Source organism: Dasypus novemcinctus, chromosome 31 (genome assembly GCF_030445035.2).
Source record: "Dasypus novemcinctus isolate mDasNov1 chromosome 31, mDasNov1.1.hap2, whole genome shotgun sequence".
NCBI classification, from domain to species: domain Eukaryota; kingdom Metazoa; phylum Chordata; class Mammalia; order Cingulata; family Dasypodidae; genus Dasypus; species Dasypus novemcinctus.
In genome coordinates this window covers 25,028,066-25,306,940 of record NC_080703.1, presented here as the reverse complement: position 1 = coordinate 25,306,940, position 278,875 = coordinate 25,028,066, and the positions used below count along the sequence as shown (strand labels likewise).

Below are 278,875 nucleotides of genomic sequence, written 5' to 3'. Positions count from 1 at the left end.
CAAAATGACCCAAAACTTGGCTGGTTAAGCAGCCGCCATCTCATCGTAGCTCACGGACTCTGGGAGCCAGGGATAAGGGTTCTCGGTGGTTCTCAGGCACTGAATGGGCTGGTGGAGCAGCCAAGAGGCTCTGCTCACGTGTGTGGAGGTCTAGTGGGGTGCCCGGATGGTGCACTCAGCTGACACCCCCACTGACACCCCTATACCTGGCCTCCCCATCTCGGGGAAGCCAGATTTCTTCTTTTAATAGCTAAATAAATCTCTAATATTCCGAACTGCAAAGGTGCAGGAATGGCACAGCCACACAGAATCTTTGAATACCGACAGCTTTCTCTGCGCCTTAGGACAGGAGTTAAAAGTCACAGCGCGAACTCCCACGTTTATATTTTTTTCCTATTCCCGTACAAAAGGGGGATGATGGCATGCAGAGCGGGGGGCTGGGTGGGCAGAAAAGAGAGGGGCCGGTTCCCTGGGGGAGAGGGCAGAGGTGTACCTCGGGGGATGCCCTGGGGCGCGCGGGCACATGTGGGCTTCCTTTCCTGGGTGGTTGGAGAGTCTTCTAGAGGAAGTTTGGCGGTTTCCTTCACTCCAATCATAGGGGCTCTCTGTGCTGGCAGGGGTGGGAGGGGAATGCCTCCAGCAGAGCCTGGGGCCCAGTGGCCGGGGGTCCCTGGCCCCAGACTTCCCCACGCAGGGACCAATGCCCTTTCCTTCGCTCCCCCTCCTCTAGCACCCTGGCAATGCCTTCTTCACCAGCTCAGCCCCCCGCAAGGCCAGTGGATAGCTGGCAAAGGCAGGGAAAAACCTCAAACCCCTTCCTCCCACCCAATTCTGTTCTCTAGATTAAAGTATAAAATAAACCCACCGGGAGAGCAGCCATTCCGCCAGGTGGCAGCCGAATGGCTTTTCTGACCCAGCCTTGGAAACTGCATGGTGTGACTTCTGCAGCTTTCCTTTGGACTCACGCATGAGACCAGCCCAGACTCACGGGAGAGGCGTACGCCCCTCTGAAGAGAGCATGTGGGGGAAGGGGACGTGGCTCAGCTGATAGAGCGTCCGCCTACCATATGGAGGGTCCAGGGTTCAAACCCAGGGCCTTCTGACCCGTGTGGAGCTGGCCCATGCGCAGTGCTGATGCGTGCAAGGAGTGCCCTGCCACGCAGGGGTGTCCCCCGCGTAGGGGAGCCCCACGCGCAAGGAGAGCCCCACACGTGATAAAAGTGCAGGTGGCCCAGGAGTGACACTGCACACAGAGAGAGCTGATCCAACAAGATGACGAAACAAAAAAGAGACGCAGTTTCCCGGTGCCACCTGACAATGCAAGCAGATGCAGAAGAACACACAGCGAATGGGGAGGACAATGGGGAGGGGGGGAAGGGGAGAGAAAGAAATAATATGAATCTTTTTAAAAAAAAGAGAGAGAGAGAGCATGGTGGGGGAGAGATTGGTGTGGCCAACTTTGGAAACTACAATCTTCCCTGCTAATAAGAAAAGCAGATTTATTATAAAAATATTAAGGAAACCCCCTGGTGAAGATGGTGGAGTGAGGTGCTTGGATGACCTTTCCCCCCACAGAAGTTTGAACAATCACTAAGAACTGGCAGGACCGTCTTTCTTAAAGTTCCAGAAAACACTTAAAAGTCTCTAGGAACAAGGCAAGTACTGAGTCAAGAAAAGAGGCGACTTAAAAGCAGTAGAGCGGAAACCGATTTGGCCCAGTGGTTAGGGCGTCCGCCTACCACATGGGAGGTCCAGGGTTCAAACCCAGGGCCTCCTGACCTGTGTGCAGCTGGCCCACACACAGTGCTGCCATGTGCAAGGGGTGCTGTGCCACGCAAGGGTGTCCCCCATGTAGGGGAGCCCCACGCACAAGGAGTGCGCCCCATAAGGAGAGCCGCCCAGCGTGAAAAAAGTGCAGCCTGCCCAGGAATGGCGCCGCACACAGGGAGAGCTGACGCAGCACGATGAAGCAACAAAAAGAGACACAGATTCCCAGTGCCACTGACAAGAATCCAAGTGGAAACAGAAGAACACACAGCGAATGGACACAGAGAGCAGACAATGGGGGAGGGAAAGAGAGAAGAAATACATTTTTTAAAAAATCTTTAAAAAAATAAAAAAATAAAAGCAGTAGGGGAAAGCAGATGTGGCCCAAGCAAATGAGCTCCCACCTACCACATGGGAGGTCCCTTGTTCAATTCCCAGTGCCTCCTAAAGAAGAAAGCAAGCTGGCGCAATGGGCAGGCATGTCAAGCTGACATGACATGATAAAACAAAAAGAGACACAAGAAGAAAAAAACATAATGAGAGACACAACAAAAGAAGGGAGCAGAGGTTCCCAGCATCTGCTAAAGAAGACCACCAAGACAGAGATCTGATGCCATGGGCAGGTGTGACACACTGATGTGACAAGATGACGCATCAAGAGGCACAAGAAAAAAGCATGAGAGACACAACAAAGCAGGGAACAGGGATGGCTCAAGCGATAAGATGCCTCCCTCCAACATCAGAGGTCCCGGGTTGGGTTCCTGGTGCCTTCAAAAGAAAAAGGGAAGATGAACAGACACAGAGAGCGCAAACACGAGGGGGTAGGGAGAAATAAATAAAATCAATCTTAAAAAAAAGCAGGAGGTGCTCCTGGCATCCTGGCTGGCCCCTCCCCTGCCCCCACTGGCTCGGTGGTGCTGGCCTGTGCTCCCAGGGCCAATCCTCGGGCCCAGGTCAGGAGGGAGTCACCCTCGAGCACCTGCTGAGAGCATGTCTGACTGTCCCGAGCTGTCAGGGTGGCCTGAGGGACTCACCGTGCCAGAACTTGCCCTGCATGTAGAAGCAGCTCACGGACTCTCCCAGAGAACACTGTGGGAGAGCGGTCAGGTCGTGCTGCTGGGGGGCAGGGGGCTTATGGCTGTGGGACATACCCTGCAGTGCCCAGACCATGAGATCCAGGGAAGAGGGGACATTTGGAGTCTTGTAAATGGGTAAAATACTAGGGTTGAGTGTACATGCCCAAGACAAGATACCGGTACAGCAAGGACCAGGGAGGCCCTTTGCTTTGGCCTCAAGCTATTCTCTAAACTCATCATATGGATGAGCTCTGAAGGAGAGCATTCACACAGGACAGTCTGCAAAGCCTGGGAAAGAGGTTTCTTTTTTATTTAAAGATTTATTTTTTATCTATTTCTGCCCCCCCCCCGCCCCAGGCAGTTGTCTGCTCTCTGTGTCCATTTGCTGTGTGTTCTTCTGTGACCGCTTCTATCCTTATCAGCAGCACCGGGAATCTGTTTTTTTTTTTTTGTTGCATCATCTTGTTGTGTCACCTCTCTGTGTGTGCAGTGCCGTTCTTGGGCAGGCTGCATTTTCTTTCATGCTGGGCGGCTCTTCTTTTGAGGCACACTCCTTGCACGTGGGGCTCCCCTACATGGGAGATACCCCTGCGTGGCATGGCACTCCTTGCGTGCATCAGCACTGCGCGTGGGCCAGCTCCACACGGGTCAAGGAGGCCCGGGGTTTGAACCGTGGACCTCCCATGTGGTAGGCAGATGCCCTATCCATTGGGCCAAATCTGCTTCCCAGAAAGAGATTTCTTTAGTTAGCCCCTGGCATTCACGGAAAGCTCTGCCAAACCCTAGCTGGGCACGTGTCATTGGAGGCCACAGTGAAGAGTGCCTCGGTGGGAGCGGAGATGGCTCAAGCCATTGGGCTCCTCCCTCCCTCAGGGGAGGTCCTGGGTTTGGTTCCCAGTGCCGCCTAAAAAGAAGAAAACAGAGAGCAGACAGTGAGCAAACAACAAGGTGGGAGGAGAAATAAGGAAAGCCTTTTAAAAAAATCTGTTTTAAAAAGTGCAGCTCCTGAGGACTCTAGAGACATCTAGATGCTATAGGCAGGGCAGACAGTCTCAGAAATTCAGCACCCTGTCAGTGAGCCCTGCTTTGGAATTTATGCTCTGCAGTGTAACACAGGTTAGACCTATTTATAATGACTCTTCTGTCCCTTTTGTTTGATCCTATAATTAGCGCCTGTTTCAGTGCAGTTTTCAAGGGCACAAGTTGGGGCAGCTGTAAGAACACAGCAGGCAAGTAGAGGTGAGGTTCACTGGGACTTAGAGAAGCAGCAAGCTGGCCCACGCGGAGTGCCGGCCCACACGGGAACGCCACCCCACCCAGGAGCGCCAACCGGCATGGAGAGCTGACACCACTAGATGATGCAACAAGAGACACAGAGGAGAGAAAATAACAAGACGCAGCCAAACAGGGAGCTGAGGTGGCGCAAGGGAGCGATCGCCTCTCTCCCACTCCAGAAGGTCCCAGGATCAGTTCACGGAGCCACCTAACAAGAATGCAAGCGGACACAGAAGAACATGCAGCGAATGGACACAGAGAGCAGACGACGGGGTCGGGGGAGAGACATGAATAGAATAAATCTTAAAAGGAAAAGTCTATGGATTAGATAATTGTCCTCTTTTCAATGTAGAATGTCCTCGTGTTTAGGAAATAGAAGAATTTAGGATTTTTTAAAGTGCCCCAGTTGGGTCTCCCTCTTTGGAAGCCAGGAAGAGCCCTGTCTGGCCAGCTCCCAGCCAGTGGACCGTCGTCATGTCCACCGTCCCAGCTCCACTTCCGCTGAGGGGACGTGCAGAGCAGCGAGGCGTCGCGCTCTGGGACACACAGCGCCAGCCTGCCCACCACCACAGCCCGCGCGCTGCCTCTGTTCCTTGGGCGAGGCTTTCTGGATGACCAACGGCCCAGGGGCTCAGCCAAGGGAAACCACCGCTTCTGCTATGGCCAACCGTGCGAAGGAAGATCCTTAAACAAAACAGGGAAGAAGAGGGGGAAAAAACAGGAGAAAATCAGTTTTCCATCATCATTTCTGATACCCCCTGGGGGGTTGGGGCGAGGGGTGGGCTTCCCGCCCCTGTTTTCTGCCCTGTGCTGTGTGCTTTCCTGCATGTTCTCTGGCAAATTTGCTTTTCTCCCAACGGTGGGTTCTCACTTGCTTTAGGGTCTCTTAAAATCAGGTGATCCTCTCAGGCCAGGAATAGGTCCATGGACGTCTCGGGCAGGCTAATAACGTGGCCTCCCCTCCAGCTGAGAGTCTTTAAATATTTGTTTAGTGGTAGTAACGAGGAACTGGCTTTCTATTGGGATAGAGATATACAGTTGGCCTGGCCAAGCGGCCCTCCCCTGGCTGGAGCAGCGTCAGTGGACCTAGAAGACGGGGCAAAAGGAGACTTCCCTGGGTCTGAAGGCCCGGTTCTCTCTTCAGTTTTCTTTGGGGTTTTTGTAAATCAGACAATTTTTTTTTTTAAGTTTTATTTTTATTTATTTCTCTCCCCTTCCCCACCCCCCACCCCAGTTGTCTGTTCTCTGTGTCCATTCGCTGTGTGTTCTTCTGTGTCTGCTTGTATTCTTGTCAGCGGCACCTGGAATCTGTGTTTCCCTTTGTTGTATCATCTTGTGTATCAGCTCTCTGTGTGTGCAGCACCACTCCTGGGCAGGCTGCACTTTCTTTCACATTGGGCGGCTCTCCCTACAGGGTGCACTCCTTGTGCATGGGGCTCCCCTATGCGGGGACACCCCTGAGTAGCACGGCACTCCTTGTGTGCATCAGCACTGCGCGTGGGCCAGCTGCACACGGGTCAAGGTGTCGAACCCTGGACCTCCCATGTGGTAGGTGGATGGTCTATCTGTTGAGCCAAATCCGCTTCCCCAGACAAATATTTTTAATCTCAGTGAAAGAATGAAGTTACCCATATTATTCAGCTACTCACATGCTCTCTCATTTATTTTGTTTTATTCAGCCCTTTTCCCCACTCCTGTTCCAGGCTTCTCCCCATCCACTGTATGGTGGTGGTATTTCCTTGGAGATGGATGCACTTAAATTTTATTTATTTGTTCATTTATTTATTTATTTATTTTATTGTGGCCACATATATGTAACAAAAAACCTGCCACTGAACCTTTCTTTCTTAACTTTTAAATTTTGAAATAATTTCAAACTTGTAGGACTATTGCAAAAACAATACAAAACCCACACAAAAAACTCAAACATCCCAACCCCTACACCCAGATACACCAGTTTTAACAGGTTGCCACATTTCCAGTATCATTTTATATATCCACGTATTTATCTATAAACCCAAATATCTCTTAGCCATTTTAAGCATCTAATTCAGTGACATTACATTTTACGATATTGTGCTACCATCGCCGCCATGCATTACCAAATCTTTTTCATCACCACAAACAGAAACTCGGTACCAATTAATCAGTAACTCCCTGATAATCTGCAATCTATTTTCTGTCTGTATGAATTTGCTTATTCTAGATAATTCATGTAAGTGGACTCATACAATATTTGTCCTTTTGAGCATTGGGCTTTTTTCACTTAGGATAATGTCTTCAAGATTCATCTGTGTTGTAGCATGGATCAGAATTTCCTTCCTTTTCAGGGCTGAACAATATTCCATTGTGTGAATGTACCACATTTTGCTTATCCATTCATCTGTTGTTAGACAATTTGGGTGACAGTTTACGATTATTTTATGAATCTCAAAAAGGGAAAGATGTTTTTAAATGAATCTATTTCTGTGGGCGTGATACCCTTTGCTTGCATTGATCTGTAAAATGTCCTTTGATTAGATTGCTTAATAAGATTGCTTAGGGCTTTTGATTGGGCTACATCAGTGAAGCGTGACTCAGGTTGAGTCTCTCCCCTTGCCGGGTCTGATATAAAGAGAAACACAAAAAGACATAGACACAGGAAACGGAAGCCACTGTATTTGATCCTGCTCTGTGACAGACGGTTCACCCACAGCTGAGCTGCAAAGAGAGAAGCTCCCGGAAGCTCAGGAGCTGAGGCCCAGAAAGAGACAAGCCATATGCCTGATAGCTCACAGCTGAATTTGGAAGAAAACAGAGCCACCTAGACCAAGAGAGGAGGCCTGTGAGGAGACGAGCCCTGTGCCCAGTTTGCCTGAAGCTGTAGAAAAGTGGAGACCTCAGCAGAGATGGCGGCCATCTTGCTTTGCCATGTGGCAGCTGTCTTTGTTGGGAAAGCACCTCTTATGTGCCCTGATTTGGACTTCTCACAGCCTCGAAACTGTAACCTTTTACCCCAAGTAAATCCCCTTTCCAAAAGCCAGCCTATTTCTGGTACTTTGCATAGGCAGCCCTTTGGCGAACTGAAACACTGGATTATTTCCAACATTTAGTTATTATGAATAACTCTGTAGGAACACTGGTGTCATATATTATTATGAATGCACTTTTGAAAATACAGAGACTCTTCTGGGGTAGGTGTGCATTCTAAATTTACGGAAAAGGTAATCCAACTTTAACTGCATCCGAATCCCCTGGAGGCGGCTCAGACTCCCAGCCCACTCCGAGTCTCTGAATCAGCACACTTGGTTAAGGGCTTGAGGTCCTACATTTGTAACCTGTTCCTGGGTGATGCCAATGCTGCTAGACTTGGACCACACTTTGGTCCATTCTGGATCACCCTCTATTTCTGGTTTTGTCACTCAACGCCATGTTTTCAAGATCTACCCATATGGTTGGGTGCACCTTTACGTGGTTTCTTCTGGATGACTCAAGAACTTCATACTCAGCTTCCTCAACATCTTACTTTTCTACTCCCTAGTCATAGACACTTAGGTTGCTCCCAACCCCTTTATCCCACAGGATGGTGAAATAAATCTTGTCTGTATGCCCTTTTGAACTGATAATGAGTTTCTCATATACCCAGCAGTGGGGAAGGCTGGGCTATGGGGTACATACTTGCACATCTAATTTCTCTAAATATTTCCAGATCGTGTGCTCTTCAAGATGATGAAACCAGACTCAACCAGACTCCCTCCTGCCAGCAATCCGTGAAGAGGGGTCCACAGAATTCCTAGGAGGGCATAGCATTTGTTTGTTTGTTTGTTTTCATTTTTGGGGTTTTTTTTAGCATTTTTAATTTAGAAAATAAAACTGTCAGTCCCTGTAAATAGCAAAATGTCAAGCAATATTGGTTCCAGAATGTTACCTGACCAACACAGCAGGCTGCAAAACTACTGGGCGGAGATGGGTGTGTACCAGTGAAAAGTGTACATTTACACACAAACACAAATGCACACACACACCCCAGCCCCAGGCCGCTGTGTGGGTTAGCAGGAGCAGAGACCATTTTTATTTCCCTGACTTATGGCACTGATTTTAGCTCGTCTCACTAATCAGGGGTCCACAAGATGCCCAGATCCCCTTCACCTGGCTCCGATTTCGGCTCTGTGAGGCCCCTGGAACCAGAAGTTGTTCCAACTTTGGGAGAAGACCCCTAACTCCCTCCAAGCTCAAATCCATTGCCTGGGGTCATCTGCTCTCACTGCAAAGGAAAGTTCCCATCACTGATGCTCTCAACAGCGAGCATAAAAATAGAATCTTCCTGACTAGCCCAGGGCTGTGAAATGATGAACACAATGGTTTAGCAGATGTCTTTGTTTACTTTAAAACATTTTTAAGGGTTATTTTTCCCAGCATTTAAAATCGAAGGTGATTTTGACATTACATTCAAATGAGCCAATTTTCCTTTGTAATTTGGGCAGTCACCCAAACAACACATATTTGGGTTGACTGCACATACATTATTATAGCTTTTTTTGGAAACACATTCGTGTCCTTAATTATCTTTGAGATGCTGCCACCAGTCTAGTTACATGGAAATGCTAGGATCATTTAGAAAAAGTGATCAATCGATTTGGAAAATAGCAAGTGGGGGGACTTTAGGAAAACAGAGTTTTAAAAATTTCAGAGAAAAAGTACATATTCATACATTCATTCAAGTATTTTATTGAGGGTCTACTATGGGTCTTACCCAAAGGCATGCCATTAAAGTTTAGGAGCAGACTTTAACTGGCATGGTACTGTTCATTACTTTGCCCTTCATATTTTTTAAAAAATCAACCCTCGGTTTAGAAACAAAACCTTGGGAAGAGGCTGTGGCTCAAGCAGTTGGGAGCTCCCCTACCACATGGGAAGTCCCGGGTTAGATTCCTAGTGCCTCCTAAAAGAAAAAGAAGACAAGCACACAACGAACAGACAGCAATCACAAACAACGGGAGGTGGGGGGGACGGTGAATGAATGCATGAATGAATAAATAGATAGATAAACTAAAGGTAGTGAAATAAAACGTTGAAAAAAAAATAAGGAAACAGATGTGGGTCAAGCAGTTGGGCTCCCATTTACCATGTGGGAGGTCCAGGGTTTGATATCCAGGGCCTCCTGGTGAAGGCGAGCTGGCCCATGCAGGAAGCTGGCCCACACAGGAGTGCCGCCCCGTGCAGGAGTGCCAGCCAATGGGGAGAGCTGGTGTGGCAAGATGACACAAGAGACACAGAGGAGAGAAAATAAGAAGATGTAGCAGAACAGGGAGCTGAGGTGGTACAAGAGAATGGTCGCCTCTCTCCCACTTCTGAAGGTCTCAGGATCGGTTCCCGGAGCTGCCTAATGAGAATACAAGCAGACACAGAAGAACACACAGCGAATGGACACAGAGAGCAGACAATGGAGGGGTAGGGGGAAGAAAATAAATAAAATCTTTAAAAAAAACAACGAAATGTAGACGTCATGCTTCTCCACTTTGCAGATGACCCTAACCCGGGAGAAATGGCAAATTAAAAAAGAACGGTGCAATCCATATTTAAGTGACTTCGGCAAATTAGAATGCTGAGCTGTGACCACAAGACAAAGTAGAAAACTACTGCTGTATTTAAGTACAAAATAAATAAACCTGCATGACAGCGGGGTGGCAGGTGCCTGGCATTGCCCCGGTTCAGGTGAAAAAGTGGTTGGCTGCAGCAACCAAAGAAGACGGCACCAACACAGGTCTAGGCTGCAGGTTTGGGAACAAAGAGCCTGATCAGGACAGAGTAGCAGCACCTAGCCCGTCCGTCCCTCCTGTGGGACAGCGTGAGCACTGCCAGGCCAGCGCCAGCCCCTACTAGATCCCCAAGGCGCAGCAGTGCCTGGCGCACAGGAGACACTCCATGTAGAGCTGACGATGGAATGAAAACAGGCTGTATTCCGTACCAGACCCCCCACTCTAAGAGGGGACACTTAAAAGAAAGATGCACCCTGAGGAGGACAAGGAGGGCGTGGGACCTGGAGGCTTGGAGACGCTTAACTGAGGCATCGAAGGTGCAGGATGAGCTTCACAGCGATCTTCAGGTACCCAGAGTTCTGCCGAGGGAAGGAGAAGTGTGTCTCGGTGCAGAGCCTAGAACTGCGCTCATGTAAGAGAGAGGCAGGTTTGGGAGCCACCTAATAACCTTCTCACACTGATAACCGTCCGGCAAAGGAAGGCGAACGACCCGGCACGGCAGTATGTTCTCCCACAGAAGTGTTTCAGCAGTGCTGGGTGAGTTGAGAGGCCTATTTACCTCGAAATAATGTTTACTAAGTTTCCTCAAAAAAACGTCACGAAGGAAACAGCAACAAAAAAATGATCTGTAATCCACCACCTAGGAAACCACCAAAGGTGAAAAATAAAAACTGAAGCAACGTTTAAAATAGTATTTTAGGGAAGCGGACTTGGCCCAGTGGTTAGGGCATCCGCCTATCACATGGGAGGTCCGCGGTTCAAACCCCAGGCCTCCTTGACCCGTGTGGAGCTGGCCCATGCGCAGTGCTGATGCGCGCAAGGAGTGCCGCGCCACGCAGGGGTGTCCCCCGCGTAGGGGAGCCCCACGCGCAAGGAATGCGCCCCGTAAGGAGAGCCACCCAGTGCGAAAGAAAGTGCAGCCTGCCCAGGAATGGCACCACCCACACGGAGAGCGGACACAACAAGATGATGCAACAAAAAGAAACACAGATTCCCGTGCTGCTGACAACAACAGAAGCAGACAAAGAAGAACACGCAGCAGATGGACACAGAGAGCAGACAACCAGGGTGGGGGAGGGGAAATAAATAAATAAAATAAATAAATCTTTTTTAAAAAATAGTATTTTAAGGGACAAGGATGTGGCTCAAGTGACTGGGCTCTCACCTACCACATGGGAGGTCCTGGGTTCAGTTCCCAGTGCCTCCTGGAGAAGATGAGCAAGATAGTGAGCTGACGCAACAAGATGCCACAAGAAGGAAAAATAATGAGAAACATAACAAAAAGCAGGGAGTGGAGGTGGCTCAGGTGATTAGGCGCCTCCCCCCTCCCATGTGGAAGGTCCCGGGTTCAGTTCCCGGTGCCTGCAAAAGAGAAGACCAGCACACAACAAACAGACACAGCAAATGCAAGCAACAAGGGGATGGGGAGAAATAGACAAAATAAATCTTTAAAAAAGTGTTTGAAATTCTACTTTTCAAAGCTTAATTTGGTAGTAGAGAAGTGAAGGTTGTAAACTTTGCTGGAGCTAGATTTTAGAAGGTCTTGAATAATCTGGACCCCAAAATCTAGATTTTACTCAGTTTCCGTCAAGAGGATTTTTTTTTTTCTTTCCTTCATCCTTTTTTTAGGGCCAAAGCTGGTGTTCAAAAGCTGAAGCCCTCAACCAAAGAAGTTGTTCCGAGAAACATACCTGGGTTGCTTGCAGCCATCCAGGATCATAAAACTCGGAACTTCACACCCTCTTGGAGTGGAAACTTCCAAAAAGAAATGGATCACGTTTCTTTCTAAGCCCACTGGGTTTGTTTCTTTAAACATAAATTTCTACCATTACCTGTATGTTTCCATATACCTGTAGCTATATTGTCAGAATTGCATCTATAAAGTAATACGAGGCCTCCCTTAGGGTTGCAAGCAGGGGGCCCATTTGTCAGGGCACAGGCTGCATTCCAGGAGTGGCCCGTCTTAGGAAGTCCTCCTTAACGGCAGGGCTTTTTGCCTGGAGTGGACAGCTACTGAAGTGTCAGCTCAGGAGAGCACCCTTCCCACCTTCTGCCCATCCTGACCCTAAGCCCCTGCTTAGAGCCATCTCTCAGATCCTAGGCGACAGTGAGAGATGGTGCAGCAGCTGGGCATTGTTTATTAATTCGAAAAATAGACACTGGTCTGGTCCTCTGGGTGTCTTAGATTGTAGTAAATTCAGAGGTTTCACTTTTGCTTGATTAAATAACGATTAAGGGTTTGATTGGGCCACATCAGTAGGACGTTGTGTCCCCACCCCCTGGGTGCACAGGGCCTCATAGAGAAAACGACAAGGCAGAGGAATTAGAGCTTTAATGCTGGAGACTGGCGCAGTAAACACCCAGAGAAGCAGAAACAGGAGGAAAGACAGAAGGCGCCATTAGATACAGCAGAGGCCCCGGGAAGAGAGACAAGTCGTTAGCCAGAGAGTTTACAGCTGGCCTTGAGGATTGTGTAGAGCAGCTATGCCTGGAGAGGAATGAGCCCTGGGAAAGAGACGAGGCTTACCAAGCCTGCAACTGATACTGGAAGAAGCTGGGACCACAGAGCCTTAAGAGGAAGAGGAAGCCTGAACCCTGGCAGACGTCGGCAGCCATCTTGCTCCAGCACATGGCCACAGACTTTGGTGAGGGAAGTCACTTACGCTTTATGGCCTGGTAGCTGTAAGCTCCTACCCAAAATAAGCACTCTTTATAAAAGCCAGCTGATTTCTGGCATTTTTGCATCAGCATCCCTTTGGCTGACGAATACAGAAGGAGTGATGGCCTCTGGCCCCCAAATAAGCCAATCACATTTTTCAACCTCTGACCACTGTGGCTGGTCCAAAGGCCCACCCCAAGCAGTGCCAAAGGCTGCGAGCCTCTCAGCTGATGGAGCTGAAGCTGGGGGCCTGGCGTCATCGATGGCCCTGCTCCCGTGCCCAGCAGACACCCATGGAGGAAATGAAAACAATTCATGGTGCAGCCGATCGTGCTTCCAAATCACGGCCCCTCTGGGATCTCTCATCCCACGTGCTCTTCCAGGATCAGGCTGCTTCCCCCCAGGGCATGGAGGCTCAGACTATCCCTGCTCCTTGGAACTGTAGACCAAATCCCATGTTGGGTAACTGCTTGCCGGCGCTTGAGACCAGCTCGCACCTGGCCACACCAGCAAACTTCTCTGCAGAGGGGGGCTGAGCCACACCTTCTCCAATGGCTCTAAATCCCTGCAGAGTTCGTCCTTTCTCAGACATGTTCCCTCGGCCCTGGGATGCCATGTAGAGTTTGCGTATATCTTATAGTTACTCTTTTATCATAGTTAATGGTTTTTTTTATAGATATATTTTATTTCTTTATTTCGGCCCCCCTCGTTGTTTGTGCTTCCTATCTGCTCTCTGTTCATCCTGTGCTCTGTGTCTACTCGTCTTCTTTTTTTCTCTTAAGCACCAGGAACCGAACACAGGACCTACCATGGGGGAGGGAGGCACCCAATCACTTGAACTACTTCCACTCCCTGCTTGTTGTGTCTCTCATTGTGTTTCCTTGTTGTGTCTCCTTGTTGCATCATCTTGTTGCATCGGTTCACCACAATGGTCCATCATGTAAGGTCGCTATCTTGCTCCTTTTCTTTAGGAGGCACCGGGAACCAAACCTGAAATGGTAGGCGAGCACCCATCTGCTTGAGCTATGTCCACTTCCAAAGTTAATGCTTCTTTACAGAAAACTTCTGTTTAACCTATCTTCTGATTGGACCCAGACTGCTACACACACAATATTGCAGTTCAATTTTACAAAAGGAAAATATCAAGAAAGAGTATTCAGTATACTCCGTTCCGACTAAAGACAACAAAACGTAATTGCAAACTTCAAATAATATGAAGGTCTCTTATTAGGAATTTGTGTGAAGTGCCTAGAGTAGCAGGTAGTTCTTTTTAAAACTGTCCATTGTAGCTTCGCTTCATCATTTACTTCATTGGTCTGAAAACGAATAAATCCAAATCACATGAAAAGTAGAATGTATCAGTTAAGGATCTTTGTATTTCATAAGACAAATATCAAAACAAAATAAAACCAGGGGAGCGGATGTGTCTCAAGCAGATGAGCACCTACCTCCCACGTGGGAGGTCCCAGGTTTGGTTCCCAGTGCCTCCTAAACAAACAAACAAACAACAAGTGGAACAACGAGCAAACAGATGAGGGAGCCAAAGCGGCTTGGTGGTTGAGCACCAGCCTCCCACATACGAGGTCCCAGGTTCAATCCCTGGTCCTGGGACCTCAAAAAATAAAATAAAATGGGATAAAATAAAATAAAATAAAATAAAACCAACCTCCCTCCTCAAAACACACACATACAAAACACCTCAAATTGCTTTAATAATAAATGGAATATGTTGGCCCACATAACCAAAAAATCCAGAGGCAGGTCTGGCTTCAGGAGCAGCATGATTCAGGGCTCAGACGATGGATGACTTTTGTCTGTATGATCATCTATATTTTTGGATTTATTCTCCTACTATACCAGTTTACTTCCCCCAAGCAACCTCAGGCTCTCCCCTTGCATGGCTGCAGAATGGCCCAGCTGCCACTTCCTCTCTCACTAGTTCTGACCAGGTTATATTCTCCTTCCTGAACTAGTTGAGGGGCCGAGATGTCGCTTAAGCTGGTTAGCTGTGACCCCGGAGCTGGGGTTACACCACACGCAGAGAATGAGGGAAGGGTGGGTTCCTACAAGAGTTCCAGGTGACGTTTCAGAGGAATAGATGCTGGGCGGTGATTAAAAAAAAAGTGTCTTCTCCAAAGGGGAAGCCAAGTGTGAAACTAACACAAAGCAGGAGATGGACGTTCATCAGGGAGAAGAATTTGTAACTTCAGCTCGCCTTCCAGAACTTGCAGGAATAGGCCCACTTCAAGGGGGAGAGAGTGGCACGGTGATGTGTGACATGAGAAAAACACTTCCGAATGGAAATCTTAGGAATCTAAAATACATTTGAAAAGGTAAATCGTGCCCAGGCCACCCCCCAGGCCATTTGGGGCCTTTGTGGAAGAAAAAAAATAAGGCATCCCTGATCCAAGTTTCTTTACTACCAGCTGCCAGAAAATTGTTATAATTATCTAGATCTAAAGTGTCTCTTATGCAAACGGTGCCCTCCAGACGCTGGCTGCTTCTTTGTGCCACGTGCGACCGATATGGCTACGTGCAGAATGTCTGTGCATTCAAATGGTGCCAAATGTAAAGGGGCACGGGGGTTGGAGAGGATACGGAGAAATGGAAACCCTCGTGCCCTGCTGGAGGAAGTGTAAAATGGTGCAGGTGCTGTGCAGAGCAGTTTGGCAGTTCCTCGGAAAGTTAAACCTAGAATCTTATAACCCAGCCATCCACTCATATACCCAAGGAAACTGAAAACAGGGACCCGAGCAGATACTTGGCAGATAGTTTGACAGTTCTCAGAATGTTAAATACAGAATTCCCGTATGACACAGCAATCCCACTTCTAGGTATCCACCCAAGAGAACTGAAAGCAGGGCCTCGAGAGGTATTTGCACACCAATGTTCAAAGCAGCATTATTCACAGCTACCCAAAGGTGGAAGCAGCCCAAGGGTCCATCAACAGAGAACTGGGGAAACAAAACGCGGCACATGCACACAACGGAATATGATTCAGCTGTAAAAAGGAATGAAGTTCTGAGATACGCTACAGCACAGATGAATCTTGGAAACATTGTGTTAAATGAAAGATGCCAGACAAATATTGCGTGATTCCACTTATATGAGTTATCTAGAAAGAGCAAGTTTGTAGAGGCAGAGAGAAGATAAGAAGTTAACAGGAGATGGATGAGTGGAGAGAAGAAGGGACAATTGTTGCTTGATGGATGAAGAATGTTTGCATGTTTTAGAAATTTTGAAATCAAATTAATTTCAAAATGGAAAGGGGCAGGAGTAGCAGGTCTCCCTCTCATCCCTAGTTTCTCTCACCAGAGGCAGTGTACCCCAAGAATTGAGCTTCCCAAGATACTTTTCTTTTAAGATTTATTTTATGTATTTATTCCTTTCCCTCTTCATTTGTGCTTGCTGTCTGCTCTCTGTGTCCATTTTCTGTGTGCTCTCTGTGTCTGCTCATCTTCTCTTTAGGAGGCACTGGAAACTGAACCTGGGACTTCCCATGTGGGAGAGAGGTGCTCAATCGCTTGAGTCACCTCCGTCCTCTGCTTTGTTGTCTCTCTTATTGTTTTCCTCTTTGTGTCTCCTTGTTGCATCATCTTGTTGCGTCAGCTCACCATGCCTGCTTATCACACCAGCTCACTATCTTGCTCACTTTCTCCAGGAGGCATAGGAACCAAACCTAGGACCTCCCAGGTGGTAGATGGGAGCTCAATTGCTTGAGCCACATCTGCTTCCTTCAGGATATTTTTCACTCCACTTCACCCCCTAGGCTTGGGGAAAAGGGAGCTAGCTATAGCTTTCAATCAGATAAACTGGCTTTCTTCCCAGTCAAAGGCGATCTCCTAACTGCATCTCCAAGGGCACAAAGCTAATGTGCTTTCAACAGTAACCCCGGGCACAACTCCTTTGATCTATTTAAAATATTTATGACCACGGATTACCACAGTGGTTGTTACTAAGTATTAACATGCAAGACTTTCTAAACTGCAGCATGAGTACCATTCCTCATTGGTTCTGTACAGGAAAAAGCTGCCGTACAGAAATCTCTATCTGCCTCTAGGATATTCAGAAATTCTGATTATTTCCCTCAGCCCCCAATGTCCACTGGTTGCCGGTCTTCAATTTCACGTAGGTGACTCTCTAGGCCCTCTGAATACTTCTATAAAAATAAACTGTCTAACGCACCAGGATAATTAGATCAGTCCCTGCATAAAAAACTTCAAGACCATCTTACCCTCTTGGGGACAAAATGCATACCTCTTAGCAGGCTATGCAAGACCTTGTCAAAGGATAACTTTTTTTTTTGTAAGTATGGGGGCCTGGGAATGAACCTGGGACCTTGTATGTGGGAAGCCGGCGCTCAGCACTGGCTCCCCTGAGTTGGTTTTCACATTCGTTTTTGCTTGCTGTTTGTTTTCATTTTCCTCGGGAGGCACTGGGAACCGAACCGGGGACCTCCCATGGGAGAAGCAGGTGCTGAACCGCCTGAGCCACACCTGCTCCCGAAGTATAACTTTCCAAACATAAAAACAAGCCTTTCCTACAAATACAGAACAAAACATGTTCCCATTCATTGAATTCACTAATTAATGAGGACACAAATAAGATAAAGCTGATTCAAAGGGCACTGGAGGAACATAGTTCTTCTTAAAGAAATTGGAATAAATGTGCTAGGTTAGCTACAAAGCGGGTCCTTGTCCTACAAGGAAAAACTGTAACTTCGGGGGTTATCTTTTCTACCCAGCAGAAATGATTTGCATCTCTCCTAGACACAAATCTACTAACTCGCATGGAACTCCAGCGTCTAAGCCCTTAACTAATAGTAAGGGGCAAAGTCGACAGTGATACAATCTCCTTGAGAATTAAATAATCCCCGGGTCTCTGACTCAGGCTTCGGCGTGAGGCTGAAAGCAATTGTGGTCATCTGCTTGGCCTTATTTTTAAGGTCTCTGTGATGTCCCCCAAGATTCTGCATTACATGACCCTCATAAACTCATTTCCTGCCACGTTTTAGATCCTGTAGGTAGCAGGTTGGGACCCAGTACCCTGATCCTGCAGTGCCTTCCTTCTTTGGCATAAAATATCCTTCCCGAACATACTTTCCTCTCTCCACCCACCCCAGTTCTTTCTCTCCTGGGTTAACCTGGTGACCCCTGAAGGGCGGCTTCCAAGCTCAGCACCTGCTCTAAGGCTTGCCTGACTACCCCTCACCTCCCGCCCCACCCCCTCCTGTGCTGCTGATCCCCGATGCCCCTGCATTCCTTACAATAACAACAATGGTGACACTTGTTGACCTGGATGCTGGGTGCTATGCCAAGTGCTTTCGTTTAATCCTCCTAACACATGAAGCAAGTGCTATTATTGATCCTGGGTACTAAATGAGAAAATTGAGGCACAGAGAGGTTAAGGAGCTGAACCTGGGTCACACAGCTGTTTGGTGGTAAAGTGATGTCAAGCCCGGGCTCTTGCCTACCTATCCCTGAACGGTGAGTGGTTCACACTTGTTACTATCCAGACCAGACTAGTTAAGGTGTGCCCAAACTGAATGAGGGGGGCCTGAATCCAATATGGCTGAAGTCCTTGTAAGCAAAGGAAATTGAATACAATAAAAAGCCATGGGGAAGCGGGCTTGGCCCGGTGGTTAGGGCGTCCGTCTACCACATGGTTCAAACCCCGGGCCTCTTTGACCTGTGTGGAGCTGATGCGCGCAAGGAGGGCCCTGCCACGCAGGGGTGCCCCCCGCGTAGGGGAGCCCCACGCGAAGGAGTGCGCCCCGTAAGGAGAGCCGCCCAGCGCGAAAGAAAGTGCAGCCTGCCCAGGAATGGTGCCGCCCACACGGAGAGCTGATGCAGCAAGATGACGCAACAAAAAGAAACACAGATTCCCGTGCGGCTGACAACAACAGAAGTGGACAAAGAAGAACACAGCAAATAGACACAGAGAACAGACAACTGGGGTGGGAGGGCAGAAGGGGAGAGACATAAATAAAATAAATCTTTGGGGAAAAAAAAGCCATGGGGGACAGCAGATGTGGCTCAAATGATAGAGCTCCTGCCTTCCACATGGGCGGTGCTGGATTTGGTTCCCAGAGCTTCCTAAAGAAGATGAGCAAGACAGCAAGCTCATATGATGGGCTGGCGCAACAGAATGATGCATCAAAAGACACAAGGAGGAAAACATAATGAGAGACACAACAAAGCAGGAAACAGAGGTGGCTCAAGTGATTAGGGCCCCCCTCCTACATGGGAGGTCCCAGGTTCAGTCCCTGGTGCCTCCTGAAAAAAAAAAAGAAGACCAGCATACAACAAACAGACACAACAAATGCAAACAACGAGGGGGTGAGAAGAAATAAATAAATTAAATAAATCTTAAAAAAAAACAAAAAAGCCACGAGGAGAAGCAGGAAGCCAGAGGTCAGCGGTACCTGGAAGAGAAAGGAGAGAGCATCACCATGTGACAGGAAGGCCGAGGAACCCAGGGACTGCTGGTCAGCCAGAACGCTGCCCACCCTGGGAGGAAGCACGGCTCCCAGCCTCCGAAACCATGAGCCAATAAAGGCCTGTTGTTTACGCCAACCCAAGGTGCGGCATTTGCCACAGCACCCAGGAAGCTAAGACAGTAGGAGAGTAAATCGCGTTATTGCAACCTGGGGTCAAATGTTTTCCCTTGAAAATATTCCTAAAATCATACTGGATGGGAGATCCCATTTACAAACTCCAAAAACAGACGAAGCTAGTCTAGGGTGACAGAAGTCAAGGAAGTGGGGCAGGGGTGACTGGGCAGGGGACGAGGATGGCCTCGGTGCGGGAATGTCTTTGTTTTTTCCTTGGGTGATGGCATTCAGGTGTATTTAATCTTTGAACGGTCATCAAGCTGGACTCTTAGGAAATATGCTCCTCTCTGTATGTAGGCGACACTTCACTAAAAAGGTGGTTTAATTGTACTAGATTTGGATGGAAACATGGGGCAGGCAGTTTCAATTTTCAGACAATTTTCTTAAAAATAAAAACACCTCCAAGGTGTCATAACAAGGTTATGAAGATGTCATCGGTGGGAAGCAGACATGGCTCAAACGATAGAGCGTCGCCTACCACGTGGAGGATCCAGGGTTTGAAACCCAGGGCCTCCTGACCCGTGTGGAGCTGGCCCATGCGCAGTGCTGCCCCACGCAAGGGGTGCCAAGCCACGCAGGGGTGTCCCCGCGTAGGTGAGCCCCACACGCAAGGAGTGCACCCTGCAAGGAAAACCACCCCACATGAAAAAAGCGCAGCCTGCCCAGGAATGGCACCACACACACGGAGAGCTGACGCAGCAAGATGACACAGCAAAAAGAGACGCAGTTTCCGGCGCCGCCTGACAATGCAAGTGGATGCAGAAGAACACACAGCGAATGGACACAGAGAGCAGACAATGGAAGGGAAGGGGAGAGAAATAAATCAAGTAAATCTTCCAAAAAAAAAAAAAAAGATGTCACTGGTGAGATACCTCAGGGCAGAGTGACGGACACCAGGGGCTGGCGGGTGGGCCCGGCAGGGTGGGGAGGCCGGCAGGGGCAGCCACCGCGCAGGCGCTCTCCATCTGGACTCCAATTGTTCCCAAAGTGACTTGCAGGTCCAGGCGGTCAGTCCTTCCAAATTATCAGTGGGGGCAAGAGATCCCCATCTTGAAGAAGGAATTTCCTAATTTTCTGAATGTTAGCAACTTGGGAAGCGGATTTGGCTCAATGGATAGGGCATCCACCTACCATATGGTTCAAACCCCGGGCCTCCTTGACCTGTGTGGAGCTGGCCCGTGCACAGTGCTGATGCGTGCAAGGAGTGCAGTGCCACGCAGGGGTGTCCCCCGCATAGGGGAGCCCCACGCGCAAGTAGTGCGCCCCTCAAGGGAGAGCCGCCCAGCGCGAAAGAAAGCGCAGCCTGCCCAGGAATGGCGCCGCCCACACAGAGAGCTGACGCAACAAGGTGATGCAACAAAAGAGACACAAATTCCCAGTGCCACTGATAAGGATAGAAGCGGTCACAGAAGAACACACAGCGAAGGGACACAGAGAGCAGACAACTGGGGGGAGGGCGGGGAGGGGAGAGAAATAAATAAATAAATCTTTAAAATAAATAAATAAAAAATAAATGCCAGCAACTAATTTTTTGGTGGTAAGCCTCCTCTGGGCTCCCGGAGCAGGCCTAAAAGCTAAATGCAGGAGCTCGCAGGGAAGCCACAAGCCCCCGGGACCCTCTCCTGACGTCACGTTAGGCTATTTTCCTTGAGAACGGGAGTGACCGAAGGGACCGGCCATTGCCCCACCGTGTCCCCTGGACCTGGTGCACGCCACCCCCCATCTACTCACGAGTCACAGCTCCCCCTTCTCCAGATACCTGCCCTGGGGGCCGCCTTGTCGGGGACACCTACCCCCCCCAATGCAGGCGTTTGGGGGACACCTGAAGCCACTGAAAGATGGCGGTTGGGGTTCACAAGCCCACCCCCCCTGCGCACGTCGGGGGAACTCGCTGGCACTAGTTCCGGGGTAGGGTCTCCTGTGCAGCAGGTTGAGGCTCTCCCCGCCGGCCCCGGCCCACCCACCTTAGCCCCTTCCACGTTTTTCCTGAGGGCGCTCCCTCCACAGGTCACTTGCTCAGGAGCAGCGCCATCTCAGGCACTCCTTCCAGGGAACCCACCCCAAGACGAACCGTCCAGTTGGTTGTCGAAAGAGCCGGGCCTCGGGCTGGGCCTTTGCTGGCTGATGGCCCTCGTTACGACATCAGCGTCCCTGGGCCCCAGGTTCCGCGTCCACGCCATTCATCCACTCACTCAACCAGGGGAACGCTGGGCTCACCGTTGGGACCTCCCTCCCAGGATGGTTAAGAAAATGAAATGAACTCCGAATAGGAAAGCCTTCTGCAAACTGTGAAGTTCCCGGATGTACGGATGGCTTTAACCGTGCACTCCCACCATCCCACGGTGGCACCTAAGGCACACTCTGAGGCTCGTGTCTCCTCCAAATCCTGGAGGGTGGGAGAGGACTGCATTTTCCTCCATCCTAGGAACCACTGTATCTCTTCAAATCTAAAATTCCCTTCACGAGATATCATTATTTTATGTCAGTTCAAGAAAGAACGAAAGGACTTCTTCTCACTTGGAATTTTTACTTTCTACTTATTGAAAGAGCTCTTTTAGATTTTTGTTTGTTTGTTTATTTCTCCGCCATTTAATTTAGAATGTTTTCATTCGCATAGAAAAGTTGACACAGTTTTATACCATGTGTCCACCATCTTGATTCTATAATTCGCTTTTTATTAGCCTGATTTTAGCACAGATATTGCTTCTTTAACCATTTGTAAATTTGTTTTATTTTTTTGATGCATTTCAAAATTGTGGCTATCAGTGTACTCTATCCCCCAATTTTTCAGCATCATTTGTTTTGCTAGAGTTCACTATTTATTGGTGGTTCTTTTTTTTTCTTTTGAGACAAAGATCATAAAATGCGCAAATCTTTAAATGCACAATTTGATGAGTTCTGACAAACTCATACATTTGTGTCAACACAAACTTCCATCAAGATATAGAACATTGGGGGCAGATGTGGCTCGAGTGGTTGAGCACCTGCTTCTCACATTCAAGGTCCTGGGTTCGATCTCCAGTACCTCCTAAAAATAAAATAAACAACAAGCAAAGGAAAAAACCAACTCGGGGTAGCCAGTGTGGCTCAGTGGTTGAGCGCTGGCTTTCTACATAGAGGTCCCAGGTTCAACCCCCAGTCCCGGTACCTTAAAAAATATATATATATATAGAATATTAACATCACCCCAGAAGGTTCATTCTCAGCTGACCTGTGTACGTACCCCTCCCAGAGGCAAACACTGTTCTGATTTTTTGCTAATAGCTTGGTCTCACCTGTTGCAGAACTTCATCTGAATAGAATCATCATATACGCTCTTTTGTGTAAAGCTTCTTCACTCAGCATGATGTTTATGACAGTCACCCACATTGCTGTGCCCATTATTGTTGTTGTTTTTTTATTGCTGGCGCTTTTTCATTGAGCAGTTTTCCATTGTCTAAATGTACCACAGTTTGTTTATCCATTGTCCTTTGAGGGACACCTGAATGTTTTTCAGTTTTGGGCTGTTATGAGTAAAGCAGCCACGAGCATTCTTGCAGAAGTATTTCGGGGAACGTGGATGTGGCTCAAGTGACTGAGCTCCTGCCTACCACATGGGAGGGCCCAGGTTCGGTTTCCGGTGCCTCCTAAAAGGAAGACGAGCCCACAACAAACAGATACAACAAATGTAAACAATGAGGGTGTGGGGAGAAATAAATAAAATAAATCTTTTTTTTAAAAAAGAGGAAGCATTTTGGTGGCCATGTGTTTTGATTTCTCTTGGGTAGTCACATCATTGCTAACATTTGCTATTGGTAATCCTCATTTTAGACAATCTGATGGGTCCATCAGTATACTTTGTTATACTAAGGTCAGCTTATTCAAACGAGGATGGGCAGAGAATTTAAAACAACACATAGGTCAGCCAAGCCAAGGAAAAGTTCTGTGTGGACATCTGCCCTGGCCTGTGGCTTGGTGTCAGGTTATATGGAACAAAAGTTGTCAATAGATCCTTCTACTGTATAGACACTTTCTAGAATAACTTTATTTTGGTATAAAGAACCCAGTGGGGCCTCTTGTTATGGTTATTGCAGGTTTTTTTTCCCAGAATAACTTGGTGTTTCAAAAAGAAATGATCTTGTCAATTTCCTGGTTTAGATAATATACTATAATCATATCAGATGTAGCAGTTGGGGGATACAGGGGATAAAGGGTTCCTGGGACCACCCTGTACTATTTTTACAACTTCTTGTAAAACTGTAATTGTTCCTAAACAAAACATTTTAAAAAATCTCTTAATTAGACACCATAGGGTTATGACTGGAAGGTGACACAACATTGACAAGTAGAGGAAAGTTACCCTCTGGAAAAATAGTTTTACACTGATGTCACTCTACACACACACACATTTTGATGCATGAACAAAGCGCATTTATTTGGACATATAAAAGTGTATTTTTAAAAATACTGCCTAACTTTTTAAAATGTTTACTTGTAGAGTGGAGTAGGAGAGAAGGAGTAATTTCCATTTCTTGTATTTTTTGTTGTTGGACTGTCATACAATGAGATTTTATTTTATTTTTTTAATTTTACAATGAGTTTTTTTTTTTAACCACAAGTTTTAAAGGAACATGTATTAAAACTGAATCTCACTATGCATTTCCCCAAGGGATCTGTACCTTTTCATAAAGGATTATTATAATTCTATAAAATATCACTTATGATCAAAATATATCATTCTACAGCCCAAGGCTGTTATTGTTATGATATTAAATAATTTTTTTTATTAAGGAGGTACCAGGGATCGAACCCCAGGACCTCATACATGGGAAGCAGGCGCTCAACCACTCGAGCCACATCCGCTCCCTGATATTAAATAATTTTTGACCGCAGGGTAGATTCCACTTTATAAACTTTGGATTTCCAGTACCAGATCCTGTTAGGTAAAAGCATTCTGGGATCATTTCTGTATTTGTTCTGCTCCCTGGCTTTGGCTCAGATTCACCCACCTCCTTTGTTTTCCTTGGCCTGGTAGCTTGCCATGACTCTATTGCCAGACAGAGGGGTTTCGCGTGGATTTACGTTTTCTACCACACTAATGATCAGTCGCTGATGAGCTGATGGACTCAAGCACGATTTAATAATAGGCTGAAATCATTAAGGCTGGACTTAATCAATGTATCTCAATGGGCAAGAGTGAGTCTTTGGCGACCTGCGGCTAATCCTCTCGTAAATGTTTCCAGGGTTTACCTGCCAGCGCCAGATTCTGTTCTGGGCATTTAAGACCGAAAGATAAAAAGAGAAAAGTCAGGGCCTCTCCCCCCAGGGAACGATGACCTCGGGAGGGAGCCACGAGGGTCCCGTGTGACCGGCAATGTCATCAGGGCGCCCGGGTCGCTCATCCCCCAGCCGGGACCGTTGGGAGAGTCAGAGGGGACTTTACCAATCAGGCCACTGAGACAGCACACGGAAACGCAGCCTTGCCGGGCTGGAAGGCAAGTTTATCCAAGGTCTTACGAGAACAAAAAGGAGGCAGCTGGCTGGAGAAAGAGAACCACCGAAATAAAAATCACCATCCATCTCAGATCCCCTGGGCATTTGAAAGCCACGCCTTTCAAACGCTGGCGCCATTAAGTTATTTAACTCGTGGAGAACCTTTATCCAAACAACGCTTGTACAAAAGGCATTGTCAAAAGTCAAGTTGTCCAGCGTAATTCTCGAAGCTGGGCGGGTATTTGGGTGTGTGGAGAAGGTTAAAAGATCCTTGGTTCCTGGAACAGGCATGCCATCGATAAATTCATTTAATATCAAAAGTTAATAAGCCAGCTCTAATGGCGTAATTATTGGAACGCTCCCATCCAAAACTTTCCTTTTTCACCCAGTGCTATTCCCGGCACTATTTAAAACTGAAAGCCTATCCACAGCTGATAGTTATATATGCTTGTCTGGCTTAAGGAGAAAATTAATTTTGCGTGTAATTCTCCCCAAAGAGCGATAAGACAGGCGATTTTATTTCCCTTTTCTTTTTTTTTTTCAGAATGGCAATAGTGCAAGATACGAAGCCACACCAGTCTACACTTTAAAATGTCAAACCCCTTTTTAAACCTGCTTGCTCAGAGACAGCAAATTTGAAAGGTACAATTTGTCTAGGACTTCGCACTCTGCAAAATGAAAGTTCTGCATGTGTCTCTCCCAGCTGTGCCGGGTGACAAATAGCTGTTTGTTTTTCCCAAGCCAGCAGCTTGGGGTCGGGTGGGCTGTGCCCGCTGTGGGTACAGAGGCCATCAGAAGGAACAAAGCCTCGTGTGCCGAGCAGGCCCCTCCGCCAGGGCAGTGGGAAAGCACGTTTGGAGAAGATGCCCGAGCTCCGTGAAAAGTGCATCAACAAACGCTGGACGCTGGGTCTAGGCTGCTGCAGGGAAGAAAGTTTGGGGTTCGGGGCCTAGCTTTGAACGCCCCCTCATCCAGCTTGCTCTTGCATCTGGGAATTGGGGGTTGGAGGCTCCATGGTCTCTGAGTCCCTCCCCATCAAAAGTCTCCAAGCCCAGGTCAGAGCAGGCAGAGAATGCATCCTCTGCTGAGCAAGCGGTTGTCTTCCCAGGAGCGCTCTCAGGCCTACTGAGATGGCACGACGTGACGCAGGACACTGAGGAAGCGACAAAGTGATGCCCTAATCCCCTTTGGGGTTTCTTCGAGATACCGACGAGCAGAAAGATGTATGGCAATAATAGAAGACCTCGGAAATCATGTAAAAAGTCACCTTACTTCCCTACAAGTAATAATGATTATTGCCCCAAATAATAATTGTCACTACTCATAGACCTGTAAGGAGGCAGAGTTAGGTTTTGTGGGGCCAGAAGCTGATGCAGTTTGGGGGCGCTCTTTAAAAGAGGTTTATGGACACGCAGTTACTAGCACAATATTAGGCAGGAAACGTAAGTTAGGGGCCTCCTGGGGTCTCGGAGGGGCCTGTGGAACGGGGGGACTGACAGCTCAGCTCCAGCAGCTTCTTGGAAAATCTGTCTCGGACACCTACTATTAATAGTAGAAGGTGGGAAGCGGGTTTGGCTCAATGGATAGAGCAACCGCCTACCACATGGGAGGTCCAGGGTTCAAACCCCAGGCCTCCTGACCCATGTGATGAGCTGGCCCACGCGCAGTGCTGATGCATGCAAGGAGTGCTGTGCCATGTAGGGGAGCCCCACGTGCAAGGAGTGTGACCCCGCAAGGAGAGCCACCCTGCATGATACAAGTGCAGCCTGCCCAGGAATGGCACCGCACACACAGAGAGCTGATGCAGCAAGATGACGCAACAAAAAGAGACGCAGATTCCCAGTACAGCTGACAAGAAGGCAAGTGGACATAGAAGAACACACAGCAAATGGACACAGAGCAGACAACTAGGTGGGGGGAAGGGGAGAGAAATTAAAAAAAAGTAGAATGTAAGGTCCACGAGGGCAGCTGTTTCTGTCCATTTCCTTCCCTGCCATCCTCCCCAGTGCCCGGAGCAAAGCCAGGCACACAGTAGGTGCTCACTAAATACTCGTACAAATAAATGAACGATGATAATGATACCTAACAGCGACCGAGCACTTCCTATGTCCCAGGGGCTATGCAGAGCACTCTCCAGGCTTAAACACATTTGATAAAACACCGCGAGATCACGGTGATTGCTAATGGCAACTGTCTACTGTGTCACAGTCCTGTTCTCAGTGCTTCGCAGTACTAATTGTGTAATTCTGGCCAAAGCACCAGAAGGCAGGAGCTCTTCTTAAGAGCCCTGGTTTCCAGATGAGGAATTCAAGGCGCAGAGAGGTTCGGTCAGTTGCCAAAGGTCACACAGCTAGAAATGGCGGAGGCAGGATTCCAGCCCACCTAGTCTGGTTCAGAATCTGTGCTTTTGGTCACGTGGTTGCCTTCCAGAGAAGGCTCGGAGAGATTTGGTGACCAGCAGTCTTTAAAAGAGGTCAGCTTTTGTCCACACCTGCCATCAGCCCAAACCCCTCTCGCACCTGCCTGTGGCATATAGTTCTTAGGTAGCACAAAGACCGACAGCTTCCCAGCCAGGGAGAGAAATGCTCAGACGTTTAACTCGAGGCGTTCCACAGTCCAGGAGGTAGTTGGGGCAGGGGGCATTGAGGAGTCTAGATTTATTAAGGTAACTCCCTCCGGAACTGCAGAAATGGCCACGTTGAAAGTCTGAGCATCTCTCTCCCTTGTTAGCAAGGAGCCCGGCTGGAAGCCACTTGACATCAGTGCAATTTAAAATGAGATTCAAATCCATTTTGATGATGTTCCGCTCTTTCCCCCACTAACAAAACCAAAAACCTTGCTCTGATAAAACCAAGAAACTTGGAGTCAAACCTAGTTTTACAAGGACAATAACGAGGCTGTCCCTCTGGGAAGCACCACCCGTTTCTTTTCATCCTTGGGCAAGTTCGAGCCTCCGTTTTTCCACTGTCAGTTAAATGAGGATGATGACCCTGCGCTGGATGACTTGCATTTGTCTCCAGCCTTTCCCATCCTGCCCCCGGAAGACTGTGAGAGGCCACCCTCCTGAGTAATGGGGAGCCACAGCAGGAAGCTGGAGGAAGACAGGAGAGGTCAGCTCCCCCCTGCAAGGCTGATACAGGCTGGCTGCTTTAGCTTTTGTAAGGCAGCTCCCCCACCCGCCAAACACCCCCAAACCTCCCAGCCTGTGTCCTCCCCTCCCCCCACTCCCCCCTGCACCCCAGGCGCAGAAACAGTCCCACCTGTTGCTAACTCAGGTATTGCACCATCCCACCTGGTTTCTCGCCCGTCTCACAACCTCGTAAGCTGTCCCTTTACGACAGTATTCTCCAATTGCCCGATTTGAGGGTCCTGCATTATCCCACGGGGGCCCGGATCGATAAGGACACCTTACTAAGCAGGATGCCGTGGGAATTAGGGAATTTGGAAGAGGGTTCTCTCTGCAGACAGCTGAAGTGGGCTGGTTGGGTCATGGGTGGGCAGGGGGCCAGGGCCGGGGACTGCACATCTCCCATATGCCCCTGCTTCTTGCAGTTCAGATCTTTTGAGGGCACCATCACTGAGACCCAGGGACCCAGCAGAAGTGACCGACGGGAAAATATCACCTGCGGCAGGTGAGGAACGAGGTCTACAGGAAAAGGAGGAGGCTTAGACCAAAACGATCCAAAGGATCGCATCTGGAAGATAACAGTACTAGCTACTAAACAACCCTGCAGAGCCACAGCCCCATGTGCTTGGCCACGGCAGTTAAGAGCAAGTAAAACTATTCCTTGGGCTCTTACTATATGCCAGACACAAGTCTCTTAACCTATTCAATTTTCACAAAAATCCACTTAGAAAATAGGTGCTCTTACTCTCATCCCCATTCCTCAGACAGAACCTGAAAGTTTAAGTAAGTTGTTCAAAGCCAGAAAGCAAATAGCTTTTGTGTGATCTATGTATCTTAAAAAAAAAAAAAAAGATAATTTTTAAAAATGGGAAAAAAGAAAAGTTTTGAGTGAAAAAAAAAAAAAAGGCAGTTAATAGCAGCTCTTCAGGTTATCTATTGCTGTGTAACAAACAACCCCGAAACTTAGTGGTATAAAACAACCACCGTTTTATTATGCTCAGGGATTCTGAGGATTCGGAATTCAGATGGGGTACCGTGGGGCTGGATCGTCTTTGCTGTACAGTGTCCAGGCATCAGCTGGGAACTGGAAAAAGCTGAGGACTTTCTCACGCACATAGCTAGCTCCTGGGCTGAGAAGACTTAAAGTCTGGGCTCAGCTAAGAGAGTCGACCAGAAGGCCGACAGATGGCCTCTTCATGGAGCCGGGGCTTCCTCGCAGCATGGACGCCTCATTAGAATCTAACGTCTTACAAGGACCTTGAGTCTTCCCGAGTGAGTCTTCCAATGAATGACAGAAGTTGAGTGGCTTTTTATGGCCTAAGCTCAAGAGTCACAGAGTTACCACATTCAAGGGGAGGAGACTTAGACCCCGTATCTTAACTCGAGGAGTGTCAAAGAATTTGCAGCCGTGTTCTAAAACCACTTAGCAGTTTGATATTATTGATGAGTTCCAAAAAGAAATACTGGATTATGTTTGTAAACTGAATTTTCCTCTGGGCATATTAGATTATATTGGATTCAGAGGTTTACTTGATTAAGTAATTACGTAAACGTCTAGTGTCAGTAGGTCGTTGAGTCCCCACGCTTGGTGGGTAGGGATTCACAGATAAAAGGCATCGCAAAGGACAGACTTGAGGGTTTTTGATGTTGGAGTTTGACACTGAAGCCTTAAGCTGGAGTAAGCTCACAGAAGAAACAGAAGCCAGCCCTAGGAAGGGAGGAACCCTCAGCCCAGGAAAAAGAAGACTGAGGAATGTAGGAACCCAGGAAGCCTGAACCCTTACAGACGTCAGCAGCCATCTTGCTCCAACACGTGGAAACAGACTTTAGTGAGGGAAGTAACTTATGCTTTATGGCCTGGTATCTCTAAGCAACTACCCCAAATAAATACCCTTTATAAAAACCAACTGATTTCTGGTGTTTTGCATCAGCACTCCTTTGGCTAACTAATACAACCACCAACATAGTAGAACATAAATTTTTTAAAAAGATTTATTTATTTATTCCCACCCACCCTTCATTGTCTGCTCTCTGTGTCCATTTGCTGTGTGTTCTTCTGTGTCTGCTTATTTTCTCTTTAGGCAGCACCGGGAACTGATCCTGGGACCTTCCTGAGTGGGAGGGAGGTGCTCAATCTCTTGCGCCACCTCAGCTCCCTGGTCTGCTGCATCTCTTATTGTCTCTCCTCTATGTCTCTTTTTGTTTCCTCTTGCTACACCAGCTCTCCGCTCAGGCCAGGCCAGCACTCCTGCACAGGCCAGCTCTCCATACAGGCCAGCTTGACTTCACCGGGAGGCCCCGGGATTGAACCCTGGACCTCCCACAGGGTAGACGGGAGCCCAATCACTTGAGCCACATCTGCTTCCCAGGAGAACATATATTTGATCTTAAGTCAATGCCTTTGTATAGCTATTATTTTATTGATCACGGGGGATGACCTTAAAATATAATCCAGCACCAGAGATTTGTATAGTCCTTTAAACTTTATAAAACAATTGTTTCATTTGAGAGGACTGGGAAGGTACTTCTATCCCTGTTGTACAGATAAAGAAACAGAGGCAGCTCAGAGTCTTAAACAACTTGCCCAAAGTCACACGGCTAGTAATCCAATCCTTCTGACCCCAAGTTCCCTGTTCTGTCTACTACACGACGGCCTTACCTGTGGCAGGTAGCCCAGGCTGTGATTTGGATGCTCTAATCAAACCACCAAAACTACCTTCTCTATTATCCATTTTTCCCTGGAATGACACCATTAAAGTTTGATCCCTTTGGGTTTGGAAGGCTTCTGTTCCTGTGCATGGCTGATGACAGACTGTTCCAGGATTCCCTATGGAAATGCAAATAGCACAAGGTTTTACTGGATGAGGATGAACAGTTACCTTCCCTCCTTCCCCACCCCCATCCATGCGGCATGACCTAAGACACAGATCTGCAGGGAAGCAGAGGGGGCTTCAAAGCAGTAAGGGGGAAAAAGGCCCATAGAGAGGAAGCAGCATTACCTAAAGACCTACTATGTGCCAGTGGCTACGCCAACTGCTTTACTAGCCTTCTTTCATTTAAAGCTTCAGAGATGGCTGCGGCACTGTCTCTCACCCCACACGTTCTTCTACAGCTTGATGCTGCACTCCCCCATCAAGAGGTGGAGTCCAGTGACCTCACCGTGATTCTGGGCTGGTCTAGGGATTCACTTGCAATCTAGAGAATGTGAAGAAAGTGATGGTGGTGGTTTGAAGCCGTATGTACCCCAGAAAAACATGTTCTTCAATGGAATCCATTGTGTGGGCGTGAACCCATTGTGAGCAGGTCCTTTGGAAGAGGTCACTTCAGTTAAGGTGTGGCCCACCTCAACCTGGATGGGTCTTAGTCCTATCACTGGAGTCCTATAAAAGACACAGAGAGAGAGAAAGCCACAGGAAGCAAGAAGCTACATAAACGGAACACGGAAGAGAAGGGAGAAACCAGGAGATGCCGCCATATGCCATGAACCAAGGACTGCCAGCAGCCAGCCCCGGACAGCCACAGTCTTTGGGGAGAAACCATCACCTTGACGATGCCTCGATTTGGACTTTCTTTTAGCCTCAAAACTGTAAGCTACTAAATTCCCATCGGCTAAGCCAACCCATTTCATGGAATTTTCTTGAACAGCCCAGGAAACAACAACAGTGACTTCCAAGGCTAGCCCAGAAAAGGCCACATGGCTTCTGCTGGATTCTCTCGGGAACCTGACTCCAGGAGAAGCCCACCGCCATGTAAGAAGCTCACCTACCCTAAGACTGCCACGCCAGTGCGGCCACCTAGAGGTGCCCCCCTTGACTCAGACTGCCCCTTGTCCTCCCACAATGTCAGACACGAGTGAGGCCATCTGGACCTTCCAGAGCAGCCCAGCCTCCAGCCGAGAACCACTGAGTAGCCTCAGAGACACCATGAGGATCAGAAAAATCATCCAGCCAAGCCCAGTTCAAATTCCTGACCCACGGGGCATCCGTGCCATGCAATAAAATGGTGGTTGGTTCAAGTCCCTAAACTTTGGGAGTGTTTGTTACGCAGCTGTCGTAACTGGAACATGGGCCTTATTTCATGGAATCCTGTGACAGCCACTGGCGTCTCCAGATTTGGAAACCAGGGGAGGAGAAGTTAAATAGCACGCTCAGCCCTGCCGAGTTGATAAGTGGGGCTAGAGCCCAGATCTTTCTGAGTGATCAATTTTTGCTCCTTCTGCTGAAGCATGGTTGCTGGAGGGTGACAGGGAACCTGGATGAAAAGACTGCAGACTGCTAACGAGGAGCACTGCCTTCCTCACAGTTTTTTTGTGTTTTTCTTTTTTTTTTGGTGAGGTACCGGGACCAGGATTGAACCCTGGACCTCCGATGTGGGAAACTGGCGCTCAGCCACGGACTGAGCCACGTTGGCGCCCCTGAGTTGGTTATTTCATTTGCTTGGTTTTTTGTTGTTTTGTTTTTAGGAGGCACCAGGAACTGAACTGGGGACCTCCCACGTGGGAAGTAGGCGTCCAACCGCTTGAGCCACATCTGCTCCCCACCACACTTTTGTCTGGGCCAGGCTGGTTCCAAGAAAATTATTTACAAAAACAAATGTCTCTCTCCAAGATTCTAGGGCCAGGCTCCAGCAGCCTTCACTGTGTTTTCTGGTGTGTGTTTTTAAAAGATTAAAGATTTATTTATTTAGTTTCCTCCCTTCCTCCTCCTCCCTCCCCCTGCTGTCTGTGTCCATTTGCTCTGTGATCTTCTCTATTTCTCTTTTTGTCTTCTCGTCTTTCTCCTCTAGGATTCAGAGGGATTTGATCCTGGGGACCTCTGATATGGAGAGAGGTTCCCTCTCAATTGTGCCACCTTAGTTCCTGGTTTCTGCTGCACTTCACCTTGACTCTCCCCTTCGTTTCTCTTTGTCACATCATCACCTTGCTGCATGACTCACTTGCACAGGCACTGGCTCACCGCGCAGGCACTCGGCTCACCACGTGGGCACTGGCTTTGGCATCAGAAAGGTCTTAGAGAAAACCGTTTGTTTGTTTATACCTCACTGGGTTTCACAAAGGACAGGAAACAGCCAGAGGGAGAGGTTTGGAGGCGCCAGTTGTGCTGTCACCATGGGGCAGTTATTAAAGTCCTCTTTGCTGAGAAGCAGGAAACTGCCCTGCCGTCTCAATTCATGGCAATCCCATTCTTCTTGCCGTCCGGGCCCAAAGCCTTGGAGTCACCAGTGATTCTTCTTATGGTTCAAATCCCGTTGGCCCTCTCCTCAAAATACATCCGGGATCCAACCACCTCTCACCTCCATGGTGGCCACAACTAGGCTGTCATTGCCACTCATCTGGATGACTGCTGTTGCCTCCTCAGTGGTCTTCCTGACTGTTGTTGCCTCCTCATTGGTCTTCCTGCTTCTTGCTTTCTGTTGTCTATTCACACGAACGACCCTTGTAAAACCCAAATCTGAAGGTGTGCCCTTCCTCTGGCTTCCCTCCCCCCCCACACTCAGAGTAAATTCCAAGGGCCTCGCCATGCCCTTGATGACCCTACATGACCTGGCCCCAACACCTCACCACTCTCCCTCTTGTTCCCTCTCCTCCAGTCACCCCAGCTTCCTTTCTGGCCTGGACGCCTCTCCCCAGGCTTCAGTTCCTGCTCCTTCTGCTCGGAGGCTCTCTCCCCGACCTTCCATCGCTGCTCGCAGGTCCTCGCACAGACGCCGCCACCCAGGAAGGGCTCCCCAGCCATCCCAGGTCAACAGCGCGTGCCTCCTGTGCCCTCGTGGCCTCGTTTCACTTTGTTTTCCTACACAGCACTCGCCCTCACTTACGATTCATTTTCGGTCTCCGCTCTGGTATGGCAGGCCTCCTGGGGCAGAACTTTTGTCTGTTGTGTTCCCTGCTTCACCCGTAGCCTCTCGCTCAGTCTTTGCCGTGCAAGAGCTCTCAAATGTTGTCAAATGGAGCCACAAACCATCTTGAAAATCAGACGAAAGCTCAGACCTTCTGCTCCGATGAAGGTCCAGGCTTGCAGAGCTTTGCGGACGATTTCTTGGGGGGTTTACAGGTCCCCCTCTGCTTTAGAGGGCCACTTTCAAAAGCCGGGAGCTCTGGCCTCCCACTTCTGTAGCCCTGGCTGCCTGTCTCGTTGGCGACTGGTTTGATTGTTCATCCGTCCATCCCTCCATGTCGTGGGTGTCTGCTGGGCCCACCCCTGGGGGACCAGGACAGGAGAAAGGCCAGCCGGGCAGCGCCAACCTCCACTAGGGCATCAAGCCCCTCCAAGCCAGAGGGCTGGCTGTGGTCCCAGGGGGCAGAGGGGAGGCCGGGCCTTTCTCTTCTTAGGTGGGCCTCGACGGGGTCAAGACAGGGAACTGGGGTTTGAAGCATGAGAAGCAGAGCCCAGGGAGAAAGGGCCACCCTGGCAGAGGGCCACAGAGCACCGCGGCGTCCCCAGAGCGGAAGCTGTGACCCTGGCTTTAAAATTCAGGCTCGGTCTGGGGTTTTTTGTTTGTTTGTTTCTTTCTTTTTTAAAGATTTGTTTATTTTCCCCCCTTCCCCTTCCCCTCCACCCACTGTCTGTGTCCATCTGCTTGGTGATCTTTTGTAGCTATTTCTTTTCGTCTTCTCCTTTTCACTTTTTCTCCTCCAGGATTCACCGGGATTCGATCTTGGGGACCTCTGATGGGGAGAGAGGTTCCTTGTCAGCTGCGCCACCTCAGTTCCTGGTCTCTGCTGTGCTTCACCTTGACTCTGCCCTTGTCTCTCTTTGGTTGCGTCATCCTCTTGCTGCGTGACTCACTTGCGCAGGCACTGGCTTGCCACACGGACACTGGCTCACCACGCGGGCACTGGCTTGCTGCGCAGGCATGCTTTCTCTTCTTCTTTTTCACCAGGAGGCCCCAGGGATCAAACCCGGGTCCTCCCATATGGTAGGCGGAAGCTCTAACCCTTGAGCCACATCCGCTTCCCTGTTTGTTTCTTTTTGAGGTAACGGGGCAGGGGATTGAACCCAGGACCTCGTACGTGGGAAGCTGCGCTCAGCCCCCAAACCACATTGGCTCCCTCAGGCTTGGTTTTCACTTTAGCCAAACCATTTTAGCTTCGGTTCCCCCAGAAGCAGACCTAAGACAAGGATTTGAATATCTAACACATCATTGATTTGGGATCTGGAGGGAATGTGGAACGAGAGCTGTACAATGATATTAGGAAGAGAAGGCATTCTCAAGGTAGTTACAGACTCTGGGCGCCCACAGTTTTATCCCTCAAGGACACTCTGGGGAAGCGGACTTGGCCCAGGGTTAGGGCGTCCGCCTACCTCATGGGAGGTCCGCGGTTCAAACCCCGGGCCTCCTTGACCCGTGTGGAGCTGGCCCACGCACAGTGCTGATGCGCGCAAGGGGTGCTGTGCCACACAGGGGTGTCCCCGCGTAGGGGAGCCCCATGCGCAAGGAGTGTGCCCCATAAGGAGAGCCATCCAGCGCGAAAGAAAGTGCAGCCTGCCCAGGAATGGTGCTGCACACACAGAGCTGACACAACCAGATGACACAACAAAAAGAAACACAGATTCCCGGTGCTGCTGATGAGGATAGAAGCAGTTACAGAAGAACACACAGTGAATGGACACAGAGAGCAGACAACTGGGGGGGGGGGAAGGGGAGAGAAATAAATAAAAAATAAATCTTTAAAAACAAAAAGGACACTCTGAGAAATGGCGTCAAGCAGAGACGCCCGAGAGCTACCGTGCCTGAGGAAGCTGGAGAAGTTCTACGCCAACCCCTGAGTGTCGCCGGGAGGGCTGCCCCTCTGTCTTCTCTCATCAGCTTCCTCCGTGTGTCAGCTTGGTCCTCAGTCCACCTTCCCTTCATGGCGTGGCGATGGCTTCCATCCAAACCAGTTGGGATGGCAAGGGGGGGTGGGATTATCACGACTGCCATACGTCAATCAGAGTCCCGCCGATGGTTAGAAAGAAAGCCGTACCTGGAAGAGAAAAAACGCTCACCGTGTCGTGGAGGAGAAAAGAAATTTATGACCGATCTCGCAAGAACGGGTGTGCAACCAGGACATGGAGGCTGGTGCCCCACGTGGCAGGACGCAGCAGAATTTATTCCCTGAGCCTGGTGTGCAGATCCCTCCCCCCATTTCCCCGTTGGCTGGGTGCTACAGCCTGCCTGGGAACTAACTGACCCACGTGAGCCGCCCCCACCCCGATTTTTACTCATATAAGGAGTTGGCGCCGCCTTTCAAACTTGGCGCCAGAGCCCTTTCCCCTCCTTCCATTAACTGCAGAGCTGGTTTCACTTAGTTCCCTTGTTAGGATGTGGGTGGCTGACGCAATAAGCCAGGAGGCTGGGTTTAGCGTCTATTTTCCCCCATTCCACGTCTCCTTCATGGGAAAGCTAAACTTAACCCTTTTCTTACACGGGGAACTAGGGATGGGGTCCAACCCACTCCCCCACCATGCCCCCTACTCCAGTTGTGGAGGGGGCGGGGCAGGAAGGTGGGGGGGGGGGCTGTGGCCCACTGGCTGGTCCACCTGACCTGGATTTGGGGGGGTGGCTAAGGCCCCTTGGGCCTCCGCCTTCCGGCTCCCACTCTGCCACGCTTCACCAGTCACTGACCGCTGATTTCAGGCCTCTGGTTTTGAGTTTCAACGTCTGCCTCAACCCCTCTCAGGAAATGTGATTCTTCTCCAGGAAAAAAAAAAAAAAAAAGGAGGGGGGTGGGGATTGGAAGGTGACACTGGAAGAGCCAGGACTGGGGTGATGATGGACGTTGGTGGGAGGATAATGCAGCCAAGGCTCCCTCCCCCAGGCCACCGGGCCATGAAAGGGCCATTGTTCCAGCCCCAGCTTTCAATTCCTCACCTCTGATGTTATCCGGCTGAAAGAAACCACGAGCCCACCCCCCCAGGGTTGTTGGGCTCAGCTGCTCAGAACAGGGCTGAGCAGAAAGGGGGCGGCCGGGAAGGCCAAGAGCTCAAGGAAAATGGGTAAGTTCCCCGGGCCGAGTTGGCACATCAATAAACAATGGTGCCCTGCCCCGCGGGCACCAAGGTGAACTTGAGAAGCCCCGTATTCCTTCTCTCCTTCTCCTACCTTCAAAAAGTGGCTGGGACAAGCCCAAGTCCTGAAAATGCCCCCACATCACATCTCTTCTTCCCTCTCCCTGCCCTCAGCAGCTACCGTGGCCACTGTCTCCACATCAGTGCTACAAATTCTTCCATTACTAGTCACAAAAGTTCCATAGTAGAACACCAATAAATTCACTCTAATCCATCTTTTATTCCTCCAGCCTGTGGACCCTGGGATGGTGATGTCCACTCCCGCTCTATATCAAGAGGGTCCTGGATGGTGCTGCAGGGACAGATGCTGGACATTGTATGTCCTGCCATGGCCCACTGGGTGGACTGGGGGAGAGTGTAAACTACAATGTAAACCACTATCCATGTGGTGCAGCAGTGCTCCAAAATGTATTCACCAAATGCAATGAATGTCCCACGATGATGAAAGAGGTTGTTGATGTGGGAAGAATGGGCTGAGAGGGGTGGTGGGTATATGGGGACCTCATTTTTTTTTTAATGTAACATTTTACAAAAAAATAAAGAGGGGGAAAAAAAATAAAAAGACATTTACAGAACAAAAAAAAAAAGTGAGTTGGAGGAGAGAGAGCTCCAGACGGCCACGTCGGGGTCCTGGGACTGGAGGAGGAAGGGGTGGAAGAGCAGGTGGGCGTAAAGTTTCAGGGTCCATTCTTGTCAAGATTCAAGTCGAGTCTTTAAGGCTATTATTTTTGCCTGGAGCGATTTAACCATCCTTAAGCTTAAATCAAAGAGCACAAGTAGGGTACTGGCTTTCTTGGAATTCACTATCCTAAAGGAAGTGGGGTCTTTAGACCCAGTCCTCTCTTTTGAGGGGAGGGGGAGGCAGCATGGGAAAGGAAGCCCCTCAGGGCTGGGGTTCGTGAGTTTTGCTGCTTATTAGAATCATCTGGCATGGCGGTTATACGGCTCTTTTTTTTTTTTTAAGATTTATTTTTTATTTCTTTCTCTACCCCCACCCCGTTGTCTGCTCTGTGTCCATTTGCTGTGTGTTCTTCTGTGTCCACTTGCATTCTTGTCAGCCGCACCGGGAATCTGTGTCTCTCTTCGTTGCGTCATCTTGCTGTGTCAGCTCTCCACGTGTGCGGTGCCGCTCCTGGGTGGGCTGCGCTTTCTTTGTGCGGGGCGGCTCTCCTTCTGGGGTGCAATCCTTGCGCGTGGGGCTCCCCTATGTGGGGACACCCCTGCATGGCACGGCACTCCTTGCACGCATCAGCACTGCGTGTGGGCCAGCTCATCACACAGGTCAGGAGACCCTGGGTTTGAACACTGGACCTCCCATGTGGTAGGCGGCTGCTGCATCTGTTGAGCCAAATCCGCTTCCCTGTGTGGCTCGTAAAAGTCTCAGCGTCCAGGCCAGTTAACTCAGAAACCCAGGCTTCAGTGCTTTTGAAACTCCCCAGGTGGTTTCAATGTGTGACCAAATTTGAGAGCCAAGGTGTCAAGGCGGTGCTCCTCAAACGCTAAGGCACACACGCGTCACCTGAGCACCTAATTAAAGGGCAGCATGGAGGTCAGGGGGACGGGGCAGGGCTGTGATTCTGCAGGCCCACCTAGCCTCCCAGGTGACGCCCATTGCTTGTCTGGCGACCGCCCTTCGAGAAGCAAGATTTTCAGATGCTCCCTTAACATACGAAGATATTGGGAGCCCCTGTCCAATCACAAAGCAAGAAGCTTTTCAGAAAAAAAGGGCTCCTTTTTGCTGTTAAGACACATTGCAAACACCTGACTATGCTTACAAGGCCCTGATCCCATTAGATTCAACTGAGGAACCTTTTACACAGCACAGATGCGGGGGTCCCTTCCCACCCAAACCAACTCAGTCATAATTTCCGGGGAACTCTGGTATTTTTCGAGGTTCCCCAGGGATATGAATGTGATGCCAAGGTTGACAACACCTTCCCTAAGCCCTCTGGCTCCTGCTTACCTGCCCCCTTTCATTGTTGTTCCGTACTGAACTTCCGGTTCCTTGAGTGTGCCACTGTCTCTTGCCTCTGAGCCTGTGTACATTCTGTTCCCTCTGCCTGGACTGCATCTCCTTCTGACCCCATAACCCTTATCTAACTCCGTCTCCACTCAGGCTTTCTTGAGGAAGGCTTCTCTGACTACCCTTGCTCCCAGCTTTCTAGGTTACGTGACATCCAAAGGGCCCCTGTGGCACTCAGAAATTCTACATGCCTTTATTGGGTCAGAGGCCTCTGTGCCTCTTTCTGTGGGAACGACCCTCTCACGAATCCACGTGGTTACAGGGTCCTGGCCACTGTCGATGGGTGGAGGGAGCAGTCACTGAGCTGACGCTGTATCAATGGGCCCCTTCCCTGGGAATCAGGGTGTGAGGCGCAGATTCTGACTCGGAGTGTCTGCACATGTCCACCCAGGAGATAATGTAGTGGGCAGCTGTCGGCCACCTTTTTTCACAGAGTATACCAGGAACAGAGCTGGTCTCCTGCAGGCAGCAAGAGAAGCAGCACAGCAGAACACAGGACTAGGGGGTCTCCAGATCTCCCATCTTGAGGCTAGACGTGGGCAGAGTGGCCAAGAGCCTCGCTACCCATTGTCTTTATCTCTCAAGGGAGGTTAGTGTCAGACTGGAGGACTTTATGCAACTGTCCCTATAACCTGATAGGTCTAATGTGATCAACAAAACTTGAACAGTCAGGGCTTTTAGGAAAACCATCCAAAGCCCAGGTCATCCACTGTTTTCCACTGTTAAGATTCATGATAAACGAGAGAACACGTTGCAGGTTTCAAGCATAAGGGTTCTAGTTATGGAGGACCCATCAGCCTTGACTTTCACAGCTGCACCTTCTAAAGCTCGGCCCTTTGTTGACTTTGGAGGTGTAATTGCTTGTCTTGCCTGTTTTCTCATCTATAAAATGGAACTAACAGTACCTATCTCATCAGATTGCTTTGAAAAGTAACTAATAAAAGGGCCGATGAATCATTATACAAATATTGTAGAAATGCCTTTTATGAATGAGTCACCTTTTCCCGAAGGCATCTATAGAGAACAGTGGAAGAGAGGCCACCATGGGTTGAATTGCATCCCCCAAAAGATATGTTCAAGGCCTGACACCCATTGCTTCAGAATGAGACCTTATTTGAAACTAGGGCAACTGCAGGTGGAATTGGTTAAATTAAGATGAGCGCACACTGGCGTAGGGTATGCCCTTAATCCACTATGCTGGTGTCCTAAGAAGAAGAAGAACAGGGAGACACCGGGGACACAGCCACGTGAAGATGGAGGAGGCCGAAGTTGCTGGCAAACATCAGAAGCTGGAGGAGACAAGAAAGGATTGTCTTCTACAGGTCTCAGATTGAGCATGGCCCTGCTGACGCCTCTATTTCAGATTTCTGGCCTCCAGAACTGGGAGACAGCAAATCCCTGTTGTTTCAAGCCACCGGGTTTGTGGCACTTCCTTATGACAGTCCTAGGAAATGAAGACAGTTTTTGATCCTGGGAAGTGGAGTGCTGTCATATCACTCTCCAACATCAAACTCCAACGTTAAAAGTCCCCAACACTGTCCTTTGCCATGCCTTTTATCTGTGAGTCCCCACCCAGGGGTGGGGACCCAATGCCCTAATGACATGGCCCAATCAGAGGCCTAATCATAACTTAATCATGCCCAGGTTCAGACCAGGTTACCAACAAAATCCATTATCTATTTTTGGAATTCATAACTATGTCAAGCTGCTACAGGTGGTATATGGGAACTCTGTAGTTTATGCACGATTTTTATGTAAACTTACACCTTCTCTAGTAAAAATAAAACATTTTTAAAATCTATCATCCTAAAGACTGCATAGACCATCATGAGCAGAATGTTACTAGAAATAGGAGCATTGAAGGTGATTCTGGCGGGATGCGGATTTAGCTCAACGGATAGAGCATCCACCTACCACATGGGAGGTCCAGGGTTCAAACCCAGGGCTTCCTGACACGTGTGGAGCTGGCCAATGCACAGTGCTGATGTATGCAAGGAGTGCCGTGCCATGCAGGGCTGTCCCCCGTGTAGGGGAGCCCCACGCGCAAGGAGTGCGCCCCGTAAGGAGAGCCGCCCAGGGCGAAAGAAAGCGCAGCCTGCCCAGGTGGCGCCGCACACATGGAGAGCTGATGCAGCAAGGTGATGCAACAAAAAGAGATACAGATTCCTGGTGCTGCTGACAAGAATACAAGCAGACACAGAAGAACACAGTGAATGGACGTAAAGAGCAGACAACGGGGCAGGGGGGGCAGGGAAGGGGAGAGAAATAAATTAAAAAATAAATAAACCTTTTAAAAAAAGGTGGTTCTATTGAAACCTCAAATGGAAATGAGGAACATACTATTGGACATTGGAGGAAAGGTGATCCTTGTCAAAAAGTGGCAAAGAACTTGGCTGAATTGTGTTCTGTTGGGTAGAGAGCAGATAATGTAAATGATGAACCTGAATATTTAGCTGAAATTTCCAAGCAAAGCTTGGAAGGTGTGGCCAGAAGTTTTCTTCTGGCTGCTCATAATAAAAAAGCGAGAGGGAAAAGATAAATCGAGGAATGAATTATTAAGCAAGAAGGAACTAACATTTGATGGCTTGGAACATTCTCAGCCTATCCAGATGGCACACTTGGAAACAAGGCCAAGGGCATGGCTCTCAACCATTTGCTTGGAAAGATCAGGCATGTAACTCATGAATCCAGTCCACCATCTCAGCAGAAGCCGGGAATGGAGATGTGGCTCTCCAGGAAAGATGTGTACAGGACCCTCTTATCTGATAGCTTAGACCCTTATGAATTGCATGGGAGATCCACAATGTTTTTATAGATCTTATAGCAGCAGAAACACTCCAGCACTGAAAGGAACAGAAACGGGATGAAATGAAGGGAGAAGGACTCCAAGGGCAGAGCGAATGCAGAGGCCTGGGTGGACAGGACCCCTGAGGGCTGGGAGGGTGGGGACCCTGCCCCAGGTGGGCCCAGCAGACAGAGCATGGAGCTGGATCGTTCTCAGACCTTGCAATGTGATGGAGTTTTCCCTGCTGGGTTTCATACTTGCTTGGAACCCGTGATATTTTTTCTCCTTCTGATTTCTCCTTTCGGGAGTGAGAACGTCTATCTTGTGCCTGTCCCACCATTGTAGTTTGGAAGCAGATAACTTGTTTTCTAGGTTTCACAGGTGCACAGATGGAGAGGAATTTTGCCCTGGGATGGACCATACCAGAATTCCACCTTTACTTGATTTAGATGATTTAGAAGATGAGCTTTTGGGCTTAGAGTTGGTGCTGAAATGTGTTCAGACTTCTGGGGATGTCGGGATGGGGTGAATGTATTTTACGTGTGGAAGGGGCATAAATTTGGGGGGCCAGAGGGCAGACTGTAATGATTGAATTCCCCCACTTCCCCAAAGAGAAGAAGGTATTGAAGTCCTAGCCCACAGAATCCCCAGAAGGGGACATGTTTTGGAAGCAGGGGCGTTGCAGATGGCGTTAGTTACTATGAGGCCAAACTGGATTGGGCTGTGCCCTGATCTGGTGTGACCGTGTCCTTGTAAGAAGAGGGGAACTGGGGCACGTTGACCGACACTGGGGAGAAGGCTGTGTGATGACAGAGGCGGGCACTGAAGTTCTGCAGCCGAAAGTCAGGGCACAGCAAGAACCTTTGGCAAGTCACCAGGAACTGGAAGAGTCCAGGAAGTACTGTCCCCTTCCGTTTCAGAAGAAGCGTGGCCCTGCCCACACCTTGAGCTCAGACTGGGACCTTCCAGAACTGTGGACAATAAATTTCTGTGTTTAAAGCCACCAAATTTGTGACACTTGGTTATAGCAGCCAAGGAAGCTAAGACAGAAGCTTTTGGAGAAGGTCTGTTGACCTCCCAGCCTACCGACCTACTAGCTGTGTGATCCTAGGCCAGATCATTCTTGTTTTAAAGATTTTTTTTAATTTCTCTTCCCTCTCCCTGCCAAGTTGTCTGCTCTCTGTGTCCATTCGCTGTGTGTTCTTCTGTAACCACTTCTATCCTTATCAGCGGCGCTGGGAATCTGTGTCTCTCTTTGTTGCGTCATCTTGTTGTATCAGCTCTCCGTGTGTGCAGCACCATTCCTGGGCAGGCTGCACTCTCTTTCCCGCTGGGTGGCTCTCCTTACGGGGTGCACTCCGTGCACGTGGGGCTCCCCTACACGGGGGGCACCCCTGCGTGGCACGGCACTCCTTGCACGCATCAGCACTGCACATGGGCCAGCTCCACACGGGTCAAGGAGGCCCGGGGTTTGAACCGTGGACCTCCCATGTGGTAGGTGGACGCCCTATCTGTTGAGCCACGTCCGCTTCCCTTAGGCCAGCTATTTAACCACTCTGAGCCTTAATTTCCTCACTGCAGATGCCAGCTAACAATGCCTACTTTCCAGAATTTTTAGGGAGAACGAATGAGATAGTGTGTGAAGATCCTGGATGGATAGTAGATGCTGAAAGGTCCACTTCCCTTCCCTTGGTGCCCTCACTCTTCACACAAGACTTCTGTAGCAAAGACTCTCCTCTTCACCTGCTCCCAAATAACAATGGCTAAAATCAGATAGAGACGTAGTTATCTCTCCCGGAACAGTCTGACCATAAGGAGTCCAGGCTAACGTGGTAGTCCTTGGTGTCAAGCAACCTTTCTCCTTCTGTCTTCCAGCTCCGCCATCCTCAATATGGGGCTTCTGTCTTGTGGTGTAGACGGTGATTTCCAGCTAGCAGGAAGGGGAGAAGGGGCAGTGGAGAGCAAGCCCCTCCCTTTGAGGGCACGACCTGGAAGTTGCACGCAGGCAACTGAAGCAGGCTCGATAGGGAATCAGTAGAAGGATCTGGAACCTGGCAAAAAGACCGCCCCATTGGACTCGTGTTCTTCAGGACCCAAGATGGCTGCCGGAAGACCTTCACGAGCTTCTCCCATTTGGAACGAGGTTTCCTCTGGAAGCCAGAAGAAGCCCTGGATATTCTCCAGGGACCTTATCAGTGGGCCCTCCTGGGGGATTGATGGGTGGGGTAATCAATCAAAACAGCAAACAGGGCGGCGGACTTGGCCCAGTGGATAGGGCGTCCGCCTACCACATGGGAGGTCCGCGGTTCAAAACCCGGGCCTCCTTGACCCGTGTGGAGCTGGCCCATGCGCAGTGCTGATGCGCGCAAGGAGTGCCCTGCCACGCAGGGGTGTCCCCCGCATAGGGGAGCCCCATGTGCACGGAGTGCACCCCGTAAGGAGAGCCACCCAGCGTGAAGAAAAGTGCAGCCTGCCCAGGAATGGCGCCGCCCACACGGAGAGCTGACACAACAAGATGATGCAACAAAAAGAAACACAGATTCCTGTGCTGCTGACAACAGAAGCGGACAAAGAAGACGCAGCAAATAGACACAGAGAACAGACAATGGGGGGGAAGGGAAGAGAATAAAATAAATAAATCTTTTTAAAAAAAGCAGCAAAGAGCTGGGACTCCTCCCCTGCCATTAGCAAAGAGGCTGAATAATGGTTTAAAGAACACGTGCAAAGGCCTCTTGCTCTCTCCTCCCTGTCCGTGCCCTTTTCTGGCCTTCTTTGCCCCCACCTGGATTAATATGCGAGTAAACCTGAGGATTTTCTAGACTGGGGAACTGTGGTCTGTAAATCAGCCCCTCCTTATCACTCTTCAGCCCCTTCCTCTCTACCTGGGACCCCTGCTCTGATATTTCCTCCCATTTCTCTTTCCTCCCTACCTGAATAAACTACTGGCCTGATCAACATGACGCGCTCTTGAAATTCATTTCTTGTGTTTTAGTCAAGGACCTAGACGAAATCCGGTAACACTTCTACTCATATCCCACTGGGCACGTCTAACTGCAAAGGAGGCTGGGAAATGTCTTCAAGCAGGTGGCCGTGTGTCCTGCTGAAACCGTAGCGTTCCGTCACTAGAGGACCCCAGGGCGAGTGGACCTGAGGAGACAACTAGAATCTGCTAGGTAAGAGCTGCCAAAATACCAGGACAGGCTGCTGGAGAGAGGGGTTGGCCATCTCCAGTTGGGGCTGTGTCGTGGGTGGGTGTGAGCCATCCCCAGAGAGGGACAGGATCATAAAAAGAACAGTAGCACGGGACGCTTTGTGCCAGCGCGGTCGCCTTTGCGCCCCACACTCAGTTTAGAGGCCCCACAAGGCTCTGGTTTTACGGCAAATGCCCGCTCTTCTGACCTGGCCGAGTGTTTACCACCTGAAGGCGCTAGGCTAGGTGTGCCCAGTGAGCGCCACCTCCGCTGGCAGGGCCAGAGTTCCCTCGAGCTGAGGTTCTCGCAGGGACGGTGCCAGGCTCCCCCGCTGCAAGCCTAGAACCCAACAAGGCAGCCTGTCAGCTCCTGCTCCATCATTCCCACCCTCTGAGAGCACAAGGAGCTCAGACTGGCTTTACTGGTTACAGATTCACCAGGTCAAGGGAGGGGAGGAAATGGAGAGCAGTTTGTCACCCAGTAATAAGCTTGACACAAATATTATTTTAGCCTGTGCAACCGAGGTCTTACTACCCGTGCCGAGAGCTTTCCCCCCTATTCCCAAAGCCAGCACGTGCTGGAGCTGGAGGAACAGTGACCTACCTTCAAGCAAAGTGGAATCGAACATGGGAATGAAAAAACCGAGAAGCAGGGGGGTGATTCTTTGCCTTATAAACAGGGGGGGTGATGAAATTTCTAGAGCCACCCCATCATGCATTGTAACCTGTATTGGACAGCAACTTTTCAAGAATGCATGCTGAACTCCATCTTTGTAAAGAGATTTGGCATTTTAGTGGTGTTTGTTAGTGCTAAGCCTTGCCTCAAGTCCCTACCTACCTTTAAATATATCAGCTCCATTATCTCCTCTCAGTAAAATAGCTCCTCGTAAACAAACATCTGAATGCTCCTTGCCTTCTGGAACTCAACCGAACCCTCCAATTAATTCTTTCTAAAGCAAAAGTAGATGGTAAGTAAATAACCACTCCCTAAACTGCCTGCCTCACGCGCTCCTTTTCGGAGTGTCTTCTGGGGAAGCACGTTAGGGTATAATTACTCTGCTTTTCATCTCTGCTCTCTCATTTTTTTTGGGCGCGCTTCTGATTTCGTTTTAGAAGTTTCTGGCACTTCTGTGGGTGTTGTCGGTTTGGGGAGGGCAGACCTTGGCTCACGCAGCACCTCGGGCCGAGGAATGCACACGTGGACGCCTAATTGAGGCTAATGAACGGAAGGTGCTGTCATTAGGACATTCCACTTCACCTCTGTTTCAGGTCATTGTCAGAGAGCCTGAAGAGCCAGCCTGTCCCACAGATAAAGCCTGTAGGTTCGGGCCCAGGGGACCCCAACAAAATGCTAAGCAGAAGCAGAAGGTATTTTTAGCAACCTCCGTTCCATGGGACTTCCAGGGCGGCTCCTCCAAACTCCCCACATCTCCTTCCTGAAACCAATGTCCATCTCTCTTGGGCCTCGTCCTCCGACGCAGAACATTTGTGAGTTTTCCGTCCGCTTGTGATTTGTGCCGCCCGTTTCCTCGTTTGACTAAAACTTGCCCTTCCGTCCCCAAACCTCAGTTATTTTCTGCTCGGCAACCTGGCACGGGGGTAAACTGAGCCACCATCCGGCCCTGGCCCATCCTCGGAGAACGTCAACCAGGGGTCCCCACCCCACCGCGTCCTCTTATTGATCCTTGTTTTTGTGGAAGTTTGACACATCCCACCAATTAAATGTTCTCCTGGCTTGTAAAAGTAATTACAGAAAAAAAGAAACAAAGAAGTCTGCAGACCGGGACAGGTTCAAGTATCTGGCCCTGAATAAACACTCCTCTAAAATTATGTACGTGTTCATACACAGACACACATCATCTGTACCCCATCCTGCTGCGATAAATGCTCATTGACAGAATCTCTCCAAACCTTCCCTTTGCCAAGCACAGTTTAGTGAGCTGGAAGGCTAAAAATTCTTTCAGCATCTTTTAACAAACGAGCTGGTCCAGCATTCCCCGATGGGAGGGGTCCTGTCAGTCCTCTTGGAATTCCCTCCCCACCCTCCAGGCTCACCTGAAAATAGTTTAAACCCCTGATCCTTGAGCAAACTATTTGCCCATCCCCCCAAATCCCCCAACGCCCCCGTGGCCTAAGGACCCTGGGCCTATACTTGGCCAGGCAGATCTGAGCAACTGACTCCTTGTTCTGTCTCCTCCTCTCTCTCTTTTTCTTTTAAAGACGTATTTTATTTATTCCTCCCCGCAACCCCCTGTTGCCACCGTGGTCAGGTCCCTGTGTCCATTCGCTGTGTGTTCTTCTGTGTCTGCTTGTATTCTCATGAGGCGGCTCTGGGAACCGATCCCGGGACCTTCTGGAGTGGGAGAGAGGCGATCATTCCCTTGCGCCACCTCAGCTCCCTGTTCTGCTGTGTCCTCTTCTTTTCTCTCCTCTGTGTCTCTCGTTGCGTCATCTTGCTGTGCCAGCTCTCAGCGTTGGCGGGCACTCCTGCGCGGGATGGCTTTCCCACACTGGGCGGCACTCCTGCATGGGCTGGTGCTCCGTGTGGACCAGCTCACCGCGCGGGCCAGCTCGCCCTCACCAGGAGGCCCTGGGCATCGAACCCTGGACCTCCTACATGGTAGACGGGAGCCCAACTGGTTGAGCCACATCCGTTTCCCTCCTCTCTTGGTGACGGAGCCATAATGGCATGCACAGTGCCTTGCTTGAGCCGCTGACGTGCATGGCACGTCGGTAGGTGTTCAATAAACACTTGTCAAGCCGGTGAACACAGCTAAGAACGCTGGGGAGTCCATCTCTCTCCTTGTGAGGGAGACCTCTTTTGTGTTCATCAGTGAGTTAACAGAACGATTTGCAGAGTGAAGACAGAGCTTGGCCAAAGTTGGTTATCAACAAATTAGCTAGCATTGTCATCAATACCATTACATCTTCCAAGACGCCCTAATTCTAAATAAGCCGATGCTCAGCATCCCTCCATATTTTCCCAATCTCAAACCTCCTTGGCTTCAGAAAATCCTCTCCTGTCCTCAGCACCATCTCATTTATTTCCCACTTTGCTCACCACCAGCCTCAGACGTCCCTCCTCTTCCTCTGCTCTTTGAGCCTGTAGCAGTTTGATATAACTGATGAATTCCAAAAAGAAATACTGGATGATGCTTGTAATCCGATCTGTACCTGGGCATGATGGAGTTATGATGAGGGCGTTGAGTGTCCACCTCTTGGTGGGTGGGGACTCACAGATAAAAGGCATGGCAGAGGACAGAGTTGGGGATTTCTGATGTTGGAGTTTGATGCTGAAGACCCGGGAACTCAGCACCCAGAGGAAAGAGAAGCCAGCCCCAGGAAGGAAGGACACTTGAAGCCAGAGAAAAGCGAGCCCCGGGAACGTAGGAACCCAGGAAGCCTGAACCCTCGCAGACGTCGGCCGCCATCTTGCTCTGAATAGACTCTGGTGAGGGACGTAACTTAGGCTTTATGGCCTGGTATCTGCAAGCTCCTACCCCAGATAAATACCCTTTATAAAAACCAACCCATTCCTGGTATTTTGCCTCAGCACCCCTGTGGCTGACTCGTACAGGACCCCTCGCTCTACCTAAGTCCTGGGAGCTCTGAGGCCTCTTGGGGAGTTGGCGGCTGGCGGGGAGAATAGGGTCCTTTCCATTTGCCTGACTCGGAGGGTGCCCACTGATGCGTTCTGTTTGACTCACAAAAGTGGCACACAGCGTGTTGTTTGTGGTTGTGTTGTTTTTTTTTTTAACACTTTTTACTGGAGTAACATGTATACACCTCAAAAGTTCCCATTTGAACCTCTTTCAAGTGGTATTAATTACATTCACAATACTGAGTTACCATCACCTACATCCATTACCCAAACTTCCTCACTGCCCCATACAGAAGCTCTGTGTCCCTTAAGCAAAAACACCCCCTCTTCCTCACCCCCTGTCCTGGTAAACGGTGATGGACCATCGGTTTCCAGGAATTTGCTTATTCTAGGTATTTCATCTAAGGAAGAGGATGCGGTATCTGTTCTTTTGTGTCTGGCTTATTTTCCTTAACAGGACATCTTCAAGGTTTGTCCACACTGTAGCGTGTATCAGATCTTGGTTCCTTTGCGTAGCTGGGTGACACTCCACTGTCTGCACATGCCGCGTCCTGTTGACCCGTTCATCTTTGAGGGACACTTGGGTTGCTTCCACCTTTTTTGACTATTGTGAATAATGCCACTATGAACATTCATGTACAAATATCTGTTCAAGTCCCAGCTTTCAAGTCTTCTGGGTAGAATCCACATAGTGAGATTGTCAGATTACACGGTAATTTTATGCTCAACTTTCTGAACAAATGTCAAACTGATCTCCTCAGTGGCTGCACCTTCATGTGTTGTTTCCCACCACACCCCCCAAGATGGCTCCCTTGTCTGTTCCCGCGTTGTTTTTGCTCATTGTCTGCTCATTGTTTTTTTTTCCTTTGCTTGTTATCTGCTCGTTGTCTGTTTTTTATTTTTAGTTAGGAAGCACAGGGAACCAAACCCTAGACCTCCCATGTGGGAGGTGGGTGCTTAATTGTTGCAGTCACATCTGCTCTACTCATGTGTTTTTGCTTGTTTTTGCGTGTTGTTTTTTCTCATTGTCTGCTTGTTTTTTTAATCGATGTCTGCTCACTGTGTGTCTTCTTTAGGAGGCACCAGAAACCAAACCCAGGACCTTCCATGTGGAAGGCGGGAGCTCAACTGCTTGAGCCACATCCACTCACCCTCACAGTGTTTAAAATAATGCACATTGGTTGCCAAAATTTTAAAATCTAGATTTCCAGTGACACCAGGCCCACATTCCTCCATGGAAACAGAAACCAGAGAGCCAGCTGGCCCCTAAAGAAATTCACCACAGACCCCACCACTCCATCTTGCCTCCGGAACTGAAATGTGAATGTTGGGGGCCGATGTCATTGCATTCCCATATGCCCTTCGCCCAGATTCCCTAAAGGTTGCTTTCCTTCTGGAAAGCAGAAAGAGAACGTGAAATGTTTCTTGCTCCTATGTCTCAAACTAAAGCAAAAACATGAAACTGGAACCCAGAAGATCACATATTTCAAGAAAAATGGGAGTGTATGTGCTCCTTTGTTTAAATGAAGAACTTTCTACGAAGTTAATATTTAAGCCCAAATGTGTCTGGGACAGAAGAATACAATTCAAGAAGCTAATTAATTAGCTTACCTTATCAAGCCTAAGCCCTGGGGTGATTTGGATTTAAGACCTTTGGTCAAAGTGACAGAGCCTGTTGGAGCCCTGACAACTGCATACCCAAAGGTCACTACCTAATGGATCTGGGCCCCATCTCCACCTCTTTTCAAACTGAAGACAGACCAGATGGACTGGTGGCTTTCTGGACTGAAATGGAAGAAACCTGTTTTTTTTTTTTAGATTTGTTTATTTTTTTTTTATTTCTCTTCTCTTCCCAACCGCCACCCCCCCCACCCGCCGAGTTGTCTGCTCTCTGTGTCCGTTCGCTGTGTGTTCTTCTGTGTCCACTTGCGTTCTTGTCTCTTTTTGTTCTGTCTCTTTTTGTTGCGTCATCTTGCTGTGTCAGTTCTCCGTGTGTGCAGGGCCACTCCTGGGCAGGCTGCACTTTCTTTTGCGCTGGGCGGCTCTCCTTACGGGGTGTACTCCTTGCGTGTAGGGCTCCCCTACATGGGGGAACCCCTGTATGGCAGGGCACTCTTTGTGCGCATCAGCACTGCGCGTGGGCCCTCTCACTATACAGGTCAGGAGGTCCTGGGTTTGAACCCTGGACCTCCCATGTGGTAGGCGGACGCTCTATCCATTGGGCCAAATCCGCCTCCCATGTGTAATATTCACTCTTCGACTTGATATCCTAGAACTTAAACACTGTGACATTGGAGCCAGTGTAGCTCAGTGGTTGAGCACCTGCTTCCCATTTCATGAGATCCCAGGATCCATTCCTGGTACCACCTAAAAAATCAAAATAAAATAAAATAATAAGATAAAATAAATACTGTGACATGAAGTTAATGCAGCTTATGTCATATGAGAATACAGAAAAGAAAACAAAGATATTTACTTTATGTATACGTGCAAACATATTCATAACAAAACAAGGAGTAAATATTCAAAACCATTCCAGTCCTTGTTTCTGTAACTGGTCATGTGGTCATAGTGCATATAACTACCCATTCCACATTCCCTTCACCCTCAGCAAGCACCATGGCTTGATTTTTTGGCCAATTTTTTGCCTGGTGGAGCAACCCAAACCTTCGTTCCTGAAGTTTCTGGGCCACTGGTAGTCCTGCCTGGCTTGGGTTGTTGCAGTTCTCCGTTGACTTTAAACTCAGGGCATGGTAGTACTAAGAGACCCTTTAGGGGACCTCCTGTATTCCAGGCAAACTCTTCTTTACTTCTGTTGTGTATTTGCCATCCTAATTCCCCTTTATATTCAGGATCAATCACCCCAGCCAGTCCCTTCTTTGCCTGTTGATTCAGAGGCATAAGGAGCCCAAAGTGGGCAGGTGGCAGTCTTAACTTCCAGTTCAGTGGAATCACGGTTGTGTCTCCTGGTGGCAGCATTCTTCCTTTTGGACCTAAGACCTGTAGACCAGCAGAGTGCAAGTTTGCAGGGGCAGGAAGCAAACGTTTTTCTAAGGGGTCACTGGGGGTAATAGTAAGTGGTGCCACTCCCATTTCCATCCCTTGATTCCTGGACCCGTGAATCCTGGCTATGGGGAAAAGGGCACCGTAGAGTGGAGGCTGATTTAGAGTGGATGCCGGAGAACCTTGCCCCAGCCCTGCAAGGTATTGTCACATAGTTGGCACTGTAACTGAGTCTTCAAAAGGCCATTCCACCCTTCTACCGATCCAGCTGCTTCAGGATGATGGGAACTTGATAGATAGTGAATTCCATGAGCATATGCCCGTTCCCAAACATCATTTGCTGTGAAGTGAGTTCCTTGATCAGAAGCAATGCTGTGTGGAATCCCATGGCAATGGATAAGACATTCAGTAAGTCCATGGGTTGGTAGTTTTGGAAGAAGCATTGTGTGCAGAGAAAGCAAACCCATATAAGGAGTATGTGTCTGTTCCAGTTAGAACAAATTGCTGCCCCACAAGTGGTTCAATGTAATCAAACTGCCACCAGGTAGTAGGCTGATCACCTCGGGGAACTGTGCCATATGGGGACCAAGGGGTCTCTGCTTGGCAGATGGGGGCTCAGCAGACGCAGTCTCCAGATCGACCTTGGTGAGGGGAAGTCCATGTCGCTGAGCCCATGCATAACCTCCATCCCCACCACCGTGGCTGCTTTGTTCATGAGCCCATTGGGCAATGACAGGAGTGGCTGGGGAAAGAGGCCAACTGGTATCCACAGAATGGACCATCGTATACACTTGACTATTAAAATCTTCCTCTGCTGAAGCCACCCCCTGGTGAGTATTCACATGGGACACAAGTTTCTTCATGCTTTCTGCCCAATCAGAAATATCTATCTATCCACCTCTTCCCCAGATCTCTTTTCTGCCAATTTTCCAGTCATATCCCTTCCAAGTCCCTGACATTCCAGCCAAAATATTGTCAACAGCCCATGAATCAGTATACACACACACACATACTTCTGGCCATTTCTCCTTCCAAGACAAAATAAACAACCAGGTGCACTGCTCAAAGTCCCACCCCCTGGGAGCACTCCCCTTCACCACTATCTTCAAGGATGTCCCAGAAAGGGGTGCAGTGCTGAAGCTATCTACTTTGGGTTGTACTTGTATATTGTGCAGAACCATCTGTAAACCAGGCTGGAGTTTTCTCTTCCTTGGTCAACTAATTGCAAGGAATTCCCCAGGTGGCCAAAGCTGTGGGCAGGGAAAGAGAAGGTAATGCAGTAGGAGTGGTGGCCGTGGGCTTTTGCGCCATTTCATGTTACCTACTTGAGCTTTTAGGACTTGTTTGCGGCCCATCTAGTATATCCCACTTCCATTTTATGATTGATTACTAGTGTGCACACCCAACTTTATGGCTTGGTGAACAGGTTAAAAACCAGCTCATGTGAGGCAACTCAGGTCTCATGGTAACTTCGTGGCCCATGGTTAAGCGTTCAGTCTCTACCAAGGCCCAGCAGCAGGCCAAAAGCTGTTTCTCAAAAAGGAGTAGTTATCTGTAGAGGATGGCAAGGCTTTGCTCCAAAATCCCACGGGTCTGCATTGTGATTCTCCTATAGGAGCCTGCCAAAGGCTCCATCTCTATTTGCCACTGAGACTCCTAGCACCATTGGATCTACTGGATGATATGGTCCAAGTGGCAGAGCAACTTGCACAGCAGCCTGGACCTGTTGCGGAGCCTCCTCTTGTTCTGGTCCGCACTCAAAACTAGCAGCTTTTCGGGTCGCTTGGTAAATGGACCCGAGTTGCACACCCGTATGAGGAATATATTGTCTCCAAAATCCAAAGAGGCAACTAGGCATTGCTACCCCTTTTGGGTTGTCGGAGGGTCCAAATGCAACAGCTTATCCTCCACCTTAGAAGGGATCTTTTGACATGCCCCATAGCATTGGACACCTAGAAATCTCACTGAGGTGGAAGGACCCTGTTGTGACTTCAGTCTATTATAGGTCTGGAAGAAAAGAGGGGTGGGGAGGGGGTGTCACAAGGAGAATAAGAAGTATCTTGCAAGCCAGCTACCTCATGGCATTCCACTGCAGTTTCATCTGGTGGAACAAGATTAATATCTCTTTAGAGAGAGTAGTGAGGACAGTTTCCTCCTGGGAGGTGATAACAGGCTTATCAGGCACAGCAGGTTAATCTCCTCAGGTGGAGGTTGGATGGCAGATTCCTCAGGGAAGACCATTACAGGTTTATCTGGCAAAGATTCCACGGAATCTAGGGTTTCCACATACCTGTTGTTATCATTATCAACCCATACCCCTCCCCATTCCAATTTTCAGGACTTCATTCCTTTCTAATTCCTTGCCTTCACTTTAACAGCAGACACCCTGCAAGGTTGGGAATTTAATTGACATTGTAATTCAGCCCCTCACACAATGAGACTCTGGGTCTGGTTTTCAGAAATCTCAAGTCTGTGGCTACATGAAGGAAGATTTTCTTTCAGGGCACAAGTAGAAACTTTCATGTTCTTCATGCAGCACTTAAGTTGGGAATTTGAAGCTTTGCGATCATTCCTTTCTTTTGTAACTCTATCCTGTATATTTAGGAACAACCATCTAATATTATTATATTTTCTAACACCACAAAACTTTTTTAATGTGTCAAAAAACGCCCACCCAGAGCCTTGCCTCTTATAAGCATTTGAGTAGCCATATCCAGTGCTGATATTTTGTGTGTCTCTATTTCCAACTCAAACTAGGGACTATCACTGCCAGCTTGATCATTGGAAAGAGACTCTTTAGTGCTTTTGAATCTAATCAGATTACAGAACCAATTCCAAAAACCCAGAAGCAATTGAGAAATTTCATCCTTAAGAATGTTTCTCAAGAACCACTCCCAGTACCAAAGCTGTATTTGTCAGGGTTCTCTAGGGAAACAGAACTGTCAGGAGATATCTGTAAATATTATGAGATCTTTATGAGAATTATCTCACACAACTGTGAGGCGGGCAAGTCCAAATTCTGTAGGGCAGACTGAAAGCTGGCAAGCTGGGAACTCCCCTAAAGGTTTTTGTTGTTGTTGTTGCCTTGACGTTGTGCTTTTTATTGTCACAGGAGATTTACACTGCTCAAGCTGTTGCTAATTGGAGCACATCCCTGGTTTCAGATGACATTGCCCCCACCCCCTGGGGATGAGCCTCCTCTCTTCTCCTGTCTAGGTGGCCCTTTCACCCCTCAAAGCTGGTGCCTGCTTGTCCTGGGGTGGCCCTCTCCCACCACTGCCTTTGGGGCACTTTTGAGGCTACTGGTTCTGCATCTGCCCTGCACACTCTTGGGATCTGGGAGGCACGGCAAGAATGCAGATGCCCAGGAAGGTGGGACGCCAGCACAGGCAGCGAAGCACACCAGGGCCAGTCCTACTTGTCCTCGACAGGAACACCCAAGAGGCTTGAAACCCTCTCGTCTCTGTCTCAGCAGGCCCCAAACTCTGGTGTAGCTTCTACAGGCCACGAGAAATGGAAGTGACTCTTGTCACCAGGTAAGAGTCCCAGCATTGGGGGTAGGAGGCAGAAGAAAGCAACCGGGTGGCTGGGGCATCTGCAAAGGATGCTTCAGAGCAGCTGCAGGCCTCCCACAGGCATGGCCACATTACAAATTCTAGACGTCCCATTTGCTTAACCAGTTTTCCCAGGGACATGTCTGGCTTTCTATTTTCTGGGCTTCAAAAGTAAAACCGTAATAACAAAAAGTCCAAAACCCTCAAACTGAGCAAAGAAATTATGGTAAAAATATTTTCACGAGTCGGTCACATTGAGAGATTCCTGCATGACCGAGGAATGGAAAGAATGGGAATATTGCCTGGCCTGTGTGGGCGTAGACTAGGCACAAGGTCAGGTGAGCAGACGCCATGGGGGACCTCTGGCTGGAAAGGAATGAGGTGGGACTCAGGAGTGGTGCTGGGCTGGGGTCCCTCTTAAGTCCACTGAGGCAGGGTGGGCAAGAGTTGTGCTGTCCATAGATTAGGTTGCCAAAAATACCTAAACACCTCAGTACTCCCAAGTGCTGTGGTGCAGCCAGGGCAGTGATGTGAGCTACTCCGTATCGGATGAGGAGCTGCTCCTGGGGGGCTTCGGGGGACTTCCCTGATGGCTGACACAGGCTGAGGGCTTAGGGTCTCTATCCCAGGAAAGACAGAGTTTCCCAAGTCAGCTGCTGGTCTGCAGCCCCTTTCCCAATAGAACTAAGAGCATGAGACCATGAATGGACCCCTCGTCCCTGGACTATGTGACAGGGGGAATGTGGGATTCATTTGTGTCAAAGATCAAGGGCCTCCTGCGAGGGGTGGGGACCCGTCAGCCTTGGGGAGCAGCTTGAAGAGCCCGGGCCCAGGGTTCATTGGGATTCCCATGATGATGTTTTCACACACTCCACACATCGACTCCTTCAGCCCAAAGTAGGTGGCGTCGAAGAGATGGTGGGCCGTCCTTTCAAAGGAAGAGAGCATCAGCACACGCTCCTTCGTCTTCAGCAGGTCAAACTCAGCGATGCCCCGGACTTCAGCCTCCTACAAAGGTTTCTGATGAATTCCCCAGGAGATGCTGGATGGCGGGGTGGAGATGGAAATTCTCTCTTCTGACTGCTGAAGGCATCAGTTCTCCATTTAAGGCCTTCCATTGATTGGATGAGTCTTTTCCCATTGTTGAAGGCAATCTCAGTTGACTGTAGCTGTAACCAGCCATAGTAACCACCTCACTGAGGATTTAAGTCCATGAAATACCCTCACGGTAATGATCAGCCAGTGCTTGTTTGACCAAACGACTGGACACCATCCCCTGGCCAAGTGGACCCGTGAACTTAACCATCACTCTTATCATGCTTTCACCCACGAATCTTAGCATCCATTGGTGATTCTTTCCTGCAACGACCACAGTTAATTTTAAACTAGAATAATGATAAAGATAAAGATGTGGTAGGCAAACCTTTGAAAAGTACCTTAGAAATGAGAATGTCCCTTGGCCTGCTCTTCCTCAGATAGCAGGTGGAAGTCACAAGCTGTCCATTTATTTCATTGACTATTTAACGAGCCTGGGCCCCTCTGGAGTGGCTTGGGCCCCACGGTAGGCCCTTGAGAGCGCTATGTCTCATAATGTTTGCTTGTTGGGTAATATGGCTGGTTGGGAAACCACACTGCAGACTCCGCACAAGCCCTCGGCTCTAAACATCTCGTATGCCCTTCATTCCAAGCTCACACATCTCCTCAGATTCTTCTGTACCTACTTGCACATGACTCACTCGTCATGACACTGTGGTGTCACTTGGGCTCTTCCTGGAGGCTGGGGTGATAGCCCACTTTCTCACGTTCTCCTTTCTTACATATGGGACACTTCCTGCAAATCTCAGCTCAGAGCTCCGATCTGAATGAAGTCGGACGGGAGGGGTAGACTTAACCTCTTCCTACTTTGACATTTTTCTGCGCTTAAGAATAAAGACTTCTCTTCCGCATTCGCTCAACACCTGGGCAGGGGAGACAAAAAGGGAGTAATGCAGAGTCCCTCAAGAAGCGAATTAGTTATTTTCAAATAACTAATTATTAAATATATAAAATTAGTTATTTCCAAAATAATGAAGAGAAGAGCAAATCTTGATGGCAATCCAGGGGGCGGAAATCATTTCAACCTGGAGGAAATCACAGAAAAGGTGTCATTTGAAATGGACCTTGAAGGATACAGATTTTGAGCTCCGGGTAAAGGCAGGAGGCTTTCTAGGCTGGGAGAAAACTTGGTTATGGGCACAAGGTGGTCACACCTACAGAGAGGTATGAAAATGTGTTTGGGCGTGAACAGGAAGCAATCTAGAGTGGTTGGGAGGAGAATACGAAAGGACATTGGAAAGACTGGTTGACTCACCTTATAGAAGCTTCACTCTTCCACATGTGACATCAGTTCAGGTTTGAGCCTGGGGCCTCAGGACAATAATTTTTGCTGGATGATTAATTGGATAAGGGTGTTATTGGAGGAATGGACACCAGTCAGGGGGTTCCAGGCAGATGGGTGCCTCAACTTAGGCCAGAGCTGGAAAGGATCAGTCAATTTGCAAATAACCCATGTGCAACGATTTATCTGAAATCCAAAAAACTCTGAAAACCAAGAATTTCTTCTTAAGTTTGCAGAAAATTGTAGAAAATCCCAAGTTTAACTAGTGGGAAGCTATTTATTGTCTTTATTTATCCTTCTAAGGCAGGTTAGAAGATGGCTGTCATACTTTACAGTTCCCCCATCCAGAGGTGACACCTGTTCTCCTTTGAATCTGAGCAGGCCTTGTAATTGGCTTTGGCCAATAGAATGTGGCAGAAATGAGGTGGTGAAACTTTCAAGGTTGTTTTCAGAAATCTGCACCTTCTGCTTTTGCCCCTCTAGGAAGCCAGCTGCCATGTAAAAGTCCAGTCCCTCTGAGGCCACCATGATGAAAGGAAGCCCAAGCGTCATGGAGAAAGGCTGCGGAAGAGCAGCAAGATGCTGGAAAAAGAACGAAAACTTGGTGGACTCTATAGACCAACCCAGCCACCACCCAGAAGCAGTGGGGTCTTAAAAAGATGACCCCAGTCACATGAAGTAGACGAACCAGCCAGCCATTCTCTGCCTGAATTCCTGGCCCACAGATTTGTGACCCAGTACAATGGCTGTTATTTTAAGCCGCTAACATTTTAGAGGAGTTGGCTCTACTGCAATAGGTAACCCAAACACATTTTTACGTCCCTCGCATGCTTTCCTTGCAGGAAATTATTGTATTTGATTACAGAGAGCCACTCCAGACTTCACGGAGGGTGTTCTGTACATATTACCTTCCTAAATGTTTCAAAATCTGAATTTGGAAATACATCAGGCTGCAAGGGCTTTGAGAAGGGGTATTCTCAAAACCCCTTCATATTACAGAAATAGAATCGTCTTCCTACATTCACTAAATGTCATGGACGATGCCTTAGCTTCCTCCCGCCGTTTCACACGTGTACCTCTGGTTTCCCCAACTGCATTGTCAATTGCTCTAGACCAGTCGTACTCAAACTTCCCGCATGCCTCCGTCTCTTGGGGAGCTGTGCAAACATGGCTTCCTGAGTTCACCCCCAGAGTTGCTGATTCAGTAGGTGGGGATTTGGCAGGGGGGGGGGGCGTAAGCACGGGAGGGGGTTAGGCTGAGTGGGGGTGTCTCTGACAAGTTCCCAGGTGGTGCTGATGATGGCGGTTCAGAGAACTCACTTTGACAGCCTCTTCTAGGGGAAAGTGCTAAACTTATATTTTTGTTGTATTTCCCCACCGGCCCTACATACTTACCAAATACTCACTGCTAGAATTTCTCCAAATCTTCGTGTTTGCCGCACTGTCGAAGGCTTAGCTTTTACTCTTGCAACCCTGCTAGTAGGCCATAGACCTAAAAGAAACTAATTCCTTGCTTGATTTTATTAGAGTGACTTTCTTTCTTTCTTTCTTTCTATCTTTCTTTCTTTCTTTCTTTCTTTCTTTCTTTCTTTCTTTCTTTCTTTCTTTCTTTCTTTCTTTTTCTTTCTTTTCTTTTCTTTCTTTCTCTTTTCTTCTTTCCTTCTTTCTTTCCTTCCTTCTTTCGTTCTCTTTCTCTCTTTCCTTTTTTTTCTCTCTCTCTTTCTCTTTCTCTCTCCCTCCCTTCCTTCCATTCTTCTCGATTCAGCTGGAAGGACACTCCCCATCTTGCTGCAAATCAGTGGGAATGCCTTAACATGACCTGTAAGCAACCTTCTACGGTGGCTAAGAATTCTTTCCTTTCCTTTGATTTCCAGATAAAATGTAATCTTTCTTACCCCACCCCCTTCACAAAACAGAAGGAGGGACCACCCAGGGCTGACCTTTTTGGGCCTTTTTGGTGAGAGGTCCATTTACCAACTCCTGCATTTTACAGATGCAGCTGCTGAGGCCCAGAGGGGTGGAGCCACCTGCTCAGGGACACACAGCTGATACAGGCAAGCGCTTCTGGCGGCGCTCAAGGCTCACCTCAGTCAAGGAGGCTCCCTGCCACCGTCCCCACACCCTCCCAGGAAAGCACCGCACGTTCAGGCCACCCACTTCACTTTGCACAGCTCTCAACTCTCATGCCTTTTTTTTTTCTCTTCCCCCCAATGTCTTCCCAGAGGGACGGGACGGTCACTCTGATTCATCCTGCAGAGTGACTCCAGAAAGCTCGTCCGTGCCGTCTCCTGAGGCGCCCCCCAGGCTCCAGAGCCCCCGGGGGCACCTGAGCGCTCTGCCCTCCAAGCCCGGCCCTCGGGCTGCCTCCTCCGGTTGCTCCCGGGAGGGAGGGGACAGGAAACGCCGCCGCCCGCGGGTGGCGGGCACCAGGCACGCGCCGGGGGGGGGGGGGGACGGGCCGTGGAGACCTGGCGGCCCCGCGCCGATCTCGGGTCTAAGGTCCGATCGGGCCGTGACTCCGGGCGCTGGGTCCTGCGAGGCCTCCGGGGGCCCCCCGCGCCCGCGCCCCCGCCAGGTGGCCGGCGACAGGTCGGCCGCGGCTGCGGGGCGGGGCCTGGAGCCCCGCGGGGGCGAGGGGCGCGGGCCCCCGGGGCGCCCCCGAGCCCTGCGCCCCGCCCGCCCCGCCACCCCGGGCGCCAGCCGGAGCCCCGCGGGTCGCCGCGTCGCGCGCAACAGGTGACAAGGCCGCGGCGCCGCCGCGGGGCGGTCCCCGCCGCGCCCGCCCCTCTCCACGCCCCCTCCCCTCCTCCCGGCCGCCGCCGCCGCCGGCCTGGGCCGCGCCGCCGCCTCCCCGGGCTTGGGTGTCCGCGTCCCGGGCGCCCGCGCAGCCCCGAGCGCCCCCCCTCCGCCCGCCCCTGCCCCGCGCGCCGGGGTCCCCGGGGCCGCAGGGCCGCCCCGCCCGCGACGCGCTGGGGGTCCCCGGGCACGGGCCAGCCGGGCCGCGGCGCGACGATGGAGGAGGCGCAGCGCGGCCGCTCGCACACCGTCACCACCACCGCCAGCTCCTTCGCCGAGAACTTCTCCACCAGCAGCAGCAGCTTCGCCTACGACCGCGAGTTCCTCCGCACCGTGCCGGGGCTCCTCATCGTGGCCGAGATCGTGAGTGCCCCGGGGGCGCGCAGGCGGGGGGGGGGGCGCGCTCCTTGGGGTGCAGCCAGCCCAGACCCTCGGGCGCCCTTCCAGGACCCCCTGCGGCCGCGGGAGCGCCTTCTTCCCCGAGTCCCAAACTCAGGGACACCACCCCCCTCCCCACGAGGTCCCGCCGCCGTGTGTCTTTGGGGGGGGGGGTGCGCGCGTAAGCCTCAGCAGAGGCTTGGTGGCCACTGAGTTGGTGTTAATGGGTGGCAGAGTCAGCGCTGGCCACCCTCGCCTGGCCTGCGTGCGGGGGGCCTCCTTCCTGGAAGCAGAACTTTCCCCAGGGGTTTTGGGGGGGGCTGGGTCGGAGTGCGCCTCTGCTTTTTTTTCCCCTATTTATCTCCCCGGGATTGAAATTGAGGTGATTCTGCAAGGAAAGCTGGCTGAAATCAGGTCTGTGAGGCCTTCATCCTCTTTGGGGACCTTTGGCCCCTCAAGCTGGACGCAGGGCACGTGCGTGTTCTTTTCCAAGGGAAGACTTGGAGGCCGAGCGCTCCAGTGATGGCCCTGGAAGTCCCCGCCGGTCCCGGCTCACAGCTAGGTGGTGGCCACTGTTTACAGAGCCATCAGGTAGCGCCTGGGGCTTGGCAAGCCCTTCCGATGACTTCACAGCCTCCTGTAAGTGGAGAAACTGAGGCCCAGAGAAGGGAAGTGAGTTCCGGCTGTGCGCGGTGGAGCTGGCGCTCAAACCCAGGCAGTGCCCTGTGTGTCACGGCCAGGGGGCATCCCCGGCCGCTGTCCACCCAGCGCCCCTGCTGCTCTGTCCCGCACATTTGTCTTTCACCTTCCGTGGGCTTGAAATCTAGGCTCCGTGGGGCCTTGGGAATGGGAGACTCCATCGAGCAGAAGGCATTCCTTCGAGAAACTGAGAGCAAAGCCTGTGCCCAGCTCCTCAGGATCTCAGCCCCCACCGTGCACCTGCTGAAGCCATCCCTGGAGAGTCTTGAGAAGCGATGGCCAGGCTGGGTCCCTCAGCTGGGACTGAGGACTTGAGTGCTTGGTCAGGAGCCCCAGTGAGAAGCTGGAGGGGTTGGAACCACCTTGCGAGGCCAGGTCTCGGGAGCTCGACAAATATTTGCTTTGTGAACGAAGGAGGTGGCAGGCTCTCCCGCCACTGCAGAGTAAACTGAAGCTAAAGTGACAGAGAAGGAACTTGTGCCCTGAGTGGGTTTGGGCCGGGCATGACGCAGAGTGCCTTTTGACCAATATGCTCTATATTAAACTTTTCCAGAAAATAGGAAGACATGGTAATGCCACAACCCCATGACTAGAGATAACCGTTGTTGACACGTTGGCATGTATTCTTAAAGCTTCGGATAATTTTTTTTTTTAAGTTGAAAAGACATGTAAGCAAAACCACCCTTACGGTGACTTGAGTTCAGTTTTTATTTTTTTTTAAGATTTATTTTAGTTATCTCTCCTCCCCGTTGTTTGAGCTGTGTCCATGTGCCGTGCGCTCTCTGTGTCTGCTCGTCTTCTCTTTAGGAGGCACCGGAAACTGAACCCAGGACTTCCCATGTGGGAGAGAGGCGCTCAGTTGTTTGAGTCACCTCTGCTCCCTGCTTTGTTGGGTCTCTCATTGTGTTTCCTCTTTGTGTCTCTTTTTTTGTGTCATTTTACTGCCTGTCTTGCTTGTCCTCTCCAGGAGGCACCGGGAACTGAACCCTGGACCTCCCATATGGTAGGCGGGAGCTCAGTAGCTTGAGCCACATCCGCTTCTCTCAGTTTTTATTTTTAATCAGGCAATGCGTGGATGTTTTAAAAAGTCAAATAGTCCTGCAGACTGAAATATCTTTCCTCCCACTATCTCTACTCCAGAGGTACGTGTGTTCAAATCTCTTAGAACTCTAAGGTACATGCTTGCGTTGCTATCTAAAAATTCTTTTTCCATTGTAGGCATTATCCGTTGCCAGCCCCACTTTAGAAGACGAGGCTTTGGCCTTCTTGGACCCCCTTTTCTCCATCCCTGATTTGATTCATAGCCTTCCTGCCTCCCAATTCAGGAAGGTGAATTGGGCGTTGACCTCGTGGCTCTGTAAAAACTGTTCACAGCTGAGGCCCTGAGTTTTTCCTTTCCTGACCAATTTGTTGTTACCCCTGGAGTTGGTAATTCTCTCTTTTCCCTTTCCTGGGTTCTCTAGAGATTAGTCACTACTTCAACACAGCTGTTGAAATTTCCTCTCAGGAGCTGAGAGTCAGGGGGTGCTCTGTCAAGTTCATCCTTGTGACCAAGCCTCCTGGGACATCCTCAGACCTGCTGCCATCTGGCCTGGTTGCCGGGGGCCATCCAGGTGCACATCACCTGGAGATGCTTCTCGCGTCTTTCCTGTGTTGGACCCCTGCTTTCCAGAGCCAGTGCCCTTCTCTGTCTTCCTTTCTCCCACTGGGGACACAGACACACATCCTCCAGTAGCTTGTAAATTGATGCTTTGTGTCTTAGAAAATTCTACTGATTCTACTATTAAACATAATTCATAGGTTGACCAGATAAGGAAATTTGTTTCTCCTCAGGATTTTGAAAGTATTTCTCTATTGTCCTTTCACTATTCCCTTTCTTGATTCATTTTTAAAAATTTCTCTGGAAGCACGTTAGAGTCTTCTTTTGCTCCAGAAATCTGAAATACCACAGTGATATATCTTGACATGGGTCTGTTTTCTTCCATTATGCTGGGGCTCTAGTATGTTCTCTCAATTCAGAAAAGCTCATGTATGTTTAAGGAGATTTTCTTAAATTGGGTTATTTTTCCATTTTCTCAGTTCTTTTGTAAACTCCTTTTTTTCGCCCTATGGATGTATTTTCTTTGTTTATGGTATTTCTTTCCAGTGTCCCTTCTGGTAAGCACTGGGTTATTACTTGCTGTTTTCACTTACTTTATCATGAGCATTTTTCAGAGCCTCAGATCTCTTGCATTCTTAGTTTTTCATCATAGGGAAGTACTGTGCATACCTCCTTCTCTCAGTCTTCTATTTTAAGACCAGCTTATTTCCAGGTTATAGTCAAATGCCATAGAGTCTTCCTGCTTTGTCCATCTTCCACATCTGCCCAGTGATTTTCTTGAGAAGTTCCTTAAAGTAGCATCGTTTGGTCACAGAGTATGCAGATTTACAGGTTTGGGGACCTATTCTGAAGTTGTCCTCCCCAAGAGTTCTACTGATCTCAACTGTCATCTGCAGTGTGAGTCTATTTAAACTAAAAAGACTTGTTAAAAATTAGAAGAACTCTTTAAATTCAAAATCTTAAAGGATCACCTTAACAGATGCGCTATGTTTTTAAGTTCTAAGATACTTTTTTGTTCATGTTTTTGTATGTAATATCAGGATGCAGCTTACAATGAATTAAAGGTAATAAAGTAGGCTACCACCAATTCTCTATCTGGGAGTGAACGATTCAAACTCCTGTTGTCCTAACCCTGAAATTAAGACATAGCTCCTCCACCCACCTGCCCACACAAGAATGCTTTCCACTTTGTAAAAGCAAAATCCTGAGATGGAGAATTACCCCGAGGCCAACTTCCTGCATGACCGTGGGGAAAAGGAAGTAAGGTAGAGAACAAAACAGGTCATTTCTCCAATTTTCTTGTCCAAATTCCTTGCCCTGGTTTTCCCACCGGGGTCAGAGGGTAGCAGATATACCTACCAAAACTGTCTAGGCTGTGCCAGCGTAAGATCCTGTTACACCAAGTCATCGTAGTTGCCTTCCCTTCCAAGTTTTCCAACAAGCTAGAAGCAGTCCAGTACTTGACCTGTGGATTGTAGGACGCTGTGGTCTCATAACTCTTACGAGGACTTGTAGAATAAAAGCGATTTGTAAGAAGCCGAGTTAATTGCGCCATTCCTGTTGGGTGAGTGCATAATGAATTATAACGTCCATGTCATCATGTTGGGTCACCTTTCGTTTACATACTGTGTCATGAGCAACACCTCGGGGGAGGATGGGAAGGGTTTATGGAGAGCTGGAACGCTCAGTCATTATTCTACGGTTCTGCTGAATTCTTTTAAAAAATAGTGAGCATCGTTTCCATTTCATAAGTGTGATACATTATAAATATATATCTATAAATTCAGGTAAAAAAAAAAAAAAGCCTGCACTCTAACCGCACAGTGCTTTCCCAACAGGCGTAATATCCCTCCATGTCTGGAAATGGGTAGCGTTTAAAACGGGTTTTTTTGGGTTATTGTAGTCACTGGGGCTTCTGCTGTTGTTTGGGGCCCCGGGCCAGGGAAGCCACCTGTCCTGAAATGCATGGGATGATCCCAACACTGAAGAATTGCCCCGCCAATTACCAATAGACACCCCCTCCCCTTTAGGAACTCTGTGAGAACCACTGTTTACCTGTTGGAGTAAATTGTTCCAGAATTTCTTCAGTGGTTATATATTATTATTGTTTTTTAAAGATTTATTTGTTTATTTATCCGCCCCCACCCACCCACCGTTGTTTGTGCTTGCTGTCTGCTCTCTGTGTCTGTTTGTGTGTGTGTGCACTCTGTGTCTGCTCGTCTTGTTTTTAGGAGGCATTGGGAACTAAACCTGGACCTCCCATGTGGGAGAGAGGCACCCAATTGCTCGAGCCATATCTGCTCCCTGCTTGTTGTGTCTCATTGTGTCTCCTCATTGCGTCAGCTCACCATGCCAGCCTGTCACGTCAGCTCACTGTCTTGCTCGTCTTCTTTAGGAGGTACCAGGAACCAAACCCAAGACCTCCCATGTGGGAGGCGGGCACCCAACTGCTTGAGCCACACCCACTCCCCCTCAGTGGTTCTATATTATTTATCTCTAATTTTTAACAAAAGTGTGGTCACTAGGAAACTACTCTTTGTTCAGTGTGTGGCCATCTGTGCTGGATGTCTTCCAATTGTCCCTCCAGATCCCCTCTCCACCTTCCTCTCCCCTGCTTGCCACCACGGGAGGCTGATCCGCATGGACTCTTTCAAGGGCCCCCTTGTCCCCTGCTGTCCCCCCGCTTCACCCAATGGTGGTCACCAGCAGGAGACGGCACGGGGAGAGGAGAGTGCGTTCTGGGTGTTCACTCCTGGGACTCGTCCCTGGTGGGTGCCAGCAGGCTGGCGGCATCTCCCTGCGCAAGGCCGCTGCCTGGCAGCTCTCTCCACACACGTGTTCTCTCTGGCTCTGTGAACTCTTCCCTCCTTCCTGCTCATCAGAGCCCAGGTACTGCACTCATCGCATGGGGTGTTCCTGCATCCTGCTTTATAAGTCACACCCGTGTTAAACTCTACTCAGGTTAGCCAGTCTCCTGCTGAGACCTGATAGTTGTTCTCCTTTCCTCATCAATAATTAATTTCTTAGGATACTCTTAATGGCTGCCTAGCATTCCTGAAGTATCTGGGCTTTCCTCCTGTTCCATGTATATTTCCTTCTTTTAACAATGTTGTAACAAATATCAGTGTTTTTTTTTTAAGATTTATTTTATTTCTTTATCTGCCCCCCCCTTGCTGTTTGTGCTCGCTGTCTGCTCTCTGTGTCCATTTGCTGTGCACGCTCTGTGTCTGCTCGTCTTCTCTTTAGGAGGCACTGGAAACTGAACCCGGGACCTCCCATGGGGTAGGAAGGCACTTGATCGCTTGAGCAACCTCAGCTCCTTGGTATGTCGTGTCTCTCGTTGTCTTTTCTCTTTGTGTCTCTTTGTTGCATCATCTTGTTGCATCAGCTCGCTGTACCTGCCCGTCGTGCCAGCTTGCCTTCTCCAGGAGGCACCAGGAACTGAACCTGGGACCTCCCGTGTGATAGGTGGGAGCCCAATCACTTAGCCACATCCGCTTCCCACAAATATCCTGTAAGCTAAATCTTTCTGGATGTTCTTTAGTGTTTTCTAAGGACAAGTTCTTCGACTTGAGTAAAAGGGTGTATGCATCTTTAAATTCAGGTCCAGCTGATAAGGAGAGAAGCGCTCACAGAAGAATATACAGCGAATCAACACAGAGAGCAGACAACTGGGGGGGAGGAGAAGGGGAGAGAAATAAATTTTAAAAAATAAATCTTTAAAAAAATTACATAAATTCAGGTCCATTGAGGTGTACAGTAGTAGAATTCACTTTTTTTAGTGCAGATTTCTATGAGTTTTGGCATATACGTTTCTAAACCAGCTTTATTAAGATATAATCCACATACCACACAATTTTTAGTATATTCTGGGTTGTACAAACATTACCACTATCTAATTCCAGAATATTTTCACCACCCCAAAAAGAAACCCATCCTTATTATCGCCGCTTCCCATTTCCTCTTCCTCAGCTCCTGGCAACCACTGGCCTACTTCCTGTCTCTATGGAGTTGTCTAATCTGGACGTTTCACAGCGGATGGAATCCTGCAATGTGTGTCCTTTTGTATTTGGTTTCTTTCACTTAGCATAATGTTTTCAAGGGTAAGCCATGCTCTAGCATGTCTCCATACTCATTTCCTTTTATTGCTAAGTAATATTTCACTGGATGGATGTACTATATTTTATTTATTCATCAGTTGATGGACATTTGGATTTTTCCACTTTGGGGCTACATAAATAGAACCTTCGGGTGCAAGTGTTTGGGTGGGTATGTTTTCAGTTCTCCTTGGTCTTTACCTAGGAATGGCATTGCTGGGTCATTTGGTAGCTCTAGGGTTAATATTTTGAAGAACCGCCAGACTGATTTCCGAAGTGGCTGCATCATTTTACATTCCTACCAACAATCTGAGGGTTCTAATTTCTCCACCCCTTCACCAGGACTTATCATCTGTGTGTCATCCCCACCGCGCCCCTCTCCAGGATGGCTCCCTTGTCTGTCTGCTCATTGTTTCCACTCGTCTGCTCATTGTGTCTGCTTGCCGTTTGCTTGTTGTGTCTGCTTGCTGTGTCTCCTCACTGTGTCCACTCATATTTTTTAGGAGGTACAGGGAACCAAACCCAGAACCTCCCATGTGGGAGGCAGGTGCCCAACCTCTTAAGCCACACCCTCCCCCTCCACATTGTGTCAGCTCGTCTTCTTTAGGAGGTACTGGGAACCGAACCCAGGACCTCCCATGTGGGAGGTGGGTACCCAACTGCTTGAGCCACATCTGCTCTTTATCAGTGTTTTTGATTCTAACCATCCTAGTGGGTGTGAAGTGGTATTTCACCGAGTCTTGGGTTTGCATTTCCAGAGTGATTAATACATTGAGCATCTTTTTGTGTGCTTATTGGCTATTTGTATATCTTCTTTGGGGAAATGTCTATTCAAATCCTTTGCCTCTCTTAAAATTGGATTAGTTGTCCTTTATAGTTTTAAGAGATTTTAATGAATTCTGGATGCAAGTCACTTTTCAGATATAATTTGTAACTATTTTTCTCCAACTCTGTGGGTTGTCTTTGCACTTTCTTTTTTTTTTTTTTTTTAAAGTTTGCTTTTTTTTTTTTTGTTTTTTAAGATTTATTTTTATTTATTTAATGTCCCACCCCTCCCCTGGTTGTCTGTTCTTGGTGTCTATTTGCTGCGTCTTGTTTCTTTGTCCGCTTCTGTTGTCGTCAGCGGCACGGGAAGTGTGGGCGGCGCCATTCCTGGGCAGGCTGCTCTTTCTTTTCACGCTGGGCGGCTCTCCTCACGGGCACACTCCTTGCGCGTGGGGCTCCCCCACGCGGGGGACACTCTTGCGTGGCACGGCACTCCTTGCGCGCATCAGCACTGCGCATGGCCAGCTCCACACGAGTCAAGGAGGCCCGGGGTTTGAACCATGGACCTCCCATATGGTAGACGGACGCCCTAACCACTGGGCCAAAGTCCGTTTCCCTGTCTTTGCACTTTCTTGATGGTATCCTTTGAAGTTTTTCATCTTGATAAAGACCAGTTTACACATTTCTTTATTTTGTTTTACTTGGGCTTTTGGTGTCCTATCTAAGAACCTTTTGCCTAATCCACCATCATGAAGATTTAAGCCATGTTTTCTTCTAAGAATTTAACAGTTTTAGCCCTTACAGTTAGGCCTAAGATTTTAAGTTAATTTTTGTATATGGTGTGAAGCAGGAGTCCAGCTTCATTCTTTTGCATGTTGCTATCTATTATCCCAGCATCATCTATTGTCAAGACTTTCCCCATTGAATTATGTTGGCACCTTGTAGCAAATCAATTGAGCATAGATGTGAGGGTTTGTCTCTGGACTCTCAATTCCATTCCATGAATCTGTATGTCTATTATTATTCCTAAGTACCCACTATTTGGACTACTGTAAATCTGTAATAAGTTTTGAGATTTGAAGTGTGAGTCTTCCAACTTAGTTCTTGATCGGATTCTTTTGACGATTCTGCATCCCGCGCGCGTCCGTATAAATATTAATATTAGCTTATCAATTCCTGCCAAAAAGGCAGCCGGAATTAATTTCTATATGGATTGCATTGACTCTGTAGATCGATTTGGAAAGCACTGCTCACTGTGGTGGCTTGGGGTAATGTACCCTGGAAAAAGCTGTTCTTAATGGTAATCTGTGCCTGTGAGTTTGAATCCATTATACATTGGAACGTTGCCGAGGTGGCTTCGATTAAGATGGGGCCGAATCGAGATGGGTCTGAATCCTATTACTGGGGGTCTTACAGAGAAGGCGACAGAGGAAGAAGCCCCAGGAGCAGCTGGAAGCCGAAAGTCAGCCAAACCCAGAAGAGAAAGGAGAGGGTGCATTTGTGTGCGCTGCCGTGTAACAGAAAAGCCAAGAACCAAGGATCACCGGCAGCCAGCCTCAGAGTGCCAGTCTTCTGGGAGAAAGCATCACCTCGTGGCCACATCAGTTTTGGACTTTTCCCAGCCTCAAAACTGTAAGCCAATAAATCCCTGTTGTTTAAGTCAATTCACTGTATAGTATTTGTTTTAACAGCTAGAAAACGGTACTGTTTTTCAGCCCACAAACATGGTTATCTTTCCATTTTTACTTCTTTAATTTCCTGCTACGATGTTCTACAGTTTTCAGCATACGTATCTTATACTTCTTTTGTTAAATTCATTCTTACGTATTTTATTCTATTTCATACCATTGTAAATGGATTTTTTTTTTTTATTTCATTTTTTGGGTTGCTTGTTGCTAGTACATAGAAATCCAATTAAGTTTTTTTTTGTATTGATCGTGTATCCTATAACCTTGCTGAGCTTGTTTATTAGTTCTAAAGGATTTGTGTGTCTGTAGGTTGGCATATGTACTTTTCAAGGCTTTTGGTATTTCTGCCAATTTGTACAGAAAAGTGTGTACCAATTTGCATTCCCTCTAGTGGTGTTTTAGGGTGGAACAGGGTTCGTTTTGGCAAATACTCACTACCACTTTCTTTTACATATCTGCCAACTAGACTGGGTTGGAAGATACTCAAAATATTTAAAAACCAGTTTGGCATGGGCAGCCACCAGTCAAAGAGGATATCAGCTATCAATAGTGTTTGGGGAGCCCTGGATATGTGAAAAAAGAGCCAATGGTGTTTATTCGCATTTCTGTGCTTATTAAAGTTGAACATGTCAAATAGGCTTTTTTTTTTTTTTTTTTTTAAAGATTTATTTATTTATTTAATTTCCCCCCCTCCCCTGGTTGTCTCTTCTTGGTGTCTATTTGCTGCGTCTTGTTTCTTTGTCCGCTTCCGTTGTTGTCAGCGGCACGGGAAGTGTGGGCGGCGCCATTTCTGGGCAGGCTGCTCTTTCTTTTCACGCTGGGCGGCTCTCCTCACGGGCGCACTCCTTGCGCGTGGGGCTCCCCCACGCGGGGGACACCCTTGCGTGGCACGGCACTCCTTGCGCGCATCAGCACTGCGCATGGCCAGCTCCACACGGGTCAAGGAGGCCCGGGGTTTGAACCACGGACCTCCCATTCAAATAGGCTTTTAACTATTTATTTCTTCTCTTGCTAATTACCTGGGTTTTTTTCCCCTATACCAATTTTTAAAATGGGGCTATTTCTTTTTTTAAAATATTTTAAAGATATAAAAGGGAAAAATACAACTTTAATGAAAATTACCTTCCAGGAGGGGAATAAAATTGGAGTGGGAGATATGTTTAAATGGGAACGTTCCCTTTTTTTTTTTGAGGGACTGGGACTGGGGATTGAACCTGGGACCTTGTATGAGGGAGGCCTGTGTACAACTGCTGAGCTACATCAGCTCTCCCTGAATTGGCACCCTCATCTGTCTGCTTGTTGTTTGCTTGTTGTTTGCTCGTTTGTTTTTGCTTGTTGTTTTGTTCATTTACTGCTTCTTTTTTATTTTTTTTGCTCATTGTTTGCTCGTTATCTGATGGTTTTTTGTTTTTGTTTTTGTTTTTGCTCGTTGTCTGCTCGTGGTTTGCTTTCTTTAGGAGGCACCAGAAACCGAACCTGGGACCTCCCATGTGGGAGGCAAGCGCTCAACTTCTCAAGCCACATCCACTCCCAAATGTTCACTTTTTAACACCCCATGTTTTATATAGTTTATATTTATATTATGAGGATATATTTATTAATTAATGTAATTAAAGAAGCTTGTAGCAGAGTATAAGTGTTCCTTGTAAAGTAAATTTCAAATCTGAATAGTGAAAGCTGAAAGGCCCCACTTACCATCTGAATCACTGCATCCCCCATTTTCCCACCTGCCCTGATGTAACTACCATTCATTGTCCTTTCAGGCCTTTTGTTCTACATCTGTAACTACCTAGTAGCTTAAGACATGCATATGTGAATTACAGCATAATACATACATGATATGTATGTGCTTAATATATACAGTATAATATGCACATAAAATATCTTGATAGTTTTCTATATTTTTTTCTTATTCATTTATAAGTTTTTCTTATATTATGGCTATAATTTTCTCATCTGCCACTCATTAATATAATTCATGCCATTTTTCCACAAAAGAAATTTCTAAGTCTTATGAAATCCAAACAGTTATCTTTCTTTCTTAGGCCTTCTGGACTTTATCTTGCTTAAACAGGACTTTCCCCACCCCAAGATTATACAAATATTTGAAGAAAATATCAGAGATTTCTTTTCCTTTTCTTTTCTTTCTTTCTTTCCTTTTTTCGAGGGGGTTACCAGGGCTGGGGATTGAACCTGGGACCTCATATGTGGAATGCCAGCCCCAACCACTTGGAGCAACACCAGCTCCCAGAATGTATTTTTTTTAGTGTTGAGAATATTTTACCTTATTAAACTGTATCTTACAGTTTTTGTATAATATGGGGAGGTAATTTCACTTTTTTCCCCAAATGGATATCCAGTTGTCTCACCATTAACCAGAACATATAACCAAATATGTATAACTATTTTATGACCGTATTCTGTTCTATTCCCAAGTCAATTCTAGACCCCTTTTAATTTCTATAACTGTATGAGAGTATTGTAATAGCCAATAGTGTAAGTCATACAGATTTTTTAATTTCTTTGCTCTTCTCGTACACTTACATTACTTACAGGTGATTTTTAGAACCAGTGCTCTTTAAATCCAATTACAACTTTGATTGAGATTGCATTAAATTGATAAATTAATTGGAGGCGATGTCTTTTTAATAATGAACTCTGACCATCGAGGATATTGTATCTCTCTATTTATTTGGGTCATTTTATACTCTTAAAGTCCTAAGTTTTTTCCAGATGAGTCTTGTGCATTTCTTATTAGATTTAAGTATTTTCAATTTTTGACGAATAAGAAATCTGTTAATTTCCTTATTTTGAGTTTGTTTATAGGCATCTTATTTGATGTATTAACTATTTTTATTATTAATTTTTGCTTTATATGTAAACTATAGTAATATCTGTGAATAACAATGGTTTTCTTTTCCTTTTAAATTTTTAATTATACTCTTTTTTTTGTTATTACATAGGCAAGGATGCCAGGATAATGTTGAGTAGTTGGGATGATTATGAGTATCCTTGGTTGACTAATAACTTTAATTGGGATTTTCCTGTGTTTTAATGATAATACACAGTGAAGTGTAGGGGCTGTTAGATATTCTTTACTGAGTTAATGAGCAGGAGTTTAACCCGGCATCCAATTTAATAAGGGATGAGAGTTGAATTTAGGAGATAAGATTGGGGGGTAGCATTTCCTGAGGTGACAATACGGAATTTTGTTTCCCTCAATGTGCTGTTGAAATGAGTCATATTAGGAAGCCTAATGGTGAACCATTTTTGCAGTCTTAGGATAAACTCTACTCAGTTAAAATGTATTCATTCTTTTAATAGGCTATTAGATTTTAAAATCTGATTTTTACTATTAGATTTGATTTGTGACTTCATGGTTGTTGCAAAACTAGCCTTTTAATTTCCTTTGTGGCACTCTGTTTTGTCTCATTTTAATATTGCCATATCTGCTTTTTGGGTAAGCATTTGTCTAATGTGTTCTTGTCCTTCCTTTTGTTTTTAAACTTTCCCTCTCATTTCTTTATAGGTACATCTTTTATAGCTTGATTTTTATCTCTACACGTAGACTGATACCCTGTCTTTTAATATGGGAATGTGACACATTCATATTTATTCTGATAACTTTTTTACAATTTTTAGTTTTCCTTATTTTTCTCTAGTTTTTGAAAGTTACAAATTCTATTTCTATTTTGTTTTTCATCCAAAGTATTCAAACTTACATTTTCCTGACTGTCAGGGAATTAATCAAGATGTTTAACCTCGTAATTCCATTCAAAAGACAATACTCTCCTCCTTACTTATTCCTAACCATGTGCCTTGTGCTATTAGCTAATTTTTTTCTGGATTACTTATTTTTAAAAACAGCCTTATTGAGATATAATTCACATTGAAGTATATACACAGTGTAAGTTTTTTTTTTAAGATTTATTTTTTATTTATTTCTCTCCCTTCCCCCGCCCCCAGTTGTCTGGGCTCTGTGTCCATTTGCTGTGTGTTCTTCTGTGACCGCTTCTATCCTTATCAGCGGCACCAGGAATCTGTGTTTCTTTTTATTGCGTCATCTTGCTGTGTCAGCTCTCCGTGTGGGCGGCACCATTCTTGCGCAGGCTGCACTTTCTTTCGCACTGGGCAGCTCTCCTTGTGGGGCGCACTCCTTGCGCGTGGGGCTCCCCTACGCGGGGGACACCCCTGCGTGGCAGGGCACCCCTTGCGCGCATCAGCACTGCACATGGCCAGCTCCACACGGGTCCGGGAGGCCCGGGATTTGAACCGCGGACCTCCCGTGTGGTAGACGGACGCCCTAACCACTGGGCCAAGTCCGCTTCCCCAGTGTAAATTTTTAATACCTTTACAGAGTTGTGCAGCCAGTATCACAGTTAACTTTAACCTAATTTTTATTACTACAGAATCCATTAATAATCACTCTCCATTTCCCTCAATCTCCCCATCCTTAGGCAACCACTAATCTTTGTTCTATTTCTGTGGACTTGCCTACTCTGGACATTTTATAAAATGGTGTTCTATAATATGTAACTTCTGTGTAGAGTGTTTTCACTTAGCATACTGTTTTCATGGATCATCCCATATTGTAGCATGTGTCAGTACTTCATTTCTTTTTATTGCCAAGTAATAGTCCATTGTATGGCTATAACATATTTCATTTATCTGTTCATCCATTGATGCACATTTGAGTTGTTTTTTACTTTTTGGCTATTGTGAATAATGCGGCAGTGAACCTTCGTGTGCAAGTTTTTACGTGAGCATATGTGTCCATTTCTCTTTGATATATACCTAGGAGTGGAATTACTGGATCATATGGTAACTCTATGTTTGAACTTTCAAGGAACTGCTAGACTGTTTTCTAAAATGGCCGCACCATTTTACAATTACTTTTAAAAAACGTTTTCTTAGGAATCATTTCTTGACAGTTGTCTTAACCCTCCCAGCCATATTACAAAACAACTATTTAGACTTAACTACAAGTTTAACTATTATCTTTTGCACCCTGTGTCATTTACTGTCCTGATTGATATTTCATTTTGCTGGAGTACCTCCTTAAGTCATTCTTTTAGAAAGGATTTGAAGGTGATAAACCTTTTAAATCCCTGTACTTCGAGTAACATCTTTCTTTTACCTTCATGCCAAAGCAATAATTTGGTTGATATAAAACTGTAGGTCTTACAATTTCTTTTCATGAGATCTTGAAGCTGGTGCTTCATTGCTTCTAGCCTTTAGTGTTAACAAGAGACCTCAAGGTCTGGTAGTCCATGGAGAGGCTTGTTAGACTCAGTCCCTCCCATGCTTTGTGTATATGTGATTGTGTATTTGCAGCACACCCTTGCATGATGAAGCCTTGTACTATTAAATTACTTATGGTGATGTAGAAAGATGGCACTGGTGGTGAGGCAAGAAATGGTAGGTGGAATGTAGTTGCTATTCTACATTCTATAGAATGGCTTGTGAAAGGCTGTTTTGCAACCGTGTAAGGTAATTATGTTGGAATTTCAGGTGATGTGGTTGGGAGTAAAGGGAAATTATTAAGCTCCCACTTGGAGTTTCCTGAGTCCTGGGATTTGTCTCGGGGTGGGCAGAAGGCCCTCACCCCAAGCTGGGAGGACTCGGGCCTGAAGTCCCCTCTCAGCAGCCTTCGCCTGTCGTCCCCTGATGTCCCCTGACGAGAATGTAGCCTTGCATCTGTGGCAGGAAATGGCGACTTCTGTCACAGCTGAGTCAGAGGGCTTGTTTTCACCGGGTCTCAAATCTACCCCCCACAGAATCGGTTCTCATTTCCTTGTAGGTAACCAAATAATTTTTTTCTCTTTAGAAACTTTTGGGATTTTCTCCTGATCTTTGGAAACCGTGTACTTCCCCGGCATGGGTATAGAAGGGCATCTCCTTATTTATCTTCCTCTGCACTGTCTGGGCCCTTTATGACTGAGATTCAAATCTATCTTCAAGAGCACAGGGAAAATTCTCTTGTTTCCTGCATCTCTTCCTTCTGTTTTTGCCCTCATAAAATCTTTATTCCATTCCAGGAGAGATTAAACTATCTCCCATTTCTCTTAATTTTTCTGTCATAGTTTTCTTCTCTTTGCTTTTTTGCACAGAGTTCTAGAGAAGTTCCACTCTGAGGCCAAATTTAGATTTTCGGTTGAGTCAGTTCTGCTCTTTAGCCCATCTATTGAGATTTTATTTTGACATTGATGGTTTTAGTTCCCAACAGTTTGGCATTCTTTTTATTCTGTAGTCTGAACCACTGCCCCCCCCCTTTTTTTTTTAATTTAAGAATATTGGGTATATTTAAGTTTCTTTGTCCACTGAGAGACCGCTTCTGCTTGTTGAGCCTGTTGCTTCTCACGTGGCTGTTTCCTCGGTCACTTCCCTCACCAAAGTCTGTGGCCACGTGCTGGAGCAAGATGGCTGCCAACGTCTGCCAGGGTCCAGCCTTCCTCTTCCTTTTAAGGCTCTGTGGTCCCAGCTCCTTCCAGTATCAGCTGTAGGCTGGGATAAGGCTTATCTCTCTCCTGGGGCGTGTTCCTCTCCAGGCTCAGCTGCTCTGTTCCCCTAGCAAGGTCCCCTGCAGACTATGAGGCGCTCTCTCTTCCCAGGAGCTCTGCCATGTCTATGGAGCCTTCTCTATTCCTCTGTGCTCTTCTCCTGTGTGTTTACTTCCCAGGGCTCCAGCTCAAAACTCCCACTAACATAATGCCATGTTGTTTTCTCTGTGAGTCCCCACCCACCAAAGGGGTAGGGAATCAACATCCTACTGAGTGGCCTAAGCAAAGCCTCAACCATTAGTCAGTCGAGTAAAAGTGACATCTCTGAGGTTAATACAATCCAACATGCCTAGCGGAACAGACCAGTTTATAAGCACAATTCCAGTATCTGCTTTTGGAAATCATGAGCAAGGCCAAACTGCTACTGGAGGGAGGCAGATTCCCTTTGCAGCTTCTAAGGCTTTGATGTACTTTTCAGGAATGGGCTCATTCCTTCTTTCACTTCTGCCCTGCCTCTGATCTTTGGATTCTCAGTGTCTGCTTGGAAACTCACCTTTTTGGTAGGTGCTCTTCTTTCCTTGGAGCTGTAGGCCTGAATCCCCATTGCTTACCAGGATTAGCTTGTTCACACCTTTCTGCCAGGAATCCCTCTCTGCTCCAGGCAACTGTTGCCACTCTGTTTTTGAATAACACTCTGTGTTACTGTGTGTGTGTTATTGTGTGTGTATGCCTTTTGTCATGGCAGTGGAATTTGTAGGGTGGCGTGGAAAGGAAAACATATGGGTCATCGGGTGCCTTGAAAGAGAAGGGTAGTTGTTTTTTAATTCATTTATAGTGTTTTAAATATATATAAGGGATATTGACCCTCTTTCTGTGTTGCAAATTTTTTTCCAGCTTATCCTACCTTAATTTTATTTATGGTGATTTAATTTAGAAAATCTAAACCGTGTCTTTAAACTTATCACTTATTTTTGCCCATGTTTTAACACTCCACTTAATATTGCAATTTATTTTGGCACAGGGTGTGAAGTTGGATTGGACTTTGTTTTCAAGTATCCACTCAGTTGCTCCAAAATGATAGCTTGTGATAAATCCATTCTTCGTTCACTGATCTGAATCGTTTCCCTTTTCATTTACTTGATTATTATGTATTCTTGGGTTCATTTCTACATGGTGTAGTTGATTCTACTTTGTCCCCATGTTTCGATATTTGCAGTTCTGAGATACATCTTCACATCCGCCATGATTTTTTTTTTTTCAAAATTTTTTTGGTCCTGTTTTCATGTTTATTCATCCAGTCGACCTTTATAATCGTTTTTTTTTTTAAAGGCATGCAATGCTGTGTCCCCTCTCCTCTGTCAAATTATATTGGCTTTCCCTCTCTGCCCCAAATGGCTCCCTTGTCTGTTTGCTTATTGTCTGCTCATTGTTTGTTTGTCTTCTTTAGGAGGCACCAGGAACCAAACCTGGGACCTTCCTTATGGGAGGCGGGCACTCAACTGGTTGAACCACATCCACTCCCTGCTCGTTTGTTTTTGCTTGTCATCTTCTCGTTGCTTGTTAGCCTTCTTTTGGAGGCACCAGGAACCGAACCTGGGACCTCCCATGTGGGGAGCAAGCACTCAACCATTTGAGCCACAGCTGCTCCCCAATTATATTAGCTATTGACTGGATTTTTATTTAATACCTAGATTAATTTTGGAGAGAGGGATTCATGCTAGTCCATTTCCTAAGAAGGAAACTTTTCAAATGTTCCCTTAGCTCAGCTTATGGCTTAGTATTGGATTCTTAAGCTTGTCGAGATCTTTTCTAGTCGAAAATGTTAGGAGTTTTGCAATGTACGTTAGTAAAGCATATCATGTTTGTTCAGATTTTAAATATGTGATGAGTGCTTACCACATGCATACAGTGTGGGTAGCATCTTGCTACTTTTCTTTAAACAAATGATCACTGATTGGAGGTGTTAAGAGCTTAGGAAGATGTTGAAGCATCATAGAAAGTTTCAAGTTTTCAAACTACGAGTTGAAATTCAAGAAGCATTTACTTCTTGTAGGCGTTTGGTCCTTTATTCATCTCTCACTGTTGTTAAGTCTAAAATTTTTTTTTTTTTTTTTTTTTTTTTTTAAGATTTATTTTATTTATTTAATTTCCCCCCCTCCCCTGGTTGTCTTTTCTTGGTGTCTATTTGCTGCGTCTTGTTTCTTTGTCCGCTTCTGTTGTTGTCAGCAGCACGGGAAGTGTGGGCGGCGCCATTCCTGGGCAGGCTGCTCTTTCTTTTCACGCTGGGCGGCTTTCCTCACCTCACGGGCACACTCCTTGCGCGTGGGGGCTCCTCCACGCGGGGGACACCCTTGCGTGGCACGGCACTCCTTGCGCACATCAGCACTGCGCATGGCCAGCTCCACACGGGTTGAGGAGGCCCGGGGTTTGAACCGCGGACCTCCCATATGGTAGACGGACGCCCTAACCACTGGGCCAAAGTCCGTTTCCCAAGTCTAAAATTTAATAGATGAAAATTACAATTTTTTTTCTTTTTTGCTAGGATTTATGACTAAAACCATTCCCAGCAAGATGAGATGACTTTTCCTTAGATGAGCATTTTACCATTGAAAGGATTTTCACATTCATTATCTCCTGTGATAATAAGGCAACCCCAGGTTGGGGGCAAATCCCTCCTTTCTCTTTCATTTCCATTGCAAGTTGCACCATGATTTGAGGAAGCAATTCCTAATTCAAACAATAATTAATTAAACGCACTCCTGTGGGCACAAGGTGAAGAAAATTCCATCTGATTTTCCATCCCTTTTCCCTACCTACCCCTCAAATCACCCATGAGATTCATAACCACCCAGGAGGGTTTACTTCCCATGAAGAGCCACTGTCTTGGTCAGCGTTCACGTGCAGATGAGAGTGGCTCGTCCCGCTAGCTGAAGCAGCAGAGGCTTGATCACACATCCTTAGATGGCTTCCAGAAGTTTGGGCAGCGCTGGCAGAGCAGGTGCTAAGCCAGGCCTCCTGGACACCTCCTGCTCCTCAACGTTTTCCTGCCAGAAGCAGGGAGGTGAGGAGGCAGATGTGCTCTCACCACCTCTGGGTTCTGGGCCTCTGCCGCACCTGCTGGGGCACATGGCACCAGGTGGTGGCCCCTTGCCTGGCCTCGTAACACCACGAAGCTCGCGGCAGGACGCTGGGGTTTCCGTTAGGGCTACTGCAGAAAAACGAGATGCCTCCTGGGCTGGCAGCGGGCGCTGCAAGAGCAGCTGCAGCGTGTCCCGTGCCCGCACTATATGTCTTCTGCTTTCTAAGATTTGCACAGGTGTGTCTGCCAAAGCTAGGGCGCGTGCAGCCTGAGCTGCAGGCTTGGCTGTCCAGCCTCTAGAGGGCAATCAGGCAGGACGGCGAGCCGCAAGGGGACTCGAGTGTCGAGCTGCAGCCACGCGTCGTGTGTCGCCCACTGTCACTGGATCCTGCCTGGGGCGCTGCGTTGCGGTTGGAAGACCTCCTGGGATTTTTTTGTGCTTAGAACATTCCCAGATGGGAAGCGGACTTGGCCCAGTGGTTAGGGCGTCCGTCTACCACATGGGAGGTTCGCGGTTCAAACCCCGGGCCTCCCTGACCCGTGTGCAGCTGGCCCAGGCGCAGTGCTGATGCGCGCAAGGAGTGTCGTGCCATGCAGGGGTGTCCCCTCCGTAGGGGAGCCCCACGCTCAAGGAGTGCGCCCCGTAAGGAGAGCCGCCCAGTGCAAAAGAAAGTGCAGCCTGCCCAGGAATGGCACCACACACACGGAAGAGCTGACACAACGAAATGACGCAACAAAAAGAAACACAGATTCCCATGCCGCTGACTACAACAGAAGTGGGCAAAGAAGACGCAGCAAATAGACACAGAGAACAGACAACCGGGGTGGGGGGGAGAAATAAATAAATAAATAAATCTTTTAAAAAAAAAAAAAAGAACATTCCCAGGGCTTGTGCTTCTTTGGTTAAGAAAACCATGCATTTGCTTTCTAATAGTTCCTAAATCTCCATCTGTCGTAATGAGAAGGGTCATACTTCCCAGGGTAGTGGAAGGTAAAGTGAGTTAAAACCCTTGTAAACCCTGTCCCAGAGGTAAATATTAATTTGTTTCTTGGGTGGATGTAGGTTTATTTCATCCCCCTCCTCATAGTGGATCCAAGCTTGGTAGGTTCATCTGCACTGGGCTTCATTTGGAATGAGCGATTGGCCATATCAGCTTCTCCTGAGGCTTCACACGCCCAGCAATGAGCATGTACAGGATTCGCCTCTTTTGGTAGGTTTTGGGGTTAGGATTAGGATAATACTTTTGACTAAAGAAAGCTTAAAAACTACATTGAGGGGAGCGGATGTGGCTCAAGCGATTGGGCTCCCGTCTACCATATGGGAGGTCCAGGGTTTGATTCCCGGGGCCTCCTGTTGAGGTCCAGCTGGCCCCAGTGGAGAGCTGGCACAGCAAGATGACGCAACAAAAAGAGACAGAGGAGAGACAATAAGACGCAGCAGACCAGGGAGCTGAGGTGGTGCAAGAGATTGAGCGTCTCTCTCCCACTCTAGAAGGTCCCAGGATTGGTTCCCAGAGCTGCCTAAAGAGAAGACAAGCAGACACAGAAGAACACAGAGCAAATGGACCCAGAGAGTAGACAACGAGGGACGGGCGGAGAAATAAGTAATAAATAAATCTTTAAAAAAACAGACCACCCCATTGAGAACAATGAAGATCTGCTTTAACTTTAAATCGATGAGTTCATCGAGACTTTGTGAAAATCTAGTAAAATGATCTAGCCACAGTTATGACTGAGGCCAGCTTAGTGGGTACGGGGGAAAGACCTCATCGACTTAGGTCCCTGTGTAGACTTTATCAAAGAAGATCTCCAGAGCCGTGGGGTGAGTCGGTTTTCCTGAGTTTTGAGTTTAATGGCCTGTATTGGAAAACGTGCAAAGCCCTGACCTTGCTCTTTTGCTTTTTCACCCTTTCCTTCATCTATCTAAAATCTAACGATAAGAGGTGACACTTTCCGGAAGAAAAAGAATTCCGAGGAGAGAGACATCTTTGTTTTTTATTTGTACCCTGCCTTGTTTCCAGAAAGACCTTGAGGCAGGACAGAAATCTTTCCTTTGAGGTTTGAAAGGATCCAGTAAGAAATCTTTATCCATCAAGGACTGACAAGTGACAAAGATCCCTGTAGGAAAACTCTCGGAAGCACTACACCTAGAGCAGGCTCAGAGTGACAATCTTGAATAAAATTCTCTAGAGACAGAATGGGAAGTTGTATTGACTGTGTCAATCAAGGCGAGAAAATGCAGAGGCTTGATCAGCTGACCTTTCTTCAACTTCAGTTTTACTTTAGAGAGAAAAAAAAACCTGTGTGCTCTGAGGCTCTGGCCTTCTTCTGATTTCACAGGCCCAGAAATTTCCTTAGAGATGAAAGGGTTTGAGCGATCTGTAACAGGATACTTAATATTCTGTTAGCTTATCCTTTGGAAATTACGTCTAGTTTCCTTTAACCGTGACCTGAATCTGGAGCAATTGCCCTTTAAACATTTCAAATCACAGGCTTGTGTTCTGCCTGCCCTGGGAAGCTAACGTTGGCGTTTCTACCTCCTTTTACGTGATTAAGCTGGTGTTGTGAAAGGCGGAGCTCCAGAGCCGAGGTGGCTGGGTGGCTGTAATACGAGGCTGGCGCAGCTGCCGGGCCTTGGACGAGAGCCCCCGTGGGACTTCTCCTGAGGCCGTGGAAAGGTCTGGCTCTTGCATTCAGTGGCTGATTTGCACCACTGAGAAGTGGGGAGGTGTCTTCTGCAGGCTTTTACCTCCAGAGCGCACACTTTTTTTTTTGTCAGCGCTCAACCACTGAGCCACATTGGCTCCCCTGGGTTGGTTTTGTTTGTTTTTGCTGGTTGGTTGTTTCTGGTTTTATTTGTTTGTTTTTGGAGGCACCAGGAACCGAACCCCAGGACCTCCCGTTTGGGAGGAGGCGCTCAACCGCTTGAGCCACATCCACTCTCCTCCTCCCCCTCCCTTTTTTTTTGTTAAAGATTTATTTTATTTATTTCTCTCCCCTTCCCCTTCATTGTCTGCTCTCTGTGTCCATTCGCTGTGTGTTCTTCTGCATCTGCTTGCATTACCCAGCGGCACTGGGAACCTGTGTCTCTTTTTGTTGCGTCATCTTGCTGCATCAGCTCTCCACGTGAGTGGTGCCACTCCTGGGCGGGCTGCACTTTTTTCATGTGGGATAGCTCTCCTTGTGGGGCACACTCCTTGCACGTGGGGCTCCCCTACGCGGGGGACACCCCTGCGTGGCACAGCACTCTTTGTGTAATGTGTGGTAGTGGGGCACTGTGTTCACGCTGCCCCCTAAAAAAATAAAATATCCGTATACAGTTTAAATAAGGAAACAAGTAACCACAAGCCAACCACTGAGCTCAAGAAATAAAACATTATAGCTTCGAGACCACTTGCGTGCGCAGCCCTCTTTCCCAGAGGTAGCCGCTGTCTGATTTTTGCTACTCATTCTCTTGTTTTTCATTATCTATCTATCATCGATCTATCAGTTAATCAATCAAATAGATCTAATGTATTCTATGTTCTATAAAGGTCAAAATGAGCTGGATGTTGTTTAGTCCTGGCTCCTTTTGACCTTTACAGAATATAGAATCACATTATGTTTTGCGACTTGAGACTTTCGCTCATCATTGAGCGTATTCCATGCTGACACATGTACTCCATTACACGAATGTGCCGTAATTTTCCCCTTCTGTGTTAGTGACCACCTCGTTTGCCATCTTATGGACTGGTTGGTTTTCCCTTTTTATTTTCTCTTTCCTTTCTTTTCTTCCTGCTGGTTTGGAAGTCATGCTCTTTTTTCTTTTAGTGGATTCCCTAGAAATTTTAACAGTCCATTATGCAGGTTCAAATTAATGAGTGTTTTCATCCTGCTCCTATACAAAAACACAGCCCTCAGAATGTCAGGTGGCATTCCTTACACTTTATAGTACTTTTTTATTGTTTGTTTTTTCTTTTTTTCTTTGCATTTTTAATATAATTTTTATTAGAAAATTTGTATGTTTACAGAAAAATCTTGCAGGAAATGCAGAGTTCCCATTGCCACCCCCCAATATTATTAACAGTGGCATGTGTGTGGTGTATTTGTTACAATTGATGAGACAATATTATCACATTTATACTATTAACAAAATATTCAGTTATATAAGTGTTGTTAGAAGAAAAATTTTTTTAAATAACACTTAGCTCTGCACAACATAAACGCTGATTCTACTGTAAATTTATAGTACTTTCAACTCATTCAGTTCTTTCCTATTTTACTCCCACAAGCTGGACATTGTAATTGTTTTATTCAGTTTCGCTTTTCCCACAAGCTATACAGTTCCCCAATATCGCTGCTCTCCATTCCTTCTTACAACTCAGACCCTTCACCTGTTTTTGTTTTTCTGAATATCTTTTTCTTCCTCATTCTAGAAAGGTTTTAGAAACCTAAGATGACAGTTACTTTTGCCTCAGTATATTGAAGGCATCATTTTTCTGTCTTCTGGTTTCCATGGTTGTTGTTGAAATTGGCAAAGTGCAAATTGCCATTCCTTATTTTACTTTATTTTTTATCCCCCACCCCCACCCCCATAGCTTTTTGGGTGCTGTCTGCTCTCTCTGTCCATTCGCTGTGCGTTCTTCTGTGTCTGGATTTTTTTATTTTATTTCCCCTCCCCCCTTGCAGCTTGCTTGCTGTCTGCTCTCTGTGTCCATTCGCAGCGGGCTTTTCTGTGTTCTCGCCTGTGTCCCTTCTTTCTGTTGTGCCACCTTGCTGAGTCTGCTCTCCCGGTGCTTGCGGGCCGGGTGGCTCTCCACAGCGTGTGCCGAGCCTGCCTTCACAAGGAGGCCCCGGGATGCAAACCCAAGGCCTCCCATATGGTAGACGGGAGCTCATCTGGTTGAGCCAGAGCTGCTTCCCCCTTATTTTATTTTGTTATATATATATATACTTTTTTTTTTTAAAGGAGGTGCTGGGAATTGAGCCCAGGACCTCGTATGTGTGAAGCAGGCACTCAACCACTGAGCCCCCACTCCCCACCATTCTTTTTAAATTTGGGTACTTTAAAAATGCTCTTTGTCTTTGTATTCAACAATCTCAATCTGATGTGTCTGGTTGTGGATCTCTTTTCATCTTTGGGTTAGATTCAGCTTCTTGGGTTTAATTACTAATCGTTCAACAATATTGGAAGATTCTCAGCTATTATCTCTTGATGTGTTGGAAACAGTGTCTCTTTCACATTTTGTTTCACCTTCTGAAATGATGGCTAAATTGTGGTAAATCCTCAGGCTCTATCTTCCATGTCATTTACTTAGGCTGTTCCTTCCATTTCAGTAATTCTTTTATTAAAAATGTTAATTAGAGAAGCTGTGGGTTTACAAAACCATCATGCATAAAATACAGTGGTCCCACATAAGACCCTATTGTTAACACCTTGAATTGATGTGGAACATTGTTGTAATTGACAAAACCATACTTTTATAATTTTACTGCTATGTCCATGGTTTAATTTAGGATTCACTGTGTAGTGCAATTTTAAAGAACATTTGTTCTTTTACCGCATAAACAACCTAATTTCCCTTTTTAACCACATTCAGATATATGTTTTAGTGCTGATAATTACATCCACAAGGCTGTGCTCCCATCACCACCATCCATTATCAAAACAGTTCCATCGTTCCAAATAGGAATGCTGTTTACTTTAAGCCTTAACTCCCTACTTACTGTCGCCATCCCCTGATAACCGATAGTCTAGATTCTGACTCTTACGAGTTTGCCTGTTCTAATCATTTCCTATCAGTGATGCCATATCATATTTGTCCTTTTGTGTCTGGCTTCTTCTGCTCCACATGTCTTCAAGGTTCCTCCATGTTGTCACATGTGTCAGAACTTCCTTCCTTTTTACGGCTGAGTAATATTCCATCGTATGTATGTGCCACATTTTATTTATCCATTCAGTGGGTGATGGGCAATTGGGGTGCTTCCATCTTTTGGCAATTGTGAATAATGCCACTATGAACACGTTCAAGGCTCTGCTTTCAGTTCTTTTGCATATATATGTAGAAGTCCAATTGCCAGGTCACAGGGTAGGTCTGTACTTATCTGTCTGAGAAACCACCGAACTGTCTTCCACAGCAGCTGCACCATTTTACATTGCCACCAGCAGTGAAAGAGTGTTCCTATTTCCCTGCATCCTCTCCAACACGTTGTAATTTTTTGTCTGTTTTAAAAAGAGTATTCATTCTAGTAGGTGTGTATGGGTATCTCATTGTGGTTTTGATTTGCATTTCCCTGGTGGGCTAATGGTGTTGCGCATCTTTCATGTGCTTCTCAGCCATTCGTGCATCTTCTTTGGAGAGATGTCTATTCATCTTCCACCCATTTTTTAAATCGGGTTGTTGGTCTTTTTGTTAAGTTGAAGGCTTTCTTCATATATTCTGGATATTAAACTCATCAGATATGCAGCTTCCACATATTTTCTCCCGTGTAATTCTTTCTGTTGTTGTTTAATCCAACTGTCGAACATTTAATTTCAGTTGTCTTACATTTCTAGAAATTCTTTACTGTTCCAGATTTACGTGCTCATCAAAACTTCTTTGCTCATTTTCAAAATCTTTTTTATTTCTGGAACATATTAAGCCTAGTTATTTTATACTTGACTTGAAATTATGTTATCTGAAGTCTCTGAGGATCTGATTGTGACGTCTGTTTGTACTGGCTCCTGTTAGTGGTACCAGGTTACTTTGTGTGTGTGGTGGTTTTTGACTGTGAGTTTATTTTTCATAACCCTGATCTGTGGCAAAACTTGAGGCCTGGGTAAAAGGTAAACCTTCCCAGAGGGGATTTATGTTGGCTCCTGCCAGTTGCCTGGGACCTCTACCAATGTGGGACCACTTAAATTAAATTATCCGCTTGATTTTTCATACTACATGGACTCAGACCCAATCCAGATAAGGAACTGAGTGAGTATAGGTTGAAAGTGGGATTCTAGTCCCCCATCCAAGATGAGATGCCTAAGTCCTCGCTGTGACCTCTGGGCAGTGAGTTAATTTCTTGTCTTCCCTCGCTTTGAGGGAATGGCCCTTTGAGACCCCAGCTTGCCTGCTGACGCTTCCCCTTGGGTGTCCCTTAGCTTTAATTGCTTCCTACCATAGAGCATCATGATAGAAGCTGGGCGAAGGACTTAAGTAGACATTTCTCCAAAGAAGACAGACAGATGACCAATAAGGCATGTGAAAAGACACTAAATATCTTTAGCCATCAGAGAAATGCAACTCAAAACCATAATGAGATGCCAGTTTACACCCACTGGTTAGACTCGAGAAAGTCAGAGAACAACAAGTCTTGGCGAGGATGCGGAGAAATAGGAACCCTCTTACCTTGCTGGTGGGAACAGAAAATGGTACAGCCAGTTTGGGAAAGAGTCTCACAGTTCCTCAAAAGGTTAAACAGAGCTATCCTATGGCCCAGCAATTGTCTTCTTAGGTATATCCCAAAGAGAAATGGAAATGTATGTCAATGTTTATAGCAGAATTATTCATAGTAGCCAAAAGATGGAAACAACCCAAATGTCTAGCAGCAGATGAATGGATTTTTTAAAATGTGGTATAGGGGGAAGCAGGTGTGGCTCAAGGGATAAGGCCTCTGCCTATTACATGGGAGGACCCAGGTTCGATCCCTAGGACCTCCTGGTGGAAAAAGGAGAAGAGAAAGTGTGTCTGTACGGCAAGCCAGTGCCCACATGGTGAGCCAGTGCCCACAAGAGTGCCCGCTTGGTGCGCCAGTGCCCGCGCAAGTGTGTCACGCAGCAAGATGATGATGCAGCAAAAAGAGAGATGAAGGGGAGACTCAAGGTGAAGTGCAACAGAGACCAGGAACTGAGGTGGCACAATTGACAGGGAACCTCTCTCCACATCAGAGGTCCTCAGGATCGAATCTCTCTGAATCCTAGAGGGGAAAGATGAGAAGAAAAAACAAAAAGAGAAATAGATACAGAAGATTGCACAGTGAATGGACACAGACAGCAAAAACAGCAGGGCAGGGGCAGGGAAAAACATAAATAAATCGTTTAAAAAAATGTGGTATAGGGAAGCGGATGTGGCTCCAGCAGTTGGGCACCTGCCTACCACATAGGAGGTCCTGGATTCAGGTCCCAGTGCCTCCTAAAGAAGATGAGCAGATGCCCGCACCCACCGCAATGAGCAGATATCTAAACAAGTGGCTGCCACAAGCAGCAGAGGCCACAGCCCGCAGGGAACAGATGTGACTCAGGCCATTGGGCACTCGCCTCTCATGTAGGAAGTCCCGCATTCAGTTTCCAGTGCCTTCTGGAAAAGGCGAGCAAACAATGAGCAGACAGAGGAGAGAACCATTGGGGGGGGAGGGGACTTTATTTTTTATTTATAATTATTTTTAATATTATTATATTATTTTATTTTTTTTAAAGAAAATAACTAAATAAAGTAAATCTTTTTGAAAAAATGTGGTATAGCCATACAATGGATTCGTACTTGAACCATAAAAGGGAATGAAGTTCTGATACATGTCACAACATCGACGACCTTGAAAGCATTATACTAAGAGAAGTAGACCCGACACAAAAGGCCACATACTGTAGGATTCTATTTAGCTGAAATGTCCAGAATAAGCGAGTTCATGGAAACAGAAAATAGTGGTTGCCAGGCGGTAGGGGAGGGGGAGTGGGGGGGACTGCTGACGGGTAAGGTATTTCTTTTGGGGATGATGAAAATGTTCTGGAACTAGGTAGTGCTGACAGTTGCCCAGCTCTGTGAATATACTGAGATCAACCGGATCGTGCACTTGAAAGAGAGGGGCTTTATGGATTATAGCTCAGCTAAGTGGTTGACCCCAAGGCTCAACGACCTCTCAGCGTAAAAGCAGACTCTGGCCATTCAGGAGCACCCCAGAAGTCCTGTGGTATGTCCTTTGGCCTCTTAGGATTCCTTCTTTTTGTGCTAGCCCAGCAGTGTGTTTAAAAATGTTGCCTGTTAGGAAGCAGCTGTGGCTCCATCAGTTGGGCTCCCGCCTACCATGTGGGAGGCCCTGGGTTCGTGTCCCGGGGCCTCCTTGTGAAGGCAAAGCTGGCCCGTGCGCCGCGGAGAGCTGGCACAGCGAGATGACACAACGAAAGGGAGACGAGCAGACACAGAAAAAACGCGCAGCGAATGGACACAGAGAAGAGACAGCAAAAGAAAAGGAACAAGCCGCAAGGGGTAGGGGGAGTAAATAAATAAGTAAATAAATAAATCTTTTAAACAAAGCAAAACAACAACTGTAGAAGTGGCTCCTTCTGTGTTGTGATCATTTAAAAAGTGCTGGCTGAGACACTTTTAAAAAAAAAGAAACGTTGTCTGTTCTATCCATATTTGTCTCCATGCGGTAATTAAGAGTTCCCGGAAACAGCACGTCTCTCCTTGTGCGACCACGTGCCTCAGTTTCCAACAGTCTCTTCTGGGAGGATGCCCAGCCGGTCATACCAGAAATTGAAGGCAGAAGCCCTTTAATCTGAAAGACATTCAGGTTGCTGAGAACCATCGCCCGGGCAGTATGGTGAACTTCCTTTTCCCTTCGCTGTGATTTCTCCAGTGTGAATATCCTGTCTCATTCTCTCTCCCCGTCCCAACTGTCTTTCTCGATACCTGTCTCCTTAATATTTTTGCTGAACCGTTGGGGAGCAGGTTGCAGATATCGTGACCCAAGATACACCAACTGTTTGAGCATGCGCGTTCTCCTGCGCAAGCTCAGCAGAGCGATCAAGGTCAACAGATGGCTTCTTGATACTAGTATATACTCCATACTCAGATTTCACCAGTTATACCGCCCTCCTGGCGTTGCTGAAATATTTCAGTAAAAATTCATGTATATTTAATAGAGTGCCTGGCTCGCAGGAAGGAGTCGTAGAGTGGCAGGGCCCAGGTGTCCTGGAGACCTTCCTGTCCCTTGAGGTATCGGTGAAATTGCCCGAATCTCAGTCTTTCTGTGAGAAGAGCCTGGCGGCTGCCGTACCCTTCCATTAATTCCCAAAGAGCCAGTGGTCCTCGCCTTCTCGTTCACCTCCCTTTTCCCTTCACTGCTGCTCACCTCCAGTGTCCACATGGAGCCCACTCATCCTGGGGTTGAGTTGCGTTATTGACCGGTGGTGGAGGCAGAGCATCTTGGCGATCACACACCTGCATCCCATTCCATCCTTTTTTTTCGGTACTGGGGGCCGGGGATTGAACCCGGGACCTCGTATGTGGGAAGCTGGCGCTCAGCCACTGAGCCATGTCGACTTCCCTGCGTTGGTTTTTTTTCTTTTGTTTTGTTTGTGGTTTGTTTTCTTGGTTCTCCGGGAGGCACCAGAAACTGAACCCGGGACCCCCCCCCCCCCGTGTGGGAGGCGGGCGCTCAACCTTTTAAAAAAATATTTATTTCTCTCCCCTTCCCCCCACACCCCAGTTGTCTGTTCTCTCTGTCTATTTGCTGCATCTTCTTCTTTGTCTGTTTCTGTTGTTGACAGCGGTATGGGAATCTGTGTTTCTTTTTGTTGCGTCATCTTGTTGTGTCAGCTCTCTGTGCGTGTGGCACCATTCTTGGGCAGGCTGCACTTTCTTTCACGCTGGGCGGCTCTCCTTACGGGGCGCACTCCTTGCGCGTGGGGCTCCCCTACGCGGGGGACACCCCTGCGTGGCAGGGCACTCCTTGCGCGCATCAGCACTGCACGTGGGCCAGCTCCACACGGGTCAAGGAGGCCCCGGGGCTTGAACCGCGGACCTCCCATGTGGTAGACGGACGCCCTAACCGCTGGGCCAAGTCCACTTCCCCCAATTCCCTCTTCATCTCCCTCTTGCTTCGTTTCATGACCCCTCGCTCTTGGATTCCCTGTCCTCCTCACCTCAAATCCTTCTCCCTTTCTTGTGCAGAGAAATTCTTTCCAGCTCCTTTCTCCAACCTTGCATATGTCATCCCAGTGAGAGTGCCACAGATCACAGGAGCCACTCTCCCCAGAAGGCAGGTGGCATTATCAATAGGACTTTCTTTTTCTGCAACACACTTGTTTTTATCCTGTTACTGGTGCGACTCGCGCAACAACTCTACCGTGGAATTTCTCTTACCTCTGAATCGGCTTGAGAGGCTAGCATGGGATTTGAACCTGTAGCAGCAGTACCCGAACAGAAGGGCTGCCCCACTGCCTGTAAGAATAATTGCTGTGGCTAACCATGAGCCTGTGCGGGGGCATTTTATCTGGATTCTGGGGAATAAAGACGGGCTCAGCGGAAGTTGTGTCACCTAAGACCTTTCTTTTCAGAAAGACCTTTGCTGGACCTTACCCAGCGCCCGTGTCACTTAGCTTGTTTTCTTGTCACCAGTCTCATCGGTGGGTCCCCCAAAATGAGCATTGGATGGTGTACCTTCCGTGTCTTCCTTTAAACCACCTCCCACTCCTTCAAGTTGTTGTCTTTCTGGGTGAACTTGTTTGGTGAGGCTTCCAGACCTTCCATCTAAAACTGAGGCATGCCGTTTTCCCCTCACACGTGTATGTGTTTCTTTTTTAAAGATATTATTTATTTCTTCCCACCCCTTGTTGTTTGTGCTTTCTGTCTGCTCTCTGTGCCTGTTCGTTGTGTGCTCTCTGTATCTGCTTGTCTTCTTTTTAGGTGGCACTGGGAACCAAACCCAGGACCTCCCATGTGGAAGGGAGGCTCCCAGTCACTTGAGCCACATCCAGTCCCTGCTTGTTGTGTCTCTCATTGTGTCTCCTTGTTGCGTCAGCTCACTAACCCATCGCATCAGCTCGCTGTCTTGTTTGTCTTCTTTAGGAAACAGTGGGAACCGAACCCAGGGCATCCAACTGCCTGAGCCACATTCCACTTCCCGGCCCTTTGTGGTTTTACATACATGGGTGACATTTCCATTATACTATTGTCCGCCCCTTTCTCCTGAGACATTCTTTGATCTTGAAAAGAAGAGGGGAGGAGTGAGAAGAGACAAAAGGGGCAGTGTTCACCCCTGGAAAGCCCCTTGGTGCCCAGGCCCCGGCAGCGGGGCAGAAGGCGGGTTAGACCTGGTGGTTGGGGCGGTGGACTTTCAGGCTTGGTTCGTCAGCCCTCCGGGCGGTGGAGCTGCAGGGGAATTGTATCTCAGTGTGATCAGAGTTCATCTGCACAACTGTTCTATGTTGCCTGGACTTGCCGGACTTTTATTTATACTCAAAAATAAAATTTTAATAATTTACAAAGAGAATTAGATCTAGTGAAAAAATACCTGGCATTGTAATCATCTTGAAGTATGCCTTTTGTCCTAGTGAAGTCTTTGTTTCAGGAAAGTCTGAGGAAAGGAAAGCAGACTGGTTTTGTTGGCCTGTATAGTGTTGAAAATCAGAATTCATTGCCAATTTGAAAAGGCCAGGGGATACTACCAGAAAGTCTTGATTTTTAGATTCTTTTGGGGGGAAATATGGTCACATGTACAGCACTGGGTCCATGGTACCTTGTGATAATAATTCTTTGGAGCCAAGAGGTGGCTCTCTCTTCCTGTAGAGTGTGGGTCAAGATGCATGCTTGACTGCTGTGGCAGAGACCAAAGTCATGGCTTAAAGGAGGCAGACACTTATTTATTTTTCTCATTTGAAAACACTGGCTGCACAGAGCAACTCTGCTGGCTCCACACTCTGAGTCCCGGGCTGCCTTGTCTTGTTGCTCTTCTGGCCTCTCCAGCGGGTTCCGTCTTGTGGCCCAAGATGCCGGTTGATTTCCCACCATCATTTCTGCTCCAACCTTCAGTAGGAGACGGAGACGGGCCAGCGGAAGATGCATTCCTTCCCTGTAAAAGCCCAGCGTGGAAGTGGCCTGTATTATTTCCTCCCACATCCCATCAGCCAGAATGTAGGATGCAGCCAAATCTGGATGCCCAGAAGGCTGGGGAAGGGGGGCAGATGTGGCTCAGGTGATAGGGCTTCCGCCTACCGTAGCGGAGGACCCGGGTTCAATCCCTGGGGCCTCCTGGTGAAAAAGAAGAAGAGAAAGTGTGCCCATGCAGCGAGCCAGTGCCTGTGCCGCAAGAGTGCCCGCATAGGGAGCCAATGCCTGTGCAAGTGAGTCACGCAGCAAGATGATGATGCAACAAAAGAGAGATGAAGGGGAGAGTCAAGGTGAAGCACAGCAGAAACCAGAAACTGAGGTGGCACAGCTGGACAGGGAACCTCTCTCCCCATCAGAGGTCCCCAGGATCGAATCCCAGTGAATCCTAGAGAAGAAAGAGGAGAAGACCAAAAAGAAAAATAGATACAGAACATGACACAGTGAATGGACACAGACAGCAAAAACAGAAGGATGAGGAAATAAATCTTTAAAAATCTTTTTTAAAAAAAGGCTGGGGAAACATGGTCTCCGGCTGCTTGGCCGTGTGCATAGCTAAACGCGTTTCTTACAGAAGGGAGAAGGGGAGAGTGGGCAGCTGACGTGTGCGCCGTGCTGCTGCGGGCACGTGCGCCCCGTTGGCTGCAGTTCTGACTCTCTGTCTCCCCACCTCTGAAGCCAAGAATCCTGGGCGTCCCTTGCCTTTTTTTTTTTTTAAGAAACTTGACATTACATAAATGTTACATCAAAAATATCGGGGATTCCCATATTCCCCCTCCCACACTTTGCCGTATTAACAATGTCCTTCCTTAGTGGGGAACGTTTGCTGTGGCTGATGAGCGCATATTGAAGCTCCGCCGCCCACCGGGGCCTGTCGTTGATGTTATAGTTCACTCTCCGCACCGCACAATTTTAGAGGTTATGACAAAATGTATAATGGCCTGTGTCTGTCATTGCGGTGTCATGCAGGGCAATTTCAGCGTCCCGAAGGCGCCCCCATGTTACACCAGAGCTTCTGAGGGGAGAGTCAAGGTGAAGCACAGCAGAAACCAGGAACTGAGGTGGCACAGCTGGACAGGGAAACTCTCTCCCCATCAGAGGTCCCCAGGATCGAATCCCAGTGAATCCTAGAGAAGAAAGAGGAGAAGACCTCTTCCCTCTCCCTCCCCTCAGAAGCTCTGGTGGCCACTCCTTCACATCAACATTCGTTGCCTTTTCACGGGCCCGTTTTAGTCATTTCTCTTACCTTCTATCTCACCTGCTTGGTAAACATTTGAGCCTGCATTCTCAGCTCTGGCCTGATAGTCTATCTCTCTTTTTTTTAACATTTATTTTATTTTTATTTATTGCCCCCCTCGCCGCCTGCACTCGCCGTCTGCTCTGTGTCCATTCGCTGTGCGTTCTTCCGTGTCTGCCTGTTTTCTCTTCTTGTCTTCTCTTTAGGAGGCACCGGACACCAATCCCAGGACCTCCCATGTGGGAGAGAGGCACTCAGTCGCTCGAGCCACCTCAGCTCCCTGCTTTGTTGTGTCTCTCACTGTCTCTCCTCTCTGTCTCTTTTGTTGCGTCATCTTGTTGCGTCAGCTCTCCGTGCCACGCAGGCCAGCCTGTTTTCACCCAGAGGCCCAGGAAATGGAACCTGGAACCCTCCATATGGTAGACGGGAGCCCAGGCACTTGAGCCGCATCCGCTTCCCTGACCTTCTCCTTCAGCACAACTTCATGCTTTTCTCCTTGCTGTTGTTGCCTCTGCGTAGGATTTCCTTCCTTCCCTTTTGGTTTGGCAAACTCCTTCTCAGGATAACTCCGCCCTCTCCTTTCTTCTCAGAATAGGTTCTCTTTCCTTTGTCCCCTTCTAATACATACATTGTTAACTTTACATAAACTTTTATTCATCTTTACATCGTTAAAACCTGGCACAGTGGAGTGGATGTGGCTCAAGCAGTTGGACGCCCAACCCCCGCACGGGAGGTCCCGGGTTTGGTTCCCAGTGCCTCCTAAAGAAAAAACAGACAATGAGCAAAAACCAGTGAGCAGACAATGAGCAAAAACAACGAGTAGACAATGAGCACAAACAATGAGGAAAAAAAACAAGCAAACAGACAAGGAAGCCATCTCAGGGACATGGGGAATAAAAAATTTTAAAATTAAAAAAAAATGTTTTAAAACCTGGCACAGTACTTGGTACATAATAGACCAATGATTTGTTGGTCTATTATGTACCAATACTGATGCTTGCCCAGAAAAAGACATTTTATAAGACGTTATATAAGAACTTTTATAAGTGGTGTTTTTTTTTTTAAAGAATTATTTATTTCTCTCCCCTTCCCCCCCCACCCCGGTTGTCTGTTCTCTGTGTCTATTTGCTGCGTCGCCTTCTTTGTCTGCTCCTGCTGTTGTCAGCAGCACGGGAATCTATGTTTCTTTTTGTGTGTCATTTTGTTTGTCTCCGTGTGGGTGGCACCATTCCTGGGCAGGCTGCACTTCTTTCGCGCTGGGCGGCTCCCCTTACGGGGCGCACTCCTTGCGTGTGGGGCTCCCCTACGCGGGGGACACCCCTGCGTGGCACGGCACTCCTTGCGCGCATCAGCACTGCGCATGGGCCAGCTGCACACGGGTCAAGGAGGCCCGGGGTTTGAACCGCGGACCTCCCATGTGGTAGACGGACGCCCTAACCACTGGGCCAAGTCCGCCGCCTATAAATGTTTTTAATACCCCATTGTGAATTAGGTCGCGTATGACTCACAGCCCTTCTAGTTGGAGATGAGGGACACTTGACTCAAGCTGGCTTATGCAACAAAAACGAGGAGCACGTATTGCCTCATCTGCCTAAGAAGTCTAGGTGCAGGTCTAGCATCAGGTATGGTTGGACCCAGGAGCTCAAGTGATAGCAGAACTCAGTCTCTGTTCATCTCTTGGCTGATACCCACAGTTCTGCATTATCCTTGTAGTTTCTGATTCTAGAAAAAAAAGAACATGAATTTGTTTCTTCATGCTGGCAACCAAGTAGGGGAGGAAATCCCTGATGGACCTGACTTGGGTCATGGCTCACTTTGCCAGGGTTTCTATGACACATACCACAGCCTGGCTGGCTTCAGCAACAGGAGTTCTTTGTCTCATGGTTTTGGAGGCTGCAATCAAGGTCTCCGCAGGCCGTGCTTTCCCCTGGAGCCCGCAGCAGTCTAGTGCTGGCCTGCCACAAGCCTCGGGCGTCCTTGGCGTGGGTCTCTGCCTCAGTATATGGCGCTCTGTCTCCTTGGTCTCATTTCGTGGCTTTCTTTGACTGCATCTGAGTTTCCTCTGCCCTGCACGGACTTCGGTCATATAATTAAGGCTCACCCTGATTCAATCTGACGTCATCTAAATAGGCTCTTCGAAGATCCTCTTCCCAGTAAGCCCATACCTCAACTAATAATAACATCTTCAAAGGTCCTCTTTACAAATGGGTTCACATGCACAGGGCTGGGGATTGGAACTTGAACTTGTCTTTTGTGGGGGACATGATTCAACCCCCAGCAGGTCACATGGCCATTCCTGGCCTGGTCAGTTTGGGCAGGGAGATGGAGTGCTCTAGTTGCACCAGGTCATTTGTCCACTTCTGGCACCAGAAAGTAGAGTCAGCCCAAATCAAATTACATTGAAGGGGAAGCAGATATGGCTCAAGTAACTGAGCGCCCATGTACCACATGGGAAGTCCCTGGTTTGGGTCCTGGTGCTTCCTAAAGATGATGAGCAATTCAGCAAACTGACACGACAGGCTGGCGCGGCAAGCTGACACAACATGATGCAACAAAGAGACTCAACAAGGAAACACAATAAGAGACACGATAAGGAGAGCAGAGGTGGCTCAAGCCATTGGGCACTTCCCTCCCACATGGAAGGTTCCAGGTTTGGTTCCCAGACCTCCTGAAAAAAAGACGAGCACACAACAAGCAGACAGCAAGCACAAACAACGAGTGGAGGGAGAAATAAATAAGTACAATGAATCTTTAAAATAAAATTTACATTGAAGGACAGGTACTTCTCAAAGGAGAGGTGAAACAGACCAAACAAAAAAACCATTTGAAGCTATCCTAACCCCATTTTACAGATAAGGCAGTGGAGACTGAAAGAGGTCACAGTGGAGACTAAAAGAGATCACAGTGACATGTGGTCACAACCAGGAAATGGCCAGTCCCTCTTGAGCTCTACCTGTGTGGCTAGTAACTGCAGTAGCCATTGGGCGCGGCTGTGCCCTCTGGAGAAGTCGCCATCTTGTGCCCTGTAGAGGGAGATGAGGCTCCTGCACAGTGGGTGTATGTCAAGTGCCTAGCACACAGTAGGGGAATTGGCGTCCTTCTGGTAACGAGCTAGAGCATATGGAGCTAATGTGAGCAGCGCCACACGGACAGAGCGCCACTGTCCGTGGGCCCTCGTTGGCATTTCGGGCCAGACAATTGTCCGTTGTGTGGGACCGTCCCTCGAAGCGTGGTGAGGGGCCTTTGCTCTCCTTTCTCAAACTCCGTCTGTCAACATTTCACCGGGGATTCTATCACCCACTTCTTTCCAAAAAAGGATTTAAAGTAAGCTTTATGGTATGTATAAACCCACCCAAGAGCCCACAATTAGATTTAACTAAATGGAAGGAAAAAAGATAAGAAAAAAAGAAACCTGGCCTGAAGGAGCAGGGGGAGGCAGGTAAGTGAGCCCTGTGGGTTCACAGGGTTTGCGGTGGAGAATGACTCAACCAGAGGCTTCCTGCCAACCAAGTGTAGACGGAACTGGGGCGCGGGAGCCACCAGGCCGCCACGTCTCGTACCTGCCTTCGCACTGTTATTCCTATATTTTTTCCTCTTTAGCCATCTTCGCCTTGTGTTCTGTATTGAAAATTCCAAGTACCTGACGGGTCACGTCCATTCTAAAGGGGACCTCTTACTTTCAGTAAACATTCTAGAAGGTTCCAGGTTCTCCCACAGAGAACATGAACTGTGTCTATTCATCTTTGTACTCCAGTACCTGGAAGGCAGGAGGAACTCAAATATTTTATAGTTCTTCTTGGAAAGGAAGAAGCTCGTCAAGTTATTTGGGGTAGAGTTCTTTTTTTTTTTTTTCCTTCTTGGCTCTATTTTGAGAATTCTCTCAGGTGAGCAGTTTTGTTAGGAATGTAGAGGGGTAGCGTGGGTCTTGTTCCCAAGAAAACCTGGGAGAAATGCAGAGACGGTTCGCTGTGGCCTCCCTGGAGAGGAGAACGTTGCAGGCTTGGCATTGGAGGACGGTTTGGTGGAGAGGGTCAGAAGCTGCAACTGGTGCCATCAAGCCACGCTGCTTGTCATCATCTGACCGGATCTGAGAATTCAGTTAAGAACCTTAGGAAGGTAAATATAGGCCCTCTATTATCCCCTTCCAGGGGGACGTGCTGAGATGGTTTGGTCTGAGACTGTGATGTAGCAGGAACTTTGCGTAGCATGACACACAAAGACGTGCCAAGAAAATAAGCGAGAGTATGCGGAGCTGTGTGAAATCCGAGTAGGCGCTGTAGCCAGGTGAAGAATGTTGTGTCCCTATCAAGGTCCTCCTTTGGAAAACATGCTACGGCTACGTAAGATGCCACGATTGGGGGAAGCTGGGTGATGGGTACAGAAGACCTCGCTACAATTTTTGTAACTTCTTATGAGTCTATAATTCATTGAAAATGAACAAGCTTTCAAAGAAGAAAGACAAAAAGCAGGGGCGTTGCAACAGAGCTGGCTTCAATGCCATGCTGCCCTGCGCTGAGCGCTTCCTTCTTTCTCCTCTTAGCACTTGCCAAAATTGGCTTCTTCCCTGTCCCCCCCTTAGGGATGTAAACTCCTGGAAAGCAGAAGCAGTTCTGTGGTGTGCCCTGCTGAAGTCCCAGCACCCGGCTCAGTGCTTGGTGCCCACGTCTTTTTTTCTTTTTTTACTTGAATATTCGAATGAAGAGATCATTGTGGGCACAGGTGACAAACTCTCTGAAGTGACTGTGTCCTTGCTACAATGAGGATAATGGGTGTTGGGAGGCATTGGAAGAATTAAATATATGTAATGTACATAAAGCTCAGGCCCTGGAAGAAAGCAAATGCCCAGTCCCAGGGGTCTGCAAACTTTTCCTGTAAAAGGCCAGATAGTAAATATTTTAGGCTTTTGGGGCCAAAACCCACAAGAAACTCTGCCTCTGAAGCAAGAAGGCAGCCATAGAAAATACATACACGAGTGAGTGCGGCTTTGCTCCAGTGGAACTTTATTCACTAGCACTGAAAGTAGAATTTCATGTAATATCTGCATTATGCAATATTCTTTTTTTTTTTTTTTTCCTGTTTTTTGGCAACCATTTGAATATACAAGGGAAGCGGATGTGGCTCAAGTGATAGGGCTTCCACCTACCCTATGGGAGGACCCAGGTGCGATCCCTGGGGCCTCCTGGTGAAAAAGAAGAGAAAGTGTGCCTGCGTGGTGAGCAGGTGCCTATGTGGCGAGCCAAGTGCCTGCACGGTAAGCCAAGGGCCCATGCAAAGTGCCCACGTGGTGAGCCAGTGCCTGCACAAGTGAGTCACACCGCAAGATGATGACATAACAAAAAGAGAGATGAAGGGGAGACTCAAGGTGAAGCGCAGCAGGGACCAGGAACTGAAGTGGCGCAGCAGACAGGGAACCTTCTCCACATCAGAGGTCCCCAGGATCGAATCCCAGTGAATTGTAGAGGAGAAAGAAGAGAAGAAAAGACAAAAAGAGACATAGATACAGAAGACCACACAGCGAATGGGCACAGACAGCAAAAAGAGCAGGGTGAGGGGAGGAGGAAGGGAAAAAAAAATGCACAAAACCTTTCTACGCTGGCGGGCTGTGCAGAGCAGGTGGCGGGCTCTGCTCCGCAGACGAGACACTTGGATGGCCAAGTTGCTGTCCTCCCCGGGAAGGAGAGCTGTGTGATGGGGGCTCCTCTCTGGGCTGGGACGCAGGGTGCCCTGGGGCCTAAGTGAATCCAGCCTGGGTGTTCCTCAGGGAGCTTTGTAGAAGTAGCTGCACGTCCATGTGAAGCTCGAAGATTGGATCCTGTTGTCTCAGAAATACAGTTTTTATTCCTCTGAGTTGCAGGCCTCTGGTGTAGAGTATTCAGGAACACACAGAAGGAAACCAGACAGTTTCAGAGAAAAGCTTATGTCCTTTAATAGTCATGGGTAGTCCGGAAGAGTCTCTGGAATGAGTCTCTACTGTTCATTATGGAACGCCCTAGAGGAGCTGGATTTGTCAGTCAAGGGGTCTCCAGGTGAGTGTGTCCAGTGGAAGAGCCAGGAAGGTTGGGGAGGAATTCCCACCTGTGTAGCCGCACCAGCTCTCAGGTGAGCTGATATCCAGTAAATCCCTTTTTCTGTCTACAGTAGCTAGATCAACCCAAGACATGAAAAGGTTGCTTTGAGGACTAAAGTGAAGCAACGTATTAAGGCACCTCACACTTAACCCCAAGTTTCGCTGGATGCCTTCTATAATATTTGAACCTGGATGAGGTAAGAGAGCGCCCTGCTAGAATGGAGTAAGGTAAGATTGTTTCCGTTCTTTCATGGACACACATATGTACACATGCACTCGCATACCCCCACACACTGTACACACAGCCATTCAGTTCTCTCTAAGTGTTTCCTCGATTTTTGGTCTTTATTAGAATTAGCATGTGACAGAGTCATATATTTAAGTTTTCAAAGTTTATGTAAAACTCCCAGAAGTTTTGTTCCTAACCTAGGGTACTCTTTAATAAAATCATGAAACACTTCAGCTGCTAATGCTGTGAATACTGTTATTGGTGAATTATTTTCATAGTGTCCAGATATATTTTAGTAAATAGATGGGTTATGTGACATCTACTAGTAATGGGTTTTTTTGTTTTGTTTTTTTTAAGATTTATTTATTTATTTATTTCCCCTTCCCCCCTGCCCTGGTTGTCTGTTCTCTGTGTGTATTTGCTGCATCTTCTTCTTTGTCCACTTCTGTTGTTGTCAGCAGCATGGGAATCTGTGTTTCCCTTTGTTGCGTCATCTTGCTGTGTCAGCTCTCCGTGTGTGCGGCGTCATTCCTGGGCAGGCTGCACTTTCTTTCACGCCAGGTGGCTCTCCTTATGGGGCACACTCCTTGAGCGTGGGGCTCCCCTACGCGGGGGACACCCCTGCATGGCATGGCACTCCTTGCGCGCATCAGCACTGTGCGCGGGCCAGCTCCACACGGGTCAAGGAGGCCCGGGGTTTGAACCGCGGACCTACCATGTGGTAGGCAGACTCCCTAACCACTGGGACAAGTCCACTTCCCCACCAGTAATGGTTTATATTTTGTCTTTATGTATGATAAGAATACAAGAAGGCGCCAGTTCAGAGTAAAGTTAAATTAAAACATTAGATTTAGGGAAATAAAGCTTTAGTAGAATAATTAGAGCACCTATAATGCCTTTTGGGAAACTTTAAAAACACTTTTATACATGGTTCTAGAATAAAAACATTTTAAGAAATTCTTTGAGCTCATTGTAAAGATTAAAAAAAAAAAAAGATTTAAAACAGCAGCCAAATCAATAACAGGGAATTTTTTTTTCTTTTTCAAGTTCAGGGGACAGGGATTGAACCCAGGACCTTGTGTATGGGAAACTGGCACTCAATCACTGAGCCACATTGGCTCCCCTCAAATCGATACCAATTTGTTGGAAAACAGATAATGATGTAAGCCTCCCATAAGAATTTGAAAGTCACGTTTCAATAAACATCGTAATAATTCATTTTAAAAAGTTAATTAGATCAATAGACTCAGAGTAAATATTTTCGATATTTATTCTTTGAATAAACAACAGTCCACATAATATTATGTGTTTACGAAACCCTGCGGAGATGGCCAAATCAAAAAAAGGAGGGCAGAAGAGATGTTGACTCAGGCGTGAGGTGCAAATGAATGAGATATGAAAATTATGTGGAGGCATTTGGTAGGATTTACCATTTACAGAAAACCACTAGAGAACCTGGAATTTGGAAGAGCATTCCTGTGCCAGGTGTCCCTCCTAGAGCAGCATTCCATATTTGAAGCGTGGCCATGAAGGGGACATTCTGTCCACACCTATTTAAAAATGCATTTATGAAATCCCAACTCATGTGATACATACTATTTACTAGACATGTTTTATTGCAGATCATAAAACTAAGGTTCCAGAAGGTCAAGTTACTTATCGGGTGTCACGTGGCTGCTCTTGGACAGCTCACCTCTATAACCCAGGGCCTTTTTTTTTAATTTTATTTTTGTTTTTATTTTTATTTTTATTTTTATTTTTATTTCTCTCCCCCCGCCCCCCCCCCCCAGGTTGTCTGTTCTCTGTGTCTATTTGCTACGTGTTCTTTGTCAGCTTCTGTTGTTGTCAGTGGCATGGGAATCTGTGTTTCTTTTTGTTGCGTCATCTTGTGTTAGCTCTCCATGTGTGCGGCACCGTTCCTGAGCAGGCTGAAATTTATTTCACGCTGGGCGGCTCTCCTTATGGGGCGCACTCCTTGTGCATGGGGCTCCCCACCCCATGTGGCGTGGCACTCCTTGCGCACATCAGGACTGCACGTGGGCCAGCTCCACATGGGTCAAGGAGGCCCTGGGTTTGAACCCCGGACCTCCCATGTGGTAGACGGACGCCCTAACCACTGGGTCAAGTCCACTTCCCAACCCGGGGCCTTTTGACAGCATCACTTTGTTTCTTTGTCTTCAGGGCTCTGTAGAAACATCGTGGGGAACCCAGCAATAGAGATGACACTTCCTTGTCCTCAAATAGCTTACAATGTAGTGGGAGCTGTCGCTCACATTGGAGGGTAACTAGACGAAAACGTAGTCATTTCTCGAGCACTTTTTTGATTTCCAATGGGTGATCTCATTTGCATTGCCTGTAACTAGGAAGCAACTGAGGCAGGTTCGTTAGCTCATTTAGTGGTGAAGAAACCAAGACCTACCTAAGACCATACAGCAAGGTCAAAGCCAGAGTCCTGGTTCTTTGTCGCTTGCATTTTGTTTTTTTATCAGAAGCGACAAAGTCAGATGTAAACAGGCAGGCCACAGCAGTGAATGAAGCAGGCTGATTACAGGCAACAGGGAGCAGGGGGTCTCGGGGAGCCAGAGGTTGCCAACCCTTCTAAGGGGACCCTGCTGCTTGGCTCAGCTGACTGATGCCATTAAGGAAGGACCCTGTGATAGGAGAGGTGATTTTTCAGAGAAGCCGTAAATCTGAATGTCACTCTACGCTCTCCTGATTAACCTTCTCTTGAATTGGTGAAACGCTCTACCGGCCCACACTGTGTGCACTGAGCAGGACTGGCCGTCGGGCCTCAAGTTTGAGAACCAGCTCTCCAGGTACACTGTGTGGCCTCCAAGACAAACTCTGATGGCATTTGCGCAAATGAGTAGGAAGCGAGGAAGCTTCAGGAAGCTGTGGTGTGAAGGGAGGCCTCCTTCCTGGAGGAGGTGGGATATGAAAGGGGGCTTTCAAATGGGCAGCGGGAAGAGGGGAACAGTCCAACAAGTGACCGAGGGGTGACACGAGAAGAGGGAGAATGTTGGGTAAGTGCTGGGCCCACCTGCTGTCAGAACCGGGTTGGCGTTGCAAACAGTGGTCCAGTGTCGTCGAGACAGCAGGTTGATTTGAATTCCGTTGGGTTTGTGGTTTAGTTTGCAAATTTGGGTTGGTCTGACTAGGGGGAAGGAAATATTAATCTAAGTAAAGGATATAGGGTGAGTTTTTTTTGCTTGTTTATGCTGACATTATATGATGTGGCCGTCACTGAGGATTGCCTTTAAGAATGATTTTCATTTTAAAGAGGCCCATACCTTATTCAATATTGAGAAATACTGCAGGGGGTCATTAGAAGTTTGAGTGGGTATGGTCTTTTTTTTTTTTATTTATTTTTATTTATTTCTCCCGCCCCCCCACCCCCCCAGTTGTCTGCTCTCTGTGACCACTTCTACACTTATCAGCGGCACTGGGAATCTGTGTTTCTTTTTCTTGCATCATCTTGCTGCGTCAACTTTCCATGTGTGCGGCACCATTCCTGGGCAGGCTGCACTTTCTTTTGCGCTGGGCGGCTCTCCTTACGGGGCGCACTCCTTGCGCGTGGGGCTCCCCTACGTGGGGGACACCCCTGCGTGGCAGGGCACTCCTGGCACGCATCAGCACTGCGCATGGGCCAGCTCCACACGGGTCAAGGAGGCCTGGGGTTTGAACCGTGGACCTCCCATGTGGTAGGTGGACACCCTATCCATTGGGCCAAGTCTGCTTCCAGTATGGTCCTTTTTATATCTAAGGTCACTCTGCGAGCAGGATAGATACAGCGTGAGAAGCGGAGTTTGAGTGCAGAATAGTGTTTATTGAAGGTCAGCTCTTGCTCAGTCATAGGCACGTCACTTAATGCCTTCAGGACAACTCCATGCATTGATTTCCTCATTTTACAGATGAGGAAATTGAGGCTCAGAAAAGTTAAGTGACATATCCAAAGTCACAGAGCTGGAAAGTGAAGCAGGTAGGATGTCAGTCAAACTGTATTCTACCAAGCTATCAAACAGATATGAGATGGTAGCCACGGTGGGATGGTCACAGCTGGACCCAGAGAAAGGAGTGAATCTGGAACCTTCTTTTAAAAAAAAAAAAATTTTTATCATCCCCACCCCCACCCAGATGGCTCCCTCGTCTGTCTGCTCTCTGTCTGCTCGTCTTCTTTAGGAGGCACCGGGAACCAAACCCAGGACCTCCCGTGTGGAAGGCGGGTGCCCACTTGTTTGAACCACATCTGCTCCCAAAGACACATTGTCTTTTTCTTTTTACGAGGTACCCAGGACTGCATACATGGGAAGCAGGCGCTCCATCACTGAGCTACACCCACTGCCCTCGAACCTTATTTCTTGAGCTGTCGCCTTCCCATCAGATGGCCTAAAGCATGCAGCACCTGCTGACATAGCATGAGTTCGGCCAGCACCTGGACACTGGAAGGCCCGGGCCCCAAGCCCTGCTCTCTAAACCTGGTTCCCCTCGTGGGGATTTCTGGTTAGAGGAAGGGAGGCTTTTTGCTGACACTCCACATGTAGCTAGTGGGAGTTTCACTGCCTCTACTACTGTTGTTTTCGATTACTATATGACTGAACACAGGATGTCAATTTTTTTTCTCAGAATTTGAGAAAAAAAACTACAATTATTTTTACTTAAATCCTTCCAGCATATCTATTTTTTTTTAAAGATTTATTTCTCTTCCCTCCCCCCAGTTGTCTGCTCTCTGTGTCCGTTCGCTGTGTGTTCTTCTGTGTCCACTTGTATTCTTGACAGTGGCACTGGGAATCTGTGTTTCTTGTTGTTGCGTCATCTTGTGTCAGCTCTCCGTGTGGGCGGCGCCATTCCTGGGCAGGCTGGAGTTTTTTCGCGCTGGGCGGCTCTCCTTATGGGGCGCACTCCTTGCATGTGGGGCTTCCCAATGCGGGGGACACCCCTGCGTGGCACAGCACTCCTTGCACGCATCAGCGCTGCACATGGGCCAGCTCCACACGGGTCAGGAAGCCCGGGGTTTGAACCGCGGACCTCCCATGTGGTAGGCGGACGCCCTATCCTTTGAGCCAAGTCTGCTTCCCTCCACGTATCTATAGCTCTCCTCACCTTCTATCCAGATTCACCTCGTGCTTTGGGTTTTAGCAACCTGGTCTGGAAACAGAAAATGCTTCGTGTCTTTCAAGGTGATTATTTCAAGGAAAATGTTTAGAAACCATCCGAGCCCTCGTGAGCCGAGGTCTGGGTGTGATAGAAACACCTGCCACCGGCAGTCAGTCCGCTCCAGCTTGTGGCTTGTGACGCCCCTCGCCGTGTAGGGCGGTTTGGAAATGAACTTGCATTTTAGATTTCCAGGAGACCTTGAGCTGGGCTCGTATTGATGGCTCATGTTACAGCTGAGAAAACTGGGGTGGGGACAGGGACACGTGGGAAGTTCCTGACGGAGTTGGGTGCTGGGGCCTGGTCTGGACCCTCTGTATACATTGCCACTTCGTGTTCTGCTTTTCTTAAATAAACTTAATTGAATAAGTTTAGGCATAGGGAATTTACCTACATGGGTCACAAGTCAAATGATAGAAAGCAGTGCACAGGAATCTGGCTGCCTTCTCTTCCCCTCCCCATTGCCGTTACCCCTCCCCACCTCTTATGGGTGACAACTTTAGGTTTCTCGTTGAACCCTCTGTCGTTGCTTTAGGCCAGGCTTTCTTAACCTTGGCACTGCTGACATTTTGGATCGGGGAATTCTTGGTTGTGAACTATCCCAGGGGCTGACCTGGGCGTCCCAGCACGGTCAGCGGCCACCCGACCTCTGCCCACTAGATGCCAGTCGCACCCCCACCCCGAGACCCTCAGAAGTGTCCCTAGCCATTGCCCACTGCGTTAGGCAGATGGAAGCGGACGTGCACGTGTTTTGTTTCATTTAAAGATTTATTTTTTATTTATTTCTCCCCCTCCCCGCCCCTTGTCTGCTCCCTGCCTGCATTCGCTGTGTGTTCTTCTGTGTCCGCTTGCATTCTTGTCTGCGGCACCCGTAATCTGTGTTTCTTTTTGTTCCGTCATCTTGTTGTGTCAGCTCTCCATGTGTGTGGCGCCATTCCTGGGCAGGCTGCACTTTCTTCCACGCTGGGCGGCTCTCCTTACAGGGTGCGCTCCTTGTGCATGGGGCTCCCCTACGCGGGGGACACCCCTGCGTGGCACAGCACTCCTTGTGCACATCAGCACTGCGCATGGGCCAGCTCCACACGGGTCAAGGAGGCCCGGGGTTTGAACTGCAGACCTCCCATGTGGTAAGTGGATGCTCTATCTGTTGAGCCAACTCCGCTTCCCCACGTGTTTTTATTTTCCGGCCCTTTCTTACTCACACGGTAGTGATCTGAGCACACGATTCCCTTCCTGATTTTTTAAATTTTTTTAAAATTCTCACGTATCTAGCTGTCTTAGAGCCTTCGGGCTGTCGTCCCCTCTTTGGGGACCCGGCACGGCATGTGTGGAGCCGCCTCGTTGGTTCAAGCAGCCCCTGTGGCTGGGGGCCCTGGAGTCTAACCTGCTGCTGTTCAACTGTGCAGTGAGCACCTTACTCGGGCCCCGTCCTTCCCTGTGCCCCTCCTCTGTGGGGTAGAAGTCCGGAAGTGGGGTTGCGGGGTCCAGGGTAAACACCTCTCGTTTCGGTGGCACTGCCGGCCGTGCCTCCACGGGGCCCCTGCCATCTGGCACCCCCGCCAGCTGTCCCCAGTGGCCTGTTCCCCCCCGGCCTCGCCAGCAGTGTTAGGAAACATTTGGATTCTTGCCAATCCCGTAGGTAGCATTGCCTCCTGTTTCCTAATAGACTGGCGATGACATTTATTAAAATAGTCTCTTTTTATCCCTTTTTTTAAAACTTCGTTTTGTGCGTTTAATCGTTGCAAATATAAACGTTAAAAAATAAAAAGAAAGCAGAGTTGAATAAAAACATACGTTTCTCAATTAAATGTACTGGATGCCTGTACGTTTTCTTTTTTAAATCATGTAATCTGTTACACAATATCTTTGGCTCCTGGGAACGCAGTCCTGCGGTGTTTGTCCTCTTGTGTCTGGCTTGCTTCGCGCGACGTGATGACATCGTCGCGTTCCTCTTGGACAGGTCGCGCAGTGCGCCGCGGCCTGGCCTGCTCGCCCCGAGTGGGAGGGCCACGCGCCCGGCTCTTTCGGGGTCTTTGCTCCCTCTGCCATCCACCGGCAGGGCCACCCCACGCCCCTTCCGTGTGCCGAGACCTTCTCTGGCCCTGGAGGCTTTCAGAGGTCATCTCCTCGGAGAACCCTTTCCAGATCCTGCTGCGCAGCCCACTTTCTAGGCGTTTCCGGGTCCCTGCGCTTCCTCCTGCTTCCTGCACACTGCTTTGTGTCGCTGCCAGTCCTGGCGTTGCCTCGTTGCCCAGGGTTAGGTTGGGAGTCTACAGTCTGGCAAGTCTGGTTTTGAATTCCAGCTTTCTTTCTTTCTTTATTTATTTCTCTCCCCTTCTCCCCCCAACCCCCCCGTTGTCTGTTCTCTGTGTCCATTTGCTGCGTGTTCTTCTTTTCCCACTTCTGTTGTCAGCTCACCGTGTGTGCGGCGCCATTCCTGGGCAGGCTGAAATTTCTTTCACGCTGGGCGGCTCTCCTTATGGGGTGCACTCCTTGCGTGTGGGGCTCCCCTACACGGGGGACACCCCTGTGTGGCAGGGCACTCCTTGCACGCATCTGCACTGCGCATGGGCCAGCTCCACATGGGTCAAGGAGGCCCGGGGTTTGAACTGCGGACCTCCCATGTGGTAGGCGGACGCCCTAACCACTGGGCCAAGTCTGCTTCCCCACTGCGTCATCTTGTTGCATCAGTTCACAGCGCTTGCCCATCACACCGGCTCTCTGTCTTACTTGTCTTCTTTAAGAGGCACCAGGAACCGAACCTGAGACCCCCTATGTGGTAGGCAGGAGTTCAATTGCTTGAGCCACATCCGCTTCTAACCTCATCTCTTGCCTGCGGTCCACCCACCTCCACGCTCTAGCTGTACTGGACTTCCTGGTTCTAGAACTCCCTGTGCTCTGTCATCACTGCCTCTTTGCACATGCTGTTCCATCTGCCTGGAGTTTTGTCCTTGCTTGCCCCACCTGGCTGACATCAATGTATCTTTTTGGTCTGTCTTAGATATCATTCCATCAGGCTGCCACCCCTGACCTCCCCCACCCCATATTGGTTCATGTGTCTTTCCTCTGAGCTTCAGTAACAATTAGTACTTCCTTCTCTTCAGATTCCTACCACACTAACTTTAAATGGGGACGCGGATGTGGCTCAAGCCCTTGGGTGCCCACCTACCACATGGGAGGTCTTGGTTTTGGTTCCTGGTGTCTCCTGTAGAAGACAAGCAAGACGGCGAGCTTACGCAACAAGGTAACACAATAAGGAAACACCATGAGAGACACAACAAGCAGGGAGCAGAGGTGGCTCAAGTGATTGGGTGCCACCTTCCCACGTGGGAGGTCCCGGGTTCAGTTCCTGGTACCTCTTAAAAAGAAAAAAATAAATGAAGATGAGCAGACAGTGAGGGCAAAACAACGAGGGGTGGGGGGCAGAAATAAATACATAAAATAGGTCTTCAAAAAAAATTTTAAATGCTGGTTTATTTAAGCCCCCCTGGGAGCTGGGTCATTGTTTATTCCATCCAGTGACGTACCTGCAAGAGTACCTGGAACACTGGGTAAGAAATAAATATTTGCTGGATAGATGGATGGATGGATTTGCATGTGGAGAGATGGAGAATTGAATGGGCCATGGGTGCGTGTTCTGACTTGCCCGTATATTCACGCCAGCCCAGCTAGCAACTATCTCCCTTGTAGGAATCTGGATTCCCTCTGCCATACCCTTGAAACACGCAACACGTTCTGCCACTGGCCCCATCACTGGCCTGTAGACCTTGGAGAGGCCACATACCTTTTAGAGGTATCTATTAAATGACCCACTGGGCTACTGTTTTTAAAAAAGATTTATTTATTCCCCACCCCTGTTGTCTGCTCTCTGTGTCTGTTTTTTGTGCACTCGTCTTCTTTTTAGGAAGCACCAGGAACCGAACCTGGGACCTCCCATATGGTAGGCAGGAGCCCAACTGCTCGAGCCACATCCACTCCCCTGGGATGCTTTATTCTGCAGGCCCTGTTGACATTGTATTCCAAGGGAAGGCCACCCCTTAGAGGTGAATGTGCCTGGGCTGCCCCAGGTGGTCCTGCCTGCCCTGAGGATCCATGGGAGGGGTCCCCTGCGTTTTACACCCACGTCTTCCACGGGAAGAGCAGTGCCTACTTCAGCCACAGGGAAAAGAAGTGTGTGTGTGTTGTCCATGCCTAGCCTACCCAGCAGAAGACAGGCCACCTGCCACGGGGTCCACGTTTTAATAGTTTTAGGGAGTGTTCTTGAGAATTGCTTTTGCTCTCCAAAGTTGGTGGTTTTTCTGGAAGGTTCTACGCCCCTACCCCAGGGTGTTGTTCATCTAAAAAAAGATGATTTTTGGGAAAAGTGTCCTCTAGGTTTGGAGAAGGGTGTCATATACCATTTGCTCACTTGAATCTGTAAACTGCGCCTCAGCTTTTTAACTGGGCCATTCTCTTCGATGGACCAACGTTTGTGACTGAAACTCAACCTCCCGTGTGTGTGATAAATGTAGAGGACGTGGAAATGAAAAAACAGAACAAAACCCACTGTGTGGGATAAAATGGTTGCCTCGCACAGAATGTGCCTCTGGAGAGAAGTGGGGGCGGCCCTGTTTGCTGTGGGGGGACCCCTCCAGGTGGCTGTGTCCATCTGAAATCCCAGGAGCGGGGCTTCCTGGAGACCCAGCTTCCGCAGGGCGTCTTGGGCGAAACCCGGATGGAAAGAGATAACGGTTTCCTCTATTGTTCCAGGAACATTTAATTACCAGCTGCGGTGGCTTAAAAAAATTTAAAAGAAAAAAAACCTCAGGGAGATTTGACAGTGTAAAATAAAGGCCTGTGTGTGGGAAAAGAAGGGCCTGTGTGTGGGAAGGATTGGGGAAAACAGTTTGGGTACTAATTTAAGGACTAATTTAAGTGTTTGTTTATGAGAACTCCCAGGATAAGAATAACAAGTTAAAAAATCAAGGTTGACAGGAAACTCAAGGACAAAGTTAAAGAGGTCTAGGTGGCGTCTCCAGTACGTTTCATGGCCATTAGCAGTGACCGTTGCTCTTAGAAGGCCAACAAAATCTCGACATCATGTCCTATCTAGAAATTATCTTTGAACGTTTGAAGATCTGAAATAGAATAAATGCTCTAAAAGATGACTTTCTGAAACCTTTCCTTTCTCTTAAACAATTTCCAGAATAAGAACTCTAGGTCTGTTTCCAAGGAGCCTGTGGCTAAGTGTTATCCCTACACTCAACTTCTGCTTATTAAATTAAAACAAACCTGATGTCATAGCTCTTTGTGCTTGTTTCTCACCCAGCCCCTCATCAAATGGTTAAAGTCCTCTTGGCCTCCCACTCAGAGTCCTGATGAATTTGTATGGAGAACATTTCTTATACCTCGTGCCTGTGTTATGCTTTTAACCAGTTTTGTATCTAAGTTTTCGGTTCTATTCCCTTCTATCCTTCCTTTTAGGACGAGAAGAATTCAAAAGTGAGAATTGGTTTGGAACAATGGAAATGTTGGCTTTTGTTTACCCTGTAATTTGTAAACATGCTAGAAAGTTCTTTGGTTTAACCATGGAAGTGCCAGATTTGTAGCTTAGCTATCCCAACACCAGAGATAAGCTTTCTTCCTATAAGGGTAATTAGCTCAAGGAGGAAACAAAATAAATGGGTGGAAAGTAATTTTTAAGGGAAAAAAAAAAAAACCCAAAACATGGAAATAAGGCAAAAAAGATTTCTGAGTGCCTTTATAATGTCCTACTATCTAACAAGCCCACCCCAGTGATCTGCTGTTCTGGGGCCAAAGTTGGCAAGTTTGTTGTTGCTGTTTTCTATAAGATGCCAGATGGTAAATATTTCCGTCTTTGTTCGGCATATGATCTCTGTCACGACTATTTAACTCTGCACTTGTGGTGTGACAGGAGGTATAAGATAATGCAGGTGTGAATGTGGCTGTGCTCCAATAAAACTTTATTTTTGGAGATACAGAAATTTGAATTTTATATAATTTTCATGTGTCATGAAATATTATTCTTTTGGTTCTGTTCAACCATTTAAAAACATAAAAATCATCCTTCTCCCATGGACCATTCTACACAAGTGTGGAGATTAAGAAATTGCCAGTGACTTTGGCCCGGTGAAGATGCAGATGATTTCTCTCAGGCAGCAAAGAACCCTCAAGGGTACTGTTTCATGTGCTGTAGGATCTTTAACCAGTTTTGCGTCTAAGTTTGCGTCTTATTCCAGCATTATTTTTTGCGGTTTCTTTTTCCCCCTCTGAGTACCCTCCTTTGAGCCACCTTGGCCATCCAGTAGGTTCCCTCATCAAAAAATTAAATAAATCTTTGACATGGGCTCACTATTTATAAATGTCAACTGTTTAACTTTTAAAAAATTATGGTTGGACAGGCATGTATATGGGGCTTTTAAAACAACATATTTCTGTCTGTTTGGTTTTGAAAACTAAGAGCAGGGAAATTCAGTTAACACTTAATGTAATTGTGGAAGATTTACACTTCGTCGTTCCATCATGCTATTTGAGGACATGGCCAAAGGAGAGAGGGAGAGGGGTGGCTAGGAAGAGAGAGAGAGATGGTGCTTGGGTGCAGTGCTTTGGATCTACGTACCCTCAGCTGAGGGCAGTGTCTTACTTCAGTGGTGAAACTGCACCGAGGATTCTTGAAACCTCATAAAACTTTGCAAGAATGATTTTGGTTTCCATCCAGAGGCCAGTAATGGTATTTTTTTTTTAAAGAGGGAGGTAAAAACGTTTTCTTCAGAAGGCCCTCACGTGGCAAAAGCATGAGTGGTTGCAGAGAAAATTGGACCGAGCTCCAGAGAGTCCTAGTTTTGAATCTGACCAAGTTCCATCAGGCAAATCACAGTTTTTGCATGTGGTGAAATGAAAAGCTTGGCCTCTAAAGCCGTGAATTGTCCTCCCAGTGCTGAAAATGTGGGAGCAAAAATAGATTCAGGTTCCTTTTGGTGGAATTGAGTGTTCGCTGATTCCTGATTTTTTTTCTAAATAAGATTAGCATGGTCTGTGTGGAGGAGCTAGTGTTTCCCCCAGATTTCCTTGTTTGTCTTATTTAAAAGGTAGAGTAACCTCTTTGGAGTGAATTCTTTGTTTGGAACAAAGAGCTGTGGTAGAAGAGCATAAAATGGAATTGCCTTGGGTTACTGCTCAGCGGATGGTGCCAAGTGTGTTGAACGGGATCTTTCTGTTCCCCGTATGTTAGGGTCACTTACTCTGTTCAAAGTTAGTTTTAAGACTCAGAAGAAGAGCCAAGGCTCCAGAAAGGCCCCTGGCATCCTGACAAGCCAGAACAATGGGAGCGATGGAAATGGGAGATAAGGAATCAGTGGCTCTTTTGAGTTTGAAAGTATACTTGAATGTCTCTGGGTGTTTCAGGCCCAGACAAGAGATTATAGCAAATATCACAAGGCATGGTCCTGAACCTTTTTGGGGGATGCCCGTGATCTGTCAGGAACCCGAGAAAAGCTGAGCCCCTCTCATAAGCCTACGTGGGCACATACTCTGAGTCGTAAATAGATTGACTTGCTGAGGTTGAACAGAGGAAAGAGGAATGTTTGGTGTGGAATCCTGTCTTTGAGGAGGAATTTGGGGGTTTTGAGATAAAACACCCAAATGGACCTATTTAGGAGGTGGATGTGGCTCACGCAGTCGGGCTCCCATCTACCATTTGGGAGGTCCAGGGTTCGGTTTCCAGGGCCTCCTGGTGACGGCAGGCTGGCCCGCGTGGGGAGCTGACGCAACGAGGTGACGCAACAAAAAAGAGACGCGGAGGAAAGGCAGTGAGAGACACAGCAAAACCAGGGAGCTGAGGTGGCTCGAGCGATTGAGTGCCTCTCTCCCACGTCGGAAGGTCCCGGTATCGGTTCCCGGTGCCTCCTCAAGAGAAGACGGGAAGAGAAAGCAAGCAAACACAGAAGAGCATGCAGTGAATGGACACAGAGAGCAGAGGATAAATAAATAAAATAAATCTCTTTAAAAAAAGCAAAAACAAATGGACCTTTTTCGCTATATTCTCTCTCTTTCTTTTTTTTTTTTTTTTAAAGGTTTATTTTTATTTATTTAATTCCCCTCCCTTCCCCCGGTTGTCTGTTTTCTGTGTCTTTTTGCTGCGTCTTGTTTCTTTGTCCGCTTCTGTTGTCGTCAGCGGCACGGGAAGTGTGGGCGGCGCCATTCCTGGGCAGGCTGCTCTTTCTTTTCACGCTGGGCGGCTCTCCTTATGGGTGCACTCCTTGCGCGTGGGGCTCCCCCACGCGGGGGACACCCTTGCGTGGCAGGGCACTCCTTGTGCGCATCAGCACTGCCCATGGCCAGCTCCACACGGGTCAAGGAGGCCCGGGGTTTGAACCACGGACCTCCCATATGGTAGACGGACGCCCTAACCACTGGGCCAAAGTCCGTTTCCCTCTCCATATTCTCTTGAGAGCAGTTGCCTTAACAAGTTACAAAGATCACTTGAATGCTGCGTTTGGAATTCTCTGAGTGTGTACATGAATCTTTAAGCACACTGTCATATCAGGGAAGAATTTCTGGGATTTTTGAGAGCTCTGATGTATCAGAACTGATTTTGGCTCATTCATAACATTGTGACTTAACATTGGATTGGATTCAGGCTGTGGCGGGTTATCCGCATTTCTGTTTTTTAATCTTATGCTTCAAAACATTTAAAATAACTCGGGCTTCTTATCTTCAGATTTGAGGCAGAAACTATTACTTGGCTCTTAAGGCTTTTTTTCTTTTGCCGCATGTGATGTATTTCTGAAGCATTCTGACTCAGTTATGTATTGATGGTGACAGATACATACCTAGCTTTCTTTCCCCCCAACTTTAATTTTGAAAAATTTCAAATCTGCAAGAAAACTGAAAGAACAAGATGGTAAATATTTATAGATTCCTTTTCCTGAATTTACCAGTAAGCATTTTGCCACATTTGCTTTCTCTCTGTGTGTTTACGTGTATGTATTATTTTTATTTGTTCGTTGCTCAGCCGTTTGGAACTAAGTTGCAGGCATGGCACTTAACTCCCTAAATACTTCACTCTGTATCTCCTAAGAACAAAGAAATTCTCTTGCATAGCCACAATACCTTCCTCTCCTTCAAGAAATCGAGCAACCTGTCCATAATATACATAATGCTGCCCATATTCAAATTCCCCACATTGTCCCAATTAATGTCCTTTACTGCTATAATCAAGGATCACAAGTAGTGTTTGATTGTCATGCCTCTTGGGTCACCTTTAATCTAGAAAAGTCCCCAGCCTTTCTTGTCTTAGGACATTGACATTTTTTAAATGTTCAGGCCAGTGATCTTCTAGAAAGCTCCACCACCTGGTATGTCTGTTTGCTCTTGGTGAAGTTCAGCTTAAATAATTTGGGCAAAAAAACAACCTAGGTGATACCACGGGTTTCCAGTGGCATCACACTGGGAGGCACATAGGAATGGACTCCTCCACCAGAGGTGGTACGAAGTTGGTCACTTGGTCACATAAGTATCTGCCAGATGTTTTTGAAAAAGGACCCTATTACCTTCTAATAAGTCTCTGGGGTGATATTTTGAGACTGTGGAAATATACTTTGCCTCAACAGCCTTTCTCCCACTGATGTTCACATCCACGGCTAGTGGCAGCTCTATTTCGATTTGCTGTTAGGGCAGTGTCTGGGGAAAGGACAAGTATAAGGAAAGGAATAGATCTGGGTAGAACCGATTCTACTGCCCCCTTATTTGTATGATTACGGGAAATGACTGGTGTGGGTGCCCTTTATTTTCCGGGTTATTATACTTAATCTGGCCGAACAAAAGAAGCTTGGTTCACCTGTGTCTCTCCTTGGAGGGACCCCCAAGGCAAATATCTGTCTGGAATCCGCAGCCGGCGATGCTTGCTGAAGGTCTGGGTGAGTTTATTAAAGTGCCTGGCTTCTGCCCTGGTGGCCCCCATAAGAAAGCGAGGCAGGATTCCTGGAGCTTGGTTACGGTTAGTTTTTCACGTGCTAGTTAACAGTGGAGAGCAGCCCCAGCTCAGTGAGCGTCTCTGCAGGCTAAGGAAGGAAAAGCAGCAGCGTGTACGTTGACTTAAGGGAACAGAGTTAAACTTTGTAAATAAAAGGGTTGGCCGAAACTCAGGAGGCGGAGCGTTTCTGTCTGGACGTGGGAACTGCAGTGAATTTTTGTATTTAATCTTTGCCACTTGGGGGGGGTGAACGAAAACATTCGTTTTGCACTAGTCGGTGAGAACCGTGTCTCTAAGAAGGAAAAATGTTGGCAATCTAACTCCTTCTTGACAAATATTATATAGAGAAGAGTGCAATGAGGTTGTCTCAGACACTGTTTTTTTCAAACATCTTTACTGTTCCTACAAAGCGTCTTAGAATTGAGTGATCTCTAGCCCCCCCTCCATGGCAGTGGTTCTCAGCGAGGGGCAGCTTGGCCCCCCAGGAGACAACTGGCAGACAAAACTGTCACAGCCGGGAGGGAGCTATTGGCCTCTGGGTAGAAACCAAGGAAGGCTGCTAAACAGTGTACAGTGCACTGGACTGTCCCCCAATGGCCAAAATTTACCCGGCCAAAATGTCCCTGGTGCCAAGGTTAGGAAAACTTGCTTCGTGGGATGGTAGAGTTATTTTATTGACGAATGTTTGCAGTACACTAGACGCTCGGTGTTCCCCCCAAAACTAAAGCCTTGACCCCGGCCTCAAAGCTCACCAGTTCATGAGGAAGATGGACAAACCATCACAAATCTAGGGTAGGTAGACTTCTTAGCTGTTGAGTGGAGCAGCAGGCTAAGCAGGCTTCGTGACAACACACAGGACTAGTAGATACACAAGGTGTTGGGGCCTCAGAAACACTCCTCAGTGCAGAGCATTGTCATCGGTCCATGGGTGGCCTCGCCTTCTCCTGATCGAGCCCCCATTTGTCCCTCCTTCCGCTCCACCCCACCGGATGCTGTTTCCATGGGTTAGGTATCAACCTTTGATTTTGCATTTTTTAAGAAATAAAATGTGCCGTGTTGATGTGGTCACACAGTTCCGTTTGCACTGATGCTTGCTGTGTTGTTAACATCAATTCGTGTTGTTACAGGCCCTTCTATTCCGTGGCTCCTGATTGCAGCATGACACTCCCCAGGGAGTGTAGTGGTAGTTACACTCAGTGATCCACCATCCCAAATGTAACGATGTCAATAACCGTCACTCATTTTTTCATGAGTCAGTGGGTTGCTTGAGTGGGTCGGCTGATTGGTGTCTGGCTCTGCTGGTCTCAGCTGGTGTCACTCAGTCACTCGGGGTGCAGTGAGAGCGGGATGATTTGGGATTGCCATGGCTCGCGGTTGTCATCCTCCACTGGGCTATCCCAAGCTCGTTCATGTCGTGGCAGGACAAGGGTCCAAGGAGAGCAGGGAAATGTGCAAGGCCTGGGCTTGGAACCAGCACACAGTCATTTCCACTATGTTCTATTGGCCAGGATCAGGCACAAGTCCAACCCAGATTCAAAGTGTGGGGAAACAGACTCTACTTCTTAATAGGAGGTGCTGAAAAGTCATATTGCAAAGGATGTGGATATGGGCAACTTAATCAGTCAGTCTTGGCCTACAGCCAACATTTTCTACTATTTACTCCTTTTTTTTTTTTTTATCTTGATCTTATGCATCTGGGCACAAAGACTTTTGCCCCTTTGATTTTTTTTTTTTAATTTCTTTCCCCTTCCCCATTCCCCCTGTTGTCTGCTCTCTGTGTCCATTCACTGTGTGTTCTTCTGTGTCTGCTTGTATTCTCATTACGCGGCTCCAGAAACCAATCCTGGGACCTTCCGGAGTGGGAGAGAGGCAATTACTCTCTTGCGCCACCTCAGCTCCCTGTTCTGCTACGTCTCCTTATTTTCTCTCCTCTGTGTCTCTTGTTGCATCCTCTTGCTGTGTCAGGTCTCAGCATTGGCCAGCACTCCTGCGCGGGGCAGCTCTCCTGTGCTGGGCGGCTTTCCTGTACAGGGGACACTCCCACGCAGAGTGGCATTCCAGCATGGGCCACCACTCTGTGTGGGCCAGCTCACCACGTGGGCCAGCTTGCCGTCACCAGGAGGCCCTGGGCATCAAACCCTGGATCTCCTATATAGTTGGTTGAGCCATATCCGTTTCCCTTCTCTTCACTCTTGGTATTGGGTGTCCAAGTTGCTTCCAATCTGGCTGCTGTTTTACGCACCTTTGTTCTTGTTGCCTTATGGACTAGTATGAGAATTTGGAGGATATTCCCAGGAATAAGTCTGCTGAGGCATAGGTCTGCGTATACATCATTTGACTACATACATCCATTCTCCAAAATGCCTGCTGTTGGAATGTGGAGGTGGCTCAAGCAGTTGCATGCCTGCCTCCCACATGGGAGGTCCCAGGTTCAGTCCCCAGGGCTTCCTAAAAACAAAACAAAATGCCTGCCGTCATCTTCACTCCCACCAGCAGTGCCAGAAGTTCCTAATGTTCCTGGTACAACTCTTGGCATCGTCCAGGGTTTTAATAGGTGTGAAATAATAGCTTATTATCATGCTTTGATTTGCATTTCTCTGATTGTCAGTGATTTGGGGTTATCTCTTTATATGTTTGTGAGCATTTGGGGTTCCTGGGCAGAGACCTTGAAGAGGAAAGCAGCATGGGGCAGGTGGCTGCAAGGACAGCAGGAGATGAGGCTGGGACTCAAGCAGGGCGCCCTCGTTGAGAAGTTGGGACTTGGTGCCGAGAGCAGGGTCTAAGGGCTTCTGCAGCTAGACTCCTTTTCAGAGGGATTCTCTTAGCAGCTGTGTGGAGGATCGGAAGGGGCGGCTACTACATTAGATGCTGGGTGCCTCCCTGGAAGCTAAGAAATAGGGAGCTCAGTGAAGGCCCTAGAAATGCAGAGGTAAGAGTTAGAATCAATCAAACCTGGTATCTGAGCGGATGAGGAGGATGAGGGAACAGCAGTCATTTCAGATGGCTTGGTGGTTTCTAGCTTGGGTGGGTGGGCAAAGGGTTTGGGCGTGAGTTCTTGGGAGATACAGGAGGAAGAATAGGCTCTGGGGGAGGTGAGAAGTCTTCTTTGGATAGTGCTGAGTTTGAGGAACCTACAGGGTGGCAAGGATAGAGATGGCCAGAAGTCACCCTTGCATATGTGGGTGTACAACTTAAATGTAAGTTGAGGTTGGGAAGCGGATGTAATTGGGCTCCCGTCTACCATATGGGAGGTCCAGGGTTCGATTCCTGGGGCCTCCTGTTGAAGGCGAGCTGGCCCGTGCAGGAAGCTGGCCCATGTGGAGTGCTGGCCTGCACAGAGAGCTGGTGCAGCAAGATGACACAACTAAAACGGAGACACAGAGGAGAGATGAGGAGAGATGCAGCAGACCAGGGAGCTGAGATGGCACAAAAAATCGAGCACCTCTCACCCCCTCCAGAAGGTTCCAGGATCGGTTCCCAGTGCCACCTAAAGAGGAGACAAGCAGACACAGAAGAACACACAGTGAGTGGACACAGAGAGCAGACAACAGGGCGGAAGGTGGGGGGGATGGAATAAATAAATAAATAAATCTTTTTTTTTTTTTTTTACAAAAAAAGTAAGTTGAGGTTGAAGATGAGCATATGGGAATAACCACACAGTGGAAAGAGGTGACTTCCAGGGATGGGTTTTACTTTTTTAGAATAGAAGAGACTGAAGCATCCTTTTAGGATGAATGAAAGACTGATGTAGAGTCACACCTCCTTCAAACTCTATTCCTACTACCTGTCTCTAACTTAGCAAGGGTAGGAAGGGACAGTCAGGCTAAATGTTCCTGCCCTCGCCAGCTCAGAAAATGGAGAAGCGTATTCACATCTACAGACTTTTGGGATGCTCGTGATGTATTGTGAAGAAAGAAATCTAGTTGCAGAGTAGTAGGTGGAGTGTTCTATGTAGGGAAAAGCATGTAAATCATCTAATCTTCTTCCATCTCTGAACCCATATGCTGAGAGAAAAGAGAAAATGGACACATTTGCAAGAGAGCACTTTGGCACAAACCTAGACATTTCCGCTCCATGGGTGCTTCCCCAGATGGTTTTATTAGCGTGTTGGGTGGAACCGTGCAAAGGGCACTAGAGAGTGGCAGGAGGACAAGACCCCACCCTTGCTCATGACCTTGATGTTATTTAGTCTCTCCGTGCCTATGAAATGGGGTTAATTGTTGTACCGACCTCAGAACCTCGGTGAGGGTTAAATGGGAATATGTGGAAAGGGCTGGGTGCATAGTAAGTGCTCAAAACCAAAAAACGTAACCTGTTATTAAACAGTTTTAATATTGATGGATAGACACAATGGAGATTGGTGAATTTTAATGTATTATCTGTTAGATTCCACTGTGTAAGGTTTTTTTTTTTTGTATTTGCAGTTGACTTTTTTATTGTAGTAAAAATACGGTCACAGAAGAACACACCGCAAATGGACACAGAGAGCAGACAACTGGGAGGCGGAAGGGGAGAGAAATAAATAAATAAATAAATCTTTAAAAAAATATATGCAGGACAAAATTAGCCATCTTAACCATTTTTAAGTGTGCAATTCAGTAGCATTAATTATTTTTACATGTTGTGTTACCATCACCACCTTCTAGTACTGAAACTTTTTCACCACCCAAAACAGAAACTCTGTACTTATTTAATAATAACTGCACATCCCCTACCCCCAGTCCCTGGCAACCTCTAAGCTACTTGCTGTCTCTAAGAATTTGTTTATTTTAGATAATCATAAGAGTGGAACCATACAATATTTGTCCTTTTGTGTCTGGCTTCTTTCTCTTAGCATAAGAATTTCAGGTTTCACCCAAGTGTATATCACAACTTCTTTTTTTTCTGACCAAATAATATTCCGTTGTGTGTGTGTCGCACATTTTATCCATTTATCTGTCGATACACTTGCGTTGTTTCCTCCTTTTTGGCTATCGTGAATAATGCTGTGATGAACATTGGCATACAAGGATCTATTTGAGTTTCCTTTCAGTTCTTTGGAGGTAAATATCTAAGAATGGAATTTCTGGGTCAAATAGTAATTCTCTGTTTAACTTTTTGAGGAACCACCAAACTGTTTTCCGCAGTGGCTGCACTAGAGTGTACAATTTGGGGTCCCAGCAGCCCCACCTATTACAGATGTCCCTTCCTCCAAGCTGTCACAGTAGCTCGATCATTGACAGTGCCTACAGATGAGCAGCACCCGTCCGTGACAGCTGCTGCCAAGCAGAGACAGTCACCACGTGACTGGGGGCTCGGGCAGTGGGGCTTGGGGAATTTAGATTTAAGAAGGCTAATGAATATTCTTAGGTAGGTGGAGGTCCTGGAGTATCCTTGAGTTTGGGTCATAGGTACTGAGTTGCTTATCTCTATACAAACATCCTTAAACAGAAATGCTGGGCTGTGGCACAACCAGCTTGTCTTAGCCAAAGGGGTGCTGATGCAAAGTACCAGAAATCTGTTGGCTTTTATAAGGGCGTTTATTTGGGGTCGAAGCTTACAGTTACCGGGACATAAAGCATAAGTTACTTGCCTCACCAAAGTCTGTTGCCACGTGTTGGAGCAAGGTGGCTGCCGACGTCTGCCAGGGTTCAGCTTCCTCTAGTCTGGTCTCTCTCCCAGGGCACGATTCCCTCCTGATCTAGCTGATACACTGTCTCCACAAGGTCAGCTGTAAACTATCAGGCGAATGGCTCGTCTCTCTTCCCGGGGCCTCTGCCGTGTCTCATGGAGCCTTCTCTCTTTCCTCATGTATCTGCTTCTCTGTGTATTTATTTCCCAGAACTCCTGCATCAAAACCCCAGCTAACTCTCTGTGAGTCCCCACCAACCCAGGGGACAGGGACTCACCGTCCTACTGACGTGGCCCCATCAAAGCCTTAATCATAATTTAATCGAGTGAGAGAGTGCAACCTCTGAATCCAATACCGTCTAATGTACCCACAGGACCAGATCAGTTCACGAACATAAATCCAATATCTATTTTTGGAATTCATAAATAATACCAAACTGCTACTCAGCTGATTTGGGTTTAAATTTGTACGGCATGGACATACCTGGGCTTGAAACAAATTTCTTCCCCCCCCACCCCACCCCCGTGCTGGACTCACTCCGTGCTCTAAACCTAAAACACCCTGCATCTCATTTTTCCTCCAAGTCCGGCCCAGTGAGAGCCCAGCCTTGTTTTTGGTAAATTAGCTCTTCTAACCAAGCCTTTGGCCATTCAGGAAGTCCAGGGTGGGTGTTTGAATCCAGCTCTAGCCTCATCGCCGCTCCCTGGTGTTTGCGGCTTCCCAAGCCCCAACGGGGAAAGGGAGCTTTACGTGGGTGTCTTTGCATTCGTGGGAGGCGTTCTGTCCACCCAGGAGCTCAGGACTTGACATCACCCTTGACCTTGCTGGGTCAACCCTGCTGCCTGCAGGACCCTTTCAGGTTCTCACCACCAGCCTGCTCAGTCCTTGGAGGAGAAAGGAAGAGGCTTAAGGACATTTCAAAAAAAGATGAAGAGAAAACCGAAGAGGAAATGGATCCAGTTCCCGTCGTTACTAGATAAGCCCCACACACACGTGGGAAGGGGTGGTGGCATTCTGGGTGGTTTTTAAGAAAATACGTGTGTTTTTTCAATAAATCAAATAGCTCAAGGCTAATATATGGCTTTGAAATCAGGTACCATTCTGAGACAGCTTCCTTGGAAAAAAGGCCCCATCAAAATTCAACCATGGCCCTATGGTAGAGGAAAGAGATTTCGCTAGTTCTGTCAGGCAGTCGCTGGAATTTACAGGCCAGGAGTGTTTTGCTCCAAGAAAAAATATCCCTGACAGTAGATAGGCTGTGTGGAGGTGCTTTAGAAATCTCCCATCCAGTAAATAAAATCTCAACGGGAGGACTTGACCTTGCCTACAAGGGGTACCGAAGGAAGAAATGAATTTAATGAAAATAGGTTGGACAGGAAAGTAACTCGTCACCGCTTTCTTTTAGCATTATTTCCCTGAAACGCAAGGAATAAATCCTTCTGGTAGGTGCAACGCAGAGGTCATGTGTACGTTTCCTTCCAGGGGCCTGAGAATTTCACTGCCAGATCTTATCTTTAGCTAATTTCTTAAGTTAGCTGTGGGGGCAGAACTCAAATGGTGAGCCTGTGATGTGATTACAGGCATTCCTTGTTTTACTGCCCTGCACTTTATTGTATGTAACAGATATTGTGTTGTTTTGGGTTTTTTTTCTTACAAATTGAAGGTTTGTGGCAACCCTGCATGGGACAAATCTTTGATATTACTATTGTCATTGTTTTGGTGGACACCACAAACCTTGCCGAGATAAGACTGCCATAAACGTGTATGTTTTGACGGCTCCACCAACGGGCTGTTCCCCCATCTCTCTCCCTCTTCTGCTGCCTCCCTAGTTCTTGAGACACCACAATATTGAAATTAGGCCGGTTAGTCACCCTGCCGCGGCCTCTAAATGCTCAAGTGAAAGGAGGAGTCGCACAACTCTCACTTTAAATCAAAAGCTGGAAATGATTAAGTTAGTGAGGAAGGCATGCCCAAAGCTGAGGGGGGCCCGAAAACTAGGCCTCTTGCACCAAACAGCCAAGTTGTGACTATAAAGGAAAAGTTCTTGAATGAAAAGTGCCGCTCCAGTGAACACACAAATGAGAAGAAAGCTGCAGTCTTAGTGACTGATAAGGAGAAAGTTTGAGTGGTCTGGATGGAAGATCAAACCAGCCAGAACATTCCTTAAGGCAAAGCCTAATCCAAAGTAAGGCCCTATGACCCTTCAATGCTAGGAAGACTGAGAGGTGAGGAAGCAGCCGAAGAAAACTTTGAAACTAGCAGAAGCTGGTCCATGAAATTTAAAGAAAGACTCCGTCTCCATAACCAAAGTGCAAAGTGAAGTAGCAAGGGCTGATGGAGAAACTGCAGCAAGTTTTCCAGAAGATCTAGCTGAGATGCTTGATGAAGACATCTACCCTACACAACAGATTTTCAATGTAGACCAAAACAGCCTTCTTTAGAAGAAGATGCCTTCTAGGACTTTGGTAGCTGGAAAAGAGATGCTTCTCTTCAAAACTTCAAAGCTTCAAAGAACAGGCTGACTCTTTGTGCATCTGGTGACTTTAATTTGAGGCCAATGCTCACTTACAATTCTGAAAATCCTACTACCCTTAGGAATGATGCTAAACATATTCTGTGCTCTATAAATGGAGCAACAAAGCCTGGCTAACAGCGCATCTGTTTCCAACGTGGTTGATTAAATATTTTAAGCCCACTGTTGAGTCCTACTGCTCATAAAAAAAGATTCCTTTCGAAATATTACTGCTCATAGGTAATGCACCTAGTCACCCAAGAGCTCTGATGGAGATGTAAAATGAGATTAATGTTTTCATGTCTGCTAACCCGACATCCATTCTGCAGCCCGTGGATCAAGGAGACATTTAGACTTTCAAGCCTTATTATTTAAGAAATATATTTTGTAAGCTATTGCTGCCATAGATTGTGATTCCTCTGATGGATATGGGCAAAGTAAATTAAAAAATCTTTGGAAACGGTTCACCATTCTAGATGCCATTAGGAACATTTGTGATTTGTGGGAGGAGATCAAAATATCAACATTAACAGGAGTTTGGAAGAAGTTGATTCCAACCCTCATGGATGACTTTAAGGGTTCAGGCTTTCAGTGGAGGAAGTAACTGCAGAAGTGGTGGAATTAGCAAGGAAACTAGAATGAGCAGAGGAGCCTGGAGATGTGACTGAATTGCTGCAGTCTCATGATCAGACTTGAAGAGATGAGGAATTCCTTCTTATGAATAAGCAGAGAAAAGACTTTCAAGAAATGGAATCTACTCCTGGTGAAGATGCTGTGATCACTGTTGAAATGGCAGCAAAGGATTTCAGATATTACATCAACTCAGTTGATAAAGTGGTGGCAAGCTTTCAGAGGGCTGACTCCAATTTGGAAAGTTCTCCTGTGGGAAGAATGCTGTCAAACAGCATTGCATGCGGCAGAGAAATCTTCCATGAAAGGTCAACTTCATCATGGTCTTAGTTTAAGAAATTGCCACCGTCACTGAACCTTCAGCAGCGACCATCCTGATCAGTAAGTAGCCTTGGTGAAGGCAAGACCCTCCGCCGGCAAAGGGATTACGACTCACTGAAGGCTCAGATGATGGTTAGCATTTTTTAGCAATCAAGTGGGTTTTTTTAAAAAAAGATGTATTTTATGTACTTATTTCTCCCCCACCCCTTTGTTTGATCTTGCTGTCTGCTTTCTGTTCACCTTCATTTTAGGAGGCACAGGGAACCGAACCCGGTACCTCATGTGGGAGGGAGGCACCAATCACCTGAGCCATCTCTGCTCCCAGCTTGTTGTGTGTCTCATTGTGTTTCCTCACTGTGTCTTTTAGCTGCATCATCTCACTGCTTCATCTTTTTTTAATTTCTCTCCCCTCCCCCCCCCCCCCCAGTTGTCTGCTCTCTGTGTCCGTTCGCTGTGTGTTCTTCTGTGACCGCTTCTATCCTTATCAGCAGCACCGGGAAACTGTGTCTCTTTTTGTTGCCTCATCTTGTTGTGTCAGCTCTCCATGTGTTCAGCACCATTCCTGGGCAGGCTGCACTTTCTTTTGAGTTGGGCAGCTCTCCTTACAGGGTGCACTCCTTGCGCATGGGGCTCTCCTACGTGGGGGACACTCCTGCATGGCAGGGCACTCCTTGCGCACATCAGCACTGCACATGGGCCAGTTCCACACAGGTCAAGAGGCCCGGGGTTTGAACCATGGATGTCCCATGTGGTAGGCAGACACCCTATCCATTGGGCCAAGTCCACTTCCCTCACTGCTTCATCTTATTGCACTGGCTCGCGTCTTGCTCATCATCTTTAGGAGGCACCAGGAACTGAACCTGGGGCCTCCCATGTGGTAGGCAAGCACCCAGTGCTTGAGCCACATCTGCTTCCCAATAAAGTGTGTCTTGATTAAGGCAAGCACCATTTTTCAGACATAATGTTATTGCACACTTAATAGACTACAGTTTAGTAGAACCATAACTTTTACAACACTGGGAAACCAAAACATTTATGTGACTCACTTTATTGCAATATTCGCTCTATTGCAGTGGCCTGGAACCAAGCCCACAATATTTCCAAAGCACGCCTGTACTTCGTGTCCTTGAGCTCATTTGTGCAACCAAGTTCCAGGTCTGCCAATGAACCTCCAAACAATTTGGGAAATATTCTGGCCTTTCAAAAAAAAAAAAAAACAGTATTCATTTGCATCCTTAGTATACAAATATAAAGAATTGTAGTAAGTCGAGAAATAAAAATATGGAAATATAGGAAGTTGAAATGGTGGGAAAAAGTTAGAAAATTATCCATGCTAGAATCACTATGATTATTGCTTTCACTCTGCACATTTTATAAAGCATATACTTAAATCTTTTAATTGTTAAGACATTATGATAAAGAAATTTTAAATACACAATGACATGGAGAAAGCTCAGATTTATGCTGGGGGGGAGGGAACCTGCTCTCCCATCACAAATGGGAAGAGCCACAGCATGCGGGGGCTGTCCGTACAAGGTCCCTTTTGTGACTTGGGGAATCTCAAACCCCAGAGAAGAGAGACAAGGCTATCGGATTTGAGCATCCACTCTTGACTACTCAACAGAACAAAGCTGAATTACCAAAACCAAGGCTGGGCTGCCATTGGGCTGGCCTTTGAGAAAACAACTGAGATGCAGGACACTCTAGATTTGGGGCACTTTGTGGGCGTGTGAGCCCAGCATGGGGCAAAAGGAGAAACTGGCCAGAGGCTATGTGAACCTTCCCCGAAGTAGGATAAAGGGGTCCCATGGCCACGTAAGCTTGGAAAAGACGGGGTTAAACAAGGCTAATTTTATTACTGTGAGACTTTTTAAAGATTTTAATATGTTATATTTCCAAGAGTTGGCTAGAGCCTAGCCCTTCCCAAACTAATTTGATTTTCTCATGGAATATTTCTGCGCATATACTTTATAAAATGTGACTTATGAAGCAGGTGGCCTATTTTCCAGTGGCTTGTGGTATTATTAAATTCTAATTCCCAAACATTATAGAGTTGACAACCCTGTATTTCATTCCTTTGAAGAAAGCCAAATGTCCTTTCCTCTTTTTTTTTTTTTTTTTTAAATGGGTCAGCTCTATTTTGAGGAATTCTTAGCATTCCTTGAAATAACTAAACATCTTCTGGGAAGTTACAAAAGAAAATGACTGAATTTGTACATTTTACCCTCCTTTCTGTGATTCTTTCTTTTTACTTGCTCGGGTCCATCCATTGGACAAAGCAGACTTGATGAGGTTTTAGCCATTGTCTTTTTTTAAAATTCCTCTGGGATTAACTCAGACTTTTCCAGATGCCCAGTGTTTACACTTCGGATCTCCAGTCTTGACAGATGGGCACTTTTTCAGAGCAGTTTAGAAGAGGATTGACAGAAGGTATGACAAGAATGTGACCTTTATTGTTGAAAGGTTGTGACTCGGTGCTTAGGGCCTTCTGGCAACGCCTTATCGAATCAATTGTTGAGCTCCAAGCTACCTCAATAGGAAAGGAAGGCTGAATATAAAAGTGGCTGCTTTTTAGTTTGTTTTGTTGAGTTTTTTTCCAAGACAACCGATATTTCAACTGAGACTCAGGATTCACTGGAGGGGAATGATGTTTGGAGGTGAGGGGGTGGGGGAAGTGAGTTCAATGATTTGAGTTGAAAGCTAAATTTTTGGGTAAAGTTTTTAGAAACCAGTTGGTTATATGGTGAGAAAACCCCGCAGGCTAAGTTTCAAATCTTTTTCCTAAGTCATAGGAAATATGAATTGTGGTTTTTTCAATGTGAAAGATTTTTACATTTATAAATACTTTAGGGGTTCAACTCTCAGAGCAAATCCCTGGCTGTGAGTCCAGATTGGAAAATCCGTTTGCCAATGGGATAGACATTTTCCTATGACAGGAAAAAGCTTTTGCTCATTGTTCATTTCTAAAAATGTGGTGTTACCAGATTTTATTTAGGTTCTTGACTATGCTGCAGAAATGAATTTCAAGAGCACGTGGGGTGAGTTAGGCCAGTAATTTATTCAGGCAGGGAGGGTCAAGAAATGGGAGAAAATAACAGAGCAGGGGTCCCAGGTAGAGAGGAAGGGGCTGAGAAGTGATAAAGAGGGCTGATTTACAGACTACAATTTCCCCTTATAGATTATAAATGGCCAGGTTTTACTTGCGTGGCCACATGGCAAAGGAAAAATGGCGAGAGGGCAGGAGCGGGTCCAGAGGCAAGAGAGCACAAGAGAGAAAGTGGGCTTATGCTCTGTGCCTGCCTTTTTGACCTGTTAATTATTCCACCCCTTTGCTATTTGCAGGGGAGGAGTCTCAGCTCTTTGCTGTTTTGATTGGTTACCCCACCCATCCATCCCCCTTGAGGGCCCAATGATAAAGTCCTTGGGGAATATCTGAGGCTTCTCCTGCCTTCCAGAAGAAGTCTTTATTCTGCATGGCAGAATCCAGCAGCCATCTTGGGGTTACCGATGTCCACGTGGACTCCCTGCCAGGTTCCGGATCCATCTATTGATTCCCTATCGTACTAGCCGGCTTCAGCAAGACAAGTGAGAGTTTGAAAAGTGAACACTAGACTTACTTATTATGAAGCGGACCCATTTCCAGAGCACAGATCATTGAGGAACGGCTCGGGGTCTACACGCAGTTTTCTAACCCAGGGGGCTTTGCACCAATAGGCAGTAGAGGGCAAGGGGGAGGCGTGTGACAGCAGCTCATCACCGTCAGGCTGGGCCGCGTGACCTGGGGACGGAAACCCCTCTCTGCGCCTCTCTCCTCATCTGAAATCGCGTAGTGTTCGCAGAACGCTCTGGGGTCTGGGCTTCTAGCATCTTGGCCATATGACATAAAAGAATTTAAGGATGCACCATAGGGTAGGCAAGGGAGAAGAAGCAGTATCCTTGATGTGGAGACAGTGGCCACGGGAATTGCTGAGGGCAGGGAGAGGGAAAAAGAGGTGTGATACGGGGGCATTTTTAGGACTTGGAGTTGTCCTGAATGTTATTGGAGGGACAGATGCAGGACATTATATATCCTGCCATAGCCCACTGAGTAGACTGGGGGAGAGTGTAAACTGCAGCATAAACTGTCGTCCATGCAGTGCAGCAGTGCTCCAAAACATACTCATCAAATGCAATGAATGTGCCACATGATGAAAGAGGTGGTTGATGTGGGAGAGGTGGGGTGAGGTGGGGAGTGGGGTATATGGCACCCTCTTATATTTTTTAATGTAACATTTTGTGTGATCTCTGTATCTTTGAAAGAAAAGATGATTTTTAAAAAGAAGCAGCAAGAAAACTAGAAATGAGGGAAGTACCCAGCCCAAGACATGGGTTGCAGGCAGTGCTGCAGGCTGAGTCGCATGCAGGGGGCCCCAGGCCAGGCCTTTCTCAAGCCTCCCCCACCGCTTTCCTAATGTTGGGCGGGGCCCCAGTTGTTGGCTGTTCTGATTGGCTGCCCCACCTGTCAGCTCTCAGGGGGCCAATGGGGAGACCTGTTGTTTGGAGGTCTCTGGGGCTTCTTCTTGACCCGGAAACGGTTCCAAATGGGACCTCGTGGCCAGGGTCCCGGTGGGGTCTCTTGGTTTTATTCTTTTTTTTTTTTTCCTCTCCCCTCTCCCCCTCCCAGTTGTCTGCCCTCTATGTCCATTCGCTGTGTGTTCTTCTTTGTCCGCTTCTGTTGTTGTCAGCGGCACGGGAATCTGTGTTTCTTTTTGTTGTGTCATCTTGCTGCGTCTGCTCTCCGTGTGTGCGGCGCCACTCTTGGGCAGGCTGCACTTTTTTCACGTTTTTCACGTGGGGTGGCTCAATGCGGGGTGCACTCCTTGCATGTGGGGCTCCCCTACGCGGGGGACACCCCTGCGTGGCACGGCACTCCTTGCGTGCATCAGCACTGCGCATGGGCCAGCTGCACACGGGTCAAGGAGGCCCGGGGTTTGAACCCTGGACCTCCCATGTGGTAGGCGGACGCCCTATCGTTTGAGCCAACTCCGCTTCCCTGGCTTTGTTCTTAGGAGCAGGGGGTTTCTGGGGGGTCTCAGGGCCGTGTTCTCCGCCGGGTCCCAGCTGTCTTCCCTCCTTCCTGTACTAACCCGCCTCAGCCGTACGAGGTCCTCAGGGCTGCCAGGACTAAGTGGTCAGTTACCTAGAAAGGACGCGGGGCGCTGCCTGGCTGCTCAGTAAATGTCAGTTTATTTTCTACTTAAGTACTTACAACATAAATTAAACAGGATGTATGGGGGGGAGCAGAGGTGGCTCAAGTGACTGGGCGCCTCCCTCCCACGTTGGACATCCCTGGGGTTCCCAGTGCCTCCAGAAAAGAAGACGAGCAGACGCAGAGGGGACACAATGAGCAGACACAGAGAGCAGACAGTGAGCGGGAACAACGAGGGGCGGGGAAGCAGAAATAAATAAACTAAATCTTTAAAAGCAAGAAAAAATTACGTGGACATCTGTGATTAGTTTTCTAAAGTAAATGCTTCATGTGTGACTTGGTCCATTTTACTTGGAATGACACTTAGAAAGGAAATAAGTTTTCATATTGGAAGGGAGTACTTCCTTCACAAGGGAAGGAGGTAAGAAATGATCCTAACTCTGTCCGGGTTGTAATTGCAAATTGTCACAGACTTGGCAGGAAAGTAAAAGTGGTCTAAGCCGTCTGAAGGGCAGTTTAGCAGTGAGTGTCAGATGACAGATACCCATACATTTGCTGTGCTTCGGTATAAACTGATCCATACAAACGGTGTGTGTACAAAGCAAAATGCTGTACTGTATGCAAGAGCAGGAGACTGGAAACCACCAAAAAAGTCCACCTACAGGAGCGCAGCAGAGATGCAACTGAGCTCAGGAACACCACGGAGCAGTCTGGCAAGCAATGAGGTTGCTTTCCAAGCTCTTAGTAAAGATGCCTCAAGCCAGGAAAGCAGGCATGCGTGTGCGTGTGTGAGGGTGGATAAGTATAACTATGGGAGGATGCACACGAAACTAACAACTGTTTTCTTCTAGGGGTAGGTGGGAAAGCCATGGCCAGGGAAATCCTAAAGAGGAATCCCAGATGGCCAGAAGATTTCTCCCAGCCCAGCTCCCTGTACTTTTAAATTTTTGAACCGTGTGGCTCTATTACCCATTAGCGGAATTAAAATGATCAGCAGGATATTCGCCCAGCCTTCCCCCTTTGACAAAGGTGGCTGAAGCAAGCGGTACCCTGTTAAAGTGCCGGGACCTGGGAGTTTCTCTCGGTGTTTAGGTGTCAGCAGGGTGTGGTGTGGTTTTCTGTTTTATATGGGAAACTTTAAATTTCTATGAAAATAGCTATAGTAATCATGTATGGTCAGTCTCATTTCATCAGTATCCCTCTACCCACTCTTCCTCCAGGAAGTTTCATCCATAAACATTTTAATGAGAAGCTCTGAAAGATGGGTATTTTCTTGGAATATTTTCAAAGACATTCTATTTTAAAAGATGAATGTTAAAAATTAAAGTTGACTTTTCTCTCTCGCCAAGTGTGCGCGCACATACAAATTGGCCGTACTGGATTATGTTTTAAATACTACTTCTCAGTCCATACTTTCAAAGGTTTCTTCATGTCTTCACTTCACCCTTCTCTTCAGAGGGTCTTGAGAAAGTTCCTGCCAGCATTTCCTACATCTTGTGTGTTTTTCTCAATTGAACAGTCTCTTCCCTTTCATGCCATGGACATGCAGTTAGTGGTATTATCCCTCACATCAGCTATTCCACTTTCCATTTCCCATTCGCTTTGATAGACTAACAAGGTAAAAAGCAACAAAATATTCAGATATTTGTGCAAACCCGTGTGGCTGTAAACCTAGGCATGGCAGAGCAGTCCAGACAGCCTTCCGAAACAGCCCTGGGCTGAAATATTGGTTTGTCAGCTGATGTCAGAATGCTTAACAGAAACATAAACGCCATTTGGGAATTGCAAGCAGCGATTTGTAAAAATTGAACTCAAAAGTTCAGTTTTTGCCCATGGGCATCTCCTCGTGCAGATACACTCTGCTCTCGGCTGCCACATGGAAGAGGGAGATTCAGAAAAAAGGCCCTGCTCCTTCTAATTGGAAACTCAGTACTTCTGTTACCTAAAAATCTCAACTCACCAGGCCACTCCCTCAGATTCTTAGCAAGCTGCCCCCATTCATTTAAAATCAGATCTGATTTAAGAGAAATGAAACGTCTGTCTATACAAAGCCTTGTACAGGATGTTCTCAATAGCTAATAGCCAAAAAGTGGAAACAACCCAAATGTCCATCAACTGATGAAAAGATCAAAAAGCATGGTATATAATTACAATGGAATATTATTTGGCCATAAAAATCAATGAGGCACTGATCCATGCTACAACATGGTTGGACCCTAAAAATATGCTATGTGAAAGATGCTAGTCACAAAAGGTCACATATTGTAGAATTCTATGTGTTCTAGGTATATAAAATATCCAGAGCGGTCGCCTCCTTAGAGACAGAAAATGGATTCGGGTGGCCTTCGAGTGGGGCTGAGGGGAGTGGGAATGGCCACAGATGGGTGCCGGGTTTCTTTTCAGGGTAATGAGAATTTTCTAGAATTGACTGGGGGGACGTGGAGGTGGCTCAAGCACTTGGGTGCCCGCCTGCCACATGGGAGGTCCTGGGTTCAGTTCCTGGTGCCTCCTAAAAAGAAGATGAACAAGAGAGCAGACAACGAGCGCAAACAAAGAGGGCTGGGGGAGAGGGGTGGAGAAATAAATAAATCTTTAAAAAATAAAATTGATTGCACAACCTGTGACTCGAGAAACAGTGAATTGTACATTCAGTGTGTGATATGTAAATTGTATCTCAGTCAAGAGACACAAGCTGTCTCTCTTGGTATTTTTCCCTGGAGTTGGGGTGCTGGGTGTGGTGTGGCAGAGAAGGGGTGCTAGGGAAGAGGAGGGAGGAAGGAGAAATTCCTTCTTTTCAGCTTTCAAACTCTCCGTGAAAGTTTCTCCCCCCCCCCCCTCCCCAAAATTGACCTGAAAGACAATAGTGACTTTATTTGACCCTGTGAAAGTATTTCACTTCCAGTTCTTTATTTGGGGTTCTGGCAGTTAATAGCTTCCTTCCTTCTCGGCCCCCTACACTTATTGTTGAGCGTCTTTGTCCTTCTTGGGGCAACAGTCAACCACTTTCCTTTTCTAGAGTTTTCCTGTGTCATAAATTGCTTTGGTCTTCAAAACCCAGTCCTGGTATCAGCTAAAGACAGGCCCTTTTATTTACACGACCCAACAGGAAGACGGACTATAAACATAGCACCACTTCCGCGGTGTCCTTTCCTGCTGGTGGAGCAGCGGCTCAGCTCCGTCTCCCAGGGAAACGCCGCCCCGTTTAAACGACGTGGGGACCCGGATGAGGCTCAGCGCATGCGCGGCTGCTTCCCCCGAAAAGCGGTTGGATATAGGACATTGTAATGGAAAGAGGGCAAAGAACGCACCGATACCGCAAGTGTGCATGCGGGACACCGCACACGTGTGCGTGTGACCAGAAGCCACAGGGCCTCTGGAAGCTGGAAGGAGAATGGGAGGGTAAATCCCAACTTTTTCAGTGAAATTTTATGGAAAGGAGAGATGTGTCGTCCTGGGTGGGGAGCCCCCACCCTGTCCCCAAACTCTGTTGGTAAGAAGGGAAATTGTGGCTGTGATCTGCTAACTCAGGAGCTGGCAAACTATGACCCCGAGGCCAAATCTGGCCTTGTGCAGCGTTGTAAATTTTTGTTCCATCCCAGCTCTGCTCATCTGTTTACAAATTGACTGCTTGAGGGCCTCAGAAGCAGAGAAGAGTAGTTGCATCCGTCCGTCCTGCAAAGCCAAACATATTTCCTACCTGGCACTTTACAAAAAAACTTAGGGAGCGGATGTGGCTCAAGCATTTGGGCACCGACTGACCACATGGGAGGTCCCAGGTTCAGTTCCCGGTGCCTCCTAATGAAGACAAGCAAGACAGCGACCTGACGCGATGGGCTGGCACAGCAAGCTGACGAAACAAGATGATGCACCAAGGAGACGCAACAAGGAAATACAAGGAGAGATACAACTAAGCAGAAAGCTAAGATGGCTCGAACAATTGAGCGCCTCTCTCCCACATGGGAGGTCCCAGGTTCCGTTTCCGGTGCCTCCTAAAGAGAAGACAAGCAGACACAGAGAGCACACTGCAAATGGACATCGCAGAGAGAGAGCACAAACAATGGGGGTGGGAGTGGGGGAATAAATAAAATAAAGCTTAAAAAAAAAGTTTGCTGATTTCAGTGCTAAATATGGCCCTGTCTTCCCATGGGTAATCTCAGAAGAGGCCCTTATATTGGGGGGACTCGGAATTTGAGCCTACTGTGTTTTTAAGAGAAAGCTATGGGTACCAGAATTGTACAACTAGGGTTCCAAGAACCTGAGTTAGCATGCAGTCCAATCTGGGATTAATCTTATGTGGGCTCTTCACAGTGTGTTAATCAGGTGGCTTGTTTTGTTTTCTCCTGGGAGCAGAACCCCAGGAAGGCAATTATTTGGCCACCTTTCAAACAGATTCTCCAGTGGTGTGTTTATCACTGATTAGACACATTTCGAGTCAGTGAGCCAGCATGGTACCAATTTACACATTGCCGCTAATGGAAGAGGCTGCATAACACCAACTTTAATATTTTCCTTGATGTTTTAACTTCTCCCTGGGCCGGTTCTCCAGGTAGCTTTCTGGCTGCTCCACTTTTAAAGCTGCTTTGGTTGTGGTCACCTGTTGGGCGAGCGGCTCACACCATTTCCAGGAATTGTCAGTCCTTCCCTCTACATTCTGGTGGCAGTGGGAGCAGCTGTGCTCACTCCATGTGACACCCCAGGCCCCCAGCCCCGCTATGGCTACAGTTGATTGGTCCAGAGGTGGTGCACATGGCCCAAGCTGGGCCAATCACTGTATTCCCCAGGAATTTGGACCTGAGAAAGAATGCTACAGTCTGTCTTTGAAGGGCCCAAGCACTAACGTTTGCAACGTGGGTAGCTTTTCTTCTTCCATGTGACCTGGGATGGGATGCAGGGGAATACAGAGGCAGGATGGGAGACCTCTTCTGTTGCTCGCGGGTGTTGGGAGTCTTAGCTCCTGCTTCTCCAAAGTGGATGTTTTAAAGGCTGGGTGGGATTTTTTTTTTTTTTTTTAGATTTGTTTTATTTCTTTATTCCCCTCCCCCTTCGTTGTTTGCATCTGTGTCTTCTCTTTAGGAGGCACCGGGAATGGAACCTGGGGCCTCCCATGTGGGAGAGAGGCGGTCAATTGCCGGAGCCACCTCCACTCCCTGTTTTGTTGTGTCTCTCATTGCGTTTCCGCGTCTCCATATTGGGTCATCTTGTTGCGTCAGCTTGCCGTGCCAGCCCGTTGCACCAGCTCACTGTCTTGCTAGTAGGCTCAAATCCAGGAGGCACCGGGAACCAAACCAGGACCTTCCGTGTGGTAGGTGGGAGCTCAATCACTTGAGCCACAGCTGCTTCCCCGTGGGTGGGATTTTAGACCTCATGGAGCACGTCACGGCGTGCATTGTACACCTTGGCCAGGTATCAGCCCTGAGGTCCAGCATATCAGATGTCACCTGACCAAGGGGATGCTGAATCCAATGGGACAGGATATTCCATTGCTCTGAGGGCAAGACTGGGAGTGACCCACCCCAGCTGCACATCTGGCAGCCCCTGAGGCCAGCCTGACTGGGGTGGCAGAGATGGGACAGCTGGGTGGCTTTCCACTTGACACCTGTTGGGCTTCCTTCTCCAGTTCGGTGCCTTGAGATGCATCATGAGTTTCTGGGAGCGAGCAGCTGCCGCGAAACAACCATTTCCACATTTCCCCCAGGGTCCATCCCCATCTTAGGCAAGAACAAGCTTGTTGTATGCTCTTTACATAGGAAATCCCTGTTTTTAAATTAATGCCAGCGCAGCCTTCCTTGGACTCCCGAGTCATTGTAATTTTACCCAAAATAGTCATTGCACCTAAATATTTTCCTGTTGTTCCTGAAGTACAGATTGAGTCATTACAAGCTTTTCTTGCAGCCTAAGAGACTCCCTGAGAGCTTTGCTATTTAAATAAAAAATACCAAAAAAAAGCCCCCTTCCTGCTCAAGCTCACCCAGTCGGGTGCTTGTTACTCAGAGTTTCAACTACGACACCCCTTTCTTAATGTTTGAGCCCAAGTCAAGAGAGGTCACCAAGGATCTTAGGAAGAAAGTAGAGCCTTTAGAGGTCAGAAGATGGGGTGCAAACCCTGCCCTGCCCACCCCGTGGCTTTGAACAATTTGCCCACTTAGCCTCTGTTTCTCTATTCTTAGAAAAGTGGGTAAAAATTATTAACATTATCCAGTTGTTGTGGAGATGGGTGGTGAAACTTAGAAAGCCCCTAGCCCAAGATCACAACTCAAGAATGTAGGCTGTTTCTTTGTCCTCCCTTGTACAATTACGCAGATTAAGGCTAAGACTGACCAGTTTTGCTAGTTGCTAACAGCCCTTTAAAAATATGCGTGGAAGGAGCAGCAAGCGACTTTTTGAAACGGTTGAAGTGCATCTTGAGGATTTCTGGTAAAGTTTGACTTTGCTCTGCCAGCCCCTGTGTTTCGACAGCTGAGGCAGCTGAGATTTATTTTTCCGTCAAACTCATTTCTACCTATTTCACAATCCTTAGACTTAACTAATTCCACCAGCTGTTTGCGGAGTGGACTATGGTCCCATTTGCTTAAGATCAACAAAGCGTGGGGTTGGGAGTCTAGTTGCAAAGCTGTTGGCTTATACCCTGTGAAAACATTTTTCTAGTCTGGTAGCAGAATTCTCAAAAACCCACTTCTATCCAAAAATGCTTTCAAGTTACCTCCGGAGAAAAGCGTTCCCTGGGCCTCTTCTTCCCAAAGAGAATGTGGACTTGTTATAAACACTGTAAATTACTAAAAATCTGAGCAGGCTAAAATCTGAGCAGGATGTTTGCTGCTAGAAGGAAAACCTCTGATTCAGTATAATCATCAGGTTTATTGTCTTGTTGTGGGCATGTCCTTCTCTGCCATCAGACCTGTCATGCTTCTGAGAGGAGTGAAAAAGGTAATGGATGGACTCGTTTTCCCCGTTTGGAGAATTATGGCTGTTAAACTTGTCTAAGGGAAAAAGGAGGCTGGGGCCTCTGGTATATCATCTTGCCCACGGAGGAGCTTGGTAAATGGTTTAAAATGTCAGTGCAATTGGCAGCGGAATCTTATTCCAATTTTAGTGGAAACACTGATTTATGACTGTCCCCAGTGGATCATTATATGCCTATATAAATTGTGAAACATATCAAGGGGTACTTAGGTGTAATGCAGCTAAAGAAAAAAAAAAGAAGTTTCCATGATAGAGATGCATATTTATTAGAGAAAAGCTTTGGAAAAAAAAAGGCACAAATAATGAGTTTGATCCTGGGGAAGAGACCTCTCTTTTTAAGACTTAGTGGAATAGAGATTTCACGCTAGGTGTCTATGTGAACGGAGTCTTGTTTTTGGAACTCTGGGCTTATCATTTTTCCACCAAAAGTCCCCAAATCTCACACACAGTGAACACATTCTCATGGGGATCTGAGAGTGCTATCTGAAGCTGCCCAGGTCAATTTTTCTTTTTTTCGGAAGTCTTATGTTTTTAAAATTCCTATGACCTGTGTACTCTCCCCACAGTACTCACAGTTTTGTTTTTCGAAGAAAAATTGCTTAATTAGTTATCTGTGACAGTCGGTCCTGCCTTTTCTGTGTCACCCCCGAATCACTGGGTGAAACTGATGCTCCAAGGTAATGCCAGGTGCTCCTCAGAATTACTCGTGCACTGCGCAGCTTCCCTCCTCCTTGACTGATAGTCCCAGAGGAAAGTTTCCGGGGCCCAGGGATTGGCCGTAAAATGCCGGTTGAACGTTGGGACCCACCAAGCAGTGGGGTGTCACTCTTGCAGGAGCAGGAGTAGTCAGTGGTGTCAGACAAGGAGGAGGTGCTCACCAGGACATGGGAAATAAGCCAGCTCGGGTCCTCCACCTCGGAACCTTCTCTCGGGGATGCAGGTTCCTAACCCTAGCCCGATCAGAGGCAGCCAGGAGCCGGAAGCCGATGTGGCTCAAGTGATAGGGCCTCCGCCTGCCACGCAGGAGGACCCGGGTTCAATCCCTGGGGCCTCCTGGTGAAACAGAAGAAGAGAAAGCGTGCCTGCGCAGCGAGCCAGTGCCCGCGTGGTGTGCCAGTGCCCGCGCAAGTAAGTCATGCGGCGAGATGATGATGCGACAAAAGAGAGACAAGGGGAGAGTCAAGGTGAAGCGCAGCAGAGACCAGGAACAACTGAGGTGGTGCAAGTGTCAGGGAACCTCTTTTCATATCAGAGGTCGCCAGGATCGAATCCTGGTGAATCCTAGAGGAGAAAGACAAGAAGAGAAGACAAAAAGAGACATAGATACAGAAGATCACACAGTTAATGGACACAGTAAAGCAATAGCAGGGTAGGGTGGGGTGGGGAGGGGAAGGAGGGAATAAATAAATAAATCCAAAAAAAACAAAAACAAAAAACACAAAGGCAGTTGCGGGGAGCAGTGCAGAGACCAGCCTGGCAGGGTACCCCCACACTGCCCTCCTGCTGGGCTTGCAGGCAATGTTACATGAAACAAATCTTGACAGCTACTAGATTGCACCCCTGGTTCTCCCCACACAGCCATCTCCAAAGCAGATCCTGAGGACATGCCAGCTCTCAAAGACTGATGCCAGAAGAGTTTTCCAGAAATACTTCTGGTCCCATCCCTGCCTGCCCATCGAACAAAAGTCAAACTCCTTAGCCTGCCATTTTGGGGTCTGCACAGTATGGTCCCAACCTCCTTTTCTCCTACTGTGCCAATTCTCTGATCTTTTGCCCCCAGGTCAAAGCAGGGAGGTGCAAGTGCCAGCCTCCTTCCTGCCTGGACTACAGCTGCTCTCCTGGAGGCATCTCTTCCTCCCATTGAATCAATCTCATAGCATTTTTTTTTAAGATTTTATTTATTTATTTCTCCCCTACCTCGTTGTTTGCACTCACTCTCTGCTGTGTCTGCTCATCTTCTTTTTAGGAGGTACTGGGAACAAAACCCAGGACCCCCCATGTGGGAGGGAGGCGCCCAGTCACTCGAGCCACCTCCACTCCCTGCTTGTTGTGTCTTTCATTGTATTTCCTCGTTGCATCATCTTGTTGTCTTGCTTGTCTTCTTTAGGAGGTAAATGGGAACTGAACCTGGGACCACCCATGTGGTAGGCAGGCACCCAAGTGCTTGAGCCACGTCTGCTTCCCATGCATTTCTTGACAGGATTCCAATCCCTTGGCACTTACCAATGGCTGCTGCGTTGCAGTATTAGCTTTCTGCTTGTTTTATTTCCCTAGCCACACCGAACATTTTCAGAGGGGAGGGCTGTGTCTTCATTCTGTCATGTGTTGGCCTTGTGCATAGCCTTTCTCTTTGGTTGTCCTTGTGCCCGGTCCCTTAGTGACCCTCATTCAGCTGCTGGAAGAATGAAAGCTGGAGTTTCAAATTTTACATACAAACTAAATTAGAAAGTGATGATTTGCTCAAATAGGATTTTATGCATCCTCTCGTGAAATAACACTAATCTAAAATTTTTAAAATAGATTTCAATTTATAGCTACTTGATTTTTTTTTTAAAGAGGTACCAGGGATTGAAATCCAAATGAGAATCAGGCACTCAACACCACCACTGAGCTACATCTGTTCCCTGGTAACCTCTTTTAGGAAAACTGTTCTTAAAATGATGGGGCTTACCTATATTTAAGACATACTTATTGGTTTCATTTTATGAAGATATTAGAAAATATTGATGACTCCTGCACTTAAAAATAACACATACTCTTACAACTCAGTAATAAAAAGACAACCAATTAAAAAATGGGCAGAGGGTCTTAAGAGATAAGACCTCCAAAAAGATGTACAAGTAGTCAATATGCATATGAAAGGACAATCAACATCATCAGGTATCAAGGAAATACAAATCAAAACCACAGTGAAATACCACTTCATATCCCCCTGGGATGGCAATAATTTAAAAGGCAGATAATAGCAAGTGTTGATGAGGATGTGGAAAATGGAACCCTTGTGCATGCTGGTGGGAGTGTAAATGGTGCAGTCACAGTGGAAAACAGACTGTCAGTTCTTGAAAAGTGTAGAGAAGAGAGTCATCTTGTGACCCAGCAATTTCACTCCTAGGCATATACTCAAGGGAATTGAAAACATATGTCCATCCAAAGCATTATTCATAAGAGCCCCAAAGTGGAAACACCCTAATGTCCATCAATTAATAATTGGAAAACTAAAGGCGGTATATCCCTACAGTGGAACATTGTTTGGCCATTAAAAGGAACGACGTACAGATGCATGCTACAACTTGAATGAACTTTGAAAATATTATGTGTAGCAGTTTGAAATTGTTTTTATGAATCCCAAAAAGAGGAATTTTATGTTTGAAAACTAATATGTTCCTCTGAGTGTTAACTCCTTTTGATTGCATTAAATTCCATTGAGGGGCTTTGATTAGGTTACTTGTTCCTCTGAGTGTTAACCCCTTTGATTGCATTAAATTCAGTTGAGGGATCTTTGATTAGATTACTTGGTAAGATCAACTTAGGGCTTTTGATTAGCCTATGTCAATGGGCATCTCTGCGCCTTTGCTGGGTCTGATAGAAATGAAACACAGAGAGAGACTCAGAGGGAAAGGAAGCTGCTGTGTTGACCCTGCCATGTAAGAGAGAGGATCGCGTGAGCACGTAGCCCCAAGAGGCTGGGCCCACGCAGCAGCTCAAGAGGAGACGGGGAGGCTGAGACCTGACCGAGACCAGCGGCCCTCTTGCTTCCACGTGGCCACCGCGCCGGGATCTAGTGGCCGGCTTTGGTGAGAAGGCATCACTGATGGTGCCTCGATTTGGACTTTTCATGGCCCTGGAACTGTAAGCTTTCACCCCAGATAAATCCCCTTTATAAAAGCCAACCGATTTCTGGTGCTTGTATTGGGAGCCCTTTGGCAAACTTAAAACATTCTGCTAAGAGAAAGAAGCCAGACCTGAAAACCACTTATTGTATGATTCGGTTTATATGAAATGTTCAGTATAGAAGAGTCTACAGAGACAGATAGTAGATGAGTGGTTCTTTCTGGGGTGGGTTTGAGGGGAAATGGGGTACAGCATTTCTTTTTGGAGTGATGAAAATGTTCTAAAATTGTAGTCATGGTTTACAACTCTGAATTTACTAAAAGGCATTGACCTGTACGCTGTAAATGGGCAAATTCTATGATATGAGAATTATCTTACAGCTGGTTATTGAAAATCGTTTTTTAAAACCCACGTCATTCCACACCTTAGCTAGGCTATAAATTAAGTATAAGGGCAAAATAGGCACTTTTAGAAGAAGTCCTCTGTTAGGAAACTTTCCACAGTAGCTTCTAATCGCAGCCCTGAATGCTGAATGCTTCCATTTACCTGATTATGAGATCGCTTGGGAGAGCTGCTTAACATGCAGATTCCGAGGCCCTCTTCTGAAATGCAGCTTTAGTCTAGCGTGGCCTGAGGCCCAGGGGTCTGCATTTGTAACAAGCGCCCCCGATTATCTCCTGGCAAGCCGGGGTGGCACTCACTGTGCCAGACACACGTCCCCAAACCTTACAAATACCAACCCTTCATTCTTACAAAACCACTTCTCCGCCGGACATATTATGTACATGCGTTTTAATGCTTTATTGAGGCATAATTCCCATGCCACGCGGTTCACCTATTTAAAGTGCACGATTCCATGGCTTTTAGTGTATTCATAGATATGCACAACCATCACAGTCAATTTTAGAACATTTTCATCACCTCCAAAAGAAAACCGTGCTCTTTAGCCATCACCCTTCCATCCCCCATCCAGCCCAGCCCTCAGCAGCCACTGATCCACTTTCTCGCTCTTGTTCATCATGCTTTAGGATGGGGAAAAATCATAAACATTTGAAGTGCCTGCACCCAAGAGCTTCTGCTGGATGAATGATTTGTTGTTTGCTTTTCTCGATTTTCCAAATGTTCAATCACAAACACACTGCTGTTATTATTAAAAATGAAGTTATCAGGAACTTCTTGAAGTCACTGGAATGCACACACTTGAAGCTGGCAAATTGCAACTCTGAGAAACCCCTGACCAAATAGTCGGGGTCACTTAGAGTCAAAATCCCAGTAGAGAAAAGCTGGAGTGGCGTGTCCAAAGAACAGTGTTTCAGCCAAACACGTGCTTGGTTGGAGACGCACTGTCAGGCTTCTTGCAGCTTCTGGAAGCTGGCTGGGATAAGGAGCACACAAAGAGGGCTGCGTGGTCACAAGCTCTGGCTCTTCTCCGCCCCGGTCTGGAGTCCATGCCTTTGAGAGAAGGCTTAGTCATCCACCACGCCGCCCTCACTCTGAGACTCTGGACCATTCTGGGTTTGGTTTGGTTTGGTTTTTATTTTTTTTATTTATTTCTCTTCCCTTCCCCCCGTTGTCTGCTCTCTGTGTCCATTCGCTGTGTGTTCTTCTGTGTCCACTTGCATTCTCAGTGGCACCAGGAATCTGTGTTTCTTTTTGTTGCGTCATCTTGCTGTGTCAGCTCTCCGTGTGTGCGGCGCCATTCCTGGGCAGGCTCCACTTTTTTTGCGCTGGGAGGCTCTCCTTACAGGGCACACTCCTTGCATGTGGGGCTCCCCTACATGGGGACGCCCCTGCGTGGCACAGCTCTCCTTGCGTGCATCAGCACTGGGTGTGGGCCAGCTCCACACGGGTTAGGAGGTCCTGGGTTTGACCCCTGGACCCTCCATATGGTAGGCGGACATTCTATCAGTTGAGCCAAATCCACTTCCCCATTCTGGTTTCTTGTTGGAGTTCCCTGAGGAAGCTGTGGGAGCCACAGACGCAGAATTTTGTCATCTGTCATCGTTTCTGATGTTGTCTGTTTGAAAAAATGGCTGGCGTGCTTTAGAATGCATGATCTATCAAGGGACACTTGTTTTTGAGGAAGTTTCCTGCTTTGAATGCCTAAAGGTTTTCGCTTTCCACTTCCTGGAATAGAAGCTTGAAATTGAGACTCCCAAGCAGAATTGTAGGAATTGCATTTTTCAGTTACAAAGTGATAGATTCAGCAGACAGGGGCCTTCCAGAGGGCAACTGGAGGATTCCACTCCTGCTTTACTGTAGGCAGAAATCTGTTTTTATAGGTCAGATGAGGAAGAACGAAATCAATAGGGGAAATTGCCCTGACAGTCTTCAATAATCTGACAAACGGATCTTCTCCTCTGTTGCGATTCTTTATGCTAATAGGTGAAACTATAACCAGTAAATATTAGAACGCATGAGTGTGTGGGTAACTTCATAGACTCCCAGTATCCATCAAGGAAATGGCACAGGGAAGCAGCTGTGGCTCAACTGATAGAGCATCCGCCTACCATATGGAGGGTCCAGGGTTCGATAAATCAGAGCCTCTTAACCTGTGTGGAGCTGGCCCATGCGCAGTACTGCTGCGCACAAGGAATACTGTGCCACGCAGGGGTGTCCCCCGTGCAGGGGAGCTCCACGTGCAAGGAGTGTAACCCACAAGGAGAGCTGCCCCCTGTGAAAAAAGCGCAGCGTGCCCAGGAGTGGCGCTGCACACACGGAGAGCTGACACAGCAAGGTGATGCAACAAAAAGAGACACAGATTCCTGGTGCCACCGAGAATGCAAGCGGACACGGAAGAACACACAGCGAATGTACACAGAGAGCAGACAGCTGGGGGGGGGGGGGGAGCGGGAATAAATCTTAAAAAAAAAAAAAGAAACTCGCACAAGCAAATTCTGGAGGATGACATTTAAGTCCTCCGGAAGTACAATGGCATAAGAAAAGCAGAGTTGCCCGTGGGGGGCCAGGTTGGAGACAGCCTGTCACAGGATGGCGGGACCTGGGTTCTAGTCCTGCCCGCCACAGGCTGGCCATGGGGACGGTGACCTCTGGGGACAACAGAATCCTCATATCTGCAGCAAGGGAACTGAGCTCTGCCTCGGGAGACCCACCTGAAGAGGGCGGAAGCTTCTCGACTCGGGTAGAATCTCAGGCCAAATCCGAGTGGGTTTTGGTGACCGTGGAGGAGCAGAGTGGAGAGGGGAGGCCACCAAAGGGAGGTGCGCACGGAGATCTGGCCGTCAGGCCCAAGGCCCTCTCGGGGGGACGGTGAGGAGCGGGGCTGTTGAGCTGGGTGGGGAGGCTGCTGTTCTGAGCAGACCCGGGGGCCTCCCTGCACCTCGTGTCTGCACAAAGTGCCTGTCCCCCGAGAACAGAGCCAAGACGATGAGGCCTCCGGACCCTGCGAGGCGGGGAGGCCGGGCGAGACCCCTCAGGCGCTTCTCCTCGAACCCCAAAGGACCCTGGGGAAAGAGAAGTAAGTGAATTTCGCCCCCCGGTTCCTGGCACCGAAGCCTCAGGGATCTTGCAAAGCCCGTCTGGTTTTATTTGTCGCTTTATATCCTCATTCCTTGCTGCCACCCCCCGTGGCTTACCATTACTATGTGTCTGATGAATATCTTTGTATGTATTCTTTTTTTTAGAGGTTCCTGGGCAGGGGGTTGGACCCCAGACCTCATGCAGGGGAAGCTGGCGCTCAACCACTGAGCCACATCGGCTCCCCCGAGTTGGTTTTTCGTTGCTTGTTGTTTGTTTTTGTTTTTAGGGGGCACTGGGAACCGAACCCGGGACCCCCGTGTGGGAAGCAGGCGCTCAGCCCCTTGAGCCACATCTGCTCCCTGTACGTATTCTTACAAGGCAGGAAGGTTTGAAACGTCTGTGTTTAAATTTCCACAGAGGCTAATGGTCACGATCAGGGGTGGGCAAACGTTTTCTGTAACGGGCCGGCTAATAACTGCCTTCGGCTTTGTGGCCCACGTGGTCTCTGCTGCAACTTTTCAGCTCTGCCGTTGCGGCACAAAAGCAGCCGTGGACATGCAGGAATGAATGCGCGCGACCATATGCCAATAACATTTTATTTGTGGACGCTGAAATTTGAATTTCATGTAATTTTCATGGGTCACAAACTGTTAGTCTTCTTTTGATTTTTTTCCAACCATGTAAAAATATAAAATCTTTCTTAGCTTGTGGACTAGATGAAAAAGCAGGTGGTGAGCCAGATTTGCCCCACAGGTTGTAGTTTGCTGACCCCTCATCTAGCTCCGTGCTACTCAGCTTGGTGCATGGGCTAGCAGCGTTGGGAGTTTGGGAAGTGGGTGTGGCTAAAGCAGTTGGGCTCCTGCCTACCACACAGAAGGTCCCAGGTTCGAGTCCCCGTGCCTCCTAAAGAAGACAAGTGCAACACAGCAAGCTAACACAATTGGCTGGCTCAGTGAGCTGACGCAACAGGATGACACAATGAGACACAACGAAGAGACACAGTGAGAGAGACAACAAGCTGGGAGTGGAGGTGGCTCAAGTGATCAGGTGCCTCCCTTCCTCACGGGAGGTCCCGGGTTTGATTCCCGGTACCTCCTAAAAAGAAGATGAGCAGGCCCAGAGAGCACACACCAAATAGACACGGAGCAGACAGCAAGCACAAAACGACGAAGCGAGGGGGGAGAAATAAGTAAAATAAATCTTTAAAAATAAAAAGGAAACGTCAGGCGCCACCCAGAGCTGTTGAATGAGAACCCGCGGCTCATAAGGTAGTCAGGGGAGCTCTGCGCCGTGTCTCATTTTCTCCTTTCTCGTTGAGCACGTCTGAAAGGCCTTCTGTGTTGCTGGGTGTACATCTGCCCATGGCTTCTACCTGCAGCCTAAGAGTATGCCATTTCCACTTTTCCACCAAAAAACCCACGCGGGCAAAGAAGCTTGCAGTCTCCCACTCAGCAGGGCTTAAATTTCATCGACGTGTTTTTAAAATACACCTCACTTTGTATTCTGCTGTAGTATAAAAATCAGAGTTTAAACGAATGCCCGGTGAAATCCCCCTGGCCAAAAGGGGAAGCTGCAGGAGGGAGTGCTGTGGTCAGCCAGTGGCTGCCCTGCTCCTGCCTGCCCCGCGGGGTGCCGGGCACCCCCCAGCCTCCCTGGGGGGCCGTGGTCCCAGGTGCACGCCGTCTGGAAGGGGAGACCATCTTGGGTGGGGGGGGTTCGCGGCCCCCCTTGGGGCAATGCCTCTCCTTACGGGCCTGCCTGCTCCCTGCCCAGGTGGGGAGGCCGGAGGCCCAGCCAGGGACGAGAACGCCATCCTTCCGGGGCTCTTCAGGTGGAGGCGAAGGGAAGGGAGGGCACGACTGCTCTGTCTCCAGAGACCCCCAGGCGTCCCCCCAGCTGCTTTGCGGAGAGAGCCAGGACTGCGCGACTCCTGCCTTGAGCGTGCGTGTGCTCATCTCCCGGAAGGCGGGGCCAGCCAAGGGCCCTCCTGGCATTTGGGGGCAGGGGCAGCGGCTGACCTCCCATCGGCCGCAGACCGGCTCGCCCGGGCAAAAGGCTGTGTGACAGCGTGGACGTCACGCTCACCCTCCTGGGGCCTCGACATTCCCAAACTTTGTCTCCAGGTCAGCAGCCTGGCCCGGTTGGCCACGGCTGTGGCCCCCCCGCCCGGCCTGGCCCAGCTCGTGGCCGTGGGCGCAAAGGCGGACGGAGCAGAGCGGACGTGCCGCAGGGGGCCTGTTCCCAGGTGCTTCCTGGGGTGACGGACGTGACTTATGGCTTCCCTAAATTTCCTTTTCGTTGTTGTTGTTGTTTGGAAGAAACCAAAAAGGCCTGATAACCCACGAACCACGGAATTAAAAATGGACGTGAGACGCAGATGTGACTCGAACGATTAGGCTTCCATCTACCATGTGGGAGGTCCAGGGTTCGATTCCCCGGGCCTCCTGGTGAAGGCGGGCTGGCCCGCGCAGAGAACTGGCGCAGCAAGATGACGCAACAAAAAGACACAGAGGAGAGACAATAAGAGGCGCAGCAGACCAGGGAGCTGAGGTGGCACAAGAGATCGAGCACCTCTCTCCCACTCCAGAAGTCCCCAGGATCGGTTCCTGGTGCTGCCTAAAGAGAAGATGAGCAGACACAGAAGAACACGCAGCAAATGGACACAGAGAGGCCAGGGGTGGAGGTAAATGAATAAACTAATCTTTTTTTAAAAAAAATGGACACAAAGCAGCAGATGTGGCTCAAGCAGTTGAGTGCCCGCCTCCCACTCATGGGGTCCCAGGTTCGGTTCCCAGTGAAAACCAACAAGCCAAACAAATGAAAAAATCCAACTCAGGGGAGCTGATACGGCTCAGCGGTTGAGCACCAGCTTCCCACATCCAAGGCCCCAGGTTCAATCCCCAGCCCCTGATGCCTCAAAAAATATATAAAATAAAATAAATGGACGTGACAAAGCATGTAGATTCCCAGGAGGCGTCTGTGTTGCCAGGGCCCTTTCAGCTCCATGGAAGCGGGGAGACCCATGAGGTGGAAAAGCAGAACTCTGGCTCCAGGGTGAAGCCCCGTCTTATTTCAGCCCTGGGAGGCAGTTAAGCATCAAGAGGGCGGGCGGACCCCGCAGGTGACCGGCTGCCCCCGGGCGGCGGTGGCGAGCCCCCCGGAGCACCCCGTCTCCCCACGAGGAGGTGCGGTCCATCGCACCCCACAGCTCTGGAAGGAAACGTGTCTCCATCCTCGTCATTTGATTTTATTTCTGTTCTCTGGAGGTGGCCTCAAGGGGTGGCCGTGGGACCTTGGGTCCCCAGACGTCCACTGAGCTCCCGCAGCGTCTCGGCTCTTGGCCTCGTCGCCTGCCTGCTAAAGGTAGGAAGCCCGAAGTGGCTGGCTCAGGTAGGAACCGTCCCTACAGGGCCTCTGGGATAAAGGGGAGTCGGCGCAAAGCAAGGCTGGCACGTGGAGGACGTGCCCTTGGCCCCGGACGGTGCCGCGGGCCCCTGGGCAGAGGAGGGTCCCGGGGCCTGCAGGAGAAGGGACTCGAGGGGTGTCCAGACCTGGCTTGGAGCTGAGGCCCGGCCAGCTGCGTACGGCGTTTCGCAGGCCTCAGTGCCCTCTCTAGTGTGGCCATTGCAGAAGTCCGTCCCGTGGCCTTGGCGAGGCTAACTGAGACCAAGTGCGAGTAACTGGTAATATTCTAGGCAGGTGCTGGTGGCAGTTAGAGACCAGAGAGTCACTGTCGTTACGGGATCAAGTGTCTGGCTCCCACGCAGAAGTGGACAAGCCCTTGTCTGCTGACCCCTCCCCGTTCCTTCCTCATCCTCTTTTCATATTGCTCTCTTCTCTCTTCTCCCGTTCCTTAGAAGGGATCCTTTTAACATAGACTGAGACGTGAGGAATTTTTTTGTGTTTTATTATTATTCTTGAAATAACGAAAACGCTCTAATAACGATTGAAGTGATGAATGCACAGCCCTTGATTGTACCACACACCATTGATTGTTCACTTGGGATGAACTGTATGTTTTCTTAATATGTATCAATAAAATTGATTTAAAAAAAAAAAAAAAAGGGTGTCCTTTTTCTGCTTTGCCTTTTATAACCCCGTGCTTCACCGGAAAGGAAGGAAAGCAGCTTTCAGAAAGGAGCAATGTTCAAAGACGCAAGTAGAGTGTTGGGTTGGCATTTGAGAACAAATGGACCCTGTCCAGGGCTGCGGACAGAGCTGGCCTTGGGGTATTGCCTAATCCAGGCTCTTTGCTTGAAGGGTGTTTTGTTGTTTTTCTTTCTTTAAGACTAGGCTTTGACTAATTAGCTAGACCTGGCTGCTACTTGGCTCACCGGGTGCTCCAGGACCACGAATTCGTTTCTCCTTGCTTAGCAGAGGATATTGAGATGGTGTGTGTTGTCCGTGAGGTCTCTGATCGGGTCATTGGCAGCCACGATTGTTTTAAGTCCTTGGGGCATGGAGCACTCAGTGGAAGGAGAGGAGGAAGGTGGGTGAGGGCTTGTTAAAATATATTGCTGGGGGGAAACGGACTTGGCCCAGTGGTTAGGGCGTCTGTCTACCACATGGGAGGTCCGCAGTTCAAATCCCGGGCCTCCTTGACCCGTGTGGAGCTGGCCCACGCGCAGTGCTGATGCACGCAAGGAGTGCCGTGCCACGTAAGGGGTGTCCCCTGCGTAGGGGAGCCCCACACGCAAGGAGTGCACCCCGTAAGGAGAGCCGCCCAGCATGAAAGAAAGTGCAGCCTGCCCAGGAATGGCGCCGCCCACACTTCCCGTGCCGCTGATGACAACAGAAGCAGACAAAGAAACAAGATGCAGCAAATAGACACAGAGAACAGACAACCGGGGGCGGGGGGGATTAAATAAATAAATAAATCTTAAAATATATATATATTGCTGGGAAGCAGATAAATCTTAAGTGATTGAGCTCCCGCCTACCACACGGGGGTGCCTGGTTCGGTTCCCAGTGCCTAATAAAGAAGACAAGCAAGACAGCAAGCTGACATGATGGGCAGGTGCGGCAAGCTGATGCAACAAGAGACACAAGAAGGAAAACATAATGAGAGACACAACAAAGCAGGGAACGGAGTTGTCTCGAGTGATTAGGCAGCTCCCTCCCACATCAGAGGTCCAGTGCCTCCTAAGGGAAAAAGGAAGATGAACAGAAACAGCAAGTGCAGACCACGAGAGGGCAGGGAGAAATAAATAAATAAAAATAACCTTAAAAGGAAAAAAACATATTGCTGGGCCCTACCCCACCAGGGTCTGGGATCCGGCTCTTGGATGATGCTGTGCTGCTTGTCTGGGGCCCACACACTCTGAGAAACCAGGCTGTAGAACAAGGTGCAGCAAATTATGGCCCTCCAGCTAAATCCATCCTGCCCCCCTTTCTTTTGTAAATAAAGTTTTATCGGAACATAGCTCTTCCCGTTTATTTACCTGTGGTCTACGACAGCTTTTATGTTACAATGGCAGAGTTGCGTAATTGCAACAGATCAAAATAGTTTCTAATTACCCCTTTCCGGAAAGTTCATCAGCTCCTGCTCTAGAGGTTCCTCAGCGCCCTGAGCCCAGCTTTTCTAATTATGGGCACAGACACTGCCCCTTTCTTTGTTTCATGGACTAAGCACTCCAGGACTTTTAACTTTCAAAATGCCAGTCATGCCGAGCATTGATTCGTATTTAATGGAAGGAAAAACCCATGAGACTAGTCATCACTGCTCTTTAGCTAGATCTTTGCAGACCACAAAACACCTTTAGTCTCTTCAGCAAACTCAATGGTGCTGCGCCCACCTTGTGGAGGGACAGACTGAGGCTCAGAGGGGAAATAACTTGGGCACCCAGCAAGCAAGTGACAAATCCAGGTCTCCTGATTTTTTTTTTCTTTTTTACTGTTTTTTTTGTTGTTGTTGTTGTTGTTCTTGTGATTTCTTATTCTGATGTCCTCTCTACCTACCATACTACCTTTTGTATACAAGCCAAAACTGGATGGAACTTATAGTATTAGTCATCCATGGCAAGTGGCTTTTTTACCCTCAAAACTTAAAACAGCAGTAAACATCTATTTCTTCTCACTCACAGTGAGTTTGGGTCAGAAACTGAGTCACCTAAGCCTTGCCTGGGGCTGCAGGATCTGCTTCCAAGGTCCTTCCTTCTGTGGCTAGCAAATTGGCGCCGGCGCCTGGTGAGCCCGTCTCCACACGACTGCTTGAGTGTCCTGGCAACATGGCGGCCGACATCCCCTGAGCAAGGGACCCAAGAGCGAGCCAGCCCAGGGGAAGCTGTGTCTTTGTTACCATCTCGCCTGCAAGCCACAAGGCGTCATTTCAGCCACGCTCCACTCATCAGAAGTAGGGTAGTAAGCCAAGCCCACGTTCAGGAGGCGCAATCGGCTCATCTTCTGAAGGCAGGAGTGTCGAAGAACTTGTGGACATCTCTGGAAGCCACCGCACGTGGTTAGCCCAAGATGCAGATTTCCATTCCCCTGGCATATCGGGGTCCCGGGGTATTGCCTGGTGCTGGGCTCTGGTTGACCGTACAATGTTGGACAGGGTATTAGCCAGTCACAAATTACTCACAACACCCACGTTTTGTCCTCCAGCGTGACGGCAGGGAGGGCCAGCGAGGGGCACTCATTCATGGTGTGTTTGAAAGTGGGAGAAAGACCCAGAAACTCCCCCGGGTAAGTCTGATGTGCTCCTCCCAGTCCTGCCGCGCTCCCATTGGAGAACTGCTGCTCTCACCCCATCCTCCCATTCCCAGACTGGGAAGCAGAGGCCCAGAGAGGGCACGGTCCTTGCCCCACAGCCTGTCCTATAGTGGACAGAACACACGTCTGTAAAACGCTTGCAGGGATACAAGGAAGAGGCTGTCAACTTGTGAGCTAAATTTACCCCTGAAAGTCTTTCTGTTAGTCCTGTGTCAGCCAGCTGACTATATATATACATATACATACATATATATATGTATTTTTTTTTAAGATTTATTTCTCCCCACCTTCTCGTTGTGCATTTGCTATGTCTGTCTGTTGTCTGCTCTTCTTCTTTTTTTAGGTGGCACCAGGAACCGAACGCAGGACCTCTGATGTGGAAAGGAGGCACCTAGTTGCTTGAGCTACCTCCACTCCCTGCTTTGTTGTATCTCTCATTCTGTTTTCCTCATGTCTCTTGTGTGATCTTGTGGGCGTCAGCTTGCTGTCTCGCTCATCTTCTTTAGGAGGCACTGGGAACCAAACCTGAGACCTCCCATGTGGTAGGCGGGAGCTCAATCACTTGAGCCACATCGGCTCCCCCTGACTCTCTCTATATATATTTTTAAAGATTTTATTTATTTTCTCTCCCCACCCCCTTTGTTTGCACTTGCTGTGTCTTTTCGTCTTGTTTCTTTACAAGGCACCAGGACCCTGACCCTGGACCTCTGATGTGGGAGGCGCCTAATCGCCTAAGCCACCTCCATTCCCTGCTTTGTTGTGTCTCTCATTATGTTTACCCTCTTGTGTCACTTGTCATGCCATCTTGTAGCATAGCTCACCACGCCTGCCCGTCACACCAGCTTGCCATCCTGTTTGTCCTCTTTAGGAAGCACCAGGAACCTCCGCTCCCTTCTTTGTTGTGTCTCTCCTTATGGTTTTTCTTCTTGTGTCTCTTGTTGCATCATCTTGTTGTGTCAGCTTGCCAAGCCTGCCCGTCGCACCAGCTCGCTGTCTTCTTTAGAGGCACTGGGAAACAAAGCAGGCACCTCGCATGTGGTAGGCGGGAGCTCAGTCTCTTGAGCCACATCCACTTTCCCTGATTTCTCATCAGATCTGTTCCCCAGGCAGCATCTGGTTCTCATGGGTGAGAGTCAAGCTTATTCTTCCACATTCTGTCTCCTCTTTGGAGTGTGTGTGTGTGTTTTAGGGGTAGGAACTAATCCGCCAGGTGGTCCGCTCTGGCCTCTCTTCCTTGACCAGTGCTCTTCTTACAGCGCCGTAATCTTCCATAAGCGGGGTTTGGCCGCCCCCTAGTGGAAGCAGGAAGAGATCTCCAGGCTGGCTGAAGAGGAGAGATGACTAGGGTCGCCGGACACTATAAAGAATTATCCAGCTGTAGGGAGAGCCCGGCTTGAGGATCCTGGGGTTCTCTGACGGTCCAGGGACGGGGTGGACTTGCTGCGTGATCACCTTTGCTGACCCATGCGTTAATAACCTGACGGATTTGAACAATGCAGGGATCAAAGCTCTAAGTATGTGTACACAAGAGCATGCGGGTGTATGTGCTGGCGTAGAGGGTATACATGGAGGTGGTAAAGAACGGGAATCGGCAAACTTTTCTGTGAAAGGCCGGATAGTAAATATTTTAAGTTTTGCAGACCACAGGCCACCTGCTCTGCTGTTGTAGCAGGAAAACAGCCCAAGACGGTACGTGAACAAATGGGCTGTACACAGCAGGCCACACACAGCCATGGGCCATAGTTTGTCAACCCCCGGTGAAGAAGAAGGAGCTGAATTTTGTCATCTCTGGGGTCTTGGCACACAGTAGGTGCTCGATAAATATCAGTTAAACCAATGAAACTGATTTGCCCAGTCACAGCTGGTGAGAAGCCAAAGCCTGAATCTTTCAACCAGGCCCAGTGGCCTCAGCGTTAGACTGTTTAATCAAACAAGATCACTAAGGGACGTGGCACCGGTGGCAGTTTGGGATTATTTTATGAAACTCCAGAAGAGGGCAAGATTATGTTTGTGAACGAATCGATTCCTCTGGGTGTGATACCCTTTGTTGGCATTAAATTCAGTCGAGGGGCCTTCCTGGGGCGGATATAAACGGAGCTGCCGTTTGTGAGCCTGCCCTGTGACAGGAACAAATGGCTGAGGCCCCGGGGAGAGATGAGCCACCCGCCTGGGAGCTTACAGCTGAAGGGACAGTGGAATAGAGGAGACTGGTTTAGGAGGCCCGGAAAGAAACAAGCCCTAGGCGGGGAGAGAGAGGACCACAGGCTCAGCCAAGCTGGCCACCTCAGCGCCTGGGCCCACTGACCAGCTCCAGGGGAACGGGTGGGCCCGGGTGGAAAGGAGAGGCCTGGGCAGAAAGGAGAGGCCTGGGCGGAAAGGAGAGGCCCGGCGGGGAAGGAGAGGCCCGGGCGGAAAGGAGAGGCCCGGGCGGAAAGGAGAGGCCCGGGCGGAAAGGAGAGGCCCAGGGGGAAATGCGAGGCCCTGGCGGAAAGGAGAGGCCCGGGCGGAAAGGAGAGGCCCGGGCGGAAAGGAGAGGCCCGGGCGGAAAGGAGAGGCCCTGGCGGAAAGGAGAGGCCCGGGCGGAAAGGAGAGGCCCGGGCGGAAAGGAGAGGCCCGGGCGGAAAGGAGAGGCCCGGGGGGAAAGGCGAGGCCCGGCGGGGAAGGAGAGGCCCAGGCAGAAAGGAGAGGCCCGGCGGGGAAGGAGAAGCCAGGGCGGAAAGGAGAGGCCTGGGCCGCGGCGGCGGCCATCTTGCTTCACCACAGGGCCGCACGCGGCCTCCAGGCGGCTGCTGAGGCGAGGAGGCGTCCCCCTCGTGCCTGGGTTTGGCCTTTTCATGACCTTGGCAACTGGAAGCTTTTAATCCTCCTTTATAAAAGCCAACCGATTTCTGGTACTTGGCATCGACAGCCCTTTGGCAAACGGAAACGGGAACCGTGGTGACTCGGTGGCACTTGTGGCTTGGAAGGTGTCCGGCCTGGGCAGGGAGGACAGAGGTTAGAGGTCATCTACTCCCAGTTGCCTTAGCCCGACATCTTGGTGCCATTATTGCTCTCAGGAGAGTCCTCAGGTTCAGTCCATCCATTCAGGAGCTGAAAATAATAGACGAGACGCCTTGGCTCCATTTGAGTATGAATATCTTAAGTGACATGAGAAAAGGGGAGTTCTTCACCCAAAAAAGGAGTCGGGGAGAGGTGGCTCCTAAGAGTCATGGTACACCCTGGTGATCACGTTAATATCACCGCGATAGGGTAGCTGGGCCAGCGCCTGGCGCGTACCGAGTACTGCTGGGCGTGTATTACTTACTCATTAGTTTTGTCCCCGCACAACCCTGGGAGGAGAGCTTCTGAGTCCCCATTTCATAGATGAAATCCTGAGGCTGGGGTTCGTAGCTTGCCCAAGGGCAGCGAGTAGGATCCTAGCACAATGACTGCAGGGTGCCAGGGTATGCAACTTCCCCAGTAAGCAAACTCTGCTTTGCAGTCTGCCACTTCCACCAGGAGCAGCAGCCCCTCAATCAGCGGAGAGGAGAGAATGGGGCAGCAAGAAACCAAGGCGCCACGGGATAAAGTAAAAGAGCAGCAGACCGGACGTCGCAGCTCAACCCTGGTTCTATGGCTCTAGGCCAGTAGCTCTGTCTCCTGACCTTCTCTTGACTCAGTTTCTCCATCTGTAAAATGAGGGATTGGTTCCTTCCAGCACCAGCGTTCTGTGGCCTCAAGTCACTGTGAAGTGAGTCTCAACTTCGAGCAAAGGTGCCTTCCTTGGAGGCTGGTGTCTGACGCCGGGTGGGAGCGGAGCTGCCATCGGATTGTCACGTCTAAGCTCAGCGCCAGCCTGGGGCTCACCAGATACGGTGTCCGTTCCAGAGCCTTGGCATTCCCTCCGTCACCCCAGCTGATGCCTAGTCAGCCATTCAAATCTTAAACGTCCCCCACACATCCACACCGGGTCAGGTCCTCAGGCTTTACTTGCTCAGATTAGCCACGTGTCCTCTCATGGGACTTCTCACACTTCCTAGTTAAATGACGATGAGCCTCCCCTGGAGGCAGAGACCATGTCTGTTTGTCCCTCGCCACGGTACCTCCCGGGAGAACTCCGTGAGGCTTTGAATGAATGAATGAACGGTAGCATGTGCGCCACGTCAAGCCAACGTCAAGAGAAGAGCCGTCAGACATGGTAATATTGTGAGTCTCTCGGAGCAGGGTACACAAGAGTAGATCCACAACGGCTGATTTCCAGCTCCCCTTTATTGCAGAGAATGGGCACGGTGAATAATACAAAGCCTGGGAAATAGTGCAGCTCACCTGGTCCTCGCCGGCCAGGACCAGCTGGTCCATTGCTCCTGGGACAGCCCGGTTAATCATCAGAGTCACCTGACTGTTCTCAAGACGCAGTAATGGGGCTCCCACTCAAGGCTAAAGGCAGGCACAAACCGTCCAACCGTGAGCTCTAGCAGTGCAGCACGCTCTGCCCCCCAGTGGTGTCCCAAGAGTCATAGTAGCTGCTCAGTCAGCGTTTGAATAAATGAGACCCTTTAACGCAGCCATGAGTTAATGCCTGTCTGCAGAAGAGCTGTCACAGGGCACATGGACTTGACTCCACGGGAGAGCTCCTCGCTCACAAGCTTATTGTGTCTTCTGGTACAAGTTTTAAAAATCTAAGACCTCTTAGTCCATTGGATATTAGAATCGAGAAGGTGGGGGGGCGGGGAGAGGGTGTAAAGACAGAGCAGAGGGGAAGCGGACTTGGCCCAGTGGTGAGGGCGTCCGCCTACCACATGGGAGGTCCAGGGTTCAAAGCCCGGGCCTCCTTGACCCGTGTGGAGCTGGCCCATGCACAGTGCTGATGCGTGCAAGGAGTGCCCTGCCACGCAGGGGTGTCCCTGCATAGGGGAGCCCCACGCGCAGGGAGTGCACCCATAAGGAGAGCCACGCAGTGCGAAAGAAAGTGCAGCCTGCCCAGGAATAGTGCTGCACACACGGAGAGCTGACACAGCAAGATGATGCCACAAAAAGAAACACAGATTCCCGTGCCGCTGACAACAGAAGCGGAAAACGAAGACGTAGCAAATAGACACAGAGAATAGACAACTGGGGTTGGCGGAGGAGGGGAAATAAATAAATCTTAAAAAAAAAAAAAAAAAAAGACAGAGCAGAGGATGGCTGTTAGAATCAGCTCACTCAGAGCCACAAAAGGTGACCGTGATTTTCAACTCTAAAAGCTCTGTTCATATGGGAGCGGGTATAGCTCAGTGGTTGAGTACCTGCTTCCCATGTACAAGGTCTCGGGTTCAAACCCTGGTACCTCCTTGAAAAACAAAACAAAACAAAAAAATGTTGTTCTTTGCCAAACACAGATGTCTGGTCGTATTCAGAATAGGGGAAAGCAGTCTCATTCAGCAGTGCAGACCTGTAATTGAACTATTTGATGTTTGTGATGAGCATATTAGGAATACTGTATTTAATTTTAAAAGGGAGATACAGGAAATGTATTTGATTGAGCTCATTACCTTATTTTTCATGGGGGAGGAAAGGAAAAAACCTCTTTGTTCACTAAAACATAGGACTCTTTACCTTAGAGAATCCATCCGCTATCAACAACGAACAGCAAAATCATATAAACGCAAAACACTAAAACCATAAAAGCATGAGAATGTATATATACAATGGAATATTATTCAGCCTTAAAAAGGAATGAAGGGGGAAATGGATGTGGCTCAAGCAATTGGGCTCCTGCCTACCATATAGGAGGTCCAGGGTTGGATGCCCAGGGCCTCCTGGTGAAGGCGAGCCGGCCCACGCGGTGTGCTGCCCACTCAGGAATGTGGCCCCGCGCAGGAGTGCCACCCTGCATGGGAATGTCGCCCCACACGGGAAAGCTGCCCCACAAGGGAGTGCCAGCTGATGCAGAGAGCTAGTGCAGCAAGATGACACAAGCGACAGAGAGAAAACGAGAAGACGTAGCAGAACAGGGAGTTGGGGTGGCGCTCTTTTGAGTAATCGCCTCTCTCCTACTCCGGAAAGTCCCAGGATCAGTTCCCGGAACCGCCTAATGAGAACGCAAGCAGACACAGCAGAACACACAGCGAATGGACACAGAGAGCAGACGATGGGGGGACGTGGGGGGTGTGGGGAGGATTAATAAAAATATTTTTTAATAAAAAGGAATGAAGGGAGCCGATGTGGCTCAGGGATCAAGTGCCAGCTTCCCACATACAAGGTCCCAGGTTCAATCCCCAGCCCCAGTACCTCAAAAAATAAAATAAAATAAAATAAAGTGGGAAGCAGATGTGGCTCAAGCGGTTGAGCACCTGCTTCCCACATGGAAGGTCCCATGTTCGATCCCCGGGGCCTCCTAAAAAGAAAAACAACAAGCAAACAAACGAAAACATACCAAATCAGGGTTTGCCGATGTGGCTCAGTGGTCGAGCGCCAGCTTCCCACATACAAGGTCCGGGGTTCAAGTCCCAGCCCCAGCACCACAAAAAAATAAAAAAATAAAACTTTTTTTAAAAAGGCCTGAAGTGTTGATACATGCTGTTGCATAAATGAACCTCGAAGACGTCATGTTGAGTAAAATAAATCAGACACAAAGGGACAGGTGTGGTATGATTACACTAATATGATGTAGAATATGCACATTTATTAAGACAGACAGGAGGATACCAGTTACCAGTGGTAGGGGTGGGGTGGGGAGGGGAGGCAGAAAGGGGGTCCATGCATATGGGTACAGGGTTTCTCTTTTGGGTGATGGAAAATTCTGGTAATGGACGATGGTAAGGGTAGCACAACATGGTGAGTTTGACTAATCCCACTGAATTGTATGCTTGGGAGTGACTGAGATGGGAAATTTGTTTTGTGTATATGTTTCCACAATTTAAAAAAGAGAGAGAGAAATTAAAGAGATAATGACAAGGAAAAGCAGTGCAAGATCCTGGACCAGATCTAATCATGGAGGAGAAGATGCCCAAGGGGACATTACTGGGATATATGAACAAATTGGAATAGAGTCTACAAGCTTTATATAAATGTTAATTGTTTAAGGAGGTCCCGGGGATTGAACCTGGGACCTCGGACGTGGGAAGTAGGAGTTCAGCCACTCAGCTCTAGCCACTCCCCGTGAACATGAAAATTCTTGATCTTGATCACTTGTATTTAACATGGTTACATAAGAGAATGTCCTTGTTCTTAGGAAATGTACATGGACGTATTAAGTGTTTAAAGAGCATTGTGTGGGAAGCGGACTTGGCCCAGTGGTTAGGGCATCTGTCTACCACATGGGAGGTCCACGGTTCAAACCCCGGGCCTCCTTGACCCGTGTGGAGCTGGCCCATGCGCAGTGCTGATGCGCGCAAGGAGTGCCCTGCCACGTAGGGGTGTCCCCCACGTAGGGGAGCCCCACACGCAAGGAGTGCACCCCGTAAGGAGAGCCACCCAGCGCGAAAGAAAGTGCAGCCTGCCCAGGAATGGCGCCACACACACGGAGAGCTGACACAACAAGATGACGCAACAAAAAGAAACACAGATTCCTGTGCCGCTGACAACAACAGAAGCGGACAAAGAAGAAGACGCAGCAAATAGACAGAGAGAACAGACAACCGGGGTGGGGGGGAAGAGGAAGGGGAGAGAAATAAATAAATCTTAAAAAAAAAAATAAAGAACATCATGTATACAACCTATTCTCGAACGTTTAGAAAATAGATAAAATGGTACAGCAAATGCAGCAAAACATTAAAAGCTGAGGATCTGAATATCTGGGTGGGGAACATGTGTTGGAGTTTTTCTGCCAGGGTTTGTATTAGTTTTGCAACTGTCCTGTAAGTTTGGAATTAGTTCAAAAAAAAAAAATTAAGCCAGTTAAGAAATAGACTTGCCACCTATCTAGTTAGGTTACTGTCCCTCTGACATCAAGACCTCCTACAAATCGATAAGAAAATGATTTTTTAAACCTATCCATAGGTAAGGGAAGAACTATACATAGCTAAGTAAGCATTTGAAAAGATTCTCCACCATCATCTCCGCGGGTCGGTAACGTGCAAATTAAAGCAGATGGAGGAGAAAGCTGTGCGCCAGGGGGTCTTAAAGTATGGCCTCAGCGTCGCCTGGCAGCTTGTTAGAAACGCAAATTCTCGGGACCCATCCTAGAAGGATCAGAAGGCAGGGCTGGGGGGGGGGGGTGGGTAGGACCTGCATTTCCCACGCCCCCCAAGTGATGCTGACGCCCGCCCGGGGCTGAGAGCCACTGCTCGTGCCCTGGAGAATGAACTACATTCAGTGTCCGCGATGAATCTCAGTGTCGAGCAAAAGAAGCCAGACATGGGGCCGCACTTTACCATCCCATGTATAGGGAGCTCCGAAACAGGCAGAAGGAGTCTAGGGTAACAGGAGACACGGTAGTCGTTACCCTCGGAGGAGGGCAGGACTAAACTCGAAGTGGTGATGGCGCTTCCAGGGAGCGGGTCGTGTTCCGTTTCTTGACCTGGAGGCTAGAGACACGGGTCTGTTCACTTAGTGACGACTCGCAGAGCTCTTCTCTTAGGACTGCACTCTCTCCTCTAGGCTACATTTCAGTCAAGCAGGAAAGGCGTAACATGGGATTTTTTTAAATTGGGTTTTTTAATCATTTTAAGCATGGGGATTTATTCTGGTGAGTGTGACAGGAAAGAACATCCATCCACTGGTGAGGGGGTAAACGTGCTCAGGGTCTTGGGAGGGCAACCTGGCAGTACCTCTGCAGAAAGCTGATAGCATCCTGGAGGGGAGCGGATGTAGCCCAAGCAGTTGGGTGCCCGCCTCCCACATGGGAGGTCCCAGGTTTGGTTCCCGATGCCTCCTAAAGAAGACAAGCAGACAGCTAGCGGACACAATGGGATGATGCAATGAGGAGATGCAACGAGGAGACACAACAAAAAGGGAGCGGGTGTGGCTCAAGTGGTTGGGCACCCACCTGCCACAAGGAAGGTCCTGGGTTCTGTTCCCAGTGCCTCCTAAAGAAGATGAGTAGACACAGCGAGCACACAACAAGCAGATGCAACGAGCAGGCAGCAAGCACAAACAATAAAGCAGACAGAAGGGGATGCCATGGAGGGGAATAGATAAAAGTAGTATTTATATACACATATCCTGGAAATTCTTTCTATAAATTTATCCTGTAAAAAAACAAAATTATATATTATAAGAATGTTCCCTGGGCAGTTCTCTACGAACAAAAGTAAAGGAGACAACCCAAATTTCCATCAACAGGAGACTGGTTCCACAATTGTGGAAAAATGGGCGACTGTTAACATTGGCATCTGTGTGTAGTAGCGTGGCAGGATGTCCTCCGTGGCACTGCTGCCTGAGAAAAGAAAGTTACAGGCAATATATACAGAGTAGCCACATTTATAAGAGAAACAGAAAGGGATAAGCAGGTGGGTGGTTAGAAATGCAAGGAAAGAAGTTAGGAAGGATAGCTACAACATTTTTGGTATTGACATCTCTTGAATTTTACTTTTTTATTTTTTTTAAAGACTTGTTTATTTTATTTATTTCTCTCCCCTTCCCTCCGCCCTACCACCCCAGTTGTCTGTTCTCTGTGTCTATTTGCGGCGTCTTCTTTGTCCACTTCTGTTGTTGTCAGCGGCACGGGAATCTGTGTCTCTTTTTGTTGCGGCATCTTCTTGTGTCAGCTCTCCGTGTGTGTGGCACCATTCCTGGGCAGGCTGCGCTTTTTTCGCGCTGGGCGGCTCTCCTTACAGGGTGCACTCCTTGCACATGGGGCTCCCCTATGTGGGGACACCCCTGCATGGCAGGGCACTCCTTGCGCACATCAGCACTGCGCGTGGGCCAGCTCCACACGGGTCAAGGAGGCCCGGGGTTTGAACCGCAGACCTCCCACGTGGTAGACAGACACTCTAACCACTGGGCCAAGTCCGCTTCCCTCTCTTGAATTTTAAACTGATGTGTAGGGAAGCAGGCTTGTCATCCCGCTATGCACTTCTGTGTTAATTTTTTACCTACATTTATTAGCTCTGCCATTCAGAAAAAATATCTTCGCTTAAAAATGCTTAGCAGGGAAAAAGCCGACGGTGCTTTTGTAGTCTAAGCAAATAAAGGGCTAGGGTTTGTCTAAACACACATCCATACCTCCAAAGCACGGGATGAATAACGTTTTTGTAGAATTCTTTTCTTCGGCATCGGCGATCGTGGGAGAGAGGTTTGCTGCTGGATATATTTCCGTTACCCAGGCAATGCACTTGGGTCGAACAATTCTTTTCTTGACAGGGTCATTCTTTTTACAGTGTTTGCAAGTGAGGTCATGGGCGAAAGGTGGCTGCTGGGCAAGAGCTAGCTCTGTTGGTGCTATTACCCCGTGTGTAAAAGATGACCCCTGCTAACCCCCTAGACCAAGCGTCTGTAGACTGTGGGCTCCTCTTGCTCTAATGATGAAAAACGTTCTTGACTTCAGAGCCAAAGGCTGTTAGCTGAGCCTGTTTAGCTGGACACAAGTTCGTGCTGGAAGTGCCTAAACCCTTGCTGCCCTGTGGAGAGATGGCATAAGCCCACAGATGATTTGGTTAGGTTTCCTACATGAATCATTGGTTGGGGGGGGCCCTTCTGACCCTTTCTGTTTGAATCAAGAAGCCTGCCATTTGGTTCAGAGCCTGCCCTGCCCAGTTACACCTATTTCCAGTCTTCCTATTGCAACTGGATGTCAAAAACACCTGTATCGGTTTACCTGTCAGTGAGGAATTCAAGCCAAAAAACCCCCTTCTGAGTGCTTTTGCGTTGTACACCCCTGAAATTTGTGCATCTCCTCTTAAGGCAAATTTTGGTGCCACAGAGGTGAGCACAAAACTACATCTCCATGAAGCATCTTTTCCTTGGAATTCGTATACAATATCACGCAAATAAAAGCATGTCAACCTGCCAGTTCTAGAGAAGAGAAAACAGCAACGGTTGGTCTGTTACCAGCTCCCTAGCAGAGGCATTCATTCAAAATGTTGCAGTGATGGGCTCCTCTCAGGAAATAGTTTAAAATGCCTCTTGGAAGGAGCTGAGGTGGCTCATGAGATTCAGCACCTCCCTCCCACACAGGAAGTCCAGGGTTCGGTTCCCGGTGCCTCCTAAAAAGAAGAGGAGTGCACAACGAACAGACACAGAGAGCAGACAGCAAGCAAACAACGAGGGGGATGGAGAGAGAAATACTTAAAAAAAAAAAACACCTCTTGGAGACCTGCCTGAGGGCCTCCTCTTTGCAGTAAGTATTCTTTTCTAGAGGGATCTAACTCTTGCTGCCGCAACATCCGCTGCTTCTGCTCTCTGTCTCGAGATCCGCCACTCCATCTAGCCAGGTAGACCGGAAACTGAACTCATGACCGACAGCCCCCTTTGCCTGCCCCTCTTTCGTTGTTCCAGCTGAATAAATGGCACCTCAACCCACTAAGCAAATCTCCCCAGAAACCCAGAGGTCACTCTGCCTTACCCCACGCCTCCCCTTCGCGTATCTGCTCTACCTAAGGTCTCGTCTACCCCTGAAATGTGTCTTGGGTTCGCTCACTTCCCAGTATGCTCTGCCACCACACTGGCCCTGCAAACATGGTCTTCTCCCACTTGGAGTTTTGTAATCTGACTTTAATTCCTGGCACCGATATCCTCTCCACCCTCACCTCCACACAGCCCAGCCCTTCCCACCTTCATCGCCCGCCCGCGCCGTGCCCTGCTGGCATACCGTCTTCCTGCGCTGTCTCGCCAGCTCTTCAGGTCCAGCTTTAATGTCATTGCCCCACATGGCCCTCACCGATGCTTTTCGCCCCTATCCGGGGCCCTTGTCATGCACTTGATTTTCCCCGGTAGCATTTTTCATGATGGTAATTTCAGTTAGGTGGATCAGGGTCTGCACAGCCTGTCCCCATGTCACCTCCAGGGCCCCGTGGCAGGAAGCCTGGCACACTGTAGATACTCAAATATTAAGTCAGTGCTTCACGATTGGAGCAACTTTGGTATTGTGTTCCACGAGACCACGAGGAAAGCTAAAACGGACGCGCAGCCACGCGTCCCGGGTCCCACAGCGCACAGGGCTTGCAGCTGGAGCCTGCGGGCGACTCCAGTTGTGGCCCCCTGGCGATGGGGTCCAGATACTCGTTCATGACTAAGGAATAAAGGCTCCTGTGAGGGGCTGGATTGGGAGATGTGCTCCGGCTTTCCTTTCTGCGGCGCCCAAGCCGTTATTTAGATGGTTTCTTTCTCCCTGAAGTCCCCATTTAGTCAGTGAATGGCGTTGACATCGCTTTGGATTTCATCTCACCCAGGAGTGGTGTAGAGTTGGGCAACGGACCCTGGGATAGATGTGCTACCTTTTTTTCCCCTCTATTTAACTTTATTTTGTGCATTTAATAATTGAAAATATAAACAGTAATTACACAATAAAAAGAAAATACAGTTGAATAAATACATCCATTTCTCAAACATCTTGGATATGTATACATTTATTTTTTGAATCATGCATTATATTACACGATGAATTTGGTTCATAGCAACGCAACCGTATGGTATTTGTCCTTTTGTGTCTGGCTTGCTTCGCTCAACATAATGTCCTCCTGGTTCATCTGTGTTGTCATCTGCGTCACGACTTCATTTCTTCTTACAGCTGCGTAATGTTCCATCATCTGACTACACCACAGTTTATCTGTTCATCGATTGATGGACACCTGGGTTGTTTCCAACTTTTGGTCATTGTGGATAATGCCACTGTGAACATCGGTGTGCGGATGTCTCTTCATGTCACTGCTCTCAGTTCTTCTGGGTATATACCCAATAGTGGTATTGCAGGGTCCCATGGCAAGTCTATATTCAACTTCCTTGGGAACTGCCAAACAGTCCTCCACAGTGGCTGTACCATTCTGCATTCCCACCAGCAGTGAATAAGGGTTCCTACCTCTTTACATCCTCTCCAACACTCGTAGTTCTCTGTCTTTTTAATAGTGGCCATTCTCATAGGTGTGAAATGATATCTCATTGTACTTTTAATTTGCAGTTCCCTAATCATTAGTGATGGTGAGCATTTTTTCATGTGCTTTTTTTTTTTTTTTTTTTGCCTTTTGTATTTCTTCTTTGGACAAATGTCTGTTCAAGTCTTTTGCCCATTTTTTAATTGGGTTGCTTGTCTTTTTATTGTTGAGTTGTAATATCTCTTTATATATCTTGGATATTAAATCCTTATCTGACATGTGATTTCCAAATATTTTCTCCCATTGAGTCGACTGCCTTTTCACCCTTTGACAAAGTCCTCTGAAGTGCAAAAGCATTTAATTTTGAGGAGGTCCCATTTATCTGTTTTTTCTTCTGTTGCACGTGCTTTGGGTGTAAGATCCAAGAAACCACCACCTACTATAAAGTCTTAAAGATGTTTCCCTTCATTTTCTTCTAGTAGTTTTATGGTCCTGGCTTTTATATTTATGTCTTTGATCCATTTTGAGCTGATTCTTGTATAGCAAGTGAAATAGGGGCCCTCTTTCATTCTTTTGGTTGTAGATACCCAGTTGTCCCAGCACCATTTGTTGAAGAGCCTGTTTTGTCCTGTTAACATGGACTTGGTAGTTTGTCAAAAACCAATTGACTGTAGAAGTGATGGTTTATTTCTGGACTCTCAATTCTGTTCTAATGACCAATGTGTCTGTCTTTATGCCAGGACCGTGCTGTTTTGACCACTGTAGCTTTATAATATGTTTCAAGGCCAAGCAGTGAAATTCCTCCCATGCTGCTCTTCTTTTTAGAATGCCTTTGGCTATTCAGGTGCACTTTCCCTTCCAAATGAATTTGGTAATCATCTTTTCTAATTCTGTAAAGTAGGCTGTTGGAATTTTGATTGGTGTTGCATTGAATGTTTAAATCAGTTTGGGTAGGAGCTACTTTTAATAAAATCCTGGGTGGCTGTATCTGGACTGGGCACTTTCTCACTCTCCTTCCTGAAAGCTCTCCTGGCCACTGATTTGCCATCTTCAAGGAGGGCAGCACAGCAGATGGGAATGGCCAGAGGGTCATCCCTTGAGAGCAGGTGCATCCTGGGACCACCTCTGAGAGGACCTGTAGCCTTCTCTTGGCAAGTATAAGCTTGTGAGAAAATACCAGCCATGGATGTGTATTGTTTTGTTCCTCAAGGTGGTTTTAAGACTCTTAATTAGTGGTAACATTTTTAGTTGTTGTTAAAATTTATTTATTTCCTCCCCTTCCCCAGATGGCTCCCTCATTTATCTGCTCGTTGTGCCTACTTGTTGTCAGCTCGTTGTCTGCTCATCTTATTATTTAGGAGGCACTGGAAACCAAACCTAGGGCCTCCCATGGGGGAGGCAGGCACCCAACTGCCTGAGCCACATCCCCTCCCCAGTGCTCACGTTTAAAAATCAAGATGATTGTGTACAAATTTTAGTTTTTGTGGTCTCCTGGAAAAAACAGTGGAGGACCTGGAAGAACTGGCTCACAACTTAGCAACACTGGGCTGGAACTGAGTAGAGACTGCCCCCTTAAGACAAGACATAGGACTTTCTTTGTTTGCCACCGGTCCTGCCGAGCCTACAAAGTTGATTTATTTTACCTTCCTGGAAGCCGGTGGCACATGAGTCTGCAGTCCCCATTTTATGTTTTAAGTTTTGTGTTTGTATATATGCCTGGTATTCTAATCGTTTGTTTTTTCTCCCTCTGTCCGCATTTCCTTCTTTCCCTCCTCTTCTCCTTTGGTCCCTTTTCTCCTCCTCCTCCGTCTGTCGCGTGACAGGTCCTGGGGCTGCTGGTGTGGACGCTGATCACGGGCACCGAGTACTTCCGGGTGCCCGCCTTCGGCTGGGTCATGTTCGTGGCCGTGTTTTACTGGGTGCTGACCGTCTTCTTCCTCGTCGTCTACATCACGATGACCTACACCCGGATTCCGCAGGTGCCCTGGACGACAGTGGTAAGCAAGCCCCGGCCGGCCCTCCTGCCCGCCAGCCCGCCAGCCGGGCGCAGGGCAGGCTCCGGCCCGCTCTAGGCTCCCTGCAAACAGAGGCCGAGGGAAGCCCTGGAGATCCCACCCGGCCGAGAAGCCCAAGGCTGCCCACCTGCCTTTGCCGTGTTTTACCCCGGAGCGCGGGACCTTTGAGGTTCCCAGAATCCTTTCAGGCGAAACCGCAACCCATTTGTCATGGCCGGATCCGGGGGAAGCGGGGCCCACTTTTGCCGACCCTTGTTTCTCAGGCCTCTGGGACCACGTCCCCCTGGAAACGGGGTGGCGGGTGGCGGGCCGTCCCTCCTTCAGAGCCCTCCTAGAGCTGGCACCCAGCCTTTCAGACTCTAGAGCCCTTTGCTGGTGGGATGCGCCCCGTGTGCAAAGAGCTAGAGCCCAGAGTGAAAACTGCCCGCAACGTGAGGAAGCGAGAGTAGTGGAAGGTGATTGGAATCCTTGTCCCGGCTCCGGGCACGGAGCTGGAGGTGGGACAAACGGACACGGGGTCGACAAAGGCGAACGCACGTTATGGAAGAAAATGCACAAACACAGTACGCTAGGTGCAGGCTACAGTGGGGGGCTAGCACCTCAACTTGAATCAACCGGGAAATCTCCAGAGAGGAGATGACGTTGAGCTTCATCTTGAAGAATGAATGTGCCATTTCCTCTGTGTGTGTGTGTGTGTGTGTGTGTTTAAATGCACCGTTTCTAAGTGGAACTCACAGCGTCAGGGAGGTCCGCCTTGCCCTGGAGCATTTACAGTCTTAACGGGGAATTTGCAGTGGCCATATGATTATTTTAAGTCCAAGTGGTGCCACATGTGTGTATGTATACAATGGAGCTTTGAGATGATACTGATTTTTTGGTTCTCAACCAATCTATCAGAAAAATACCAAAAATTCCAAGTAACTGACTTAACCAGAGTTGAAATATAGCCCGTTTGTGGGGTCATAGACTAGCATTTGATTGGCAGGCAATGTATCCTTTCAGGCGGTGCTATCTGCTATTGCCTCTCAAAATAACCTGGCTTTCTTCTTTGGGAGCTGCTTTCACAGCTAAGTTAAGCCCTATAAGGAAACAAATCTCATTGGATGTCACAAAACTTTGGCTTAAGTCTCAATTTCTAGCCAGGTGGCCTAAATCAGGAGCTGTCAGACTTTTTCTGTCAAGGGCAAATAGTGAATGCTTTTGGCTTTGCAACTCTGTGGTCTTTTTTTTTTTTTTTTTTAATTTCACTCCCTTTCCCTCCCCAAGTTGTCTGCTCTCTGTGTCCATTCGCTGTGTGTTCTTCTGTGACCGATTCTATCCTTATCAGCAGCACAGGAATCTGTTTCTCTTTTTTGTTGCCTCATCTTGTTGTGTCAGCTCTCCGTGTGTGCGGCGCCATTCCTGGGCAGGCTGCACTTTCTTTCGCGCTGGGTGGCTCTCCTTACGGGGTGCACTCCTTGTGCGTGGGGCTCCCCTACGTGGGGGACACCCCTGCGTGGCAGGGCACTCCTTGCGCGCATCAGCACCGCGCATGGGCCAGCTCCACACCGGTCAAGGAGGCCCGGGGTTTGAACCGCGGACCTCCCATGTGGTAGACGGACGCCCTATCCATTGGGCCAAGTCCGCTTCCCTCAGTGGTCTTGACCTCTGGTGTAGACCAGATACATCTCTCTCTTCTCTGAGCCCTGCACCCCATCATGAATGTACTTCATTCAAACATTCTAATATTGCCTCTTTTTTTTAAAGATTTATTTTATTGATTGATTTCTCTTCACCCCCTTGTTGTTTGCACTTGCTGTGTCTCCTCGTTTTCCTTGTTTCTTTGGGAGGCACCAGGAGCCGAACCCAGGACCTCTGATGTGGGAGGGAGGCGCCCAATCACTTGCACCACCTCCACTTCCTGCTCACTTGTGTCTCTCATTCTGTTTTTTCCTCCCCGTGTTTTTTGTTGCGTCATCTTTTTGGTTCAGCTCACCCCACCTGCCTGTCACGCCACCTCACTGTCTTCTTTAGGAGACACCGGGAACCAAACCAGGGACCTCCCCTGTGGTAGGCAGGAACCCAACTGTTTAAGCCACATCCATGTCCCAATATTGCCTTTTTTTTGAAGATTTATTTTTCCTCTCTTCCCCCCCCATTGTCTGCTCTTTGTGTCCATTCGCTGTGTGTTCTTCTGTGTCCACTGCATTCTTGTCAGCAGCACCGGGAATCTGTGTCTCTTTTTGTTGCGTCATCTCGCTGCATCAGCTCTCCGTGTGTGTGGCGCCATTCCTGGGCAGGCTGCACTTTTTTCGCACAGAGCGGCTCTCTTACAGGGCGCACTCCTTGCGTGTGGGGCTCCCCTACGCGGGGGACACCCCTGCGTGGCCCGTCACTCCTTGTGCACATCAGCACTGCGCATGGGCCAGCTCCACACGGGGCATGAGGCCCTGGGTTTGAACCGCGGACCTCCCATGTGGTAGGCAGGTGCTGCATCTATTGAGCCAAATCCGCTTCCCAATATTGCCTTTTAATGGTCCTTTTTTTTTTAATTAGCAACACTGCCTTCTGGACCTCCCTGGTTTTTACAGTGACTTCACTGGTATTATCTGAACTGATCATCATGAGGTGGGGTCCCTGTTTTATAGATAAGGAAAGGAAAGCGACTCTGCACAGATTCACACACAGCCGGAGCCCTGGCCTCCTGAATTCCGCCCCGTATTCCTTTTCTGATCTCATCCTGCTTCAGGGGCTTCTCCGCCCGAGCAGTACCTGGGCTCCTGGCTGCAGACGGCGTGCTCGCACGGGAAAGGCGGCAGGTCATGCCCAGTTCTTGTCGCTCACACACTTTCCCAGCATATTAAACAATTTGAGGGTATTTTTCACTTCACAAAGAAGTAAACTGGAAATGTGGTCCCTGGATTGCTAGCTCTTCTGTTTGGAACTCTTTTTTTTTTTAAACAGAATCCAGAAGTCTAAGCTTTTGTATGAACTCCCCAATTTTACGATGTTCACATGTAAATTTCTAAAAACATTTGGCGCCAGCAGCTGCTGCAGGTCAAGCATGTCTGGCTTCTCTTCGAGGTTTTTATTTACTGTTCCGACCGAAAAGCATTTGTAACTTCTCGAAGCATTGGCGAGTTGGGTAAATGGTGTTAACTGAATACGCAGTGTGGCAAATCTGGAAAATGTTTCCATCCATGTATTAGTCAGCCAAAGGGGTGCTGATGCAAAGTACCAGGAATCTATTGGTTTTATAAAGGGTGTTTATTTGGGGTAGGGGCTTACAGATACCAGACCATAAAGCGTAAGTTACTTCCCTCACCAGAGTCTGTCGCCACGTGCTGGAGCAAGATGGCTGCCGACGTCTGCCAGGGTTCAGGCTTCCTCTTCCCCTTAAGGCTCTGTGGTCCCAGCTTCTTCCAATATCAGCTGTAGGCCAGGATAAGTCTTGTCTCTTTCCCGGGCTCATTTCTCTCCAGGCTCAGCTGCTCTGCTTTCTCCACAAGTCCAGCTGTAAACTTTCAGGCAAATGGCTCCTCTCTCTACCCGGGGCCTCTGCCGTGTCTCATGGAGCCTTCTCTCTCTCCTCGTCTGTCTGCTTCTCTGTGTATTTACTTCCCGGGGCTCCAGCATTAAAACTCCCGCTGTGTTCTCTGCCTTGTCATTTTCTCTGTGAGTCCCCCACCCACCAAGGGGGCGGGGACTCGGCGTCCTACTGGCCCAACCAAAGCCTTAATCACAATTTAATCAAGTAAAAGTGAAACCTGTGAATCCAGTCGAATCAAAGGGTGTCACTAGCCCAGAGGAACAGACCAGTTTACAAACATAATCAGTATGTCTTTTTGGAATTCCTCAGTAATGTCAGACGGCCACAATCCATAACAACCACAGTCCTCGCACGAAACTTCTGTATTTCCTGCTGCCCAGCACAGCCTCTCGGGAGCCAGAGGGTGGCCCTCACTGTCACGTCCCAACACCAGGCAAGGGTGGCTGACCTAGGCTGGCGCGGGGGCCGAGGTAGCTGAGGGCCCCTGGTGCTGAGTGACCTCCTGGAGCTCCATGTGTGGTCCCTGGGCCAGTGGCTTCAGCATCACCTGGGAACTTGTTAGCAACATAGGATCTTAGGCCACAGCCCAGACCTGCCGAGTCAGAGCTTGCTGGAGAGAGCTTGGGAATCTCTCTCATTACAAGCTTCCCAGGTGATTCTTTTGGCCCTCAAGAGGGGGAAGCGCTGGTTTAGAAATCATTTTAACTCCACAGTCCCTTACCTGAAACCCTGGGCTAGCTGTGTTTGGAATTAAGATATTTTTTCTTTCAAATTTTAGGAAGGGAATGGGATAACTGGTGCATTTTATCACGTAACACCTCCCTGCGAGTCTGGGGCAGCACCGTGATCAGAACACGTGAACTTTCCTGCTGAGAGGGACGATTAGGACTACACTGCCCCCACGTCAGTTCAGGTCCGCGTCGGCTGCCTTCTGAGTTTTGAGTTGACCCTTGGTTTTCAGAACACATGTGAATCCAAGATGGTGGATGAGGGTTCAATGGGCCTGATCTTAGGCCGCCCGGGAACTTGGCTGGGAGACCACCCGTGGAGCCTAACATCGTGTCGCTCCCCAGTTGATAAGACTCGAGCATTGCACTGGAACCCAATTTTAACCATAAACAACCCCTATAACGTATCAGGGAGAGGACAGGTGCAAAGTGACCTGCTGGTGTCAATATGCAGCAGGAACAATATGCAGCACTGTTGCGCTCCCAGGCCCTCAATGCTATAATACAATTTATCTGGTGAACTTGGGACGTGCTTTGTGATAAATCTGACCTGAGCTGCAATTTTTAAGCAAGAAAATTTGCCCTCTTCATAGCATTAGGCACCGCAGCCTATGTATGGCAAAGCCTTCTCTGAACCTTGATCATCTGTAGCTCATCCGTGTCGACTTCACTGCAAGCTTTGTGAGCTATACAATGCAGAGGGTATTAGACTGCATCTACCACTAGTAGCAGCTGCCAATTATTAAGCACCTACTGTGTGCTGGGCATCGTATTTACATTTTACATCATTTCATTTAAGCCTTATAATAACTTTGCAGAGATGGAATGGATTGTTTCCATTCTGCCAGTGAAGAAACTGATAGCCAGAAATGGAACGCCAGCCCACAGCTGTCAACGCTGGAGTCTGCTGGTTCCCTGTGAAAATATATTCATGTTTTTCTTGTCCTTGGAAGTGGCTCTTTTCATTTAGCCATTCTGAGCAGGAGGCACCAACCCAGATACTGTATTTTGGTGGTCTTTGCAACTCTAAAGAGTCTAGATCTTTCCAGCAGCCATTGGTGTTGTGGGTTGAGTCATGTCCTAAAAGAAGATCGGTTCAAGCCCTCACCCCCGTTATCCTGAGCGTGGCCCTGTTGGATGAAGGATCTTTGAAGATGCCATTAGTTGAGATGAGGCTAAATGGGATTAGGGTGCATCCTTATAAAAATGGGGAGATTTGATATATTTAGACACACAAGGGAGAAGGTCATGTGAACACGGAGGTAAAGACTGGAGATGTTGCCACAAGCCAAGGAATGCCAAGACTCGTCTGTAACCACCAGAACCCAGGAGGGGGCATGGGACGAATTCTTCCCTGCAGGTGTCAGAGGGAGCGTGGCCCTGCCAACAGCTTCATTTCAGATTTCCAGCCTCCGGAGCCATAAGACAATAAGTTCTGTTGTTTTAAGCCACCTCATTTGTGGTGCTTTTTGTTATGGCAGCTCTAGCAAACTAAGACAGTGGTGTCAGAACGAAAGGGATGAGAGACCTAAAATGTTCACCTTCCTGTCGGCTCTGCCTCTACTTGCACCTGCAGAGGTAGGTCCCTGCTGTCACCCGGTGGTGGCGTGGCTTGACTAGGGTCCCACTGAGTCTTCCTGTTTCCCATTAACCAGTCAGTCCAAGGGACTCAGTCCAAGGGCACAACCGAGTTCTAAACACCTGGCCTCTAGGTGATACCTCACTAAGCAGGAATAAAGAAAGGAAATGATCCAAGCGGGGGTCCTTTACCGTTCGCACAGTTAGAAGCAGGTTGAATTATGTCCCAACAGAGACATGTTCTGATTCTTCATCGGCAGTCCCGCGGGTGTGAGTCCATTGGAAGCAGGACCCCTGGAAGAGGTTATTTTCAGCTAAGGAGCGGCCCACCTGAATGAGGGTGGGTCTTGATCTGCATTACAGGAGGTTTTACGGGGAGAACTGGGAAGGCACAGAAGTGAGAAAGGACACGGCCATCGACAGAGGCAGAGCGCAAGCCACGGAACTGCAGGATTGCCGGCAGCGGCGCGAGAACGAGAGCGCACGGGTCCTGCTGATGTCTTGGTTTTGGACTCCTCTGGCCCCAAAACTGCAAGCCGGTAAATTCCTGTTGTTCAGGCCAACCCACTGGGTGTGTCTGTCGGAGCAGGCCAGGTCGACAAAGACGCAGCTCTTTAGCAACATTGTCTCCTGCGCGACAGGTGGCACGTGGGTGGCTTTTCCCATCTTGTGGACCAGGTCTATGATCGGTTAGGTTATAGGTTGACTGCCGTGATAGAGAGCTGGATAGTAACATCGACTTAAAGTTTGCTTCCCTCTCCTGTAATGGCCCAGGTACAGGTGTCCCGTTCTTCGACATCAGCCAGTGGCCCAGGTGGCTCTGCCATTTGGCTTTGGTCTGTGGTCCAAGGTGACTGCTTCAGCACCCACCATCACATCCGCATTCCAGCCAGGGGAACAAAGGTGGAAAGGGAAAAGGGGAAGGCACACGCCTCCCTTTTAAGGCATGATATATAAATTGTATCCATTACTTCTGCTCACATTCTGTTAGCCTACACATGGCCACTTGGCTATACCTCTGTATTAGTCAGCCAAAGGAGTGCTGATGCCAAATACCAGAAATTGGTTGGCTTTTATAAAGGGTGTTTATTTGGGTTGGAGCTTTCAGATACCAGGCCATAATGCATAAGTTACTTCCCTCACCAAAGTCTATTTTCACGTGTCGGAGCAAGATGGCTGCCGACGTCTGCCAGGGTTCAGGCTTCCTGGGTTCCTCTGGGCTCAGCTCCTCTGTTTCCTTCACAAGGTCAGCTGTAGACTATGAGGCTCTCTAGGCTTTGCCTCTCTCCACAAGGTCAGCTGGAGACTGTCAGGCAAACAGCTCTGTCTCTCTCCCTGGGGTTTCTGCCATGTCTAAGGAGACATCTCTGTTCCTCTCTGTTCTTCTCCTGGCTCAGGTCCTCTCTTCCCAGGGCTGGCTTCTCCTTCCTCTGTGTGCTGTCTTCCCAGGGCTCCAGCTTACGGCTCCAGCATCAAACTCCAAATCAAAACTCCAACAGCAAAATGCCTCAACTCTGTCCTTTGCCATGCCTTTTTTCTGTGCATATCTGTGGAGTCTCAATGCCTAATGACGTGGCCCAGCCAAAGCCCTCATCGTAACTCAATCACGCCCAGATGCAGACCAGATTACAAACATAATCCAATATATCTATTTTTGGAATTCATACCCGTATCAAAGTGCTACAACCTCCTTCCAAGAAAGGCTGGGAAATAGAATCTTTATTCTAGGTAACCGTGTGCTTAGAAAGAAACTATCACCACGTAAGGAGAGAGAACAAATCTTTGGGGTCAGCTAACAGATTTTGTCACAGAGGAGACAGCTTTAGAAGGTTATTAGTCCAAAGTTATGTAGCTAGTGAGTGGTAAACTGAGGACTTAGGTGTCAGGCATTCCAAATCCTTGCTTACTGGTCCTTCTCTTGTACCCTGAAGCCTCTCTCCCCGTTGCTTATCATATACTCTCTTTTGGCCTATGTATTCAAAATCAAACTTTCGTGGAAGCGGATGTGGCTCGAGCAGTTGGGCCCCTACCTATGGCATGGGAATTCCCAGGTCAGGTTCCCAGTGCCTCCTAAAGCCAGACAGCAAGTTGATGTGACAGGCTGGTGCGGTAAGCTGATGCAACAAGATGACGTCACAAGATGACACAATGAAGAGACCCAGGGAGGAACCACAATGAGAGGGACTACAAAGCAGAGAGCAGAGGTGGCTCAAGCAATTGGGCACCTCTCTCCTAAAAAGAAGACACGCACACAACAGTCGGACACAGAGAACAGATAACGAGAGGGGTCGGGGAGAAATAAGTAAAATAAAGCTTTAAAAAATATACGGAACTTCCTTCAGATAGCGGGAAATGTGTCCTGCAGGGAAATTTCCGACAGACCTGATTCAATAGGTCTGGCATAGCCAGAGTACATGCTCTTCTAACCAATTTCCAGGTAATTCTGAAGCTCCTGGACCGTGGATGATATTTTGGGCAGTGCTGAGTTCCTCTAATAGCTAGTTACAGGTGGGGTAGGGAGTGAAGAGGTGATTTTTGTACAGTATCATCCTGATCCCTTTTCTCAGCCTTTCCCAGATCAAATCTCAGCCTTTCATTTTTCCATCAGATATTTGAGGGTTCCATCCACCTAGCACGGTTGACGCTTAAAGGCTGGACTTCCAGCAAAGTAGAGGTACAACAGTAAATTGGACATTCCTGCTGCTTTCCAGAAACAGATTGCGGGGAAGCGGACTTGGCTCAATGGATAGAGCATCTGCCTACCACATGGGAGGTCCAGGGTTCAGACCCAGGGCCTCCTGACCCATGTGACGAGCTGGCCCACACGGAGTGCTGATGTGTGCAAGGAGTGCCCTGCCACGCAGGTGTGTCCCCCACGTAGGGGAGCCCCATGCGCAAGGAGTGCGCCCCGTAAGGAGAGCCGCCCAGCGCGAAAGAAAGTGCAGCCTGCCCAGGAATGGTGCCGCACACACGGAGAGCTGACACAACAAGATGACACAACAAAAAGAGACACAGATTCCCGGTGCCACTGACAAGAACGCAGGCGGACACAGAAGAACACACAGTGAATGGACACAGAGAGCAGACAACTGAGTGGGGGAGGGAAATAAGTGAAAAATCTTTAAAAAGAAGAAACAGATTCTGATGGGAAAGACGGATGTGCACAGCATTAAAGTGATGGTAAATTCTAGATAAAGAGGCAGGCAGCGTTCTAGGGGAGAAAAGACTCATTCTCTTTGACTGCTCTCTTAAACTCGGGGTGGTTTGGGAAAATGCCGAGGAGAGGAGTCCAGTAGCTCTGGCTCTTCCTTTATACCCTAACGACCCAACATGGGACCCCGGCTTGAAACTTGACCTTCTTAGTCCTCTGAACAGATTCAGCACCAGGGCAGGGGCCCCTCACTAGTCCTCAGCAGCTGTTTCCTTCCACAGTAGTAGAAGTTTCCGTTGGGCCCATGGCCACGCTGCGTTTCCCAGCCCGCCTGCCCCCGGGTGGGCCTCAGGACTGAGTTCTGGCTACCGTGAGAAGGGATGTGTGGGACCCCCAGGTCGTGCTCTGGGAGGGGCATGCTCTGTCTGCCTCCCCTTCTCTTCCTCTTAGCTGGTACGGAGTCAGGGACCGTGGAGAGCAGAAGCTCAGAGATGGCAAGCCGACAAGAAGGAAGGAGCCACAGCCAGCTCGGCTGCGTGTCGTCCTGTTCAGTGAGATAGGAGTAAACCGTCTTACTTAAGCCGCTCGTTTTGGATCACATCACAGTCAACAAATCCATACACTAGCTTATGTATCATCTCGGGATTTCGTCCCATCGTCCTCTGATCAGAAATTCCTCTTGGTGTGTAGAGAAGCTGTAAGGAAGCTTCCTCTGAGTTACCCTTTTGTCATCTGGAGTTGAAGGAAAGTTGGAAATAGGTAAACCAGAAGATTCCGTGCATGGCTGCATAAAAAAGAGCCCATTTCTTTTTAATATTTATTTTTTATGTATTTCCCCCGCCCCCGGTTGTCTGCTCTCTGTGTCCATTGGTTGTGTGTTCTGTGACTGCTTCTATCCTTATCAGGGGCACGGGAATCTGTGTTTCTTTTTTGTTTCTTTTTGTTGCGTCATCTTGTTGTGTCAGCTCTCTGTGTGTGCGGTGCCACTCCTGGGCAGGCTGCACTTTCTTTCGTGCTGGCTGGCTCTCCTTATGGGGTGCATTCCTTGCACGTGGGGCTCCCCTACGCGGGGGACACCCCTGCGGGGCAGGACACTCCTTGCGGGCATCAGCACTGTGCATGGGCCAGCTCCACATGGGTCAAGGAGGCCTGGGGTTTGAACCTTGGTCCTCCCATGTGGTAGGCAGACGCCCTAACCACTGGACCAAGTCCGCTTCCCAAAATGAGTCCATTTAAAGCTTAATCCTCTGAGTCCAGTAAGTTTTGATTTGATATCAACTTTATATTGCTTATTTTCCCGAGCAGGGAGGCTTAAGTCACTTCTAAAAAACTCTATTCTAGAATCCTGTGATCTGGTTCTAGCCCTCAGGAAATCTCTGTGGAACCCGAAAGAACCTTCCTCTGCTCTACTGTGAAGGGATTAGGCATTTCTAGCAGTTCAGGCTTTTAAATTGCGTGCACCCATAATACATAATGGAAAATCAACAAAGCGCTGCCTGTTTTGGTTTTTAATCTTAAAAAAAATTTTTTTTATCTAGCTGTGCCTTTATTTGAGATAAAAGAACATTTTATACAAAACAATTTTAGAAAAGACTAGTCTCTCTCCCCACCCAAGCCCCTTGCCCCCCAAAAAGGAACAGTTGGAAGTCTTTTTTTTTTTTTTTAAAGATTTATTTATTTATTTAATTTCCCCCCCTCCCCTGGTTGTCTGTTCTTGGTGTCTATTTGTTGCGTCTTGTTTCTTTGCTTTTTGTTTCTTTGTCCGCTTCTGTTGTCGTCAGCGGCACAGGAAGTGTGGGCGGCGCCATTCCTGGGCAGGCTGCTCTTTCTTTTCACGCTGGGCGGCTTTTCCTCACGGGACACCCTTGCGTGGCAAGGCACTCCTTGCGCGCATCAGCACTGCGCATGGCCAGCTCCACACCGGTCAAGGAGGCCCGGGGTTTGAACCGCGGACCTCCCATATGGTAGACGGACGCCCTAACCACTGGGCCAAAGTCCGTTTCCAGTTGGAAGTCTTTTTGTACACTACTCTACTTCCTAGCTGCCCCCACTTCATCATAGCCAGCGATGCTTCCAAAAGTGGCCCTCGAGTTGGAGGAGCTTTTAGGGTCCATCAGCTTGGATAGTCTGATTCGGGGCCTGTTTCTCTATAGCAACAAGACTTTATGCTGCTGTGAAGCTCAGTGATGTTCTAGAGCCTTCTGAAGCTTTGGGCATCCTTCCCTCACTTCTGCAGCTAAACACATCAGTTTTTTCCCCTTCAAACCTTCAGGATAATCTCAGATCCTGCTTTCTTGGCCCTTGCTTCTTTTTCTTTCACCTTTCCAGTTATTTTCACTACAGCTCCCCAGCCCACACCTCCTCATAGATATATTTACTTCGGGGCTTGCTAAATTGAATGAGTCTGGAAAGCCGAAAAGTTCGGCCCTGTGAGATAGTAGTATCCAGGAAGGCTTGGAATAAATTGCCAGGGCACCCCAATGGAGTGGTGAGTCGGGGGAGAGTGCACCTACTTTCCACTTGCCTCTCTACCAGCCCCTTCCCCATTCCTCTCCAAGGGAAATAGGAGTTTCTGATTTCCCAAGATAGAAAAATGAACTTGCCCGAAGCAAGCTGCGTAACTGTACGTGGGTCCATTTGTGCAAATGTGCATGTTTGCCTGTGCCCCAGGGGATGGACACAGAAAAGGAGACACTGCTTTTTATTCCAAATGGTTAGGTCCAGCTGGGATTTTATTAGGTTACAATGAATCCATATTACTATTTTAGCATTTTGATATTTTAAATGTAATATATGGCTGGTTGAGTAAAGCAAAAAAAGTTCAACTCCCAAAATGCAAACTAAAGTCACCCACTTCTCCAAAGTAAATAAATTTAAATTTAACAGTGTCTGTTTTTTAAAGAAGGGAAAGAGTCCTTTATCTTTTTTATTATTTTTTTTATTGTATTTCTACCCACCCCCTGGTTGTTTGCACTTGCTGTGTCTTTAGGAGGCACCGGGAACTGAACCCAGGACCTCCGATGTGGGAGGGAGGCGCCTGATCGCTTGAGCCACTTCCATTCCCTGCTTTGTTGTGTCTGTCATTATGCTTTTCTTCCTGCGTCTCTTGTTGCGTCAGCTTGCTACGTTGGCCCATCCCACCAGCTCGCTGTTTTCCTCAGGAGGCACCGGGCACGGAATCACAAACCTCCCGTGCGGTAGGCGGGAGCTGCACCGCCTGAGCCACATCCGCCTCCTGAGAGTTCTTTACTTGGCAAAGAATAAACATGTACCACTCTATACTCCAAGAGCTGATCTGGCAATTAAAAAAGAAAATTACCGGTTAAGTTTTTAAAAAATACACAGAACACTCCTGGACCAAAAACACAGCCACCAGGCACGGTGAGTCAACCGTGGAAAGCAGGGCTTCTTGGGGACACGGTCCTAGTGGCCGATGAGCGCCGTGGGCAGGGGAGCCCGGGTGTAACCCAGGCGGATGTACTTCATTAAATGCTGACCTCCCTGACCCAGGAGCCATGTGGGCAGAGTGTACGGGTGGTGACCTGGAGACACGCCAACTCCAGAACGCCGGAGCCTGCAGCTGGAAAAGTCTGTGGACCTGCGGTTTTCCCCTGAGAAGAAACTGCATCGCGTCCTCCCCTTGCCCTGCCGTTCCTGTCTCTGAATTGCCGAGGGGCAGATGTCGGTGGCCGTGGGGACTTGCTCCTGGACAGGCACCGTGTCCTACCTGATGACGCGCTGGTTTCGGCGCTGATTTCCCCCTCCCCCAGCCTCCGCCCTCGTTGGGATGGGAGCACACTCTGCACATTTCAGAGGATGATTTCCTGGAGTTAAAATACAGCTGAAAACCAGATACTCGCTTGGATTTACAGCTCTCTCTCCTCTAAGAGCAGGAAAAAAAATAAGATGAAGCCACTTTTTTGAAGATTTTATTTTTATTTATTTCACTCCCCCCCCCCCATTGTCTGCTCTCTGTGTCCATTTGCTGTGTGTTCTTCTGTGTCCGCTTGCATTCTTGTCAGCGGCGCCAGGAATCTGTGTCTCTCTTTGTTGCGTCATCTTGCTACATCAGCTCTCCATGTGTGTGGCGCCACTTCTGGGCAGGCTGAACTTTTTTTACACGGGGTGGCTCTCCTTGCGGGGTGCACTCCTTGTGCGTGGGGCTCCCCTACGCAGGGGACACCCCTGCGTGGCACGGCATTCCTTGCGCCCATCAGCACTGCGCATGGGCCAGCTGCACACGGGTCAGGAGGCCCTGGGGATCGAACCCTGGACCCTCCATGTGGTAGACGGACGCTCTATCCATTGAGCCACATCCGCTTCCCTAAACTTTTTATTTTTAAGAACTTGCGGCTGGGGAGGCTCAAGGAGTTGGGCGCCTCCTTTCCATACGGGAGGTCCTGGGTTTGGTTCCTGGTGTCTCTTTAAAAAAATATTAGTAAGCCAACAAATGAAGAAACAAACTCAGGGGAGCCAGTGTGGCTCAGTAGTTGAGCATCGGCTTTCCACCCACCAGGTCCCGGGTTCAATCCCTGGTCCTGGTACCTGACAAAAAGAAAAAGAACTTGTGACAAGTACAGAGGAGCTCGTTAAAACGTCCCTCTGGCCTCAGAGCTCCAGGGTCAGCAAATCGGCTGGGCCTGTCTCCAGAAAGGCTTCCTCCCAGCTTGTGCAGGGGCAGGTGGCCCGGCTGAGCCCTCTCTCACCGTATGGCACCTTCTGCCGGCTTCCTCCCCCAGCCAGTAGGTACCATGTCAGATCTGGACGCGATGAGGGCCAAGAGCGAACGGCAGGAGAGAAGCAACTGGTCGGGGCATGGGACAGCCTGGCGCGGCTCTGTGCTGGCGTTGCGCCCTCCCCAGGCACTTCCTCCTCCTCGCCCTCGCCCCCAGCTTCCCCTTGGCCCCTGACCACTCATTTGAGGTCAGAGGTGCCCAAGCCTCTTCTCTGTCCCTGCCAGGGCCTGTGTTTCAATGGAAGTGCCTTCGTCCTGTACCTCTCGGCCGCCGTGGTGGATGCGTCCTCCGTCTCGCCTGAGAGGGACAGTCACAACTTCAACAGCTGGGCGGCCTCCTCGGTGAGTCCCCTTGCGCCCCCGGGAGCCCCTCCTCCTCCCCTCAGGCCTGCCTGGGACCAGGGAGTGGGCAGCACGAGCTGCGGCAGCAGGTGCAGTGCGCAGTGGTGACATTCTGACCGCTGGCTCGTTGGTCTGATTTTTTTTTTTTTTTTGCTTTTTTATTTCTTCTTCTTTGGGTTGGTTCGAGAAGCATCAAAATTGATGGGGCCTGAAGTGCCAAGAGGCTGCCCCTACTTGAGTAGAAACCAAAGGGGTAAAACAAAATAAGGGTTGGAGGGGAAGAGAATATTTGAGGATTTCAGGCACTCTAGGAAAAATTCTACGGCCTCCAGTTTATTAAGCGGGAGACAAGTGTCAGAAAATTGGCACAAGCTGACTTTTTTTTAATGCCTTGCAAATGCCTAGAGAAATAGTCAACAGCTGAGGCTCCTTCTCGGCTCTAGACTTGGGGCCGAAGGCATGGAATGAAGGCTGCCTACTTCTTAGTGTGTATACTTCTTGACTGTTTGCATTTTTCAACCTCACATGTTATTTTTCTAATTTAAAAAAATATACTAATTTTAACAAGGTTTTCCAAGATTGGTCTTAAAATAGTCCAATCCCAAAAGAAGAAGGGGAGGGAGGGAATCCGTGGGAATGACCAAATGATAAGCATGGTGGAGCTGATGGATGAGTACCCGGGGTTTCATTATAGTCTTGTATTTATATTTGGAATCTCAAGTTGGAGAGCGTGAGCACATGCAAGAGTAAGCATCACAGGCCCACGTGGGCACGGAGCAGTCGACGATCAGCCCCCTGTGGGTGGCTGCGGTCCCCTAAAGCAGGTGACTTCTCCAGGTCACCATGTACACCACGCCCAGCAGGGGGCGCACACACGCACACACTGGCCCACTTGGACCCTCTGTGTTCTCTAGCCAGGTAGCCCACTGAAGCTGAGCCCTGGTTCCAAGCTGTGTACACTGAAGCAGAAACACATGTACCCATCCCCTTCCCTCTCAAGGGAGCTCCCTGAGTTTGAGCGTGACTTCCAGCTTCCCAAACATATTCCAAAAAATGGGAACAGCATAAGCAGAGAAGGGAGGGAGTTAAACCAACAAAGTAGTTTTAGGTGAGGTTGCCTGGGCTTGGCGGAACCCTGGGGCATCGTGAATCAGTGGAAGTGCTGTGGTAACTTCTACTAGTTAGAATGTGCCCTAAATGCCCTTTCTGTTGTGCTTTTGTTTTCTCCAGTTTTTTGCCTTCCTGGTCACCATCTGCTACGCTGGAAACACGTATTTCAGTTTTATAGCTTGGAGATCCAGGACCATACAGTGATTTGCCATTTGGATCAGTCAAAAGAAAACCACAAAATAGGAAGGATCTCACTGTAAAAACCACTGTAGGTATAATGTATATTTCCAGAGAATTGTATTTAACGAATGTTCTTATGTATGTAGTTAAATTTGCTCACGGGACTTTGTTACAATGAAACTGGATACTTATTTGCAAAGCGCTGTGACCTCCTAATGAACTCTTTAAGTGTAGGTGGATGTCTTCGGAGACCTTATTTTCTTAGAGGATGCTTAAAGAGGTAAATTGCGAAAAGGAAGAATGCGTCAAGTTTGTGAACCTAACTCTTTAAATGCCAGGCTCCTTTTTGATTAAATATTTCAAAATCATGGGTAGTGTTGTGTCTGATTTGGGAAGGGAAGCTGCTGCCGCTGCACCCCGAGGCTGGAAGGTGCGGTGAAGGCTCTGTCCTCACCAGGATGCTGGTTGCTAGTGTCGACTCTCGGTTGACAGTGCCAGGGGACACAATAGCAGGTGCAGGGCGGGCGGAGGGATTCGTGTCCCCACGTCCGGGGGGCATTGGCAGGCTGCTGTCTCCCGCGCTAACGTGCTGGGCTAGAGAGCGTCTAATGAGACACTGCACTCGGGGACCCTTCCTAAGTGGTGCGACTGGGGAAACACTTGCCACACCAGGTGTATTTTTCCTAATACCTATTAAAATAAATGCACTGGGGAAGCGGCTGTGACTCAGTTGGGCTCCCGTCTGCCATAGGGGAGGTGCCAGGGCCTCCTTGTGAAGGCAGGCTCGCCCACAACCTGCGGAGAGCCGCCAGTCTGCAAGCACCGCGGAGAGCTGACTCAGCAAGGTGATGCAACATAAAAGGGAGGCAAGCAAAAACACAGAAGAGCATGCAGCGAATGGACACAGAGAGCAGACAGCATGCAAAAACAAATCATGGTGGGGGAATAAAAAATAATAAATAAATGCACTGAAGCGGGTATGGCTCAAGCTGTTGGGCACCCACCTACCACATGGGAGGTTCCAGGTTTGGTTCCTGGTGCCTCCTAAAGAAAATGAGCAAGGCAGCGAGCTGACGCAATAAGACGACACAATGAGATGGTGCAACAAAGAGACACAATAAGGAAAACACAATGAGAGACACAACAAGCAGGGTCTGGAGGTAGCTCAAGCCACTGGGCACCTCCCTCCCACATGGTAGTTCCCAGATTCTGTTCCTGGTGCCTCCTTAAAAAAAAAAAAAATAGAAGACAGTCAAGTAATGATAGACGCAGAGAGCAGACGGTGAGTGCAAACAGCTAGGGGGGAGGGTGGATAAATAAATCTTTAAAAAATAAAAAACATTTTTTAAAAAATGCATAACCATTAAAACTGTATTTGCATATACTTCAACACCATCTTGCAGGAAATGGATGTGGCTCAAGCAGTTGGGCTCCCATTTACCATATAGGTCCAGGGTTCCATGCCCAGGGCCTCCTGGTGAGGGCAAGCTGGCCCACACAGAGTGCTGCCCCACGCAGGAGTGCTGACAAATGGAAAGCTGGCACAGCAAGATGATGCAGCAAGAGACACAGAGAAGAGACAATAAGAGACAAAGCAGAGCAGGGACCTGAAGTGGCACAAGAGAGTGATCGCCTCTCTCCCACTCCGGAAGGTCCCAGGATCGGTTCCCAGAGCCGCCTAATGAGAGTATAAGCAGACACAGAAGAACACACAGCAAATGGACACAGAGAGCAGACAATAGGGGGGTTGGGAGGGAGAGAAATAAATAAATAAATAAAAAGTTCTTTTAAAGAATCTTGCATGACCATAAACAACATGGGTATCATATTTTGTGGGAAACACGAGACCAAAAGGTCTCTGATATCTCCAAGCTCTAGTGCCGCAATTCCGTAACATCTTTATTAAATAGATAGCAGAGGATGGGAAGAACTGAAATCAGTAAAACCAATGTGTACTTAGGAGGAAATGTTGTTGGGTAAAAAAGTTCTTGCTGGTACAGCAGTGTGTCTTGGGTAATTTTTCAACAAGAGCTTCTGTTGAAAAACAAGAAACCACAGAAACCTTGGTTCACTTGACGACCGGGAGCAGGTGAACTGCGCCCCGTCCTGCTGACCCTTGGTGGCCTGCGCCTCTTTCTTTTCCTTGTTCTGCCGCGCTGGGTCTGTAGTTTGTGGCTGGCCTTGGTCCTCCTAATTACCTGGTTCTAATTCTGTATCCTGCTTGTGCACCTGCTTTAGTGTCTACTGATACTCCAGACCTTCGAAAGTGGCGATGGAGAATGTTCTTAGGGTGTAGGCTAAGCCCAAAGAGGAATTTGGAGCATGGAGGGGTGCACCAAAAAATTCCAGGCAGGTGGGTGTTCGGAGGCACACGAGGCCACTGAGTCCAAGGTTTAGCTGGCCATGGAAAGTTGGGATTTCACAGCGAGACCTGCAGGTGCTGATGCCCAGCCTTTTCAGAGGCTCCATCTCCAGTATCACCGAGACTTTAGATTTGCAAGAAAAACGGAAATAACTTGGCAGACTTTGTGCGCCCTGCTTCTCCAGCTGTCCGTCTCTCTCTCTCACAACACCACCCGCCTACCCTGTGGGTTTTTTTTTTAATTTATTTCATATTGCAATCCGGGCTCCGTAAAAGCATGACACCTCTTTTTCCTACATACCGCCCGAGGTATGTTTCTGGAAACCGTTCTAAAGACAGGAGCCTGCTTCTCCACCCTCTGTCTAGCAAGTGTGGTATGTCTATAATCGTGGTCACATTTAGAGGAAGCAGCTTCTGGGGGGAAAAGCACCATAAACCACCCTTGAAAAAGTTCCCCAAATAGACTGCCTACTTTGGGTCTTTCTTGAACCGGGAGCCCAGGGGTCTATTTCAAGAGAACAAGGACTCGTTGTGCCCAGGCGAGGCAAGTGGCTGTCTTGTCTTTGTGGTTTTTCAGGACCGTGACGTTTTGTGTTGACCTGGGAGGTTTTGTTTTTTGTTTTTTGTTTTTTGTTTTTAAAAAAAGACATTTCTTTTTCACGTTAACTGGTAGAAATTATTTCTCCTTTTGACTACTGAGAGACTTTGTTCATGAATCATTTCTAAGCGTGGGTTTTCGGACGACAGAATGAGCCTCCCTTGGGTGAGATGAGCATGGGTTGTGGGCTGGATTTGCTGTAGTTTTGTTTTTGTTTTTTTTTTCTTAAGAAAGAAAGAAAACCCAAAGCCACAAACGACACAGCCAATGTAACAACAAAAATAGGTTTCTGAGCGTTTGAAAAATATTATTACACGGGTACTGTGCAGTGTGTGAAGCTCTCCTCTGCCATCTGCACTGGCCATCTGCATTCATCTCCCACGCCTTCCAAAATCATTATGTCCTCTGTGATGGAGCGGAGTGAGTTTTTAATTTGATGTATTTACCCACTCATGGCAAATCAATAAAATGCTTTAGGCAATTAATCACTCTCCTTTGTTATTTCCAACTCGTACCCAGAGAAGATAAACATTTAGCCGGCATTTGAAAACTAGAGACAAGGAATGCTCGATACCAATTTCTGTGTAGATTTTTCAATTGTTCCCTTCAGAGGAAAATGCCTTCAGGTTGTCATCAGGCACACAAAGATTTTCAGTACATAAAATACCTCTGTAAGGAGCACAGGCATTTAGAAATGCTAACCGAAGGTGGAGCCCTGAGGGAGAAATCCATTTAAAATCTGTTTTCCTATACCCCTAGATAATGGTTATTTTAATTTGGAAGATTACATTAAAAGAAAAGAATAAAAGAAATTATCCTTTTCACAGAAAAGGATAATCCGGGCACATGCATACACACTGAAAGGTGGCAACCTTAGAAGCATTTGTTAACTTGGGCCTCCCGTCTGTGGCCAGGCAACATTTTGCTGTCGAATGTGAGCTGTAAGTAGGTGGCTGTGAAGGAAGGTGAGATTACTGGTCCAGTTTGATGATTTAGGAGAATAGGGAAGATGAGAATCGATCTTGTTATAAGTCAGGGAGCAAATAAAAACTTAGGTATTACAAAAGCGATAAGGTTTGGGGAAAAGGGTGTGGCATCATAGAAATGACTTTTCTGAAATTTATGGAGATGAGTGGCAAGAAAATTGTTGGCAGAGGAGACATTCCATTTGAGACGTTTCACATCAATGGCAGAATATTCTTTTTTTTTTAAGATTTATTGTATTTATTTATTCGGCCCTCCCCCCCCCTTGTTGTGTGTGCTCTCTGTCTGCTCTCTCTGTCCATTTGCTGTGTGCTCTCTATGTCTGCTCATCTTTTCTTTAGGCGGCACCGAGAACTGAACCTGGGACTTCCCATGTGGGAGAGAGGTGCTCAGTTGCTTGAGCCACCTCCACTCCCTGCTTTATTGTGTCTCATTGTCTTTCCCCTCTGTGTCTCCTTGTTGCATCATCTTGTGTCAGACCACTGCGCCCACCTGCCGTGCCAGCTCGCTGTCTTGCTCACCCTTTCCAGGAGGCACAGGAACCGAACCCAGGACCTCCCATGTGGCAGGCGGGAGCCCAATCACTTGAGCCACATCTGCTTCCCTGAATATTCTTTTGCTAGATTATTTGGAATAGCTCAGTTTAATCCTGGATGTAGCAGATCTTGTGGCTGCCACCCTAACATCTTTTCTCCCTCCTCCTTGTATCTAACTATCCTCATTTCTATTTAATATCCACATCCCCCACCCTGAGCCCAAGTACTCTGAGGAAATCTAGCTCCACAACGACTCTGGGACTGGGACATGTAGCTTCTATCTAAAGCTAATCAGCTTTAAACCGTACCCCGGCCACATGACAGGTTCAGGGATGAGCACGTGACCTAGGGTTCTGGGAAAGCGCGTACTTCACCTTTTTTTTTTTTTTTGAGGGACCGGGGACTGGGGATTGGACCAGGGACCTCATGCACAGGACACCGGCGCTCAACTACCAAGCCACATCGGCTTCCTGACTTGGTTTTCTCATGCGTTCTGCTTGTTTGGTTTTGTTTGTGTTTTATCAGGAGGCAGCAGAGACCGAACGCAGGCCACCTCTACTGCCCTCTTACTCTTTTAGGAGAGCTTCTAAAGACAGCAGTCCCTCTCACCTCGAATGGCCACTGAGGAAATATTAGCTCAGGAGTTCCTGGTAGATATTTTGTGACCACGATGAGGAGCCAGGCGTGGGCTGACGGTCACTAGAAGGCAGAGCAAGGCTTTGGAAAGAAACTTCTCCCCCGAGCCACTGAATCATTTCAGCTCTGAAGGCCACCAAACTCTGGACTTTGCAGTCCCCTGAGCAATTCCAACCACTCTGCTTAAACTAATGACCGTTCCTTGCAACCGCTCGCATCCCAACCGATACCCGGGACCCCGTGGCAAGTGGCTTTCAAGCCAACACGTGAAATCTTGGTTCTGGTTTACTTTCTAAAAGTAAGTCACCAAATGGTCCTAGGCGGAAAATGATGACCTGTCACCTTCAGCATCAGTACCAAAGTGAAGCTAGCAATAGAAGGTTAGGAGGTTAGGCAGGGACATTTGGAGAGGCTGCTGGACTCACTCAGGCCTCCCAGAGGCTATTGTTCAAGGCTATTGTTTATTGTTTAAGGCTATTATTTAAAGCTGGCAATAGCCTTTCCTAGAAAGAAACAGCAGGAGGTCGAGGTTTTAGGACCTGACTTTGGTCATTACAATAAGAAAGCTGAGCAAGAAGAATCCTTTTTTTTTTTAATCCCCCACCCCACCTTGGGGCTGTTTTGTGTGCTGTGTGCTCTCTGTGTCCATTTCGCTGTACGTTCTTCTGTGTCTGTACTTATTTATTTTCCCCTTCCCTCTTGCAGCTTGCTTGCTGTCTGCTCTCGTTGTTCATTCCCTGCGGGCTCTTCTGTGTTCTTGCTTGTCTCCCTTCTTTTGCTGCGTCACCTTTTGCTGAGTCGGCTCTCGGTGGCGCCTGCACCGTGCACCGGGTGGCTCTCTGCAGCGTGCGGGCGAGCCCGCCTGCACAAGGCGGCCTGGGGACGCGAACCCAGGGCCTCCCCTCTGGTAGGCGGGAGCCCAGCTGATTGAGCCGCAGCTGCTTCCTGGTTTCCAATCATTTTAACTTGGAATAGGCGCTCCACCTTATTGTGTTTCAAAGACAGACAGTCACTCTTGAGGGGGATCTCCCCTTCCTGACTGTTCAATGCCAAAGCACATTGGTTGACCTTGTGAGAGCGGGAACGTGGCCTGAACACCAGGCATTTCAGAAGAAGAGCTCAGAGATCAATTAAAACCACAGTGCAATGCTACTTCTCACCGTTTCAACTGGCTGAACTCTAAGAGACTGCACCAAGGGTTAGTAAGACAGTGCGCATCTGGAATTCTCACACGGGAAATGGTACAATTACTTTAGTAGTTTCTCATAAAGTGAAATATACATTTATATATGACCCTGCAAGTCCATTCCTAGAATTTGCCTCCGAGAAATACATCCACAAAAAGACCTATGCAAGAATATGCATTGGAGCTTGTATCCACAATTGCACCAAATGGGAAGCAAACCCAAGTGTCTGTCAAGAGGTGAATGGATAGGGAAGCGGAGTTGACCCAACAGATAGGGCATCCGCCTACCACATGGGAGGTCCAAGGTTCAAACCCTGGGCCTCCTGACCCATGTGATGAGCTGGCCCAGGAGCAGTGCTGATGCACGCAAGGAGTACCCTGCCATACAGGGGTGTCCCCCGTGTAGGGTAACCCCATGCACAAGGAGTGCGCCCCATAAGGAGAGCTGCCCGGCACACAAAAAAAGTGCAGCCTGCCCAGGCGTGGCACTGTACACACGCAGCAAGATGATGCAACCAAACGTGACACAGATTCCGGGTGCCACTGACGAGTACAAGCAGACACAGAAGAACACACAGCAAATAGACACAGAGAGCAGACAACTGGGGCGGGCAGGGCGGGGAAAGGGAGAGAAATAAAAAAAAAAGAGGCGAATGGATAAACAAATTGTGGCATGTTCAGACATGGACTACCACTCAGCGAGTCAAAGGAAGGAATTGCTGGTACACACAACTTAGTCGAAATCGCCTAGGGAAACGGACTTTGGCCCAGTGGTTAGGGCGTCCGTCTACCATATGGGAGGTCCGCGGTTCAAACCCCCCGTGTGGAGCTGGCCCATGCGCAGTGCTGATGCGCACAAGGAGTGCCCTGCCACGCAGGGGTGTCCCCCGCGTAGGGGAGCCCCACGCGCAAGGAGTGCACCCGTGAGGAAAGCGGCCCAGCGTGAAAAGAAAGTGCAGCCTGCCCAGGAATGGCGCCGCCCACACTTCCCGTGCCGCTGACGACAACAGAAGCGGACAAAGAAACAAGACGCAGCAAATAGACACCAAGAACAGACAACCAGGGGAGGGGGGGGGGAATTAAATAAATAAATAAATCTTTAAAAAAAAAAAAAAAAGAAAGAAATCGCCAAATCATCATGTCAAATGAATGGAGCCAGACCAAAAAAGATAATGCTCAACTCCATTTACAGGAAATTCTAGAAAAGGCCAAACAAAGCTAGAGCAACCAGAAGCCAGACAGTGGTTGCCCTGGGCTGGAGGTGGAAGGGATCGACTAGAAAGCGGCACCGAGAATAGTTCAGAGGTAATGGAAATACTCTCCATCTTGATTGTGGTGGTAGTTGCATGGCTGTAGACATATTTGAAAATTCACAAACGTTCCGTGAAAATACACTTTACGTAAATTCAATTTGCATAACATGTGTAATTTCCATTCATTCATGTACGTAAATTATAGCTTGGTAAAGTTGATTTGAAAGGATTGAAAGGGTGGGCCATTTAAAAACGTCCATCATAGCCCTGCTCCTCATCTGCCGTGCTGGGGAATCTTCTAGACGCCATCTGTCTCCCGGGGAGGTCAGGGACAGGCAGGGAGGGCTCCCGGGCTTTACGGGGGAGCCCGGCTCTGAGCGGGGCTGGGAGGCATCTGGGCGTGACAGTCTCAGGCTGTGGACGTGTTCGTGGTACTTGGAAATAGGCGGCCAGAAGAGTGCTTCATAGGTGAAAGCTACCAAGTGGTCAGTGAGCTGGCGCCCTGTGCGTTTTAGCTTCACCACTGCTGAAACAAATGCCATGCGATGGGTTGGCTTAGACGATGGGAATTTATTAGCTCACGGTTTGGAGGCCAGGAGAAGCCCGAGGTGGAGGCACCAGCGCGGCGGTGCTTTCTACCCAAGGACTGGCTGCTGGTGACCCTTGGGCCTTAGCTTTTCTGTCACATGCACATGGCGGTGCCAATGGTGGCCCCTCCTGGCTGCTCCCCGTCTGACCTTCACTGCCTGTAAAGGGCTCCAGTAGTCCAGCGTCAAGCCCAGTCGATGCAGCGGGGCCACACCTTAACTGAAGTCCCATCTTGAAGCGATCTTATTTCCAGTGGGTCCATACCCGCCCGAAGGTGGCCCAAGGCCAAGTACATGACCAAACGAGGGTGCACAATTCCGTTCATCGCCCTGGAAAAACACAAACTAGCTAATGGTTTCAGGAACATATCACTGGCTACTTGCTTACGAGCTGTGGGACCTAACAACTGCCAGCCATTTAATGGTACAGTGTTACGGGGAGCCAGGTGGCACTGCCCAGATGCATCTCTCATTGACCTACAAAAATGACAATTTCCAATGATTCAGCCTACAAGTTGACACTGGACAAGGCGCTTTCACAGTGATGTCAGTTGGTCCTCTTGTGCCATAGATAAGGCGGGTGTGCACAGTCCATTTATCTGCTGGGGACAACCGAGGCTCCACTTCCCAAAGGTTACACGGTGGGTAATTAGAATCGCTTAGTCTGACACAGATTTTCTCACTCCGGGTCCGCAGGGAGGAATGGAGCCAGGTGAAAACTCTAAAGGCTGTGGGACTGAAGTGGGAGAACATTTCTGGAAAGCTATTTGACAATCGTGTGAGAAGCCTTCAAAAATGTTTAATATTTTGGGCGCTGGGAATGCATCTCGTAGGAGTCTAAGATTCATGCATGAAGATGTTAATCCTGACCTTTTGTACGATCTCCTGTCAGCTTAGAGACCTAACGGCAGGGGAATGGTTAACTAAGAAGTTAAACTTATTCGGTGCGCCTTAATGCATTCCAATCCCACCTCCCCCTGTCCCTCTTAGCCCATTGCCACTTTCCCCCAGAAGTGCTCTCCATTGCTCAGATGGCCTGAAATTCTATCACGGATCCAAACGGTCTCATATTTCTGCCTTAAATATAACCTCTGATGCTTAGGGCTATGGACACAGCAACCCACTGGGGTCCCCTCAGCCCCCAGGGAGGGGAGCCTCCTTGTTCATACACACGGGGAATAATGGGAAAATAGGCATTTATTACTCTGGGCCCAGACACTCATTTCTGTCATTGTTCCATTGACAGATGATGAAATGGAGCCTCGGAGGGGAGGCTGGGGGTGGCAGTAACTTGCCCTAAGGAGCTAAACCCGGGTGGTCTGGCCTCCTGGTCGGCCCCTCAGCCACAGAGCCGAGGGGCACGGACCCAAGATGTCGCGGGCCCACTGGCCCCTCGGCGCTCCCTCCGCCGTGAGCGCGTACTGCCCGCCCCTGGCCGCTCTCTTCTCTTCAGCCTCTTCTTTCCTCTCAAGCTCTTCCATCCTCCGCCTTCCGCAGCCTGCACCTGCCCACTGCTCAGCCCCTCCCAATGCTTCACTCGCCAGCCCCGGAGAGAGAGGATCTGATTGGCTCCGAGAGAAACTCCTACTCCTATTGGACAAGGCTCTCCCATCAGGGCCCTCCAAATGCCGTTCATTGGCTGCCCTTGGCCCCGTGGGCTTCCCTGGGCCAATCAGCTGTGGCCGCGATGTAAGGGCAGTGTTGCTCACACAGGGGCAGGGAGTATGGCCGCCTCTCAGAGCCTGATAAGCTTCTTGAAATGAACTGGGAAAGGCATCTTTTATTTTTAAAAGAGTTCATTATTTATTTCCCCCTTTCCCCTCCCCCTGCCCTGCTCTTTTTGCTGTCTGTGTCCATTCGCTGTGTGATCTTCTGTATCTACATCTCTTTTTCTCTTCTCACCTTTCTCCTCTAGGATTCACCGGGATTCGATCCTGGGGACCTCTGCTGTGGAGAGAGGTTCCCTGTTAACTGCACCACCTCAGTTCCTGGTCTCTGCTGTGCTTCACCTTGACTCTCCCCTTCCGCTCTTTTGTTCTGTCATCGTCTTGCTGTGTGACTCACAATGGACTCGGCTCGCCACGCGGGCCCTGGCATGCTGCGCAGGCACTGGCTCACTGTGGGGGCACACTTTTTCTTCTTCTTTTTATTCACCAGGAAGCCTCAGGGATTGAACCCGTGTCCTCCCATGCGGTAGGCGGAAGCTCTGTCACTTGAGCCACATCCGCTTCCCTGGAAAAGGGATTTAACGGTTAGATGCTGGAAGAGTGTCGTGGGCACTTGCTGCCTTTGCCTGCCTGTCTCGGTAGGTACCTGCACCCTGGTTTTCCTTTGGGAACTACCCACCCCCACTGAGCTCCTGTGGTTCTGCTGGGCTGACACCCCCCCCCCCCCCAGCCCACCCCAGCTCCATGGTTAGGCAGGAGCACTTAGCCTGTCCAAGAAAAGGGTTCCATGCCCCGGCTCTAATGATTGGTTGAAAGATGAAGCCTGGAGCCACATTTGGACCAATGAGAGTGAGCGCCAGAACCACTGGGAAAGAGGAGCCCTTGTAAAGAACTAGTATCGTTAGCCGAGGGGAAACGTAAACCTGCGGGGCACAGGTCACAACTCAGAGAGGGTCTGCCTGACAATAAGGCCACCACAGAGGCAAGTAAAGCCCAAGATGGAGACCCTGCCCAGACCCGATCTGAGCACCTGGATCCAACCATGCCTAAAATCCATGGAATTCACATCTGCACATCTCAGTTATACCAGTTAATGAATTTTTTTTTGCTTAAAGTTGAGTTTTGTTTCTGTCACTTGCAATCAAAAGCACTGTGAATAATACAGAGGTAGTGGTCATTTTACTATTTCTTCTTTATATCTGACTAATCATGTTGGTATAAACAAGTCGTGGTCGACTGGTAAAAGATGCCACTGGAACAACAAAAAGGCATAACCCAACAGAAAAAGGAGGGCAAAGAACTTGACTAGACATTTCTCCAAAGAAGATATATGAATGATTCGTAAGCACATGAGAAGATGCTCAACATCATTAGTCATTAGGGAAATGCACAACAAAAGCACAATGACCTCATTGTCCACTTCCCACCATCGGGATGGCTTTAATTTAAATATATACAAAATAAACTTTATTTTTAGAGGAGCCTTAGATTATAGAAAAGTTATATTGGAAGTATAGAGGATTCCCACAGAACCCACCCAGCCCCACTCCCACATTTTCCCTCTATTAATAACATCTTACATTATTAGTATGGTACATTTGTTACAATTGATAAACCAATATGGAAGCATTGCTTCTAGCTAGGTCCATAGTCTACATTATGGTTTACACTTCGCACTGCACAGTTTTACAGGTTTTGACAAAACGTATAATGGCCTGTATCCGCCATTGCAATGTCAGGCAGGACAATTCCAATGCCCTAAAAATGGCCCGTGTTCCACCTATCCATCCCTCCCCCTCCACTCTGAACCTCTGGTAACCACTGTCTTTATATCAATGTAACAAATTCTTCCGTTGCTCCAATAATAAGTCTACTTGGGTCCGTGTTGCATTCCCCTTATGACTGTTCATTCATCAATTATGAGGCTTTTGGGATGATTATGCCCACTCTGCTTGAGATTATTTTAAAAAAGACAAAACAGAAAATAAAAAGTATTGATGAGGATGCATAGAAATTGGAACCCTCATGCATTGTTGGTGAGAATGTACAACGGTACTGATGCCGTGAAAAGTTTGGCAGCTCCTCAAAAATTAAACATAGAATTATCGCATGACCTAGAAATCCCACGTCTACTAGCTACATACCCAAAAAGAATTGAAAACAGGGACTCAAAATGTGTACGCCAGTGTTCACAGCAGCAGCATTCACAATAGCCAAAGGGTGGGCCAGCCCAGGTGTCCACTGACAGATGAATGGCTAAACAAAATGCAGTGTATCCCTACCGTGGACTATTATATAGTCATGAAAAGGAATGCTGTTTGGAGGCATGCTGCAACATGGATGAACCTTGAAAACACTACGCTAAGTGGAAGAAACCAGGCACAAAAGGACAAATATTGTATGATTCTACTTACAAGAAATACCTAGAAATATCAAATTCATGGAGACAGAGTAGCCCCGCCAGGGGCGGGGGGCAGAGAGAGAGGGCTTGGGTATTATTGCATAACAAGTACAGAGCTTCTGTTTGAGATAATGAAAGAGTTTGGGTAATGCAGGGTGATGGTGGTAGAACCAAATTGTCAACGGAACTAATGGCACTGAATTGTACACTTAATATGGCCAAAAATGGCAAGTTTTATGTTTTATCTATGTTACCACAATAAAAATAAAAGATACCCCAGAGTGTCATTTTCCTCCAAGGAAAAGCAGCTGAAATGGGGGAGGGGGGGATTCTATCCAAATTGGGGGGGGGGGCAGACTGAGGAAGACATAAGGAAAAAAGTCACTAGTCCCTTCCAAGGATTCCCACAAGCACCTTGCCCAAGGCAGGTGGGAAGGAGGGAAGGCTCTGCACGTTCTCTGGGTTCTTCTCGGAATCAGAGGCTCAAGCACAGCCTACCTGGTGAACTGGCCAGGTAGTTCTCCTAGGGTCAGCCAGGCGAAGACAACAGGGTATCTTCTGCGCCCAGAACAAGCTACGTCATTTACGGAGCCCAGTGTCACATGAAACTGTGAGGCTTCTTGTTCAAAAATGTAAAAACGCAGCAGAGCGTTAAACTCAGCCAGGCGCCCTTTGGAGGCCAGCCCTGCCCGCGTAGCTGCTGCCCCTTCGCCTCCAAGGACCTACTGAGGATGAAGTGCCCTCCGTTGACTTCCTGGGGCCAAATACTTCCCCGAGCCCCTCCTGAGAAAAGACAATGGCCCTGCCACTGAAGACTTGGAACCGTCAACAAGCCATCTGCAGAGGAATGTCTGTGTCCCTCAGGGCAAAAGAGAAGAGCTTGGAAACTCTTGAGTTCTCACTGACTCCTCAGAGACTAGCGTTTAGTGGCAAGGGGGGTGGGAAGCCCCTTGCTGACCACCTTGTCCCCACGCGGCCCACCAGTGTGGACATCTCTGTGTACCTGGTGGCAGTCCCCTCTGTGGACCTTTTCTCGCGTCCCAGGCCAGCACTGCTGGAGCCAGGCTACAGGTATGACACAGAGGGCCAGACACCAGCAGTTATTTCCCATCAGTGTTGGGTGTCCTACTGAAACCGGCTAGTAAGACAGGGAATCAATAGATAGATCTGAAACCTGGCAAAAAGCCCACGTGGACGTCAATAACCCCAAGATGGCTGCTGGAAGACCTCCCCAAGATCCTGCCATGCAGAAGAAGACTTCCTCCAGAAGCCAGTAGAAGCCCTGGATGTTCCCCAAGGACTTGATCATTGGGCCCTCACAGGGGATTGATGGGTGGGGTAACCAATCAAAACAGCAGACAGCTGGGACTCCTCCCCTGCCATTAGCAAAGGGGTGGGATAATTAACAGTCCCAAAAGCAGGTGCAAGGCCTGAGTGCGCTCTCTCGCCGGTGGACCCCTGTTCCTGCCCTCTGTGCACCGCTCTCGCCATTTTTTCCTCTGCCATGGGGCCACGCAAATAAAACCTGGACATTTATAATCTATCAGGGGGAATTGTAGCCTATAAATCAGCCCTCTTTATCCCTTTTCAGCCCCTTCCTCTCTACCTGGGACCCCTGCTCTGTTATTTTCTCCCATTTCTCATCCCTCCCTACCTGAATAAATTACTGGCCTAACTCACCCCACGTGCTCTTGAGATTCATTTCTGCAGCGTAGCCAAGAACCTAGACAAAATCCGGTAACGATATTGGCCAACGCTCAGTGGCAATGTCTCAACCTGGTAAAATCTGACCCTGACATTAGTTCTCGAACTTGAGGACTGGTCTCCAGAGTTTCTGAGCCAGCAGATCTGGGTGGGACCTGAAAGTGTGTGGCTCAAAAGTTCTCAGGCCATGCCGGTGCCACCGGTCTGGGACCACGTGCCGAGAAGACAGAGAATTGGATGAAGGCCCCTCAGAAGAGAAGTCATCCAGCACATGGGCAACCTGCTTCCCCGGAGCCCCAACTCAACAGACGCCCCAAAGCTTCAACCCATACAGGAAGGAAAATGCTGATATATGGGGGAAATTATCTGCACTATCAACTTCCTGCCCGTGCACATAGAGTTAGAAATGGGACAGAACACCTGCGGGTCTGTCTCTCTGTCACAGCAGCCCCTAGATGCCATTGTCCCTGTTTTATAGAGAAAGAAATGGAGATACCAGGCAGCTGGGATGGTTGTACAAAAAGAAAACAGATCTTGAAGCCAATGTTTTTTTTTTTGGTCCTGAAAATTGTCAAATACACCCAAAAGGAGAGAAAATAGTGGAACAAATCCCCAAACACTCATTGCTGACATTCTAGAATGTCAGCCACATGGACACCAGTCTTCTGATGCAGGTCCAGTCGGGACTTTTGGCAGGAAGGCGCTGGTGTTCAATAAACTGGAGGCAAAGTTTTTTTTCAGGTTCCGGGCAGGGGCTTGAACCCAGGACCTTGCGTGTGGGAAGCCGGTGCTCAACCACTGAGCCACATCCACTCCTGGAGATAGACATTTTCTTTTTCCATTAAAAAAAAAATTTATTGAAGTATATCATTCACACACAAACATACATAAACAATAAGTGTATAGTAATAGTTGTGAACTTACAAAACAAACATACATAGCATCAAACAGGACTCTCATACCTCATCCTACCCACAGTACCTTGCATTGTCGTTAAACATTTTAAACTAATGATTAAAGAGCATTGCCAAAATATTACTACTAACCCAAGTGTTTTCCCCCAACCCACCCTGTTATTATTATTTATATATCATTTATATCTGAACATACATAAACACTAAGTGTATAGTAAAAGTTGTGAACTTACAAAGCGAACATGCAGAACATCATCCGGGACTCCCCTGCATCAACCCTCCTCCAACACCTTGCACTGTGGCGAGACATTTGTTACAAATTATGAAAGAATATCGTCAACATCTTACTACTAATTATAGTCCTTATTTTACATTTGGTGTATATTTTTCCCCCAACCCACGTATTATAATTGTTTAAATATACTTTTTACGACAGAAGTTGTAAACTTTTAAAACAATCATGTGCACGTGCAGAATTCCCAAACAAATACCATCTATCCCCACACCACACTGTGGTGGAACGTTTGTTGCAGATAAAATAACGTCATCGGCTTGTTACCACGTCCATAGTGTACATTTGGCTCACATTCTCCATTCTGCCCCATTAAGTGGATAATGGCTTTGATGCATGAATATTACATTATTACTGCTAAGCACGGGCCATAGGTCACTCCAGCTGTATGTATTTTTCCCGTGCTTCCTGGAGGTAGACTTTTGATGTTATCTCCAAACGAAGTTATAAATACCATCACAGGGACAGTTCCGTCAAAGGGAATGTTGACACCATGTCCCAGTTTTCCGAAGCCCTATTTGGGCCAGCTTTTTTTTTTTTTTTTAGGACAAAGCCGGGATTGAACCCTCAGGCGCTCAACCACTGAGCTCCACCCACCCCACCCTCCTTCATTTTTAGGACCACCCAGGGCGGGTGCAAAAGGGCACGACACTTTGGATTAACTGTTCGGCAGTGTCTAATCAGCTGTCCCGGTGACGTGGCAGGTCCACGCCACGGTCAAGAGAAAGACTTGTACCAGAACGTTCACTGCGCTTTATTTTTTACTTTTTAAAGATTTGTTTATTTATTTCTCCTCCCCACCCAGAGACTCGTACCAGAATGTTCATTCTTCATAGTTTGAAAAAATGGAAACTGCCCAGGCAGCCAGCCAGGGGTGAATGAATGAATAAATTGTGACTTTCGCTCCCGGTGGAATACTACTCGGCAAAGAAAAAAAAAAGGGAACTAACTCCTGATAGAGCCAATGGGGTGAAAGGTGCGTGGAGGGAAAGAAGTCAGACACGAAAGAGAACGTCAAGGCCAAGAACCGGCAGAGCTGAACCCCAAAAGCCGAGGCTGGGGGTGGAGGTCGCCCTCCTGGAAAGGGGCGACAGGAGAACTTTCTTGGGGGGGGGGTGACGGGCTCGTGCTCCCGGCTGAGCTGGGCGGTGGCTGCACAGGTGTGCGCGCAGCTGAGCGCCGACGGTTTGCGCCCCGGGCTGCAGGTAAGCGGCGCTGCGCCCCCGCAGCCGCGCGCCCAGGTGTCCCGGGAGCCCGGGGACCCCGGTTCCGCCCCTCCCCGCGGTCCCCGCGCGCGGCTCCCACCTTCCCGGAAGGCGCCCGCCCGCGCCGCCGCGGGGTCCCCGCCGCCCGCGCCCGGCCAGGGGCGGAGGCCCCGCGCACGCCCGCCCGCCGCCCCGCCCCGGCCCCGCCCCTCGCCTCCGGCCCGCGGCCGCCGTCCCCGCCAGGCTGCGGGCGCGCTGGGGCCGCGCGATGTCGCACCCGGCCGTGGCCGTGCGCCCCGCGGGCAGCGGCGGCGACGGCGCGTTCGGGCCCGCGGGGGGCGCGCGCCCCCCGGAGGGGCTGCTGGACCCCGTCTACCCGCGCACCCGCGGCGCCCTGCTCAAGGTGGCGCAGATGGTAAGCGCGCGCGGGGGCCACGCGGGCTGGGGCGGGCCGGGCGGGGCCCGGGGCGGCGGCGCGCCGGGGACCCCCGCGGAGCCCCCGGGAGCCCGGCGCCGCGCGCGGGGCGGGAGCGCTGCGCGCCCGAGGTCAAGTTCACGGCCGGCTTCCGGGGAAGTGGCCTCGGCCGCCCCCGGCCCCGGCGCCCGCGGATCCAAGTCTCCCGGACTCGCCAAGTTGGGTTTTTTTTTTTCCCGGCCACCCGTCTGCGGGGCCCTAACCCGCCCCGGAGAGGAGCCACGAGCTCAAGTTCCTTTTTCGTCTTCCTTCCTCTTCTCGGGGCCCCTCCGCGTCGGACCCGCGCCGGGGTGGAAGGGCCGCCCGGGCGGCGCAGAGGCGCCCGCGGCCTCCTCCTCCCCGCACGGCGGGCGACGGGACGTCCCTGCGTGCGTGCAGTTGCGAAGGCGGTCAGAGGGGCTCCAGTTCCTTGCGGGGGAAGGAGGGACACCTGGGGCCCTCATCTGGGTCCCTTCCGCCCCGAGGTTTCCACGGAGGGCCCGGGGCAGGGGCGTGTCTTGCCCCTGGAGAGGTCGGTGCTCGTTTTGGGGAGTGGGGGTCGCCGCGGCAGTGTGGCCAGCACAGCGCGGGGAAGCCCCCACCAGCTCCCCATTCCTCTCCTTCCTCTCTTCCTATTTTTACCCCTTCAGGGGAAAAAAAAAAGTTTAAACTTCTTTTCCGTTGGTATGACATGCTTTGAAAACCGGTTGGCTGTTTTTGGCTCTCCGCTCGTTGGAAGGGTGGTAACAAGAGCGGTTGTGAACGGGGTGGGGGGAAAGAATGCGCGATGGTCCAGACCCGGAGCCCGAGGCCTGCTCGGGTGGGCGGCCTGCTGGGGTGGGCTCCGCGGAGCTGTGACTCCAGCTTGCTGAGGGTGTGGAAAAGAGCTCACACTTCCTGCTTGGGCCAGAGCTGAAGGGAAGGGGTCCTGAGTTCCCTCCTCCTAAAAAGGGTCTCTAGATGGCCCCAAAATTAGGAAGTAGAGGATTTTAGCAACTTAAGAAAAATCTGGTGCTGAGCAGTGTTGGGTTTGGGCATTTTGGGCGGGGGGGGGGGCCCAGCTCAAGAAATGTGATGAGCCCGAGAGGGAAAACTGTGAAAGAGGGGCTGGGTGAGATGGGTGCTTCCTGGGGCTTGGTGGGTGAGCTGGTGGACCGAGGTCACGGGGCCGAGACGTCTGCTCCGTGTTGGCCCACGAGTGGAGGAAGGTCCCTTCAGTGGAGCAAGCAGTGGGGTGGAGAGACCCCCCCGTCTCTCATTTTAGCTCCAGCTCTTGTCTGGCCTGTGGCCCAAGTGCCAGGTGCCAGGGACAGTGATGGAGCCTGTGGTACAAAAGAAGAGACAAAGACGTGGAGAGGTGTTGGCTCTGGCTTCTCTGGGCTGGCCCCTTCTTGAAACCCCGCCAGGGGATTCTGGAACTTTCTTCCTTCCCTGCAGCCGGCGGCTGGTGGGCTGTTTTGCGCAGACCCCCTGGGAGTGCAGTTGCCCTTGCGGGGAGGTCAGATTACAATAGGGAGACTATTTAGGGCAGTCTCCCGGGGCTTCCTGTCTGCCTCATCCCCCCGCCCCTCGTTTCTGGGGTGCCTGCTGGTCATTCGAGTCTCATCTGTCCTCTGTCATAAAAGAATGGTCAGCCAAGGGCTAAGGCAGAAGCAGGGAAAAAGGTGCCACCTGTGGGCATTGTTTGTGGGTCTTTCGTTTTCTCCGCTGATGTCTCAATCGTTTTGTCCTCGGCTTCTGGTAAAGTGTTTCCATCCTGGTGGGATCAGCTGACCTGTCAACACGTTATCTTAAGAAATAAACCATGGGAAGCGGATGTGGCTCAACTGATAGGGCGTCTGCTACCATTTGGAGGGTCCAGAGTTCAAACCCCGGGCCTCCTTGACCCGTGTGGAGCTGGCCCACACGCAGTGCTGATGCGCGCAGGGAGTGCCGTGCCACGCGGAGGTGTCCTCTGTGCAGGGGGGCCCCACACACAAGGAGTGCACCCCGTAAGGAGAGTCGCCCTGCGTGAAAAAAGCGCAGCCTGCCCAGGAGTGGCGCCGCACATACGGAGAGCTGACACAAGATGATGCAACGAAAAGAGACACAGATTCCTATTGCTGCCGAGAATGCAAGCAGACACAGAAGAACACACAGGGAATGGACAGAGAGCAGACAACGGGGGGAGGGGGGGGATAAATAAAATAAATCTTTAAAAAAAAAAATCATTGCAAAGGCCCTTCCTTTGGAGATCAGCCTTCCTTGTTTGGGCCTCTCTTGGGTCCACCATGACTAGAAAATGAGAAGGCAAGAAAACAGGAAGAAAGTGAGCTTTTCGGCAAGTATTGATACTTGACATAGCATTTTGATGACTGTAATTCTGTGGCCATGATGGTTTCGTTTCTTTGTCCTTGTTGGATTGGAGACACAGTCACGGTTCTTGACCTTAAGAAATTCTTTGTTTTTAAATAGCTACATTTGGGGGGCCCTACTATTATCCCTCATAATGTGCTGGAGTGATCTATTATCTACCATGCATGTGTCACCACGGGCAATGTACTTTTTTTTAAAGATTTATTTTTTTATTTATTTCTCTACCCACCCCCCGCCTCCCCAGCTGTCTGCTCTCTGCGTCCACTAGCTGTGTGGTCTTCTGTGACCGCTTCTATCCTTATCAGCGGCACTGGGAATCTGTGTTTCTTTTTGTTGCGTCATCTTGCTGTGTCAGCTCTCTGTGTGTGCAGCACCATTCCTGGGCAGGCTGCACTTTCTTTTGTTCTGGGCGGCTCTCCTTACGGGGCGCAATCCTTGTGCATGGGGCTCCCCTACGCAGGGGACACCCCTGCGTGGCAGGGCACTCCTTGCGCGCATCAGCACTGCGCATGAGCCAGCTCCGCACGGGTCAGGAGGCCCTGGATTTGAACCCTGGACCTCCCATGTGGTAGGCGGACGCCCTATCCTTTGGACCAAGTCTGCTTCCCATCAGTATCCTTAAGAGTTCTGTGAAGGAACATGTTTGACAGATAAGGAAACTGACTGGAAAAGGTTAAGGAGCTTGCTGGAATCGCAGCTGTGGGTAGCAGAGGCTCAAGGCCTACCAGTCCGCCTGTCTCCCAGGAGGCCCGTCAGAGTTGTCGTTTGTTAACAGTTAGGAAATCCAAACCACTTCACACACACTAGGATGGCTGTAGTAAAAGAGAAAAAAAAGGTTAACAGGGTGAGGCTGTGGAGAAATAGGAACCCTCCCACATTACTGGGAAGGGAAAGTGGTGCAACTGCTTTGGAAACCCGTCTGGTAGTTCCTCAGAAGACTAAACAGTTACCAAATGACCTGGCAATTGCCCTCCTAACTGCATAGCCAAGAAAAATGAAAACCTGCATCTATGCAAAAACTTGTGCCCAAAGGTTCATAGGAGCCAATATAACGGAAGCAACCCAAAAGTCCATCAGCTGATGAGTGCATAAATAAGCAGTGGCCTCTCCATGCCGTGGAATATTACGCGGCCATAAAAAGAAATGAAGTTCTGATACTTGCTACAGCCTGGATGTTCGAACTTTGCAAACATTATGCTAAGTCAGAGAAGCCAGCATCCAAAGACTCCATATTGCATGATTCCATTTCTAGAAAATGTCCAGAAAAAAGGCACGTTTTAGAGACGAAGTACATTTGTGGTGGCCTCGGCCGGGGGGGAGGGGAGATTGGGAGGAAATGGGGAGTGAGTGTTGATGAGCTGTGGTTCAGCGTTTTGGGTTTTTTTTTGGAGCGATGAAAATGTTCTAAAATTGACAGTGGTGATGGTGGTACAGCTGTGAATCTATTAAAAACTTCCTGCTTTCAGTGGGTGAATTGCAGTGTGTGAATTTTATCTCCACAAAGCTGTTAAAAGAAATTGATCGAGGGAAGAGTTTGAGGGGGAAGCGTGCTGTGTGTGAAGCCATTGGGTGGGGGGGGGGCCCCAGTTGCACTTGAAGAGACCTGAGGGGGGAGTAGGGGTATATGGGAACTTCTTCTATTTTTTTATTTTTTATTTATTTCTCTCCCCTTCCCCGCCCCCTCCCCCCCCCCACCCGCAGTTGTCTGCTCTCTGTGTCCATTTGCTGAGTGTTCTTCTGTGACTGCTTCTATCCTTATCAGCGGCACCGGGAATCTGTGTTTCTTTTTGTTGTGTCACCTTGCTGCGTCAGCTCTCCGTGTGTGCGGCGTCACTCCTGGGCAGGCTGTGCTTTTGTGGTGCTGGGTGGCTCTCCTTACAGGGCGCACTCCTTGCGTGTGGGGCTCCCCTACACGGGGGACACCCCATGTGGCACGTCACTCCTTGCGTGCATCAGCACTGCCCGTGGGCCAGCTCCACACGGGTCAGGAGGCCCTGGGTTTGAACCCTGGGCTTCCCATGTGGTAGGCGAACGCTCTATCCGTTGAGCCAAATCCACTTCCCATGTGCTGTGTGCTTGACTCTTGCAGGTAGGTGGATTGTAGCTGTCAAGATAAACCCTTTCTGCCTTTGCAGAACTCCAACATGGAAAAGGAATCAGAATGTCAGCTCACAAGCAGCAAAAGTGGAAACCTCAATTTCTTTGGGGAAGTTCACGTAGAGATTGAACAAATATTTACTGAGCACGTACTATGTGCTGGGGCACGTGCATGGCACTGGGGAGAGAGCAGTGAACGAGGTAGATCAGCCTCTGCCCTCTTGGGGTTTAGACTGTATTAGCCAAAGGGCTACCGATGCAAAGTACCAGAAATCTGTTGGCTTTTTATAAAGGGGATTTATTTGGGGTAAAGGCTTACAGTCCCCAAGGGCATGGAGAGTCCAGCCCAAGGTGGCTTGCCACATGTCGCAGCAAGATGGCAGGCAACTTCTGCCTGGCCTCTCCTTCACTTGGGGGCCACTTCCTCTTGAGCTCCGTGGGCCCAGCCTCTTGAGTCTTTGTGCTTATATGATCCTGTAGTCCTCTCTCCCCTGGCCTAGGGCTCGTGCCTTTCCCAGCCTTCTAGATCAGTCTCCAAGACGAGATTGGGCCTTCCCAATCTCAGCCATAAGCTACTGGGCAAAATGGCTCATCTCTCCCTGGGCCGCCTTCTGTCACATGGCAGGATCAAAAGTGACAGAGCTCTCTTTTCGTGTCTGTCCCTGTGAGTATTCGTTTATATCAGACCCAGCAAAGGGGCAGGGACTCATTCTGAGTCACGCCTCACTGACTAGTCCAATAAATAGCCCTAGTCAAATCAAAATCCCAAACCAGTCTTATCAAATAATCTAATCAAGGGTCCCTCAGCTGAATTGAATGTAATCAAAGGACTTCCAGGAGGGAAGCAGACTTGGCCCAGTGGTTAGGTCTACCACATGGGAGGTCCGTGGTTCAAACCCCGGGCCTCCTTGACCCGTGTGGAGCTGGCCCATGCGCAGTGCCGATGCGTGCAAGGAGTGCCCTGCCACGGAGGGGTGTCCCCCATGTAGGGGAGCCCCACGCGCAAGGAGTGCGCCCTGTAAGGAGAGCCGCCCAGCGCGGAAAAAGCTCAGCCTGCCCAGGAATGGCACCACACACACGGAGAGCTGACACAGCAAGATGACTCAACGAAAAGAAACACAGATTCCCAGTGCTGCTGATAAGAATAGAAGCAGTCACAGAAGAACACACAGCGAATGGACTCAGAGAGCAGACAACTGGGAGGGGGGGGGAGAGCTGGAGGGGGAGAGAAATAAATAAAAAATAAACCTTTAAAAAAAAAAAAAGGGCTTCCAAGAGGACTTCCGAGCAGATGGCAGACTAGAAAGACACAGGACTTTTTCCAGAAAATAGCTAGGGGACAGGTAGAAATGGCCTGGAAAAAAATCTCCAAGGGTTTAGGTTACCAGGGACAGGCTGGACACTGCCCAGAAGAGAGAGAGAGACAAAGGAAAAGAATTAGGAGGGCAAAACTGTGACTTAAGAGCGGCAACTGCCGGCCCCCTCCCTGACCCTGTAGGCACTTTTGAATTCTCGGGTCTCAGGGCTGGCGGCTACAGACAGAGGGAACCCCAGGAATCCACCTCCCCAGGAAATGAGAGCGAGGGACCCGGCAAAGGCTGACTCGGATTTTGACCCGCAGGTTTGGGCCGCTGTGTCCCAGGAGCAGGGTGGGGCTGCGCCTTTGTCTGGCCTGTGAACGGGCAGGGGGCTACAGAGATGCGACCCTCTCAGTCTCCCTCTGTCCTGACCGGGACTGGTTGTTGAGGACACAGAGGGGAGTGGAATTACTCCCTGCCGGGGAAGAGGGTGGGGGCTGCTGGCAAGGTTGGAGAACTGCCTCCGAGAAAGTTTGAATTGGAGGCTCTTAGCCTTCAGGCAGGAAACTGTCACACTGTTGCTGTCACTCGTGCAGCGAACACCCTCCACCACCTGGGAGGGCTGCCGAGGAGCGCCACCTGCAGGCGGGCCAAGGACGTGCGTGCGAGGAAATTAAAAGTAAGAGAGGCTTTTTCCCCGGATTTACAGCTTCCCTCCCCCAGGCCCTAGGAGGCAGGTCTGCAACCAGTACTGGGTCCAGGGCCCAGACTTGAGCAATTAACAGGGACAATCCTCAGGACCCAGAACAGACTGAACCAAGAATCAAAGAGCAGCTGTAACACACAGCCTCCTGCCACTAAAACCCCACGAGAGAGAGAGAAATCAAGCATCTGAGTTAACTCACCACCCTAATCAGATGCCCAAACAGCCGCAAGAAATTAAAAGCCGTACTAAGAAAAGGAAAAGAAATGGCCCAAGAAAAGGACTATATCAAAGCCCCAGAAGAGACGCAGGATTTGAGACAACGAATCACTGAGATGTACACAAATTTCCAAGATCAAATTAATGAGTTGAAAGACAATGTGGCTAAAGAGATCAAGGATGTCAAGAAGACGCGGAGGGAATGGGTGTGACTTAAGCAGTTGGGCGCCTGCTTCCAGTTTGGGAGGTCCTGGGTTCGGTCCCCAGTGCCTCCTAAAAACTAAAAAAAACAAACAAGCGTATGAAAAAACCAGGGGAGCGGATGTGGCTCAGTGGTTGAGTGCTGGAATATTAGCCAAAGGGGTGCTGATGCAAAGTACCAGAACCCTGGGGGCTTTTATAAAGAGTATTTATTTGGGGTAGAAGCTTGCAATCACAAGTCCCTAAAGAGTCCAGCCCAAGATACCATAAGAGGTACTTTCTCACCCAAAGTTATTTGCTGTGTTTTGAAGCAAGATGGTGGGTGATATCTGCAAGGGTTCAGCCTTCCTCCTTCCTTTTAAGGCTCTGTGGTCCCAGCTTCTTCTGACCTCAGCTGCAGGCTGGCATCAGGCTCATCTCTCTCCCCAGGGCTCGTGTCTTTCCGGGCTCAGCTGCTTTGTTCTCTTCACAAGGTCAGCTGTAGACTGTCAGGCTCCTCTCTCCCTTCCCGGGGCCTCTGCCGTGTCCCATGAGCTGTCTCCCTTCCTCTGTGTTCTTCTCTGTGAATCTGCTTCTGTTTGAACGTCTGTTTTATCAGCCCACCAAGGAGGCTGGGACTCAACACTGAGTCGCACTCTAACCACCTGGTTGGATCAATTCCCTAATCTGCACGTAATGTAATCATTTCGTCTCAGCTGAATCTAATACAGTCAAAGGGCATCACACCCAGAGGAACAGATGCGTTTATTTACAAACCATAATCTCTCTTTCTGGAGTTCATAAATCATCTCAAACCGCCGGTTTCCCGCGTACGAGGTCCCAGGTTCAATCCCTGGTCCCAGGACCTGAAAAGAAAAAAAGAGATCAAGCAAGCACAAAGAAGAATAGAAAAGTAACGCCCAGAGGTCTAGGCTAGTTTACAAACATAACGTTTCTCTCTTTGGGGTTCATAAAGTAATCGCAAACTGGCACACACTCTAACGGGGAAAACGCATCTTAACCCAGTGGTTTTAAATATATCGTTACAAACTGGAGCAAAAGCTACGGAAGGAAGATCCTCAGCGCCCTAAAGTGTACCCTGAGCGGCCCACCTGCCCAGGAAGTCAGAAGGGGCTCCTGGGGGAGCCCTGAGGACTGAGGGAATGGGGTGCCCGCGGCGGAGAATGGGCATCGCTTCCGCATCTGGAGGGAGCTGGGGTGCGCGGCGTGGGTGGGACCGGCGAAGCGGGCAGGGGCCAGCACCCTGAGGCCTGGCAGAGCGCGGTGCCTGCCGGCCCTTGTTCTCAGGCTGCTGGGGCCCCGGCAGGTGGGTGCCAGCCCCCGCCGGAGGGCTTCTCAGCCAGGGCCCCGGCCGCTCCTGAGAAGTCGTTTTGGACCTTTACGGGAACTTCGTACGGTTGTCCCAAGGATGAGGGTTATATGATGTATGCATGCATGTTTATGTAAGTGTGTTTATATTTACTACATATACATTTGGCTTGTTCAAGGTCGTAACGAGAGTAAAATGCTTTATATCCTCAAGGGACACTTGGGCTGAAATTAGATCGAAGGACCCGTCCCGGCTGGGGTGAGGGGTCTGTAAACCTGGCAAGTCCCAGGGAGGGTCCTGGCGTGACAGTGGGTCCCGACGCCCCGCGGGGGAGGCCAGGCAGTCCGGGGCCTCACTTTGGGGGTTCAGAGGGCGGACCCCAGTGGATGAGGCTGGGAGCCATCTGCCCCTCTGAGCCTGCTTGGCCCTGTGGGTGGGGGGTGGCCCCGCATGGGCCACAGTGGCCGCTGCCCCTTCACGTTCTGGTTGGTTCCTGAGCTCGTACGCACACCGTGTCCTGTTGCCCGGAAACTGGAGGCTTAAAGGCAGCAGAGAACCTCGCCTTGACCCCAGCCCTCTTCAGTCCTGGGCCAAACGCAAGAAACAACTGTCTCCAGTGGCCAAACAAGTGAAATACAAGTAACGAACCAAAGAAGCGGTATGGGAATTTTTCCTGATAATGCCACCACTTGTTCATTGTAGAAAGATTTGGGAAACATAAAAAAAAAAAAAGGAATCTCCTACTCCCTCCCCCAGGATTAATATTTAAAGTAAAACTTGAGTATTTTATAGTTGGCACCTAGAGGTGGTTTTGTTTTTGTTTTTTACGCAATTACTTATTTGGTAAATATGCTTTCCCCCCCCCCTTACTATGTGATGAATGTTTTCCCATGTCACTTAATGTTTGTCTGCAGTTTGGTTTTGTTTGTTTGGTGGTTTTTTTAAAGGAAGTACCAGGGATTGAACCTGGGACCCTGTACATGTGAAACAGATGCTCAACCATTGAGCTACACCCGCTCCCCTGAAATTTGGTTTTTTTTTTTAAGATTTTATTTATTTATTCCCCCCCTCATTGTTTGCGCCTGCTGTCTGCTCTGTGTGTCCGTTCGCTGTGTGCTGTGTCTGCTCGTCTGCTCTTTAGGGGGCACTGGGAACCAAACCTGGGACCTCCCATGTGGGAGAGACGCTTATTGTCTTGAGCCGCCTCAGCTCCTTGGTTTGTTCTGTCTCTCATCGTCTTTCCTCTTTGTGTCTCCTTGTATCATCTTGTTGCGTCAGCTCTCTGTGCCTGCCCACCACGCCAGCTCGCTGTTTTGCTCATCTTCTCAAGGAGGCGCCAGAAATCGAACCCAGGACCTCCCATGTAGTAGGCGGGAGCTCAATTGCTTGAGCCACATCTGCTTTCCATGAAACTTGGTGTCAGTAGCATTATAGCGTGACATGGACGTGCCACGGTTTATGTAGCCAGCCCCCTCTTGTGGCTCGGGGAGCTTCTAATTCTCCCTACGTATAAACAAGGCTGTGAGCAACTTCCTTTTAGAGAAGTCTGGTGCACAGATCCTTAAATATTTCCTCAGAATAAATGGAGTTGACCTTTTGCAGGGAGAGAAATGAAATGCTTCTTACTTTTCTGAGGATGATGGCATTAAACAATTGTCTAGATGTTTTAACATCTAGAAATTAATGCTTGTCCTTTAATCATCCAGAAATTTCAAGGAACCAAGTGTGATTTTTAATAGCATTTCAAGTTGCAGTAGCCTTTTTGGTATCTGATTTGGAAAAGGAATAATGACAAATACAGACTAGAAAATTCAGTAATGCTTTTTATTTTTCTAAAATGAGAAAACTTTTTACTGTAAGTTTATTTTGCCAAAAGGACATTACGTGTTTATGACAGGTGAAATAACTCAGTACGAAAGTAATGCTCTTTATTAATTTTTTAAATATACTTTCTTTAATTTTAATGTTTAAAAAGATATTTAGGTTACATAAATGTTGCATAAAAAATATAGGGGACTCCCATATGTCCCGCTTCCCACACTGCCCCCATTTCCCCACATTCCCCACATCCCTCATTCGTGTGGTGCATTCATTGCAATTGATAAACACATTTTGGAGCATTGCCACGAAGCATGGATTCTAATTTACATTGTAGTTTACACTTGCTCCCACTCCATTCTGTAGGTTACGGCAAGATATAGAATAGCCTGGGTCTGTCATTGCAATGTCATTGAGGACGATTCCCCAGTCCCCCAAATGCCCCATATTCCACCTCTTTTTCCCTCTTCCTGCCCTCAGAACCTCCAGTGGCCACTGCCTCCCCATCAGTGATCAAAAGTCTTCCACTGCAAGTAATACTTTTTTTCCCTCTAATTTTTTTAAATGTTACATTCAAAAAATACGAGGTCCCCATATACCCCCCACGCCCCTCACCCCACTCCTCCCACGTCCACAGCCTCTTTCATCCTCGTGGCGTTTGGTGACTCCCCCGTGGAGCCCCGCTGACAGTGGTTAAATGCGCATCTTTATAAGAAATGACAGGTCTGCCTGCCCTTGCCACGTGGTGCACGCGTGGGAGACGGTCCTTACGCAGGCCACAGAGCACGTGGGCTTTTTAAGCACTGGCAAGAATTCCCCTCCAGGGCGCCCCAAATTCAACTCCTGGTCCCCAGCTTGGGAGCCCCGAGCTGGGAAGTGCTGGGGAGACCCAGGCTGCAGCCGGCCCGGGCGTGTGGCCCTGTGCGAGTCTGGAGAAGGGGCTCCAGGCCTCCCGGGGTGACGGTGGGTCTCCGAAAGCCTCCAGGTGGCCCGGCTGGTGGAGGCGGCCCCGGGCGGGGCAGGGCGGTTGTTTAGATTCTTGATGGACAGGAGGCCTCCTCTCTTCCCCCTTCCCCCGGCCCTCGGCCCTGGAGGAAGCTTCCCGATGGCCCCGCGGACGGCCACCTGTTTCCTCCCCGCCGCCATCTGCCTCGCCCGCGCCTCCTCCCTCCGACCCGCCGCCCGCCTGCTTCCTGTGCCCCGCGCTGGCTCAGCAGGTGCTTTGCGCGCGGCTGGCTCCTTGGCACTGGCCCCAGGGGTCCTTGGCAGCTCCTGGGGTCAGCAGGGCCCGGGTCACAGGCCTGGGGCTGGCTGCTGGCTGCCCGGCAGCCTCTGAGCTCTCGGGGGAAGGGGCGGGGAACGTCCTTAAATCTGAAGGGAGGGTGGGACCAAGGCCCAGGTCATCACGCCGTCCCTAGCAGAGGGCTTCCAGCTTCTGCCCAGAACGCGGGCCACCTGGCTCCTGCGCTCATTAGCAGCAGTGACAATGGCTTTTCTATATCCTAGATCGAAGAATAAAGAGGAATTGCTTCTAAAGCAGTTTCCATGGATCACCCCTAAAGGATGGTTGGAAAACCTAAGAGAAAAGCAACATTTAAAAAAAATAAGTGGGTGGGGATTTAAAAAAAATTTATGTCTGCCCCCTACCCTTATTGTTTGTACTCGCTGTCTGCTTGTCTTCTTTTTAGGAGGCACCAGGAACCAAACCCGAGACCACCTATGTGGAAGGGAGGCACCCAATCACTTGAGCCACCTCCGCTTCTGGCTTGTTGTGTCTCTTACTGTGTTTCCTCACTGTGTCTCTTTGTTGCGTCAACTTGTCTTCTTCAGGAGGCACCTGGAACCAAACCTGGGACCTCCCATGTGGTAGGGAGGCACCCAGTCACTTGAACTGCCTCCACTCCTTGCTTGTTGTGTCTCTTATTGTGTTTCCTCACCATTTCTCTTCATTACATAAACTTGTCTTCTTTAGGTGACACTGGGAACCGAACCCGGGACCTCCCATGTGGTAGGCAGGCACCAACTGCTTGAGCCACATCCACTTCCCACAACATTTTTTAAGATGGAGAAAGTGAAGTGCCTTCAGAAAGGAATGAGAAGGAGAAAAAGAGAAAAAAAGTTCATTAAATGCTTTGGGGTGAAGTGAAGCCTTCTGGAGAGCAGGGAGAAATCCTAAACCTAGTATGACCTTGATATATTTTATTCTCTTTTTCCTCATAGCCTTTCTTTATTCTGAGAAGACAGGGCCAACTCTAAATATTGTTCATGAAGAAGTGTTGTTTTTTTAAATTTTCCTGTTTGGATTATTAAAATTGTAGTAACAATGGCACCTGTCATTCATTGAGTTTCCACTAGGTGGCAGCCACTGGGCTAAGTGTTGTCACCTGGTTAAGGCCATGGTAACATTATGAGGTAGGTCCTATCATTATCCCCATTTTATAACTAAGAGAACGAAGCACAGAGAGGTTAGGTGACTTGCTCAGTACCACAAAGCTATTAATATGAAGCTTGTGAAAGGCGAGTTGTGAGCATTTCCCCAAAATCATTTAATGTTGTTTCAGAATGATACTGAGGGAATTGGATGTGGCTCAGGTGGTTGGGCTTCCGCCTACCACATGGGAGGTCCCAGGTTCAGTTCCCGGTGCCTCCTGGAGAGGGCAAGCTGGCGCAACAGGCAGGCGTGGCGAGCTGACACAACGAGATGATGCAACAAAAGAGACACAAAAAGGAAAGACAAGGAGAGACCCACAAGGCAGGGAGCTGTGGTGGCTCAAGTGATTGAGCACCTCCCTCCCACATGGAAGGTCCCAGGTTCGGTTTACAGTGCCTCCTAGAGAGAAGACGAGCAGACACAGAGCAGACAGCAACTGCAAACAATGAGGGAGGGGGAATAAATAAAAAGTAAATCTTTAAAAAAAATGGTGTCGAGATAACTGCATGAACTGTCCCTTATGCAGTGACTCTGTGAGGTAATTATTTCCTCCCCCTTTTGGGTGAACAGAGGTCACAAGTTTGTTCTTTTAAGCAGTTTTATTGAGATATATTCACATACCGTACAATCAGTGCAAAGTGTACAATCAGTGGCTTTTAAGATAATGGCAGTGTTGTGCATTCATCGCCACAAAAAAAGAGAACAATTTAGTTCTGCCAAAAGAAAAACTCCATACCCTGTAGCAGTCAACTGTCAGTGCTGCAAGGTTTTGTTAACTTGCCCAAGCTTAAAATAAATAAATAAAAATAAAATAAATTCGGGAGCAGCATTGGAACCCAGGTCCAGGCCGGCCTAATCTTCGTCCACCGTGGTACGCTGTCTCCAGGAATGGCAAGTAGGTTCCCAGGCTAGCCCAGTCCAGCAGACCCATTCTCGTGTGACCCTCCCGTTGAGTCACGCCTTAGGTGATCCCTTCTCTTTTTCGTGTGGGCAGATCCCATGACTTACCTCGAACCGACAGACTACAGCGAAGGTGATGGGATGTCATTCCCACGATTAGGTTATGTCGTGTGCGAAGGTGAAGGGCTGTCGGTGTGCCTAAGGCCCCCATCAGTTGATTTTGGGTAAATCAGAAGGGAGATTATCCCTGGGTGGGTCTGACTTAATCAGGTGGAAGCGTTCAAAAGAGGTGCTGGATCCTTCCCAAAGGAGAGATTCTCTTGCCTGCCTTGAAAGAACTGAAGTGCCTTTTTGTGCAAGGGCCACGTGGCGAGCCCCTGGTCGGCCTCTAGAAGCCGAGCGCGGCCTGTGGCTGACAGCTAGCAGGAAAACGGGACCTCAGCCTACCGCTGCCAGGAACTGGGTCCTGCTAGTAACCACGTGAGCTCAGACGAGGACTCCAGGTCTCAGGTGAAAGCACAGCCTGGCACCACCTTGACTGCAGCCTGGTGAGACCCCGGGCGGAGGGCCCAGCTCAGCTGTGCCTGGACTCCTGACCTCCAGCAACTGGGATAATAAATGTGTTGTTTTAAGCCCCTGTGTTTGTGGGAATTTGTCACAGCAATAAGTCACTAAGATACCCACAAAAGTCTGTTGGGAAGCGGATGTGGCTCAAGCAGTTGGGTGCCCGCCTACCACAGGGGAGGTCCCGGGTTCAGTTCCCGGTGCCTCCTAGAGAAGGTGAGCAAGACAGCGAGCTGACCCAATGGGCTGGCCCAATGAACTGATGGAACTAGGTACGCAGCAAGGAGACACAAAGAGGAAACATGATGAGAGACACAGCAAAGCAGGGAGCGGAGGTGGCTCAAGTGATTGAGCGCCTCTTTCCCACATGGGGGGTCCCAGGTTTGGTTCCTGGTGCCTCGTAAAGAGAAGACGAGCAGACACAGAGCACACAGCAAATGGACACAGGGAGCAGACAACGAGCACAAAGCAACGAGGGGGGTGGAATAAATAAATAAATCTTTTTTTAAAAGCCTGTTTATCCCACATCAGAGCTGGCGCTCCCTTGGCTGTTGCTTAGCCAGGAAAGACACATGAAAGCAATGCAGGAGGCAGAAAGTACTGTGGCCATGTGTGGCTGACTTCCCGTGCAGTAACTCTCCTCATTGTCTTCTTGTTGGGGCAGTGTGCTGAATGTTTTACCTGCAAGAGTCCCCTCTTCATGACAGCATCCCTCTGAGGTGGTGTTATTCGCACACTATAGATGAGGAAACCAGTGTGTGGGGGGTGAGAACTGGCCCAACCGCCCAGGCTCAGTCTGTGCTGATTTGAATAAAAAACCTGACTTGAACAGTAACTCAGGTTGCTTTAAAATGATACTCACTTTTTTTAAAAAAATAGATAACATTCACATAATTGAGATTCAGAAAGTATAAAAAGTCTCCCAGTTCCCACTTTCCCCCCTAGGGGCTGCTGGAGGTGCCTGTGTCTTTTATATCCTTTGGAAATTATTTTATGCCTGTGGGTGCCTCATCGCCCACCCCAGATGGGAGTATACCTGTATTCACTCTCCTGTTCTTTTCCTACCTGACTTTCTGTCTTGGAGATACCCACCATAAAAAGGGTCAATCTTGGGGAGTGGATATAGCTCAAGTGGTTGAGCACCTGTCTCCCATGTACCAGGTCCCAGGTTCAATCCCCAGTACCACCTAAAAAAAGTGTCATTCTCTTTAACAGCTGCGTGGGGTTTGAGAGAAATGATTTATTGTCATTTATTTAACCAGTCCCCTATTGAAAGGCATTTCGGTTATTGCCCATCTTTTGGTACCTAATAGTGCTATAGCGGATACCCTTGTGTATATCACAGGTTTGTGTGTGTACAAGAATATCAGAAGGAGAAATCCCTAAATGCAGATTTGCTGGGCCAAAGGTTGCGTGGTCTTGAAAATGCTTTCATCGTTTTGGAAAATCACGTTCTCAAGCATCACCTTGTAATCTTCACCCAGAAGATCCCAGAGGTCTGCCATGTCCTTTGTCATTGAGGAAGATTACTCACTGTCCAGCGATCAGAGCCCCACTGCTCTAGTAACCCGCTTTATTTAGGGTTTAAGTCTCGTGAAAGTCTAGAACAAGGAAAACCTGCACAGTGAGCCTCTTAGAATTTCCCTGGAGCTAAAGGTGGGGCTCCTTGTGCGAGTGGTGGATCATGGGAGTGGGGGAAGGCTGGACAAAGGTGGGTTTCAGAGTCTAGCCTCAACGTGATGCTCCAGGGAGCTCTGGGGAGTGCACGCACCAGAGTTTGTCTTGCTTTGAGGCAGAGGAGCTGGGCTTCTCTACACTCCTCGTTGGCTGCAGAACAGGGACAAGTGGGTGGCCTCCCAGGGACTTCTGCGTCACACAGCTCCGGTCGTCCAAGGGAAATCATCCGCTGCAGGTGTGGGGAGTTAGCAGCAGCACCCGCACTGGGTGGGGATGGACATGCTGCCCTGGTCAAAGGGAGCCCGGGGTGTGTGTTCCGGGCACCCACGGAGCCCTTGCTTGTATGCCTCGGGAGCCTTCGGAATCGCCTCGTGGTCTGTTGACCTCTGCGGAAGCTCTAAGCTGATGAGTTTTGGACATGTACAAACCTGACTGCATCTTCCTCTCACCTGCAAAGTTGGCTTATCAGTAATTGTGTCAGGTGTCCCCTTGGATCTGCAAGGCCAGGCAGCAGCCTGACAGGACTTTTTTTTATTTTTCCCCCCTCATTGTTTTCCACTCGCCGTCTCCTCTCTGTGCATTCTTCTGAGTCTACTTGTCTTTTCCTTAGGCAGCACCAGGAACTGATCTGGGATCTTCTGGAGTGGGGGAGAGGTGATCAATCTCTTGCACCACCTCAGCTCCCTGGTCTGCTAAGTCTCTTATTGTCTTCCTTGCATCTCTTTTTGTTGCATCATCTTGCTGCGCCAGCTTTCCTCGTGGGCCACTGCCCCATGTGGGCCAGCACTCCTCTGCGGGCCAGCTTGCTTTTCACCAAGAGGCCCTGGGAATCAAACCCTGGACCTCCTGTAAGGTAGGTGGGAGCCCAGTCGCTTGAGCCCCATCCACTTCCCACACACAGGACTTCTCATGTTCCTTTTTGCTGTTCACTTAAGTAGTTTTTTTTTTCCTTAGTTCTCATTTGAACCAAGGGGAGGAAAAAAAATGTCACTGTCTACTGAATAAAAATCAATAGGGAGCAGAATTATTTCTGCAACTTCCTACAGAATTACATGCAATTCCACAGTAACCTATTTTTTTTTAAAGATTTATTTTATTTATTTCTCTCCCCTTCCCCCCATTGTCTGCTCTGTCTATCCATTCACTGTGTGTTTTTCTGCATCCACTTGCATTATCCAGTGGCACTGGGAAACTGCGTCTTTTTTTTGTTGTTGTTTTTGTTGCATCATCTTGCTGCATCAGCTCTCCATGTGTGAGGCACCACTCCTGAGTGGGCTGCACTTTTTCCGCGCTGGGCGGCTCTCCTTACGGGGCACACCCCTTGCACGTGGGGCTCCCCTGCGCGGGGGACACCCCTGCATGGCACGGCACTCCTTGCGCGCATCAGCACTGCACATGGGCCAGCTCCACACGGGTCAAGGAGGCCCTGGGTTTGAACCCTGGACCCTCCATATGGTAGGCGGATGCTCTTATCAGTTGAGCCACGTCTCCTTTCCCCATGGTAATGTAAATAACGTGACAGTATATTTTTCAGCTCCTTGGAAGGACCTAAGGCCATTGACCCACAGAGAAAGTTTCCTGGAGAAGTGAGGTTTGATTTAAGGGGTGGGGTCTTATTGAGAGACTCTTGTGGGTTCCCCTTGAGAAAAGTGGGAGAGGGCCCACCGGCTCGGTGCTGTGGTGTGACGCGGCTCACGGGGCTCCTCGGGTCGCTGTAACCGAGCAGCGTGTCCTGTTCACCGGCGGGCACTTTGGGGCAGAGGGAAGAGCTCCCTAAATGACACGCCCCCCCAGCTGGGGGGGCTCCTGGCTGACAGCCAGTCTTGCCGTCCCAGTCGGTGGTGACGGCCACCTGGTGTCTAGAGAGGCGCCTTCAAGCCGTGGTTGCCTTCGTGCGCTCTGAGGGTGAAAAATTACTTTCCAGGTCTAGTGGCTTAAGTCACATCCCCCCCAAAAGACTTACTCCAGTGCAGATGCCCAATGCCTATGAATGTCCCCTTATCTGGAAATAGGGTCTCTGCAGGTGGCATCGTGTTACGACGCCATCATGCGGAGCAGAGCAGCCCAGCCCACGTGGCTGGTGTCCTTGTAGGAGGAGAGAGCTGTGGACACAGATGCATGTACACAGAGGGGATGTCACGTGAAGACGGGCATTGAGAGCCTTATGGCTGCATTTTAAGCACCATTTGGACATTATTTCGTGTCCTTTATAACCACCGAGTATTAAACTGTAAATCATAATCAGTGTAGCTGGAGCATGTTATGGCATGTTATGTCATTGTTTTCAGGTCCAGGGTTCTTCCTTGAGTATCATAATATACTGTGTCTTAACACCAGCGCCGTAGCGTTTACTAATCATTTTTTTTAAATCAGTTTTCGTGCATTTTCACAACATATCAGACTTCACCACATTTATGCCTTACTATTGTATTATGTTACTGCTTTACTGTGTGTCTCCATAAAGCACGCAGTTATGTTACAAAAAAAAAAAGACGGGGGCAGAGCTCAGTGCGGCCACAAGCCCGGGAATGCCGGCGGCCCCAGGAGCTGCCGAGTTGGGGGGCTTCCCCCCAGGGGGCCCACCTCCCACCACACCTGGAGTTCTCACCTCTGGAATCCAGAATAAGGAGATAATACACTTCTGTCGTGTTCAGCCACCGAGTGTGGGGTGATTTGTTACAGACGCTGCGGAGACGAATACACCCATCGACAGTTGCTCCGTTTCCATCAGCGCCTAAAGATGTGCACGGCCGACGGCAGGCTCTTCAGATTTTCTTCTGTGAAACGCTTTCCTCGTTTCCAGGAATGGACTTTGGGGCAGGGGGTGACCTCTGGGAGTGGCCAGCACGTCTCAAGCTGGACTTTGTGTCCAGCTTTTTCTTAGACAGCTTAGAGAAAGAAACCGTCCCTGAATTTCTGCTGAGAAAAACGCAACAGTCGAGGCTGGCCAAACGTGAAGAGAGCGCCAGAGAGCGGTGCGCCGATGTCATGGCAGAAGGCACGAGATGACACCTGCAGTCCAAGACAGAGCTCCTCCAGCCTGCCACAGGCATTGAGCCATGTACCCAGATGCCGCCAGACCACTGGGATGCTAAGTAGTTACAGCATTCTAGCGGGATCTTTGAAAATAAGGCACTAAAAATTAAAAATAAATAAATTTATTTAAGTCATTTAAAAAAAAAAAGCAAGGCACTATAGCTCAAAAATGTTTTACAGGAGTCCCTATTAAATCCACTGCTTGTGAAATAGTTGCTGTTTTTTAAGTGTTCGTAGCAGCGGTCTATGATTTAAGTCTCTAAATTTACATCCTTTTTGTAAGTTTTTATTTATAAGTAATTCCAGGCTTACAGAAAATTTGCAGACATAGTACAAAGATTTCCCCATATACCTTTCACCCAGGATCTCCAGTTAACATTTTACCACGTACATTCATTTTCTGTGTGTGTGTGTACACGATATATCATTTTTTCTCCGAACTGTTCAAGAGTAAGTTGCAAATGTGATGCCCGTTTGTCCCTAAATTCTTCAATTGTGCATTTCCTAAGAAGCACCTTTCCTTAGAAACGCAGCACAGCTACCTAAATCAGGAACTTAGCAGTGACACTGATACTGTTACCTAATCTAAAACCTTATTCGGGTTTCTCCAGTTGACATGTTTTCTAGCCTAGGACCCAAGCCCAGGTCACACGTTGCATTCAGTTGTCAACGTCTCTTTAATCTCCTTCAATCTGGAACAGTTCTGTCTTTTTTCTTTCATGACCTTGACATTTTATACACACATATTTTATTAGAGAAGTTGTGAACTTACAGAACCATCAGGCGTAATGTGCGGAATTCCCATACCAACACCCCTCCACCAACACCTTACATTGTTGTAGAACATTTATTATAGATAATGGAAACATCATCAGACGATAACCACTATCCATGGTCTATGGTGTCTGTTTAGTATATTTTTCCCATTATCACCCCCCCAGTGTTAACACCATATGTTAGTATTGTCCGTTGGTTACAGTCCATGAGAGAACGCTGTCATGTTTGTCCTGTTCACAGTCCCCTGCTTTGTACTTTCTATCCAAAGTGTACGCTCAGTGGCTCTCACTTTCATCCGAGTTGTACACACGTCACCCCAGTCAATCTTAGAACGTTTTCCTTAGTCCATAAGAAAAAAATCCCACAACCCCCTTATTGACACTTAGCGTTGATACAGTACCTTCTTTGACATTGATGCAAGAATATTACAATATTGCTGGTAACTGTAGTCCATAAGTTACTGTAGCAGTTTGATATAATTGATGACTTCCAAAAAGAAATATTGGATTATGCTTGTAATCTGATCTGTACCTGGGCATGATGGAGTTATGCTCATGGCACTATGGGGTGGGGACTCCCAGATAAAAGGCACGGCAAAGAACAGAGTTGAGGGTTGCTGATGTTGGAGTTTGATGCTGAAGACTTAAGCTGGAGCTCCAGGAAGTCAGCAGAGGAAAGAGAAGCCAGCCCCAGGAAAGAAAGGAACCTTGAACCCAGAGAAAAGCAAGCCCCAGAACGTAGGAACCCAGGAAGCCTGAACCCTGGCAGACGTCGGCAGCCATCTTGCCCCAATAGACTTTGGTGAGGGAAGTAATTCATGCTTTTTGGCCTGGTGTCTGTAAGCTCCTACCCCAGATAAATACCCTTATAAAAACCAACCAACTTCTGGTACTTGCATCAGCACCCCTTTGACTGACTAATACAGTTATGCTGATTGTATTTTTCCCATGCGTCGCTATATTCTTACCACCTTGTATAGTGATGCACATTTGTTCTAGTTCATACATGAATATTCTTGTATTTGTACTGTTAACCACAATCCTCATCCATCTCCAGGTTCACTGTGTTATTCAGTCCCTAGGTAATTCTCTAGCGGTCTTTCTGTTGACATTTACATCCCTAGACTACCCTTTTCAGCCACAATCCCATTTATAAACCAGCTGTGTTAGTTATACTCATTATAATGTGTTGCTAATAACTCTATCCATTTCCACACTTGTACAGTCAAGCTAGTTGAAAAGTCTACGTACATTAAGCATCAGTACCCCTTCTCAGCCCTCATCCTATCTCCTAGTAACCTGTACTCTAGGTTTTAACTCTATTTATTCATTGTATTTAGTTTATATTAGTGAGGCCATCAAGTATTTGTCCTTTTGTGACTGGCTTATTTCACTAAACATAATATCTTCAGGATTCATCCATGTTATCCTATGTGTCCCAATTTCATTTCTTCTTACAGTAGCATAGTATTCCACCACATGCATATACCACATTTTGTGTATCCATTCATCGTTTGATGGACACTTGTGTTGTTTCCATCTTTTGGCAAATGTGAATAAAGCCACTATAAACATTGGTGGGCAGATGTCTGTTCACATCAGTTTTCAGTTCTTCTGGATATATTCCTAGCAGAGGGATTACCGGATCAAATGGCAGTTCTGTATTTAGCTTCCCGAGAAACCGCCAAACTGTCTTCCACAGAGGCTGCACCATTGTACATTCCCACCAACAGTGAAGGAGGGTTCCTGTTTCTCCAGCTCCTCTCCAGCACTTGTAGTTTTCTGTTTTTTTAATAATGGCCATTCTATGCGGTGTGAGATGATATCTCATTGTAGTTTCGATTTGCATTTCCCTAATTGCTAGTGATATTGAACGTTTTTGCAGGTTGCTTTTTCACCATTTATATTTCCTCTTGGGAAAAAATGTCTGTTTAAGTCTTTTGCCCATTTTTTAAATTGGATTGCTTGCTCTTTTATTGAGTTGTATGATCTCTCTATATAGAATGGAAATCAAACCCTTATTGGATATGTGATTTCCAAATATATTCTCCCATTGAGTGGGCTGCCTTTTCACCTTGGCAAAGTCTTTTGAATCATGAAAGTGTTTAAATTTGAGGAGGTCCCATTTACCTATTTTCCTTTTCATTGCTTGTGCTTTCGGTGTAAGGTTTTAAGAATCCACCACCTACCACCAGGTCTTGAAGATGTTCTCCTACGTTTTCTTCCAGGAGCTTTGTGGTGTTCTAGGTGTTACATTTAGGTCTTTGTTCGATTTTGGGTTAATTTTATATACAGTGTGAGGTAGGGGTCCTCTTTTCCTTCTTTTGGAGATGGGTATCCAGTTCTTCCAGCACCATTTGTTGAATGGACCGTCATGACCTTGACGTTTGTGAGCAGTTCAGAGCAGAGCAGCCCCATCAGGGTATTAAAGTTAGATTGGGGGAGGCGGATTTGGCTCACCTGACAGAGCGTCCGCCTACCACATGGGAGGTCCAGGGTTCAAACCCCGGGCCTCCTTGACCCGTGTGCAGCTGGCCCACGCGCAGGGCTGATGTGCGCAAGGAGGGCCCTGTCATGCAGGGGTGTCCCCTGCGTAGGGGAGCCCCACGCACAAGGAGTGCGCCCCGTAAGGAGAACCGCCCAGCACGAAAGGAAGTGCAGCCTGCCCAGGAATGGTGCTGCCCACACAGAGAGCTGACACAGCAAGATGACGCAACAAAAAGAGACACAGATTCCCGTGCCGCTGACAAGAATATAAGTGGACACCGAAGAACACACAGCAAATGGACCCGGAGAGCAGACAACTGGGGTGGGAGGGGCGGGGAAGGGGGGAGAAATAAATAAAATAAATCTTTTAAAATAAAATAAAGTCAGATTGGAGGTGCCCTCTGAGCTTCAGTATTTTGTAGCTACAATAGAGGAGAAAAAGGAAGAAAGAAAAGGCAAGGAATCATCTTCATTTCGTGACACTTCTTCAACTCAGGCACTTTAGTTTTTCCAAGTCTCTTGCACATGTCCTCTTTGAAGTTGCTAGAGTTCAAGTTGAGCGTCACTGCTGTTTTTATTTTGTTTTTTAAAGGCTTAGCTCACATGTCAGCCCCTTGGAACAATGCCTTATCCCCTACTAAGAAGTGTCCCATGAACCTGACACGAATCGCCTCGTTGAATCCTCACAACAGCCGCGGCATGTGGGCGCTGTTATTGATCATGGTTTATAGATGAGGAAACTGAGGCACCAGGTCTCTCTCAGGGGCCAGAGCTTGCCGACCCTCTAGGCTGCCCCCCCGTCCTGCCTTGGGAACCTCCCCCTCCATCCCATCTAAAGGGGTCCCCCCACCCACCCACCCCCACCACATTTCCATGCCACAGCTTCTGGTCCTTTCAAAACAGTCACTCTGGACAAAGTGCTTGAGAGACTGCGGGGACCCTGTGTCTTGGGGATACCTGCTGGGTGGGGGGTGAGACGGGGGGGCTCAACCCTTCACGCCCGCAGCCCAGGAAGCTCAGGGTCCCTGGCGGAAAGGAGCTGTGCTGGGGCAGCCCCCCAAGTGGCCCGTGGAGGGGCCGTTTCTGCACTGGCTGCCAGCCCTTTCGCGCACCACCGGTGTTATTTACTTGAGTGACAGCTTCCCACTGACTCACATCGTGCAAACAGCAGGTTCCTCTGCCAAAGCCAACAGAGACCAGGAGGGAGGAGAGACGTGTGTGTCAGGCTGTCCCGGTGCCAGGACATGATTGCTAATTTAAAGCCACCTCAGGAAACACTGAATAGTGGCGTTATTATATTGGATTAAAGGCTAAAAGGCTCAAATGCCGGGAGCGGAGAGCCCACTTCATGGTTTCTCTTCCTTGCCCATGGCTCTTGGCTGCCAGAAGCTCTAGTTGGTATTTATTTAGCACCTACTTTGTGCCAAGTGCCCCGGGGACGGCCGACCCAGCGCCTCCTTTAGGAGCTGAAAATCCAAACGCTAAACAGGTTTGCGTTTCATCACGTCTAAGGCGCCACTCTTTTATGCACCACTAAGAAAGAAAGAAAAATGCAGCTAATTATACAATGATACAGATCTCTCTTATCACTTAGAATTTTTATTTTCTGCTGATTGAAAGAATTCTTTTAGATTTTAAATAAAAATTTCATGTCTTGTGAAGACATAAAAAGGAAAATTGGTCAAGAAAAATCAATTGCTTATTTATTGGATACTCCTAACACTTCTTGGCATTCAGAGTCCGCCTCTTCTAAAACCCTATTTTTAAGAGAGAGTTTTTGTCCACGTAACGGTCTCTGTGCCATCAAGAGTGCTGATGGCCGAGTGCCTGCCTGGCGAGCCGAGTGCCCACACAGTGAGCCAAGTGCCTGTGTGGCAAGCCGGGTGCCCGCACAAGTGAGTCGCCCAGCAAGATGGTGACACTACAAAAGAGAGACAGAGGGGAGAGTCAAGGTGAAGCGTGGCAGAGACCAGGAACTGAGGTGGCACAGCTGACAGGGAACCTCTCTCCACATCAGCGGTCCCCAGGATGGAATCCCAGTGAATCCTAGAGGAGAAAGACAAGAAGACAAAGAGAGAAGTAGATACAGAAGATCAGGCAGCGAATGGACACACACAGCAGAAACAGCAGGGCAGGGGGAGGGGAAGCAAAATTAAAAAGTGCTAATGAGAAGAATCCATCAGAAAAGTAAAAGCCATTGGTGTCGGGCTGGCCACCTGGTTTGCCATCATGCAGTGCCCACCGGTCACCATCCTGCCCTCTCTACAGCCCCCTGGTTCACAGGCTCCCATGAAGTTCAATGTAGAATTACCACGTGCCTTGATGACGTCATGTTGAGGGAAAGAAACCAGACACAAAAGATATTGTAAGATCTCGCTGACACGAAGTACCTAGAGTAAGGCCCGTTTCGTAGAGATAGGTGGGTAGATTCTAGGTTACCGAGGGGGGTGGAGACACGGAGAGGAAGAAGGAGTTATTAATGGGTGCAGAGTTTTTGAGGTGATGAAAAAGTTGGGGTGACAGATATTGATGTTGGTGTGTGAATGGAACTAACACTCTTGATTATACCCTTGAAAGTTGATAAAATGGGAAATTTGAGTTGCATGTTTGTTACTACAATAAAAAGTTTAAGAAAAAGTGGGACGTACACATAATGGAATATTATTAGTTTGTAGAAAATGAAGTTTTGAGACGTGCTGCAACATGAATGAGCCTTGAAAACATTATGCTTAGTGAAATGAGCAAGACACCTAAGGACAAGTATTATGTGATATCTGAAAGAGGTAACTAGAAGTAGGAAATTCTCAGAGAGAAAGTAGATGAGAGGTTATTACCGGGCAGTAGGGAAGGTGAAATGTTCAGAAAAAATTTTTAAAAAGAATTCAGCTTTTGTTGCTTATGAGATAGGTTAAAAGGGTGGTGAGAAGAACAAGAAACTTAATATTTGGCTTGTGAGCCCCTCAAAACACACCACAGAATAAAATCCTTGTAAGTGGTTTCTTCTGGGTTGCTCTTAGTGTAGGCTGGAAATAAGATTCGATTGAAAATAAAAACATTTAAGTTTATTCCTAAAAGGAAAGATAAGAAAAATAGATGAATGAATAAACAAAATGTGGTATACGTGTACAGTGGAATATGATTCAGCCATAAAAAAGGAATGCAGTTTGATACATGCTGCAGCGTGGGTACATCTTACAATCATTATGCCGAGTGAAAAGAAAGCAGGTACAAAAGGATTTGTATGTATTGTATGATTCCGCTTACGAAATGCCTAGAGTAAGCAAATTCATGGAGTCAGGAAGACGATTAGAGGTTCCGGGGTGGGGGAGTGGGTTTTGCTTAATGGGTAAAGAGTTTCTGCTTGGGGTGATGAAGAGTTTTAGTAATGGACAGCAGTGATGGTTGCCCAACATTGTAACAGTAATTAATGCCTCTGAATTGTACTCTTTTAAAAAATGGTTAGAATGAAAAATTTTATGTATGTGTACTACCATTTTTTTAAGTAGTATGTGATAACAGAGTTGGTGGCAGCGTATTATAATGAGGATAACTAAGATTGCTGATTTATAAATGTGACTGTGCTTGAAAGAGGTAGTCTGGGAAGATTAATGTTAATTGAAAGGCAGCAGTATAATCTAGGAATGTGTAACAGTGATTTGGGTGGTAAATGGAGATTGCCGTTAAGAACATAAATACAAGAATTTTCCTATACTACAAGGATATGGTGAATGAAGTGGATGTGGCTCAAGCGGTTGAGTGCCTGCTTCCCACATGGGAGGTCCTGGGTTTGATTCCCCAGTTTGTCCTAAAAACAAAAAAAAAATGAAAAAACCAACTAGAGAACCAACGTGGCTCAGTGGCTGAGTGCCAGCTTCCCACTTATGAGGTGTCCCGGGTTCAATCCCCGACCCCGGTACCTGAAAAAAAAAACACAATATGTTGATACATGGAAAATACAACTTATAGACTATAGTTAACAGTAATATTGTAATCTTTTTGTAGCCAAGGCAAAGAAGGTTCTCTCTCCATGCTAAAGGTCCAAGAAAAAGAATATGGGGTTTTATGAATATGATTAAGCATTTTTTCCCCCTTCATTAATAAGGAGACCTTGGTCATGTCATTTAACCAATCTGTGCTCATTCATGTATGTTTCTGAACACTTAAGCAACATTGAGTTTGTTTTTAAGATTCAATAAGATCAGTGTGCCTGGACAGCCTTTTTTAAGGTTATGCTTCCATAATTTGTTGAGCTGCCTTTTGTCTGTTGTTTCCTTTTTTTTTTTTTGAAGTGAAAATAAAGTTTACTTTAAAAAAATAAAATAAAAGCGCTCTGCTCATTTGCCGAGGTTGGCAAACTCAAGCCTGCGGCAGCTCCTGACCTACCATTGTTTTTGTGATAAACTCTTCCTGGAACACAGCCAGACCTCTCCGTTTCTGTGTGGCCTGGGGCTGGTTGGGTGCTGCAGGGCAGAGTTGAGTAGCTCAGGGGTGGTATGACTCACAAAGCCTAAAATATTTACCATCCGTCCTTTGCAAAAGAGGCCCGCAGACTCCTGTTTTATAGCATATGGTGGCATTGTCTTCTGACTAGGCTTATTTTCATTATGATAAATTCCTAGAGATGGGGTGAGGCTGTTTTGTTGGTTTCAAAACAATGTCCAATTTACAAGCCTGAAAATGGCCCACGTAGGCAGTGGTACGTCAGGAAATCAAATGGATAATGTGATTCTTTGGCCAGTATAATATGAGGTTATTGTACTTAGAAACGTTCATTGTGGCACCTTTGGTCTGTTTTGTTTGTTTACTATTCTATCATTCTTCATTCTAGCCCCGCCAGTAGCGCCCATTTCTTTCCCTTCGCAGCATTTCTCGCAGTCCTGATCACCGTATGAGTGTGACTCTAGCCGCTGTAACAACTAACCCCTCACATTTCAGTGGTTTAACGCAGCGCCCTCCCTCAATTTAGGAATCGCAGCACAGGGTTCTGGTCAGTGGGCAGCTCTCTCCCCTGTGGCTACTCAAGGGTTCGGGCTCCTTCCATCCTGTAGCCCCATCATCCTCTTTGGCCTCCGCATCTGTCTAGCACCTGCAGGAGAGAGGCAGAGGAAATGCCTGTTCCTAAACCATCTTGGCACAGAAGGAACATCCGTTACTTCCACTCACGTTGCGTCCTCAACAGCTGTGACCCCACCTAGATGCAGGAGGCGCTGGGGCTGGGGTTCTTGGCTACATTCTGTCTCTTACATTTTCCCATTCTGGACAGTTCCTATAAACGGAATCACATAGTAGGTGTTTTTTAAGGCTCGCCTCTTTCACTTAGCATAATGTGCTCAAGATTCATCCTTGTGGTGCCACGTGCCATTGCCTTCTTTCTTTGCTGAATAATATTCCTTTGTAGGGCTACACCACAGTTTGTGTGTCCAGTCATCGGTTGATGGGCATTTGGATTGTTTCCACCTTTGGCTATGGTGAAAAATGCTACGGTGGCTATTCGTGTACAAGTTTTTATAGGGACGTGTGTTTTCATTTCTCTTAGGTATGTATCTAGGAGTGGCGCTGCTGTGTCAGATAGTAACTCCGTTTAGTTTGTGAGGAGCTGCCAGACTCTTCTGCGAAGTGGCTGCACCATCTTACATTCCTGCCTGCGTGTACGAGGGTTTGAATTTCTCCACATCCTTTTTTTTTTTTTCTTTTTTCTTTTGTCTTTATTTTTTTAATGTTACATTAAAAAAATATGAGGTCCCCATATACCCCCCACCCCCCTCACCTCACTCCTCCCCCCATAACAACAACCTCCTCCATCATCATGAGACATTCATTGCACGTGGTGAATGCATCTCTGAGCACCGCTGCACCTCATGGTCAGTGGTCCACACCATAGCTCACACTCTCCCCCAGTCCACCCAGTGGGCCATGGGAGGACATACAATGTCCAGTAACTGTCCCTGCAGCACCACCCAGGACAACTCCAAGTCCCAAAAACGCCCCCACATCTCATCTCTTCCTCCCACTCCCTACCCCCAGCAGCCACCATGGCCACTTTCTCCACACCAATGCCACATTTCTTCGATACTAATCACAATAGTTCATGAATAGAATAGCAGTATGTCCACTCTAAGACAACACGCATAATTACCTGACTTCTTATTCTAGGCATTCTAGTGGTGTGCACATGTCACTTTTATTGTTGGTATTGCTTCATGTATTCCCTCCATCTGGCCAGCAATGTATTGGCACCACAGATAAACTGAGTTTCTGTAAAGTTTCTGCTCCTAAAACTTGAGGAAAAAAAACAACAACAGTGGCTACTTTAATCCTAAAATAGCAACTGGGCTGAGGGCAACTTGCTTCTTGAGGAAACGTTGTGGTGAGTTTCTTTGTCAAACAGGAAATCCCTTTGTAAGTGATCACTGCTTTTCTCCTGACTCTGTCACTTTGCTTTAAGGCAGGGGTTCTTAACTGGGGGGTCCACAGACCCCGAGGAGTCCGTGGAAGGATTTCAGGGGGTCCATGAGCTTGAATTGAAAATTCAAAAACGCATTATTCTTGTGGGGACGTGTTGGTGCGGGGACGATAATGCTTATTAAATAACACACAGTGTAGTGTGGGCTTAGTAAGAGGTCCGTGGTTTTCACCTGACTGGCAAAGGGGTCCCTGGAACGAAAAAGGTTAAGCATCCCTGCTTTAAGGCAACTCTAGTAGAACTTCCAGGATTGGAGTTCTGTTTTTTTGTGTTCCATGTTTTTTTTGAAATTTTCAAAATCAGACAAAGCTGAAAGACTTTCCCAGGTACCCTAGAGCTCACCATTAACTTTTTACTGCATCTGCTTTATCCCATGTTGTGTCTATCCAGCCTTCTACCAATTCATCTCCTATCTTCATGCACTTCAAAGTAAATTGCAGACTCTGTATTATTTACTTAAATTCTTCAGAGAATATATTCTTAACTAAGAGTTCAATATTTGCTTACAGTGTTTTTCTTTTGATATAAAATTCAATACAGTGCTCACTTCGGCAGCACATATACTAAAATTGGAACGATACAGAGAAGATTAGCATGGCCCCTGCGCAAGGATGACACACAAATTCATGAAGCGTTCCATATTTTTTTAAAAAAATTCAATACAATGAAATGCACATGTCTTAAGTGCAGCTTTTCTTGATTTGGACAAATGCATACACTCCAGGAACTTACTTCTTCCTTCCCAGGCAATCCCTGCTTCCATCTTCCAGAAGTACCTGCTTTAATTTTTTTGTGACTAGCTTCTTCCACTTAATGTTTTTAAGGTTAGTTTTGCCTTTCTAGAACTTCATGAAGTGGAATCATCAAATACATACATTTTGTGGAGGAGGTCTGACTTCCTTCATGCAGCATATTTTGTGATTCATTTAAGTACTGCATAAATTGGTAGTTCCATTTTTATCCCTGAGGCATATCCATTGTCTGGCTATTAGACAAGTTGTTTATCCATGAAGAATTTTTCTCTTCTTTTTTCAACTTTTTAGCTTGAAATACCGTTAGACTTATTAGAAACTTTAGAAACGTTATGAAAAATAGTACAGGTTTCCCATATGCCCTTCACCCACCTCTCCCCAGTGTTAATATCTTGCATAACCAGGGGACAATCAAAGCCCAGTGATTTCGGTATGATACCATTAACAATAAGCTTACTTGGATTGCACCAGTTTTTCCTTTAGCATCCTTTTTCTGTTCCAGGATCCAGTGTTGTATTTCGTATTCGTGTCTCCTTAGTTTCCTCCGGTCCACGGCAGTTCCTCAGCCTGTCCCTGCTTTTCATGACCAGGTCACTTTTGAAGAGTGCTGGTCAGTTAGCGGTTTTGTAGCAAGCCCCTCAAATTGGCTTTGTTGGATGCTATCTCATGATTAGGTTGAGGTGATGCGTTTTTGGCAAATATGCCCCTTAAGTGACATTGTGCCCTCCTCAGTGCGCGATATCAAGGGGTACACGACATCAGCATGTGTTATTATTTGTGATGTTAACCTTGATTACTTGCTTACATGGTGTCTGATGGGTTTTTCCATGGTTAAGTGACTAGTTTTCCCTTCGTAATTAATAAATCATTTAGGGGAGATACTTTGAGATTATGGACATGTCCTATTTCTTTTCTAACTAATGGCCACTAATTTTAACTTGTGTCAGTGAATCTTGACTGCAACGATTATTACTTGTTCTTTGGCTGATTATTTTTATTTCCCTCATCCTGTCTACCTTTATTAATTGGACTTTTTTTTCCTGTAAGGAAGAGCTGTCCTTTCTCTTCCATTTATTCTTTTATTCAAGTACTTATCATTATCAGTAAACTCATGAAGATTTATTTTATTCTATGGACCATTACTTGTTTTGTCATTCAAATTTGTTTGGCCATTGGGAACTCTTTCTCCTGTGCCCTTTTGACAAGCTTCTGTCTTTTTTCTTTTTTCTTTTTTTTTTTAAAGATTTATTTATTTATTTAATTTCCCCCCCTCCCCTGGTTGTCTGTTCTTGGTGTCTATTTGCTGCGTCTTGTTTCTTTGTCCGCTTCTGTTGTCGTCAGCGGCATGGGAAGTGTGGGCGGCGCCATTCCTCAGCAGGCTGCTCTTTCTTTTCACGCTGGGCGGCTCTCCTTATGGGTGCACTCCTGGTGCGTGGGGCTTCCCTATGCGGGGGACACCCCTGTGTGGCACGGCACTCGTTGTGCGCATCAGCGCTGCGCATGGCCAGCTCCACACGGGTCAAGGAGGCCCGGGGTTTGAACCGCGGACCTCCCATGTGGTAGACGGACGCCCTAACCACTGGGCCAAAGTCCGTTTCCAGCTTCTGTCTTTTTTCATGCACTTCCTTACCTTCTGGTACCACAAGAGTCTCTAGGCTTATCCTGTATTTTTTTTCATCCCAGGTTTGGAATCAACTACCTTCCCAAGGATCTCTAGTTCATTTTATTGGAGGATGGTATTTAGAAACAAAACGTGTGTGCTAGGTATACTCATTCATAATGAAGTTTCATTGCTTCTAAGCACCCTTGAAGTTGAGCTAGGAAATGTCTGTGTGTACTAAGCCAGGCATACATACACAGCTATGTTTATTTCTGTATCTACCTATCTGCATATATATATATATATATATTTTTTTTTTTTTTTTCAGTGAGTCCGTTCTGATACCTCTGATTCCAGTCTGATATTGCAGGGTTCATTCTAGATGTCCCCCTTTCCTTATTTGTAACTTCTTTGTCCAACATGTGAAACCTGGCCCTTGGTAATTACAGTTTATTTACTTATTTGTTCAACCCCAGTATATACCTAAACTAGTTTCAGAACTGCTAAGGTATTGCACCTGTGAGAAACAAATTTACTAACTACAATATCTGGATACAGTTCTTTTCCTCTTTAGACTTCCAGACAAAATATTATTTTCCGAAGCTAAAGGTTAATTCTTTTCTTCCACCACTTTCCAGCACGGTTATGTTTTTCACTCGCGGTATGGTCGGTTCACTTGTTACAGCTTGTATCCTATTTTTGGCCTCCCTCCTTATCCTGGTGATTTTTTTTTTTAACTTTTTTTTTTTTAAGTTTTATTATTATTTATTCCCCACCTCGTTGTTTGTGCTCGCTGTCTGCTCTCTTTGTACGTTTGCTGTGTGCTCTCTGTGTCACTTGTCTTCTCTTCAGGAGGCACTGGAAACAGAACCCAGGACCTCCCATGCGCTCAATCGCTTGAGCCACCTCAGCTCCTGCTTTGTTATGTCTCTCATTGTCTTTCCTTTTTGGGTCTCCTTGTTGCATCTTCTTGTTGCAGCAGCTTACCACGCCTGCCCGTTGCGCCTGCTTGCTGTCTTACTCATCTTCTCCAGGAGGCATTGGACACCGAAGCCAGACCCTCCATGTGGTAGGCAGGTGCTCAGTCTCTTGAGCCACATCTGCTTCCCTTGATCAATTTTTAGTATTTACGTTTAGTAAAATTCACTCTCAGTTGGATGCAGTTCTGTGGGTTTTGACAAATGCGTCGAATCGTGTACCACAGTGCCATTACCCCCCAAATTCCCTTGTGCCGTCCTTTACTAGTCACCCTTCTCCTTACCTTGCAACCCCTGGCAGTCCCTATAGTTATGCCATTTCCAGAACATCACGTAAGTGGAATCATACAGTAAGTAGCCTTTGGGATCTGCCTTCCTCCAGGCTGTTGATGCATCAATAGTGGAGGGTTCCTTTTCGTTATCAAGCAGTATTCCATTACGTGGACGTGTTTGATTACCTGTTCACCAGATGAAAGGCATCTGGGTGTTTTTTTATGTACCTGAATGTAGGTTTTTAGATTCACCTCCGAGTGGGTTTGTTGGGTCATACGTTAAGTGTAGTTCACATTTTTAAAAAAGATTTATTTATTTATTTATTTATTTGTCTTCCCCACCACCACCCCGTTTTGCGTTCACTGTGTGCTCTTCTGTGTCTGCTTGTCTTCTCTTTAGGTGGCTCCAGGAACCAATCCTGGGACTTTCTCCAGCGTGGGAGAAAGGTGCTCAGTCTCTTGCGCCACCTCAGCTCCCTGGTCTGCCGCGTCTCTTATTGTCTCTCCTGTGTCTCTTTTTGTTGCGTCATCTTGCTTCGCCACCTCTCCATGCGGGCCAGCTCGCCTTTCACCAGGAGGCCCTGGGAATCGAACCTTGGACCTGCTCTATGGTAGAGGGGAGCCCAGTCTCTTGAGCTGCATCCATTTCCCTAGGTTCAAATTTATCAGAAACTGCCAAACTCTCTTTCACAGTGGCTCTGCCATCTTACCTGACCACCAGTTGCTCGCACTTGCCAGCACTTGGTAATAGTAGTGGTGGCTTTTTATTTTATTTTATTTCTAGCCATTCAAATAGATGTGTAACGGTATCTCACTGTGGTTTTAATTCCCATTTCCTTATGACTAATAATGTAGAGCAGCTATGCCTGTGCTTATTAGCAGTCCATATTCGCTGCTTTGACAAGGTGTCTATTTAAATATTTTACCCATTTTTAAAAATAGGATTGTTTGCTTTCTTATTGTTGAGTCTTGAGCATTCTTTATGAACTGTGGATAGAAGTCCTTGGTCAGATATCCGATTTGCACATTTTTTCACACGAGTCTATGGCTTGTTTTTTCATTCCCTTAACAGTCCCTTTTGCAGGGCAGAAGTTGTATAAAGTCGAATTTAGCAATTTTTTCCCTTAAGATCATGCTCTTACTGTCCTATCTAAAAGCTTTTTGTCTAACTCAGGTTCACAAAATTGTTTTCCTAGTTTTCTTCTAGAAGGTTTATAATTTTACGTTTTTAGAAGATTTATTTATTTACTTTTTGTTTTTTCATTTATTCCCTCCTCCCGCTGATGGTTCTCTCGTCTGTCTGCTCCTGTTTGCTCACCTTCTCCAGGAGGCACCGGGAACCGAACCCAGGACCTCCCACATGGGAGGCGAGTGCCCAGCGACCCGAGCCACATCCGCTCCCCCCAGGCTGTGGCATCTGCTCATTTAGGCATCTGCTCATTACAGCAGGTGCAGTGTCTGCTTGTCTTTTTAAGGAGACACTGAGACCTAAACCCAGGACCTCCCATGCAGTAGGCGGGTGTCCAACTTTTTGAGTCACGTCTGCTTCCCAATTTTACATTTTAAATTTAGGTCTCTTACTCTTTTTTTTTTTTTTTTCAGGAGGTATCAGGGATTGAACCTAGGACCTCATACATGGGAAGCAGACACTTAAACCACTAAGCTACACCTGCTTCCCTCTCTCTTATTCATTTTGAATTAATTTTTTTTTAATTTACTTTATTTATTTCTCCCACACACATGATTGTTTGCACTCGCTGTCTACTCCCTGTGTCCATTCACTGTGTGCTCTCTGTGTCTGCTCGTCTTCTCTTTAGGAGGTACCGGGAACTGAACCTGGGACCTCCCATGTGGCAAAGATGTGCTCAGTCCCCTGAGCCCCCTTCACTCCCTACTTTGTTTTGTTTCTCATTGTCTTTCTTCTTTGTGTCTCCTTGTTGCATCAGCTCGCCACACTGGCCCGTCGGGTCAGCTCACTGTCTTGCTCATCTTCTCTAGGAGGCACCAGAAACCGAACCCAGGACCTCCCCTGTGGTAGACAGGTGCCCAAATGCTTGAGTCACATCCACTTCCCTGGGTTAAATTTTATGTAAGGATGAAGTATGGGTCAAGCAACGTTCATTTTTCTTTTCCTTTCCTTTTCTCCTTTTTTTAAATATTTATTTATTTATTCCCCCCTTCCCCTCCTTCCACCCTGCTGTGTGTTTTTTGCTCTCTGTGTTGTCTTCTTCTCTTCTCATTTTCTCTTCTCTAAGATTCACTGGAATTTGGAATTCGACACCCCTGCATGGCACTGCACTCCTTGCGCGCATCAGCACTGCGCATGGGCCAGCTCCACACGGGTCAAGGAGGCCCGGGGTTTGAACCCTGGACCCTCCATATGGTAGGCGGACGCCCTGTCAGTTGAGCCACGTCTGCTTTCCCCCATTACCTCTTACCAGGACCCACTCCGTCTCCCGCTGACCTCATGCCTCACCTTTCCCATCGCCAGTCCACCTGTGTGCGCTCAACTTTCCGAAAGTGGGAAACGGACTTTGGCCCAGTGGTTAGGGCGTCCGTCTACCACATGGGAGGTCCGCGGTTCAAGCCCCGGGCCTCCTTGACCCGTGTGGAGCTGGCCCATGCGCAGTGCTGATGCGCGCAAGGAGTGCCCTGCCACGCAGGGGTGTCCCCCGCGTAGGGGAGCCCCACGCGCAAGGAGTGCACCCATAAGGAGAGCCGCCCAGCGCGAAGGAGGGAGCAGCCTGCCCAGGAATGGCGCCGCCCACACTTCCCGTGCCCCTGACGACAACAGAAGCGGACAAAGAAACAAGAAACAAGACGCAGCAAAAAAAAAAAGACACAGAAAACAGACAACCGGGGGAGGGGAGGGGAATTAAATAAATAAAAATAAATCTAAAAAAAAAAAAAAAAAAAACTTTCCGAAAGTATAATCCTGCTTGTGGCACATCCCTGCTCAGAAGCCCTCACTGGCTCCCCATTGCCCCTTGATAATGTCTGTTTCCTTAGCCCCACGCCTCCCCGCCAGCTTCGTTCCCCGTTACACTCCTTCATCCTAGGTGCGGTTTGCCTAAAACGGACAACTCGCTTGTTTCCAAATACGCCCTGTGCTTTCCCACCCCTGTGCCTTCCCCGGCAATGTTTCCTCCAACAGGGGCCTCCATTTTCCCTCCTTTGTGTGTCCAAGTCCTACCTCCAGTGGCGTCCACACAAGGACCACATCTGCTTCATAAACGACGTGCCCCTGGCCTGACCTTCTCCCTCCTCCAAGCTTCTGTCCTTGCAAACTGGAGCTCCCTGATGGGGTTTGTTTTGATTTCTCCCCGTCCCCTCCATTGTCTGCTCTCTGTGTCCATTCACTGTGCTCTTGTGTGTCGGCTTGTCTTCTCTTTAGGCGGCTCTGGGAACCGATCCTGGGACCTTCCGGAGTGGGAGAGAGGCGCTCAATCTCTTGCGCCACCTCAGCTCCCTGGTCTGCTGCGTCTCTTATTGTCTCTCCTCTGTGTCTTTTTGTTGCGTCCTCTGGCTGCACCAGTTCCCTGCGTGGGCCAGCTCTCCCCACGGGCCAGCTTGCCCTCACCAGGAGGCCCTGGGCATTGAACCCTGGACCTCCTATATGGTAGATGGGAGCCCAACTGCTTGAGCCACATCCACTTCCCCCTGACAGGGTTTATGCCCTGTTTTATTTTAAGTTACCTTGTGTCTGGTCTTAAGCTCCCTGTCATTTAAGATAGGGCCCGTGTCTAAGCCAGGGGTTCTTAACCTTTTCTGTTCCACGGACCCCATTGCTGCTCGGGGGAAATGAATCCTACTGTAACTTACTTACTGCATACATCCATAAGTGAAGGATCAGCTCCTACACTTTGACTTATTGGACTTACTCCACTCAGCTAACATGGAGTTGAAGAAGGTCAACCACCACAACATGGAGCCTAGAGTGTCTACAACTAGAAGCGGGAAGAGTGCATCCAGTACCCATGTGGAATCTAAGCCCTCACTTGACATAGGTGTGCAATGGACACAACCAATCCAATGTCCACAGAGAAAATGTGGAATGGGTGTGGGAACGGTAGCCATGGGGGCTGCTGGGTGTGGGGAACGGGAGGAAGAGATGAGATGTGGAGGCGTTTTCGGGACGTGGAGTTGTCCTGGATAGTGCTTCACGGACAATTACGGGACACTGTAGATCCCCCCAGGGCCCACTGGATGGAACGTGAGAGAGTCTGGGCTATGATGTGGACCATTGACTATGGGGTGCAGTGATGCTCAGAGATGAACTTACCAGGTGCAATGGATGTATCACGATGATGGGAGAGAGTGTTGCTGTGGGGGGAGTGGGGGGCGGGGGCAGTGGGGTTGAATGGGACCTCATATATTTTTTTAAATGTAATTAAAAAATAATAATAATAAATATTAAAATTTTAAAAAAAAAGGAAAAAAAAAAAATAAGTGAAGGAAATGCTGCATTTCAGTTAGAGGCCAGAGAAAATAAAGGTATCACAGATCTCCTGAAACCTTTCCATGGACCCCTGGCTAAGAACCCGTGCTAAGCTGTCATCACATCCTGCTCTCCTCTGAGTGACAGTATGCTGCACTTAGCAGTAATTACCATTTAAGTGCTCCTCTCTGCTAAGCTTCTAGAACACATTATGCTGTTTACTCCTCCCGGCACACCTCTGAGAGGCAGGCTTGTTGAGTATTTACCAGGGCAGCGCCGGGCTTTTCTAAATTCTTGCTGGACTCAACTCTTTTAATCCTTGTATCGACCCTCCGTGGTAGATTCTCTTTTTCTCCCCATTTGATTGATGAGGAAACTGAGGCCCAGGGAGATTAAGTAACTGGATCGCTCACATTTGTGTTGGTTAAATGACTGACGGACCTGTGGGGTTGCCGGCCATGCGTGACTGCCCCTGCTCAGCCTGACTTACTCCGACGGGACACCAGCCTTCGGCCGACACCCAGCTTTCCTTCTCCACCCCCTCCCGGGCACCGCATGGTGATCACACGTCTTAAACTCCAGGGCTCTTCCATCGGTGACACGTGCCTCCCAGCCCTTCATGGTTCTTGAGTGCTCGCTTTGCCATTTTTCATCCCAGGCTCATCTCGGCTTCCCCCGGCTGGCACCGCTCTGGCGTTGAGCTGCCCGGCCTTTTGCTCAAGGCATCCCACGCCCACATGGTGAAACTCAGCAGGCACTTGCTTCTGCTGGCACGGGCCCAGGGACGGCTGCCAAGCCTCCTGTTCAGACTGGCCCCAAGCTGCTGCAAATACTTACTGCCCCAGGGTAGTGGTCAAAGCACTGAACAGTGTGCGTCTTTCCTCTGTATCAAGGTTTCCTTCGGTGTCTTTGGACACCAGTGTAGGCTTGTGTCCCTATGGCCAAGTGCCGAGTAATCATTGAGTAAATAACGTGTGTTTTTCCTCCCTCTGTAAAAGCTAGGGTTGCCTGACTGGGAAACCAAGGACATTCTGAAAAGAGATGTTAGCAGTTAGTTTTTATTGTTGTTCTTTTCCTGGTCCCCTGCCTTACTTAACATCTTTCAGCCTCAGTTTCCTTATTTGTAAAATTGGCATAATATGATCTGTTACGTGTCATTATCGTGAGGATTAAATGAGATCATGCGACTGGCCTCAGATTATCAGCTTTATTTGGGGATAATCAGGACATGCCCCTCTAGCTTGAGAAAACAAGGGAAATAACATGGCTTTTGAGAAGCAGAGAAAGGAGACAGAAAGGCTTCTAGGCTGGCAGTACTCCAACGTGTATCAGTTAGCTTGTGCTGTGTAACATATAGTCATAAAACCTTGGGGCATACGAGTGTTTATTGCACACTTAACCGAGGGGGGGTGGCTCTGCTAATCACGATCTGGCCTTGCTTCATACCTGGGGGTTAACTGTGGCCATCAGGACACAGCACTGTCCACACATCTCTCATCCTTCTTTGGCTACTGGCTTAAGTAGAGAAAAGTGCTCAGAGAATTGCAAGCACACCTCAGATGACGTGAGCACACCAAATTCAGAAGAACCTACTTCTGCCGTAGCACCATGGGAAGTTGCAAGCAGGGATCTAATTTCAGTAAAACCACTAATGTTATTCATTGGAATTTTATTGGATCTCTGGTTTTGTATTACATCTAATGAGCAAATTTGGTTCAATTTTATCATGGTATAAGAGCTAGATGCATAAGGTTTACTTTTAGTTTTATGTTTGCCTATATTAAGATAACATCTTAGGGGAGTGGGTGTGGCTCGAGCGGTTGAGCTCCTGCCTCCCACACAGGAGGCCCTGGGTTCGGTTCCTGGTACGTCCTGAAAAACACGAAAGCAAGCGACAAGCAAAACAAAAGAAACAACCGACTCAGGGAAGCCGATGTGGCTCAGTCGTTGAGCAGCGGCTTCCCACATACGATGTCCCAGGTTCGTTCCCTGGCCCCTCAAAAAGTGAAAAATAACAGTTAATGATGACTGGAGGGACTCTTTCAAAACTAGTTTCCTTTTACAGGGTTCCACACATTATTTAAGATTGAGAAAACCTGCAGTTGGCCATAAGAAGTTTACGTAAAGGTGTGTAGTTGTTCTATGGCTTTGCTACTGAATAATCTACCCCACGATGGAACGGCTTGAAACCGTGAGTGTGTGGCTCAGCTAAGGGCCGGCCTGGCTCTAGTGGACAAGCTGAGTGGCCAGCTGGGGTCGGCTCTCTCGACTGCGGTGGGGCATTGTCATGCCTCGGTCCTTGGCCCGGATGACGTGGCCAGTTCAGCGCTGCGCCACATGGCCTCATCCTCCAGCAGGCTGACTTGGTCACCTGAGCTGGCAAGGTTCCAGGAGAGAGCAGAGGCACGCAGGGCCACTCAGGGCTCAGGCTCAGAACCGGCACACCCTCACGTCCTCCTCGTTTTTAGTGGCCACAGTAAGTTACGGGGAAATATGCTCCAGCGTGATGGGAGGACTTCCAGGGTCACGTGGACACAGGGAGGGGTGAAGCACCGGGGCCGTTAGCGTCATTGGTCTCCCACAGCAGAAGACGTGTGCGTTTCAGGCAGGCATTTGACGAAGTCTCTCGATGTCATTTCCGGAGGCCGAGTGATGGTGCTGTTAGGCGGATGGCTTGGCTTTGGCAGATATGAGGAGGGATTTCTAGCTCTTGGCCTTGTCTTTGACATCTTTAAAAATAACCAGAGACTGAGAAACAGCTGTGGCTCGGTCAGTTGGGCTCCCGCCTACCATATGGGAGGTCCTGGGTTCGCGTCCCAGGGGCCCCTTGTGAAGGCAGGCTCACCCACATGCTGCGGAGAGCTGATGGCCCACGCCCGCGGAGAGCTGGCACAGCAAGGTGACGCAACAAAGGGAGACAAGCAGACACAGAAGAACACCCGGGGAATGGACACAGGGAGAAGACAGCGAGCAAGTGGCAAGCAGGGAGGAATAAAGGGATAAATAAATCTTTTTAAAAAAATAATAATAATAATCCGAGACACTGAGGACCTGATCATCCCGTTTGCAGAAGACGTGGCCTCTGGGAGAACGGGACACAGCCACTGACTTCGAGTGATCAGCATGGTTGGCCCAACGTAATGGAATTGGACAGGAACCAAGGGCTAGTTCCTCATTTAACTTAAGGAAGATCACCAGGTGGGAGAACCCTCTTTTCAGATGAAATCTTACCAGGAAGCAGCCATACGTGATTCTGAAAAGCTGAGCTGCTCGGGGCCAGGGGCCCAAGAGGATGGCGGAGGCTGTTCTCCAACCTCTAATGCCTCCTCTTGGATTCCACGCCTGGTGGGAAGCCAAAGCCCAAAGCTGCCCCTTCTCATTTACCAAAAGCAGCGGTGGCCCCGTCAGAGCCTCTAGTCTGTGGACGACTCGGGACAAGCATCTACCCAGGGATGGGGAGGGGACAGGTGTTTATCAAGCCATCCTCCAGACCTTCCCAGGACGGAAGTTTCCCTGTATAATATCCAGCGACGATGTTCTCTTGAGGCCCCAGCTGCCTCTCAGCCGAGCCCACCCCAAGCATGTCCCCAGCGAAGGGACATTTTGGAGCCAGAGACCCAGTGCATGTCACAGATGTTGTGACTCTCTCACACGTGCCCATCACTGTCCGGACAGATTTCAGCTTCCCCCTGCAAAGGACCAAAACACGAACCCTAGACCCATTTGTATGCCACTTTCAAAACAGGCCAAGTAGGGCCTTTTGGTTTGTTTAACTGCCTGCTCCGGCTACCGTGGTTGCGTAACAAACTCCTCCGACATTCGATGGCGTGAACAGCCGTGAGTTATGCCCACGAATCCTGGGGGGGAGGGATTGGGTCTGGGCCCAGTGGAGAAGGCTCGTCTCTACCTGCAGTGCCTGGGCATGAGGGGAAGGCTCGAGGCTTTCTCGTTCGCTGCCGTTGATGCTGGCCCTTGGCTGCTGGCTGGGGCCAAAGGCTGAGAGAGAAGGCAGGAAGGAATGCGTGTCAGGTTCTGTGGCCCAGCTTTGGGGTCCTTCCACTGTGTTCTCGGTAGCAACAAAGGCCTGCCCGGGTTCCCAGCAAGAGTTAGGCTCCGGCTCTTGGTGGTTCTGGAAGAGTATGTGGGATTGGACATGTTGCTTTGTCCATTCTTTGAAAATTCGGGCTGCCACAGTGCCTCAAGAGGGCGTTTGTGGGGAGCAGGTGCAGCTCAGCGTTGAGTTCCTGCTTCCCGTGTGTGAATTCTGTATTAGTCAGCCAAAGGGTGTTGGTGCAAAATACCAGAACTCTGTTGGCTTTTATAAAGGGTATTTATTTGGGGTAGGAGCTTACAGTTACCAGGCCGTAAGGCCTAAATTATTTCCCTCAGCAGAGTCTGTTGCCACGTGTTGGAGCAAGATGGCGGCCGACGTCCGCCAGGGTTCAGGCTTCCTGGGCTCCTCTCTTCCCAGGGCTCCATTTCTCTCCGGGCTCAGCTGCTCTGCTCTCTCCACAAGGCCAGCAGTAGACTGTCAGGTGCTCTCTCTGCCCGGGGCCTCTGCCGTGTCTAAGGAGCCTTCTCTATTCCTCTGTGCTCTTCTGTGTGTTCACTTCCTGGGCTCCAGCTCAAAACTCCCTCTAACGCTAAAGCCACATCGTTCTCTCTGAGTCCCCACCCACAAGAGGGCAGGGACTCGACATCCTACTGCTGTGGCTCAATCAAAGCCCTAATCCTAATTTAATCACGCCCACAAGAAAAGACCAATTTATGAACATAATTCAGTATTTCTTTTTGGGAGTCATCAAATAATATCAAACTGCTTTAAGGTCCCAGGTTCAATCCCTGGTACCTCCTGGAGAAAAAAAAAAAGAAGAGGGTATTGCGTATTCCTTTTAAACTCCCAGTGCTGGGGTCAAAGGAATCAGAATATCTGTTGCGGGGAGCTTGGATAAACCTTTTGCCCCTTTCCCTGCCCTAGACCACTGTGTCCTTGGAGAAAACTAAACAGTTAGGGCTTGGCCACCGAAATCATATGCCCAAAGTTTCATAGCTTGGAACAAATCTAAAAGAGGCGGGAAACGGTGCACAAGGAGGGAGCCAGACTCTGAAGCCGGATGGAGAACTGAATCCCACCTCTGCCCCACGCCAGCTGTGTGACCTCACACAGGTCTCCCTCTCTGTGCCTCAGTTTCCTCGTCTGTAAAATTGGGTTGGTAGGCGTACTTTCCCGCCCTGCCTGGGGTTTTTGTCACACTCATGCCTAGTGAGTATCAGCCATTCATAAAAACAGTCATCATTATCAGTATTGCTTCAGTTCCTTGTGAAAAAGCTCATGTCTCAGCACAGGTCTGCAGCCCCTGGCCTGGATGAGCTTTTGCGGCCGTCATACTCTTTATTTGGTAAATCCCCTCGACAGGAAACCTCTGGAAACCCTGGCTCCACTTCCAGGAAGACCCTAGCTGCTTCATCTGTCTGATTTCTCCCAATTCTCCTAGAATCTTAACTATTTTTTAAAAAGAGCATTCAATGTTTTTTTCATATTTTCCTCATTTCTCAATACGTGATTTTTCCTCAATTCTGAAATCCCACCAGCTGTAAGAGCACCAATCTGTTGTAAGTTACATTCCAATCTCAAAAATCATTAAAATATGAAGGGAAAAAAAGTACAAATTTGAATGAAGGAATCACATTGTGTTCATTGGAATTTTAAAATAGAGAAAAACACAAATGGGAAAATTGGAACCTCTGATATAATTAGGTGGAGCATATAATTTACCGGGACATTTTTTTTTTAAGGTTTATTTATTTCTGCCCCCTCCCCCATTGTCTGCTCTCTCTGTCCACTCCCTATGTGTTCTTCTGTATCTGCTTATATTCTCATCAGGCAGCTCCAGGAACTGATCCTGAGACCTTCAGGAGTGGGAGAGAGGCGATCGTTCTCTTCTGCCACCTCAGCTACCTGGTCTGCTGCATCTCTTATTGTCTCTCCTCTTTGTCTCTTGTTGCGTCGTTTCTCTGCACCAGCTCTCCGCGTCAGCTGGCCCTTCTGCACAGGGCAGCACTCCCACATGTGAGCCAGCACTCTGGATGGGCCAGCTCATCGCACGGGCCAGCTTGCCCTCACCAGGAGGCCCTGGGCATCGAAGCCTGGACCTCCTATATGGTAGGCGGGAGCCCAGCTGCTCGAGCCACATCTGTTTCCCATCCAGTACATTTTTGAGAGTGAGGTGGGGTGCCACTCAGCTGGGTCACAAGCATAAACTTGGATAATGCTCAAAAAATGAGAACGTCCGGAAGTGGACTTGGCCCGATGGATGGGGCGTCCGTCTACCACATGGGAGGTCTGCGGCTCAAACCCCGGGCCTCCTTGACCCGTGTGCAGCTGGCCCATGCGCAGTGCTGCTGCGTGCAAGGAGTGCCGTGCCACGCAGGGGTGTCCCCCGCGTAGGGGAGCCCCACGCACAAGGAGTGCGCCCTGTAAGGAGAGCCACCCAGCGTGAAAGAAAGTGCAGCCTGCCCAGGAATGGCACCGCACACACAGAGAGCTGACATAACAAGATGACGCTACAAAAAGAAACACAGATCCCTGTGCCGCTGATAAGGATAGAAGCAGTCACAGAAGAACACACAGCGAATGGACACAGAGCAGACAACTGGGCGGGAGAGGGGAAGGGGAGAGAAATAAGTAAATAAATAAATCTTTAAAAAATAAAAACAAGCAAAAAACCGAGAACGTCTGCACCCCTAACCTAAAACCCTGAGTTAAAGTCAAAATTCACCACTGTTAGCGCGCTTCCAGACATGTGGGTGTATTTTCACATTGGGAATCATTCTTGGGACCTTTCCTATATTTAATTACTACTTCTGTTATTAAAGCAAGATTTTTTAAAGTTGATTTTTTCTATAATTGTGAGAAAGAGAAATGTGAAAACTTCAGAACAGAGATAAGGGGGGCAACAGAACTAAGGGGGGGGAAATCACCCATAATGTCACCACCCAAAAGTATTCAATTAACACTTTGCATGGTGTTTTCCTTTATGTTTATTGTCTGTAGTTTCATTGGGAGGGAAGGGGCTTTCCACTTTGTGCCTGATTTTTTTTTCCTTGGCTGGATGAACATTTTATGGCGTCAATAAAATACTCTTTTATAAAATGATTTTTTGTCATCTAAATTTTAAAAATGTATCGGCATAGAGTTTTTTCATGTTATTATCATTTTGAAAGCACTTTAACAGAGATATAGTCATATACCTTTTGAAAATGATTGTTTAATGGCCGCATTGTACTTCGTCGTAAAGATGAAGCGTCAGTTATTTAATTAACATGTCCTACTGCATTTTTAGGTTGTTTCTAATTTTTCCGCTTTATAACACTGATGACTAGCCTTATAAATCCTTTTTTAATCTCTACTTCAGTAGGATAAATTGCTAGTGGTGACATTATCGGGTCAGGGGACATACACATTTTCTGTCGCTATTTGACGAGTTAGTGTTAAATCTGGAGAAGCCTTGCAGACCCAAGCTTACCCATCAAGCTTGCAAGGTAGTTGATTATCAATTAATATTATTTCACCATTTTATTATGCACTGACATCGTGTCAAGCACAGCCCTTTACATGTGTTAACCGATCTCATCCTCATCGTATCCTTCTAGAGTATTATTATCATCTCCATCATATGGATGGGGAAAGTGAGGTCTGGAAGAGTCAAAGACACGGAGCTGGAGAGAGGCAGCACCTGCCGTTGTAGGCCCTTCTGAGCTTCCTCTCAGAAGCTGTAGCAGTTTGATATGGGTATGAATTCCAAAAATAGATATCGGCTTATGTCTGTAATCTGGTCTGTACCTGGGCATGATTGAGTTATGATTGGGGCTTTGATTGGGCCACATCATTAGGGCATTGAGTCCCCGCCCCTTGGTGGGTGGGGACTCACAGATTAAAGACATGGCGAAGGACAGAGTTGAGGGTTTCTGATGTTGGAGTTTGATGCTGAAGCCTTAAGCTGGAGCCCTGGGAAGTCAACGCGCAGAGGAAAGAGAAGCCAGCCCCAGGAAGAGAGGACCTGAGCCAGGAGAAGAACAGAGAGGAATAGAGACAGTTCCTTAGACATGGCAGAGGTCCTGGGGAGAGAGACAGAGCCGTTGGCCTGATAGTCTCCAGCTGACCTTGTGGAGAGAGGCAAAGCCAAGAGAGCCTCATAGTCTATAGCTGACCTTGTGGAGAAAACAGGAGCTGAGCCAAGAGGAACCCAAGAGGCCTGAACCCTCACAGCCGTTGGCAGCCATCTTGCTCCAACACGTGGAAATAGACTTTGGTGAGGGAAGTACTTATGCTTTATGGCCTGGGATCTGTAAGCTCCTACCCCACATAAATACCCTTTATAAAAACAAACCAATTTCTGGTATTTGGCATCAGCACCCCTTTGGCTGACTAATACAGAAATAAGTGTGGATTTTCCTAGAAAGGAGCTGAGGTGTGGCTGTCCCTGGCCAGCATCTGGCCTCCTCCAACCATACGACCAGCCCTTCCTAGAAGACTGAGACTGAAGCCACGGTCTGGTCAGCTGGACAGGATGAGCCTTTAGCAAGGTGCGTCACCGACTGGTTGCTTTGAAGGATGTGAAGAGACCCAGGCCCTCCTGGAGCTGCAAGGAAGTATCACCTCCTGGGGGGCATGAGCCCTGGAAGGAGATGCGGCTGGAAAGGGGGTGCAGTGTTGGAGACCCTTTCAACGGGGCAACAGGAGGGCAGAGAACGCTTCATGGAGGGTCTAGAATTGCGCATTACGGTAACCCCACGCCACATGTGGCTGTTTAATTAAAATTAAGAATTCCTTTCCTTAGACCAGCCACTCCTCAAGGGCTGAGGAGCCACGTGTGGCCAGGGGCTACCATATTGGGCATCACGGAGACATTCCCATCATCGTAGAAAGTTCTACTGAGCAGCATTGGTCTAGGAGCAGGCATTTGACGGGAGTGGGGGTAGGATAGAGAAAGACCAGCAGTCTGCCTTGATGTGGGCGTGGGATGTGTGTGGCGAAGCAGATGTAGACATGAGAAAGGCAGCCTTGACCTGCAAGTCTCTTAAATACAAACTTTATTTTTATTTTTTTTACATTTTCTCCTTCCCCCACCCTGCTGTTTTTGCTGTCTTTGTCTATTCACTGTGTGATCATCTGTATCTACATCTCTTTTGGTCTTCTCATTTTTCTCCTCTAGGATTCACTGGGATTCCATCCTGGGGACCTCTGATGGGGAGAGAGGTTCCCTGTCAATTGCGCCACCTCAGTTCCTGGTCTCTGCTGTGCTTCCCCTTGACCCTCCCTTTTTCTCTCTTTTGTTGCGTCATCATCTTGCTGCGTGACTCGCGCAGGCACTGGCTCTCCGCGCAGGTGCTCGCGTGGGCACTCGACTTGCCACATGGGCACTGGCTCGCCGTGCGGGCACCCACGCGGGCACTGGCTCGCCGCACAGGCACGCTTTCTCTTCTTCCTTTTCACCAGGAGGCCCCAGGGATCGAACCCAGGTCCTCCCATATGGTAGGCGGAAGCCCTATCACTGGAGCCACATCCGCGCCCCTGGACTTCCTGTCAGAGTTCTGTAGTGTTTAGGGCAGGCATGTGGTGATAGGAGGGATTCCCAGTCAGATCGTGACTCTCCTGGGTGTCCTGCCCACGGCCTCATCTTCTGAGGGAAGCGCCCATCCGTGGCATCCATTGACCCTGGATCCGCTGGCCGGGACGCTTCGTCACTAGGCTGGACATAAGGGAAGTCGACGGCCCGTGAGGTGGCCTGGCTGCTCGCCTCGGGCTAATGGGGAGCTCCTGTGGAGAGGATGAGACGAGATTTGCTCAGACCTGGGGCGTGTGACGGGGACCCGAGCAGGTCTGGCTGTGGGCGGAAGGTGACCTGTTGAACTTTACCTCAGTTTATCAGAAGGAACCAAAAAGAGTCGTCTACTCTTGGATGTAGCCACGGCGAGTCCCCAGGTCCCCCCCTGGAGCTCCTGGAGGCCACCCCAGAGCTGCGGCGGGGTCCCCAGTCTCCTCACCTGAGGGGACCCGAGCCGGTGGCCTGCCGCCCTCACCCCCACAGTCGGGCCTCCCTGGGGCACCTGCTCTGCCTTGAGCTTTCCCTTCATTTCCTCACCCAGCCCCGGACAAAAGTGCCTCATAAAAGAAGCAGACAATTAGACAGGACTTCTGAAGAGCTGCCAGTTAGGAAAGGGTGTAAGTGGCCGCTCGGCCTCTGGAGAGCAGGAAGTCGTTTCAGGTAGAGAAAGGGTTTAAAAAGAAAGGAAGCTGAAGTCTTTGCGGGGCGGCGAAACCATTCAGGTTAAGCTGGCTTGGGTTTGAGCCGTGAGGAGACGTTCTTTCCTTAGAGGAAGACTTTTCACTCCTTTTTCTGCTCACAAAAACATCTCTGTTGGACTTGGGAAAGTATACCGTGCTGGACGTATTTCCAGACATGACCGGGTCTTAGAGACACTCCCCATAGCCCCTGGTTTTCCAGAAAATCCTGGTCCCCACTGCTCCCAAATGTTCCTTGGTTTTTTTGTAGAGAGTCGGACAAGTTGTGTTGCACCCACCCTGCTCGTGAGAATTCTGCAAGGCAGCCGGCAGCCGCTGCCCACCTGTGGCCCACCTGTGGTCCACCTGTGGCTCACCTGTGGCCCACCTGGCGCCGTTCAGACAGCAGGTCGCTTGACCGCATCAGGCCTGCTCCCCCGAGGCGTAGCGCTGGGCTTTGCACAGGTGACTTCCGGGAAGGTGGAAGCTACTCACTTGGTCTGGCTGTGGTTGGAAGGTGAACTGTTGAACTTTCACTCAGTTTATCAGAAGGAACCCAAAAGAGTTGTCTGCTCTCGGACATAGTCCCCCACGGCCCGAATTGCCGATTAAACAGAAATATTACTTTCTAAAATTTTACGGTGGAATATTTCAAGCAGATACGAAAGTAGAGAAAACAGCCCAGTGAACTGTCTTGTACCATCACCCAGCTCCAGCAGTCACCAGCTCACAGCCATCCCTGCTGAGCCATCCACCCCCCCCCTCACCCTCCCCATTTGTTTGGTTTTTTCCCTAAGAAGGTTCATAGCAATTTTATGCATAAGAATCCCAAATGGCAGCAACCCAAATGTCCATCTATATAGTAGTGATAAATAAAACAATGGAATACTCCAAAGTGGGTCCCTTATTATTTTTAACAGCTTCATTAATAGCATTCCATAAAGGTTACTCATTACAAGTGTGCAGGGAAATGATGTTCAGTAAAGTTGCAGAGTTGTGCCACCATCACTGCATTCCAGTTTCCATCACTCCCAGAAGATCCCATATTCCCATTTGTTCCCGTATATTTTAAGCCTGCTCTGTGTTTCGCCTCATTCGTAAATACCTCAGCAGGTGTGCGCACTGCTGGGCTTTCTGTTCGGTTGTCAGGGCCAGCACCTGCTCGGGCAGCCCCCCTTCTGCTTGTGACTAAAAGATCTGTGTGTTCAGTGCTGCCCCGATTATAAACTCGAGAGAGCCCAAGGGAAGGTGCTGGCAAAGCAAGATGCTGTGCTCGGCCTGCTGGCCGTTTTATCCTAGGGCTATTGCTGGGAATTGAGATCAACAAATTCAGTTTGACAAATATTATCAAAGGCCTATGGCGTGCTTGACATGGGGAGAGACGATGAGTTGATAGTGGTTCTGCTTTGTTTAGATAACGTGGTAAATCTGTACGTGCGGGCATAAGGGTAGACACAGAGATCAAACAGAAGAGTGTTGAGAGCCCGGAAATGAACTCTCATATCTGTGGTTAGCTAATTTTCAACAAGGGTGCCAAGACTATTCAGTGGGAAAAGAATAGTCCTTTCAACGAATGGTTCTGGAAAAACTAGATCTCCATATGGAAATAAATGACAGTGGACCTCTACCTCACAACGTATATAAAAAATTAAACTCAGGGACACGGCTGTGGCTCAGTCAGTTGGGCTCCCATCTACCATGTGGGAGGCCCTGAGACATGAAGTCCTTGGGAAGGCAGGCTTGCCCACACGCTGCGGAGAGCCAGCCGGCCCGCAAGCAACGCAGAGAGCCGACTCAGCAAGGCGACGCAACAAAAAAAAGGGGGAGACAAGAAAAACACAGAAGAGCGTACAGCGAATGGACACAGAGAGCAGACAGCAAGCAAGCTGCAAGGGGGGAGGGGAAATAAAAATAAATAAATACAGATACAGAAGAATGCACAGCAAATGGACACAGAACAGATAACATACAAAAAGCCACAAGGGGGGGATGAAAAAAAATTAAGCTCAGAATGGATCAATGACCTAAATATAGGAGCTAACACTATAAAACTCCTAGAAGAAAGCATACAGACATATCTCCAGGACCTTGTATTAGGCAATGGATTAGGCAACAAAAATAAATTGAATTTTATCAAAATTAAAGTGCATCAAAGGACATTTTCAAAAGATGGCCTCAGAATGGGGGAAAATATTTGGAATCCATATGTAACAATTCGAAGTTCTTTTATGTATCCCAAAAGAAAAAGATAATGTTTTTTAACTAACCCACTCTTGTGGGTGTGGGGCCCTTTTGATTGGACTAGTCGTGAGGTGTGACTGAGGTTGGGTTTCCACTCTCTTGCTGCACCTTATATAAACGGGGACACAGAGAGAGACAGAGAAAGGAAGCCACTGTCTTGTTCCTGCTATGTGAGAAAGAGGTCTGCAAGAAAGCAGAGAAGCCCTGAGAGGCTGAGAAGGGTACATACAGAGACACCTGAGGGGTTGGACCCACAGAGCAGCTCCAGGCTGATGGGATGAGCCATATGCCTTGTGCCAGAGCTAAGCTCAGGCAGAAAGCAGAGCAGCCAAGGCTGAGACAGAGGCCGCATGCCTGGGCGCCCACAGCTGAGCTCCGGAGACGGTAGAATCTGGAGGGGAAGGCAGGGACCTTGGCCGCCATCTTGGCCACATGGCAGGATGCGAGGATCGCCAGCAGATGACTGGTGAGAAAGCATCTCTGACGGCGCTTTGATTTGGACACTTCATGGCCTCAGAACTGTTAAGCCTTTACCCTAAATAAAATCCCCCTTAGAAAAGCCAACCCGTTTCTGGTACTTTGCCTCAGCACCCCTGTGGCAAACTAAAACACCATAAATCTGATAAGGGTTTAATATCTAGAATATGTAAAGAACTTCTGCAATTCAACAATAAAAAGTTAACCCAATTTAAAAATGGGCACAGGGGGAAGCGGATGTGGCTCCATCGAGTGGACTCCCGTCTACCATATGGGAGGTCCTGGGTTCATGTCCCAGGGCCTCCTTATGAAGGCAGGCTCACCCGCACACCCCGGAGAGCCGATGGCCTGCACCCACAGAGAGCTGGTGCAGCAAGATGATGCAACAAAGGGAGACAAGCAGACACGGAAGAACATGCAGCGAATGGACACAGAGAGCAAATAGCAAGTATGTGGCAAGGGAGGGCGGGTGGGGATAAATAAAAATAAATACTTTTTTTAAAAAATGGGCAAAGGGCTTGAACAGACATTTCTCCAAAGATATATAGTTGACTAACAAGTACATGAAAAGATAATCAGCATCATTAGCCATTAGGGAAATGCAAGCTCAAACCACATAACCATGTCACACCCACTAGAATAGCACTTATTTCTAAAATGGACAATAATGAGCTTCGGCAAGTATGTGCAGAAATAGCACTCACGTGTTGCTGGTAGGAATGTAAAATGGTGCAGCCACTGTGGAAAACAGTTTGGCATGTCCTCAAGAAGTTAAACGATCCCACTTCAAGGTCAATACCCAGAAGAATTGAAAGCAGGGACTCAAACAGATACCTGTACACCAGTGTTCAAGGCAGCATTATTCATAATAGCCAAAAGGTGGAAGCAATCCAAGTGCCCGTCAGCTGACGAATGGACAAAGCATGGTGTGTACAATGGAATATTACTCAGCCTTGAAAAGGAATACAATTTCGATACGTGCTACAACATAGATTAACCTTGAAGATATGTTAAGTGAAATCAGTCAGACATGAAAGAACAGGTGTTGTGTAGTTTCACTTATGAAATAACTAGAATATGTCAATTCATGGAGACAGAAAATAGAGTACAGGCTACCGGGGGGGGGGTGGGGGGAAAGAGGAGTTTTTGTTTGGTGGGTGCAGGGTTTCTGTTTGGGGTGATGGAAACACTTCAGTAATGGATGACGGTGAGGGTAACACGACAGTGCAGATGTGACTAATCCCGCTGCATCTGGAGCTTGGAGCGGCTGAGATGGGGAAGTTGATGTCATGTATTTGTTTCCACAATTTAAGTCAGACTTAAGGACCTCCCAGACGTAGAGGGGAGCCTGGTTGCTTGCGCCAATCTGCCCACCGTCCGTTTGACCTGGGGCCACTGACCCACCCCTGGCCCTCGCTTCCTGAGACTCGGGCGCAGGGCCCTTTGGCCGCAGCCAGCCACCGCGAGGCTTCCCCGAGCTGATGGCCCACCCACCTGGGACGGGCCAGGGGGTCGGTAGGTGATTGCAATGGCCGCTCCTGGGGCCTCTCGCGCCGCGTGACTCCCACAGGGCCCCCGGGCTCCCGTGCCTCCAGCCCTGGCCTGGCAGGTGCTTCCCTCGCCCCTGGGGCTCTCTATGACCTGACCAGCAACACCTTCCCGCCCATCCCTCTCTGTCCTGGCCAGTTGTGCTGACACACGTCCATTAGCCTGTGTTGAGGCCGCAGCCTCCTTGGGGGCAGGGGTGGGGGCAGCCTCACCCCCTCAGAAGTGAGAGCCTGTCATGCTCAAGGGCAAGAGGTCCCAGCTCACTGGTTGTGTGATCGGTGCAAATTGCTTAATGTTTCTGTGCCTCAGCTTTATTTTACTTTATTTATTTCTCCCCACCCCCTCATTGTTGGCACTTGCTGTGTCTGTCCATCTTGTTTCTTTTTAGGAGGCACAGGGAACTGAACCCGGGTGGGAAGGAAGCACCTAATTGCTTGAGCCACTGCTGCTCCCTGCTTTGTTGTGTCTCTCATTATGTTTTATCTTCTTGTGTCTCTTGTTACATCATCTTGTTGCGTCAGCTCGTCAGCTCGCTGCGCCTGCCCATCACGTCAGCTGGCTGTCTTGCTTGTTTTCTTTAGGAGGCACCAGGAACCTCTGCCACCTGCTTTGTTGTGTCTCTCATTACATTTTTCTTCTTGCATCTCTTCTTGCATCAGCTCGCTGCACCTGCCTGTCACGCCAGCTCGCTGTCTTCTTTAGGAGGCACTGGGACCTGAACCGGGTCCTCTCATGTGGTAGGAGGGAGCTCAGTTGCCTGAGCCACATCCGCTTCCCCCTGCCTTTTTGTTCCCACAGTAGTCATAGGAGTGAGAAGAGGAAGATGCTCTTTTGTTGTTTTTGAAACGTGGCCCGTGGCCAGAGAGACCAGGAAATTGAATCAAATACCAAAAGAGAAACGAGCTATAGCACCCGCTGCCTGCCACCAAGTGGGCTACGTAGTGTCAGTGGTGCTTCTCACGCGCTCTGGTGAAGCAGCATTTTTGGCAAGTTCGGCTTTCGAGCCCAGTCTCCCCAGCGGTGACTCCTGATGACCTCTGTTAGCAGAGAGCAGCAGTGACGTGGACGGCGTGAGCGTTGCACAGGCCGCCCGCCCACCTGCGTCGGTTATAGACGATCATCTGGAGCCGAAGGGAGCGTGGCCTGGCCTGAGGACCCAGCCGAGGGGGCTCTGGCTCCATCCCGGGCTAGGAAGCCCTGCTCCCGTCGAGGCACTCTGGGGCGCTCTGGGAACGTGGCTCCGGAAGCCCCGCTCTGTCGGGGCGCTCTGGGAACCTGACTCCGGCTCCTGTTGGGGTGCTCTGGGAACCTGACTCCGGCTCCTGTTGGGGTGCTCTGGGAACCTGACTCCGGAAGCCCCGCTCCCTCGGGGCGCCCTGGGAACCTGACTCCAGATCCCGTCGGGGCGCTCTGGGAACCTGACTCTGGCTCCCGTCGGGGCGCCTTGGGAACGTGACTCCGGAAGTCCCGCCCACGTCGGGGTGCTCTGGGAACCTGACTCCGGAAGCCCCGCTCCCGTCGGGGCGCCCTGGGAACCTGACTCCAGATCCCGTCGGGGCGCCTTGGGAACGTGACTCCGGAAGCCCCGCACCCGTCGGGGTGCCTTGGGAACGTGACTCCGGAAGTCCCGCCCACGTCGGGGTGCTCTGGGAACCTGACTCCGGAAGCCCCGCTCCCGTCGGGGCGCCCTGGGAACCTGACTCCAGATCCCGTCGGGGCGCCTTGGGAACGTGACTCCGGAAGTCCCGCCCACGTCGGGGTGCCTTGGGAACGTGACTCCGGAAGTCCCACCCACGTCGGGGTGCTCTGGGACCCTGACTGCGGAAGCCCCGCTCCCGTCGGGGCACCTTGGGAACGTGACTCCGGAAGTCCCACCCACGTCGGGCGCCTTGGGAACGTGACTGCGGAAGCCCCGCACCCGTCGGGGCGCCTTGGGAACGTGACTCCGGAAGTCCCACCCACGTCGGGGTGCTCTGGGACCCTGACTGCGGAAGCCCCGCTCCCGTCGGGGCGCCCTGGGAACGTGACTCCGGAAGCCCCGCACCCGTCGAGGCGCCTTGGGAACGTGACTCCGGAAGCCCCGCACCCGTCGGGGCGCCTTGGGAACGTGACTCCGGAAGTCCCGCCCACGTCGGGGCACCTTGGGAACGTGGCTCCGGAAGTCCCACCCACGTCGGGGTGCTCTGGGACCCTGACTGCGGAAGCCCCGCTCCCGTCGGGCGCCTTGGGAACGTGACTCCGGAAGCCCCGCTCCCGTCGGGCGCCTTGGGAACGTGACTCCGGAAGCCCCGCTCCCGTCGGGCGCCTTGGGAACGTGACTCCGGAAGCCCCGCTCCCGTCGGGCGCCTTGGGAACGTGACTCCGGAAGCCCCGCACCCGTCGGGGCGCCTTGGGAACGTGACTCCGGAAGCCCCGCTCCCGTCGGGGCACCTTGGGAACGTGACTCCGGAAGCCCCGCTCCCGTCGGGGCACCTTGGGAACGTGACTCCGGAAGTCCCACCCACGTCGGGGTGCTCTGGGACCCTGACTGCGGAAGCCCCGCTCCCGTCGGGCGCCTTGGGAACGTGTCTCCGGAAGCCCCGCTCCCTCGGGGCGCCTTGGGAACGTGACTCCGGAAGCCCCGCTCCCGTCGGGGCACCTTGGGAACGTGACTCCGGAAGTCCCACCCACGTCGGGGTGCTCTGGGACCCTGACTGCGGAAGCCCCGCTCCCGTCGGGGCACCTTGGGAACGTGACTCCGGAAGTCCCACCCACGTCGGGGTGCTCTGGGACCCTGACTGCGGAAGCCCCGCATCCGTCGAGGCGCCTTGGGAACGTGACTGCGGAAGCCCCGCACCCGTCGGGGCGCCTTGGGAACGTGACTCCGGAAGCCCCGCTCCCGTCGGGACGCCCTGGGAACGTGGCTCCGGAAGTCCCACCCACGTCGGGGTGCTCTGGGACCCTGACTGCGGAAGCCCCGCATCCGTCGAGGCGCCTTGGGAACGTGACTGCGGAAGCCCCGCACCCGTCGGGGCGCCTTGGGAACGTGACTCCGGAAGCCCCGCTCCCGTCGGGACGCCCTGGGAACGTGGCTCCGGAAGTCCCACCCACGTCGGGGTGCTCTGGGACCCTGACTGCGGAAGCCCCGCTCCCGTCGGGCGCCTTGGGAACGTGTCTCCGGAAGCCCCGCACCCGTCGGGCGCCTTGGGAACGTGACTCCGGAAGCCCCGCTCCCTCGGGGCGCTCTGCCTGCAGGTCCTGAATGACAGGCCTCCGGGGCGGTTGACCACGGCGCTCCACTGGCTTCCAGAGCGCCCAGAGGCCTCCAGACCTCCGTGGTCCAGCGGTGCCCTCTCCATGCCGGGCACTCGGCCGGGCCTTAAGGCACTGTCCTCCTCTCCAGGACGTGAAGCCGGTGGTAAGGGAGGGACGTGTGCTGTGAAAAGGCAACGGAGGAAGCGGATGTGGCCCCAGCGATCAGGCTCCTGTCTACCAGGTGGGGGTCCAGGGCTCGATTCCGGGGACCTCCTGGTGAAGGCGGGCTGGCCCACGCGGAGAGCTGACACAGCAAGACGACTCAACAGAAAGAGACAGGAGACACAATGACAGACGCAGCAGACCAGGGAGCTGAGGTGGCACAAAGAATGATCGCTTCTCTCCCATTCCGGAAGGTCCCAAGATCGGTTCCCAGTGCCGCCTAAAGAGAAGACAAGCAGCGCAGAAGAATGCATGGTGAATGGACACAGCAGACAACGGGGGGAGTAAATCTTTTTTTTAAAATGGTGATGGAGGGAAGCAGATGCGGCTCAAGCAGTTGGGTGCCCACCTACCACATGGGAGGTCCCAGGTTCGGGTCCCAGTGCCTCCTAAACAGAAGACGAGCAGACACCGAGGGCAGACAGTGAAACAACAAGGGGGGAGGAAGAAATAAGTAAAAAAAATCTTTTTTTTTTTTAAGGTCCTGGAGCTGTCAGGGGATGGCGGGGTGGCCCCCGGAGGCACCCATTCAACCCGTGTTGAGCTAACTGGGCACCTCCAGTGTGCAGGGCCCTCGGCTAGCAGCCGAGAGAGGAAAAGAACGATAGGGTCACTGGGCTCGCACCCGTGTTGGGGAGAAGGGGAGGGGGAGGGAACAGGTCAACCCAGAGGCACGTACAGATACCACAGATCAGATCGCTGAGGTACCCAAGAGAGGAAATCGGGGGCCCCTGCTGCAGGGCGGAGCGGTGGAGTCCACGGGCCAGACGGCCAAGGGAGCCGGGAGCGGAACCTGCAGCCCCCTCGGGCCTCCTGAAAGGGTTTTATGTTTTTAAAGATGTATTAATTTATTTATTTCTGCCCCCCCCCCCATCAGTTTTGGGTTTGTTTTTTGTTTTTTTTTGTTTTTGTGCTCGCTCTCTGCTCTGTGTCCGTTCTCCGTGTGTTCTTCTGTGTCCTCTTCTTCTCTTTAGGTGGCACCGGGAACCAATCCTGGGACCTTCCCAGGTGGGAAAGAGGCACTCCATCTCTTGTGCCACCTCAGCTCCCTGGTCTGCTGCGTCTCTTACTGTCTCTCTTCTTTCTCTTTTGGTTGTGTCATCTTGCTGCACCTGCTCTTGCTCAGGCCAGCTCGCCTTCTCTAGGAGGCCCCGGGAATTGAACCCTGGACGTCCTGTATCGTAGACGGGAGCCCAGTCGCTTGAGCCACGTCTGCTTCCCTGAAACGATTCTGACCCAGGTGAAGAGCATTGGGAAACTGTCGAAGGATTTTATATTTCCTGGCTTTAAATGGAGGCCGATTGCTCTGTGGACAGTGGGTCAGAAGTGGTAGGAATTTGTGTTGAAAGTGGCATTGCAAACCACTGGGAAGAAGCTGGGCTGTCCAGTAAACTGATGAACTATTTGGATAAGGTTAGAACCCTACCCTGGTCTCTAGCTCAACCGTTGAAGAAAATAAATGCTGAAAGAGCTAAAAGTTTAAAAAATAAATAAATTCTATGTTTCTTTTTAATGTAGGAGGCTGTTCTTTTATAGGCTTGGAGTGGAGAGCAAAACCTAAATCCCAGAAGCCATAAAAGAAATGATAACATAGATTTGACTGCATAAAAATTTTAAACTTCTGTATAACAAAACAAAGGCAGTGATAGATGGAGAGAATACCCTTGTAATAGGAAAATAGGGCATAGGTTAATATTCAGAATTTAAAGCATTGTTAAATCAACAATAAAAATGCAAACAATAGAAAAACAGACCATGAATATGTGCCAGCAGTAACCAATTAACAGGATAAAATAGTCAACCCATGAGTAATTGGGAAAATGAAAGTTAAAACAACAAAATAGCATTTTCATTTCCATTCTTTAAATATACTGGCAATAATCTGTGTTGGCAGGATTCCCTGTGCAGGGAAACATCTGTTTTGGACAGCAGTTTGGCAGGAAACATCAGAATCTTAAATGTGCGTATGCTTTCCCCCAGTAATTTCACTTCTAGAAATCTTTCAGAAATACGCATACGTACACAAAGAAGTAGGTGCAAGAATATTCTTTGTGGAATTGTTTTCATTAGTAAAAAACCAGGGATGTGCTACATGCCCATCAGTCAAAGACTGTTTCAATCAGTGGTTCTCAATGAAAGGCAGTTTTGTCCCCAGGGGATTATTTAGCAATGTTAGGAGAGATTCTTGGGGTCACAACTGTAGACATACTTCCAGAATGTAGTGAGTAAGGCCAAGGATCCTGCTAAATATCCGACAGTGCACTGGGCAGCAGCAAAGAATTATCCACCCAAAGGTTGTCAGTGCAGAGGCTGAGGCTGAGGCAACCCTGGGTTAAACAAAGCTACAGCCACATTAGGAATACCGTGCCATCAATTTAAGAGAAAAAGGTAGGGAAGCAGATGTGGCTACCACATGGGCACCTGCCTACCACACAGGAGGTCCCAGGTTCGGTTCCCGGTGCCTCTTAAAGAAGACATCGAGCTCAAGCAATGGGCTGGCATAGTGAGATTATGCAAAGGGATGATGCAACGAGGAGACACAACAAGATACAACAAGCAGGGAGTGGATGTGGGTCAAGCGATTGGGTACTTCCCTCCCACATGGCAGGTCCCAGGTTTGGTTCCCAATGCCTCCTAAAAAGATGAGGAGACACAGAAAGCAGACGATGAACGATGACGTCGTGGGGAGGGAATAAATAAAAAATAAATCTTTTTTTAAAAAAAGGAAAAAGGTAGATCTATATCTGTGACCTTAAGGGCCTCTAAGGCGTGTCATAAAGAGTTGCTTTTTAAAAGCTCAACGTGAGATCTTTCTAAGCAGACACAATTTTAGACCCTGCTTGATACTTGTTTCCCCTCTCCAGAGGCACCTGCCGCCACCCCTTTCTTAGGCGTCCCTCCAAGGAACATTCCCGCACGGCAGCCTCGGTGCTGGTGCTGCATCCGCCGCCAGGTGACAGCCGCACGGTCAGACTTCCCGGCCAGCCTGCGAGCCCCCTGGTGGCCGGTTTCCTGGGTCATCCCCCCACCCTGTGCTTTCCACTGCACCTTAATTTTTAGAATCAAAACCGTGGGGTGGGGCCGGGGTGGTGGAAAGAAGCCGACGCTGGTGAAAGACACAGGGGCCTGGAAGAAGCCAAGCCCGCGGAGGGGCTCTCCTGTGGTGGGTGCTGGAAGGATACACAAGGGCTGTTTCACGCTGACGGCGAGGGGAGGCTTGAACCGCAGGCCAGGGTGAGAGTCTCCATAGCCCGGGCCGGAGTCGGAGAACACCGCGCTCCTGATGGCACGCAAGGCGTGTGCGGGGCCGGCTTGCAGGTACCAGGGCGGAATGAGGGTCCCTGCCCCGACTCGGCCACGTCTTTGATTTGCCCAGCAAGCCTGGCCTCCTTGGGCTGTTCCAGAAGGGTCTTTGGTGCTGGCTTCCATCCGTTCCCTCCCCTCCTCCTGCCTGACTCTCTCCCTGAACTGTTAGTCCAAGGACAGAAGACAAGATGTGCAGGGGGCCGGGGGTGGGAGGCCCGCCGTGTCCTGCCCTGGGCGCTCAAATCCAGGCACAGCACGTTTGGGGGACCAGACACTGGAGGGGGGCCTTGTTGAGGGCATGTCCCGAGGGACAGGCTGCGGGCGGCGGCTGGCAGGGCCCCCCCCAAGCCTCTGCTGCCCAGCTCTGAAGGCATCTCCCCAGCGTGCCTCTGGAGTCTCCTGCAGAATTGTCGGTCGTGAACTTGGCAATTCCGTTTCCTCCCGCGGGGTGCCCGCCCAGGCTGGGCAGAGGGGCGCAGGTCAGGACTGGGCCTGCTTCCGTCCCCGAAGTTCTCGGGCTGTCCACTCCCCCAGGGGCTGCCAGGCTGCTCCATCCCCGTGGGATTGAAAGCCACCGCTCCTTTCGTGGAAATCGTCCCTTCTTTCCGGCGAGAATTCTGATCCAGTGGAAAATAAGGGGCGGCGAGGGCAGGAGGGGACATTTCTAATCTGAGCTGGTTCCGGTGGCGCTGGCCTGGGTGGGGTCTGAGACCCTTGCTTTGAGCTGAGGTTCTGGAAGCCATGGCTTTTATTTTTTACAGTCTCTTTATTTATTTTTAAATGTTACATTCAAAAAATCTAAGAGGTCCCCATATACCCCACCCCCACTCCTCCCACATCAACAGCCTCTTTCATCATCGTGGCACATTCATTGCATTTGGTGAATACATTTTGGAACACTGCTGCACCGCATGGATTATAGTTTATGTTGTAGTTTTCGCTCTCCCCCAGTCCATTCAGTGGGTTATGGCAGGATATATAATGTCCAGCATCTGTCCCTGCAGTATCATTCAGGACAACTCCAAGTCCTGAAAATGCCCCCACATCACAGCTCTTCTTCCCTCTCCCTGCCCTCAACAGCTACCGTGGCCACGTTCTCCAGATCAATACTGCAGTTTCTTCCATTGCTAGTCACGATAGTTCCATAGAATATCAGTGAGTCCACTCTAATCCATATTTTATTCCTCCATCCTGTGGACCCTGGGATGGTGATGTCCACTCCACCTCTAAATCAAAAGGGGGCTTAGATTCTCTGTGGATGACAGATGCAATTCTCCTGCTTGCAGTTGTAGACGCTCTTGTCTCCCTGGTGTGGTGGTTGACCATCCTCGCCTCCCTGTTAGCTGACCTGGGCAAGTCCAACGAACCAGAGAGCAGGAGTTGCCACTCTGCTGAGGCTCAGGGTCCAGCTGGCACATGGACAGTCCAGAGATTCAAGTCCCCTGAGTATACGCCAACCCTAGCACCACCCACCGTTACTTTTAAACCCCTGGATTTTTTTCTTTTCTTTTAAAAGGGCCTTTGGCCCCATGGAACTTGTTTCTTTTTCCAAAACAAAACCTCCCCTTTCCTCTGGACGTTTTTGTTGGCTGTTTTATTTTCAACCTTCCTAACAGTTATGAGAATAAAAGAATAAGCCCTTTCTGAGAGCAGCTAGAAGGAGCCCTAACAATTTAGTCGTCTTTAGACAGTATCGCATTTAAGTTTTTCTAAACAAAAACACGTCTGTCTTCCAGGGGAGTCGCCCTGCCTCCCCTGAGCCCTGACATTGGAATTCTGAATTCTGTCCTTTCAGAATTCAGGACTGTCGGTTGATTTGCTTTTCTAATGGGAAACTGTGGGACGAAACCTAAGCCCTGAGAGGGCCACGTGGGAAAAATAAGCACCCCCGGGCCTTCTCTCCAGCGTTTTCTTATTCGTTCTTCTGCTTTACTTTTCCAGCTGTCCCCCAAGTTTTTTTTTTTTTTTTGCTTGTCTCCCTTTTGTTGTTTTGCGTCACCTTGCTGAGTTGACTCTTGGTGGCACCTGTGAGCCGGCGGCTCTCCGTGGCATGCAGGCAAGCCTGCCTTCACAAGGAGGCCCCGGGATGCGAACCCAGGGCCTCCCGTGTGGTAGGCGGGAGCCCAACTGATGGAGCCACAGCCGCTTCCCTCCCCCAAGTATTGACTGAATGGCTCAAGGGTTCCCCTTTGGCAGAGGTCACAGCCTTAGAAGAGTCCCTAAAGTTTGGTGTCAGTCAAATAGTTTTTTCAAAAGTGCGCTGGCTAAGGAGCTGGCATTTGAAGTGAAAATGAATGAATGGATCCTCGGGTGGAAAAAAAGGGAAATTTTTAGTGCCGTGCGCTAGCACCGCCTTCTCTGTAAATGAGATTTTCCACAGGTGGGCTTTCCTAAGGAAAGGCACGCGGGCCAAGTGGACGGAACTAGTGAAGTCGAATTTCACTAGTACCTTCTCCAGAGAGGGTTGACATGGCTTGTGGCAGAGCTGCTTCCTGCAGCACAGCAGCCCCCTGTCCCCCCAGGAGCTCAGGGGCCAGTGTCCTGCCAAAACCCCTTTAGTCCTTGGGAAACTCCCACACTCCTGTGTCCTCGTGAAAAAGACACTGTTACGGATGAAGAGTTCTAAAAACCGTTTCAATCTATGCTCTTGCAAAGAGGCCTCTCCAGCTAGGAATTGGGCGGCATGATCCAGAATTACTTGTATGCCAAGGCCAGCCTTGGGAAGCGGACATGGCTCAACGGATAGAGCGTCCGCCTACCACACGGGAGGTCCAGGGTTCAAACCCCGGGCCTCCTCGACCCGTGTGGAGCTGGCCCATGCGCAGTGCTGATGCACGCAAGGAGTGCCGTGCCATGCAGGGGCGCCCCATGCACAAGGTGAGTGTCCCGTAAGGAGAGCCGCCCCGCACAAAAAAGCGCAGCCCACCCGGGAGTGGCGCCGCACCCACGGAGAGCTGATGCAGCAAGATGACGTGACAAGAAGAGACACAGATTCCTAGTGCTGCCTGATAATGCAAGCGGACATAGAAGAACACACAGCGAATGGACACAGAACAGACAACATGGGTGAAGAAGAGAGAAACAAATAAAATAAAGCTTTTTAAAAAGGCAGGCCTTGAATAAAAAACATCCCAGTGCTGGAGTGGGGAGACCCACAGCTCGCCGGACCCTGGAGGCCTGGTGATGGGGCCCGATGAGGCGCAAAGCCTTGCCAGCGGAGCCCACACGCAAAGGGTCCAGGAGCTCTCTCTGAAGCTTTACCACATCCTTGAGGCATGAGTCACCGTTTCACCATGGCTGGCTGGCCTGAAGGGAACTGAGAAAATGGAAATACGTTACTCATGAGCAAGGGGCGCTATGCAAATGTCGACGGTCTCTCTGTGTCGGGGCCACGTTCTTCTGTTTCGAGCTGTGGAGCAAAACAGCCTCGCTGCCCGCTTTCACCTCAGGCCCAGAGTGCTTTGGCAGCCCGTCGTCCTCATGGCTGAGGATCTGATCGCGTGTCAGAGATGAGGGGGTTTAGCCACATTGACCAGAGTTTGTGTCAATCTGCAATTGAGTTCTCATGGAGACTTCCTCCCATGGTGTTTCTTGGCGGCCGCGGACAATTCATCTTGGTGGCGTGTCTTGTGTACTGAAGGATGCTTACAGCACCCCTGCCCGCCACCCACCGGGCGCCAGGACACCCTCGTCCAAGTCGGGACAGCCAAAAATGACTCCGGACACTGCCAGGTGTCTCGGCGGGGGGGGGGAGCAAAATGGTACACACACATCCCTTGGACCGTCACTGCTCTGTGGGGGGAAAGGCAGCCCAAAACCATCTTGTCCTATGTCAATTGTGCCTTTAAAACAGACCCGATGGTTTTACAGCTCTCCGCCACCTGCTACTGCCCTGCTCTGTGCGGCATGGACGGGGTTTTACTCTCTTGAGGGGCTGTCACAGAAAGCCAGACTCTTCTCTCCAGTCTACGCTCTCGTCCTATTCATCTGGGGCTAATAAGACCCCTCGATGTCGTCACTCAGTGCATGCATTCACTCATGCATTCGATGCCAGGCTCCTGCAGCGAGCAAGCAAGTACAGCGTCTGAGCCAGGACTCCCACGCGTGCCGCAGCGTCCCCCTCCCTCAGCCCGTCGGAGGATGAGGGCTTACACTGTCACATCAGGCACAAGGAGCCTGGTCCCTGGAGTCAGACCGGCGCGGGTTCCAATCACGCCTCCGCAGCTTACAAGCTAGGTCTCCTTGGACTAACTAGGAGCCTCTTTGCCTCAGTTTCCCTCCGGGGAACGGGGATAATGTCGTTTCCCTCGCAGGGCAGGACTCGTGAGACCTCAGCAAGATCATCCACGTCACGCCTCGGGAAACGCTCCTCGAGGTTGTCAACGCACGAAACGTCCCCTTTGTAGGTCGGGAACCGTCAGCCGTGAGCCCCGTCGTCCGGTTCACCTGTAGGTCCGCGGTCACGCTGAGTGTCCCTCGGCCCCGTGGAGGTCCAATAAGTAAATGAAATGATTCTGCTTTGTTATTTTTCCATATTGCTGCTTCCTCTCGGACCGACGGGATAGCACACACTTCCGAGGGGACAGGGGCGCCCCGGTCCTGGGCGCCACGACCCGCGTGCGTTTTCCACGCTCGTGCTTTTCCATCCCGGCGCTGCATAAGACTGCACTCTTCCAGCCAGTTTCGCAGGACGTCGCCCGAACCGTGACGGTCCCTCGGTTTGGGCAGGGGGTGGGCACGGGGCGATGGTGACTGCTGTTGGTGTTTTCTGTTTCCTCATTGCTTCCTCCCCGGGCGCCCCCTAGGGGAGGGCGCGCACCCACGTGTCGGCCTCTCTGCCCCAGGTCGCCCTGCTGCTCGCCTTCGTGTGCGTGCGGAGCTCGCTGTGGACGGACTACAGCGCCTACAGCTACTTCGAGGTGGTCACCATTTGCGACTTGATCATGATCCTCATCTTCTACCTGGTGCACCTCTTCCGCCTCTACCAGATGCTCACCTGCATCAGCTGGCCCCTGGCGGTAAGGGCGCGGCCCGCGGGGGGTCTGCTGCGGCAGTGACGCCGCTGGGGGAGCACCCGGGCCCCGGGGAGGGGGCGCGTCTCCACCCCGACCCTTCCCCAGCTTTGCTGCTTCAGCCCTGAATTCCCCACTGCCCGGCGGTGGGCACCGCTACCTCCTGTCCTGCTGGGGTCTGAACTCGCTCTCGGCTCCCAAAGCCACCGGGCCTCTCGCCTCCGTGTTCATTTTCTCCGAGGGCAGAGGATGGGCTGTGTACGTGTGTGTGTGTGCTGGGAAGAGAACCCAGAAGGAAGACGCTGGTAGAGAGGATAGGGATTTACACGGTTGTGAGGGCTGCAGGACGAGCTCGGTGGGCCGAGAGGACTGACGGGCTGAGGAGAGAAAGCGGAAGTTGCCAGGTTTTTATTCCTCTGTTGTTTTTTGTTTTGAGGCACCAGGGCCAGGGTTTGAGCCCTGGACCTCGTGTGGGGGAAGCTGGCGTTCACCCACTGAGCCGGTTGACTCCCCTGAGTTGGTGTTATTTTGTTTTTGTTTTTTTTTCGTTTAGGAGGCACCGGGAATCGAACCTGGGGCCTCCCGTGTGGGAAGCAGATGCTCAATCGCTTGAGCCACATCTGCTCCCCAGTCAGTATATTTATTTTATAACAGCTTTATTGAGATGTCGTTCACATACCACGCAGCTCTTCCAGTTCACTGGTCTTTAGTATATGCGCAGAGTTGTGCAACCATCACCACAGTCCATTTTAGAGCATTTTTCTCACCTAAAAAAGGAGTTCTCCCCCCCCAAAAAAGGAACCCCACATATTTTACGTATCACGCCCCATACCCTCGTCCCCTCTAGCCCTAAGCAGCCACTGGTCTGTTCTCTGTCTCTGTAAATTTGCCTGGTCTGGACATTTCGTATGAATGAGACCATGTGATGTGTGGTCTTTCTTGACTGGCTTCTTTCACTTGGCTGGGTGGGCAGCCTGGAGCAGCATGTCATTCCTTTCTGTGGCCAAATAATATTCCATCGTATGACTCTAGCACATTTTCTTTATCCATTCATCAGCTGGTGGATATTTGGGTTGTTTCTGCCTTTTGGCTATTGTGAATAGTGGTGCTGTGCACATACATTCACGGACAGGTTGTGGTGTGGACATGTGCTCATTCCCTGGGAGGGGAAACCCCGGTCATATAGTAACTGGTTTAACTGGTTGAGGGTCTGCCAGGCTGTTTTCCAAAGCTGCTGCACTATTTTCCATACCCACAAGCTGTGTTCCAGTTTCTCCATATTCTCACCAATACTTACTGTCTGACTTTCTGATTCTAGCCATTCTAGTGGGTTTTGGGTTTTTTTCTTTTTTTCTTAGATACTGGGAACTCATATGTGGGAAGCCAGCCCTCAACCACTCAGCCAAATTGGCTTCCCTGAGTTGGTTTTATCATTTGTTTTGCTTATTTGTTTTTGTTTCTTCAGGAGGCACCGGGATCCAAACCCAGGACCTCCCATGTGGGAGGCGAGCACTCAACTGCTTGAGCCACATCCTCTCCCCATCCTAGTGGTTTGATTCTGATGATTAAATATGTTGGACATCTTTTCACATGCTTTTTGGTCATGTGTATATATTCTTTGGGGAAATGTCCACTCAGGTCTGTTGGCCTTCTTTTATTTTGGTTATTTGCCCTTTTATTCTTGAGTTGTAAGGGTACTTTACATACTCTAGATATAAGTCCCTTATTAGATACATTATTTGCAAATATTTTCTCTTATTCCATGGGTTGTGTTTTCACTTTTTAATTTTGAAAATGTCTAAGCTTCCTATTTTGTCTTTTGTTTTTATGTTTTGGTGTCATAGCTAAGAATCCTTTGGTAATTTCAAGATCATGAAGATTTACCCCTATGTTCATCTAAGAGTTTTATAGTTTTTCTTTTACATTTAGGTCTTTGATCCATTTTGAGTTAACTTATTTATATGGTGTGAGGTAAGGATCCAACTTTATTATTTTCCATGTATTTATCCAGTTACACCAAGACCATTTGTTGAAAAGACTATTCTTTTCCCTTTAAATGATCTTGGCACCTTTGTCAAGAATCAGTTGACCGTAGCTATGAGGATTTATTTCTCTTGCATTCATCTATGTGCCAGTGCCACACTGACTTGATTGCTTTTGCTTTATGTATAAATTTTGAAATTGGGAAGTGTGAACCTGCCCATTTTGCCCTTCCTTTTCAAGACTGTTTTGGCTATTCTGGAGCCTTTGCAATTTCATATGAATTTTAGAATCAGCTTGTCTCTACTAGGACGTCAGCTATGATTCTGATAGGAATTGTGGTGAATCTGTGGATCAATTTGGAGAATATTGCTATCTTAACAATAGTAAGTGTTCTGACCCATAAACCTGTGATGTTTTCCTATTTACTTAGCTCTTTCATTTCTTTCAGTAATGTTTTATAGTTTTCAAGGTATATATTTTACACTTCTTGGTTAAATTTATTCCTGAATACTTTTATTCTTTTTGATGCTATTGTAAATGCTATTGTTTTCTTTATTTCATTTTCAGATTGTTAATTCCTAGGGTGTAGAAATAAAACTGATTTTTTCCATATTGATCTTGTATCCTGCAACCTTGATAAGGTCATTTCTTAATTCTAATAGTTTTTGGGGGTTGGGTTTTGTTTTTGTTTTTTAAATACCTTGAGACAGAATATCCATATCATGTCATTTACCAAGAGACAGTTTTACTTCTTCCATTCCAATCTGGATGCCTTTTGTTTCTTTTTCTTGCCTAATTTACCTGATTAGAACCACTAGTACAATATTGAATAGAAGTGACAAGAGCAGACCACCTTATCTTGTTCCTGATCTGAAGAAGAAAGCATCTAGTCTTTCACCATTAAGTAAGATGTTAGTTGTGCATTTTTCGTAGATGCCCTTTATGAGGTTGAGAAAATTCTCTCTATTTTTAGTTATTTGAGTGTTTTTATCATTGAAGTGTTTTAGATTTTTTCAAATACTTTTTCTGCCTTTATTGAGACAACCATGTGGGATTTGTTTTGTTATTCTATAGATAAGATGTAATAAATTAGTTGCTTTTCAGATGTTAAAGCAAACGTGCATTCCTCAAATAAATCCCACTTGGACATGGTATATAATTCTTTTTGTATGTTGGATTCAGTTTGCTAATATTGTTTCGAAGATTTTTGTGTCCATGTTCATAAAAGATACTGGTCTGGGCCTCCCTCCTTCCCTCCCATCCTCCCTCTCTTCTCTCTCTTCCCTCCTTCCTTCTTCTTTGTGTGATTTGGTATTAGAGTAATATTGGCCTCTTAGAATGAGTTCGCAGGTATTCCCTTCTCCTCTCTTTTTTGGAAGAGTTTGCAAATAATTGATATTAATTCTTCTTGAATATTTGGTAGAATTCAGCAGTGAAGCCATCTGGGCCTAGACTTTTCTTTTTTTTTCCTCTCCCCTCACCCCCTCCACGTTGTCTGCTCTCTGTCCATTCACTGTGTGTTCTTCTGTGTCTGCTTACGTTCTCAGCAGCACCAGACATCTGTGTTTCTTTTTGTTGTGTCATCTTGTTGTGTCAGTTCTCCGTGTGTGCGGCACCATTCCTGGGTAGGCTGCACTTTCTTTCATGCTGTGGGGCTCTCCTTACGGGGCGCACTCCTTGCACGTGGGGCTCCCCCACGCGGGGGACACCCCTGCGTGGCACGGCACTCCTTGCGCGCATCAGCACTGCGCGTGGGCCAGCTCCACACGGGTCAGGAGGCCCGGGGTTTGAACACTGGACCTCGCATGTGGTAGGCGGATGCTCTATCAGTTGAGCAAATTCCACTTCCCTAGACTTTTCTCTGCGGGTAGTTTTTTTGTTTTGTTTTGTTCTAACATTGAGTCAATCTCTTCCCTTGTTTTAGGTCTGTTTTTTTCCTTGAACCAGTTCTGGTAGTTGTCTCTTTCTCTGAATTTGTCTATTTCATCTAAGTTATTTTATTGGCATACAGTTTTTCATGGTATCCCTTCATAATCCTTTTTACTTCTGTAAGGTCAGTAGTAATGCCCCCTCGTGCTTTTTTGTTGTTGTTTTGTCTCATTTTTATGACTTACGGGAGCAGAGAAGAGGAATCATTTATTTCTGCTTGGAGAGGACTGGGCTGGCTTCCAAGCTAGGGGGAAAAAAAAACATTTTCTAGAAAGAGGAAATAGAAGGCAGGGGAGGGAGAGTTGTAAACCTGAGAAAAACCACGGTGCATTTGGGGATCCTCAGGAGTCGGTTGTAGCTTGAGTGTGGGAGCACAGGTGGGAAGGAGGAGTGGCGGGAGGTGAGACGGGGCAAGGGCCAGCTCCTACGGGGATTCGCATGTCAAGCTAAAGAGCTTAGATTTTGTTTTCAGAGATGATAAAGTGCTTGTGGAGTGGTTGGGCATGATATAGGTATAGAAAGCCCATTCTGGTGGCAGAGTAGCTTGGAAGTTGGCCAAACAGGGAGATCAGTTAGGATAAACCCAGTGTAGGTGCTCACAATGACAACTGCTAGAAGCATGATTTAGAGAAGAAAGATTATAATGGAAGAACATAAAATCAGTAGGGGAACAGACAAATACACTGGAATCCTATGCAGCAGGTAGAAATGGTTTCACTACACCTATGTGAACATGGATAAACGTCAGCAACAAAGCAGGAAAAAGCAAATTTAACATGCATCTATAGAGTTAGAGAAAATACTTGCAAATAATATATCTAATAAGGGACTTTAATTATTGAACCACTAATAATTTAGAAACATATACAATGCTATGTATTCTTTATGCCTCCGTACATATGTAGTAAAAATATAAAAATAAGAATAGAAAAGATACAAACCAACCTCCCGATGATGGCTACCTCTAAGAGAGAGGGCGATATGCTGGGGTCAGGGAGAGACCTCCACTGTTTCTGTGGGGCTTTTTTTTTTTAAGAGAAGTTGTGGGTTTACAGAACAGCCATGCATAAAACACAGGATTCCCATATTCTGCGTTATTCGTAACACCTTGCGTTGGTGTGGTACGCTTGTTACTATTCATGAAAGCACACTTTTATAATTGTTCGATTACTATCCATGATGTAACTTAAGGGTTCACTGTGTTAGGCAGCTCCATGAATTAAAAAAATTTTTTTTTTGTTCTGGTAACATACAGACAACCTAAAATTTCCCCTCTTAACCACATTCAAATCTGTGATTCATTGCTGTTAATTACATTCACGATGTGGAGCTACCGTCACCACCATCCAGTACCAAAACTTTTCCGTCATCCTAAACAGAAGTTCTGTACATTTTAAACATTAACTCCCCATTTCACCCTCTCTGTCCCATCTCTTAGTTCTAGATTCTGACTCTATGAGTTTGCTTATTCTAATTATTTCATATCAGTGAGATCATACAATATTTGTCCTTTCATGTCTGACTTATTTTAGTCAACATTTTGTTTATCCATTCATCGGTTGATGGATGCTTGGGTTGCTTCCTTTTTTTTTTTTTTTTAAGATTTATTTATTTATTTATTTCTCTCCCCTCCCCCCTACCCCAGTTGTCTGTTCTCTGTGTCTATTTGCTGCGTCTTCTTTGTCTGCTTCTGTTGTCAGCAGCACAAGGGAATCTGTGTTTCTTTTTGTTGCGTCATCTTGTTGTGTCAGCTCTCTGTGTGTGTGGCACCATTCCTGGGCAGGCTGCACTTTCTTTTGCGCTGGGCGGCTCTCCTTACGGGGTGCACTTCTTGCACATGGGGCTCCCCTAAGCGGGGGACAACCTTGCATGGTGTGGCACGGCACTCCTTGCGGGCATCAGCACTGCGCATGGGCCAGCTCCACACGGGTCAAGGAGGCCCGGGGTTTGAACCGTGGACCTCCCATGTGGTAGACAGATGCCCTAACCACTGGGCCAAGTCCGCCGCCGCTTCCATCTTTTGGTAATTGGGAATAATGCCACTGTGATTGTGAAATGGCATCTCTTGGTTTTGATCTGCATTTGTGTAATGACTAATGATGTTGGGCTTTCATATGCTTTTTGGCTATTTGTGTATCTTCTTTGGAAAAATGTTTATTCAAGTCTTTTGCCCATTTTTTGATTGGGTTATTTATTTTTGAGTTGTAGGATTTCTATATTCTGGATATTAAACCTTTATTGGATATGTGGTTTCCAAATATTTTCCCCCATTGTGCAGGTTATCATTTAACTTTCATGATAAAGTCTTTTGGAACACAGAAGATTTTAATTTTGATGAGGTCCCATTTATCTATTCTTTTGTTGCTTGTGCAATGGGTATAAAGTCTAAGAAACTATTGCCCCACACAAGGTCCTGAAGATGCTTGCCTGTGTTTTCTTCTAAGAGAATTATGGTTCTGGCCCTTATATATAGGTCATTGATCCACTTTGAGTTGATTTGTGTATATGGTATGAGGTAGGGATCCACCTTCATTTTTTTGCAAATGGAAATCCAGTTATCCATTTGTTGAAGAGACTATTCTTTCTCAGTTGGGTAGTCTTTGCTCCTTGTCAATAATCATTTGTCCATAAACATAAGGGTTGATTTGTGAGCTCTCAGTTTTATTCCATTGGTCTATACGTCTGTTCTTGTGCCAGGACCATGCTGATTTGGTTATTGTGGCTTTGTAATAAGTTTTAAGACCAGGAAGTATGAGTCCTCCAACCATGCTCTTCTTTTTCAATATGGCTTTAGCTATTTGGGGCCACTTACCCTTCCATGTAAATCTGATGATTGGCTTTTCCATTTCTGCAAAGTAGATTGGTGGAATTTTGATTGGGATCACGTTGAATCTAAAATTGCTTTGGGTAGAAGTGATGTCATAACAATATTTAGTTTTCCAGTCCATGAACATGGAATGTCCTTTAATTTATTTAGGTCTTTGGTTTCTTTTAGCAATGTTTTGTAGTTTTCTGTGTATAAATTCTTTACATCCTTGGTTATATTTAGTCCTGGATAGCTGATTCTTTCAGTTGCTATTGAAAATTAAATTTTTTTCTAATTTCTTCTTCTGATTGTTCATTACTAGTGTATAGAAACACTACTGATTTTCAGGTGTTGATCTTGTACCCATCACTTTGCTGAATTCATTTACTAGCTCTTGGAGCTTTGTTCTGGATTTTTAAACTTTTTTTTTAGGAGGTACCAGGAACTGAACCCAGGACCTCGTACATGGGAAGCAGTTGCTCAACCACCAAGCTACATCCGCTCCCCAATGAAAATTGCTTTTTTTGTTTGGTTGTGATTTTTCTTCATTTTTGGAGGTACCAGGGATCAAACCCGGGACCTCACACATGGGAAAGAGGCACTCAACCACTTGAGCTATATCCACTTCCTGTCATTCATTTTTTATTCTATTAATTTGTGTCTTTGCTCTCTGTTTCTTATGCTAAAGGTTTGTTAATCTTGTTATCTTTTCAAAGAACCAGGCTTGATTTTCTCCATGTTTTTCTATTTTCTATTTCATTAATTTCTTCTTTGCTCTTTAGTATATCTTTTCTTCTCTTGCTTTGAGTTTAGTTTGCACTTCTTTTCCAGTATCTTAAGTTGGAAGTATAGGTAATTGTCTTGAGATGTTTCTCCTTTCTCAATATAATCATTTTTAGCTATGAATTTCCCTCTAAGCACTGCCTTAGCTATACCCCATAAATTTTGGTGTGTCATGTCTATTTTCATTTTCACTCATCTCAAAGGATTTTCTTATTTCCCTTTTGATTTCTTCTCTGATCCATCAGTTTTTAGAAGTGTGTCACTTAATTTCCATATACTATTTTCAGAAATTTCTTTCTGTTATTGCACTCCTACAACTAAGGCCTCTTTCCAAATTATAGTCCCTCTATGCTTCTTTTGATGCTGACACTGAATAAACAAAGGAGAGAATAAAAGCTGGGGTATCAGAGTAAGGGTGGACCGAGTGAGAAAGTGAATGTTAAAAGGTTAGTCACAGCCATACAAGCCACACTTTTGGCTGAGTACTATCTAGGTGGCTTAGTGATTAGACTCTCTCAAGTCAGTTTTCTCTGTCCCATATCACTCTCCTTTTTCATCATGGGTAGGTTTCTTGGAGGTGGAGAACTCCCACATACTAATCAGCTTTATTTTTTTTTTTTTTAAGATTTTTTTTTCTCTCCCCTCCCCTCCCCCCAGTTGTCTGCTCTCTGTGTCCATTCTTTGCATATTCTTCTGTGACTGCTTCTATCCTTATCAGTGGCATGGGAATCTGTGTTTCTTTTTGTTGCATCATCTTGTGTCAGCTCTCCGTGTGTGCAGTGCCATTCCTGGGCAGGCTGCACTTTCTTTCCCGCTGGGCGGCTTTCCTTACGGGGCGCACTCCTTGTGCGTGGGGCTCCCCTACGCGGGGGACACCCCTGCGTGGCACGGCACTCCTCGCGCGCATCAGGACTGCGCATGGGCCAGCTCCACACAGATCAAGGAGGACCGGGGTTTGAACCGCGGCCCTCCCATGTGGTAGACGGATGCCCTAACCACTGGGCCAAGTCCGCTTCCCTACTAATCTGCTTTAATTCTGTGGTCCGTCTTGTGGTCCTTCGGAGACACGCAGCCACTTAAAAGTGGAATACTTTAACAGTGTTGTAAGTGTAATGACATTGGGTAGATCTTCATGAGGACTCACTTCTAAATTCCCATTGAAGACAAGTGCAGAGGGAAGCAGTCTAGGTCCAGGGTGCTCACTGCACATGAATCTGGCTCCCTCTGGCCGGGTGTTTATTAGGGAGGTCAAGGGTGAAGTGCAAGTACTCCCACGTTGCTGAGTGTCATGTCCAGGCTCATCCTCCAGGGTTGACAGAGATGCCCTTTTAATCATGAGAAGTAAATGGGACGGGAACGGACACCCCATGGGTCAAGGTGACGAGCAGAGGCAGAGTCAGTGGCAGGACTTGCCTTGAGAGCACAAATACGGAAAGAAATGAAGAGGGAACAACAGAAGGAGGCCAGACCCCGAGGGCTGAGGGGTGAGTAGGCCAGCGCCCACACCTCACAGCAGCGCCGTGGCCTCTTCCTGCGCCCCGGCTCTGCGTCCGAAGGCCCCGCGCCCCTCTCCGGCCTGCAGTCGGGCCTGTTCACCTCACGGGCAGGCGCTCTGATCACACGTTGTCAGCCCAGAACTTTCTCTGGAGCCACGCATCTCTCTAAGGGGCTTCGCTCCTCAGAGCTGGGGCTTCTTTAAACTCTCCAGCTGGGAACGTGTGCGTGAGGCTTGTTTGCTTTTTAGGAGCTTTGGCCGGAGATCAAAGGTACCAAGAACAAATTGATCTTGGGAGCAGAGGAGTTCTTTGGGGCTATCCCTGCTCCCCGAGAAGCGTCCTCTGTCTCGCAGTCCCTTTCCCTTCCTCTCTCTCTCTCTTGTTCGGCCTCTTCGGTGTTGGGTGCCTGCGAGCTGCGCTGCTGCTCCTGCAAGGGAAGCATCCCTCCCTCCCTTCCCGTGACGCCGGTTGCTCTCCAAGAACCAGGCGCGGACCCGCCCACCCACTGCTCTGCTTTGTTTTTGCCCCCAGGAACTTCTGCATTATTTAATCGGTACCCTGCTCCTCCTAATCGCCTCGATCGTGGCAGCCTCCAAGAGTTACAACCTGAGCGGACTTGTAGCCGGAGCGGTGAGGATGTTCTCAGGGTCGCCCCTAGGAATGAATTGTCCACGGGCTCGTTTTCTTCCCGACCGGGGCAGAGAAGGCTGGTTTCTGGGGCCTTCCGTGCACAGAATCGGTGCCCACCTTGACGCAACCACCTGCAGGCTCCAGACACCCAGAATCCGGGGCCCCAAGGGAGGGGCTCGGAAGGTGGCTCTTCAGGGCTCTTTTGGGCATGGGGGGAAGGGTACTGTGGCCAATTCAGGAGTCCCAGCTTTGTCATTTCGCGGTACCCCAGCAAGGAAAGTAATACATCCCTCTTAGACCTTTCAGAGGCGCAAAAGCGATCCATCCCCTAGCCGTGAAGGGAAGTAGCGCAGAAATGTACAAAAGTACGCTGCTGTGGGACACACACACACACACGTGCGTATACCCGTGTATATACGTACGTGTGTGTTTTGGGGAAAAGATTTACAGAGGCCCGCCATCTGAATTCTGATTTCATTTCTGACTTAGCTCATTGTTTATGCTTCGGTGGCCCACGGGCCACTGCTGATTTGCGTAGCTGATGCACAGGCAAGATTTTTAAAAACGAGTGTTGGGGGAAAAAAAAAACCCCGCGTGCAGCCACCACCGTCTTCTGCATACACACGTTCCCCAAATTCTCTCAGCTTTGAGGGGGTGGGGTCCTGGAATTCCACGGGGAGAGGGAGTCTGTCCTCCCAGAGGTCCGCACAGGGTAGGGAGCCCCGGGCCCCCCTGCGTCCCTAAGCGCCTCCTTGCCACCTCCAAGATCAAGCTTGGTTATCTCCTGCCCAGCTGCGGGGGGGCCGGTGGAAGGGGCGCGGGGGAAGCTCACGCCCCCCCTGCCGCGGGGCCCTGGCGGGGAGAGTCCCCACGCGTCTCGGGTTCAGGTCATTATATAACCCCGCCAGCCTGGGAGGCCACCCGAGAGCTGGCATCATTTCCCCCCTCCGCCCTTGTGTCCAGGGCCAAGCCCGGGCCGCGGGGGGGGCACGTGCAGCCACTGGCGAGGCCGAGACGAGCGGGCTGTGGCCATGCGATGAACTGCTCGATTATGCAGTGGGGACAGCTGGCGCCCGGGACGGCACGCAGCGTGCTCATTGTGCAGCGTCTAAGCGGCTGATTATGTGGGGCACACAATGGGTGCACGGGGAGCCCGGGAGGGGAACCCCAGGAAGGGGAGGTGGGTGCGGGCTGGTGCCGCAGCTGTTGACGCAAAGCCCTAGCCGGGCCTGCGGAAAACAAAGAATGCCTTGTGGAGCACCCTGCCCTCCATCTGGCCCGGCCCAGGCCGCCCCTGTTCGACGTCAGCTGGGGACGTCGAGGGCCTCGCGGTGGGTGGGCGGGCATTTGAGCACACCTGGGCGACAAGTCTAGCAGGAGGCGGACCCCGAAGCGCAGCTCCCTGGCTCAGACCTGCCCCCTGCCGCTTGCTCTTTCTGTGGCCTGGGGGGAGATCGCTGGCCTCCTGCGGTTCTGTTTCTTTATTTTAAAAAAATGTTTTTAATGGTACTCAGTTGTTCACTGTATTATTTTTTTATTTTTTAAAGATTTATTTATTTTTATTTATTCCCCCCCCCCCAGTTGTCTGTTCTGTGTCCATTCGCTGTGTGTTCTTCTGCGTCAGCTTCTAATCTTGTCAGTGGCACCAGGAAACTGGGTTTCTTTTTGTTGCGTCATCTTGCTGTGTCAGCTCTCCCTGTGTGCGGTGCCACTCCTGGGCGGGCTGCCCTTTCTTTCGCGCTGGGCGGCTCTCCTTACAGGGCGCACTCCTTGTGCGTGGGGCTCCCCTACGTGGGGGACACCCCTGCGTGGCATGGCACTCCTTGCGCGCATCAGCACTGCGCATGGGCCAGCTCCACACGGGTCAAGGAGGCCCGGGGTTTGAACCATGGACCTCCCAGGTGGTAGACGGACGCCCTAACCACTGGGCCAAATCCAATTCCCTGATTTTTTTTCTTTAATTGTGTGTTGGGGGGGGGTGTCACCAGCACGCAGAGGGGTGGTGAGGGTTGAAGATAAAGGGTCTGGAGCCCCCGCTGGCTTGTAGTGAGTGCTCAGTACATCGCAGCCGCCCCCCTGTGGTTCACAAGTCAAGAAAATGGCTCTGGGCTTCCGAGCTCCGGAGAAGGCCCCCGGGGACTGGCCAGTGCTTCTCCCAGGCCCATTCCGTGGCCTCACCCAGGCCCTCCTGCCCTCCCGGTGCCCTCTTCTTCATTTATAAATGAGGCGGGCTGGGCTGGATCAGCTCTCCTGGCACTCGAGTACTCGGCGGACCCAGAAAAAGGAGCCAGGCCCTGCCCTAACTTATTTTCATGTAATTCTATTTAAATCTGGGCAAACACAAAACTAGGTGTAGAGGCCTCTGCTTCTGGCCCTTCTACATGGCTGTAAAGCCAGAACACATTTACAAATGAAATACGATTTTACACCACCAGTAAAATCCATTTTAACATTAAAAACTCCTCAATTCAGGAAAGTGGATGTGCCTCAAATGATAAGGCCTCCACCTACCATATGGGAGGACCTGGGTTCCATCCCCGGGGCCTCCTGGTGAAAAAGAAGAAGAGAACGCGCGTCTGCATGGTGAGCCAGTGCCCAGTCAAGGGGAAGTGCAGCAGAGACCAGGAACTGAGGTGGCGCAATTGACAGGGGACCTCTCTCCACATTAGGAGTCTCCAGGATAGAATCCCGGTGAATCCTAGAGGAGAGAAAATGAGAGAAAAAAAACAGCAGGGCGGGAGGAGGGGAAAGGGGGAAAATACATTTTTAAAAAAACCTCCTCAATCCCAATTAAAATGTACAGTTCCACCTCTCCCTCCTTTCTAAGCTCAGGATAATTTAAATACAGCGGCTTGGCCCCAGCTCAGTTATAAATGTAAACCCAAGCGTGAGCACTGAAATTACCTGGCAGTTCCTGCTTATAAAGTGGGCTCAAAGAAGGGGTCAGCAAGCATTTCCGTGAGGGTCCAGAGAGTAAATATTTTAGGCTTTCCGGGCCTGGGTCTCTGTTGACCGTTGTAGCCTGAAAGCAGCCATAGAAAATACGTAGGCTAATGTGCACGGCTGTGTTTCAGTAAAACTTTATTTACCGAAAAAGAAAGGTGATTCGGCCCGCTGACCATAGTTTGCCAAGCCCTGGTATCAAAGCTCCAGAATAAGGTTTTCTTATTGTTTTTAGATGATTGTTGAATCAAAAACACTAAATTTTAAAATACTTATAGGGAAATGGATGTGGCTCAAGCAATTTGGCTCCCATCTACCATATAGGAGGTGCAGGGTTTGATGCCCAGGACATCCTGGTGAGGGCAAGCTGGCCCACACAGGGCTGCCCCACGCAGGAGTGCCAGCCGACTTGGAGAGCTGGCACAGCAAGATGACGCAACAAGAGACGCAGAAGAGAGACAATAAGAGATGTAGAAGATGGGAAGCAGACTTGGCCCAACGGATAGGGCGTCCGCCCACCACACGGGAGGTCCATGACCCGTGTGGAGCTGGCCCATGGGCAGTGCTGATGCATGCAAGGAGTGCCCTGCCACACAGGGGTGTCCCCCACATAAGGGAGCCCCATGCGCAAGGAGTGCGCCCCGTAAGGAGAGCCGCCCAGCATGAAAGAAAGTGCAGCCTGCCCAGCAATGGTGCCGCACACACAGAGAGCTGACACAACAAGATGACGCAACAAAAAGAGACACAGATTCCTGGCGCCGCTGACAAGAATACAAGCGGACACAGAAGAACACACAGAGAAGGGACACAGAGAGCAGACAATGGGGGGGCGGGGGGGTGGAGAGAAATAAATAAATCTTTTAAAAAATAAGAGACATAGAAGAACAGGGAGCTGAGGTGGCGCAAGAGATTGAGTGCCTCTCTCCCACTCCAGAAGGTCCCAGGATCGGTTCCCAGAGCCACCTAGTGAGAATACAAGCAGACACAGAAGAGCACAGCGAATGGACGCAGAGAGCAGACAAGGGGGGGAGGAGAAATAAATAAATTTTAAAAAAAAATAAAATGACATCGGTGTAGAGAATTTCTCCCAGACCCAAGCCATCGAGCAGGTAAGCTGTGGTGTGCCTGGAATTGTGACCACAGTGGAATTCTTCCTCACTGGCCCCCACGCCGCCGCGCCCGGCCTCTCTCCCTGAGACCGCCGGCCCTCTTCACCATCCAGCGCCTCAGTGCCCACACCTGGCCCAGCCCGGGGGCTTCTGGGAGTCCGCCTCTGGGTTGCTCTGTTCTGATGGTGAAGTCTGGACCATTTAGGTGGCTAAGTAGTTTGTAGTCACAGGCTCCAGTGTGAGAAAGACTGGAGCAGCCCAGCCTCAGAGCTGCTTCCACCCTAGGGCTGGTTTCAGACCAAGGCCAGGTGGGACCTGACATGCCAGGTGAGACATCTCAGACCTGGGTTCAAACCCTGCCCTCCCGCTGCCAGCTGTGTGATCCCCTGAGCCGCAGCCGGACCACAAGGAACATACTAAGGGGAAGCGGATGTGGCTCAAGCGATTGGGCTCCCGCCTACTATCTGGGAGGCCCAGGGTTCAATTCCCAGACCTCCTGGTGAAGGCAAGTTATCCTGCGTGGCGAGCTGGCCCACGCAGAGAGCTGGCCTGAGCGGACAGCTGGCGCAGCAAGGTGAAACCACAAAAAGGGACACAGAGGAGAGAGAAAAAGAGACACAGCACACCAGGGAGCTGAGGTGGTGCAAGAGATTGAGCGTCTCTCTCCCACTCCTGAAGGTCCCAGCATTGGTTCCTGATGCCACCTAAAGAGATGACAAGTAGACACAGATGAACACACAGCTAATGGACACAGCAGACAATGGGCGGGGGAATAAATATTTTTTTTAAAAAAGGAAAATGTTAAAAGGGTCTGATGCAAACAGGCACTCACTCAATGGAACATGGTATTATTACTCATTCTCTTTTTTCTTCTTGAGTCGGACCTTTCTGGAAAAGGCAGAGGGCACGTGGAGATCAGTACCCAGACCTGCTCTCTTTCTGAGGCTATCACTAAGTAGTTTTCTCCCGTGAATACTGCGTATACTTTTAAAAATATACGTATCCTTTTCAAGCGTAAAATCCCACGTAGAAAGTCCTCCGATTCAAGGAATTCCGAGAAGTGCTGAGGCCTGGAGGCCCAAGGTGGCTGCCTGACGTGGGTGCTGGCCGGGGACGCCTCTCGGGGCCCTACCTCTGCACCTGAGAGAGGACAGGTGGCCTGGTCAGCGGAGCCCCGAGTGCCCCGCTGCGCGGAGGCGACGAGCTGGACGGCCCGGGCCGAGCCCTGGCTGAGCCTGCCCTCTCTCCCGGGCAGGTCTTCGGCTTCATAGCCACCTTCCTGTGCATGGCGAGCATCTGGCTGTCCTACAAGTTCTCGTGTGTGGCCCAGTCAACAGGTGAGGCTCCCCGACGGTGCCCCTGCTGCCCAGGAACGGGGGGCCGGCTCGCTCTGGACGCTCCGGGCAGGGAAGGGGCCCGTGCTGCGGAGGCCGTGTCCCAGGTGACGCAGCAGCGGCACAGAAGGAAAGGGCCCCCTCTCCGGGACCCAGTGCCCTGGCCCCCATCTCCACCTTGCCCACGGAGCCCTGAAACGTTAGCCTCAGGTGGCAAAGCATTTCCCTTATTTTCCGAAGGAAAAAAAATGAACTGTAGGACATTTAGAAAATACAAATCAGAAAAAAAACAATTTTTTTTTAAACCGTGTGTCCAGAACTAGCCTTTGGAGATCTGTCCTTCCAGTATTTCTTCTCTGGAAATACACACGTCACTTCTACTAAAAGGAGCAGACTTGTGCTATTTTTCTTCTCCTGCTTTGCCACATTTTCCCCTTGTCGTTGGGCATTCTCCATCGTCTTTCATCCTCCGGGGTGTTGTGCTGTAAACTGTGGGGTGCCACGTAGTATTTAACTGGTCACCTGTTTGCAAGCATTAAGCTTCCCCTCCGCAGCTCTTTGCTAATAAATGGTGCTAGGATAAATATCCTTGAAAATAAGTCCCTATACATATTCCTAGCATTTTTTATCGTTAGAATAAACTCCTAGAAGTAGAATTGCCAAAAGCTTGAGCCTACTGTTTTCAGTAAGCCACTTCTTTGAACCAGCACTTCCTTCCCTCCTTTGTTCTTTTTCTTTTTTAAAAAAAAATGGGTTAACAATATCAAAGCATGTACATTAAGGTGGCTGACGTGTTGTCAGAGTTGTCCTGCAGAAAGGTCGTTGGAGAGCGTTTGTTTTCCTTCTAGCAATCACTCGCATGAAGTTAATAGGTTGCTAAGGGAGAGGGGCAGCCACAAAAGCCCACGTAGAATATTCCACGTATATGAAATGCCCAGATTAAGAAAATCTAGAGAGACAGAAAGTCGCTTAGTGGTTGCTTGGGAAGGAAGGAGCTGGGAGGTGGGAGGACATGTGGCTGGTAGCTGAAATTGGGGGTCTGGGGTTTCTTTTTGAGGTGATGGTTGAGCCTCTCTGTGAATATGGTGTAATCACTGAGCATCATCATTGGGCAAATTGTTGGGTGTGTAAATTATATTTCAGTAAAGCTGTTGAGGGAAAAAAAGTGAGAAAAAGTGGAGAATGTGAAAAAAAAGTTAGGTGATGTCTAAAGTTGATCAATCTATAAATATTGGCATAAATATATTCTTTTAAATTACAGAGGAATTCACCAAAAGAAACAGCTAAAGGAGTTAGACGGGGTTAACTCTGAGTTGTCAGGATAGGTGTCCCTTCTGTTTACTTTAGAAATGTATTTTTTAAATAGAATTTTATGTTCACCTGCGAACATACAGAAACAAGTGTATGTAGGAGAACTCGTGGACTTAACAAACCAATTAGAAGTGTACTTTAAGAGGGAAAAATGATTGCCAAGAAGGTTGGCGCGGGGGGAGGACAGAGCCGTGGAGCGGGACGTGGAGTCCCGGCCCTGTGTCGTGTGGCTTCGGAGGGCCGTCCCGGCCACACACTGTCCTGACTGTTGTCGTTTTCCTTCCCAAGATGCAGCTGCCTGAGGACGCCGTAGCCTCGGGGCCCTCGCGGGGGGCTCTGCAAGTGGCTCGGGGGCCATGGGGCCGGCAGAGGCTCCTCGGCCTCCGTCCCCGGGCCGGGGTCCTGCCAGGGCCCCCACTGTCCTCCTGCTGTGCCCAGAAGCGGGCACCCCGGCTCCCGAGCTGCTCCCAGCCTCTTCGCTCTCCGGACTTCCTGGGAGAACATTTCCTGCCCGTCGGGGAAAGGCAAGCAGGAAAGGTGGGCTCTGCCTCCCCTGCCACGGGGACCCATGACCCCACTTGGCCCGGCGGGGGGCGCTCCGGACCACTCAGGCCTGCACCTGCTGCTTCACTTCCCCCGGGGTGCCTCGTGTCCTCATCCAAGCCGGGCCTCTGTCCCTCTGTCTGGTCCTGGAGATCTGCAGCGAGGTGCGCTGGCCCCGCGGGCCCCGGCCCATCCCGGCCTTGCCACCGTGGCGTCTGTGTGTGTTTTAATAAAATGCTGTCCCGGCCAGTGGCAGAAGAGTCTATTAAACTAGAAGGCAGCTGCAAAACCCTGCTTCAGACATGGTGCCCGGGCCGAGCCTGCATCCAGCACCCTGGCCCAAACGGACCGCGTGCCCTCTGCGTGCTCCCTGCTGGGCCACCAGACTGTGCCTCTTCTCTCCATCTTAGCCGATGGCAATAGGGTAGAGTTTCAGGATCTAGGTGAACATACACCTTTTTTTTTTTTTAATTATTTATTTTTAAAAATTACATTCAAAAAATATGAAGTCCCATTCAACCCCACCGCCCCCACCCCCCACTCCCCTCACAGCAACACTCTCTCCCATCATCATGACACATCCATTGCACCTGGTAAGTACGTCTCTGAGCATCACTGCACCCCTAGTCAGTGGTCCACATCATAGCCCACACTCTCCCACGTTCCATCCAGTGGGCCCTGGGGGGATCTACAATGTCCTGTAATTGTCCGTGAAGCACCACCCAGGACATCTCCTCGTCCCGAAAACGCCTCCACATCTCATCTCTTCCTACCATTCCCCAAACCCAGCAGCCACCATGGCCACCCTTCCCATACCCATTCCACATTTTCTCTGTGGACATTGGATTGAACATATGCCATTTTTAATTTATTTTTTTTTCCATTTTTAAAAAAAATGTTACATTCAAAAAATATGAGGTCCCCATATACCCCCCCACCCCCCTCACCCCCAACAACCTCTTTCATCATAGTGACACTTGCATTGCACTTGGTGAACACATCTTGGAGCACTGCTGTACCACATGGATAGTGGTTTACATTGTAGTTTACACTCTCCCCCAGTCCACCCAGTGGGCCAGGGCAGGACACACAATGTCCAGCATCTGTCCCTGCAGTTAATTTATATTTACATCCTCCTCCTTCCTCCCCTGTCATACCAATTTCCTCGTTCAGTGTGGAACAAGGAAGAGGCTTTGGAGGAAGCTGTGGTTGGGATTTACACCGTGACGCTCATCGCCTTGTCCCCAGGTTGCTGCTTCCCTGCTCTTCGGAAGCTGGTGGGTGGGGGTCGAGGAGCAGCTGCCCTGTGTGCTTAACTGTCACGGTCACATCTCCTGGTCCCCGCAGTGCCTCCGGGCAGGTGGTGTCACAGCCATGTTAGAGATGAGGGAAGTGAGGCTCAGGAGCGCAGTGGGGAGTGGGGCTTGGAGTCCAGGCCCACCCAGCTAGCCTCTCCCCCGCGTGGCCCTGCCTAGAATCGGGCTTGGAGACAGCACTGCCAGCTGGGGACCAGATCTGCGTGGGGTAACTAGGGAGGCAGGGCCCGTGCTGCGTCCCAGCCGTGTGACGGGCCAGGGTCCATCTCAGGCCTCGGTGGGTGGGAGCAGGAGCGTGGCCGAGCAGCCCGGTGTCCGCCAGCTCCTCAGGAGCGGGGCCGTCCAGGGGAGGCTTTTCGTGCCGTGTGGGCCTCACGGAGGAACATTCCAGAGGCAGGGCCGGCGTCCCGTCCAGGCAGCCCCTGCACAGGCTGGCTCAGGTGGCGTTGGGGGGTAGCAAGTAGAGGCCCCGTGGTTTCCCGGTGGTGACTCGCCAGCCCTGGGCTGAGCTTCAGCTCCAGGGAGCGAGGAGCTGAGCGCCTGAGCCGCCCGGGTGGGCGAGCAGGTGCCATCGACAGGACGAAGGCCCCTGTAAACGGGGGCCTTAATTCAGCCCCGCGCGCTGACCGGCCTCCCTCCGAGGTTGGATGTCGCAGGTCTGCGCAGGAGCCAGGGATCCGCTCGGCCTGGCACCGGTGTGGCCGAGCCACCCAGGCATCACCTGGGCGCAGGCTAGAAATGCAGGGTCCCGGCCCCCCCAGGGGCTGCAGCAGAGCGACACCTGCATGGCAGCAGTCCCGGGTGGGCACGCACCCGGGTTTTAGGGGTGCGGGTCTGAGGTCGACCTCACCTATGGCGGAAGGAGGTGGGGAGTGGCGTTGGTGGGTGAAGGTCTGAGGTAAGTGCTACTTCCTGCTGCCAAGCACAGCAGCGCCAGGGGACTGACTGCTTTTGAGCAGGGCCTCAGCCCTCTCCTGGCATCTTCGAGCCCTGGACCCTTCTCAGGATCTGGCCACGGCCCCGCCCCAGTGTGTCCTGCGGGGGCAGCCCTAGGACCAGGGCCGAGTCCCTTATCCCCGCCCCAGGTGACAAGTGAGAGCCTGACCCCTCCACTCGCCGGGCGTGGTGCGGGACAGGGCCGGGACGCTGCTCCTGCCGCCCGAGGAGCAGGCCCTGGAGCGAGGCCCGCGCGGGCCTCCTGGTGGCATCCAGGGCCGCCCGGTTTGCTGGCCCGACTTTCCATGGGAGGGGAGAAGGGGACAGAAG

General features: G+C 48.8%; 2 protein-coding genes, 1 long non-coding RNA gene and 2 other non-coding genes across 8 annotated transcripts; 3 read left to right on the top strand and 2 right to left on the bottom strand.

The window, feature by feature from the left end:
• Window positions 1-50,108: 50,108 nt before the first annotated feature.
• Window positions 50,109-59,878, bottom strand: LOC139437959 (uncharacterized). 2 transcript variants are annotated; one of them, XR_011647820.1, is made up of 3 exons: window positions 58,706-59,878; window positions 57,284-57,892; window positions 50,109-56,891 (listed from the first exon to the last, which is right to left on the bottom strand). It is a non-coding gene; the product is annotated as an uncharacterized lncRNA (long non-coding RNA). The 2 variants fall into 2 exon arrangements; XR_011647821.1 differs by having other exon boundaries at window positions 50,110-50,743.
• A 263-nt stretch (window positions 59,879-60,141) lies between these two features.
• CMTM8 (CKLF like MARVEL transmembrane domain containing 8) lies at window positions 60,142-180,317 on the top strand. Of its 2 annotated transcripts, XM_058290758.1 has the most exons (6): window positions 60,364-60,469; window positions 69,062-69,277; window positions 164,405-164,578; window positions 170,795-170,970; window positions 178,543-178,659; window positions 179,890-180,317. In XM_058290758.1, the coding sequence occupies exons 3-6, from the start codon at window positions 164,477-164,479 to the stop codon at window positions 179,945-179,947; spliced, it is 453 nt and encodes a 150-aa protein (XP_058146741.1). In that variant the 5' UTR covers window positions 60,364-60,469; window positions 69,062-69,277; window positions 164,405-164,476; the 3' UTR covers window positions 179,948-180,317. The 2 variants fall into 2 exon arrangements, with proteins under 2 accessions (XP_004471226.2, XP_058146741.1); XM_004471169.4 differs by lacking the exons at window positions 69,062-69,277; window positions 170,795-170,970 and having other exon boundaries at window positions 60,142-60,469.
• Window positions 73,586-73,663, bottom strand: TRNAG-ACC (transfer RNA glycine (anticodon ACC)). The gene has a single exon. It is a non-coding gene; the product is annotated as a tRNA-Gly (tRNA).
• A 16,196-nt stretch (window positions 180,318-196,513) lies between the features above and the next one.
• Window positions 196,514-276,542, top strand: CMTM7 (CKLF like MARVEL transmembrane domain containing 7). Of its 2 annotated transcripts, XM_004471109.4 has the most exons (5): window positions 196,528-196,689; window positions 259,259-259,432; window positions 268,955-269,053; window positions 274,361-274,442; window positions 276,039-276,542. In XM_004471109.4, the coding sequence occupies exons 1-5, from the start codon at window positions 196,543-196,545 to the stop codon at window positions 276,050-276,052; spliced, it is 516 nt and encodes a 171-aa protein (XP_004471166.1). In that variant the 5' UTR covers window positions 196,528-196,542; the 3' UTR covers window positions 276,053-276,542. The 2 variants fall into 2 exon arrangements, with proteins under 2 accessions (XP_023448216.1, XP_004471166.1); XM_023592448.3 differs by lacking the exon at window positions 268,955-269,053 and having other exon boundaries at window positions 196,514-196,689.
• LOC111767252 (U6 spliceosomal RNA) lies at window positions 225,602-225,708 on the top strand. Its single transcript, XR_002799121.1, has one exon. It is a non-coding gene; the product is annotated as a U6 spliceosomal RNA (small nuclear RNA).
• Window positions 276,543-278,875: the final 2,333 nt, after the last annotated feature.

Bases quoted from the DNA above. Each gene is read 5' to 3' on its own strand.
- CMTM8 (XM_004471169.4), top strand. From the start codon at position 60,323: ATGGAGGAGGCGCAGCGCGGCCGCTCGCACACCGTCACCACCACCGCC. The intron at 60,470-164,404 runs GTGAGTGCCCCG...GTCGCGTGACAG, and splicing joins TCCTCATCGTGGCCGAGATC to GTCCTGGGGCTGCTGGTGTG. The intron at 164,579-178,542 runs GTAAGCAAGCCC...TGTCCCTGCCAG, and splicing joins AGGTGCCCTGGACGACAGTG to GGCCTGTGTTTCAATGGAAG.
- CMTM7 (XM_004471109.4), top strand. From the start codon at position 196,543: ATGTCGCACCCGGCCGTGGCCGTGCGCCCCGCGGGCAGCGGCGGCGAC. The intron at 196,690-259,258 runs GTAAGCGCGCGC...TCTCTGCCCCAG, and splicing joins TGCTCAAGGTGGCGCAGATG to GTCGCCCTGCTGCTCGCCTT. The intron at 269,054-274,360 runs GTGAGGATGTTC...TCTCCCGGGCAG, and splicing joins GCGGACTTGTAGCCGGAGCG to GTCTTCGGCTTCATAGCCAC.